The sequence below is a fragment of the Chroicocephalus ridibundus genome, chromosome 11, assembly GCF_963924245.1.
Source record: "Chroicocephalus ridibundus chromosome 11, bChrRid1.1, whole genome shotgun sequence".
In the NCBI taxonomy this organism is placed as follows: domain Eukaryota; kingdom Metazoa; phylum Chordata; class Aves; order Charadriiformes; family Laridae; genus Chroicocephalus; species Chroicocephalus ridibundus.
Window position 1 is genome coordinate 3,089,629 of NC_086294.1, and position 265,584 is coordinate 3,355,212.

The 265,584-nt window shown below is 50.6% G+C and overlaps 2 protein-coding genes across 7 annotated transcripts; one reads left to right on the forward strand and one right to left on the reverse strand.

The window, feature by feature from the left end:
- Window positions 1-4,277: 4,277 nt before the first annotated feature.
- On the reverse strand, window positions 4,278-126,499 carry CTNNA1 (catenin alpha 1). Of its 3 annotated transcripts, none has more exons than XM_063348694.1 (18): window positions 126,379-126,499; window positions 109,715-109,821; window positions 106,772-106,967; window positions 100,015-100,181; window positions 99,079-99,198; window positions 96,736-97,002; window positions 93,858-94,061; window positions 55,181-55,261; window positions 54,239-54,391; window positions 39,576-39,668; window positions 28,727-28,883; window positions 22,541-22,741; window positions 21,309-21,460; window positions 18,213-18,323; window positions 16,537-16,718; window positions 15,659-15,764; window positions 8,595-8,729; window positions 4,278-5,600 (listed from the first exon to the last, which is right to left on the reverse strand). In XM_063348694.1, the coding sequence occupies exons 2-18, from the start codon at window positions 109,817-109,819 to the stop codon at window positions 5,313-5,315; spliced, it is 2,718 nt and encodes a 905-aa protein (XP_063204764.1). In that variant the 5' UTR covers window positions 109,820-109,821; window positions 126,379-126,499; the 3' UTR covers window positions 4,278-5,312. The 3 variants fall into 3 exon arrangements, with proteins under 3 accessions (XP_063204764.1, XP_063204765.1, XP_063204766.1); XM_063348695.1 differs by having other exon boundaries at window positions 126,403-126,491; XM_063348696.1 differs by lacking the exon at window positions 126,379-126,499 and adding an exon at window positions 125,390-125,533.
- LRRTM2 (leucine rich repeat transmembrane neuronal 2) lies at window positions 62,387-69,479 on the forward strand. Of its 4 annotated transcripts, XM_063348698.1 has the most exons (3): window positions 62,387-62,535; window positions 63,384-63,741; window positions 64,097-69,479. In XM_063348698.1, exons 2-3 carry the CDS (start codon window positions 63,738-63,740, stop codon window positions 65,644-65,646), a joined length of 1,554 nt encoding a protein of 517 aa, XP_063204768.1. In that variant the 5' UTR covers window positions 62,387-62,535; window positions 63,384-63,737; the 3' UTR covers window positions 65,647-69,479. The 4 variants fall into 4 exon arrangements, with proteins under 4 accessions (XP_063204768.1, XP_063204767.1, XP_063204769.1 ...); XM_063348697.1 differs by lacking the exon at window positions 62,387-62,535 and having other exon boundaries at window positions 63,200-63,741; XM_063348699.1 differs by lacking the exon at window positions 62,387-62,535 and having other exon boundaries at window positions 63,200-63,741; window positions 64,525-69,479.
- Window positions 126,500-265,584: the final 139,085 nt, after the last annotated feature.

Below are 265,584 nucleotides of genomic sequence, written 5' to 3' on the forward strand. Positions count from 1 at the left end.
ATATTGATTTTTTTTTTTTATTATTTTTTTTTTTTTTGTCCTTCTCTTTCAGGGTTTCGAGTCAGGCTGTTTGCTAGGATTAAAAATGATTTTTCTTTTCCTTTTTTTTTCTTTTTTTTTTTTTTTCTCCCTGAAATGCGTTTCCCAGCCACTCCTGCCAGGGTTTTGCTTTGTAGGGTTAAAAAAAAAAATAGTAATTATACGTCTCTCTCTTTCTCTGATGCAATGGCCGGGCTGAGCTGGGGAGGCGGCGTTTCTGCGTGAAGGCTGGACGCCCCCCCGCACTTTCACAGCTGGATTTCTCGAGCTGCGGCGGGTTTAACCCCGATTTTAGGACTGAGCAGGGAGAAAACCAGCAGCGGCAGCAGCCGCAGCCGCGACCCGGCTGGACCAACCCTCCCTGTTCAACCCCCAAAGTCAAAACCCCGCTCTGTAACCCTGAAAGTCTTGAAAACGCGAAGTTTCTGGGCAGCAGCTCGTTCGCTGCGGGGGCTGTGACGCCTGCGCTGGCCCCAGCTCGGCCGCCCCGCACGGCGCCAACCGTGGGTTCCCCCTGGGGAGGGAAAACAGCCACAATTCCCTCTGGTGCCGGGCGGTCCCGGTCCCGGTCCCGGTCCCCCACCACGGGGCTGGCGTGTGTGGGCCCGGTGCTGCAGCAGGTTTGCTGATGCCACCCACGTGTCCCCAAAGGGCGACAGAGCCGCGCAGGCGAGCACCGGGCCCGTCCGTAAAGGCCGTCCCAGGCTGGTGTCCCCGCTAATGACAGGCTTGTTCCCGAAACAGCGCTGCTGGGCTGCAGCCCGGGGTAAGGACAGGGCTGCTGCCCGTCCGGCCGCCCGTCCCTCGGTGGCTGAGGATGGGACGGGGACGGGGACGGGCTGGAGCGGAGGCACAGGGCGTTGTGGGTGCGTCCCACTGCGGTGACTCACGTCCTGCCGACCCGAACTCCCGCATTGGGCTGGCACGGCCACCTCCCCCGTGCCGGCACTCGGCACTGGGATGGCTCGGAGCAGGCAGCGACCGGAGGGTCCCGGGGCACACGGAGTCCCCGGGCAGAGCTCCCCAGACCACGCGCCTCCCTGAGCTCCCCCAAACCCAAATCCCGGCACGTGGCGAGGGGGCTCGCAGCAGAGGATCGGCCTGGGATGCTCGCCAGCCTCCAAAATCCGCAGCGCAGGGAAGGGCTGAGCTTTCGGCGCTGGAGCAGCTGATGCCCTTCGATGGTTTTTTTTTTTTTTTTTTTTTTCCTTCCCCACCCATTTGTTGGGGGTTTTGAACCCACACGCCCCCCCCACCCGCTCTGCCCTCCCGCGTTAGCACGTTTGGGGTTTGGCCGCCTCTGCTTGCGCTTGCTGCTGCCCTTTCGGCTGTTGGAAAACGCAGCTTTGGGTGCTTCGCTCCCCTCCCCACACCCAGCGGGACGCCCCCAGCAGCCGGGACACCCCCCCCAGCCCGCAGGGCCGGTCTCGGAGCTGAGCGGCGGCAGAGCTGGTCTGGGCGACGGGAGAGAACCGGGTGGAAAAAGGCGTTCGTTAAACGTCGGCGCGAAGCCTTCGCACACAATTAAAGCAGCGTAAATTCAACGTGGCGTCAGTCACCGCCGAAGTACGAGCACTTGAAATTTGGACTAAGACCATCCCCTGGGGATTGCGCCTGGTTTCACTCATACGCTTCAGAAGACAATGCGTGTTCGTCCCCCCCGCCCCCCCGAGCGTCCCTGCACAGCCAGGTCAGGAGGGCTGGGCTTGGGCACGGCCTCACCAGGTGCTGCCATCCCGCAGCAGTGCAAAAAAACCCCAACAAAACCCCAAATCCTTCCTGTTCAATGAATACTTCCATGTGTTTCGAGCAGGGGTGGCCATGCCCGGCTCCCACCCACGGCAACGAGCAGGGAGGTCTCAAAGCCCGTCCCTGCCCAAAGCCACCGCGGGTCCCCTCTGTCCCTGGAGCCCGGTGATTCCTTCTCCCGTGGAGCGGGGACGGTGCCGAGCTGGGGGGGGGCAGGGAGAGGCTCCGCTCATCGCCCGCCATTGGGGAGCGCGGCCGAAGCTCCCCCACCTCGTACCCGCGTGGCTTTTACAGCCTGACGTGGCCGCGCTGCCTCCCCCCCCCCCACTGGCAGAGTGGGTCCCCTCCAGCAGCCGCAGCAGAGACCGACTGCGCGAGCCCTTCCCTGCGCTTAATTACATCAAGTGCTAATTACTGTAATTCTTTTCAATTGGCTCTCTAATAAAGTTAGAGCTTCGCTGGCGTCCGGACCCCCCCCTCGCTGCGCAGCGCAGCCCCCGCTGCTTTCTGGTCGCTGCCGCTTTCACACGGGGGGGTTTGATGAAGGCTGGCATCACGCGACACGACGCACCGGGCTCAGCCCGGTGACGGTTGTTTCAGAGCAGCGTCCCACCCGCTCGCAGGGGTGCGGAACGAGCATCACGAGCCGGGGCCAGTGCCGGGCTCCTTCTGCGCTGCCGCGGTCCTGGGTTGGCACCGACATCCCAACTTGGCGCTTACCTGCGATGGTTGCACACAGTCACAGAGCAGCGGCCGCCCCGACGTCTGCAAGTCAAAGGTCCTTGCAGCAGCCACCCTCCGTTGGAGCCAGGGGAGCCCGGTCATCACGAGGGGACGCAGAATCGCTCCGCGTTTCAGAGCCCATCTGTGCTCGGCCATAGCGATAGAACAAGAGGGAATGGGTTCAAGCTGCAGCAGGGGAGGTTTAGGCTGGACATTAGGAAAAAATTCTTCACCGAAAGAGTGGTCAGACACTGGAATAGGCTGCCCAGGGAGGTGGTGGAGTCACCATCCCTGGATGTGTTCAGGAGTCGTTTAGACGTGGTGTTGGGGGATAAGGGGTAGGGGAGAACTCTGTAGAGTGGGGTCGACGGTTGGGCTCGATGATCCCAAGGGTCCTTTCCAACCCGAATGATCCTATGATCACCCGCTGCCGCCGTGCGCGGCCAGGGCTCATCCCAGCCGGCACCACCAGCACCAGGACCGATAGCCGCGTCCCCGGCCAGTCACACCGACAGCCACGTCCCCGGCAGGTCACCCTGCCGTGCGGGAACCGAGACTTGGATTTAATGTCACGAAACCCTCCCTCTGCTGTGGGGAGATGGGGCTTTGCCTTCCTAAAGAAAGCAATTAAACAAATTACAGCTGTTAATGATTTATCTCCCCGCGCCTCTCCCCCAGAGACCCCAGCGCGATTCCCCAAGGAGCAATTCCTGGAGACGGGCGAGTTGGGGCTTTTGGCCGCCCATCCCCGTGGTGCCCCCCCCGCCCTCCTCCCAAACCAGCCCCCCCCCGCCCCCGCGACCAGAGTCTCATTTGTTGCCGACTCGATGCTCAAAGTTTGTAGCATAAATTTATTTAAAACGAGCATTTATTTAAAAGCCAAATACACATAAATTTGGCTGCGTGTCTCAATAGATGGGCTGGTTTGTAAAGCCTATGAACAGATCGCATTCGGGGGGGGGGTAATGTCTGTATTTTGAAGAGCCGCTGAGCAGCCCGGGGAGTGCAGCCTTTAAGTCGATTATATTAATACCGAGAAAGAAAATAAATCATGTTGTATAAAACCAGTTAATAATTATATATAAACCAAGACCTTATCCACGTCATTAACCCCCGCACGTCAGTGGAAGGAGCCCGGCGGCGGCTCCAGCCTGGTCAGACCTTAAAGGTGTAGGAAAACCAGCACAAAACGCAGCACTTCAGTATCTCTACTCCAGAGGCCAAAATGCTTGAGAAACAGAATAAATTCGGCAAAAAAAAACCATCTCATGAACTACTTAGCTTAATTCTGATCAGCATTTTGGTAACATGACAGCAATAACCTTGATATAAGCGAATTACAAGCTGAGGAAAAGAAATGAAATTATAACGTAACGCTGCCAAGGATCGGCTCTAAAATGTAGCTGCGGTTCAACACATGAAGTACGGAAGGGGCCGCTTCCCGTTTTAATGGGAGCTTTTCCAGGCACCGCAGACGCACCCGGGACCTGCCCAAGCGCCGCTTCTCCGACGCTGGACTTCCCCGCTAAGCGTAAAACCCACCGAAATTCATAAAATTTAACTAAGACGCCGAAATTATACCTTGTAGCCGTAGTTATCACAAATAACGTACAGTCTAAATCGCAGCCTGAGCAAACACTGTTGGCTGGGCGCCTCTGGGAGCCCCAGGCGGCTGCGGAGCAGTTGGGAGCAACGAGCACAAAGGGCATTTGCATCTGAATGGCGGGGGGGGCGGGGGGGGGGGAGCAGCACCACAATACACCAGCTGGTAAAAGCAACTTTATTAGTTTCCCGCAGCAAAATACATTAGTAATTTGTAACCAGGCATTAAAATTCCCGTCCGGTGTCATACAGAAGTAATTGGCCGCCTCCGTGATTGTGTGTTGGATTGGATTTGCTCCGGGTGCTCCTCCGGAAAGGCCGGCGGGAAGGTGACCTGCGGGTGCTCTGGGCATCGGGTGTCCCGGGCACCGGGCCGTCCATGCGCTGGGTGTCCAGTGCACGGGGTGTTCCACCCACCGGCTGTCCCGTACACCGGGTGTCCAGTGCACCGGGTGTTCCGTACACCGGCTGTTCCATGTACCGGCTGTCCCCTGCCCGGGATGTCCCGTACACCGGGCGTTCCGTACACGGGGCACGCATGGAAACACCCTGTCAGGCAAACAGCTCGCTCACAGCAGCGCCCCAGCACCCCCCACATCTCCAGAGCACCCCCAGCAAAACCCAGGCAAGGGCACATCGTCTTTCCAGATGTTTCCCAGTTGTGGTCCCGCTGTTGCCTGCAGGATTTTCCTGCTCCTTTGAGCGTACAGAGCTTGTTCCCTTCTCCACCCAGCAGCAGGGATACACTGATACATACAATGCTTTAATTAATTTTCTTTTGAGTGAAAAGATCTAATTTTCCTCTCTTGATCACAACGAGAAACTGCCGTCTCCGAGTAGCACGATTCAACTGTTAGTGTTAACCGTTAGTGGTACTGTCAAATCCTCTTTGGTTATAGAACATTTTATTTAAAGCAAGATTATACAAAATAATTTTCCGCTAGAAAGACACCCCTGTATTCTAAAAGCAACCTAAATTAACACGCTTCCGCAGGCTGAAGCTCTATTGATAGGACTTAGAAATTTGAGTATTTCCCCGTGTGATCTAAACAAAGTTATCAAAATTATATTAAGTAAATACATTTTGAGGAATAGTAAACTTTTGGGAAAAAAAAAAAAATCCTTAGAATATTAAAAGTAGAGTTCTGGAAGGAGCAGTAGTGGCTAAAGAGAAAAACAACCGAGACAGAGACCTCTCTTTAAATACTCTCCATCGCCTTGAATTCACTGAGAGCCTGCACCGGGTTAACGTGTTTCTTCTGGGACGCCCTCTTGATTTTCGTTTGGGTTTCGTCCTGTTTCTCCCTCTTGACCAGGGGTTTCTTCTCCGGAGCCTTCATCTTCCAGGAGACGGCGGGAAGGTTGAGGGAAGCCATGCCCTGGGACTTCTGGTACTTGGTGGAGGCCACGTAGGAGGCCTTGACGGTCTGCACCACCGCGTTCATCAGGTTCTTGGCTGCTTGGATAAGAGACATGGCACTGTCCACCTGCCAAACGGGAACGCACAAGGGTTATTTGCCGTAAAAACGGTGGTTTTAAACTAGAGCAGGGCAGGGTGAGATCAGACATTAGGAAGAAGTTCTTTACACTGAGGGCGGTGAGACACTGGCCCAGGTTGCCCAGAGAGGGGGTGGAGGCCCCATCCCTGGAGACATCCAAGGCCAGGCTGGATGAGGCTCTGAGCAACCTGATCTAGTTGAAGGTGTCCCTGCTCACTGCCGGGGGTTGGACTAGATGGCCTTTAGAGGTCCCTTCCAACCCAACACGTTCTAGGATTCTATGAAAACCACACAAACACAGAAATTCCAGAACACGTGATAGTCCTGGGATGTAAAAGCACACGAAAATTGATCGTTCTGGGTTTGCTTTTGAAATCTGAGGTTCCAAATTGGAGGTGGTGTTTTTCTTCGGACACTACACGGCAAAAACCCGACTCGTGCCCCCGAAACCGAAGTGCAACGTTTGCCCGTGATCTCTGCCCTTTCCGTACCCGCGGCCATCAGACAGGTTTGTATTCTGCTGTTTGCTTTTGTGACTAAGCTTTAACAGTAGCTTATTCTCTAACGAAATTAATAAAGCTGTACTAATAGCTTAATCACCAATAATAAAAATTTAAGTCACCCTGGAATATTAAGTTGTATTGGAGAGGAAGGAGCGCAACTGCGTCCTCAGCCAGGCCTGGAGCGCTTTCCCAGGTGGTTCCTCGTTTACAAGAGCATTGAAATGAGTCAAAAAGAAGCATTTCCCAAAGCAGAGATGAAGAGCCAAAACCAGGGCAGGGTGGAAGAGAGAGGGGGGGACCGGCGAGGTGACCTCGGTGGCAGCCCACTTCTCCGGGTGCCGGAGCAGTCCCTCCGGCTTGCGGGGGCCAGAGGGCGCGGGGCAGGTTCTGCTCTGGGCTCTCTGCACCCTCTGCTCAGCTTACGCAGGAGCTCGCCTGCCCCCGCGCACCTCAATTCCTCTGCCGTAGGCACCTGAGGAAGGTTTTGGGGAAAACCCCGGAGCCGTTGCTTGTCTAGCAGCCAGCCAAGCTGAGCGGGGGGCGCTGCTTTTCGTACGGTGCCGGTACCTTCCCTTCCATCCCTCTGTGTTTTCAGTACCACGACGGCACATGGGACCCGCGCCCTCCGGCAAACCAGCGTGTCAGCTTTCCTCCCCCCCAGTCATCGCGCTGGGAAACCTTTGACTGTTTCCATGGATCTTCGCAGCGGGAAGAATCGTACCAAACGCAACGAAAGCAAGGAGGCACTTTTCTAAATGAATTGCCAGATTGCCGAGGGCGCAGGGTCTTGCTGCCCTGGTTCAGAGCTCCGCTTTCGCACCGATTCTGCGCTCCGTGCAGGGGGCGGGGTGTTAACAGCGAGAAGAATTTTACTTTTAGGCAGGCGCAGTCCCTGGACTGGCAGAGGTTCCTCGTCTGACAATCTGACAGAAGTTTAACGCTGCTGCTGGCGATATTCGGCCCCAGTGGGCAGAGTCGCGGCGAACAGATAAAACCGGGGGATTGGAGTACGGGTGGCTGTTCACGGAGCTCATCCAGGGCAGAAGGGTACGTACATCCCGAAGACGCCGGGTAACCGCAGTAGAACCCTGCAAGTACGTGTTATCGCATCACGGAATGGTGACACATCTACTTCCTTGAGAGCGCGATGCCTTCAGCCTTCCAGCTAAGAGGCCAGCCGGCGCGCAGCGCAGAGGCCCAGCAGCACCTCCGTCCCATTCCGTCCCGTCTCGGCCGTGCCGGGAATCCCAGCAGCTGGGACGGGCAGCGGCGGGAGGGGCCGCAGAGGTGCCCGACTCCCTGCCAAGGTGCTGAGCGCGGTCCGTGGCCAGCACCGCCTCTGCAGACCTCCCGCGGGTACCGCTGTCCCCAGGCACTCAGTTCCAGCTTGTTTGCAGGGAAAAAGATGCGCCGATCAGTTTAAGAACTCAAAATACCTAAGTGGCAGAAGGCGGTGAGGTTTTTTCCATTCGCTTTTAAGGACTCAGAAAGCCAAACTGAACTATCGGCCATTTCCGTCCCTTCTTCAACCTCCTGCCTCAGTCACGACATGGATGGGCAAAAGCCCCAGTGATCACAGGCACCTGTCCGGGGCGAGGAAGAACATGCCAGAAGAAATTAAGAATTTAGCTCCGCTTACCTCCCCCCAGATATCCGTCACCCAGATTCCTCTGAGGAGGAAGAATTTCGTGAACTACAGTGAAAAAATTATTTGCTAAGTAATGGCTGGAATAAGGAAGCAGGCTGGCCCACGGCAGCTTTCAGCTCTCATAAAACACAGCAGCCACTAGAAATCCCTGCGCTCTTCAGGGAAAGAAAGCCTCTTCCAGGCACAGCGACGTTGAAATATTAACATCTCCGGAGCACCGCTGGACCCCAGCGTGTACCAGGGCTGTGCAGAGACACGGGGTAGGTTTAGCTCTGCTGATTAAAGTGATTTGACCTCACTAAGAGTGAAAAACAGTCTGGAAACGCAGCAGACGACGCAAAGACAAAGTGAATCTGTTTACAAACACTGATGAGGAAGGAAAAGTGAAGTTTTATTTCCCCCCTTTCAAACAGTAAGCGTTTCCTCCAAGAACTTACCAGGCAGCGCAGGCGGGATAATAAACTTTGCAAACCTTAAAACTTTGACTGAATCATAGAATCATAGAATGGTTTGGGTTGGAAGGGACCTTAAAGATCATCCAGTTCCACCCCCCTGCCCTGGGCAGGGACACCTCCCTCCAGATCAGGTTGCTCAGAGCCTCATCCAGCCTGGCCTTAAAAACTTCCAGGGATGGGGCCTCCACCCCCTCTCTGGGCAACCTGGGCCAGTGTCTCACCACCCTCACGGTGAAGAACTTCTTCCTAATGCTCCAAAACCTCTTGTCTGTATTTTGTCCGTAATGTTTAGCATAAAAGCTTAGAATAGCTTGGAATAATTGTTCCCCCTGGAAGAAAACCCACACGAACCGGACACGTCCTAGTTCATACGTACCCCGGACACAACCAGTTCCCCTCCCAGGTTCTGCACTTCGGCCTTCACTTTGCTGCAGATGTTGAGCTGATGGCAGTAGAGCGCGATGCGCTGCAGGTAGGCCAGGAGGTCCTGCTTGCACGCAGAGTCGGGGCACTGCAAAAAAACAAAGGTGAGGTTTTTACTTCGCAATCAGGAAAACGGGACCAGAAATCGTTCAGGGAGAAACCAGACAACTCCGCTCCCTGCTGGTGAAGGGGCTGCAGGGATCGTTCCCCTTTCTGTCGAGCTTTGGTGCGCGAAAGACAACCGAGCGATACGTGGGCATCACTAAAGACAACCGAGTGATACGCGGGCATCACTAAAGATGTATAAAAAAACCAGAAGCGATAAACACGGGCTGTCGGAGCACAGGGGCAGCCACTGGACACAATCACCGGGGCTCGTTTCAGCTGCGTGGCTGCCCTGGAGCTCCATGCGAGGAGGAAGAGGAGGAGGAGGAAGGCTACCTAACCTTCCCAGAGCAGATTTGTTAACCATAAAAGGTCCTTCCTGAACACTGCACAGGCCACAGCAGCAACGATTTGACATCCAAGGTGTCAAGGTCCAACTAACAGATGTTACCAAATCCAGTCTCGATTCCCAATCTTAAGTATTTTAAGCTCGGAAATGATAAAGCCGACAGTTACTCAATTATATCCAGCAAAGTAGATATTTTCCTGACTTCTGCTCCCATTTCTTAGCAGTGTGGAAACTAGATTCCTCACCAGGCATGAAATAAAATTTCTAAAGTGCTTGCTGAAGCACTCATCCGTAAGATAAAAGTGACTTCTTCAGCTTTGCAATTGAAAGACCACGTAGGTTCCGGCGACCGCGGCGCAGTTGAGAGAGCTGTTTCCTCGGAGAGAGCCGAAGGGCCGTCCCTGGCGTCGCAGGGCCGAGCGGCGAGACGATTAACGAGCCGGTCTCACGCTGGATTTCAAAACAAGAGGAGCCCCGCTGAGGGGGCAGCCACAGTCCAAATTGGGATCTGCAAGCCTAAGACAGAAAGGCTACGGGAAGCCTTTTACTACCCAGGTCAGTCCTGCAGAATCTTTAAAACCGGCAGCGAGGATGGTGGCCGGCAGCGCTTCTCCGAAGAGTGCCGGGCCAGCTCAGATCTGCCGGCACGCTCGGGCTGTAGGCAGACCAGTGAACAAAGCAGCTGGCACGCACCGGACTCCACACACCCTTTGCCCACCGGACTCTTGTGCTGCGGATGAATCAAGCCCAGGGCACGCGTGCCACGCTCCTGCCCTGTGCGGGCAGCACGAGCCGGGCACCTACGGCTGCCTGAACCCCAGCGGGGGGGCAACAAACATCCCGGGCAGGGGCAGGTACTCGGGAAGCCCAGACGTCGTGGGCAGTGCTGCAAGCTGTGCCCAAGACAACAGATTTTTTTAACGAGTCTGGATATATTCACGATGGCAGAAGCTACTGCAATAGGGATGCGGGGGATACTATGGTCCAACATGTTCATCAGGACACGGAGCTGTTGGAGCGGGGGCAGAGGAGGCCCCGGAGATGCTGGGAGGGCTGGAGCCCCTCTGCTGTGGGGACAGGCTGAGAGAGCTGGGGGGGTTCAGCCTGGAGAAGAGAAGGCTCCGGGGAGACCTTGGAGCCCCTTCCAGTCCCTAAAGGGGCTCCAGGAAAGCTGGGGAGGGACTCTGGAGCAGGGAGGGGAGCCACAGGATGAGGGGGAACAGTTTTAAACTGGAAGAGGGAAGATATAGATGAGATGTGAGGCAGACATTCTTGGCTGTGAGGGCAATGAGCCCCTGGCCCAGGTTGCCCAGAGAAGCTGTGGATGCCCCATCCCTGGAGGGGTTCAAGGCCAGGTTGGCCGGGGCTTGGAGCAACCTGGGCTGGTGGGAGGTGTCCCTGCCCAGGGCAGGGGGTGGCACTGGCTGGGCTTTAAAGGCCCGTTCCAACCCAAACCATTCTGTGATTCAGTTCTGGTGCCTGCCGGTGAGGACACCACGCTGACAGCAGGCACGCTCCTGACCCAAGCAGGAAGTGTAGAACGGGCGTTACGTGCACACCCAGAACACCTGTAGCTTCAGCTTCCACGTGCTCTACACTGCGTCGTGTCCAACACAGCGTTGCTTAAACCCTGACCTGAGCCCCAGAGCAAGCGTGAGTCGCTGTACTGCGCTGCGAGCTCCCCTGCTCTTTCCTCCTCTGAAATGGCCACTTTGTGCATCATCTCCTCATCTTCCCTCCGAGCACTCACAGGTCTCCTGGACAAAACCAGTATCAGACTCACAACGATTCTTCCGTTTTCTGCTCTAAGGCAGGCAACATTGCACCCGGCATTATTTCACATCCAGCACCGTCCCAGCCGATCAAGAAGGAATTCAACTGGCGTGAACCAGAGACAGGACTAAAGGCAGACCCTGCAGCGATCTCCATCCTTCCTGGACTGCTGCACCCCATCCAGGAACTCATAAATCTCCAGCATCCAGGGGCTTGGCACACAGTTCTGGTCACTAAATGCAGGTTTTCTGGCACCCCATATGCGCGCGCGCACACACACACTAACCCAAATGCTTTTCCCTGCCCCACAGCTCAGCATGGCGGCAAGCAGGGCACGCCACCCTCCGCTGCTCCCCTCCAGACACCGCGTTAGCTGCGGGTCTGCCCCGACAGCCGTGCTGTGGGGCACCAAAAGCCCCAGAGAAACGCCGAGCGGACGCAGTGATTTCCCGTTTAGACGTGACAAGGAGAGAAGAGCCCTGCTGTGAGCAGCATTCGCTTCCCTTCCCCCAGCACCCCAGCTCTTCCCCCCGCCCAGAGCCGGCTGAGGTTCCCAGGCCCGCGTGGTCTGCGAGAGCTCTCTGCTCACCCCTCTGCACAGCAAAATCCCCTTTCAGCCGCTAACCCCGATCCCGTACAACGGACCGTCAAATGAAGACTCCGAATGGACACGGTACGCTTGGAAGAATAACCTTAGAAGTGGCACCAATTTACTACTTAATGCTTCGCTCAAGCCCAGGGTTATTGCTTGCAGCCGCGCAGCCTCTCCTCTCGGAGCAGGGCAAAAATCCCCTCTTGGGCAGCAGGGTCTGAGTCCCAGTTCTCACGTCAGACCTTCTCTCCTGAGCTACAGCTCGAGCTGTACAAGACGGAAGCAGGAACCAACGTTTCCCTGTCTATAAAAGGCCGAGAAGGAGAGCGCGGCCACAAGCAGTGATGTGCAAACAGGGGGTCACGCTCACACCGAGCGTTTGCTTCCCACAACACCGACGGAGCTGCCGTAACAGACACTGAACTCTGAAAGGAAGGTGGGTGCAGCTAAATAAATACACGTGCTTTTTCCAGGGCCAGAACAAGGTGGGTTTTTAAGCCAACGTGGTATTTCGTCACAGCAGAGAGAAACCAGCTGTGTTACGTGTTGCATACAGAGATGCCTCTGCATGGCGGGATGCTGGGATCTAGGGCAACACACACGCGCGTTTGGGTGGCTTTATGGGCATCTGACCCGCTGTGTCCATAAACGAACAGAATTCACCTTCTTAGCCCCAAGGAAGGTAATGAAACACCCGAAGTACCTGCAACTCTTACGTAGGCGCGTTGCTTCCCATCAGTGAAGTGAAAACCGTGAACAACGAAGCAGCGAAGCTCGCAGGTTAATTTTTTAAGCTAATCAATATTAGTCAGCGGTACAAGATGTTTTAGAGAAAGTCCACAAATAGCGTCGGCCAAGGAGCTAATGAAAAGCTGAAATTACCATTTTGGAAAATGCTCTCCATCTCCCAAACAGCTCATCTAACAAAGCGAACGAGCGGCGCAGCGGCAGATTGAATTGAATGTTGACAAATGCACAAATACGGCACGTCAGAAGGACCGCCGAACAATTCAAGGTACTTTATGCGTTGTGAGTTTATGGAAAGCATTTAAGGAGAGACGGTCTCAAGGAAAGCGGGTGCCGCATGTTTACCGATGGCTGAAGGAGGCAGCAAAACGTTCGTGGGGGAAGCAGTGGAATAGGAAATATTATTCGGTTGTATATATCAATGTGACGTGAGCTGGAAAACCTCATCCTATACTGCGTGCGCTGTTTCTACAAGGAGAATAGAGGATTCAGCTCAAAGAGAGATGAAGTTTAAATAGAGATATGACACAAGATAAAAAAGAACATCCACAAAAGGCACTGCAGATGCCTGTGTGATCCCTGTCCTTTCCTACGCAGGAACACTCAGATAAAAACCAAAAAACCCCAAAAGGCAACAGTTTCAACACTGATTAAGAAAGATTACATTATTGTACCAACCTACAACAGCCACAGAGACAAAAGCCCCGCCTGCAGTGCTAGCTTGGGAGGATTCCCACCAGCCGGTCACAGCAGATAGCTGCATCGTAGGCAGAAACCAATGTGTGCTGGGGGACACCCCCGCCTCCCCAAACCCCCCCGAACGGGACGCTGCCACAGGCTCAGTGGGGATCGTTGACAAGAGGTAAACTGGCTGCTCCGAGTCACATGCAGGATCCGTCCCGGGCAGAGCAAACATGCACACGCATCCCCTTGCTACCACCCCGCGGAGCAGCAGAATCACCTTTTCCTCCCTTTTGGCAAAGAGAAGGGGCAGGGAGAGCCAGAAGAGCTTGCGGAGTCCGTGCTGACTAAGACAAGCGCACAACCCCCATCCCCACACGCCTGGTAGGTGGCAGCCAGCAACCGCCCAGACTTTTCTTCCTCCCGCTGTATCTCCAGTTTGGGGTATGAATGCTGATGTGACAGCAATTCACAACGAAAAGCCCCCGGCCAGCCCCGCGTAGCAGCCGGGCTCGGCACCGGTCGGTTAGAGAAGCCGAAAGCAGGCGTTCCTGCGGCAGGGCAGGCGCGTGGCAGCGCGTGTCACCCAGCACAGCCACCAGCCCGTCCCCGTGGCGCGTCCCCGGACCAGCTTGCCAGCCTATGGACCAGTCCGACGGCAAGAGCCGGGCCGAGAGCTTTTCTGCCCTTGCCCCCAGCTCCTTTCCATTTAACGATGCAACTTCAACCTCCCACCAAAAAAAGAAAAAGCAACAGATTTTTCCTTTTGCTTTGTAAGTAATTCAACATTGAAAAAAAAATAAAAAATAATAATACGGAGAATCATTGTCTTGCCGCAAATCATTTTCGTTCGTGTCGTACTCGTAACTTCTTCATATTCCCCCATTCAAAACAAGCAGTTGAGCGAAAAGACGGAACGCCTTTGGGAAAACCTGCCGGCGGATGGCTTGACACTTTTCGACGGATGTGAAATACCTGGGCTAATAGCTTTTATGGTTTCAAAGGAAACGTGCTGTAAAAGTGCCTGACGGTAGGAGTTAGGAGTTCCTGACACACTAACGCGAGGGGTCATGATTCACCCGGTGCCAGGCGGCGAACGGGACGTAAAAGCCCATCCATTTGTTAAAATCCCCTATGAGGCAGAGGAAGGCATTAGCGCTGGGCTGAAATGGCCGCGCGGTACCTCCTCTGTAACTGTCACGTCGTTCCGCAGTAACAGATCACTACAAGTTTCTAAAGAGTGTGTAAGCATATCTAATGAGATATGCAAGCTGAAAGTATTAGTAGAGTACGGAGCCGGGGAAAAAAAAAAAGCTATATTCGTGTCAAAATGACTAACTGTACAGTCCCGCTCATATTTATCTTCAAATATGTGCTTAATCTTTTACATTTTTAAGAACCTTACTTCTACTAAAAGGAGCCATTTAGTTTTCTTCTCTATTTTGAAATGGCTCAGTGCAGAGAACCGTATAGCGAGTTTGCATAAAACATGTGAATTAAAGGAAAAAAAAAAAAAAAGCATTGTAAACCTTCAGCCCAAGATCCCCTGAGATCTATAACACAAACCGCTCCTTGCTTCATTTACCTACGGCAGCAGCGCACCTGATTCTTCCAGAAATACGGCTGTCAAAACGCTACAGCAAGGAGACCCCTTTTAAAAAGCACTTTTCAACTTTATCTCCCCGTCGAACACTTCTCACCGCATCATTAATAAATCAGGGTGAAGACAACGTCCTCTGGATGCAACATTCAAAGCGGGATCTGCATTATGAAGATTTACTCCCAAAGTGACGCGGTTTCATTTGAAACCTTGTGCTATGGATGGAGATTCGGGGAAGGAGTGGAAAGCACGCGCCAGCTGTACAAAGAAAGTTTAGCCCATGATCTCAGACTTAACCTACCGGCATTTCAGGGTCCTTCTTGAAGGCAGAATATTATTACTAATGCTGATGGTTCTCCGCAATTTGGGTGTGCACCGAGACCAAAGGCGCTTCTGCTTGGCCCAGCCCAGTTTGTGAAGTGGCTCAGGATGGGCAGATGCATTGCATAAAAGCCCGAGCTGGCACATAGTCCTTCAATCCTACCGAATTCTTTTCAAATACCTTTGTATTTGCACATGGTGTATAGCCCACCAACATGCACGACAGCCCGGGACAGGGTAGAAACACTCAGGTCACTACGTGCCTTGCTCAAAGTCTTCATCAACGTTGACCAGCCAACGAAAAAAAATACTAGAGAGCATTGACAATCTCATCACTCAGCCTCTGAGGCACTTGAAAATTGTTAATATTAAAAAGCTGCCTCAAAAATAATATTAAAGGTTGTGCAACAGGCCACGTGCAATAATTACGGTGTTGCCTATGCAGGCTCGTCATCGCTTTGGAGAGTATTGGGCATATTCCGAGCACGACAGAAGCGCCACGAATTCAGTTTCAGTCCTGTTCGGTTAGAGAAACTGGCCTAGATACGCTGTGACATGAAGCAGTGTTGGCATGTTGCTACCTTAAAATGGTAGGTGCTTGATTTAAGCCAAGGAGCTGCTGGTGTTACTGCTGGACATATTTAGCCGCTTACGTGGCTCTGGGTGGCAGGAGAGCAGCTAGAAAGAAAAGGCTAGAATTTTCCAGCAGCAAATCTGGAAAATGGGTTAAAAAAAACCCCCAAACCTCCAAACTAAACACATTTTATTCTGTTCATCGTGTCTGCAGTACTGAAAGATCTCCTATGGCTCATCTGTGCTGGAGGCTTATGAAAATGAGTTGTGACTTACATGGTCAGCAATAGTCCGTCCCAGCTTGTCCATCCTTGACCCAGCCTCTGCAATCTTCTTGGCCGCACTAATCACATCCGACGTATTTTTCAGTGGACCTTTACCTCTGCAAAACAGAACCGAGTCTACCCCCTAGCACCAGAAAACCGGGAGAGTGAACTATATATCGCTTTTCTCATCCTGTTCCATATCGCGCTGGAAGCGATTCCCCAGCCAAACTGCGGGAATAAGGTTGCACAGAAATAGGCGCCTTCATTTTCAGGACAGTTTCCCCCTTCCAGCCCCTCCCCATATTTAGGTTACATCTAAGAATGAAAACTGCTTAAATTTTACTGTTTTAAGCAACCTAATGATGATAAGAGAGAACATTTTAGAAGACAGATTCGCAATTTTCCTGGAACGCAATATCAAGTTTTAAAAATGGTGTTGTATAAAATCTGGTAAATTAATTTCAAAAGGCATCAAAACCCCTCTCTTTCTTTGGCAAATAACTGTACTAGGAACTATTTCTGCAGTACAGCAATATCAAGAAGCCCATAGAATTTAATGTTGTAAGGAACTGAGCAAGTATATATATATGTACACACACACACATATATATATATTTTCCTCGGAACAAAAATCACCCTTAAGAAAGAAAGAAAGCAAGACAGGCAATAACTGCTGTGCATCTATAGATCAATTTAAACAGTTATTACCACCCCGTCACTGCATAGTAATGCATCTCCCGAGTTAATACGCAGACTTTAATGGGGTAACATTTAAAGGAAATTATAAGTAAGACTCTTAAGAGTACTTGCAAAAATATTTCATTGAAAGACTGGCATCCCAGCCAGTTCTGGGAGAAGGTGGTGTGTGCGCAAATTAAAAAGACTCACCTGGTGAAGTCTGTCATTTCCATCATAATCATACACATTTGTTTGGCCAGAACAATTATATCATTACCGCTGTCATCCCATTTCGATACTTCAGCATCCAATTTACTCTTTTCTTCCTGGAAGCTTGCGACTTGCTCGGCAATCTTAGCTTTTTGCTCTTGAGGGAGCTGGGCCATGATAGCCTGAAAGAGAGAGTTCTCTCACATCGCCGTACGCCGCCGCTTGTGGAAGGCTTTTTGGGCCATTTCACTAATAAATCAATTTAAGTCATGCAGATGAGGGATAAAACTTTAATAGCCACCCTCTACCTAGAGGCCTTACGGAACCATCTCCTTCTATTCTGAACCAAAGTTTATGCTCTTTGTTAAGAAAGCGTGCCCAGAAAGACAAGCTGACATCCCAAACACGGGCGAGATAAAATTCTTAGAAACCGAACAAGTTTGCCAGGTATTAGCAACCATCAAAGAAAAAACTGCGTGAAAAGGAGGGACTTGCCTTTTCTACAAAACTTAAGAGTTTTAAAAGGAAAGTTCCACTGGGGTGGCTCTCAGTGTTGCAGCGCACACAAGAAATACGAGGCTTTTTCCTGCAAAAAGCTAGATGGACTATTTTGAAACATGCATACTGAGGCAAGAGTAAGAGGAAATAAAAAGTACGTGCCTACTCCTGAATAAAATCTATTCGAGTAGCTTTACAGCCTGTCTGAGACTCAACGCCCTTGCCTTCATAAATACTGGAGCATTCATGCCTCCGGGAGCAGGTGAAAAGGAGTCTTCGGTACAAAAAAGCCCCTGGCAGCAACTGTGCTAAAAGGTAAATTAGATACGTCTGCATTTAAATAAAAGGAGGGCGAGGGATACAGGAATAGAGAGAGCGCTTGCACGAGGAAGGAGAGCATAAAAAATACTCTCGGTTAGCGTAATTCCAAAGCCGATGCGGCAGAAGTTTGATAAATAAGGCCTCGCTACTTCTTGCCTGCTTTCAGGCTAGAAGAGCCTTCACAAAAAATCTTTCGTGGCAGTTTCCCAAGAGTGTAAATTGTTATCGATCCAGAGGGGGACGTGTCAAATAAAAACAATGGGTAAGGCCTGCTTTTCCTTCAACGTACTGATTTTAAGTTTTCACCTATTAATGATTATACATTGCCTATCAATGCTTTCATTTTTAACAGTCACGGGAAATGCGGGTAGTTTAAATGATTTCCTTTTTGGGCTCCTCTCAGCATTGTCTTGCTTAAATGCACAGTGGCCAACCACACACCAAGACGTGCGTGAGAAGAAATTCTGTAATAATTTCTTGCCCATCAACTTAGTATTTGCCTGTTGAAAATAAGGTTAGCGCGATGGCATGACTCGCGCCGTATCGCTCTGCAGAAGCTCCCCTAGCTAAATGGCAGCGCTTACAACGTCAAAGTTCAGCGGTATTAAAAGGATTTTGATCTTTGAGACCATCCAAAATAAAACACAGACGTTTCTCACGTCCATCAGACCAACACGTGCTGCATTTCACTTAACCGCCTTTTCAGAAGAAAAATGGAAATCAAGAATGCCAGTTTTCTGAGCCAACATTTTCACCACCACCACCACCCCCCAAACAAATGTAACCTGCATTTTCAAAGAAAGTGTAACTGTTTCTTGAAGGCGTGTCACAGTTTTATAATTTTATTTCTTCCTTACCCTCGCACTTTGTCCAGCGATGAGCTGATCATCTTCAGTCTGAATACTTGTTCTGCTCCGCACATCAAAATCCTCGGTCTCAAAGTCGGAATCGTCCAGCTCTTCAGGAGTCTGAGGAAAGAGTCATTCAGCCAGAGTCAAACAACAGATTCCACGGCTCCAAAAGTCAACAAGAATATTGGTTTCCAAGCAGGGGGAATGGGAGTAAGTGAATGTAAAAATTATTCAGTGTTTTCAACAGAAAGGTAAACGCAGGGCCTGTACCCAGCTAGGCCCGACTGCTCACGGGGATCCCCAGGGATCCCCAGAATTACATGCCTGTAACTAAACAGCTCCTATTTGTCAGGACACTAACGCACCCGGGATTTGAAACACAGATAAAAAGTTTTTTTTGCAAAACGGACAGTATTTTTGCAACTCGGTTACATGCAAAAGCTTCACTTGAGATTCTGAAGCTAAAATTACACACCGCTTTAAGGCCTGGTTCAAAACCACAGACATCATCTTTAGCACAATTATGAATCAAAGCATCGACTAAATTAACAACAGATAAAATATATCGAAATTTATTCTTATCCCCCAGGAAAAGCTGAAAATTTTTAGCTAGTAAGGGCCAGATTTTATGCTGTAGGCTAAACACATCTGACCTAGTTCCTGCTTGCCTAGGATTTATTTTTGCTACTGCCAGTCTATAGCTGGCAAACTTTTTATAAAGCTTATCAAGTTTAAACAGCATGTTTGTCAAAATACTACATCTTTGCCTAGAGTGGCACTTCATGACTATTTGGCAGAGCTGGATCAACAAAGAACTTCACCGATAAACGCAATAAATTGTGATTAACAGATAAGATGCAAATAAAGCCCCCCGCTCTTCGGATTTCTTTCCGATGATTTGAATTTTACGAACTTGTTTTCCATACAGGCATCTAAAATAAAGATGGAAATGCAAAATAGCTGCCAAAAAGCAAAGGTGAGTATGCTGACAATTAAGACTTAGGGTATTTCAGCCACCCTCTCCTCCTCTCCATGCCTTGGAGAATCACAGAATGGCAGGGGCTGGAAGGGACCTCTGGAGATCATCTTGTCCAGAGCAGGGTCACCCAGAGCAGGTTGGACAGGAACGCATCCAGGCAGGTTTGGAACATCTCCAGAGAAGGAGACTCCACAATAGAGAACCGAGTATATCCACAAAATCAGCATAACAACGTCCGCAGGTAAGTAGCTCAGTGTATCAACATTTAAGAAATTAAAAAAAAAAAATAAAATACAGAAAACCCTTCTGCTGCATCTTTAGAAACTGTTTGTGATTCTCAAGCCCCCTCCTCTGCCCATCCATCGCAAAGGCCAAACAAGCTCAGGCACACAAAGCACCGTTCTGCCTCTCAGCTGGTCATCAAGGGCAAAACCTCCTCTGGGGGCGGTGAGAGATTGCCTGGGGATCGGGGAGGAGAGAGCTTGCCTTCAATAACCTACAGATAGAGTATGATTTTAGGTTTGAAAATATCCACTGCGTAAAAAAAAAAAAAAAAAAATACAAAAATTAGGTGTTTGAGTGATTTTTCCTTCTGGTTCCTGTAAAGAACAAGTGCCACTGGACAAAGCTTCACGCGAATCAGCTGGTTTGTCCCGGCCCAGCTTAGCAGCATCCCCCTGCGAGCGTGTGTTCCTCAATGCCCTGGAGAAGTGGTGGCCTGGTATCTCCATTTGGATGGCTCTCTTCTCCTAAATACATCCTACACCTCACAGCCCTTTGGACAACAAACACTGCCATTTTAACTTTTTTATAGGTCACTGATGTGTCACCAGGGAGCCGCCGTTAGCTACTGGCAGCTGCAATAAAGCCGTGGCACCCTGACATCAGAGACGCGGCGCAAGGGGAAACGTCAGGATTCCTGGCATCGCCAGCTCGGCTAATTACTGACGACGTGGAATTGGCAGTCAGGCTTTCATGTCCTGAATAACAAGGACTTTAGCGGGGGGTGAATCAAATTAGTTTGTCTGCATAGCAGGAAAGCCCTGATATCTTTATCTAACGCCGGGCATCTGTAAATCCCGAGCTTAAGTTCGAAAAAAATTATATGGAAAGCACATACGTGGTTGTCAGCTTTTCCTCTGATTTTCCATCGGATTCTTTGCGTTAAGCAGCAAACATGGAAGATGCCATTGCAATGGTTACTCTAATCTCACGTATTCTGGGGCTGTACGTCCTCATTTACTTAGCACCACGATGCCTCTGCCGTGGTTACCATTCTGAGAGATGAGGACAGTTTCTCCGCAAGGCGTTTGTGTTCGAGTCGGAGGGGTACAAGGGAAAAAGAAAAAAAGGAATAACCCCCCTACATTTGTTTTTGCAGTGTCTGGCTCCTGCCCATTTTTATCACACTGAGATTCAAGAAATGTGCCCATAGGTCACCCTCAACCAGAACTTTCTTTTCTGCATCCCTTCAATCAACTGCAGGAGCCCTTCTGCGTCTTCCCTGCACGCCTCCTACCACACTCGCCCTCCCTGACCTACCAGAAATGGGGACTTCCACGTCACGCTCACCTGAAACACGCAAGCACAGCAGAGACCGAGCCTCTATGAACTGGTGCTTGTTTACCGAGGTTGGCCAATTAACAAATTACGTGCTCTAGGAACTACAGACTGAACTCATCTAAACCCGTTTTTGACTAACCAGCGTTAATTCTCAAAATTTACTTAATAAAGAGCCATCAGGTTTTATTTCCAAGCTCTCAAACCCTCAAAAAGCATCTATAGTTAAGAACCCACTCGCCGTTGTTAAAGCAAAGGTCACTGATTTTAGCACATTAACAAGCAAGGCATTAACATGATATCACAAAAGATGCGTGAAGGGTATTTAGCAGCACAACTCTGGCTATCATTGATGCTCAGATCTGTTTAATGAATTTGAATCAAAACGTACTTCTGAAGTACTCCACAGAGCGATTAGCGGTTTTTAAGACGCAGGCTGTTAATATGAGCTGAACGAAAATCTTCCGCTGGCTGCTCTCAATAAAAGTGATGCACGCCAGTTCAGTAGAGGTGGGGGAAAGCGAGCGGCAAACCAGAAAGCCGTTGAAGTAAGATATGCTCACCCGGATCATCAGTACGGCTTTCCTGATATCTCGTATTCCGTCATACACCAGTCGCGAAGCATCGATAAATTCGTTTTCATCCATTGGCTGAGCAGGGTCTGAACTCAGTGCTTCCACAGCGGCTTCGACTTGCTCAGTAAACCGCGGCATAACTGAGCGGGGAGCACAAAGTAACAGTCAGTCCCCACCCCAGAGTCATTTTCTGTGTGCGTACCTCGTTGTTAACTATCACTGGAAACTCTGCAGCGGTTCCATTTAAATTCAAAGCGTTTGTTATCGAAGGACACCAATGCTGTAGCTCAAGTCTCACGTTCCCTTCAATTTCTGCTTACTCTACTGCTATTTGGGTTTTTTCCCCTTAGACAGTGAAAAGCTTATCTCGCCCTCCTAGTGGGAGAAAACACCTGGGGAAGCAGTTAGAACCTATAGGATAAAATATTAAGCATTTGTTTAACATTCCCTGTAGATGTACATCATTTTTGTGGATAAAAATAGTATGACCACGACAGAGCCCAAGTTGAAGGCGGCACTGGAAGAAGGCGGGTTGCGCTGCCGTGACTCACTGCAGCCCAGGAAGAACATCACAGAACCATTTACAGTCTGCGTGTTTCTTCAGTGTCACCCTTGGTTCTTCATCAAAGTTGTAATTAAAGCAAGAACAACAACTAATAGTCGGCACAGCACGCATTGAGGCAAGCAGAATCATTCCTTACCCTATATGGATGTTGCCAGCTAGTGCACAGCAAACACCCTAATTTATCGTTTAGGGGTGGGTGACTACAACCTACAATGTTTCTTTAGTAGTTATAAAGATATTTTGCAAAATTTACCCTAAATGATTGTTTACTCTACTGGGCCAATGCGGCAGAAACCTTCTTTCTGGATCCTGAGCACCAACCGAGCCTGGTGGGATACTGCAAGAGGATCAGGAGAACTTTCAAGCCCCGACTCACTGTCTGGGGCTCGTTCCCTGCTGCGTTCAGGTTTCTACGGCTCAGGCAGCGACAGCCGGCACATTCAGGGAGACCTTGTGCGCTGCGGGGTTTTAAGCCAGTCAACACGGCAAAATTACATTTCTCATTTTGCAACCGCTCTGCAAATAACTCCCACTAATTTTCATTATAGTATGTAAATGGAGTCTTTAATAGATTTCACGGGTACATCAGTATCCGGTTGCCCATGTGCTTGTAAGCAATATGAATTCAGGGATCTTGGGAGTAACCGACTCTTACCTGTGTTGGACAGTAGCTTCGTCGCTTCCAACACCTTCTCAGTGTAGACTCCGGGTTCGTAGTTATCCATTTCCGAAGTGACAACATGAATGACTCTAGCAGCACGTCCCCGGATTGCACCAGCTGTGCGGTCTAAGCCATCAACATCTTTTTCTTGGAGAGCAATGACACATTTGTTTACATCTTCTAAAATATGGTTCTCTGGTGGTCAAAAAAGGAGGATTTAGACGGTAATATCTTCTTTTCTGTTGCAGTCATCAGCATTGCAATTTCTCGGTTTGTGACCTGCTCTATAAAACCTCCAGCGAGATGCTGTAAAGCATTAATTTTTAAGCTTGCTATGACCAGCAAACAGCTGACCTTCCCAACCAGGTGCCAAAAAACCCCATCAGTCCATTCACCTACTGGCAGCCGCACTTCTTACCCCCATTTGTATTCAATTTTACCAAACAGAAAAGCTGAGTTCAGCTGAATTCTCCCCTAACGCGTTTCTTTCCATGTTCCTCCCGTGGAACGGCCAAAGCCCTTATTCCAAATACCTGCAGGCCACTCCCCCATCCTTCCACGTGCGCGGGGCGATGAGCACCCTCCCCAGCGCCACACCTCAGCCACTCACCGCTCGAACACACCGCGGCACCTGTTGCGCGGTTCTAGCTTCCTACATTGCGTTTTCCTACAACCACACACATACCAGCCCAGAATATTAAACTCTCAGTTCTCCGTTCAAATTTAAGACACACAAGTGGCGATTTCTGCAGAAAGCGTTCCAGCGACAGAGTACTCATTGCCTCTTTAAAAAAAACATAAAAAATAAAGCCAAGACCTCTGTTTGTAATTTACTTTTAGAATATACGTTGTCTTTTTTATAGAGAGACATTTTCCCCCATTTATCAAGCCCAAGAAGCCCAAAATGAGCAAAAAACCCCTAAGAGATTTCTAAAGAGACTGGGATCCTCCTTTGGGGAAACCTACCCAAAAAGTCTTGAAACTCTGACAGAGACCTCTTTGACATCGCCATCCGACACCAGCATTTGGGCTGCTTGGTAAGAAACCAACTTGGAAACATTTCTGCTCTGTCCCTTAAAATAGTTTCCAGTGTCACTTACCATTGACTTAATCACGCCACGCTGCCAACCCGTGCCACTGAAGTGGCTTTTATTCCCTACGCAGGTAGTAAAAGAGCCATTTTGCGGGAGTTTGGAGAGACGAGAAGCCCACAGAGTTGACTGATGGAGGGTTTGTATAAACTGGCTGAAAGGATTGCTGCTGGAAGAGTTACGCTTAATTTACAGAAAATTAAGTGAGCCAGGTGCAGTATTGCGAGACTTCTGCAAGCGACCTGGACAAAAAAAAATACAGTTGTGAAATACCTCTGCAGCAACTCAGCCTGAACAAGTTCAGCTGAGGGCAGAATTTGGCCCTAAGAGAGAGAAGCGCAGGTTCATTAGTGATTTGACAAGTCAGTGAGCAGGCAGCCAAGGTACAAGAGCTTCGGCGAGGAGCACGCAGAGTTTCGGTATTTAAAGCAAGAGACAGACATCCCTGCGAGCTGCAAGAGTAAAAAGAAAAAGCATCGGCATCAGGCCAAAACACAGACTGTTTATTGCTTGAATTCCTCAACGAATAAATTAAGCCACAGACCATTTAAAAGCCTCTTTGGATTATAGCAACTTTAATAAAAGGCACGGACAAAATGAAGATGAATATCGAAATGCCTGCTGATCATTTGATGTCTTTTGCAGATGTGAAGTGGCCGGGAAGACACTTTTAGGGAAAGATAACCCCCCCCCGCCCGGGGCAGTCTGCAAGGGGCCACGGGGATGTACGGGACTGTCAGGTGCATCCGCTCTGGTTATCCTCTCCGGTCGGACGGTAACAAATAAGATTTGACACTGTTCTGTGTGCTTTGTACATCCATGCACTGCTACCTGTCCTACAGGCATATGGACCACAAGCGTCTGGCACAAAATGCCATCTGCTGAGGCCGGGGGGGCAGAGCCCAAGAAACGCTGACGCACGGGTTCACCACCAGCACCTTCGGGGACGCGGTAACGCCGTCCTGCATCAAAGCTAAGAGCCTGCCTGCTGCTCAGCTGGAGAAAAAGCTCACAGCAACAGAATATAACCTAGAATATAACACAGGCAACGGCACAGGGAACAGGGAACCGCCGGAGAGGGGACAGCAAAGGGCTACCAAGATGCTGAGGGGACTGGAACACCTCTCTGATGAAGAAAGACTGAGGGATTTGGGTCTCTTCAGTCTGGAAAAAAGATGGCTGAGGGGGGACCTTATCAACACTTATCAATACTTCAAGGGTGGGTGTCAGGAGGATGGGGCCAGGCTCTTTTCAGTGGTGCCCAGGGACAGGACAAGAGGTAACGGGCACAAACTTGACCATAGGAAGTTCCATCTCAACATGAGGAGGAACTTCTTTGCTGTGAGGGTGGCAGAGCCCTGGCACAGGCTGCCCAGAGAGGTGGGGGAGTCTCCGTCTCTGGAGACATTCCAACCCCTCCTGGAGGCGTTCCTGTGCCACCTGCTCTGGGTGACCCTGCTCTGGCAGGGGGTTGGACTGGATGATCTCCAGAGGTCCCTTCCAACCCTACGATTCCATGATTCTGTGAAAGGGATCTTGTCCTACCAAAATAACCATAGGGAAAATACGGTGTGGTCTGGCAACAAGGTAAGAAGGTAAGAGGAAAGACATTTTTCCAATAAAAATAATTTTTAGAACAAACAAGGACATACATAAAAGTGTGAAAAGCTAACAGAATGAAAAGTCCCCCACGACTGTCGATCCTCAGCCCACCCCCACCAAACACCTTCCAGCTCCACCCACCTCCCCATTAAAGGGGTTAAGAAATCCTTTTCCAAACAGCCTGAGAAGTCTGCGGGGAGTCTGGGGGCTACAGGAGATCAAGACCTAACCGCAAGTCAGGAGATAAAGCCACAGATGCGAAAATATAACGTGCCGTGTCCCCTGTGGAAGGTCTTAGAACAACTTCCATGCTGGCCCCTCTCTTGATAAAGGGACACCGGAGGATCCCGGTCAAGCCGCAGTGCCGGTAGACACGGTTATGAAAAAATATTTGAGTGTTCATACACTTGTAAATACAGTATTCATCTTGTAATGAAGGAGGACAATCATCGGGCCCACGCAATATTCATCCAGAGGCTCTTAAGACGAAAAAGCTCCGGTGTGATGGGCAGTCTCTGGCGTAAACCTCTGTCAGCGGCAGAGGAACAGAAGGCAGCAAATGGAATGTTTTTTTTAGAGGATTTCAAAGGAGATCCAGGTAATTTGAGAACATTGAATTTGACAATTACAAGGTGCTATCAGCAACTGCTCTAAAGAACAGAGATAGTGGGCACACAAACACCCCCAGAGTGCTCAGGGAAGGCGCTGCCAAGAGGGGTAAGAATTACAGAAGGGACAGAAGAGCTTTGAAATGAGGAATAATGAAGCAGGCAAAGACTCAGCAGTCAAGAAAGAGATGCCTGACTAAGCGTATGACACAAGTCTGTACATTTACAAACAGCACCAAGAAAGCGAGTAGGGAAAAAACCTCTTCACCGTCTTCTACTACAACTAGGGGCATCAAACGAAGCAAACAGGCGACCCTGGAGGTTCTTCACACAGAGCACCGTTAAGCCGTGAATTTTGCACAGGGTGATGGAGGCGCCAGTGGTTTGTAATGGTTGGAAGAGCAACTAACACAAGCTTAAACGAGAAAAACCTGACGAGAAAAACCTGTCAAGGACTGTTCGGTAGATAACACCTCTGACGCTGGAGCTCCCTGAGCTGCAAATCACTCATAGTTCGGAGAGTGTAGGGAAGATCTTCAGCCAACTCCTCCCTTATTAATCTCCCAGGCACTGACAATTAGCCATCGCCAGGCCGTTGTCCGAGCTCAGCAGGGGCCTTCTCATGCTATGCCCTCCGTAAAATGTAACCTGCAAGCTTATCTGCAGGTTTTAAGCATCCTTATTCTTGCGTGATATTCTGCTATTATCTAAACCCAACATCTCTTTCACCAAGCTTTTACTTGCGCATAATTCTGTAGTGTAGGCTGAACAATAGAGGATACACTTCAACACAACACATTGTGGGAATGTGCTATTACACACACACACACAGACCCATCAGACACTTTTTCATTCCACTCACATCCCAGTTAGTATCTGATAAAACCCTACCATGCACAGACGTCCTAATAACCCCAAACGGAACCTGGTATAAATCACGCTTGTCACGATTTTATCCAAAGAGAAGTTTAGACTTTCAGCAGACGCATCGGAGTTGTGGCATTTATATGGAAAACATTCATCAAAGTTCAAACAAAGAATATTTAAAGCGATAAATATTTTCCTAACATCTCTTTGATAACGCGGCACCTACAAATAATTGCTGAAGGCACTCGAGCATCTGAAGTAGTCTCAAACTACCGCATTTCCATGGCATCATTTTGGGTGGCAAGCGCACTCTCGAGGTGAGCTCTCTCCCGAGTCGGAAAAGCAGCGCTCCCTGCTTATTGCCAAGCCCTTGGAACTCTTGAGAGTTCAAAAGCAGAACTCTCAAGAACCCTCAAAAGCGCAGTCTGCATCTCCTCGAATGACCTACAGGAGGACGGAGACCACCCCGTTCCCGTCGTTGGACCCATCTGGAGCCACACCTGCCAGTAAAGTCCAGCGAGGGGGGTACATACAGACTTGCCGTTCTTGCAGACTGACAGCTTCTTCTCTTTTAAAATGTTTCATACGCTTGTGGGCAAACTCCAAGTGGAGCCGTGAACTTCGGCAGACAATTCCCCCTAAATATGTTTCCCCAGAAATAGGCTCCTCGCAGCTGTGCAATTTCAGCTAGCGCTGCAGCGACGAGCACGCAGACCGACGCAAAGGACTAGGACGTTCAGTTGCCCAGTAAGTTTATGCTTACTCATTGCGAAGAAAATTTTTACTCAGAACCCACGGAACCACAATACGACACGTATAATACAGGTGATTCACCGCAGAAACATTACTTGGGGTTTTTTTGGCCTTTCTTTCTTTTTTTTTAGCGTTTAAAAAAAAGACGGTCTTTGAATTCAGGCCTGCCGAGTTTTTGTTTACTTTTCCTAGGTATGTTCACCCGGTACTTCTGATGCCACACGTCTCCCTGGGAAATCTCTCTTTACAGCCAGAGTTTTTAGGTCACTCGCAATGCCCAGCCCCGTTTGCACCAGGAAAATCAGACCCTCAGTCTGTAGTGGCAACTCGCGAGCGCTACTGCAGACACAATTCACCCCGTTACATCACCCTGTCCTCTGATCCGAGCAGAATTAGGGGATGTGGGAATAAAATCGCCCCCCTTATTTCTAGCTCACAGCAGCCAATAAAGGGTCTTTATCAATGATGCTGATAAAACAGATTATTTTGGCCACCACTGTGCCAAACGGAATTATTAATCTATTATAATTATCTAATCTTGTTTAAAAACTTTAGAAGCTTCACTAAAGCTGATACGGTCAAAAACATTCACAGAACATCTTCTACAGGACGAGTTTTATTTTAATTAACTCGTACGACCGTGGTTTGATATTCATTTTTGTTTACAGAAGAAGAGTCTAGTGGGAGGTGTCCCCCCCCATGGCAGGGGCTTGGAACCAGATGGTCTTTAAGGTCCCTTCTAACCCGAACCATTCTCTGATTCTATGGTTTTGTGAATTGAGGGATCGTCTTATTTGATAGTTCATAACTTGAACATAAACCTACTCTGTTTCCCCCGACGTTAGGGGTGAGGTTCGTCTCCAGCAGCTAGATGGCAACTCACCGGTAGTTCAGCTAGCAATTCGCCATCTCGAGACGGGAAGCGTCTTTCGCTATGTTTAAGCCGATCTGTCTACTGACACATAAATATATACATGTATTCCTGCACACGCTGCAAGTGCAATGACAGGTTTCTAGAGTACCTGCCGAACTAAACTATCACCGTTTTCACACTACAAAAATACCTCTCCTTGTGCCAAGATCTCCTGCTCTGTTTTCGCACCGAGCTCGGCAGAAGATGACGCCTGCCAGGTGATGCGTACCGACACCGCTCCTTCCAAACAGCCGAGAAGACTCCAAAACACGTGTCGAAACCACCCGTTTCCAGGAATCAGCTCAGTTACGAAAATGATTCTTTCCGAGATCAAACCCCTGATTACCTGATACAGCCAGGAAGTCATCGATGGAAGTGATGTCATCCACGGCATCCGTCAGCACGCGGACTTGCTTCTCCCACTGCTCTTTGAAGAGATCCATGTTTTCTTGAGCCAGCTTGCTTTGGGGTTTCGCAGCCAGAGCCAGCGCAGCATTAATGACCTGCAAAACACCTCTGAATTTTTAAAACACACCCTTAACGAAACAATTAGCTTCCATATGTTTATCCGACGGACTCCCCAGCAAACAAAGCAAGTTTAATCAGTTTTCAGGAACTTGACGTCTAAACACAACAGTGTTTATTTTGTTGCTCTCGCATCCAACTCACACCCGCTTCCACATTTCTTGTGGTCAGTTATTACACGCGAGCACACTTGGCAAGCGTTCACGCGAGCTGGCTTCACCTTCCTTCAACAGCTCACGTTAAAAAGGTGTTGCTTTCTGAGCGCAGGTTGCGCTGTTAAATATTTCAGACAGGATGACACTTCGTACGCCGGAGGCTGCATTTCCTAAGCTACTCGCCAGAACTTGAGAAAAAAAGGTCAGAAAAGGATGAAGCTTACACAGCCCGAAGTAGAAACAACATGCAAACACAAAATTAAAGATAAATTTTGCATTTATTTTCTTTTCCTTAGAGCTGTACTTGGTCCCTTGCCAGTAATTGCTATAGTACCTGCAGAGAACATCAGATTAGCCAGGGAACAGGAGAGGACACAGGAGATGCTCCTCCTGAACACCCCCCTACTCATTTTCTTCAAACCCCGAGACTGCAATTTGCTCCAGACCTTTGTTTTTCTAACCAGAACAAACATTACACCGCTGGGCAATAAAGCTTATGCTGTGCCAACTAACTGGTGGGTTAAATGACCAAAAAAGTCTCTTTGTGTGCGGGAAGAAAGCAACCTCGAAAGCCTGCTCCTGTTCTTGCTCCACGGTGCTCCAGGAGAATGACCTGGAAACACGCCAGGCGTGAGAAACCATCGCATCAGACCAACATGACTATCTTAGCTTTATTTCCAAGCACCCGAAAGCTAGAGCGAATTAACTTATAAGTTCAATGTGTCATTTTTCTTCTCTACTTCAGGACCGTATTAATTTCACAAAGTTGCCGAACAAAACACGCAAACACCAGATGTTCCTGGTTTTCCAAAATCTACTTTCTCTGCCTGCTCCATTTAAAAGTGTCACAAAGCATTAAAAAAAATATATAACTCACTAAACGTAGGAATGATGGTGATGTCAAACACATCACGATGGCAGTGAATGAATCAGGCAGGAGAAGGAGGCTGATTCACCCGAGGGAGGCTAGAAATTAGCAGCGAGCGAGGAAAATCCGCAGAAAAGCTCTCCACGCTCCCATCCCGCCTCTGGAGATGGAGGCTGCGAGTCTGGGTCACAAATCAAAAGGAGCTCGAGAGGTTGGATAACACAGACAAATGGGAAAAAATATTTGGCATGAGCGGCAATCTGTTCGGGAGACCTGCAGGGATGGAACCCGCCTTCGAACCCTGGCAGTAAGGCCGGTGCCCCCGACCTTCGTGAAGAGCACGGGGTCCTCTGCTGCTGCCCCTTCCTCAAACCAGACCCCGAGGTCTCACCTCCTGCGCAGGCGGCTGAAATAATCAGGGCGTCCCTTCGGAGAGAGACCTGCCGCCGGCCACGCTGCACGCTGCTCTGCCAGCCTCTGGTAAGATCACGGTTCTCGAGCCCTGAAAGCCCCCACAAACACCTCGCAACACCCAAGAAAACGACGTTTAAAATTTTAAAATCAAACAGAGACAAAGTTTTTACAAAGGGGAGCCTCTCCTCTGCTCCAGAGCCCTGCTGCTTTAGTCTAGGCGACAGCATTTCTTGCCCATCTGATTGATGTAATAAATTATCCACCTATCAATCAAAATCTAGATATCCAAAGTTTTATGAAGGCGAATCCAAATAACCGGTGTCCTGGCAATAAAGAGTAAAACAGACAACGCTCCAGAAATCTGCTCCCAGCTTTTATCCTGATAGTAACTGTAACTACGGAGATAGAGAAGATGGTGATACCGAGGGTCAGGACATTTTCTCCTGCTCTCTTCTCGCCACCTTGGCTAATATCAGATACAAACCCACCCTCTACGCACTGAGCCAGGTCAGCGTTAACGTGGAAGGAACATATGGCCTGTGTACCTGTGTGATGTATGTCTGGACAGCAGCAGCTGTCGGAACAATTAATCTTTGTCAACAGCACACGTCCAACCCCAGATGCCCACGTTAAGCAGCTCTTCACACCTAATGGAAGAGCTGTCATAGATACAGGGCTCAAGAAACTCAAACGGTGCGTCACCACCACATCCAAACGCAGGGAGGCACAACCCGCCCCATCGTCCACCAAACAGGCAGCTTGTCCAAAAAAAAAAAACCCCCTTCCTTTTTTCAGTAAAAAACGCACGGCCACGACACACGTATTTTAAAAAAGTGGCCAAGCGCAACTAGCGGGTAAGGTGTCCCTCACAAGCAGACGTGTCTTGCATTTGGAAAGCAGCCAGCGGCGCCCGAGACGAGGACAACCTGGCGGGCAGATCAAAGGCTACTGAGTGTCACCGTGGAAATAAAGACAAAACTACAGCTTAGGAAACCCGCGCGGGTGCGCGTGCGCCCAGGAAGAAATTGAAGACAGCAGATGCAGCTCAACAGGCCTCTTCTGTAGCACATCCTCAATCTCCACGTGCAAAGTGGTTCCAACATTCCCTTTCAGCGGGGGTGATGAGACGCTTTGCTCTGCCAAGTACGTCGAGCTTGGCATTTACGTGGGCGAGTTACCCTGGCCATGCCCCACACGTCTCCTTGGGGCAACAGCCCAGGGACTACCGACAAACGCCTGCAAATTCTCTCTCGGAGTCAATACGCTCTTACATGGCGCCTGGATCCAGCACGGAGGGATTTATCTTCCAACAGATGCTGAGACAGACATGGGAAAAGGACAGGGATGCTGGATCTGAAATAGTCTGTGTATGTAGCAGGAATATGATTCCTTTATAATCTAAAAATGAACACTTGGGGAGTGGGGGGGGAAGGCACTGATCAAAGTACACTATGGCTTCTCCAAAAACCATGAAGCATCGGGCAATTAATTTAAAATATGAGTAACTCTTACAGGAAGGAGCTATATATATATATATATAGTTAAAAAAATAGGAAGCACATGGCCAGACTACCTGAAATGTAGCGGCTTCCATGTAAAACATTTGGCAAATTCAGAGAAATATTCTGTCTTTCAGAGTTTTTTCAAAACGCTGCCAGAGCACTGTGATCACAATGACTCACTGGAGTCGTACAAAGAAAAGACTCAAACAGGGACATTTTTGAGACTATCCAGAAGGAAATGAAGCATGGCAAGAAAACACACTATTTTTATCGGTGCTTTGTTTCATGTAGTAATTGCAATGTTCAAGTCAGACAGCGCTACGCTCCATAACGTGGTTCCAGCGGGTTCCTTGGAGTCGCTCTGCTCTGCCTCCCAGCTTCCCGCAGCACCAGCCAGGGCTTGGCAACACCCCCGAGATCGGGGAGGCTGGGGAGGCAAAAGACTCTCCACTGATGTCTCAATCTCTACCTCAAATCCTCACGTCTTCCTTGGGAAGAACCTGCTTTTTTTTTTTCTTTTTTTTCTTTTTTTTCTTTTTCTTTTTCTTTTTCTTTTCTCTTCTTTCCTTTTTCTTTTCTTTTTCTTTTCTCTTTTTTTCTTTTTTAATTTTCCCTGTCAAAACTAAAGACATCAGCCTGAATTTACATCTTTATACCTTTGCAGGGCAGGATTCTCCCAGGTTCCCCAAAGCGCTTCTGGGTAAAGCACCCTGGGTTACAAGACCGCAGAAGCTCTCTTAAAAAGCACAGTTATTCCAGGACTGAGAACATCTTAACCTTAGATATACTTCGTGGGTAAATTAAAGCCACTGGCTCACCCAGAATTAATTTTTTTAGGCTTAATTTAGGATGGCTTCAAGCCTCGCCTTACAGCCTCCCATCCAAAAGACTGACAGGCACCAGAAGAAAGGTCTTATACACGGTGGTGTTCCAACAAAGAACAGTTTTGAACGCTTGGCTGGCAGGGCCAAAGGAAGAAACAGCACCTGGGAGAAGAAAACTGTCACCTATTTATTGGGCATTGCAATCCCTACCTGCCTCAGTCTTTTTGGTAGGGACTTTCTGCTCTTTACAGGAGACTCTTCTTTCTGCAGCCGCTTTAACTTTGCTCCTTACTCTCCTATCGGTTTTAGGATGCTACTGTGCCACAACAAAGAAGAGTTTTTACAACAAGGAGGAGCTTTTCGAGTTTCAAAAGCTTTAAAACAAACACCCAGCCCTCTCCCCTCTCCTCAATACACACCTTTTCTTTACAAGCAAAATATCTGCTGTTCCTAAATAACTCACTTGGTTTTAAATAAAGATCTTGGTTTACCGGCTTTCTTGTAGCATTTGGGCGATGAGTTGGAAAGTAGCTCCATGGCCTTCAAATCCAGGATATTTGGCATTTGCAAAAATAAAAAAAGCTAATAACACCCACCCATCGGCTATCATATCTCAGGGGCAGAGAGAAAAGGGACACGCACAAACCAAGCCCCAGCTGGGATGCAAAAATCAGTTTTACTCCGGAGTGGGCGAAAGGGAGCTCGTGGAGCAGACAGCAGGAGCAAGTTTGCTTTGGGAAGAAGACGCGAGAGCGACCGAGGGCAGAAGCAGTGATCCCAGCTTTGCCCTTTGGAGCAAAGGCTGAAGGGAAGAAGTCTCTTATCGAACCTGCCAAAACTGGTGATCGCACGATGCAGTGCCTCTCCTCTGCTCTATCTTCTTGCTGCCTCAGAGCGCTGCCGTGCCACGGAGGGCGAGTCGTAAGGTAGAAGCAAAAGCGCGATTCTCAGCTCACAGCTTTCCAAACGGCCAACAAACGAATTCACGACCTCACCACCAAAGCCACCGCCCCAGCTGAGCCCAACCAGGACTCCCCTTGCTCAGGTGGATTTTAACACCTGTATTTTTCTGTATTAACGAAAGCATAGCTTGCTTACTGGCAGTTTGTAAGAAGCTGCTCATAATTTAATTTTACACACGCCAGATGTCAGTTACCTCCAGCGTTCACCCTACTCATGTCTCTCTCCCTGCTCCTAATTGTACTTTGCTCCGAGTGGAAAAAAGCGTTCATAAGCAGGACATTTAAGTCGCTTCCAGTTACATCCAACCCCAGGTTTGCGTCCGCCTGTCTACATGCGCCAACCCCCCCCCACACTTCAATACAGCAAAAAGCACTCGGCAGCCTCGGATGAGCCGAAATGCCTGGAAGCGAAACAGAGAGGAGATTGTTTTGCACTTTCTCTGGCTGTAATGGCAGTGACCAGCAAGTGTAGGGAGGCTGATGCACCAAAAGGAGGAGGAGAAGTTTGCTTTGATTTCCGATACTTTGTTCCAATGTATGAAAGGCACTTTGAGCACTTTCCCTTCCTGCAAGTTAGGCACAGAGCGACCGCGGGCACCCCGGCAGAGGTATTTACTCCCGTTGTTGCAGCGCTAGGATGACCCACAGATCCACACACTTCTACTGGAATAACATGACCTTTGCCAGTTTTGCACATACTGCTGTCACAGTATTTACTATTTGCATATTGTGTATAGATAATTAACGCTATCGACTTCTTCGTATATGGAAAAAACATTTTCATTTGTAGCTGACGACTGGTATTATAGTACCAGTCAATGTAAAAGCTGCAAGGATTCTGGTGCCCTTTGTTTTGGTGTCCATTTGTGAACGGTTCGTAAAATGCTTCATTTTGTGTTTCCCTGACTCAAGTTGCTGAAGCTTTGGGGGTTTCGGGGACTCTGTGGCTTTTCTGGAAGCTGCTCTGCTACTGCACTCCACAGATCATTCCGCGCCTGCGATGAAAACATAGGGTCCTTGCTGACATACCTCCCTCTACAGAATCGAATCCCTTTCTCTTATGTTTGCTTCTTTTGAATGCATCAGTAACTGCTTGAGTTTCTAATATTGTTCCTTTGATGGCCAACTCCTGTCTTGTGCTGGCCCTTCTTCACGGCACGCCTACACGATACAAAACTGCAACCCAAGGGTTAAGCTTATTTTTATGTAAGCATTTCTACTCAATGCCAATAAAATATTTCAAGCACCTGTAATTAAACAGTCTGGAGAGAGATCTGCTAGTTAGTACATCCAAAAAATCTGTCGAGTCTTTCGAAGTGAAAAAAAAAGGGGACAATTGTTCGATATTAAGTCTTTACTGTAGGAAAAAATGAAGTTATCTCCTTCTCCAACCGCCACCAGGGAACTGGCAGAAACTGGGGACCTGAGGAGAGAAAGTCTGCCTCTCACGTTTGGGTTTGGGTGATTCGAGGGGGCGGACTGGAGGGTGGTTTTTGTTTCTCTGAGACGCTGCAACTTTTAAGCAGAAGTTTTTGTGCTATTTGGAACCCCTACATGGGATTCCTTATGCTGTGGTATTTTGTCTCTCTGTGTCAGTAGGTGTGAGCAGCATATGTAACCATCTGCCTCATCAGAAATCTATAAGCAGCAAATGGCTTTTGAAGCGTTTCGAAATTGGAATGTAAGGACGTGGAACAGCAATTATTAAAACACGAAGTTAATATGAGAAGGGCCAATTTATTTTTATTAAAAGTGTAATTTAATCCCAGAATTATCTGGAGCCTGTTTAACGGGCAACACTCACTTGACTGTGCAGGGGCCGATGAGCTGTGCCGAACACGCTGCCTGTGCTAAGGTAGGTGTGGAGGCAGCATGGAAGGGACAGGCAGAGACACTGCCTGGTGCCCTCCCAGGCCTTCCAAGGAGGATGAGCTATTGCGGCAGCAGAGGAGGAAGGCAACCGGCACCTCCTTACGCATGGGAGACCAGGTCCTGCGTGTGCACACCAGGGAGATGCAGGTCCGCTTCCCAGAAGATGATCGGTCTCAAGAGCAATCGACATGCTCCGGCTTTCGCTGGCAGAAGCAAACACCCAACCTGATGGAAATTCTAATCCATAATTATTTTCTAAAACTCCCAGCCTGACTGCAATTTCCTTAGAAGTCTATACAGGAACTTCATGGAGGAGTCAAAGAATGAGAAAGTCAACATAGAGCTGGTAAAAGCAGCTGCAAGTGACAGCAGACTGTCACATCAAAGGGCTGGAGCAACACTCTCTCCTTTCAAGAGCTGTACCGGGGCATTGTCACTGGTGCTTTCCAAACACCTACAGCTTGTACGATCAGAAACACTCCTATGGTTAAGCTCTCTTCTCAGACATCTTTAATGCAAAACGCTGTTACAAAACAGCTTTTGCAGGCTCCCAAAGCAAGTACTTCTTGGAAACAGAACTCAGAAGCCAGAGTTACGAGCAAGGATCCAGGTTTTCAAGTCGAGATAAACAAAATCTTTCACTAATTTACCATTGGCAAGCTCTGTGTTTAGCAAGGCAGCAAAGAAAACTTCCCCCAGCGCTCTGCTAGGCACATGGAAGCACAGGCAACCATTCCAAGCATTTCACAGCAGTATACTTGTCCATTCCCACTACGAAAGACATCTTAAGCATTTTTCTTTTTTTTAAAAACATGTAACTGTAGCGATGGAGGGCTTCTGTCCCTTCACCTTAACCCACTACAGACAGGCCTGTTTCCCCCGCCACCTAGCAAGGCATGAAGCTGCAGGACTGCAGATGCTGGACAAAGTTGTTTCACTTCAATATACAGAGTTTCAGCAACGCACGTCCTCGAAAACAGAATTCAGGCTGGCTTGTAAGTCAAGGTGTCGTGCAAAAAACCACCAGTGACCCCCTACCGCTGCCTTATTTCTTCCCTGCAAACCCAGCCTGGCCCAAGTCACCCAGCTGGCTCCTTCGGAGCATGCACAGCTCTTCCAAACAGTTCCTCCTGTTCAAAAGGGAGCTCTAAATATCACATTAAGTCTTCAACTTTGCATTAATTTCTGCGTTAATTGGCCAGGGACTCACAAGCAGGAAGGATGATGTTACTCTCGAGGAAGAGCTGATTTGCAGTAACACAGCCACACTAAACAAATTTAACTGCTTGCTTTCGTAGAGACTTTACAAATGAAAAATTTTCCGCAAAGAATTAAATTTCAAACCCGAGAACGTCCGAACCCGCAGGTGACATTGTCGATGAATGAGTTCTTGTCCGTACCAAGAAAACTTCCAAGTTTTCCCTAAGCAGTTTGAAGTGTTGCATGTTCCTTACTCCTGCTGCCGGCTCAAAAAGGCTAGTTCTGGCAACAGATCGAGTAACTGCTCTATTTGAGATACAGCTTTTATAATTAACTCCACAGATTGATTTCTGCAGAAATCATTCTTTAACCAGGAGTTCCCTACTCCCAGAATGGCCACTACTCAGCTAAGCTATTTAAGAGGTTACCTGGGGACTTACTCAAGTGCATTAAATTTCAGTTTCATCCTTTCAACCACAGCAATACCTCAAATTAAATTTCATACATCATATTTCTGTGTGATATTGATATATTCACTTGAGTTTCAGAGACTATTGTAATTACTGATTGACTTGACTCATTCCGAATCCAGCATCTTCCTGGAAAAATACCATCTAAGCAAAAAAAACCAAGAAAAAGGCAGATAACATTGGATTAAATCTGTGTTTTATGCCTATCTCACACTTTTGTTCAGCACAGCCACCTAAAATGATTCGAGGATTCCCACCAGGAATTGCGAAGTAAACAGGTAATCGTCTAAAAAAGGAAACGAAAGCCCACTATGCTGCTCTTTTTATCGAGAAGCATTTAGAGATTATACAGAGTAATCAAAGTCTGGGGAGCGTTCAGTAAGGCAGTTAAGGAGGATGGCAGCGTGCCGCATCACTGAGACTGGCATGAGACAAACTTCTGTGTTGTCAGGAGAAAGCGGAGATGCCGCTTGTAAAACAGCGTAGACAGGTGCCCCGATTATCTCTCGGGATTCACGACACGTTTAAATACTCTTCGAGCATTAAAGAATCAACCAGACAACATGTAACGCAATATAAAAGCACTCTTTCAAGTGCGATGAACACCTGAAGTGTCATTGACTAATCTCTCGGTGACGACCCCGAAATTAAGGCAAGAGCGCGCAGGAGAGCATCAGAACTTGGAAGTTCCGATACGTGCCCTTTGCCAAGCCAAAATCCATCAGTTTGAGCCCTCGCCCATTTATAGCTAATCAAAGCTTCCAATGCCTCTTAAACGTATTATCCATAATCCCTCAAGTTAAAGGTTAACAACTGCACTTCAGCAGACGTGACTACAGTTTGGTGACGACTGACTATCGCTTCATTTTTTGTGTTGACTATCATGGTGTTTATTTTATAAAGGAGGAGATTTATTTAAATAGGCAGCTGTTGGAAAAACAAAGATAGAAGAGTTTGAAATACACACAGTTGCAGCAATGGGAAGGGGAAAGAAAAACACCCCCACAGACTTGGACAACTACCAGAAACATTTAGATTCAAAGAAAACCTAACTTTCTTAAGACGACTATTTTCAAAAAACATCACCATTTGTTTGGAACAACATGCATTAGACACCCATATTCTTGGAGATAACAAAAATAAAATAAAATACGTCCAGCCTAGTCGGCTGCTTTAGGAAAGAGCAAGCCCTTATACCAGAGAAGATGTATTTTTAAAAGCTTTTTCTTCCACGTCCTTGGTTCCAACTGTAAAACTTGGCCTTTGGTTTTAAGGAGCCATAGACACGTCTTGCCCCAGAGGTGGGAGGCAGAGAGCTGGGCGGCCAACGCAGCCGAGGCACCGGCCCCCGCGCCTGAGCTGGGAGCGAGGACCACAGAAATCGCCCCAGGATGACAAAAGGCCTCATAAAAAGTATTTAATGTTTTATGTTGTGGTGTCTACCTTCACCTATTTAATAGCACTGTCACTTAAAAGTAACGCAAAAAGTAAAATAGTCCTGCTCTTCACACTATCTTTACCTAGTCCCTCAAAATTCCCCCCTCTCTTCCTTTCAACTGGTTTTAAAGGGACTATTCGATATGGGAAAATCTGAACAAATTCCAAATAATCCTGAGACAATACGCCTTATTTTCATAAAATACCGTTTGAATGACTTTTTGAGTAAATACTTCCCATTAGCTCCTCGTCACCAACAACAGCTTATTTGTACAGTTTAGATCTGAATTTCCTGTTGCTTTAAAAAAAATGCAAATTACAAGAATTGAGAGTGCGCTGTAGTCTTCGGGGGTTCATCCAAGTATCTGCTTGTTGACATTTAAAACATCAGGGCTGTCAAAATGGAAGAAGATAGTCTAGTGCTTATATAAACTTAATTTCCTTTTTTCCATTAAAAAGTTATTAATTAAAAGGTAGTCTCAGCCAGGTTCAAACTCTTCAGGCGTAGCCAGCTTCCTCTGATCCCATTCTATCGAGAAGATTTTTTGGGGCATATTTATATTCTACTCAGGCAAAAAATAATATATCTGTAATTCATCTTACAGCGTGCACAGGAGCAGCGGTAGCGTCTTCACAAGACATCTTCCTGCAACATGAACCTGCCCAGTAAAAGCACTGAAGCTTCGCCAGTTTACTGTCTCGCAGGTTATTAGAATACCCTGGCCAAATGAAATTTGAGCTATTATGGAAAAAAGACTCAATTGTATCGCTAATTCCTTTGTGATGTATTTTAAAGTTTCTAAGTCTTGATGCTTACGCTGCATTTCGTTCTCTACAGATATGAAGGAAAAAGCCAAGTTCTGCAGCAAGTCCGTAGACGGACACTAAGAGGCCAGAACATGCGCTAAGCAGGAGCAGTTGCCCAACTCATTAGGGTATGTCTTATGTTCTTACGCTCTTCATTACCTGGGGACACAGGGCTTCAAGCTGGCTGGCTGACATGCGAACCAATTTCACGCCTTCTTCGTTGTTGGAGATGGAACAGGCCAAGTTGGCAACCTGTGTCAGAGGCGGGAGAAAACACAACACAACTGTTAGAATTGGGTTTCATTTTCTTTTGTAGGAAACATTTTACCTGCCCCCAACAGTGACCAGTAACCCATCACGAAATACAAAGCATCTGCACTCGTTCACTTCTAACCAATTTTGAAGCCTCTAATGACGTCTGTTCCTTCTCTAGCCATAAAATCGTAACTCATCAGATCCTAAAACCACAGTCATTCAAACAAGACATTGTAAGATCCCAATTTGGTTAAGTTCTCTCCAGTAACACGTGCAGCACTTGAAGTTACAGCTAAAAGCCCATTCCCACTTGAGTGAGACAGCAGCAATCACACAATTAAAAAACCAATCCAGCTCCCACGCATCTGAGGATTAAGTCTTCTCATGTCCAGAAGCGTAGGGATGCTCCGTTTTTCTTGAAACGTTTCTACATCCTACTGTGCGTCAACACAAAAGAACTGGGAGCCTCATCAAGCCCTTCACCTACACAAGCGGTGCAGTGGTGTTGCGAAGCTCGAGGTGTTTTGCTGGCGTTGCACGGAGTGCACCTCTGCGACAAGGTACAGGTATTCGAATGCATGGCCTTAAACTACTCCGTGTACTTCTATCTAGTGAAAGCTCTTCATCCAGCCCTCCGTTTGTGCCACGATTTATTGAATAAAAACATCTGCCGGTACAGGTGATCTTGAAGATCCCGACACAATTCTCCAAAATTCAAATAGCGTCTCGTGATGCTAAAACTTTACTCCAAAACCAGGACCTGCTGCACAGCAGCATCCTTAACTAGGTCACCTTGGAACAGAGGACCTTTGGTAAACACCTGCCTTTCAAGAGCACGCAGGAAGGGGACAGCACAGAAATTTTGGTTAATTGAAGATATTCCTCATATCGGAGCTACTCTCAGGGGAAGGAAGTCTGAAGTGAGTTACATTTCTTAGTTGACAGGTGAATGACAAGCATGTTATTCTGAGCCATTTGAACACAGACAGCTGTAAAAATAGCACGAAGTGAACTGAGACGAACACCGAGTACTGTCCTTTTGGAGACAGAGCAACCTGCAACACCCCTCAGTAAACGCGCTCTAAAAGCACCATCAGGAGCCAGCAGCTGCTCAGTAACACCACTGAACCAGATCGCTCCATGCACTTTTCTCTATAAGCTGGGGAAATTCCATTCTGCCTTTAATTAATCTATCCCGTGCATTCGTATACGAGTCACTTTGAAGGAGTATCTGCAGCTCCATCGTGTGCTTTTCCCCCTCCCCAAGCCCTTCCCTTACGACAGATGTTCCCACGCAGAATACATTACTGTCCCACAGACCGTCAACCACATGCCAATGCACCAAATGGTGTTTTTCATCAACCCCATTATTAACTTTGGGACCAAAAAGCAAGTTCCCATTGCGAAGCGCCCAGCCTCTTCCTCCCTCCAGCTCCAAATCAAGTTACAGAGGACAAAAACCCAGGTGCCGTCAAGACGAGAGGTCTGTTTCCAACACTGAACGACCAAGTAGACAGATGCAACGGCATATATTTGGGTGAAAACAAACTGAAGTTGAGAGAACGACTATGCAGCATCAACAAGACAGGAAAAACTCTGCCAGCTTTCTGGAATATTAGTGTCTTGCTCCTCGACTTTCTTTTTCACTAGGCTTCGTAGACAAGACCTACGAGTTAAGAGGTGGAGCTGCGGTAAGCCTTCATCTCATTGCAAGGTGGTGCAGCTCGCACCCGGGTTTTCAAGGCTCTTTTCTCCCTCCTTTCTCTTACCACGTTCGCTGCAGCCTCCAGCACAGCTCCTCTCTGCTCGGCACTACCACCCAACAGCTGTACTCTCGATAACGCCCCGTCAAAAAGGGATTTTAGTTTGAAGACAGGGTTGGGTTTTTTTCCTGTAGATTTGCCATGTCTTAAATCCCTCGTTCACAGCGAGCTGTAGTATATTACGCTTTTGTTTAGAGGCTCAAGAAAAAAAAATAAAATCAAAAGACAATAAGATGCCATGATTTAAAAGTCAAATAAAGATTTTGCTGTTGTTTTAAGCACAGGTCATATTTTTGAGAAACACCAGTTTGCCAATCTTTTTTATGGTCCATATTTTCACGTCGTTCCTGCCTCCGCAGCAGCAGTTCCAATCTCTAGGAGCGAGAAGAACACAAAGCTCTATTGAGTAGGGGCTGAATAAAAGCGACATTGAAGCACTACAAAATCAGCCTCTCCGATATCTGGAGATGTTGTGCTCTCTCTCAAGCCAAGTGTGATGAATCAAGCGCACAGAAACCCCGCTCTGTCTGAATACAGAGAGGCAAAGAAGTTTATAATTGAGTGTCCCCGCCATGGTACGATGAAATTTTGCTTTTTTGCACAGTCATTTTTGAACAGTCATTTTTCTTCTGAATACCTCACTGATGGCAATTCTTCTTTAGAAATTGCCCGACCGGGACTGCCAACCTTTATGAAAGAAGCGTGTGTGCTCCCCTGACTGAGGGGCTTTGGCAGTTTACGACAATCCAACTGTTGGCTGCCACATCCCATCCTACCGCGGCGTCTCCAAATCTCAACACTTCATTTCAGCGTCCTCGTCCAAAAGAAAGCTATGCGCCGTGGCGGATTAGTTTCTCTGCCAGATTAGCACACAAACTTCACAAATTTGGTGCACATCAGAGCAGAGCGGGGACGCGGCAGCAGCGGAGATGACTTCTGGAGCGCTGCAGGACACGGCCCTAAATTCAGAGCAATCCAGGATTTACGGCACCCGCGGGAAGCACTGCCAAACTATTGGAAAACACTCACAAGCCTCTTAAAATCTGAAATTTAAGAAGAGCTATTTCAACTAGATTAATCGAGGTGTAAACGACACTACAATGAGGTATTTTAAATTGTCGTTAATTATCAGGTGGTCTGTAGCACGAATTCTAAAGTTGCATGTATGTTGATGGTGGTATGATTAAGAAATGTAATTTTAAAAGTATCTGAAAGCACCCATCATCAATAACCCCGGTGTGATATTTGATAAATAACTTCAAACTCCCCATCTTTAGCGAGGACAGGGCACCGCTGGCCAGTTATTCGACAGGCACACACGATACATAGGATTTTGCAGCCGAGATCAAGATCAGCTCCTGCCAAATTTGTGTTAAAGCACGCAGGGCACTTGGAAATCTTACACAATTCTAAAACTTTCAAATAAAATGAAGTACTTCAGGCAAACAAGAATTGCCCTTAAATGTAAATGAAATAGTTTCTCTGTGTCTCCAACAAGGTGGCTGACTGACAGAGTAAGTGGTCAGACTTGATTTAGAAAGAACACTTGTGCTTGAGAGCAAAATAGCAATTGAATTCCCGCTGCATTTGTTCATTCTCACCATTCAATATCATCAAGCCCCTTTACATAAGCACCACTGGCACAGGCATCAAAGGAGACAAAAAAGTTGCAAATAATGTAATCAGCCATAACGAGCAATCTCTTGAAAAAAGTTAAAAATACATAGGGAAGGCAGGCAGACGGAGAAGCGGGACTGACGTGGATCAGAGACCTCTCGCGGCACTGACAGACCAACTGAAAAGCATTTTTTGCTGCACCATCAAGGTTGTCTCAGCTCACAGAGCGTACAGCCGTCTCCCAGAGCCGGCTTCCTCATCCCAAAAGGCAGGATGGACCCAAAGCAGCTGCTGATGTTTAGATTAATGAGCTTAAATTTACGCCCAGTGAGAAATCATAGAACGGTTTGGGTTGGAAGGGACCTTAAAGCCCAGCCAGTGCCACCCCCTGCCCTGGGCAGGGACACCTCCCACCAGCCCAGGTTGCTCCAACCTGGCCTTGAACCGAGCATTAACGAGATGGGCAAAGACACAACCATTTCTACAAACTGAGCTAACGAACCGGTGCCAAGTGAGACTCAAAACCAGACCAACTCATCTGGAAGGTGGGGTTCATGTACTGACCAGTTATCGAAACTCAAATCGGACTGGTAATTAACGATGGCATCGGTGTCCTGCGAGATGAGAGGATGCCTTTGGAGGAGGCACAACTTAACTGGTTCCCTCTAGAGGTGGGCACCAGCTCAGCGCGCAGGGTCGATCGGGAAGACGTTATTAGCAGGAAGGTAGAATTCCAATATATAAAAAAAACCACATTGTACCATCTGTCACGGAGTGATTCCATCTCAAATTCTAGTTATTTTGATTCTTCAGAATTTACCAATTTTAAATCAGGAAAAAATCTTGACATTTCTGAAGCAGTTCTTTCCCCCGTTAGTGACAATCTGGCAGCCTGTGTTTGTGTTGGCAGCTGTTGCAGACAACTGCCTTCTCTGACAATAGGCAGTTTTTACCTTTTTCACCTGAAATACATTTTTTATTTTTTATTTTTATTTTTTGCAATTTGAAATTCGTTCAGGTAATGCCTAAGGAGCCATGTCTTCCAGCAATTCAAAGACTACAGCAGCCTCACCTACACGAGCTTGGGGTCAAGCTTCTTAAATTACACCGTTCAAAATAACCAAGAAATGCCGCCGCAGCTCCGTTCTTGTTAAACTTTCTCTTGGCGCTGACATCCCAGCTCAGGGAGAGAGGTTACTTTACATGGAGCTGTTTATTAGAGGATTGACAAATTGCTTTTTCAATAAAAGACCGGAAAAAAAAAAACCAAACCCCGCAAGAGAAAAAAAGGAACTATAATGTTTGACTTAATACATCTTCTTTTTCCAAGGATTTCAAAGGCTGCCATTGAAAGTTTGTATTTAAGTCTTTGCTTCGTGCAGTTGGACTGACTGCAGAGAGGCAAGACCAAGTTTCTCCTCCTTGTTTTACAGGTCGTGTTTTTAGGAGAGCTCTTTCAGGAACTCAAGGCGGCAAAGCCCTCCGAAAGGGGTGCAGGACGCAATCCCCCAGCAGCGCTATAACGCGGAGAAGGCCCTCTAATGTGTTTATTGTTGCATAATTTAAAATTGTCAGAGCTGCCTCTGCCACACAGCATTGTTCTAAATAGGGATTATATACGGCCACGCAGGAGACAAAGATACGCTAATTGAATTCTGAGTGACGCCTCTGATTTCAAACTGCAGCTGTAAAAATAGCACTGCAGAAGTAAGAGTTTTCAGACGGGCTCACAATTGAAAAACGTAACTTTTCAGTCTAACGTTAGCCAGCATCCTCTCGTAACCGCCATCCACAAACCCTTAGCAAAAAATTGCAAAACCATACCCATTTACACACAGATACTTTGGGAATTTCAACAACAGGGAAACAAAGCTTTTCAAAGGCGTTCCAGGTATTTTAATTTCTGATTAAATGTCAAATCCTCGGCTTCTTGTTCTAATTTTTGCTTTTCATCTTACAATTTCTCTGGGAATGCAAATTCCCACCTTTAAACAGCTTAAAATCACTCATTTTAAAGGGGGAAAAAAAAAAAAAAAAAAAGAATGGAGAGGCAGCCATTCAACGTTCTCCTCTTGAGGATCCGTTACAGAGCAGCGTAGCTGATATTCTCACCAAATTCAAATACGGCACATCTAATTTCTTCCTCCCCCCTTATTAAGAAAACAGTCCAGATTCACTTCGTGATGGTCAAAGCCCATGAAATTAATTTATCTGCAGAAACGACCATGCTGGCAAAACTAAGTAGCAACGGAGGACTCTCAGAAGAGATGTGTCAATTATGCGATTTCCACCCCTCTTAAAAAAAAGGCTTTTATCATTCAGTAAGTCCACGCATTTATTAATTCACTCGTCCACTACGCTCAATACTCAAGATAAACGTGCGCATTTTAACGCCCAGCCCTACCAGGTACCGCAGGAGGGAGAAGTCTGCATCATAGCTATAATCCTCCAAACTCCCGAGTTTCGCAGAGGCATAGCTAATTATGAATTACGCAAAACAGCGTCGCTTCTTTAGTGCGGATGGCAGGAAGATTTCGGTTCAAATCCATAGGGACTCCGGAGCAGGTTACCAGGAGTCATGCTGTCAACTGCTCCGTGATTTTATATGACTTAAGTAGTTGCAAGCGGCTGCGGCTCCACAGAAGGTACCCTGCAAGAGATTGTTGTGGGCAACAGAATCCCAATGTATTAACTTAAAATAGTAAAAGTCTTTAAATAAAACAAGCCGCACGCAGAAAAAACTCCAGACGTAAGGCACCGAGGGGAACGATGGACTAAAATTGAGGTAACTGCTATTTCCAGAGCTCCGCAATCTCACGCAGAAGAGGAGAGAGACTTTAATTTCAAGTCCGGTTATAAACACGTGGAGGGGAAATTTCAGCTAGATGGAAGGAAACCGGCAAGCAAAACGTTTTCGTTTCTGATTCCAAAGTTTTAGACAACGAGAAATGGGGGTTTGGAGGTTTTTTGCTTCGCCAGGCTGGCAACTGATTGAAAGAGGAAGGGGATCAGAGACAATATATTGTGTATTTTCTGCTCCCTGTAATACTGAGGCAATTGCTAAATATTTTCATGGGTAACCACCTTTCTTTTGGGACCAAATCTCAAAACTTGCACCTTTCAAGTACTGTCTGCGTGTCTAAAACTCTAGTTGGCATTTGGCTCTCAACCTAACCGAGCTGTCTCCGGCTCCCTGGTGCCAATCTAGGCTTAGCCGTCCCGCGAAAGCTCCGCTCAGCGCTGGCGAACTCCTTCCGTACCCAGAGGAAACGTCTTTCTCCAACCCAACCCAACCCCACGTGCTGCCAAGGTTTCATAAAGCAGGGAAATTTTTCACGCAGCTGGGCGAATCCAGAGTTTGTGCCTCACGACAAACCGAACTGGGCTCCGTTTACTGAGCGAGCGCAGACGGGAGAGCGCTCGTCTCTCTTGCCGCCAGGCTTTTCAATCAAAGAGGGGGGAGAGGTGTTTGCAGGGTGCTAATACATCTCCAGCACAAAACGTACCCAGAGGGATTTAAGTGCTAGCAGCGCCGGAATACCTTCACTCCCAGACCGGGAGCCCAGCCTGGCCGTAGACCTGAGCGCGCGGAGCTGGTGAAGGCGCAGCAGTGTGCTACGTGGGCAGCGTGCCCCTCGGAGATGCAGCTGTGGCAGCAGATGTAACTATTGGCAGGGGAACTATTCCTTCCTCAGACAAACAAGCGAAAGTGCTAAAATGTTGTTATAAGCACAAAACACATTAGTTACACAAGTCGATCGGAGCTACCACGACAGAAATCACACCGCCGGTACGGAACGGAGATCCGATCTTAAGCTAAATGATTCAAAGCGAATCCTCATCTTTGACGCTTCTTAGCAACACAAATGTTGTTCTTTAAAATAAAAGGGTTTCTAGGAGTGATATGTGGATAGTACCTGAATAATTATCCTTATCCAAACAAGCCTCTTATGTTTATCAAAGTGGAAATCGTAATTCTGTTCTATCTCATTTTGCTTATCACTCAGAGTGTGCTGCGTTATGATCCCACTAAAGGCTTCCAATTCCGTGCCTATTATTAGCCGTTTAAACGGGTTTTTGACGATTCAGACAACTGTTCATGGGAAGTTTAATGGTAATTTTAAGTACATTATGCTCTTGAAGAAGGCAACAAAACAGTAAGAGGAATGAGCTCTACAGACTTCAGGCAACTCCTGGGTGACACTACATGATTAATATTCCAATATTGCTAATGACTAAGATGATGAAAACCCAGACATGGAGTGAGGCTTTTAGTCATATATCAAGAATTAAAACTTTTTATGCCACATCTATAAAAGCCATACCCAAAAAAGTTACTTAAAAATGCTGTTGGGATGAAGACTCAAATAGCTGGAAAATAAAATAGGCCGGGAGTCTATTGCTGTTTACCTGCCTCTGAGGGCATCGAGTCAACAGCGCCCGTACTCAACCGGGCTTTTATTTCCTGATCTCTTTTATGGAATTCTCCTTCCCCAAATGCTTCTATCTTTCCAAAGGAGAAAGGAACAGAGCAAATACAGGGCTGTTTCTAGTGGGGTAAAAGGACATTAACGGAGTTTTCCAAACCCTAACCTCGTTCAGCTCCAACTCCTACGCCCAAGCGTTCAAAGACCAAGCCCCGCGTTCCCAACAGCCACCCAACATAAGGACCGCCCCATGGAAAAGGGACGGCAGAGGAGTCCCTCCTCCACGTAGCAGCAGCTAGGCAGGAGGGTTTTCAAACAGAAGAACGTCTCCAAACACCCACGTCGCTGCCCAGATATGGGAGGGTTCAAATTCATCTTCAATCACTCCGTCTCTCCCACCAGTGGCCCTGTGGGACTGCTGGTTGCTTTGCTTCTCCCGGGGGCGCTCCCACAACGAAATCTGGACGGCAAGATTATCCTGACGTCTCTTATTCCTCTTCCAACAGGATTTTTCATCTCTACCAGCATTCTACAGACCCTTGCATGCACAATTCGGTGTAACATTAGAAGACTGGCCTCAAAAAAAACCCTTACAAGAACAAAAGTTATCCTATTGAAAGGTCACTTGCCTTTACTTACGTATGCTGTATTAAATTTGTATATCCAGTTTGCTGGGAAACGGAGGAACTTTTTTTTCCTGCTGAGGCTCTCCTACTTTACTGATTATAAATGTAAGGAAATCATGTTCTACAAGTAGAATTTAATTTATTTATGAATTAGTTGACTAATAAAATGAACTTACAAGGAAAGTGCATCGGTTCTTGAAGAGTGTCACACTTTAGAGGGCACATTAAGAGTTATACTGGTCGTTTGCTAAAGACATTTGTTTTAAATTGCTGCCAAGGTTATCTATGGACAAATTACAGAAAACGTGCTCGTTCTTTGGAAGAGACATTTCGCTCTCCATCTTAAAACGGGAAATTAGTCCCGAGCTGGACTGACTCTGCCTCTCTTCTCCAGACCATAGCGCAAGGCCATTTCTCCTGTAACACACAATTACCTTCAAAATAAAAGCAAGCAAAGGACAAACTTGTGTTTCCAGATTCCCCCTCCCGCCCCCATGAATTAGGAAAACAGGTGCTGAGATGCCACAGTGACTGATAACGACCCTCGCCTGGAAAATGCCGAGTTTTGAGAGATGAATATACCCAAAGACTCAGAAAAACATTCCAAGTCAATATTTCATTTGGGTGTCAAGTCCTACGCTTGTCTGTGCGCTCCTCACCCAAGATACGTCATCTTTGTCTTTCAGTCCTGAGAGAGATCCCCTTGATGGCAAACAAGAAAAAAGAATTTTTAAGAATGGGCAAAGCCCGTCCACTCCCACCTCCAAAGATGGTAGGTGTATAAACTTGTGAGGCCAGATTTATTCCTAGATCTGCTGGATACATCGATTCCATGCTGCATTTTTAATAAATATATAAGATGCACCATCCTGGTCTGAGCGACGCAGGACTAATTCCTCTTCTAATGCTTGGGAAAACTGCACTGCTAGAAGACTCTAGTGTCGGAATTTGTGAAAATATTTACTTTCTAGCCAGCTCTGGGGTGCGGGTTTCAAGGTCTCGGTGTTTTCGAGCTCCCCAGGTGCAGGGACGAGGAGGAGCGAGACCCGGGCACTTGACCCAAGCTGCCAACAGGGTTATTTCATACCAGGAACGGCACATTCAGTAGAAATTGGAAAGTTTGCTGAGGAGCTCCCTCCCTCCCTGGCTGCCATCCTGAGCACTCCTCGCCCCGGTGCCGGAGCCCTGAGCCCTTCCCTTCCTCCCGTAGCCGCAGCGCTCGCAGGGTCCCACCTTGGCTGTCCCTGCAGGGAGTGCACGGCTCCTGCTGGTGGGATGGGCTGGGCATAGTCCTTGTCTATTTTATATTGGTACGGGGACCAGTACTGGTTCTGTGGTGTTATTGATGGGAATTATCTAGCCTTATCCTATTAAATCTGTTTATATTTCAACCCTGGTGTTTCCACGTTTTTCCCCAATTCCCCTTCCTGGGTGGGGAGGGGTCATCGGGTGAGAGAATAATTGCCTAAATGACAATAAATTGTTGTGGGTTTCTCAAACCATATCATGCAAAAAGACCAAGTGCATACCTTTCTCACAAAGATGACCGGCTATGCCCAGGTAAGCTACAGCTCACGACCAGAGGACAGGTCAGCCTCAGTTTTTCAAAACCTTTGCTGTGTCTGAAGTCCAAAAAGCTAGCTATTATTTTAAGCCCAAGGTGTTTTACTCACTCCATTATTTTTTTTTAAAGCTTTTCACGTGTTAGAAACCTGCAGCTGTTAGGCTCTCTGAAGAACGTACAGGCTGCAAGTATGGCCAAATCAGGATAAACTGCAATAAAAACACTGCAAGTGTGCAAGGCTCTGGGCTTCTGGAGAGCGCTATATTTAACGTGAGCTCTGAAGAATGACTCCAGGACATCAGGCAACAGAGTCGGGGCAGCAGCAGGGGAAAATGTCAGCGCGAGAGGCTACAGAGAGCTTACGGAGCTGCAAGTGCCCAAATGTGATTCCTTCCAAGCAAATAAATTTGCAGGCTGCATCTGTTCATGGGTTTTCAGTGAAGATGAGAAAATCATCTCTCCATATGCGAGATACAGCCCAGTGCATTAAAAAAAGGCACAGAGCGGCCTTTTCAGATAAATTAAAGCAATTAGAAAAACACCGATGCTTATGAAGTATCATTGGGAGCTTTTGCCTCCCCGGTCTTAGCAAAGTTTCTCCAAGAAGAAACGTAAAAAATAAAATTTGAGAAAAACATTTGACACAGGGGTACTGGACTCACTCCTATAAGACAGGATTATTCACCTTTTTTAAGAACTTACAAACTCGTCCTTCCCAAAATATTCCTCAGCAAGCCAACAGCTATTGTAAGCTTTTACCTGGACTCTGCCCTCACCTACCTTTCAGCCACCTAATTTCTGAAAAACTTTTCCATGACGACCACATAGAATAAAACAGCGACAAACAGCCAACCTAAGTTTTATTCTTCTAAAGCAAAACGTTTCTTTTTATACCGTTTCTGGCTTTTTTCACTTATCGGAGAATAGCCAGAAGTGCCACTGCAGGGACTGCAGGGAGCGGTACAAAGGCAGTTTGTGCACAAGCAAACTTCAAAGAGCGGGAGGAACAAAAAGTCAGCGTGGTGCTAAGTGACATCGTTGAGAAACGAGCAGGGAGCTGCAGGACAGCCCAGTTTCCAGGGAGGAACGTTAAAGGTAAGGATGCCAATGCCAAGCTGCCTTTCCTCAAGAGCCAAGTTAACAGATTGGAGAGCCAAGGCTACTTTATCCAGCATCGTAAAAACCACTGGAACCTAAATATGTGCTTTGCAATCAGTAAATCAGGAAGATTTTCATAGTTCGCAACTGAATTTAACTTTCTCTTGCGCTGGTTCCCGAAATGCTGGCTCTTCTGTCCTTCTCGTGCGCTGCTGCATTTAAATTGGCTTCTCAATTCCTGGATTAAACTCCCTTAACAAAACGCAGGCAGAGCGCGAGGTAGTTAATGGGCTGCTAGTAGAGAGCAATTTTGAAAGCTATCTTTGAAACCTATTATTCAACGGAGACATGTCTCCTTTCACTATTTCACTGTTTCTCGGTTTTCAGAAGGCAGGATAAGGGGGTTAGTATTCTATTACACAAGAAACACTTTAGATGGAAGCCCCACGGGACACGGCTTTGGTGTGGTTTCTCTAGAAGGTGCAGACCCAGCGGGCAAATCAGATTGTTGTGGTTATGGCACCTTTTGGTCAAATTTGGCCACCTGGACTTTAGGAACCAGAAAGCAGACAGTGCTCTGCTGCCAAGAAGGGAACGTTTCAAGATAAACTTAGCCAAATCCTGTTCTTGCATCCCTTTACAGCTTCCTGGAGGGCCCATAAACACCTCTGAGCTGCAGGAGCGAGAACTCCCCACGCTAACCCAGGGCAGAACCAGCAGCACCACTCCTCCCGTCTAGCCAACACCTGCAATAGTTTAGTGTCCAAAAAAACAAAATAAAATATATTTATTTATCCCAGTCCCCTCTAGGGGCTGGTTCCCCAGGAGAGCAGCACTGACTCCTCCAGGTCACAGGACCCGGGGTACTAAATCCAAGGTGTAAAACCTCGCACTAATTCAGACGGGGATCTTCCGAGTTGCCTCGTGCAGAGCGGGTCTCTTCTGTGCGTTTCTTCCCATGGCTTAGCTTGAAAGGAAAGGACGCGTTCTCTTCTCCGTCTCAAACACGGGAGCCTGTCAATCACGGCGTGATACACAACACAGCTCCATTCTGCACTGCAGCTGTTTTGTCACATTTGATGTCTCGAGTCACTCAGCGGCATTTCTGAGGGTAGTTAGGATAAACTCCCCGGCACACTTATCTTCCGCTGAAAGCAGGTAGAAGCAATCACTTCTCATCTCCCCAGGTGGAACATCTTCTGTTCCGCTCTTAAACAAACTTTTATTGTTTTGCCAGATACCTGCAGTCGAGTTTTCTGCCCGAGAGCAGAATCATATGGGAACTCGCAAACATCCTTCTCCATTCTGGCAGAGACGCACCGAGACATTGTAAGTGCAACCCACCGCGACTCGTCTTCCTTCACCGTAAATTTGACATGGCGTACGACTCCACAGCGGCTCGCTATCCCCTCGAGACAAGGGCCCTGCAGGAATACTATTCCCCCTCTGTCGAACCTAAACCTATATATTAATCCATCTACGTTCCTGGAAGAGGTTTATAAGCCATCTGGATCATGCTACTCTATCGCTATAGTTACATTTTAGACAGCAAAAGCAATAAGCAAGCCTTCAAAAAGCTGTTGCAGCAGCATATCATTTTAGCAGAACCTTTTGATGCCAGTCAGAAATATTGTTTAATGCATACTTTCCGGGGAACAGTCTTACTTGAAAGACAGACTGGCTGGCTGAACAGAGGTTCTGTAAAACTCATTTGCAGCTTGGCATTTCGCACACAAGGTGAGGTCAGTAAAAACCGCTCTCCCACGCCAGTGAGGACAGGCACCCGATGCTTTCGGATCCACACGTATTCCGAAGGAGCAGGGAGTACGGGCTCACCTAGCAAGGGTGGGAGAGAAGCTCATAGACGGAGCAGCGCAATTACTCCTTGGTAATTAGGCCGATAAACTCCATGTGTGGACACCACGCACCCACTGACGAGGCGGCAGAACTACGGCAGGGAAGGCACTGCTATTGTTATGCCAGGCAACTTCTCCTGTAAACAAGCCCTAAAAAGAATTTTCTAGATAAATTAGGCTTGCACCAGGAAGGGAGGTGTTAGAGAAAACCCGCCTCAAAGTGTTCCCAACACTGCACGTGGAACGGCTGCATCCTGCTGCCGAGGCAGGGCACAGCAGCAACACCTTCTGCCTGCTGTTTTATCAAACAACATCGAGTTACTTAAAATTTAGGATAAAATCACTTTGAAACTATATGACGATGGTATTTACACCGAAAAGCGGCAGGCCAAAAGTGAAGAAGGGATACCTTCAGAATAATTAAAGATTTTCATTGCTGAGACAGCAACTCCGAAGAGCTGGACTAGCTCGATGCACCCCAGACTCACCCCGCTCAAAGCCCCGAAGGCTTTTAAAAAAGTGAGAAAAAGAGACCGAGCAAGAGTCAGAAACTGCTTTTACTGATGTTCGATAAGTCTTATTCTTGAGTAATTTAAATCTGCCAAGCGGTGTGAAAGCATTCCCCGTGAGCCTAGGAGACACGAGGACTGAGGGACCAAACACCGTGGTACTAAGAGCAAAATTACATTAACCGGGAGCTGGCTGCGCCCGGGCAGCTGCTGAGGGCACCACAGGAGCCGGCCGATGCCTCAGAGCAGCCCGGAGCATGCAGGAGGAGTTTCTGAAGTTCATTCCTAGCGGCACGTTTCTTCAACGATACCCGCAGAGGTTTGTTCTTGCCATTCAGCATCAAGAAGGCACGACATTCTCATGCAAAAACAACGGCAAGAGGACAGGGTTTATGAGACGTATCCAGGAACACAGGGTACGAACTTAGGTTGCTCTTTGTAAATACGTTACCTGTTGGAGAACTTAAATTTAATACCGGACTAATGACTTTTAACGCATTTCAGTTAAGCCAGGTGGGTCCCATTTAAGCTCACCTTCCCACAGATCACCTTTAGTCTTCAGCAACACCAGTTGGAGAGGCTTTGGGTTTTTATTGGGAAAAGGTGGCAGGGATCGGTTTTGTTATCGCGAGTTTTTTATTTGTTGTTCGCTCTTTACACGCACGCACAAGCAGGTTCTCATTCTAAAAGCCTTCCTATAAAAGGCCTGTTTATATTCACTGGGATTTTACTGAAAAGAAGAAACCTCCAGGCTCCAAGCAACGGGTCGAACGGTACGTGGGTACAGCCGCGCCACAGTCGCCCTTACTCCATATCGCCACCTCCAATTAACAAATCGAGTAAAGGTAATAGCATAATATACTCAACACTGTATAATATCTAAAATTACACGGGCTACGTAACAGTAGCTGCCGCTTTTTGATAAGCTTACACGTTTGAGTGTTTAAACATTAAATTAAATTGTACTTAAATTAATTCAAAGAAAATTTTAAAAGCAAATTTATTACAGAACTCGCTATTTGTTTCAACAGAATTGAAAAATGTGTTTTGCCTAGTCTTGCCTTAATTTAATCAGTGATAATTTCATTTTAATTTGTGCCATCTTACCTCAATCAATTTGTTGGCATGTTCGCGGAAAACCTGGGCATATTCTTTAACTTCTTTTTCGTTCCCATTCTTGGCAGCTTCAATCAATACTAAAAGCGGAACATTTGTTTCCAGAAAAGAGTCGGATACATGGTCCATAACAGCTTTGCGGAGCTAAAATAAAAACAGAAGAATGAGTTATTTTCCAGTAGTGTTCCACTGCTGTTTTCCTTTTACTGTATTAATACATAAAAGCTTAAAGTACTTTTGTCGTTGATCCTTTTTCCTTTGTGTGACCAAGGCTTTCCCTGCACTAAGTCTTGTCTCTACACTTTTTGCTTCAATTTAAATTAAATCTCCTTAAAAAACTGGATTAGTTATACAGGAGCAAGCCTCCAGTTTGGCCACAAATATTGATTTAGCAGTTCATATTGGTTTTGCCTGAGTAAATTTGCTGCTTTCCCTCAGCTGATTAAACAACATGCTGATTTCACTTTTTTTATTTTTCTACTGGAATAAAAATATTCTTCAGCAAACGTGATCCCTATCCACATTTACGTGAAGAGGGGACTATATTGCTTTAAAAACCAAAGGGACGAGAGACTGACGTTACGTAAATACAGTCCTCAAAGAAAACAGGCTGAGATGAAAACCGTCAGAATTATAAAACATCCCTGGTTATGTCCAAAACCTATAAAATGGGAGGTTGTTTTTTTAAGACAAAAAAATCTCTCTTGCCATGAGGATGATTAAGAATCCAACATCTTTATTAGACAGTTAAGAGGGGATTACGTTTCCACCCCATGCTTTCCTGCGAAACTTCTAGCTTTTAATTCACTAAACGCGAGCAACAAGCCCACCGCCCACTAGAAACAAATCCACAGATAACACATTCCCAAGAGGGCAAACGTGCAGAATTGCACTCGTTTGTCTCAACAAGCATCGGCTTTAGATATCACTTACCTGCCTACGCAAGTCTCTGGTCTTTTTGGTCATTTTATCAATGGCAGAGTTCAGCGCATCACTTCTTTCTTTGCGCCCAGCCTGAAAAACAAGAGACAAAGGGGTAAACAGGTATTCAGGGTCTCAAAGGCAAACCAGTAAACCAGTATTAATTCATTTCAAGAACATTCTTAGCTGCTTTTTTTTTAAAAAAAAAAAAAAAAAAAAAAGTGATTATGCGCACTAGAAGCCCGGAGGACTGTGCCTCCGATGTGACAGCGCTCCCTCGCACACCTCCCCACCCAGCTAGCACACAGGGCTGCCCTGCCGCAGCCAGGCAAAAGCCAAAAATCAATTCTTTTTAATGGTAAAATCCTCGTAAAACGCTTGCCGGGGATGAAATCCAACATTTCAAGTGAAGTATCCAGGCCCACCCGCCGAGAGCTGGATTTCGCCAAGGTTCGATACAGCGAGTTTCGCGTGAGCCCTGCTGTTAACGGGAGGGCAAGGGGCCAAGCGGCAGTGGCAGCTTCGCGCTTTTTAGGCAGACGCTGGGTCAAAAATACCCAAATTTGTATCAGATTGGGAGGGTAAGAACAACAGTGGCGGTCCGGGTTTGCTGGGAGGGGTTTTTTTCCGGTATAATATAGCTTATATTAAGAGTTTTGAAACACACTTTATGCAACCACAATCCAATTTCTGAAGTGCTAAAGCCCCGATCAATATAATTATCCTGTTGAGAAGAAAAACCATTTAGCAGCACTAAAATGAGGGTATTCCAGTTCTCAATTCTCCAGGTGACAGGCTGGTTTGAAATACCTGGATGAGCAGCCTTTAATCTAAAACACGGAGCCCACTCTCCAGCAGAAATAAAAATTAAACAGAATCTGGGAAGGGGAAAATTAGGATGTTGTAAAGTCATTAAGTTTAATGAATTATTGAAGATTCGTCACCTCCCTGATCAAGTAATTTGATTCTCATCACAAAAGGTAACTGAAAAGTGACCGAAATTAAAACCGGGAGCTCGTTGTGACGAAGCCACAGCCTTCAGCAGACCCAGCGTTGGCCCGTTCTTCACTCCACCCTCAAAAAAATCAAAGCTGAAGTCTCCAAACAAAGTGAAAATTAAAGCTACTCATTTATTGAGCGGTTAGTTTGCTGTTCCTATGCTCGGCGGACAGGAAAACCGAGACACGGTCACGCTGGAGAGTCCCGTTGAGCGCGATGGCTCTGTCCCAGGCGGCAGCTCGGGGCGCGCTGGTGGCAGTGGGTGCTGCCTGCACCCCCAGGCGATTCACCCCCAAAAAATCGGACACCTGACAACTTCAGCGCACAAACTAAAAGCCTGCTCCGAGACACAAACCTGCAATTGCAGCTGCTTGCGCTTCCCGACGCTTTCCCACCGCTTTACCTATTGTGCCGTGACCATTTTACCGAACCCGTGGCACCCCCCCGTACATGTGGGTGGTTTTTTCCGGGAATATCTTTGGATCTAAGATATATACTCATCTATTATGTAGAAAGCCAAACATTCAGCTATTCCAAGAAGTGCCATTTTACTTCTCCCTGGGTGCCCCTACATCACCATTTTAAGGCGACGCAGGAGCACGCTTTTGAAGCGAGTCCACCCATCGCTTCCACTTTGCTGGCCCCGGCTTCACCGCCCAGAAGAGCCTGGGCGCGCGAGGACCAGATGCCTTCTGGAGGAGAGGAAACCCAAGAGATGGTTTCCACTAATGGACATTCCAGTTCACAAGACCAGAGCACAGCCAGGCCTACGTACAATGCCCTGAAAAGCAGGCAACGCATACATTAGAGCCTAAGCGACACTAATTGCGTGGGGTTGATCCAATCCTATTAAGCTACACCCCATGTTAGCACAGACAGAGCCGTAGAATCTAAACCCATTAGATTTTAGCAAGGCAGCTCCAGTTTATTTCCACCTTGTTGGCGTTCAAAACTTTTAGCACAGAAGCTCGTCAAAAGTATTAACAGAATTTCCTTCTGAAGGCTGCAACGTAAAACGCTCTGCTAATTGAGCTGCGGCGATTTAACGGTTTAGGGCATATAGCTGCTCACCCGGCTCCTTCGTTAGGGCTGGTGCAGCGGGGCAGGACGGGGTGAACACGATGAAGACCAGCACCTCTGCAGCTACAGGGAAGGACCCTGTCGTCGTTAACATCTTAAATCATCACAGCCAATCCCAAGCAAGGCCTTGGCCCAGAGACAAGGATGTCAAGTTTCGCCCATCTGAAGTTTCTTGACTTGTTTTGGGTTTTTTTTGCATAAAATGAAACATAAACCGCTAACTGTGGGATCAATTACGCCCAGTTAGATCCAAATGGGGACAGCGGTCGCTGGGGCACACGAAGAGCAGTACAGCCTGTGGCTGCCCGAACCCTCCAGGGCACGTAAAGTCACTGAAGATCGTTCTTGACCACAAGAGTCATTTTGCCCAGGCTCCCACACGCCCAAGCCCCAGAGATCCTACCCATCAGCTCTACCCTACAGCTGAACAAGTCCTGCTTGGGCTAGTCTCTCTCTCTCTCTCTCTCTCTAAAGTAATATATTGTGTTTTTAAGGCTCCAAGTGAGAGTTTACCACCTCTGGGTAATTTATTCCAGTAACCAATTACCCTCACTATTAAAAAAAATTATCCTTGTTTCTAGTCAAAACTTTCACTGAGAAGCCAACTAACGACCCGGCAGCACAACACATGTGTTCTCTTATGCACGGGATCAGGAGGACTCACAACAGCGAAGTGTGAATGTTCAGATTATTAGTAGGATTTTTAAATAATCAGCACAAAACTCTGCTGAGGGAATCGGAAGCTCTGCTGTCAGGAAGCAGGTATCAGATTCAGCAGATTTAATAGGGTCATGTCGACCGTGTCAATCATTTTGCAGTATGATATCACAGCTCTGTCCAGTATCAGGGATAATAAATTTAGCCACAGTGCAAATTTACTTTAAATCAAATCAGATCTTTATCAGAGAGGGTAGAATTGGTGTTAAAAATTGCTCGTTCCCCCCACCCTCTGTAATCTCTGCTCTTCCACCATCATCGCTACCCAGCTTGGAAAGCGATTCAAGCAGTCACCGCCACATCCTCGCCGTCCCAGCTCCCACGGCGATCCCCGCTAGGCTCTGGGTTTAATCACTGAAAGCAAAAGAAAGGGGATTTGTGTACAGGGAGGCAAAAGCGGAATCGCCATCTCTGTCACAAAGCGTCCCCTTTGTAGGGCTGCCATCTGAATTCAAACAAAAAAAACCCAAACAACTGAACCAAGTTTTTCCTACAGCTGTTGATGTTAAAACCTAACCCCAGCTGATTCACAAGGGGAAGAGAGCACGGTTTGGCGGTGCACGAATGCAGGGTCAGCAGCGCGTGTATTACAATTAGAGCCAACTATCAAAAACTTGCATTGTTAATCCCAACGGTTCAGCATCAGTTTAGGTTAAACTAAGCACACAGAGCTACGGAGAGAAATGGTGCCTCCTGCCCGGCACCCACCCCGGCAGAGCCCAGCATCCCTCCTCCCCAGATGTGAGCCAGACGTGGCACCGCTGTGTGACCCAGCGCCACACCGCCCTGCCTGCCGCCCAGCACGCAATTACCTAAAAAAAAAGATGGTTTGCAGAGAGGTTTCTGCTTCAGGTAATCTGTGAATCGGCTTCCGAGCTGTTTGTACGACAGGCAGCATCGTGGTTAATGATGGTGATTTAATAAGTGAAAAATGAGTGTTTGGCATACCCTCCTCTGGGCAGGCGGTGGCAAAGGCAGCTGTACACCAGCGTGCCGCCGCTCAGCCAGGCTTCACGGGGAGGCAGGAGATTTAGTGCTCAGATTCACTTTGTCACATGCTTCATTTTTGCCTTGACACCTAGCCTAATTACACGTCTGCAAAGGATAAGCGCCCGTACCCCTCTATTACCATGATACAAGGGCTGCAAACGAATTCCAGGTATAATGGTGCTGATTCAAGACCAGGAAGGGTAAGCAGCCAAGTACGCCACGCATGAATTTCAGCGGTGTTTCCACATCTGAGGTGCGATGGTGGAGGAAGCAGGACCACGCGCTGCTCTCTTTTAGGAAGGAGTCTCCCATGGCGAGCCCGCAGCTCACCAAAGCACGGGGGCTGCGTGGCAAGAGCCTGGCTCAGGATAAAGTCGCCACCACTGTCCCTCCCGCGCAGCTCGCTGGGCCGTGCTGCTCCCACCCTGACGTCCCTCCCCACTGCCAGCCTGACGCCCCCTGGGTGCCCACAGGGAGGGGAGGGCTGGCTCCTGCGCTCACCCTGGGACAAAGAGGAGTTCGGATGTGCGACCAGCGCCAGGAGCAGAGAGCTGCCAGACAGTGAGCTGACAGTCACCCCAGCACACGTGTGTCCTTTGCTCCCAGGAAGACAAACGCCACCCAACCCATGGTGCCCTGTCCCATCCCGAAGGACGTCTGCAGCTCGCCTGAAGAGCTGGGGATGTCTGTCGACGATGCATCGCCTTGCATGCACCTTTTTCTCCTGTGTCCGCTTCTCGGGCTCGCTGCTAACACAGCCCCACCGCAGCGCATCCGAGTGACCGGACGCTCACGGTAACGCTACAGCCATACGTCTGGGCTCATCTCCACCGCCTCACAGCCCTACTGACACAACACAGAGGCTATCGTTTAGCAAAATGCAGCAGATACTCCCAGGATCCCAGAGGTGCTAACGTCCAGCCAAAAATTAACGCGCTCATTTCTTCAGGCAGGAGGGCGAGCTCTCTGCTCGCCCGGTGTCACGCGCGTGGCTGCAAACCCCGGAGCCTGTGACCGCAGGGCTTGCCAGCCTCCGAGCCCACGGCACGAGGAAGTCACGCAGCCTACATCGACATCAAGTAAAATCAGCTTATTTGTTGTTCTTAATCCACTAGGAAGGCTTCCACAAGATGTCAGCCTAACTAAATGACAACGCTAGCCTCAGGGTGCAATTCTACTTTTCCAGCGCGGAGGTTTAGCAGGAAAACCAGCTCTTTTGCTGCCGGAGGAGCGGGGTAAGGGAGGAGCCCCCAAGAGGGTTATTTGGTCCTAGCAAGCTCATCCCCGAGGCAGACATGCCATCTTCCCTCGCCCTGTCACACGTGACGATTCGGGCCGTTACTTGGAAGCGCCCGCTCTGGCAGGAGTCCCCAGATGGCACTCGTACGTGGTTCTCCTCGGCATGCGAGCGAGTTTGAAGTCTCGGGAGAAACAGAATTGCAAGAGTTTTGCGGGCAGCTGGGGTTTATTCCCAGCCTATTACACCTCCACGCCCCAGGCAGCTCCCAAGGAACAATGTGAATATTAGTGGAGAGTTCCAGGCTTAAGAGAATCAGATGTATGCTTTCGGTAATATCTGTTACTTCACGACAAGCGCACATAAGAACATGTTTCACTAAGAAAAGCGCCCATAAAGTTCACGTTAACAGTTTCCCAAACAGGAAACTCACTGGCAAGGTGCTAAATAGCCCTTGTTTGGTTACGGGCCAAAGAACGGAGAGCTTCAGAGAGGAAGAAACTTACCGTGTTTGAACATTAACTCTTAACTCTGTGCCAAATTATACAATCTTAATGTGGGAGGAACCTACCAACAGATACGGATGCAAAAAAGCAAAACGTTTCCAAAAGATACCTAATTTCAGCCTCCTGGTAACAGCGAAAAGAGGCAGCACAGGAGAGGGGTAACATTTGACCTTATAGCCATTGTCATTTTATTAATTACACCCTTTGGAATGTTGTTTTTAAATGTTATGTTATCGTATTTAAATGTTATTAAAATTCACATCAACACCCCAAATGAGGATCGCGCGCCAGCTGAGCTGCTCTGAGAAGCACAACCACAGGTACCACGGGTCCATCAGACAGCTACGGCTGGATTTCAGCTCTCTCCTCTTGGTACAGCGAACATTAAATGGGAAGAAACTCTTTAAATCACAGAATGGTTTGGGTTGGAAGGGACCTTAAAGCCCAGCCAGTGCCACCCCCTGCCCCGGGCAGGGACACCTCCCACCAGCCCAGGTTGCTCCAAGCCCCATCCAACCTGGTCTTGAACCCCTCCAGGGATGGGGCAGCCACAGCTTCTCTGGGCAACCTGGGCCGGGGGCTCACCACCCTCACAGCAAACAATTTCTGCCTCACATCTCATCTCAATCTCCCCTCTTTCCGTTTAAAACCGTTCCCCCTCGTCCCATGGCTCCCCTCCCTGATCCAGAGTCCCTCCCCAGCTTTTCTGGAGCCCCTTTAGGGACTGGAAGGCTGCCCTAAGGTCTCCCCGGAGCCTTCTCTCCTCCAGGCTGAATAGGTTTACATAATTTCTTTGCGCATATTTCTTTCACTCCAGAGCAAATGTGAGAACACTTGCTATGGCAGAGCAATTTAAGAAGTTTATCTAACATTTCCTAATTCACTTCATCATTAAAGATAGTTACTTTGCTGATGGGTTTGGGGGTGGGTGGTCTTGTTTTGCTTTCTTTTTTTTGGGTGGGTTTGAGGTTTTCTTTGTAAAGAGTTCATCTTCCTCACCCCTTTACTTTCCACTCAGCGCTTCCCTTCAGCCTGCTCTGGACAGGGCAGCCCACCGCCGAAAGAGGTACCGCCGTCGGTCTTACGGTTACGCCACGGGACAGGGAAGGGAGAAGCACGTAGAAAATCGCAAGTCTCAGTTTAAATAGGTATCGCTAAGGAACCAAGCTTAATAACAAAGGTAAACGGCTGTTTTATCTTAAAATCTTCTTTTGACACAATTCATCGTTTTCTTCCATCAGCACGGGAAGTTTCTTATTCTCAGCTCATCCCATGCCTTGAGGTTGTAAGTGACACCTCGCTGCCACAGAGTGAACGTTTTCAAGTGCTTTCTACTACGTTATTGCTTTGTATCTCAAGGTGAAAATAAAAAAGCTTATCCAAGTCGCTTGGAGCAGGGAACTAGCACCCCCCTGCCTCATCCACATTCAGTCAAGGCCAGAGCAGCTGCTCTGAAGGCTTTCCTGCACACGCAGGCAAAAATCCTAACTAAACCCAGAAAAAAATTTAAATCAAATCTGTTCATTTACCTTTCAGTACCAGCTGTCCCAGAGGAGAGTTTGCTCCAGATAAAAGGGCAATGAACTTTTAAAACAAGCGGCCGTGACAGCACATTTGCCTCCTCCACGCTGTGCGGCCAGGGACCGGCTTGGCTGTGACAGCACGGACAGCTTTGCAGGGTCATTCTGCGCCTCTGAACCCCAAGAGATAACTGTTCCGGACCTATCCCGCAGCGAGATGCTGACGGAAGTAACGTCCCCCCTTTCCCGGGGGGCATATGGCACGGGAATGTAATGGGGGACCACAAGGAAGCTCTCAAAGTGCTCCGAGCCCCGACGGTAAATGCCACACTCCCATCTTCCTCCCCTGCACTCCAGCCTCCAGGAAAAAGCAAGTACAAAAGCCACCGTTTGGGGAAGGGGAGGGGGAATAGATTTTTCTAGTTTCATAACTGCGCGCTGTCAAGCTGGATCCCAATTAAATTTTTCCTGTGCCGTAGCGCAAGCTTTTGCTTTTTCCAGAAATTTCTCATCGCCCGAGCTGCCCGCTCCCGCCGGTCGCTCCCGGGCTGGGTGCTGGACTTTGACACACCACCTTCGTCTCAACGCCCCGTCTCTCCCCTGCCCGCTTCTGCAGGGACCGCGGTTGTTAGGCGAGGGCTCTCAGCTGCCAAATCCCTCTCACCCCTGCGAAAAGCTGGTGCTCGCCAGCATCCTCTATTCGAACCGTGTATATTTTGTATCTAAAAGTTCCCTTAATGCAGCGATATTTAACGGCAGGCTGGCAGCAGCCAGCACTAAGGCACTTCCAACCGCAGCTCTGCGCTGCTTTTAACGCCAGCGGAATTCAGCCAGCACAGATGCAGGAGGGGGGAGCGGGGTGGTGCAAGTCTTTCCGATTCCTTCTATCGCGGGGATGAAGGACTCCTACCATTGATTTTTCACCACCACCCCCCCAAGCCCCCCCCCCCCCCCCCCCCCCCACTCTATCAGTGGTCTTTAACACGATCACAGTATGCACCACAATGCTTTAAAACAGCAAAGCTTCTGGAAAACCCAAACAAAAGGAACGTCACCAGGTGACGTCAGTCTATATACAGCCCTGTGTGGTCGCGGCGCATAAGCAAACCCATTCTTGTACCGCTTCCCTGAAAAGCTTTTCAGTAAATGCACTCATGCTACTACAGGAGCTTCTCTCAGCAATAAGCCACCCATCTGCCATCAACAAGTTAGGACGAAAGGAAGCCACAGCTGCGGAAAAAGAAAACGTGAGCTTCAATTAAACAGCTGAGCAGCCACCGAGGACGGAAACTTGTATTAAGCGTTGATTTAAAAATTGCAGACCTGTCAGAGGAGATCAAGCCAGCGATTTCAAAAGGAATATTCCAAGAGAGCATCGTGGATTCAATTTTGCACTAATATCAAAGGACGCTAACCCCAGTAAATTATTCAAAGGCTATCGTACATTAGAGCCTTTTTACAGACTCACGGCGTTGAGTCTAAAACTACGACTGAATGCAACCTCCAATGTACTCAAAAGAATGGGTAAGTTCCTGCGTTTCTCTATACCTTGTATAATGAATGACCGGCTATGCTTTAAAGGAGCAGTTAGGTGCTATAGCAATTTGTTCTGCACTGAACCTTATATAAAAAAAAAAAACAAAAAAACCAAACGTTTTCCGATCGTGACACTGTAATCCTCTGTAATCGAGCTAAAGACTCAGCCTAAGTGTAATATCCAAGTATTCTGTGTTTCGTAGTTAACTTGTTCCTTGCGTTTAGAATTAGCTTGTCGGAAATGCATGGCAATGTTATCTGCAGTGAAATCTTCCGTCGTGATGTTCAAAGTATACTGATAAGGCTATCCTATCTTGTTGTTTTCCTAAATTATATTCTGCAGGCTTACATTTCAAGTGGCCATTAGGGGCTCGTATGCTGGCAGCACTATATGCAATGAGTATGGTTTTAAAAATGCTGCCTGCCTTGGGCATGGCTTGTCCACCAAAATGTCGCTGTGAGAAGCTGCTCTTTTACTGTGACTCTCAGGGGTTTCACTCAGTGCCAAACACCACTGAAAAGGGCTCGCTAGGTTTGTCACTGAGGCACAATTCTATTTCTGAACTTGAAAGGGATCAATTTGCAAGCTTCAGTCAACTTACTTGGCTTCACTTAGATCATAATCAAATTGCAACAGTCAGAGAAGATTCTTTTCAAGGACTGTATAAACTTAAGGAATTAGTCTTAAGTTCCAACAAAATCTTTCATTTGCCAAACACAACTTTTAGCCAGCTGCTTAACCTGCAGAATTTGGACCTCTCTTTTAATCAGTTATCCTCTCTGCACCCTGAGCTCTTCTACGGCCTTCGCAAGCTACAGACCTTGCACTTGCGATCCAACTCCCTGCGGACCATCCCGGTCCGCCTGTTCTGGGACTGTCGTAGCCTGGAGTTCCTGGATTTGAGCACAAACCGCTTGCGAAGTTTGGCTCGCAACGGATTTGCGGGATTAATCAAGCTGAGGGAGCTTCACCTAGAGCACAACCAGCTGACAAAGATTAATTTTGCTCACTTCCTCCGGCTGAGCAGCCTGCACACGCTCTTCTTGCAGTGGAACAAAATTAGCAACTTGACGTGTGGGATGGAGTGGACCTGGGGCACCTTAGAAAAGCTGGATTTGACTGGAAACGAAATCAAAGCCATCGACCTAACAGTCTTTGAAACTATGCCTAACCTTAAAACCCTCCTAATGGATAACAACAAGCTCACCACTCTGGATTCCAAGATCCTAAGCTCGCTGAGGTCCCTCACCACTGTGGGCCTCTCCGGCAATCTGTGGGAATGCAGCCCAAAGATCTGCGCCTTGGCCACATGGTTGAGTGGCTTCCAAGGTCGGTGGGAGCACTCCATCCTCTGCCACAGCCCCGACCACACCCAGGGAGAGGATATTCTGGATGCCGTGTATGGTTTTCAGCTTTGCTGGAATTTATCGACTGTTGTTACGCCCGCGGCTACGACGACGTACGCAGATCCCACCACCGAGTCCACGAAAAGAATAAGCTCTTCTCATTTCCATATGGGAGACAAAGAGATTCCAACTACGGCAGGCATGGTCGTTACCACCGAAGAACATTTCCCCGAGCCAAACAATGCCATCTTCACTCAGAGGGTAATTACAGGAACAATGGCTTTATTGTTTTCTTTCTTTTTTATCATTTTTATAGTGTTCATCTCCAGGAAGTGCTGCCCTCCCACATTAAGAAGAATTAGGCAGTGCTCAATGATTCAAAACCACAGGCAGCTCCGATCCCAAACCCGGCTGCATATGGCAAATATGTCAGACCAAGGACCCTACAACGAGTACGAACCCACCCACGAAGGACCCTTCATCATCATCAACGGCTACGGACAGTGCAAGTGTCAGCAGCTGCCGTATAAAGAATGTGAAGTATAATACCTACATGCCATCAAAAATTAAACCAGATAAGTAACCTATTTTAAAATCGTAGGGGACCTACATCAGATTCTAATTTTTACAGATGTTGACATAAAGCCTAATTTTCCAAGCTACTTAATGGAAACATTGTTTATGGAGTGGTGCAGTATTTTTTATTTTTAAGTTTTTTAAAAAATAGATCCATAATATTTTCAGTGTTAAAGAAGCAATGATTACATTAAACTTGCACTCCTAATGTTTAAAAGTCTAAAAAGATGCTCACCTCAAACTATGTAAAATGTTTCATGTTCTGTAATTATATGGCTGTGTGTAAAACGTTTATACCCGAGTCTCCATATTCTACTTTTTCTAACGAGAAGAGTCGGAGGGGAAGGATACTGGAGATCTGGGCAGGGATGCGCGGGGGGACGTACGCTCCGTTTGTTCCACTGCAGCTGGAGGATCCCAAACGCTCCAGCTGGCTCCCTGCACTTTAAAAGCAGCCAGGGAGGATGATTTTCCTCCTCTGATAATCTCACTCCAGTTAAAAAAAAAAAAAAAGAAAAGAAAAAAAAAAAAGGGGGGGGTGGGGAAACAAAAAAAAAAAACCCCAGCAACGAAGGTCCAGGTGGGGATTTTTTCAGTGCATTGGGGACCGGTGAGTTTATTTTAAATACGGTTTTCCTATCTGCATTCGTAGTTTGGCTTGCTTAACCGGACCTTGCTAAAGCTCCCAACAGATAGAGACAGGAGCGGTTCACACGGTCACAAATTAGCAGGACGGTCACAAATCAGCAGGACGACTCTCCAGGCGCTTACAAAGCAGGCAGCGCAGCTTATTTCGGAAAGCTCAGTGCGACGGGATCGATTCTAAATATTAAGTGCATTCAATTCTTATCGGCTCTCTGGTTTGGCTTGATGACGCTTTTTCATGAATTCCGGCTAATTACTCACGGCTACGAACAAACGGCATTTCAACACCTTTTCATGTGTAAATACACTTAATGCAAGTTTTTCTTAATTAAAAGTAAATATCAACCGGGAGGTTAAGGAGGAGAGGGAAGGAAGGAAGAAGCCTCTCTTTGTCCCCCCGCTGCCCCCCCTAGCTGAGGCTTCCTCTCGCCTGGAAGCTATTTTCATGCACTAACTCCACTGGTTCCTCTGGAGACAGAATTAGCCCCTGTAATATAAGCTCTCACTTGTCCTCCTCTTCCAAAATTCAAGGTAATTATCACTTTAAAAGAAAATAAAAAAATAAAAGCAAACCCCAAAACGTACCCTCTGATAAGTTAGGAAAATATAATTAGTTCATAGAATAGTTCACTGAAAAATGTTTCGTTTCTTACTTGATACGGGACAGAATCTAGCGTGCCGGTTTAAAAAAGATCATATAGAAACATATATACACACACACACGCACCTCATTTTTAAGGAGTAATTTGATTTCTTTCGCCAGAAGCACCATATTGCTATTTATACTATATTATGAAATTATATGTAAATATTTGCAGATCTATGCAGCGCTGGTGGTACTCAGATGCCACGGGGGCGGGGGGTGGAGGGGGTTTGCAAAGGATTACATTATTTTTAAGTCAACTGCTCAAATATTGTAAACGTTCTAACCAAAGCTAAAAGGACCAGAGGGATGGAAGGTTTTTTTATATATATATATATATACATGTATGTATAACTAAACAAAATGTGTTGTCCAATGCTGCAGTGTTAAACAATTACCAGCACACACCGTCGAAGACAAGAAATTCCTCACAGTGTCGACATACCTTGAACAAATCAGTAATTACAGTATGCTAATTGTGTTGTACTAAACTCTTCCGCCAACTTTTTAAACAGAAAAATCACTGCATAAAAATCTGTTTGCTATTTCACTCTGCTTTTATATATCTGTATTACCACTTAGTGAGGTATTTAGGGTGCAATTATACAACAGTTTGATGTTTTATTGTGAAATGAATTCGTCCAAGGCAATTATAGCAAGCTAAGTGTGACTTCTGTTAAGATTTTACATAAAGATTTTTCAATTACTGGTTTTGAAGATATTAATTTGCATCATTTTACTTTTACATACAGTGCCCTGATTATAAAACAAATATTTTGTTTACTTCCTGTGACTCTGTACTTTAACGGAAGAGATTTGGTGAAGCCTAATGGCTTTCCATAGAGCTACCTTTGAACCCTCGTAACTGTTTATACTACGATGAGCCGATTTACACCTATTCTAGGAAATCAATTACTGCTTTTAACCGAATACAATAAATCCTGCAGGGCAGGTGGACAAAGAGCAAATATTCTGTATGATTAAATGCCACAGGAGCCAGACGGCCAGACCTAAGCTGATAAATCCAAGAATGTATTGGTGTCCAAGGGTATTTAGCTGCCTGTAGAAAGACTCGCTTCATTCCTTACCAGGAGTAAGAGCTCCCAGCTCCTCCCTGACGTCCAGGCTTTTCTCTGGGCAAGGCGACGAGCATCGCTGTCTCAGCAGCATCCTGCCCCTTACCTCGTGCTAACTTACACGATGGGCTGCACTGGGGGGAACTGGAAAGCAAACTACTCTTAGGAATGATTTTCACGCACGGCTGTAGGGTACCAGCAGAGACAAAGTTATAACCAAACTCATTCATCATACCGGCAGCCAAGTAATCTTGCTACACTACCATCAACCATCAGATGTCAATGCTGAACTCTGGTGTCCTCAGCTGCATTTGCAAGAAGGAATTCCACCTTTCTCCTCCACGCCCCGTGGAAACCCTCACTGTCAGACAGCTCAAAAGGCACCACGTCAGTCTTCCACATGGTAATGAGAAGTGGCTGCTTGACGGAAGCACTGAGGTTCCTCCCAAGGAGGTGCTTTCCCAACGCCCCAGCTCTGCGCACAAGCCCACTCCATCTTTATTAGCTTGTAATTATGCCCAAGAAGAGTAGAGACAGCCGTTCCAGCCATGCTGGATTTAATCCTCTTCTCCACCCCAGCCACTCGTACCAATTTTCCAAGCAGTGCTCCAGTGTCTCTCAAAGCAAACGCACCCAGGCACCCAACTTCTCTCCCCCACCAGTATCCCCAGTTCCCCCGGTCCTGCAGCGCTGCCTTGGCTTGCGGGAGGCCAGCAGACACAGCCTGGCACAGCACTGTTCGATTTTTACTTTGACTCCGCTACACGCTAACAGGCAGCCAATCTCCCAAATGCCATAGTTTATGTCTGCCATTTCCAAAACCATTTGTTGCCAGGTTCCAGGCGTAAGCAAAGCAATTCTGCAAACATTACATTTAGGGTAACAGGTATCATAAAACTCGCAGAATGTCAAACACTAGCGGTGAAGTCAACTTGAATCCCCTTAGGAGGGACAGCAAACAGCAGGCAAAGCCATCGCTCTATACAAGGACACAACCAGAGGCTGTTAATTTTTGGTTTATTATTTTTTATATTTTTTTTTTAAGTTACTGTCTTCCATTCTCAATTGCTTATAACTCTTCCAGGCAAGAAGGGTACTGTAATAATTGTGTTACTCAGCAGTGTCCAATTTATTTTGTATATGGAACAAGAACCACGGGGATTTGGGTTAAATTCATCGCATTTCAGTGTGGGCGCTGGCTAAGGACAGGAGGTTGTAAAGTTGCTCTCCCCAAATACCACCTCCATTGCATGGCCTCAGTTTCTACAAGCATTAAGTGGCATTATAGGTGCTTCACCACCTCCAGGCACAGCCTCATGCAAGTGTTCAGGGCCTTTTAGAAATGAAATTTCAGCCTGGAGAAGAGAAGGCTCCGGGGAGACCTTGGAGCCCCTTCCAGGCCCTAAAGGGGCTCCAGGAAAGCTGGGCAGGGACTCTGGATCAGGGAGGGGAGCCACAGGATGAGGGGGGACGATTTTAAACAGAAAGAGGGGAGATTTAGGTGAGATCTGAGGCAGAAATTGTTTGCTGTGAGGGTGGTGAGCCCCTGGCCCAGGTTGCCCAGAGAAGCTGTGGCTGCCCCATCCCTGGAGGGGTTCAAGGGCAGGTTGGACGGGGCTTGGAGCAACCTGGGCTGGTGGGAGGTGTCCCTGCCCAGGGCAGGGGGTGGCACTGGGCGGGCTTTAAGGTCCCTTCCAACCCAAACCATCCTGTGATTCTCCTGCTCTCAAGACCCTGGTCCCATCCAAAGATCTCCAGGCTCACTGATCTCCAGCCAGCCTCTCCTCCTCCCCACCTTCACCTCAGTGAAACGCAAACCCAGCCGCACAAGTTCAATTTTTGAGTCATCATACTGGAACAGGTCTGAATTAATGCTTTCAGTTCTCCTCTCATTAGTCGCTCTGCATTAGATCATCTTTTAAATGCACACAACTAAGAATTACTCGATAAAGAGTAAAATGGGTTAGCGTTTAGCCTCCGCCTGAAGTGTTCCTCTGCACCGAGCTCCCATTTCCTATCAGATGGAAACATAATTAATGCCGCTGTATCAATGTTTGTTTTTGTTTGCTTTTCCCCAAGCAGAAATTATCTGATTTTTCAGCGATAAGCCTAGCCTGCATGCAAATCTACGCATCTGAGCTTACGTCCCATTACCCCCCTTAGAAGACAGTTGCTAATATGTAAAATCAGAAATATCCAGTGGCTTTAAACTAGAATTCTGCACTGCACACTTATTTTTTTAATGTGTTTAAGTTAATTTCTGTGCTACTTTAATGAAAATAAAATTGATTTCATTCTGTGATCTGCGTAGCTATCAAAACCCATCTGTTCAGACCTATGAAGTCTACCCAGAAGCTGAATTTCATCTTTCTTATGAAGTTTTCCATAAAAATTAGAAGTTCAGAGAGGGATACAGTATTTCTCCTCCCCCAAATAAAGGAACAAGGAGACAACAGAAATCCAAGGCAGTTGCCCAGCAGCAGCTCCTCCCTCCGTCGCAGAGCCCCGTACGCTAGAACTGGTGCCAGGCTTTGCTTTGAGAGCCATCACGCCAGCAGGATGCTTAAAGCTCATTTCAGAGTCATCTGGAAATTCAGCATTTCACATCTTGTATAAAAACCTTTTGAGAGGTATCTGGGGAAAGGTAAACAGAAGCTTTGATGGATATCATCAAGCCTCAGACAGGGCAAACCACCGCACAGCTTGTGCGCCTCTGGGCTAAGCAATGAAAAGCTGCACCTTCAGCCACTCCTTTGTTTAAAAACAAAAAAAAAAAAAAAAAGGGGGAAAAAAAAAGAAAGAAAAAAGAAAAGGAAAAAGAACCAAACAAAATCCACCCCATTTTTCTTTTTACCATCACGAAAACATTAGTGAGTGAACTATTCTACCAGCTTAGTGACCAGAGATGAAAAAGGAGTCTTAGATGCATTGTATTTAAATTATGTTTAAAGAGCCACTTTCTGGTGGGAGGGGGTGTAAGTAATGGAGTAAAACAAAGTGCAGTGTACAGAAAAATTTTGTTATTAAAATTGTGTATACTGTAAAACTGAATTTGCCTCTTTCTTCCTCCCTTTTCAAACAGAGGTGTCAAAAGCTCATCCTTTCATAATACATAAAGACCAGGCTACATCCTCTGCAGCTCAAGAGCGCACCAGCACTACCCAAAGCAGAGAGGTCAGGTTTGGGCCGGTCCATTTGCCATAATCGTATCAAATACAGCACTTGCTAGTTTCACTACAATAAATGAGCTGGTCTGCATGGGTTCTTCTCAAAAAAGATGTCTCTTGTCTAGCAAAAATTCTTTGTATAACCAAGATGAGAGGGCGAAAGCCAAAGGAAAGGCCCTTGAGACTGAAGCCCCGTGAGAACCTGCATGAGAAGCACCACAGGCAGGAGCATCTCCTCCAGCGGCCGGTGCGAGCCGTGGCACGGCCCGGCAGATGCTGGCTGCTGGGCTGCCGAGTCCTGGCTCCAACCCTGGGTCTTCCTCTTGGGTCCCTGGTAGACCAACCGTTGGTCATGGTGCCAGGCAGGAGCCTGGCGCTTCCAACAGGACCACCTTGCCAAGAATTTAGCAAGGACAAATGATCCGTATCATTTAGAGACGTCAAACTAGCAAGACTCCAGCTCCAGATTACAGCCATCTAGAAAGTGTCAGAAATACAGTCCCTGTACAAAAAGCGTTCTTTGTATGGGCTACTGCAATGAACGTAACGTTCAAAGTCAGGGTGCTTCAATAACACGAGAAAGATTTCTGATTTAGAGAAGTGACAGGTTCACGAACACAACCCAAAAGCCTTGATACAACAGCTAAAGAAAAGAACACGTTTCAGGATGTTCCAAGATGATTACAGGCGCTGAACTGCCAGCTACAATCTTTTGAGTAACTAAGCCTTAGCTGCATTTACTTTTTTTGCAAGAGGTTTGGCTGGAACAAGTTCTCAAGGGTTTTAAATGTCAGTTGGCTAACTGCCTCTCAAATCCTTCTAACGCTTCAAAGCAGCACATGATAAATCTATTTTCTTAAATTCTCAAAGAGACTAATTTTAAGATAAAACGCATCTCTCTCAAATGCAAAACCAGTTGTTTTCACAAGGAAAGGTAAGATATATAAGAGGAAAAAACCCCCACTGTATTCTGAGCGTACTGTGCAAAACCTTTAAATGCAATTAGTCAGAAGGAAACGTCAACATCACTAGGAACTCACTTTTAGATGTAGGCTGTGTTAAGACAACTGCAAAAAAATTGAGACTGAAGAATCTGACCGGAGAGGACTGCACAAACGAACTGAAAACTGCAGCGCATCTGGGAAAGCGCCGACTCCCTCCTCCGGTGAGTGCCCAGGCTCGGGAACAGAATTCAGTGCTCGTCCAGGATAAATCCCTGATGTCAGTATTTCCTGTAATCTGTCCTTATGGGAAAAAGCTTTATGAAATCATCGCGACCTAATCAACAGTTTCATTCCTGTTAAGATACTAGGAACACAATTGTACTGTAATGAATTAAAGCTCTGTCATATTTGACATCAAGAACCATGTGCTCTGGGAGTTACCCCATGTAACACCCAGAATTACTACAAATGCCTCGTTCACAAAGTGTCACATTTATTTCTGTGATGAACAATTACAGAGGTTTGGCTACTAAGGGCATTCAGCAAATGTTTCTGAGCTTAGAGGTAACCAAAACGTTATCGTGGTGCTTCCGCTGGTTTTAATCAACAAGATTTAAGAAATTTCACTTTTTTCTTCTTTCTTAGTCTGCTAAAAGGACAAGACCAAAGACTTAAAATATCCCCCAAAATCATTTGAGACCTTCTGAATCGGCAGCATGAGAAGCTGCAGCGGGGAGCTGAACGGTGAGCAGAGGGGAATATAGCTGGAGTGAAACACAGCGTCCCCTCCCCGGTTTGTAACCCAAACACTTCCAATACACACACCAGCAAAACCAACGGGGTATTCTCTACCACCAGGACGTTTTAAGAAACTAATAAATCTTCTTTTTTTTAAAAAAAAAAAACCAGAGTCTTTATTTTAAGTGCTGTTCGAGTAATTTACCCCTGTTTTCTCCCAGCAGGCTCTGCTACCTGTACGTTGAATACTCGAGCAAACCAGACCCAGAGAAAGCGCTGGTTTTCTTTCCCACCAGTCCTCACCCCTAACGAGCATGCAGTGCTTCCGCTGTCTGACACAGGTGCATCACGCTCTATACCAGTTTAAAAAAAAAAAAAAAAAAGCAGCCTTATTTCAGTGAAAAGTCTCGAAGTCAGTGCAAAAGCTTCATCCATCGAGAAGGTGCTTAAATAATGAATGGGTCATAATTCTTTACAGTCAAAAGCAATTAATTTTCTGTGTTATAATCAGGAGAATAAATCTGAAAAATCCATTCTAATGGCTCTGAATCTGAAGGTAGCGTTGCAGCTGAATTTTTAATCTTAAAATACAGGAGGAATGAGGACTTCTGCTGTTCAAACATACAATCTTCTACCAAACAGAAGAGCTTTACTGCATATTTAATAAGTAGAACGGGCTTTGCAAGACCGCATGAGACTAAAGACAGCACTAGATACAGGAAACGCATTTCAAGTAGAAAGGTCCTTCCAAGATTCTTCTCAACCGTATAGCTGCAAAAAGTCTTGAAATATCTTTTACGAAGTGTACAAAATACTGCAGAAAAGCTTATTGCAAAAAGTAGCTTTACTTCTATGTTTGCAAAGAGCTAAAAATATTGAGAAGAGTGTTAATGCGAATCCAGCTCAACCCTACAGCAATATTCTTATTAGGATGCATTTGCTCTCTCTTCCCTTTAACTAACTCCTAAATAATCCATCACATATCCAGAACCTCTGCCTCAAAAGCCATGTGCTGTTGGCTGGGACCATCAATTTCTGCCCTCAAATAGATTGCTTCAACCCTGATACCCCCTTAAGTTTTTAATCTTTCAGAGAAGAACAAACTGTAAAATTAATAGAGCTCTTAGTAAAGCTAATAATGACACAATCTGTTAGCAGTGAGAACACGGGAGAGGGGACGGGGACACAGACAACAAGCGAGTTTCCATCTCTCAAGGCACCACACAGGAGTTAACAAGGGGAGAACACACAATTTCACAACCTTTGTTAACAATCTCTGCTTTGAGTAAGTCAAATTTGAGCTACCCAAGCTGACTGCCTGACCCAGAAGGGAGTCACGCAGTGAAGATCCTCAGCACGCACCTAGCGAAGGATGCGAGTCAGGGACAAATTAAGATGGGAAAACAAGAGAGCAAGCCATTCTGCGAGCCCCCGGGTCTAACCACATACCTCTCATTTAAAGAGCAAGAGATATTAAAGCATCATCTATGCTGTCCTCAGGATAAGACAACACACTTCAGTAAGGACACAGAGCTCCTCATTGATCGACTCTAGCCCTGAAGCACGCCATCCCCAACCAAAGAGCAACATCTGCTGTGCCAAGGTCTACCGAGACTTAGGGTTAAACTCCATGCCTGAAATTCCAGTTGAATAATTTTTAAAGGTTAAGGAATTCCTCCTCGACCTTTCCGGATGGTCCTGAAGATGGGAATGGCTGCGTGGCTGTTCACAGGCAGGGCAGACCCCCCCCAGCTCAGCAGTGGAGGGAGCAGCAGACCCGCAGCACCGGCAGCCCAGGCTGGTAACTCCTAGTGACGGCTGGAAGCTGATACTTGAAGGTATCAAGTGCATATCTTCAGGGTTCAGGCCTTCAAGGACTTAACCGCCACAGGGCAGGCAGGAAGAAAAAGCCATCTCTGGTTTATATTCTTCTCTACGGACGACCGGTTTAGCTCTGGGACCTCTATTAGCACCGCGGCAGCTGTGGAACTCGGAAATAAGAGAGCTTTGACTACATGACAGATGCTTTTTGCCTGCAATTAGCATCCAGTCCTAAGACACCGGCAACCTCAAGAAAGGCTAAGGTCAGACGTTTGATTAGGTTGAACTACAGAAAAAAAATACAGTAGGCTTTGGCAGGTACTAAATCTCTAACACGACAACTACACTCCCGAGTGAAACAAAAATACCAGGTACCTTTGACAAGTTGCTATAGTCTATAGTGACAGTTAACTTTTAGAAGATGTCTGTAATTCAGTAAAGGATGTACAAAGTAGTGTGCTCCACGTCCCACGTGTAACGAGCTTTTGCCGGGTATCAGCTCTGCCTGTTAGCGGAAAACAGGTCTCTAGACCAGCTAAAATATGTCAGGCCTTTGGATGAGGGACATCTGCTGCACATAGTTAAAATAATGAAACACCCACATAGCCCACCACGTAACATAATGTAACAGTGAAATCAGGACTAAGGCACTTCAGATATTTACAGACCACGCGTGCAACTTCAATATACCTTCAGCTGGGAACTGCGGAACAAGTTGCAATGCCTCTTCCACTCCAAGTTTTGGATTTGTCGGCCATGTAGGTATTTATTGACAAATTTGAAACTTGGAGATGACAAATTTGAAACTTGGAGAAAATGCACCGCTTTGTTCCAAATCTGAGAAGTGTTTATGGAACGAAATCAAAGCTCTTGCTGCCATGAGATGCACTTACCAGCAGGGACTGGCACAGCAAACGCTACCTGACACACGGCAAGGTTCTTGTGCAAAAACCACTTGCAGTAACGTCAGACGGAGACCTGGGACGTGGAAGAGCTCAGCACCCTCCTCTAAGGCAGCTCAGGTCTACTCCAGGATCTCCCCGTGACTAACGGCCGGCTGACAGCACGCCGTAAAACACGGCGGACAAATGGAAGCACTGACAAAGTGGAGAACGACTCCAGTGCACCACGCAGATAAATTCCAGGGATATTACCCCTTCATATCTACAACTGTCTATGGACAACAATTAACTTGACAAAGCATGCCAATGAGAGTGTCCAGAGACACATGAAAAAGTTTTATACTACATTCAAATGAGCTGATGCTACCAGGCTGCAGGCTGCTTGCTGCCTCTTAGCGGGCACTCCATCATTCCAACATACCACGGTAAAGCTGCATCATCAAAACAGGAACTTTCCGACACCTACTGTTACTGTCCATTTATTCAAAAATAATGATCTTCATCAGGCAAATGAGTAACTGATCATCAGCTTTAAAAAACAGTTTCAATTGTTTACGCGAAGCCAGCGACGTTGCAGCACGTTGTGTTCACTGCAACCCCTCTGGCTTCAACCTGTGCCGTAACAGTCAGGAAAAACACTTGGTCTCTACTTACTGACCATCAGACACCCTCTGAACAACGAAATACAAGGAAACCACTCCAAAAAGGTGAGGTTACATAAACAACAAGACAACGCAACCACCTCATTCCTCTAAAAAATTGATTATGCACACATATGCAATGAATAAAAGAAAGTGTAATAGAGATGTGACACAGTAAATCCACCTGAAACAATACAAAATATATGCAACCAGTGATCCTGGGGTACTAACCGAAAGCAATATTTAAAATTAAACCTCACCCCAATGACTAACGTGTAAGTTTACCTATGGAGGGCAGAAAAACCTTCTAAAAATTCAGTTTCCAGAGAGGTTTCGGCCTCTGCAGATGGGAATCTCTGCACAGAGACAGCTTCAAGAGCAGAGATTATACCTTAGTACCAGAATCCTCTGTTATTATGTTAACCAATAACTTGACGTTATCTTTATCTATATAAAAGTACATCGACTCTCACCATATCATCTTACACTAAACCTATATCTGTTAAAATTAGGTGCCTACTACTTCCAACTGCCGCCTGCCGAGCTTTTTCCCATTACCAGCAGCAGATCATCCGTCCTGCACTTCGGGCCTTTCCTGGTCGCCTAAACCTCCAGCTAGTCGAAGTGTTGCTCAGTTGCCACAAATCAATTTAAATGGGTAAACTAAGCTAAAAATATTACTGACTTTAATCTAGGGTGGGGGTGGTTTTGAATAATTACTGTATCCTGTTTCCTACATTTGCTCACACAAATGTTTCAAACTACTGAAAGAATTAGGACTAAATGACGAGTCCACGTCCTTGACGCAGACCGCTCACAGACACAAGGTGCCAAATACGATAAAGAACAAGAACAGGTTTCAGAGATCTGAGCCAGAAAAGAAAAAAAAAAACCGAAAAAACCCCCACAAGAACAACCAACCACAAAACCACACCATTCTGCTCAGAAAAAAGGATTTCTTTGTGATTATCAAAACAACTTCGACCAAGGCCATCACACAGCTCAATTTCTATTTTGACACCTGGTTTGGTTATTTCTTTTTTTATGTAATGCAGTTATAATCAGGAAAGGCCTGTTTTACCAGTGCGTTTTCAAAAGCATTTCACTGCCTTTGAAACAGGTATTTCAAATTAGTAACGTATTTCCAGTATCTTCATTAATATTAAAAAAAAACCCTCCAAAAGTCTTGCTTTCCCGTATGAGAGCTATACGTTATAACTTCACTCTTGCAGAGTCTGTTCCCTGACAAAAAAAAGAACGTCAAGAGAACGCACAGGTTAGCCTTCTTCCAAATTTCATAACATCTTTTAACTTCCACGGCAGCTGACCAAAATCTTCAGGACTGCTCCAGGCTAAAACCCACTCCTAATCCCTGTAACTTACCCCAGAATTCCCACTCGAGGGCTTGCTGGGAGCAGTGGAAAATGCAGGGGCTGGTTAGCAGGAGCTGGGGCTGGTTTGTAAGCAGTTCACATCTTAAGGACAATCGAATCTTGACCATATGAAGTGATAAATTTCAACCCCGGCCCACGCAGAATCCAGTTACGCGCTAACTTGTACATCCATCCATCCATCCATCCATCCATCCATCCCCCCTCGCGCTCCAGCTGCAGGGGTAACTAGCAATTTCATTCAAATATCTTCACAGGCAACAGTAACTGAGCAAGTCCTTTAAAATTACTGTCTAGTGCTGTCAATGTATTATTTCTTAAGGGAAAAAAAGTGGTATTGCAACAGCACGAGGTAGTTTATTTATTTTTTACTGCTCTTTTCACCTGTGATGCAGGGGAGGAAGGGAAGGGATGAAGAGAACTATCTGTCTGGTCTGGAAAACGACAGATTCTCAAACATTTTGTACTACTTTTGTGCCGCTGCCAGGTAATGGAGCTACCGGTGATCTCTTAAGGCTTATTCTTATATATCTAGACAAGTGAACAGCGGAAGTTTTATGATATAGAGCACACAGGTTCTATACCTCTGCAACACATTTCCACCACTGAGGCAAAAATATCTACTCGTACAGATAAGCAATGGTGGGAAGAGTGCCAGGGTGCCAAGAAAATCATCCTGCAATAACATGCATCTTTTTCTCCAGAGCTCAGAAGAAAAGTGAAATTGGCAATAATACATCATATGCTAAAACTGAGTTTTCATTGAACTGAGTTTTCCTGGTTTCCATTAAATCATGATGCTGGGGCAAAGGTCGGACTCTATGAGCCAAAACTGGACTCAGCGTTAACAAAAGCAACATACCTGAAATATTTTGCAAAGTGTAAGAGGTTTATGTTTCTTGTTCCCTTGAACATGTTTTCCAGTTGAGCTCCAAGAGCCAGGGTGACGGACTCTAACTTGTTACCCGGTTAGGTTTGCCAGGTCTCCCCCGGAGAGCAGCACGCTTCCTCCCCAGAGACCTCCAGGGGTTGGCAGTTCATGCCTCGCCAGCAGATGGGAGGCAGAAGAGTGTCTTGGCTCTGTTTTACACAATTCCAGATGTAAAGAGGTTATTTTATAGTGGGTTCGGCATCTTACTTCTTTAGGAGCTTGCCAGCTTGTGTCCTTCCCTCCCCACCGCGAGCAGGCAGGGTGCGTGATGGTGCCGGGGCTCAGCACTCCAGCAGCCCAGGTCCAGGCTGCTCCGCCACGGTCGGTGGTGCCTCTGGGGCAGGGGGCTCCTCCTGGGCCATCCTGGACCGGAGCCCCAAGCCCAGCTCCCACCCAACCCGGCAGAGAACATTAGAAAACTCTGGAACGCAGTGGAAAAGCAGCACATCGGCATCATGCTGCAACAACCAGCCCCCACAGTCTTACAGTGTGGGTCTACGCAGGCCCTAGAGACACACCAGAATTGCTGGCAAAAGCTCTGTTTTAAACCTACGGTGTTTCTTCACGCAGCATGTAGGTGAAAACGATGCTGGATCACCCCCGATTGCTGTGCGAGCAGGTGAGGCCCAATCCAGGCTGCTCACAAATGACAACCCAGGAGCTCAAGGAGGGCAGCACAATATTTTGTCAATACTTACAGCTGTTTCCTCACCAGCGATTTTGTTGAATGACGACTAGTTAAGCTTGGCTACAGGTCAATTCATCTCACTTTGGGTATGGCTGGGTAGATGGGAGTAGGAGAATGGATGGGCTAACGTCTCAGAATACCAAATCAGAGGGACAAAACGCTTCTGCAGGAGCCACGAGACAGCTGCTGGGGCTGGTGAGTAATCCGCTACTGCGGAGCCGCCTTCACAGGCATGATTTTTCATTTTGATGTTAATTAGTAACCTTATCTAAAGAATATCTCAAGTTTTCCCTTCGCAAATTACATGAACTAATAGATACATCCAGAAAAAATGAAAAGCAGGCTGAAGTTTACACCCGCAGTAATTGTAAGAGCCTTGAAATATTTTAGTTTTTATCATATTTTACATGCATGTGAAAGGCTTTAGAAATAGAACACCTAAAATTGGAACAACACAGACCCCTGCAAAACTCAAATTAAAAAGAGTGAGCCAAGACAGCATATGCCCTTTCCAAGAGAAAGAGAATGCATTTTAAATCTGGGAATAAAGCCACCTAACTCCTGGCAAGACATCTCAGAGAAACAGATAATAAAACAATCCTACCAGTACAGTCATAAGACATTCAAAGCTAGAATTAACGTATCCTTTATTCATTATTAGAAATATAAATAGCTTTAGTTTGCGACAGGTTTTAAGTATTTCCTGTAGGAAGGGATTCAACAGCCTTAACCTGCAATATAGCAACAGAAAAACCCCTAGATATGAAGTTGCCTTCGACAGGAAGCAAAAGGCATTAAAAAAAACCTGGAAATAGCATCGAAAGCTGACTAACTGTCGAGGGACTAGCGAGCGAGCACTTCTAGATTTCCCAGCACCAAAAAGCAGAAGTATCTCCTCTCCCTCCCAACACGTGCGCGTCAGTGGCTTCGCTTGCCTCCAGAGAAGACACAATTGCTTGGAAGAAGAACGCCCTTGCTGGCCATGAGGTTGGCCCCAGCGGTGGCAGTTAAATAAAGCCGGCAACCTTACTGCCGTCCCCTCCATCTACCTACAGCAAGTGACTCACCCAGGAACCCTGCCGGATTCAAAAGACACTGAAAACGTGGCATGCCTAACGTCATCCCTCCCAGAGACACTACAAGCCATTATTTACTAAGCTAATTAGCCAGCCACCCTTGCAGATAATGAGAATGCATTAAAGTATTTAAAATTCCGGCACAAGCCTGACACATACAAAGTGGCTGCCCTTCTTCAAAAGAAAACGAATGTCAAAGGAAATAAACCATTTAGGAACAGTCAGCAGATCTGAGGTGGAGCGGGAAGGTGGCATCACCTACGGGAAGCGTTTCAGAAAAAGTCAGCAAAGCAAAGCAGAGCGCTATGGGATGCAGAGGTCTTTCACATCTTTATTGTATCAGCCTCTACTTGCAAAGAAATCATTACACATGACTTAAATTAGCAGTAGGTAGATGATAAAGCAGCAGCTACTCAAAACAAACAGAATTAATGTACAGAACTGTACAATCTGGCACAGAAAACCAGGGAAATTGAATGTACTTAAGCTGACAGTGATCTGAATAACCCAGCTGGTTAAATTCAGTTTTACACCAAGAAATAAGCTTTAACTTGACTATACACTTCACGGCAGCCTAGTACTGAAAGCACCCTTCCCTTTACATAGGCACTGCTCCAGAAGCGGGTAATATAACCAAAGTCAGCCCAAGTTTACAAAATGCATAAAATAAATTAATCCATCTACTGGAAATGACACCAGGAAAACTCCCAGGAGATACTGGGAGTATCCCCGAGTACTTGATATAGTCCTGCTCTTCCAAAAACACTTCCTAAACTCCAGTTGAGAGTATCCGTGATTTTTTTTTTTTTTTTTGGGGGGGGGGGGAATGTTTCTACAGCACTGCAAAACTGATTGAGGATAAAAATTTAGAGGCAGTTTGGAGATTTCAGCACCTGTCACCAAAGAGCCAGTTTTACATTCTCTGTGACTAAGTCTTCATGAAAGCATACGGGGGAGTATCAGGACACGAAGATTTGCTGCTTAATTACCACCTTTTTCTCTACACAAATATTCCTCATCGGATCTCCTCATTCATTCGAGTCGCAGCTCCCCCAGTAGAGTCCCACGGCGTCTGCACGGACAGGAGCAGCCCTTGGGGGTGACAAGGGGTGTGTGACAGCAGGGGTGGGAGATGAGCCATAGCCAGGCGAGCCCGGGCAGCAGTCTCACCCGCAGCTACAAAAGAGCTAAGCCTGCTTCAAACCAGGTCCCGCAACGCAGGAACATAAAACTCTGAAGTTTGAGAAGACCCTGCCTTCCTCAATTAAAAGATTCCACAGGAAGAAACACAACCATCTTGTAGGCCATTAGCTCCAAAGGGGTCAATGCTCAGGTGCAAGACAGAAGGGCTTTCAGCTTCTTTCTTTTTTAAACTTTTCAGTTATTTCTGCATTAACTTCTCGTTTTCTTGGCTTCTTTCAGTCCAGCGACCTCTAGAATTGGGATTCTTTGACTCCTGGAGAGGTGCCCAAAAACTCATTCTGCCTCTAAGGGAATTCACAATTTGGCATTTAAGGGGAACGGTATCAAATGCTATGGCTGCAGTCTGATTCTGTACTTGACATCAGAGCTCTCGTGTCACCTTCTTCCCCCAAAATGACTCAATAAAGACAGTCCTCAAAGGAGAGGTTCAAAGACATAGCAGGGAAGAGCAAGCAAGCCCCGCATTACAAATATTTCCCTACACAGTTCAAGAAGCCGACTGGTGAGGTGGGGAAGACACACACAGGAACCCTTGGAAAAAAACGAGATTAAATTGAAGTCACCGACACAGCAGGCACCTGGGCACTATAATGTAGCCAGTTGCTCAACCCCTACACAAGTAGAATCAATTACTGGGGTTTAGTTAAGATGCTTTGAATGAAATTAATGCATACTTAAAAGCAATGCACGGTATTAGGTGAAAAAAACCTGGGGACAACACGTAAATGGAGGTGCATGACTTGGGCCAGCACTGACATTCACTGCTGTAATTCAACTGCTGGGAAGCTTGAAACACCCACCAAGACCTTCCAACACCAGATACGGGACAGACTGTGTGCGCTACAGAAGTCCCAGGGTTATCTTCCTACTCAGGAAACAGGATTTTTTTATTTTTTTTTTTAAAAGCGTCGTATACCAATGTCGCTAATTAACATCTGGAATGAACCTGAAACCTGTCAATACAAAAAGTCACAAGCTGGTATCAGGAAGGAAAAGAAACTTCAAAATATAGATAAGTCTCAAGTATATAGTGAGGGGTGCCTCGAAGAAGATAGTTCAGGATCTCCAGCATTCCTTAATATTTCTGTGTGTATTTCTTTTACTTCTTGAGAGAAATTATGCAACCACATTCATACCTCAAGACCACATAAAAAAAAAATTTAACAGTATCAGAATTATCTGAAGCCTTGAATAGTTGAAGACAGGGGCAGCGTGGTGGAGCCAGGGCATTTACTATGCGCAGCCTCACACTGCACGGACAGAACTTAATCTGTTATTATTAAAGAAAAAAAACAAACCACAACAAAAACCCACAAAAACAAAAAACAAAACAACAAACACAAGCCAAAACCCAAAACACACCCCCCCCACCCCCCCAAAACCAACCCAAGCACACAAAAAGGTGCCTGCCTCACTTGTAGGTCGAACCTTAGTCCAAAATTCAACCCACGTAACACAGAGGCAATAAAAAGTACATTCATTTATTTTTCTTAATGTGTCCATCTTTTAAGTATGGGATCAAACCAGATTCCCTAAAACGCAGCAGATGAAAGGCACGCTGGAAGGAAAGCGCGGAGCAGGCAAGAAGAGAGGGCTGGGTGGCCAGAGACCCCCCAAGGAGACACCCCGCCTGCTGCCTGACCACCCAGCAGAGCCAGCCCATTGCCCTGTGGCCACCAGGACCAACCCGTTTGTAGCCACAGACCTGTGCCTCATCTCCCTCCAGTTACTCCAGTGCACCTTGCTCCAGTTGCTCCATCACCCACGCCTCCTTTGCTCCACGGAGACACTCAGCTCTCAAGACACCATACCTACAGAGTTAAACGGTTTCTCAACCAAGAACCTTCTGTTTTCAAAGCCCTTTTTTTTTTTTTTCTTCCCCCCATCTTTTTTTCCAAAGAGCTACCAGGCTTCACTTTCCACGTTTTTTCCGCAGGTTTCATAAAGTAACTGATAATGTCAATTCAAGTTACATATTCAGTAAGCCACAGATGACAGCACCTCAGGCATACAGAAGAGATTCTGAGTCGAGAAGCAATTCTTTATTTTTTTGTTTCTGGCCACATATGGCAGCACCCAACGAATGGCAAAAGCCTCTTTTCTTGACAGTCGGAGGTTAACATGTACGTAGTATGAGTCAATAATCCACGAACGGCTGCACATCACGCAACATTTGCATTCAATCCGAAGCCTACAGACATTAAAGAAAAATACACACAATTTAGGAAAGGCACAGTTACTTGTGAAAGTAAGCTCAGGACCATGCCACTGCCTTCTCCCTGACTACTGCTAATTTTGCAAGTGCCCAGATTTTCCTCTTATGGCCTGATGCCAAGGGAAGGCTTTTTTTCAATTGGCGCTGAGGAAAATGCATCTTTTCGCACACCTTTGCAAGGAAGTTCTTGGCCTGAGAGCCTCTAGGTTTGTTGCTGTTACTGTAAAGGAGCCACTCTTTTAGAATGCGAATTCGGCAAGAATCATTTTTGAGTACACAGTCTCCGAAGCCAGGAAGTCTTTTCAAATAGGTTTGAGCAGAAGAATTTTTAACCCCGGCGTATGCAAGTTGTCTCTGCTCTGTTTCTCCTCTGCCCATTTGCTTTTAACTCCTGTCCCTCCTGCTGAAGGAACACGTCCCTCTGCAGACCAGAAGGAAGCCAAAGTTTTTCTCCTCTATTTCGACAGCTTTCCAAGATACAGCATAGCCCGCATCCTTTCCCCAGACACGAGGAGGATTAAGTCACTCTTCCGCCTCTATTTACATTCAAGAGTGCTGCCACTACTTGGATAAGCCACAAACGCTAATTATTCTGTATTGATTCAGTTGACTTTCTGGGACAAAGTAGGTCTAAAGTTCCAGGACACATTATGAGCATTACCGAACATCAGGTGGGTTTTTTTTTTTTCGGGTTTTTTTTTTTTTTTTTTTGTTTACACAGCATAAACCAGGTTAAGCAAAGAACACCGTCTAGATATTAAACGCCATATCCAGAATAGAAATTCTGGGTTCCCATCAAGACCTTCACTGCTTGTGAAGGTGAAAAAAGGTGAAGAGATATTGAAAAGCGAAAAAAAGAAGCAGAGGACAAGAGGTTTTGCATAAGACCAGGGAACTGGAGAGGATGTAAGCGGTACCACACAATAACAGGGCCATGTATGTACACAGACAGCGCCTGCCCTCATTCTCTCACTTCATTATCTCCTGAATCCCACCTTGCAGAAAGGCAGGAACTTAAATAGAGTTTGCGTTAGATCAAGGCTAAAGAACGGGGAAGTCCAGGACTTCAGATGGAAGTATTTTGTTGTAATGCAAGAACTGTAGTATTCCAATTTTGTAATAATTCCATCATCCCTTTCCTCCAACAAGAGAAATTCAAAAGCCCAGTTGTCTGTGTAATACTTCTGCACACTGAGAGCATGATCCTGCTGGAGGCTAAAAGGCTGTTTATCCACAGATCAGTAGTCACTGTGCAAACTTCCATGCTCTGTTCCATCTATACCCCTCGATTTTGGCTTTCAGAGAGTGCTCAACTATCACCAAACGGAGCTTCATTAGGGGTGACTATAAATTTAATCTTATGTAGGCAGAGAGAGTTCAAATATTTTCCTACAAAACGGTAGAATTCAAATGAATTACGTAATAAACCACAGAATTTTAAAGCGGAATCCACGCATAGCATTATAGCATATTTATGTAAAGTGGTTTACAGCTCCAAAGTAAACTTGCTGCTGAATGCCAACCGCCGTATCACAAACACGCGCACACACCTTATTTCAGGTCTTCCTGCCACCAATCTTAAATATTACTTGATCAACATTAGATGAAGAAAGGTCTGGATTTATGTGGTAATATTAGAAGATACGAGATATGTGTTAACACTGGAGATAGATATATGCCAAAGAAGAAAGGGAAAAGAGATGTTTCATCAGTACAAACCTAAAGGGGTGGGGGAGGACGGAAGCCTTCACCGCCACACAAGGTATTGACAGAACTCCATTCTCAAGTTTAGACTTCGATTCTGCTGCGCAGACGAACGGAGTAAGCACCGTAAGTGAGGGCAGCAACCTTCTTTTACATTAAGAGCCTACAACAAAAATGCTGAAAAGTGTGGAGAGACTGCAAGGCTGAGGACTGCTGTACAAGACAGTTTAGACTAAGTCCCAGCTACTGTCAAATCTACCCAATTTAAGAGTTATTACCAGCAATTTTGCACCAAACAAGCGGCAAAGGCTGAAGGTAGTGGGTGGAGAAGAGCAATGATTTAAGATTTCAATAGCCTGCTAAGCTTGTGCTGGAACTGGATTTCAGGTGTGCGCGTTGGGCTTCGTTGTGATCCTTTAAGGAGGCATTAAGGCAGCCGTACGCTTCTGTAAGAAACGCATTCTCACTGCGTAGCACAAGCGCTGCCCTGGGCCTGAACAAGTATTTGGGACTCTCAGGTTGTGCCACTCGCAAAAACGAATTGGTAGCCTCAGCAGAGGCTGGCTGCGCTGACCTTTACCACCAGCCACGTCAAACAACTGGAGACCAGAAGCGCTGCCCTCCCTCCCCTCTGAGGCTCAGCACCCTCATCCCAGCAGCTTGGGATCCCTAAGCCAGCCGTTCCCCACACGCATCAGGATGAGCTCAGAGGAACCGCTGGAATGACAGGGAGCTCTGAAGAGCTTTACAACCCAAAGCTCACAAGGTTGATAAAGCTTTGCGTGAGCTGGCTGCCCTTTATTTCCACAGGCCCTTATAGTACCACCTAAAAACCAAACGTTCCCACAACATCTTCTGAAGTCATACCCCACGCCAAGTCCCAAACCAGGATGACGCTGGGTGAGCAGCCTGGAAGCTCTTCTCTGTGGCCCGAAAATGCCTGACTGATGCAGCGTGAAATTCTTATCATCTTCATCAGGCTTCACTCCAAGTATGCTGAATTATTTACTCTCTGTCAGCCTGTAAACGTTAAACTTAAAAACTGTATCTCTTCAGAATGGTTTTGTTTTTAAAAGCAGCATCTTTGTCAAACTGATAACGTCTATGGAAATCAGTGCCCAGCGTAACAGCACCGCTCTCTTTACTGAGCGGCAGAGTCCATGACAGGAAAATCCATCCAGGCTTTCAAACCACGTCCATCACGTTAGCATTCAAGCATCTTAAACTGACAGAAACAATATTAAAAAAGAAAGTGTAGATTATCTCAAGGCAGAATTTTTATCAGCAGCTTTATCATAAATATGGATCAGTCTGCCATTTTAATTCACGTCTATTTCCACAGAAACAGTTGCTTTCATTAGAAGGGCTATGCAAGAGCCCTTTCGAATATATAGATGTTTGCTGTAAATAAAGTTTTACAGTCATCTGAAAACTCACACGCATTCCTTTCCAAGCTTGGATCCTTGATGGGAATACAAAGCTGTGGATATCAACACTATTAATAGGCAAATTCACAATGAAAACGCATCTCCGTTCTGTAAATGGCAAATGTGTCAGGAGTAGAAATACCCTTTGCTGGTAGTTCTGAAGACAAAATTATTTCTCCCAAGAGATATCGAGTACATAAGCGAGGCACTTTCTTGCCCATTCATTTTCAAGCATCGGAGGTGCTCAAAGGAGCTTAGGGACGAAAAGCAGAATAGTGCAATGAAGATGGAGCAAACAGTACTTATTTGGAGTAGTGCATTTCCATAAGCGCGCTAAACACAGAAACAGGGTGCAAACCAAGCATTTAGCGAGTTATGAGACCACCAAGTCTGAAACCAGGAGCGTCGAGACCTACTTCAGATATCCCGAGAGCCAAACCACACTGGCCCGCACGCAAGAGTTCCTACTCGGCAGCGTAGCGCAGCGACCTGGGGTTCGACCACCTCGCTTACCTTCAAGTGGGTGCTGCACAACTGTAAAGTAGATTAAAATCTAACCCTAGAAGAAATATAACCCCCCACCCCCAAACCAACCCAGCCATGGTACCCAACCACTTGAGGCCAAAGAGAAGATGAGAACTCGGGGAAAAAAATAAAAAAATAAAAAATAAAAAATCAGTTGAAATCATCTGTGCCTGGAATGCCTGCTCTGAAACCAGCCCCCAATGGTTTTTCTCCATTTGCTGCCAAGCACCTCTAATGCAATCCAGACAGCCAAGGACACAGTCAGAATGTTAATATGAAAGCATTAAAATTCCCATTGAAATAGGACCTGTCAAGCTACTTTATGTAACATGATTTATCGTTTCCAAATGTAGTAACAAGGGATTTTATTGTACAAGAGCATGTTGTACACAATGGGGCTCCGGGTTCGCATCCCGCACTAGCCAAACTAGAATTTCTGACAAAGTTTATGCTAGTACATGTCCAAGTTACTGGTGTGTGCAGGAAAGGGTAGCTATATGCATTAGAAATTGATGGGGTACAGAACAGACTTAAAGAGAGAGCTCTCTGCTCATTTCTGTGCATACGAAATAGAACCGGACACCTCTGATCGTGCTGCTGAACGGCTCTACGACAGCACTCATGGAAAGAAGCCCAACCGTCCCCATCCCTCAGGGCACTCGCATCAAGCAATAAAAACGGACTGTCAAAAGCGTAAGGAAGTTTTCATTTCCAGTCTCACGCGTCAATGGGATAACGCATGTCTTCTGCAAGTCCAACGTTGTCAAACTGAGAGCAGACTGGAAATTTCTGGTTAAGTTTCCAGCGGATGCCCTGCACTTTCTAACCCACTAAACCCCAACCTTAGAAACCACAACCTCTTATGTTTATGATGTTTAACACGGCAGCTAAAAATCAAGGCGAGCTGCTCAAGTTCTGCACTAAAAACCACTCGTGGAGAGGTACAGCACAGAGCACATACCCTGTCACGACTTACAGCTTGTGGATTTTTGTGTCTGTAGACACATTCTTCCCTCTCCGTTCTGCACACCAGCTTCTGCGAAATACTTCAGCTCTGTCAGCCCCGCTATTCTTTTTTCTACGCATTCAATTTAGGTAGTTTAGATAACATAACTGCAATAAAAACTACACATAAAAATTTGAAGCAGAGTTCATTAGTACAGCACAGAAAAGCAGAGACATTGACAAGAATTGTACCTGTTCTCTACGTCGGGAGAAGTATCATACCAGCTGCTCGTGCAAATTTATCCACAACACTGGGATAAATTGGTAGTAGCGTAAAAAAAAAAAATAAATATACTGCTTCATATTTTTTTATTTGGAGCAAACTGCAACCAGGCAATGCTTAACCACGCAAGATTATGGAGTTAGATACAAAAGACTGTTTCTGTTGTGTTTTGTTACATCGCTGCACGCAGGATCCCAGCTTTCTTACTAACTTCTTCATTGCTGTACTATTAGTCTTGACCATCGCTCCAGCACATGCTTTGTTCTGTCCTCTTGCCCTGCCTAAGTCTAGTGTCGATGGCCAACTAAACTCAAACATGCTTTGAGATTTTTTCATTTAATTAATGAAATACACACCAGGAATGCCCGACTGCAACAGATCACACAAAGATCTGGATCTTGCCAAACTTAGCTTTACCTTGGCCAGCAGATCCAGAGAGGGGATTCTCCCGCTCTGATCTCCTGAGACCCCACCTGCAGTGCTGTGTTCAGCTCTGGAGCCCTCAGCACAAGAAGGACATGGACCTGTTGGAGCGGGGCCAGAGGAGGCCACAAAGATGATCCAAGGGCTGGAGCCCCTCTGCTGTGGGGACAGGCTGAGAGAGCTGGGGGGGTTCAGCCTGGAGAAGAGAAGGCTCCGGGGAGACCTTCCAGCCCCTTCCAGTCCCTAAAGGGGGCCTACAGGAAAGCTGGGGAGGAGCTGTTGGCAAGGGAATGTAGCAACAGGACGAGGGGCAATAGTTTAAACTAGAGCAGGGCAGGGTTAGATCAGCCATTAGGAAGAAGTTCTTTCCACTGAGGGTGGTGAGACACTGACCCAGGTTGCCCAGAGAGGGGGTGGGGGCCCCATCCCTGGAGACATCCAAGGCCAGGCTGGATGAGGCTCTGAGCAACCTGATCTAGTTGAAGATGTCCCTGCTCACTGCAGGGGGTTGGACTAGATGGCCTTCAGAGGTCCCTTCCAATCCAGCACATTCTATGGTTCTATGTCTGATGTGGTCAATTTATTGCATTCCAGGCAGATGATCCCAGATCCAAGACCTTGGACTACTCTGCTTTTACAGTGCTAGACAGAATCAATAATGATTTTTTTTAGGCCTTCCCATTCTCGCTGTGCCATTCAGCATTAGCAGTAAGAATCAAGCTTATTCCAAGTAATAAAAATCAAATGCACATAGAGAGCTCATGTTTGCTATTTCAATCCAGGAGGGATCTGCAATGCAAGTTTAAAGAGGAAAACTATTTTCTGTTGGAATTGTGAGAAGTAAGCAAAAGCCATAATGGTACCCAGCTCTCCCTAGGCAAAGTGGAAGACAAGGGGAAAAAGCTAAAAGAATCAGATGCTAACATTAAGGGATGAACAGCTGGCATTTTCAGGAATGTGGCTTATAAACCACAAGAGGTTGGGTAATAAAATGGCAGACAACATGCAGTGGACATAGGTAATAAGCGATGTACGAGGGAAAGACCATCTAACTTAACATTCACAGAAATGGACTCCTACCACCGTGACTCAGAAGCTAAATGTTGACGGTAGCTGTTTCATCGAGATACACCCTCGGTGCTCAGCAGCTATCAGAAAGAAAATCAAGTGTCAGGCCCTGTTAGTACAGGACTACAGAGCGAAACCAGAAGATAACATGACACTGCCTGAATCCTGAATGGCAGGCACAGTCCTGGTCCCCAGATCTCAAAGGGAATCCAAAGATCCAGACGAGGCGCAGGAGGAGACGGTGGAATGTGTCTACACCAGCATCCTGGCTCAGATCAGAAGCACACTCTTGACACTCATCTTGCTGACGCTTCGCACACAGCGATTCTCATCTCAGAGCCCTCTTGGGCCACACGAGCTGGATTCTCCGAGTGAATCGAAACAAGGAGACAACCGCTACCGCACCAAATGCCAACTAGTACCCACTCCCCAGGACCAGGCTCAGTTCAGCTGATGCAAACTTCTGTGAAATGCAGAGCACGGGCATTGAGCTCTAACTCACTCTACAAATGCCATCCTAATCCAGCACGCTGCTTGGTAATGAGGGCATGGCCAAAGCTGAGAGCTGGTGTTGGATATCTTGTTTACGGCAAGAGCCTAATAAAATGAGGACACTTCATTCCAGGGAAGATAAGACCGAAGTCTCCTACGTTATGTGTCTCAAACAACATAAGTAGCATAGAAAAGGATGAGCAAGGAATAACTGCTCAGGGTCTCTTCCTAAATGCGATGGAGGGAAACATCCAACAGAACAGGCAGAAGGCCATTCTGCTTCCAAACAGGAGGAGATGTTTCTATGCACAGCACCTGTGTAAGCAGGAGAAGTCCTAGCTCTGGAAGTATCTGAGCTGCAGACTGCCAGCACTTCGGGATACTTTGGGTAAACAAGACTACACCCCTCCCTGGTTACTGTCCTCTCTCTTGTAGGATCCACTCCTGACCGCTGTCAAGACAGGGTACCGGCCTCGATGTACAAAATTCAGTCTGACCAAGTTGGACTACTCTTGAAAATGGCAAGACAGGTGTGCTAGGTGGAAAAGGAAATAAAACACACACCAGTCTAAGAAAAGGGGATACAAACTTCTGTAACAAACTATTGAAGAAGTAAACCTTGCCCTTCTTTTAGGGCCACAATCACAGGCTTCATCACCGTGCCAAGAGATCCTACAATTCAGTTTATTACCGAGAACTGTAATTCAGACAGAAACTTGTGCTACACATAGTAACGCAGCCTGCAACACTCGCAGACTGACAGACCCTCCGGGACTAGCCCACAGGGCCAATTAAACTGTGGGTCCAAAACACTAAACTTTTGAGTTACAAACTATCTAGGAAGCAGCCTTTTTATTGCCAGAGAGCTGAAAAAACAAAACAACAAAACAAAAAAAACACAAACCAAAAAAATCACCCCAAAAGCTAGAGGCAGTCACTAAACCAGAAGGCATTTAAAACTAAAAGGGAATCTGCCTCAAGAGATTCCTGTGCTTCAACCTTTCCGGTGTATTCCTCATCCAATCTCCTCTCCGAATTTTTGCACTTGGCCAATAAAGAGCTCTCATTCTAGCACTCAGATAGCATCTATCATGCACTGCAAGTGCTGTGCAATTAACAGATTTAATGCCCAATTCATTTCCTTCTTCAAAGGGAGCCTGGAGGAAAGCACGCCAGGAGATGGCTGGGTACGGTAGCTGTGGGTATATCATACATATACATGATATGACATTTCCTCTACCACTTCTGTAACTCAGCACATCCCCACTCTTCCTGTAGATGTAGCAAGCCTTTTTCACTGTTTAGATCCCCAACTATTATTCATTCTTCAGCTTAACCATTGAGGGGGTTTTTTCTCCCCTCAGTATGGATTTTTACACACCATCCCACATTTTCACCATAATTTATCAATTGCTTTTTCCACTCCATTTCACTGAATTTCTAATCTCATTTCCCCAACTACACTGTCTACAATCATAACGTAGCAGTGACTTTAAAAAATTCAGTATGCTCCACTAAATTCACAATGTGTTGAAAGAGATAACAGAGGGAATACATTCTTCCCATCTCAGCGTGATTACTTTAACTTGCATATCAGAGACAACAGGACGCGGCTGAGGAGGAGGATAGGCATTTCTGCCAGAGGAACTCAAAGCTCGGCAGTCTTACACAGGTAGCGACCAACTTTCGATGGGAGAAATGCCACCAACTCGTACGTGCAAGACCGAGCATTTACCTCTTCCACATTTTTAATTAGCACGTGGTGGATGTTTTATTCCGAAACATGCCGATAGGGCACCATTCAATGCAGCAGCACATTTGTTAGAGGGATATTACAGATGCACCATATACTAATAAAACACCCTGCTCTGAAAGGAATTCTAAGTGGCACAACTTCGCGCCTTGCTTCCCAGCTGCAGTCTTAACTTCTCTATAATGTCAATGCTGAGCGCAAGCTACTTTCACGAGCAATTAAGACAGACTACATGAAGTACCTAGCTCAGCCTGCAGGCTATATAAGACTTGGCTTTCAGTTTTATTCAATTACTTTGTCCTTGTCTTCAGTAAACAGAAATCCTTGTTTTACTTTCTCTCTACCGCACGCTGCATCTGTTCTCCAAATTATACCACCCTGAGCCCCACGCGGGAGCCTGTGGACCAGTTTTACGCTATGCTGAAGTAGTTTTCGCCAAAAGATTTGAAGGTAAGGTACATAACACAGTGATCTTCCTAAACAAATTCTACTGTCTCAAAAAGGTCTCTCTGAACCACGTTTCACCTCAAATGTGCTCAAAAGCATAAATATGACTTTGCCTCATCTCATTAAGATTTCTTCAGCCAGTTTTACTTGCCACAGTGCTACAAGCCATGTAGTTTGCTTAAGTTGTTGCCATTTCTGCTTTAGGTCTGAAATCAACTTTAACAGTATTTAAGTTTAAAGACTAGACGTAGTCTAAATCTAAATGATATCCTGACCTTATATCGCAACACAGCAAGAGCCATCCAGATTAAGACCCGCTGGGATAAGAACAAAGAGGCAACGGAGAGGGAGGGAGGTCCAATATTGTATCACGATGCCTTCAAACGCAGAAACTCTCCCCATGACACAACACTTACTCAACCGTAGGAACAGTCTCAGGCTTTCAATACTGTGTGCACATTAAATGCCTGAACGCTGGAAAGAGTGCTCAGAGTCCAATATTTATAGCAAACTGTTCTCAGAATTTCTTATGAAATATTTGACTTGGTACATCACCTCTACACAAACTCAACAGCAACACTAATTAACTTGATTCTGAGAATCTATGTCTTTTAGCTAAAAAGATGACAAAGTTAAACTTCCCAAGCTTCAACCGAAGGGAAGAAATACTACTTTTTCCAGAAGCCAAGTTACCTTACAGAAGCCGAGGCGGAAAACCAGACTAATTCTACCAAATTTCTATACAAACCAATACTAACAGTCACACAATAAAAACAGTGCCGAAGGGTTAACACTTTATGATGATAATAGCTTCTTGGAAGATTAGAGATCAGTTTTAAGATAAGTATCATTGATGATTTAAGTATATCTGATGCTCCTGACAAGCCTTTCAGGGACTACTGGTTACTGTTCAAATTCTGTTCGGGAACAGAACAAACCAACTTGGAGACACGCAGCTTCGGTTCCACATTTTTGATAATCACATGGAGTTAAAAACCACACAAACTAAGCAAGCAGACGAGAAGATACTCACATTCCCCATGTATTCGGAAAGTAGATCCTGCAAGGCCTGTCGCACCGCATTACACTCGGCAACTATACGTTCCCGTCGGTCATCACGTGTGCAGGATGAATCAGCCATCAGCGCTGCTCCGCTAATGATGCTCTCCAGGCGCTCTTCCAGGGAAGGCCTAAAACGTTCTTCACTGAAGGTCGATGGATCCACAATAATTTGTTTCTAGTAAAATCAAGGTTTTAGAAATTAGTAATCAGACCAAGCAGTTAGCTACTGTTAAGTCATCAAGACTACCAATGTTTACAGCAAACCCCTGATCAGCCATGAAAGGCAAACAACACGTAATTTTGGCATTGAGGAGGATTTTCATGAGTAGTTTCGTAAAATTACTAAAAGGTTCCCCAGCAGATTACATTGCTAGTCATTTCTTGTGCGGCTTTAACAGCTAAACAAAACTTGGCCACAGGAAGCCTCGTTACATGAATGGCAAAAATCAAATGTGCCAGCACAAATAAGGTTCAAAGTACAGACCTCTTCTTAACTACATGTCAATCCGGACACGCCTTCGCTAGTTGACTTGTCAGCTATAGTTATCCCACCATGAAGAAAAAAACCAAGGAAAACAAATGCCCAAAATTAGCCCTATAGTGCTCTGTTGTCCTAGTTTATCCAGCCTTTCTTCTCTTCACCATTATGCAGGTAAAAACAACAGCACTCACAAATTCTTAAAGTGAAACATCAACACGAATGTTTCAAAGAGCACAGAAATCCATTTCTCCATGGCAGAAAACTATCACAGGTTTCTCTTGACGGAGTATTAGCAAGCACCGCTCGTACCGAGAGACTTAAGGCTGAAACAGCAATCCTGATGTACCTGCTTCTCAAGGGGCCAATACCACCACCCACAGAAGTTCACCAGGAAAAAGTGGTGTAGTGTTTATCACCTTGTGAGTACTTTCAGGTGGTTTCTTTAAACAGGTTTGCAATTTATTAAGGAAAAATGATGTGGCCATTTCAAGGTTTGGTGGTTTCTTTAGGGTTTGGGTGGTTTTCTTCCCACTACAGGGGTGGGAGGGGAGGATGTTGCTGTAACTCTTTATAAAAGAGGCCCCAAAGTTTTTTGAAACGTGTGCTTTCACAATGAGTTTGTATGCAGCTAACTTCAACATCAAAGTCCCCGCCATTGCTTCTCCCGCCAGCCAGCACATTTCGTGTCCCTACAGAGTAACCACGCAGCCTTTGCTGTGGGATTAGAACATGGCCCGTGTTCTCCAACACGCTCCTCATTTTCCCCTCAAACTTTTAGCCGTGCAGATAATACAATGGTAGGATGCCATAACTGCACCCTCAGAGAAAGTGATTATCTTGTTATCTTCCGGTAGCCATTTAATATTTTACCCTCACAGTAAAGCCACTGGAATATTTGGGGGCATGCGTGCGCAAAGCCTGTATTACAAGAGCGCAGTAATACTCAAACCTTAGCAGGAAATGAAGTGCGGTGATAACATCTGCCAAGGACCTGAACACATTTGTTTTGTCACTCTCCCTTGGCAGGAATGAGACGACAAAGCTACGGCACACACGGCGCATTGAAGCTGGCCTGCTGAACAAGCCCGACTGCTATTAGTGAGCCTCACAAAGCAGAACTAGAAGTTCAAAAGCTCCACGTGAATGGCAACGCTCAAAAAAAGTCTCTGGCCATATATATATATATTAGAGAGTTCATACAGTAAAATATGGCCATATATCAGAAATCACATTAAATGGTTTGAGCTAGATTAGCCAATCCATGAACCCGAACCGAATTGCTTCTTCAATTCTGCGTACCCCAGTCAGCCCTTAACACTGGGTGCTGCCACAGGACCTGCCTTCCCCTGCCACAGACACCTGCTCGAACCTGCAGTCCCTTGGGTGCCAACCTGAGGCACACTCTGCAGACTTACGTATCTCAACGTACAGCTGACGGAATTTAAGAAAAGCAGACTTAAAACTGAAATCAGAGTCACAATGATCAAGAAAACCATGCCATCCTCTTGTTACCCAGGAGATCACCTAGAAAGGCTTCACACTGAGCACAAGGAGAACTCAAGCAGTACTTTATCCTGGTAAAAGAAACATGGCAGAAGGAGTAACGCAGGGGAGGAACAAAATTGGTAAGAGCAAAAAGGAGGTGGTGAGCGCTATCTGGCAAAACCAAAAGTATTAAACACCTCTTGAGTGATGGCTTTGCAATATTAAATAAAGTTAGTGCCAAGGTGTTTAAAATTCAGAGGCTGAATCAGTGGCAGGCACAGAATACTGGCTTCAAAAGGAAGGTGCTCTCAGTAAAGACGCATGGCTATCCTCAGTAACTTACTGCACGCAAGACAAAGAGAACGAAAGATCAGCACAACGCATCAGTGTGAAATGACTTCATTCCCCACCAAAGATCCCATTAAACTTCCCACTTCATGTTTCTCTCAACAGGTAATTTGGGCAATTCCAAATACATTATTCACTTTCAATAAGTCATTTGTGTCACCTACAAGAATACATTACATAAATATATTATGAGATAATCAATTTCAAATAAACCAAGGGCTTACATCTAATGTAGCAGTAGGCTAACTGCTATTTCTGAGCTAGTTTAACTTGACAGCCTTCAATCACCAAGAACTGCATATATAACTTTCTATATTCCATCAATCCTAGTTTGGAAAAAGACTTTTTTAAAAATGAAAGCCTACTTTACCTGGGAGCTGCTGTATTTCAGTAGAAACTGATCTTTCGGGCAATATAAATAAAAGCAGGCTGTTGCTAGTAAACCAGGTGAACGAACACAAGAGCTAGAGTTACCACCTTTTTTTTTTTTTCCTTTTTTTTTTTTTTTTTAAAGTGTAAAGCGTTCAAAACTTACATCAAAGTTGTTCAGAGCATAAGCCAGCTCTCCACCTCCACCCTGCTGCTGGGCAGCATCATCTGATGCGGTTGCTTGAGCTGCATTCGAGATGCCCGTGACCGCCTGCTGAAGCTGTTTGTAGATCAAGTCCCTGTTGGCTTTGTAAGCGGCTACATCAGGGTGCTGCAGACAGGCCTGGGATGCCGTATAAAGAATGGGAACATTCTTCTGCAGAATTCCTCTGGCCGCAGCCATTTGATCACGGTGACCCACATCTTTCAATTCCTATTAGGAAAATTAAAGGGGAAAAAAAAAAAAAAAGCATTTGAGAACATTCCCCACATTTAACATCCATACACTGTCTCACTGCGTCTTCAAAGACAGGCAGGTTCTTGGCCCGGTATGCTCAGATCTAATTATCTCCTGATTGAACATCCCTATTCTTAAGGGCTCAACTAATTTCAAAACACAACAGCTTCATAAAGACAAAAAAAAAAAAATAAGTATTGTTGGGCAAATCACAACTCTGCGATTCAAAATCTGAGGTTGGATTTTTCCTCCTCTCCACAGCAGAGGAGCAGCATTTTGAAAGCTGGTGACACCCGTAAATCAGGAGGACACACATGTTTCTCCCCACTCCTTCCAGTGTCCATCACATCTAAAAAAAAAAAACAACACAAAGAAACCTAAATCCTCAAACCAGAATACCTTACATTTTTATGTAACTTAAGAATCAAGCTAATTTTTAACGATCAAATGAACAAGAGGCTTCCCTTGCAATACTGTCTTGCACAGGAAGAGCAAGATCTTCTTTAATTTAAACTCCAAGACTCACAACCAGAGTGTTTTCTTTAATCACACCTAGAAGATGGAGTTTACTATCCTCAAGAGACTTAGATACTTAATTTTAGAAGAACAAGTGTATCATCTCATTCAACTTGTTGCTCTTCTCCAATGAGACGAAATTAATCCAATGACTGTAATTACCACTAATTTAAGATTAGCAAGCGAGTCCATCCGTCTTTTTCCAAAAGCTCGCTACTGCAGTTCTCTAAAGCGCCATCACCTCTGTTTTGGAATAGAAGCACCACGATTAGATAAAGCTTCTGTGTCCAGCACAAGCAGCAAGTTTATAAAACGAAGAACGAACACAGTTATTAGCAGTATCATAATTTTAACGTTACCTCTTAAATCTAACAAAGAGGTGATGAAAATGAAGAAGAGGACTGCCTTACTGAGAAAAGGAGGAAAAAAAAATAATCTGACAGGCTCTTCAAAATGAATGGGTAATAAGCGACCTCTGCAAGATACACGTGAAGCAGGGAGGGCACTCCAAGCAGGCTTACAGATTTAGTACAGCCACTTCCCATAGTGCGGAACAATCCATCACAAAGCAGTTTAAGAACGTTTATTGCATTGCCATCACAACCCTACTCCCATTTACTGCAATCAGATTTTAGATACATAACCAACTGGCAATCCATTTTAGGCTATATCCAGTTTCTTTTCAAAGATGAATCCGTGCAAAAAAAAAAAAAAACAAAAAAAAAAAACCCAAGCAGTGTCAGAGGTGCACAAGCAGTTTTGGTTTGTACATATCAGCAGAACAAACAAACAAAAAATGCTCTACAAGAATTACACTATTTGTGATAAACGGGACTGCCCACACCTCTGCTTTCTTTTGAAAACTTACCTACACGAGAATGAGTCACAGCAGTGCTGTTGAGCAAAACAAATCTTACACACAATTTAAGGTTAAGCACAAGCTATCTAAACACAGAACACATGCATAACAGACAGGATTGTAAATCCCTTCTCAAATGGGCATGTCACTGCAGGACGCACCAGCACTGCCACTCATATTCTTGGAAAGAGCCGTAATTCCAGGCCCGGCCATGACTTTCGCTCCCTGTTTAAATGGACAGGTTCAGTCTGTCTGCGCGAACCACAAAGGCAGAGGGGTCTAGCGGTCAGTGCACCAGGCACCCAGTCACATCTCAATTCTCCTTCCTTACCCACACCTGCGTGCTTCAAAACGGGCAGTGCGAGTCTCGGGAAGCAGCAGTTCATTAAGGTACTACAGCATTAACATAGACAAACGCTGCTAGAGCAAATTCCGTCAGAAGCAGTACACTACAGCAGAGCAGACTTTCTGCTTACCAGGCAAGCTCAAATTTCCTAAACACACTGGAGTGCAAGTACTCAGCAATAAAGTAAAAAAAAAAAAAAAAAAAGAAAAAATTAAGAAAGCAGTATTAGCATCAATGGGAACTGTTCAAGAGCAGCAAGGCTACCTTATTTTCTAATTTTGAAAAAAGAAAAAGAAATAATATACAGAAGAAAGAGCTGCTGTCACTGTACCTGTTGCCTTTTGGCTGCCATTATGTTAAGCTTGTCCACTTCTGGTTTGAGGGCTTTGTACTGGATACCCAAATCCTGCTCCGTGCCAGCATTTCTTAGTTTCAAGATACCTTCTTCCACCTAAAAGACATATTTTTCCAAGTAATATAGTCCACAGTTCAGGAAGTGATTCAGAACGTACTTCACAGCAGACAGAGAAAGCAATCTTCCTCTGCCCCTTTTTATTTTTTGGAGAGAGATGCTTCAAAGGCTAATAGTACTCAAGGCTTAGCTACTTCTTCAGAGTCACCAGCTACCTGGGACAGCCAAGTACACATGTTTGAAAGCGCGTGAAGGAGCCCAGGGCCGTCGGAGGCCCTGCCCTGGCAGAGCTCTGCCCGGCAGAGGTGCGGCAATGGCCGAAGGACACAAGGAGAGTCCTCAAAGCCCTGTTGTAAAAGCGGTCCCGGTAGCGAATCTCATTTCATTTCAGATTCTGTACAAACCAACCACCCACCCTCTTGCTCGTGGGAAGAAAAGGCTTCCTCAAACATTCCACATTCATTTTATTTAGTCTACCAAAGCTACTCATCCCTAGTAGCTACAAGGGAGTACTGGTAATAAGAAAGCCAAATTACTTTTTCCTTAAGATGAAAAAAGCTGGTTACGACCTGCAGTTGCAGACCTTAGTGCGTCTAGTTTCAACACTAAAAGTTCAGAATAAAGTGCAACATGGTGTCAAAACCTACTGACAATGAGTTTAAAAACAAGTGACAAACATCCATTGCGCACATTTCGCTCAGAGGAAAAACCTTAAAAACCCCCCTGCTCCAGAAGCCAGCTGCCGACAGCGCACACACCGGGGTCAGCACACACGCATGAGACAAAGCCGCCTGACGGAGCACGCCTGGCGTGCCAGGCACGGCAAAGCCAATCCCGGCAAAGAACCACACTTACGACTTTGAGTTGAACAAGCAGCTTGTAGACATCTGCCATGTCAGCCAAAATCAGGAGCCGGGTAACGGCAGAGAGGAGGGCGCGCGCCGCTCGCACCATGTTCCCGCGTTTCACAGAGGAGCAGGGGTCATCTGCAAACTCCCCCGAAGCGCTCTTCATCAAGTCACCTGCACAGGGGAGAAGATGGTCCCACTTTAACATCACACCGCATTTCTTAAGGGGCTGTAAGGATTCCTGCGCAGGCCAGTTTAAGTCTTGAAAACAAAATGAGTTCGTTTAAATAGAGCCAACAATTAAGATTGCATGTAGCTACCTCCAAGTATGGTCACCACAGGGTATCAGGGTAGAGGGGCTTGTGCAGGCAGGAAGGGCCGTGAAATAACACTTTGGTCCTTATTTCCAGTTGCACGGGTGTTTTAACACGCCAGAATCCTCTGGAGAGGCAAATTCAGCATGCCTCCGCTATTACATGCGGGACCGCAGTTATTTCACAAACTACAATGCTTTCAAAGCTTAAGCAAAAGCTTTGATTTGTGTGCGTGTAGGAGTTAAGCAGAGAGCAGCAGAAAGTACTGTAAACACTCAGGGAAACGCCACAGCTCATGGGACTGTAAACAACTCGGAGCGATGACCTGGCTGGATGCGCCCTGGTTTGCATTCAAAGCAAGGCACCGCTTCGTAAAACGCTTCAACGTTTCATAGCCTGTGGGTCTGCATCTGGTGCAGGAGGAAAGAATTTGGGTTTCAGATGGTAACAATGCAATTGGTTAACTATGAAAAGCAAAGGCCACTCTACACAGCTAGAGAAATTCCTCCAGAAGGCATTCGGAAAGCATAAAAGTAATGTCTGCGTATAGTCAAGAGGATTAAATTTTGGATTTCTCCCCGCCCTTTCTGGGGCAGCATTTTGTTTCAAGTACCACAATTCCTACACAGCAGCAAGTTTTGGAATCCACATTATTTTTCTTGGATCTCTTCACATTTCAGAAGCATTTGGTGAAAGATGCCAGGTACTCAAGGCCAAAGATTTGTGGGCAGCTGGAGATGACCAGAAAGCAGAACGGCGTTGTAACTAACTGCTATGACGGAGGCTTCTCAAACCTGGATGAAAATGTCTCCATATGGCCAAATGCCGAAACAAAAATAGCACATCTCAGATGAGAAGAACCGAACCTCAAATAGTGCTTCACAAAGTGAAAACCGACAGTGACTCCCATCGAGCCCGCTACCAAACAGGGCTGGGCAAGATTTGCACCGCAATCTCCAGACGATGCGGTGGCATCGTCCCGCCAACAGCTCGTCTGCTCCAACAGCCAGACCATCAGCGCAGCGTATCCCCAGTGCAGGAAGTGTTTCAGTTTTATTTTAACTATTTACTTTTTTTTTTTTAAACTACTCAAAAATACCTACAACTGGAGAGCCTGGGGTTAACCATCCACTTACTTATCATCAAGCACTGAATATCTTGCCCTGGAAGAGTTTCTAGCAGCCAAGTGCTCTACACCTTCATAGCTAAATACAGCCCAAACACAGCTGCCAGCCTGTCCAAGCAACTACATCAAGATACTCGATTTTGTTCAAATGCTCCCTCCTATGTAACACCCTTCCATCATCTTAAATATTACGACTAAGAGTGGCATACAACATTTTAAGGAAAAAAATAAAAATAAAATGCTACTTCAGTATTGTGACACATGAAAAAAGCTTCTGCCCAAGCACAGACCAGCTATAAATATCAATCTAAAGCTTACCCAACTTTTTGAGGAACACAACTCATTATTTTAACAAGTGTTAAGAGCCTCCAGATTTCCAGATGGGTGAAAGATGATGCATCTCCAATGCTGAAAAACTGCAACCAGCCATGAGATTGTAAAAGCCCTACATAGCTGACATGACCTTTTCTTTATTCCTTCTGGAAGAGGCTAATAATAGTGAAATTGATGTCACCAGCGCAAGTATGAAATCTATTAACAATCTCAGGATTTAAGGATATATGCCAGAACCAAAATTCACTACAAATATTTCCTCCTTTATTTACTTTTTATATAAAACTCCCACACTTCCAACTCCCAAGAGAAGAATGCTGTTTTCATTTATTTCCTACTTAAAACAACTTAGAGAGGTGGCCACTCGCCCCATCTGAATCTCAGAAATTGCTAACAAGGTTACAACCCAAAATTATCCCCTACCCATCTCAAATTGCAACCTTACAAGCCAGTCCTGAAATAAAATGCTATTCCTTCCTTCCTTCCAGACTACTCTTACAAAGAAAAAGCAACACGGGGTAGTTATTTTAGCTAGATTCAACGGGTAAGAGGGAGCTCTGCCCTGGCCTAAGGATGCAGTTACGGCATTACGTGTGCACATTAGCAGTTCAAATTGGATCCAGCGTAATCTTCTCATTTTCAAATTTGAGCCAGAGGTAACACTGCAAGTTTGAAAGCAGGATTTCAAGAGTTAAAAGAAATATATACTGCAGAAGAGTCAGACTTTGAGACTCAGATTATACAGCTGGTACGAATTCTTATGAGTAATCTGTTTTTCCAATATAACCTTAGATTTTCACCAGATATTACAAGGGAAAGATAATAAAAAAGAGTTGAGAAAAGAAGAGGCAATGGTAGCCATACTATGATCTTGTCAATAAAGCACTAAGAATTCAATTAAATCTAATGGAACAAAGCCCATTTCAGAAATAGTAAGATTTTCGTCCATCAAAAGAAAAATTACCATTTTCTAGTCTCATTCCCACCATGCCCACAGGGTCTGACAGCACTTTCAGACAGCACTATTAATCCTCCTCAGCAGCGCGGTACATGATGACCACGACAGAGAGGGCTTGCTTTATACAAACAGAGAGAACGGGAAAGCGGTGGAGGAGACAGGCAAGGCAAGGAAGACCGAGGACACACACAGGCACTGATGCTTCCCTTCCGAGCTAGAAATTCGTGCCCACACATCACCTCGTACCCTTCCAGTTCAAAGCCTGTCTCCAGGCTGCTTTGCCGGCAGTATTAGAAACACAAGGAATGCCACCAGGCCATCTCCCTGCCTGCTCGTAAGAGCGTATCACAGTTCCCTAGAGGCTGCCTATTCCCCATCAAATGAAGGCAAGCATGGAATCAGAGCTTCAAGACTTTACTATTCTGGATACTGAAGTCCCATCCTACCGCAAATACCACCTTCAATGTCCACCATGAGTGTCACAACAGGCTGACGTTGCTTTCTACTATCTCCTTTTGCCTTATTAACATGGGTGTTAATACTTATGCCAACAAAAGCTTCTGTTAATTCCTTAATCTTGTGTTCAATTAAATCCATATACTGCCTACAACACTCCTCCTACAGTTTGCCAAGAGCCGTCTTAGAGCTCCCTTCAGTTACGGCTTTTCAAAGATCTCCAGTTCTTGGCTGGAGGATTACTTCTAATACAAGCGGTACACTCCTAAAACATTTTTCTTGCAGGAAAACAGCCGAGAACTCTTTGCACCCTTCCAAGAAATTAAGCTAACTGGTCACAACAGAGTTGTAAAGCTGAGTTTTCCAAGAAGAATTCAGAGTTTAACTTCAAGTTATTCCACAACTGGCCTCCTCCTGTTCCTTGGAAATCCTTAAGCCATGCATGCTGTGTGAAGTAGAGTTGAAAAAACTTTACACTCTTTCATAATTTGCCCCCGTTTGGTTTTGGAGAAAGCTTCACTCAGGAACACAGGGTGGAAGGACACCATGCTGAATTAGTAGGTCCACTCCCCTGCATTTACAACCATGAACCTTATCAAAGGCCACAGGATTCCCAAGACCATTCATCCATTCTCTTACTTCAAACCCTATGCACAGGCTTAAGCTTTTTAATTTTAAGCTTTAATTTTTGATCTTTTATGTAAAATTACCATAGGAAGAAACACAACAGTAAGAGCATAGCTAATTCCCTGGATCCTCACGCTAGCATACAGATATACAGAGGCAGTGAACTACGGTCCTCAGAACTCCAGGAAAACAGGAATAGCCCGGTCAGCCAGCCTAACCCAAAAAATGTCCTTCTCGGCCCCAGAGTTTGCAACTTGTCCCAGTGCCACGCACCAGGGCAAGAAACCGGTTCAGTTCCAAAACGCCCCGCACCAGGACCAGAACAGCTGACAGTCAGTCTGCAATGCTTTGTAAGAAGGGAAGACCCTACAAAGAGCTCACAGTGAGAGGAGTAAGACTGGGCAAGACCAATATTATCCCTTCTATTACCCAGCAAAATTCCAAAGGCAGAAATTAAGGTAATAAACACTGTGAGGATGCTGAAATCCAAGACATTCATGTCAGATGTTTTCCCAGTACTAAGTCTTTTCTATAACCGCAGCAGGATCCATTCTGAAAAACACTTTGGTTCTTGGTCTCCACTATTCCAATCAAAGTTTTATTTTAAGAAGTTTCACTACTTTAGAAGTCAAAATCCCAAAGCTTTAAAGGGCCAAGAATCTTAGTTTAGGATATTTCATGAACTTGTTTAATATTTAAAGCAAGCTGTAATTTATTCTTCCACTGTAAAAATCAGGAGGACTTTGAAGATCCACTTATATTGATTTAGTATGTAGCCACACTATCATTCATTCTAAATAGCTCTTTTCACTTCTTTGTTTTTACCCCCAACAAATGGGATTTTATGAACAAGCGTGCTCACTAAAATCATGTACCCTCTCAATCTTCTTCTTGCTAGGCTAAAAAAAAAATATTTTAATTTTCTCTGATGAGACAAGTTATCTATTGTCCTAATCATCTTCATAACCTCTGTCTACATTCATTCATCTTTTTTTATTATGGTAACTAAACCACTCCCTATCTAAATAGAGGCATTATTAATTCTATTTTCCTGTCTTCTGCTGAAGACAAATTGTGCTATACATCCGTAACCCCACTGCTGCCATCAGACACAGATGCTGCCAGTTCGCAATCACCCCACTGCTGACTGCGACACCCAGATCTCCTCTCCCCTTTTGCCCCCCATCGCACAAGGCAGAGAAAGCACAGGCTTTGCATTACGCTCCCCTCATTTCTCCAGTTCAAAAATTCAACTGGTCCACCACAATACTGGAAGCACTTCTGAAGCGCACGGACTGTATATAAACACGTATGTCAAGAGTTTCTTATCTCCTTGCTGCCATTAGCACTACTGAGAACTGCAGTCCTCCCCGGGGCATTGGCAGCAATAAGCCTTCCCTCTGTTGCATCTCATTTTTCACCATTTGCTTCTAATTTCCTCAAAGGTTTGTTTGCTTTTTAATTTCCTTACAAAGCGCTGCTCTGCTGAACCTGCCTGAACGCTGGCGTGATGACGGGCACAGGCTTTTATCCCTGGCCGTGCTGCCCCAGCAGCCCCAGCCCCGCTGCGACTGCGTCCCCACAAACAGCAGCGGGCACCATTCAGGCCAATCACTCAAGTCTAATCATCACCCACCCAGGTTCAGAAAACAGATTATCTTCTCCGTGCACCAGATTTCAGGCAAGCTGCAAGCAGTAAAAAGGGAGGAAGACGTGAGATGACATTAAGGTGGGAAGTTATTTCACTCCAGCACCTCTCAGCTATGAACTCCACCTTTTCTGTCAAGGATCAACAGAGCAGGGAGGTTTTGGCATCAAGGAGTCTCAAAATCAAGCAGGGACCAAGAAACAAGTGAAAGGGTCAAACTGAAGGTTTTTATAGCAGTCTCTCCTTCCCACCAGCTTCCCTACAAATTCAGCTAATGGAACTTCCCAATCCCGAGGACTGGGTACAGCTCCCTCGCTCACCAGTATCTCCAAGAGTCATTTGACGGTACTCACAGCTGAGCTCTGACTCGCGATCCTGAGCAGCAATCAAGCAAGCACCAGGAATTAAAGGCTTCAATACAAAGGGGTGTCTCTTGCTGCTGTTTGTTGTTGTTAAATTAAGCCAACTCAATTAGCCCCTTATACTGCAGCCTTCTTATGTTGATCTTTCCTTGGTCCGTCAACCAGGCTCATCCAGAACTTAGAACCGTTTTCAACTAATACTTCATCACTATGCAACTTCAGCTACAAACAAGTAATTAATGCTAATGAGTTTTCCCTTTTTTTTTTTTTTGCAGCAGCCGCCACCATTAATACCAGTTGACTGGGTTTCACTGAAGCATAGAAAAGGCTCATGACTGGAAGAATGATAAATGATTTATGAGCAACAATATTTACTAGTGCATATTTTAGAGTAAGCCAGCTCCATAGGCTTTTCTTGCAGGTCTTCTCCAAGAAAGTAAAAAAGAAAATGATAAAAATCAACACTAGATGTGGAGGAGGAAGCCTGGAATAGTTAATCAAGGTCCTCGCATTCTGTTTGTTCCTATTTACATTTCGCATATTTGAGACACCCGGCTCTGTCAAGTCAACGCTCAGCTCTTCCTCCTACAATGCTGTTTTGTATACATTCAAATATTGGAGAAGTTATTGACATATTTGAGCCATAGCTCCATTACTTCCAGGGGAAGTTTACTTTTTAGCCTAAACTGACTTTTAAATGCTCTTCAAAGGATCAGCCTTTTTGCTTCTCTTCTCAGTCGCTACTTGGGACACCCAATTTCCAGATCTGCCCACTTCACCTCATTCCTCAAGGAAGCCAGCAAGACAAACCGAGAATCTACGCAAGTGGAGAGGCACAAAATCATTAGAAACAGCAGCAAAAGGGAGAAGGGCAACAGGAACGGTTCTGCTTCCTCTGAAAAACCGTGGTTTTAGAAGCTACCAGCTACACAGCTCTTACCTTGCTTACGAACATCTTCCACAGCCGCCACCAGCTCCTCTTTAAGGAACTGGCTCTCTTTCGCAATTTTGTCTCCTTTCTCCAGGAAATTCTCTGTTGCTTGTTCAACTGAAGCAGCCAGAACATGGGCCTTTTTAGAACGCCCTCGCTTTTTATTAGAGGGGCCCTTGTTGCTAGTGTTAACCAGGGTTGTTACCTAAAGGCACAGATGGAGGGGGGGAAAAAAAAAACATGAAAAAAAATTAGAAGTTTATCCATTTGACAGCAAGGCCATGTGTATTTTTTTCTAAACAGCATAGCGCTAATACCTGCACCATTGCCAGCTCCAAAGGTTAAACTCACTAACAAGTGTTTTTCACGTCTCTTTAAACATTACCATGCTTCTTGATGAGCATTATAAATTCAGCTGAACTGCTTAGAGATTTTTCTTATCAGCAGCAGACCTGAAAATTTGATTTTAAGAATTGAGATCTACTTGTATTTTTGATAAATCGCAATCTCAGTAACAGGCCAGAGCTATTTGGCGTAACATAAAAAGAAACCAAGTTGAGGATAATTAGTTTGGGACAGCTCTCCAGGCATAAAAGACCCCAAATAAGGTTGAAGCCATTATCTACAGAAATCTAGTAACACAGTATCTTTTCAGTCCACAACAGTACTACAGCCAATGGCCTAAATGCAGAGCAAGACTTCCTAGAGCTCATTATCATAGAATCATAGAATCATTGAGGTTGGAAGGGACCTTTAAGATCATCGAGTCCAACCTTTAGCCTACCCTGACAAGAGCCACTTCTAAACCATGTCCCTAAGTGCCCCATCTACCCTTTTTTTAAACACCTCCAGGGATGGTGAATCCACCACCTCCCTGGGCAGCCTATTCCAATGTTTAATAACCCTTTCAGTGAAAAAATGTCTCCTAATATCTAATCTAAACCTCCCCTGAAGTAACTTGAACCCGTTTCCCCTCGTCCTATCACTTGTCACCAGGGAGAAGAGGTCAGCCCCCATCTCTCTACAACCTCCTTTCAGGTAGTTGTAGAGGGTGATAAGGTCTCCCCTCAGCCTCCTCTTCTCCAGGCTAAACAACCCCAGCTCCCTCAGTCGTTCTTCATAAGGTTTGTCCTCCAGACCCCTCACCAGCTTTGTAGCCCTTCTCTGGACACGCTCCAACACCTCAATGTCCCTCTTGTAGCGAGGGGCCCAAAACTGAACGCAGTACTCGAGGTGGGTTTCTCTAAAACAACCAAAACTGAGCTCTCACAACCCAAGTTTTATGTTTCAGAATGAAAACCTGCTAGGGGCTGGTCACCAGCGGCCAGATGACCACCAGGTACTCTCTTAGCTCAGGATCAGGATCCATCCCCTTCAATCAAACACAGACAGATGTGATAAAACCCACGCGTGCTTTTCCATTTGCCTTTTTTCCCCACCCCCCCTTTCCTTTTTGTTAAGTCTAGGAAAATACATACAAAGCTACTTCATGGGGACATCAAATTACATCACTAAAAATATTCCTACTCTGGGAAGCCCAAGGGCTGCTGACATAAAGGTCCTCAGAGCTGAATCCATTTTCTCAGTAGGTTGATTCAGAGAGGGAAAGCCATCAGTTGGGAATAGCGCTGACGATTAATGGGGAGCGTTTGTATTGGGCAGCCTCATAAAGAACAATTTGCAACAAGGCAACTTACTCTGCTTTCCTCTCTGTATTTTGCCAGTCACATCATTCACAAAATTTGGGATTGCCAGTACAGCCTATTGTGCTACTTGACAAATAAGTTATAGGCACTCAACTTGGACAAAAAGGTCCTAGAAACAAGTTTGCTCAGTTAAGTTTACCAAATTAGGACAATTTCTCCTAAGGAAATTCTCTTAATCCATCAGTAACTCCAGTTAAAAACCTAAATAGTAGATCATCCAACTGCCCACGTGGACATCTGTTGGGAACAAAAGGTGGGTTGCTTCAGAGGCAGCAGCCTGGTGATTAAAGGGATGTTAATAATGAAAGGAGAATTTGATTGTTGAAGTTCATGCTTAGCAGGAGTTGCGTATTTCATATTTCAGAAAAACAATGCTAAAGAAGATGAGTTAACTGTCCACAGTGCACCTTTTCCTCCAGACCTCTGACAAAGTCTCTTCCAAGAATCTCCAAAATGCCCGAGACACATAGCCCACATTTAGAGGACTTACTCTGGCTTTCCTATATTCTTCAGTGCATTTCACTGGGCAACACATACCATGTGAAATAAGCTTTTATTCACAAAGCCAGCAGAAAGCGTAGGCAGAAATTAAAAGAAAGTATGCATATCTTGTAAAAGATATACTGAATCAGCAACAAATGCCATAAAAGCATACTTCAGTGGAACTCAGTTAGGAAGGGTCAGCAATCCACATACTACACAAGATTGTCGTAGACGGGTTGCAAACATCCCCCACCACACACTTCGCCCTCTACCTGAACCTCCTTCCAAAGGGAACTCGAAACACAAGTCATCTCAAAGAAAAAACTTGCGAGACCCTACTTCTGGCAAGCACTAAGGGCTTCATTGCAAGGGATTTTTGTCGTTCCCGAATACCAGTTTCTACATGATTCAAGGCATAGCTTTTTTAAGACTCAGCAAATAAGCAGCATACCACCCAAAATCCAGGCACGAAACAGCACAGCAGCAGCAGAGCATTAGTTACTAACATGCATTTCTGCACTTCTAAGTGAAATACCGTGTCTTATCAGGTGCTGAAGAAGCAGAGTCTCTCTAGACTCATGCCCAATAACGATAAAACTGAGCAAAGAAATTACTTGCACACTTTTTTTCCATCTTTAGTTTTATAGTGTTTTTACTTCTGGAGTTTAAGCTTTAATAGTTACTTCATTGAAATAATACATCAAAACATGTAATCATCCTTATGAAAGTTTTTTGCCCCTTCCCCTTTTTTTTTTTCTCCTACCTGTGTAACAAGAGGCTCAAGTAGTCTTTCAACCGCCAGTGTTCTTATCTCCAAGCTTTTGGGGTCCCATTTGAAGTTAACGTTGCCTGCAGTAACAGCAGTCATTTCTAGAAGAAGGAAAAGAGCTACATGAATACATTTTTGTTCATTATTAATGCTGTTGCAATGTATTTTAAAAATAAATTCAAATGCAAGCTATTAAACACACAACAGATCCATTTGGTGTAAGTTAAGGTTAATATTGTCTCCGGAAGCATCAGGTTTGATTCAACTGGTGACAGTTCAAAAAGATGCTTGTTATGACAATATACAGACATTACCTTTATGTTTTGGTTCAGAAAATAAAAACAAACAAAACCACACCAAAACCTATTCAAAAGCCACAATATTTTATCAGAGGAATGACAAGATAGGCAGTCTTTGCTCTACTCATCAGTGGTCCCCAAGCACTGAAAAAGGGACTTACAGGTAATGCAAGCACTTTACCCACAAAGCTTCGCCCCAAAGGCGAAGCAAAGAACCTCTTCCCGATTTCTGCTGCCTGCCTCCAGGGCTGGCTGGCTGGTGCCCCCAGACCGGCTTTGAGACACAGTCTAAGGTCTTGGGGGAACAGAAAGGGACTCCTTGACTTCAACAGCACCAGAAAGCTGCCCGTTTTCTCCATGAGGCACTACCCCAAATGCTTTGTCAAACGAGGAGCCAGGTTCTAACTCAACTGATTCAACCTACCCGCTCATCCAATTCACCTTTTCTAAGTACAAAGGTAAAATAGTGAATATAAGCTTTATAAAGCCAGAAAATCCAGTTGGTTCACATTTAACAGCTTACATATCTACTACACTTCCCCTTAACATTTACATAGGAGGGAAAAAGCAGATTTGCATGAAGAGATCTGTTAAAGCTGTCACTGAGCCGCTCCTTCCCGTTACAGTTTTATATCGACATCCCAGTGGAACAGCAAATATGGTTATGGGAAAAGTTTAGTGAAACTACTAAAATAGTTCTGCTTCTGAAACCAGTAGTCTAAAAAAAATAAAAATAATGAACACTGTGATGCTGTACTGCACAAAGGAATAACCAGAACCATAATTTCAGGAAAAAATAGATTTAAAGTATTTGCAGGTCCATAAAACTAGTTCATACCACTTTAGACTTAATAGATTCCAGCTCTTCCTGCTTTAGGTTGCCGTCACAATTCAAGATTAGACTAAACCGACGTTTGTAGCTTCATATTTTTAAAAAAGTCAGGAAGAGAAACACATTTCCAAAGTCTACTTCCATCTCTTTTCCTAAGCAGCTACTGTTGAAGTGGTTTTAAAAGCTTATTAGCTGATATTTTTAAATCTTGCTCTGGACAGGGCATTGCCTGCATAGCATCTCAGCAGACAGATTGCTCTGACAGCACCAGATGTCCCCGAGCTGCCAGACGAGTACAACGTCCCATTATTTTTAAGAAGCAGGAGGCAAGGCACTAATTTTGGTAACCAACCATGTTTACAACACGTACCAACAACTAACCGTTTTTTACTGACGCTGACAGTTAAACATACAGAAACAGCAGAGACGTGGCTGCTTGTTTGCCATTGAAGAATAAAATCTCTGGGGCTCTCGAGCAGCTCAGCCTGAGAGGGCATAAGGAACCCGGGGCTTCACTAATATCACCTGGCTTCAGCCAACAGCACCTTCATGGCAGGCTGAGCCCGAGACGTGACCTAGGCTTTCCCACACTATAGACATGATACAATAGATTAAGTACTCACTACACTGCTGAAAACACGTCTTTGCCCTGAAAAGCCTACACGCCGTCATACACTGAAGTACAGCTTTGCAAGGTGTGAAGCAGGAACGGTCACCTAACCTGCATTCAGCTTTCCACTTACGCCCACGCTCCAAGTGCCCACACTGAGAGCAAGAGAACTTAAAAAGCTGAAAAGCTTAAAAAAAAAAAAAAAAACAAACCAACCCAACCCAAGATGGATCCATGGTAGCATGCATAACATTTCTGACAGTTTAAATTTAAAAAGCTCGAAGGTGGGGATGAAGGGTCCCAGCTCCTGCAGCAGAAGGCACACCAGCCTGCAGCTTGAGACCCCCAGTGAGCTGGCTGCAGAAGGGTGGAGGACGGCCACCTCCTCTTCCTCACCTTACCTCTAACACTTACCATAGAATGGTTCGGGTTGGAAGGGACCTTAAAGCCTAGCCAGTGCCACCCCCTGCCCTGGGCAGGGACACCTCCCACCAGACCAGGTTGCTCCAAGCCCCGTCCAACCTGGCCTTGAACCCCCTTGATGGGGCAGCCACAGCTTCTCTGGGCAACCTGGGCCAGGGGCTCACCACCTTCAGGGTGAAAAATTTCTTCCTAATACCTAATCTAAATCTACCCTCTTCCTTATCACTAAGTCCTGTGAAATCACTAACTATCCTTCTCTCCTAATCAACCCCCCACCTTTTTTTTTTTTTTTTTTGCTGGTCCAGCTTTGCACTGGCTTGTGCCACAGCCCAGACGCTGGCAAAGGCCAAGCCGTGAAAAGCCCTTCAGCCCCATTAAGTAACATCCTACCCTCAACAAGGAATTTCACCGTTTTATTCCCTCCTGATTAGCTCAGCGTGAATGCTTCCTACGTAAGAAGCCAAGAAAAGTATGCTGAAAGCCTTTATGGATTCTGAGAAACACACCCAGGGCTCTGTAAAGCCCATTAGGCTTCTAGGTAAAAGCTGCTTCTATATATTTAATGCTGTTATTGCCTCTTGCAGAAACAAAGTGCAGGACGAGGTAACCATGAGAAGATACATTAATTGTATTAGTAGAATAATGAAGTCAAGTCATCTGAAAACACATTACTACAATAGCTCACGAACTGGCCAAAAGTAATGGTCCGTAAAACCACTTACTATGAACTTTATTGAAATTTATCTAAAAAGTATTGGTTGATATCAAATACACTGCTTCATCAATGACTTGGATATCAATTGTGCACTGTAGTAAATATGTTTATTTGATTAAACACTTGTGAAGAATACAGGGAGAGGCTACAGCTTACAAACGCCTGCGTGAATGGTGTGGGTTTAGGGGATAAAAGGACAACTGACAGGGCTGCACTCCTGACACGAGATCCCTCTGATTCTCTGGAACCTCTCCTGTCCCTGTGTCTGCTCAAGCTCTTGCCTCACTGAATTCAAATATAGTAAGAGGTAGTAAACCACGTCAGAGGATATTGCAGCAGAGTGCTTAATTGTTGGCTCTTCGAGAGCACACAAGGATTCCCACGACGCCTGCAATAACTGCGGCATCTCATAAAGAAAGAGGACATCCTCTGGAAGATGGACCCAACCGCAGGCCAGCCTAGCGCTGGTTTCAGCCAGCTGGGATGCCCCAGCCGATATGGAAACAGGTTCTCCACACCACAGACCTACCATGCACAGGACATGCAGCAGCGCACACACTCAAAATCGGAATTTCAAGGACAAAGCAGCATAAGAGAGCAAGCATCACCGAATCCAAAGTGCTGGAATATATAGAAAGACACCACCACACAAGGAGTTGTGGTGCCCAGCCTGTGGTTTCATAAGCAGTAGAAAAGCTGCTTAAAAACCAATGTTCCTCCTCCCACACCCTCCTAGGAACTCATTCCCATCTTCACATCACACCCCCTCTGTACTGGCACAGCCTTCCCCACGGCTGAGCGATTAACCAGATGGGGAAGAACTGATTTGGCTGGAGGGAGAGAAATCCATTTTTGCAGGGTGGGCTGAGATCCCCATCTGGTTCACCGTGCCACCACAGATACCACTGCGAGCGGAACCGGCAATGGCGAGAGGAGATGGCTACGTCAGCTGGCACTGTTGGCAAAGCCCTTCAAGTGGAAACATGGGGCAAAGTTGGATGTCACAGCTGAGTTGAATCAGGTGCCACTGAAAACAGCATCAAGCTGCAGAGAGCAGGAACAGCTCCCGGTACATCTCATGCTCAGACACACGAAGCCCCAACCTTAAACCACGCTCACAGCCCAGCATGTTAACTGTAAACCCTTCAGGTTATTACACTGGTCATGATGGCGCCCATTATTGTCGTAGATGGTTCAAGAGTAATGCAATTATATCTTAATGGGCTGTAGTGCACTTGCTAGGACATGAGGGCAGAGGAAAGAATGAGAGTTTAAAGAGGCCGCTTTCAGAGCTCCTGTTCCTGCAACGAGCAGCTCTGCAAGCAGAGCCATCCCAGGCCAACCTGCCCCTGCTTTCCAGAAAGAATCAAGACCTCATCAAGTGCTAAAGCTTAGGAACAGGTTTCCGTTCTGCTTCACACTACTTCAAGCGAACGCTGCTGCAGTCCTACTGCTCCCTTCCCTTCCACGAGCCTGCCTCCAATGGGCACCCACACTGGCCCACACCTGCAGCGAGCCACTTCAGGGGGCTAAAACGGCCTCAGAATAAGCCAATAACTACAAAAATTACCTTGTGCTGAAAGAGGAGGTGATACCGCACAGGGAAGAGGACAGGACCGAGATGAGCTCTGCCACTGAATTGCACCCCAAGGCAGGTCCCAGCCCTGCTCGGGAGAGGCGAGGGCACATCCCTGAGCAGAAGGACACACTGAACTGCTGGGGCTGCGTTTACATCCCACATGGAACGAACTGGCTGCCGCCAACACACTGAGGGTGATATGCGTACAGGGCTCTTTCCAAAAGCCACAATTAAAGGTTGTAGTGTTTTCAAAAACTGGTAATTCAAGGTTTTAAGAATAACTTCAGATACCTACTTCCAGAATACTGGCATGCAAATAATTTCTAGACTTTGGCAAGCATAGGAATGCAGCTCCGTGGCTTCTTTGCAGAAGTGTCCTGAAGGCAAGCGAGGCTTTTCAAAAAGCCCATGAAGGAGCACTATTTCAACAGTGAGCTCTGCACACCAACAGAATCACGGAAAGGCCTAGCGCTCATGGTCCTGTTTTTCCAGGTTGCACTCCCACACGCAGCCAAAGGCAGTGCCGGCTGTATCTCAGGCACCACCGAGCCAAAACGTTCAACCTGCTCTGTACCAGGAGATCCCCCTGCACCAGGGCAAGTCTCCCTTGGTTACTCAGTGGAAGATCTAACTGCCCTTCTCCTGTGCTGCAACTTAAGTCCCACCACCTTGTGCTACCTGAAGAGTCTTTTACATGTCATCTTCCAACAGTCTTCAAATTTTAACTATCCTGACAGCCTGCTTTCTAAAAAGCTTTTAACTACACTCGCCGTTCTCTTCTGCTTTTTCTTAGGGAAGAGGGTATTCAAACAGCGGTCTCACTTGCACAGCAGGGGGGCTCACCTGGGCCAAGCACAACAGACCGCATGCTGAACTCAAGCATTACGTTACCCAGAAAACCTAACAAAAGAGTACGGTACAAGAACATTTTATACCTGGGAGGACATTCTCCATTTTAATGCCCTTTCTGCTGCCCACCTAGCTGTTCCTCATTTTATGCAGCTGACTGTGCCCAGGCACAGTAATATGTACTTGACTGCATTATTTTGCAGCTTATTTCTTTCTCTCCTATTTCTTTACATAGTCACAGTCATTTTGAATGATAATCCTGTCCTCTACCATGCTTGCAGGCTGCCTTTGGATATTCTGTGCAATGTAATGAGAATAGCCTTTATTCCATCACCCAAGTCACCAGCACGGAACATGGTGGGATTCATGACACAATGACCCAGCTTCATCTTCCAGACAGAAAGTGAACCAGCTTCCATGTTCCCGAGGGAATCCTTCTCGTTTTGTTTAGTTTGTCACCCAAGTACCTAACCCATGTGATAACCAGCAGGGATCCCTTACCGCTGCTGAAGGTGGAGGACAAGACAGAGCAGATAAAGATCTGCAGGAACTGGGTATCTAACATACACTGTTAAGACAAAACTTATGAACCTTTTTGGTTTGAAAAAGGTGCACTTCATATTAAACCCAGCTCACATGCAGGGGTTTCATCATGCCCCACTGACAGTTCAGAACTGTTTTCCACACAGCTAAGAGTACCCAGAAAAAAAGAAAGATGTTTCATTCTTTCCTCTTTCCCCTCACAGCCTCAGGGGAAATGAACATGTCTGCCCCCTTCCACAAATAAAGCACCGCTCCTCTCAGCGGCTGAAGAGCTGCTACTCAAGGATATTTGGTATACGCGATGCTTTTCACGGAGGATTTAATCAGGTTTGATTTAAGCTATTTTTATTTAACACCAAATATACACAACTAAAAACAGATAGACATCCTCTTCTAACATAGCCTTCAACCTTAAATTTTGTCTGCTTAGCCACCAAATCTCTCCTCCACCATAAATGCCGTGAACGTACTACCTCCATAGAAATCCTTACTATTACAATTTCACCATCTGAAATATGAATACAAACTCAGATGTTGCGTCCACTATATTCTTTCATTATCAAAACATTTCTGTCATTTCAGTGTATTCAACTTTGCTACACATTTTTTCCACAGACTGTAGTAACCAGCCAAGTAAAAAGAAGAAATTCCGGTTCAGATAGGCCTATTTCTCACCAGTACCATTCCAGATCCAGCTCTCATAATCTGTTTTCATGGTTTTTATTCTTTGTTGCTCTTGTGGAGGAGGCATATAGAGCAGCATCTGAAACCACTCATCAGAAAGCCTTGCACAGCCAGTAACAAACAAATGCTTCTCTACTACTCCATTTGTTTAGTAAGTCTTTAGACCTTGCTACTGAGTTAAGAGATGCAACCTAATTTGGTGTCCCTACAAAAACTGATGAAGTTTATAACTCCGTTTGCTCTTCTACATGGGTGTTATCTCCTGCCTGCTGCCTGGTTACCAGAGCCAGCAGCATGCCACACAGAGCCCGACACCTTTTCCCCTCTGGAAGCACAGCCCACCCTATTCCATGCACTGTCACACAAAAGCAGGCATGGGGCATGTCACCAGATTAAGATGCAACACACTTGTCAAAGGAGTATGTGCTGTTTCCTAACAGCTTCCCAACCGCTGTAGTACCGTGGATTCAAGTAACTTCTTTTCATTCCCAAAGCAGGAATGCACTCTGTATCAACAGGTTTTCATGCCTTCCTTTTGGTCTAGCTGCCATTAGGAGGATGGAAGGCATGCCCTGCACAAGCAGCTTCATCGGGGTGTTCCCGGGACCACAGCAGTGATTTCACAACCACAAATAAACCCTGTTTTGGAGACGCCAGCGCTAACAACAGTCTCTTGCATTCAGTTATGTACGTGTTAAGCTCTGATCATTTTATTTTTGCCAGGATTGTTTTGCCTCAAAGGAGCTAGAAAGGAGGTGCACGGCAAGCCAAATCACAGCAAGCACGGGCAATTAGTGGCTTATTTATGTCACATTAAGGCTCCAGTCCATGGATGACATCCTAAAAGAACGCAAGAACCAAACTCATGCTTATACCCGTTTAACTGTCCAGATGGATATCCCGGTATGTCCTAACAAGCATCCAATTTATTTCTGCACAGTTTTCAAAACTCAGGCAGGATTCTAACTGCATAAAGAAAACTGATGGAATATCAAGACACTGCTTAAAAAAAAAAAAGCCACACAAAAAAAAAAGAGACTCAGATACAAGTAAGATTAATTTTAACATTCTAGCTGCAAAACCTTGAATTTGGGAAAGGAAGAGGATGTGCCACTAAGCAGTAAGCTATTACTATTAATAATAAATCCTCTCATTTATCTGCATAATAATGGTGGTGCATTTTATGCTGAACACCAGCAACACTAACACCAGGAAAGGTAACTTCCAACTTCAGACCAGTAATCACCAGGTTTTTCCAAGTGCTGTATTTTAGCTCTCTGGTCTTTGGGTCAAGACTGCAACATTCTGGCCCTGCAGAAGGGCAACATACTGGCATTTTAAGCAGAAAGCAACAACTTCCAACTAACGTATCCCTGAAGCATGGTAACTTCAAACTCCCAAACCCCAGCCCCCTCTCAGCCACATTTCTCACATTTAAGCGTATATAAACAGCACTTTCCAACAGACCAAGAGGACTCAGCTTGGAGAGAGAGTAGATCCCAGGTGAAACCTGTCTATCTGCTGGAGCACTTTGATTCAACTGAGAACCCTTCCGGCCTCACAGTGTCTATTCCCCACCCTTGAAGCAGAAAACTGTATAAAGCTTCCCTAAAATCACTAGGAAAGAATGGAAGAACAGCTTACCGTCACTCTCAGAACCACAGTACGCGTTTCAGACCCTAGGGACACACAGTCAGTGAAGATATAACAACTAGGCTGCGGCTAGAGCACAACTCTTTTTGAACCCCAAGCTACACCAGCACAGGTTCCAATCACCAACCTGAAGCTAGCAATGAACACAAGAAGGGGCAACCTTTTAACGAATTAATTTTTGCCGCAAGTATTCCACAAATAAGAAAAAATTTATAATAGATTAGCCCACTTTATCAGTTGGCACAAGAATTTGCCACTGCTGCAAAATTCTTGCTTAGCTTGCAAAAAAACACTGATGGCTGGCAATAAAAGGAAAAGAAAACCTGGGTATTTTTGTTCTGATCTTCTTCAGCGCTCAATCTGCAATAAAAAGTGCCATTTAAGCTATAGAGTCAGAAATAACCAGAATCTGACCCTACTCAAACCGCATTTTCCTTCCTAAATTGATGTTGTTATGCAATACCCTTCAGTGCTTTTAGCCGACCACATCTTCTAAATCTAGACCTTCATTAACAATTTTAAAAGAGTCAGAAGTATACAAATACTGGAGCCGTTTGAGCTGACACGCATGTTTTGAAAAAATGAGACTCCTATAATTAGAGGTTTGATAAGAGACAATTTGCTTAAACATGGAGAATACGGACAGTCTTGTATTAACAGAGACTGAATACCATATTCTTTCTCAATTGCATGCCCAGCATATTAGCAACTAAAGACTATGTAACAAAAATTCATAGCGTTACAAGAGCGAAAAGAGTTTTCCACAGTTTTCAGCATTTGCAAAAGCTACTGAAAGAAGAGCAGCCACCGAAGAAAAGGAGAACATGAGCGTAAAGATTCTTCAAAGTAAAATGTTTTCCAAAGTTTCTAGGAAAAGTTGTTTAGAATTCTTTTTTCAGCCCTTCACTTTGATTCAGGAACACTGTCTGTCTTATCTAAAAATTACAAAGCAATTATTTTTTCAAGAAAAAAAGAAAAAAGAAATAACAAAGCCCACAAGTGATAAGGCCGAGAATTTCACTTTATGCTCACGGCAACCTTCAACAACATCTCTTAGCTATAAACAATGAATTAGTTTCACGGGAAGAAGAATTGCAACATCACTGCACGCCCCCAGACAACTCTCAACTTGCAGCTCCACCAACACATGCTGTGAGTTAAGAAGGGGGGGGGGGGGAAAATCCCACAAAAACAAACCCCAGGAAGAAGAGCGAACATAAAATGTAACACACAAGTGTTGTTTGGATGAGTTAAGCACCTTCGAAATGACTGCAATTATCTGGAAGAAGATGTAAGGTAGGATGCTCTAACACACACCATCTCCTCTACCCACAAACTGTCAACAAGGTTGCAGACACTGAGAACACATAAGGCACTGACTGAGGAGAACTTTGCAGCTTCTCCAGAAGAGCAAAGCAAGTAATAATAAAAACACACCGGTGCGATTAATTTTTGGATGCTTCCCAGAGTTACCTACAAAGCCATAACCACCTTCTGTCAAGTACACGCTCGCTAAGGCTTCACAGCGGCGTGCGAGAATCAGAGCTACCAACCATCCGCCTGGACAGGAATCCTTTCGAGTCACTGCCTTCGCGTATGGATGACCAATTAAAGCAACTCTTGTTCAAACAAAAAAATAGTCACTGACGCACCCACATTTCATAAAAGCAACAGGAAGGAACCGGAAGGTTTGAGAGGAAGGAGTCATTGCTTGGCTGGTCTTGCTGGAAAAAAAAAAAATAAATATTTTAACCTAGTAACACAGCCATTTACTGACTGGAAACCAACTTATATTTGATTAAAGACACATTTTCTCTCTCTACCCCTTCTCCTCACCCCCAGGAACAGGAAACAAGACAAAGCCACCGAACAAAAACAGATGAGCTAAGAAATCCTGTTCAATTGGCTCTGCACCAGCACTTTGCCTCTGGTTCTGCTGAACACTGCGTCTTTCACCGATAACCATTGACTTTTCCCTAGGCCTGTGATAATATTCTGTTAAACATAATCAAATTGTCTTAACCAATTCCTGCAAACTAAGTAAAACAGCTTAAAACACCTGATGCTAAAGTATTGATGCATACAGACCACAAATTAATTTCTTTTTTCTTGAGGTTATAAGTTCTTAACCCTGCACAACTAACTTGCATCATTCTGGCTTGCTACAAATAAACCTTCTAGCTTTTTTTTTTTTTTTTGCATCTTATGTCATTATTTTCCCCCCCCTAACCCCAGCTAGGACAGGGGAAAAAACCCACCCACACTCTTGTATTGCACTCTTCACTGTAGCAGTACAAAATAAGAGTGTTGTGATTGAGTTGAGGACTCCACCAGCAGCAGAAGCGCAGTGGAGTAACAAATATGGGATATTTGAGGGAGGGATGTGCTCACTCTCCTAAAAGCCTTCCACACATCTCTGCTTTCAGGATGCATTGTTTAATGTTAGTTAGGAAATGAGTTTCCAGCTGTAACGGCAGTGGTTTGTAATTAAACACATCTTCCAAAAAGTGGAAGTGGCAGTAACTACAAAGCCATACTCTGTACAGAAATTTAAACCACTCCAGAGCTTCTCATGCAGCCAAACCAGTTCCTTGCTTTTTACCCTCTCAAAAAAATACATTGGGTCTTTCATTTTACTTGTACCTTGTGTGAAGCCTTTCAATTCTCAAGCAGGCTTCTAAATTTAAAAGGAATTAAGTCATTGAACTGAGCCCATTGAATAGAAGGAAGGGACAGACGGTCTGCACCTGCAGACAAGCCCGCCAGCATCCAAAGCCAAGCAGTGCTGCCACCAGCGCTGGGCACTGGCCACTGGCGCCTCTGGCCCAGTCTGCAGCACAGAAGTCAGACCAGGCTCAGACTCCTGGCTCAGTAAGCTCCTACGCTGCAGGAGCGTGGCACAGCACCTCGGGGAAGCAATGGTACTTGTCTGCCCTTTTCTCATTTATTGCTTGTTTTATTGCTTGCCTGTTGCTTCCGCTTTTAGGAACAGCTTTATACACTGTCCCCACGCAAGAAAAAGGTGGGGGAAGAATACAGGGAAGGGAAGCCAAATGATTGTGGGGGTCAATAAAAATAAAGGTGGCAAGGGTCAAAAATTACAATCAGGGAACCAGAGGAGGACACCAGACACCGCCCAAAAGCATACGTCACTCCTCAAAGGCAACAAAGGAGACAGAGGATACTGCTCAGTGTGACAAGCAGTGGGAATGGGAATGACCCCTGGAGTTCCTGTCTTATTCCCTCCTTCTGGTGGTGTTAACAGCCAGCTTGGCCAAGGCCAGGCAAATGGCTTGTAATTTAGGGCCTCAGACAAGAGCTAGACTCATAAAAAGTCATTGGGACCAGTACAACAAAAACCTGACGACAGGGGTCATGGAGACAGGACGCCAGGCTGGGACCTCTCAGCTACATTAATCACATCACATCAAGTCCCCTGCTCATGGCCTCCAGTTCTTTGTTGTGACTTCCCATCCTTTAAATGAGTACGTAATTTAAGATGCTTAGACTCTGAAACACCTGGACATCAGGTACTGGTTGAAATTAACTTTCTGGTAAGTTGCACGTGAAGTTTATATGGCACTTGTCACTTGCATAGGTGCCCACAGTCCAGCAGGAATTACCCAAAATCTTGAGCAACACCACTTGCTAGGTCTTTAAGTCATGCTGAAGGAAATGAGTTTTACAAGTACACGTTACAAGGACATACTTGCAAGAAAGTAGGTAAAAAAACAGGCAGCTTGTACATCTTGATTAGTTGCTGTACACAGAGAAACACCCACTTGCACCTTCTTGCTTCTCACTTAGCATACCACCAGTCTGTCCTCTGCTATTCAACAACGTCGTTTCTGAATTTGTTATTCTAGTCAATTAAAAAAAAAACCATTTACCCATCTACGGCTTCAGCTAAAGATCTCAAGAGCACTTTGCAAAGATGAATACTGACCTGCTCAGTGTTACACAGGTTAAACACCGTTTTATGGGCAAACAGCTCAGCCTTGTTTACATGAAAAATTAAACTGACCCTTTTGGCTATGTAAAGCTACATCACTAGCTCAGCCCTTGAGCAGACCATTTAAGTGAATCTTCTGGGCTGTACTTTTATCGTCCAGAAAAAAAGATGGAAAGAAGAATCCCCTCCTTAGAGCCTATAAAAGTACCTATAAAAGTACCCAGGAAAATGCAATGAATGAAAATCCTCTGAACCCTTGGGGGACTGGGAAACATGGTGGAAGGAGGAAAAAAATCATGCATGCCATCAAGGCCACATCATCCTGACAGCAGTAATTCTGATTGACTTCTTATTAACTGAAAATAAGCAAATTTAGTATTTACCTAAATGCTCTCTGATCTTTTGCTGAATAACAGCAAGAACAGAAGCGTCTGGCCTATGCTCTCTCCTCATTTCCTTCAGTTAATCTCCAGGAAAAGAAAAATTAAAAAAAAACAAAAAAACCCCAAAGCAAAACTTTTTCTCCTGATCCTTCGTCAGCTATCCACAAGCTCACTAGTTTCAGTCTCTTTCTTAGAGTAGCTGTTGAAGGCTACTCCAGAACAAGGTACACTCATGGGCCTACAGCCTCTTCTAACAGCTCATTTGCTCCCTGACATCAGCTCCACACAGAAATTCTTCTGAAGTCTATACAGTCGTACACATGTCTGTTCTAGAACAGCACACAGGCAGCTTAGAAAACCACATGTTGTTTGGCAAAAAGGCACACCATGAGCTTAAGTTGTATCTCGTGTTATCAACAGCGAAATCCTACCTGCCACACTGCCGCTAGCTCCTTAGCTTATTTGCTCTCAACGCCCTCGGTGCCCTGGAAACACCACGGGAGTTTAACTCACTCTTAGATTGTAACATCAACACTCCTCCCTCCCTGTGTCAGTCAGTGTATTAAAACAGATCTACTGGGGAACCGACTGGCACCCAGCTTGGTCTCATGTTCTCAGCACTGCTCCACTCTCTACCTTGGTAACTGTTACCCCTTAAACTATAGCTGGCCTCAAATTTGCTTTTTCCATCCATAGATGCCTGAACTTAAAGCCTTTCAAAAGAAATTCTCATGAGTCTAAATGATTAATCAAGTAGATGTCTTTTGCAAGTTAGAAAAATTGTAACAGAAGGGAAAGTCAATAGACTGGGGAAGAATTTCCCTTTGCAAACTGCATTAGTTTAGATCTGTGTATTTAATAGTTTCTATCACTTTATAAAGCACGGGGAAAAAAAGGTTACTCCTCTCTGATTCCACCAGAGCTATTTAGAAACACATGTCAAAGACTAGCTGATGTTTTCTGTAGTACATCTAGGACTAACAAACAAAAATATGTAACCATGTTTAGAGAAAAGGTAGCTGGCTCTTTAAATAAAAAAAAAGTCAAAGAGGAACTATGAATCATATTTAAGTATCAGATTTGCCAATACAAGGGCCTATACCAACCCACAGCACACCAGAAACCAGAGTTAACACCCATTCTCACCCTGACTGGAAGATAACGAGTCTCAGGCATTCAAGGAGAAAGATCCCACTTACAGTTGCAGTGACTGCATTTCTCCTGCGATTCCTTTACCTCAACAAATCTATTTGCACCCAGCTCTGCTTTGAGGCACAGCAGGTCACTCTCAATGCTCGTCTTTCCAGTGTAGCTCCTCCAGTAAGGGTGCTGGTATACAGTTTTGTGTGTAGGCTCTATTTTAAGCCTCATACGCTAGATTAAAATAGTATGAAGTTAAAAGTAGTAATTATCAAACATCTGCACTTTCTCTAAAGCTGCAGCTCTGTTTAACCAACGCACAAGCTATAAACTCACTGAATAGAGCTATTCCAGATTAGCTATAAAACTAAATTAGGGTGAATTCCCAGAGAAGCAAAGGATCCAAAACCTCAAGGTTATATACATTAAAGTTCCACAGCACAAGAATTTGAGTGATTTCCAGTTAAGGCAGCACAACAGTAGAAAATAACAACAGGCATTCATCACCATGTTGGATGACTGTCTCAATATGGCACTGTCCTCGCAAAACAACACTCAATCCTCTTTTACTCATCACGTTTCCTTGATGTCCAGCAAAGCCAAGAGATGCCAGTAAAACTGAATACAGCAAGTCCTTTAACAATAATATCATGGCCACGGAGGTACTCACTCTAGAGTAGCCTTACTATCCGCTGACGATGAGTGGACTGGTTTTGCCGCTACGAATTTTTGTGAGCTAAACTAATTCTCTGCATGAGAAAGGTAATTGAGAAATCAAATAGTAACAGCAGATACAATTTCAAGGCAGGGCTGAAGTCCTACTAAAGTGTATTTCCAGCTCAAACATTTCTACTAATGTGGATTCCTTTGCAAGACCAGTTTCTTGATCTTACAGCTGCAAAAGGAAGATATTCGTGCTGCTGAAAAAAAAAAAAACAACCCACAAATTACTTTTTATTACATCTTTCAAGTAACTTTATCAGACCAATAGAAGCCCTATGAAGAAGCTGCACATTAACATCTGCCATTACATATGTCAGCATAGAAATGCTGACGCTTCACAAAGCTTGAAAATTTATTGTGAGGTAAATATTTACGTTGGGATTTTATTTGGTATTTTAAATCATCAGTTTGGGCATGGGATTTCTAATCCCTGCCTGCTGTGCTCCCCCCTGCCACCTTGCATAAACTTTTAATCTCTGATGCAGAGGCCTATTATTAGAGCTGGCTGAAAAAAAAAAAAAAAAAAGGCAAAGACTGGAGGCATGTTGTTTATTATGGAAAAGGTTAGGGCAAAGCATTTTAAAAACAAAAACTAGTAAACCTTTGTCTGTTTCTCCTGAGAAAAGTCAAAAAAACATCTCCTTGATATTTTAAAAACTGTTTCTCGGTAAATAAAAAACAGTTAGTGACCCAACATAAAATTATGCCCTTTTTAAACAAAAAGTTTCAATTCAGCAGGAAGAAACAACTCCTACTAAACACTTAATGTGGCCTTAGCACCCCAAGACAGACCACAGGGTACCTAAAAGACCGCACAGTAAAGTAAACCGGGCTTTCACCTCCATTTAAACACAAACCTGCCTACAAACCAACCCAGGAGCTGAAAAAACAAAACCAAAACAAACCACACCACAGCCTTTAGCTGGGATTGAAAGTACCCGAAGGCCGGTGCAGCCAGCAGGACTGAGGACGTGCATTAGCACAAGTGTGCAGCTAACAGAGCCTCTCCCACCTCCCCCCGCTTCCCCACTCATAGTTGGGGGGGGGAGGGGGGGGCGTTGTGCGTGAAATGCAGGAAATAAATAACTCAAGTGCCGAGAATACCTTTCACGCAACCCCCATCTCAAAAAACAAAAGACAAAGGAAAAAAAAAAAGGGGGGGGGGGGGGGAAGAGGGGGAAGGGCAGCAAAGAGCTCCCAGACTAGTTCAATACAGATAACCCAGACATGCCTTGAGTCATAACTCGAGAGCTGGAATGAGGACAGGGTGATGGAGGCTCATACCCCAGGCTGGGCGAGTGAGCGATCGATGGCCCTCGCCAGCAGACAGCCGTCGCCTCCTGGGCAGGGCAGGCGGGCCGGGAAGCGTCCCTTGACCACAGCCAATTCTTCGCTCAACATAAGCGCGCCGCACACTTTCCTGCAAGCTTTCAGGCTGAAAGATTTCACAAGGTTTGAAGTGGAGTGAGCAGTGAATAAAAACCAGCTGATACACGCTGCCCAGCCACCCGTGACCACAGGGACGAGGGTCGCGCATAAACCGGCGGCTGAGAGTTGAGGTGCTCTCCCTACTTTTCGGCTGTAAAAAGTAGCACGAAACTTCTTGCCAGCGAAGGAGAAGCCTTACTGCGTACGAGCAGATTAGAGGTGGGTGTCGAAAAACGTGGCAAGAGCCAAGGCGAGGGGGCTGTTCCCAGAGAAGAGAGGCTGGTTTGCGTACCGAAACCACCGACTGGGGCGAGAGGGAAGACGGGAGAAGATCCGAGGGGCGGGGGGGGCCGAAAGGAGGAGCCGGCCCACCCCAGGGCCGAGCCCGGCTCCGTGCGGCCGGGCGGGCAGCCCTGCCCGGGCCCACCGCCGGGGAGCGGCCCCGGTTGGGCGGGGAGGAGCCTCTCCCCACAGCCCCCGGCGCCACCACAAACTTCTCCAGCAACCGGGCTCCTCCGCCGCTTTTCCCACCGAAAAAAAAAACCAACTCTCATCGACCCAAAACACACCGCGCCCCCCCACCGCCCCCGCCCCGGCCGCCACCTCCCCACACCGGCCTGGCCCAGCGCGGCCTCCCAGCGCGACCAGCCCAAGGCCCGGGCCCACGCCCCACAGGCGGCGGCGCGGCCCGCTCCTCTCTCCTCTCGGCCGGGCCGGGCCGCGCTCCGCTCCCCTCACAGAGAACGGGCGGCCGGCAGGGCCCAGCCCGCCTCACCGCCCAAAACTTTCCAACTCGGAGAAACGGGGCGGCGCGGCCGCAGCCGAAAACCCCTCCACAACTTTACCGGGAAGCAAGGGGATCGCCTCACCGCCTCCTCTCGCTCCGCTCCGGCCCCCGGCCGCTTTGTCTCTCCTCCCTCCCGGCGCCGCTCCCGTCCCGCTGAGGAAACCGGCTCTTCCGGGCGCCTCCCCGCCCCGCGCGCCCCGGCCCGGCCCGGCCGCTCTTCCCGGCACCGCCCGCCGCGCCGCCCCCGGCCCGCCGCCGCCCGCAGGTGAGGCCGGGCCCTCACGGGGTCCCCTGAGCCCCCCCGCCCTCAGCTCCGGCCCCCCAGGGCGGGGGGAACACCGGGGCTTTGGGATAGAATCAAAAAAACATGTTAGGAACGGTGAGATTCTGGAGCGGCTCCAGAGAAGGGCAGTGGAGCTGGTGAGGGGTCTGGAGCACAAGTCTGGTGAGGAGCAGCTGAGGGAGCTGGGGGTGTTCAGCCTGGAGAAAAGGAGGCTGAGGGGAGACCTTCTCGCTCTCTACAGCTCCCTGAAAGGAGGGGGTAGCCACGGGGGGTCATAGAATCATAGAACAGTTTGGGTTAGAAGGGACCTTAAGGACCACCCAGTGCCACCCCCTGCCCTGGGCAGGGACACCTCCCACCAGCCCAGGTTGCTCCAAGCCCCGTCCAACCTGGCCTTGAACCCCTCCAGGGATGGGGCAGCCACAGCTTCTCTGGGCAACCTGGGCCAGGGGCTCACCACCCTCAGGGTAAAGAATTTCTGCCTCAGATCTCATCTCAATCTCCCTTCTTCCAGTTTAAAACCTTCCCCCCTCATCCTGTGGCTCCCCTCCCTGATCCAGAGTCCCTGCCCAGCTTTCCTGGAGCCCCTTTAGGGACTGGAAGGGGCTCCAAGGTCTCCCTGGAGCCTTCTCTTCTCCAGGCTGAACCCCCCCAGCTCTCTCAGCCTGTCCCCACAGCAGAGGGGCTCCAGCCCTCCCAGCATCTCCGGGGCCTCCTCTGGCCCCACTCCAACAGGGTTGGTCTCTTCACCCAAGGAACAGGCAATAGGATAAGAGGAAATGGCATCAAGTTGTGCCAGGGGAAGTTTAGATTGCATATTAGGAGAAATTTCTTCAGTGAAAGGGTTATCAAGCATTGGAACAGGCTGCCCAGGGAAGCAGTTGAATTGCCATGCCTGAAGGTATTTAAAAGATGGGTAGACTTGGTGGGACATGGTTTAGTGGTGGGTTTGGCAGTGCTGGGTTGATGGTTGGACTCAATGATCCGAAAGGTCCCTCCCAACCTTGACGATTCCATTATTCTATAACCTGGCTTCATCTACCTGAGGTAGCGCAGGACATGAAAGGTCTGTGCAGAAGTGGGGGGGTGACAGATGCTGGGTTTTGAATCACACAGAATCACAGAATTGAAGGAGATGGAGGAAAAGTTACAGCTGGGTTTCTCTTGGATTTTGTAAACCGGTGTTTTGTTTTGAGAACCTGAAGCATATAAACCTTCTTGAAAAGTGTTGCTTTTAGGAAAAGTCTTGTTTCCATGCACATGTCTCTAGTGGATGCTTTTGGAGGGAGAGCCACCCTGCAGGAAGACCTGGATAGGCTGGAAGTGTGGATTTACAAGAGCCTTATGGAGTTCAACAAGGACAAGTGTAAGGTCTTGCACCAGGGAAAATATAATCCAGGAGTACAGCACAGGCTGGGATCTACCCAGCTGGGGAGAAGCTTTGTGGAAAGAGACCTGGGTGTCCTGGTGGACAACTACCTCAGTATGAGTGAACTGTGGTCTCCTGCAGCAAAGAAAGCCAACGGGATGCTGGGCTGCATCAACAAGGGCATCACCAGCGGAGACAAAGAAGTCATTATTCCACTCTACTCGGTGCTTGTCAGGCCGCACCTGGAGCACTGTGTTCAGTTTTGGTCCCTGCTATGAGACTACAGACTGGAGAGGGTCCAGAGAAAGGCCACCAAGATGATCCAAACACTGGGAAGCCTGTCGTATGAGGAAAGGCTGAGAGAATTAGGTTTGTTCAGCCTCGAGAAAAGAAGGCTTAGGGGAGACCTTATCACCACATTCCAGCATTTAAAGGGTGGCTACAGAGAAGGTGGAGATTCCCTTTTTACAAGGAGTCACACGGAAAAGATGAGGGGTAAAAGATGAGGGGTAACGGGTACAAGTCATTTTTGGGGAGATTCCAATTGGACATAAGAGGAAAATTTTTCCCAATGAGAACAATCAGCCGTTGGAATAATCTCCCCAGGGAGGTGGTGGCTTCCCCAGCGTTGGACAGTTTTACGATTCAGCTGGGCAGGGGGCTGGGCCATTTTGTCTAGACCGTGCTTTTTCCAAGAAAGGTTGGACCAGATGATCCTTGAGGTCCCTTCCAGTCTGGGATTCTGTGATTCTATGAATAACCAGAACACAGGGAAGAAGGGACATGGGAAATCCCTGAGGTACGAGCAGGGCCACCAGAGCCCCTCTCTGAAGAAAGGGAGGTTTTAGGGACCCAACCTCAATCCAGAGAGGCAGGTTTGCAGATGGGGAGACTCGTCTTTAAGCGGTAGTTTGTTTCAAAGGTTTCCTTGAAAAGTCTGAGTGAGCCTCTTGTGTGAGTGTGACCATTTTTATCCTACGATAAATTACTCAGGGATTTTTTGCGGTGTGTTTTGAGATGGGTTTTAATACAAATGTCTCTGCAGAACTTACACTTGTATTGGATTGTAAAAACAATTGAATAAATTTAATACGTTTCATGACTCATTTGCCAGCACTTCTGAGATACCTGAATCTACTCACTGCATCCTTAAACCAGGACAATACTAAGCAAAATGTAGAGAGACTGGGCAACCTACCAGGGAGGTAGGTTCATTCAAGGTACATAATTTAGCTGAGGGAGATGGGCAGCCCATGCAGATTCCCGAGGGGGCCAGCCCCCAGCTCAGTGCCACGGCGAAGGCCGTGGTTCAGGACTGTGACTTTCCTGCGGGTCCTGGTTCAATGGCATTAGCAAGGCCGTGTTTCCTATTTTTGATGTACTCCTACAGGCTTTTCCTGCAGGAAGACAGGCGGCGTCCTGCAGCGATTTAGATTGCATTTTTCCTTCCTGCAGGTTTAATCCAAGAAAGGGATCCAAGACAAGGAAATAAATGGAGTACCGTTGTTTTACTGTCCAGAAAGAAGATAGGGATCAAGACTCCAACCTTGTCAGTGAGTAAAATTAATTGAAAGAAAGCGAGATCTGTAATTATGATACTGCCTGAGATGCACATTATTAAAATAATATAGGGTCTTCAGTGCCTTAACAAACAGGCGCTCCTCTGGAAACACAGAGCAAACAGATTTTTTTTAAGCTCTTTGTATTTCCTGCTTGTACCAAACCATTAATATTTTGGTGTCAGTTGCACCAGGGATTCAAACTACTCATTTCTGATCTGTAGCATACTCTCAGTAAAATTGAGTTTACACTTCAATAGCTTGCTTTCTTTCATTACTCCTTTTAATATCATGTCTTGGCCTCCTGTGGTGGCTTCCACATTCGGCGGTTCTGCACGTCTCACATCCTTTCAGGACAAAATGTCAGACTTTAAAAAAAATCCCTTTTAAAACTACAAACTCAAAGGTGGAAGGCCTGGAGTTGTGGAGAATCACACGTTCTGCACTGCGCCACTGAAAAGCGAAGGAGAAAGTAGATCAGCTGGCAGCTCTGCTGGTTCGTGGAGCGAGTTAAAAGACTCAGCAAACAAAAAATAAAATTATGTAAAAATAGAGCCAGCTAGGTTGAGATTGGGCTTTGTCTCTTAATTAACAGCTCTCTCTGGAACATGGTGGCAGGCTCTGTCAACGAGACTAAAATGCAGGGTGTTGTTTAGACAGGCACCCAGGAACAATAGCTAACACTTCCCATCCAGTAAATGTCATTAAGACAGCATCAGGCTGTGCCGGCAGCTTGAAATCTAATCCATTTTCTGAAATGAGTTAGAAGTTTTCTGCTTGACCCCAAATCTCCCTTTTAACAGTGTTTGTGGTTTTGTAATCCCATTTTCCTGGGGTTTTTTTAAATGTTTCTCTCGCCCCTTTTTGCTCGGTGAAAAAGAAACGTAAGCCAGGGGAGAGGACAGGCGGGGAGGAGAGGCCGCCGCAGCGATACTGTGGGTAGGTTGTTAAGTGCATAAAATAAACAAACGCTTTCAGTCTCGCCTCTGTTAGGGCAATTTGAGGTGTAGCAGGTAAGAGCAGGCCGTGGCTGGCGATTGCGCACTGCTGGCAGCGTGTCCGCGTTAGTCAGAGGTGTGCACAAGGGCAGTCCCCGACGAGTGCCACCCCAAGACACCCGTATGGGCGTCATCACAGCAGGAAAGCCGCCCTGTCGCTGTGAAATCCCAGGGTAGGTTTGTGTGCCAAGGGGGTCTTGTTTATGCAGCACCCAGTGTAACGACGCTGCCTGCCAGTCCCAGTATACACAGGGTCTAAATTATATGCTTCAGCTGGAACTGGATTTTCTATTTCTATCACGACATTGCTGAAATGAAGTGGTTGCTCTGTGCGTCCCTTCGTGCTTGTTTCAAAATGTGTGTTTGGTCTTTGTGTTTGTTTTTTTTTTTTTAAAAGCATGGTTTTGTTTTGTTATTTGTGAGGAGTGAGCGTTGAAAGAAGTGAGGGGTGCAAAGACAGGGCTGTTGGGGCAGGAGATGCTAACAGGGGACTTAAGAGGGAATGAAGGAAATAAAAGGAATGAGGAAAGAGGAGATGATGTAGAGCGGTGTACTGACTGGCAGAAGTTGCTGCAGTAGAGGCTGATCGGGCAGCGGTCAACCAATAGAAAGACGAAAAACTAAAAATATGATAAAAGAAACTCAGGGTCCAAATACCAGCGGGCTGAGGCTCTCTGCAAGCTGATGTCACGCTGTGCAGCGAGGACAGCCCCAGGGCAGCCGTGCTGTGCCACCAGCTGCGCTGACTGCAGAGGAGCAGTGACGGTGCAGCCTTGTCACCTCCGCTGTCTCTGCAGAGGTACCCGTCCCCGCTTGGTCAGGAGCAAGGTAGGGACCTTGCAGCTGGGGGAGCTTCGCGACGGGGGTTACCCCAAAACGCAGCATTCCCTGAGGACTGGGGGCTCTGATGAAGCCAGCAAAGTGACAAAATTGAGGGTCTGGCACAAATTTCATCTCACGCATGCTGTGGCATTAAGTCCTGTGGGTTCCCCAGTATTGGTCTCAGCCTTCCTGCACAGCTGGGAGGCACCACCATCCCTCTTCAGGGCTCAGATACATCAAGAATTAAGGCCATCTCCCAAGATCCAGTTAGGAATCAAAGTCCACACAGCCAGGAAGCAAATCCCAACGTCCCGGGGCCGTGCATGCCTCAGGACTGCAGTTAGCAGGGTAGAAACGCTTGCTTTTGGTGGGACTGCAGCTGCACCACCTAGGCTGTACATTGCAGCAGAATAGCTAAAACACCCGCCTCAATTAGATGACCCTCAGTCAGGAGAAGAACGGATTTACCAGGGCCAGGGTTACAGCCACCAGTGCTTGCTGCCCCAGGGCTGCTGTGTTCACCATCACTGCCCACCCCCTCCAAGAAAAGCTGTCTACTAGCAACATGCCTTGGTTCATGGTCAGGAAAGCCACTGGATCCTAACCGAAACATTGTCTCTTCCTCCACCTCCAAGTGCTCCTGGGGCCTCTGGAAAGGGAAAACCAAAAGCGATCCGTAACACCAGCACAGCCAGGAGCACAGGGGCTGCCGGCACCGAGCAGCATCCCCCCACGCACACACGCTACAGCACAGACATCCTGAACAAAACGGGCAGAAACCCTCATGAGGAGAAATTATGCTGTCCCAAAAAGCTCAGATGAAACTGGGTTCACTGGTTGCTGCTTTGCCAACTGAGGAACAGCCTAGCCGGAGTAGTTTGCATTCACCTCCGGTTCACACAGCCTTTGTGTAATAAACTGTCATAGCCCCAGAGAAAGGAACATTCAAAAAAGCGCCCTGAGGCAATGCATAGCAGAAGCCTGAGAATCCTACTGCATGAGTCACTGACCTCCACACACTGCATCTATTTCAGCCTTTAATTAATAAGGTTTTACATTTCTATGGCACTTTCCATCTGGAAAGATCCTAAAATGCTGTGAAGACTAAGGGCGTAGAGCAGCTTGAAATGTGGTTCCCAGAGAGGTGGGACTGTGCAGGGAAGGAAAGCTTAGCCCAGGGCACTGGGGAAAAAAAATTCTTAATTTTAAATGGAGCCTCTGTTACGTCACTGAGTATTTCATATCCATGGAGAACAGACAATAAGACTGTAGTTTCTAAGGCACCACTTGAATAAATAGGCATCGAAGATTGCTTTCTTTATCCAGGGAGGATGCAGTGCAAAACAAGTACTGGGTGATTTTAATTTCGGGTGTTGAAGGACCAGAACTTAAGCTACAAATTTAAACCACCACTGGATCAAGGCTTTCCTCCCTCCTGATGAGTAAGTTATTCCCAAATGCTAGACACAGAGCAGAAGCCAGAGGAGGAAACAAATCCCATGCTGACAGCACCTGACCCTACACCTGGAGCACAAACTCCCTTTTTTCACACTCCCTGGAAGCTCAGCAGTGTCTCACGAGGCTCCGGCAAGGCAAAAGCTGGTCCCAAGCACCAAGGAGGACAACTGAGAAACCAACGTGGAAACCCTCCTCCTGCCTCAAGGCTGCCGCGACCCCCAAGGGGAGCTAGGGCTTTGCTAAACCAGCACAAATCCCCTCATTTCTATTTCAAAAGATTAAAGTAGTCGAATTGCTCTGCTCGGCTGACGTCCCTCGGCAGAGACTTATTTCTGCCGATGAGCAGGGCTTGGCTTGCGCTAAACCGATGGCGACCGAAACGACTGTCAGCCACAGCTAGCATCCCTCTTACTAAGTACGCAGCCAAAATAGGCTGGGAGCACTTGGCCGCAAAGAGTTTTTAAAGGAATGTCAAAATTCTCTTTTTCTCAGTGCAATTCCAACCTATTTTTATCTGCCACTTTCTGGAAGAGATACAGGGGCACTGCCATGGCTAGTCGTAAACTTTCATTGCTTCCCGAGCAGAAATTGCAGGCAAATTACAGACTAGCACACTCTTTTTATGTCTTTCCTGCTCGGGGCATGTCGGCACTGCTGCATTCCCTTCTACCCCCAGCACATTCCTGCCCGCCGCATCCTCTCTGATGGATGGATGTTAATGACCTGCCTGCGCAATTAACACATCCGGCACCACATTCTGCGTGAGGCGAGCACTCAGTGCGATGTCAATGGGACGCTGGAGCAATGCAGACCCCCCGTGTGCCCATGGGATCCCTCCCCACTTCCACCTCCACCCCAGCGTCTCTCTTGGCCGCGCTGCACTTGAGCTCCACCTGCCACGTGAACCCGGAGCCAGGGCAGGGCTGCGAGCGGACATTGAGCCTGTGGTGGCACCATATCTGATATTCCCTTCCCCCTCGCCTCCTGCTAACTCGCACATGCCGTGCTAAGCTCCACATCGCTCCTCCAGGCACACAAAGAGGTGACGCCCTCACCTCTCACCCTGCAGGCTGGCATGGAGGAGCACCCGTAATCTTTCACGTTTCAGCATTTCCAAGGGGAAGGTATTACTAGCAGGCATTAATTATCCCACTCCTGTGAAGGGAGAAATACATACGAGCAGGTTTTATACTTGCTGTAGTAGCAGGGAAACTGAGGCAGGCAGAGCGAGTTAGTGCTCGTATCCCTGCCATTCCCAGCCCTGAGTCCAAGCCCAGGACCACGCACCAGAAGGCCCTGAGGCTGGATGTCCCACACCCACGTGGCTTTTTAGGCATCGAAACTTCATCCGAGGGGAGAAATCCTGTCGTCAAGGTGAAAAGCATTGCTACCGAAATGTGATCAAAGAGAGAGTTATCAACTTAAGTGTACTCAGGAGTTTCTGTTCCAGACAAGAGAATTATCAACGAGAAACCAATCTCATAAGGTAGCTGCTATTGACAGGGAAATAAAAGGAATACAGTTCTTACCAGACAGACCTAAGTTGCTCCAAATTGCTGTCAGCTTGAAATATCTCGCAGGTAATTTGTTTTCAAATTCTTTCTCCCTAAATTTGATTTGTTGCTGTACAGTGGATGATCTATTCCGCACAACATCTCAAAGAGCATTCCCGTTGTCCTCTCGTTGATTGTTTGTGAGCTATCACTTCTGGGAGTTGGCAGCATTTATTATAAAAAGGGCCATCATCACTTGAAAAGCAGATTTTTGTCTGAGGATGCGGTATCTGCTGCCGTTACAAATAGCAGCTAAGATTACTGGGAGGAAAGTCATCAGGGAAAAATCACATTTCCTCCCCATCTTTGAGCTTGTCCGTGTGGGCAAGTGGCCATGCTGCCTGTCTGTACCCCAGGGAGGAGGAAGAATGGGGCAGTATTTATCTAACAAGACTTGAATAAATCCTTTTACCAGGTTCCCTTTTAACCAGGCAAAAAATTAGTAGGGCTTCCCACCTCCTGTGGTATTGTAGCAAGAGGATGAGCATCACACCCAGCAGTTTTTTCTGCTGATCTCTGCTCTTTCTTATGCGAAGGAGGAAAAGGTACCACTGACTTACGAAGCATCCTGCTGGGTTCAGTGGTGTCTCCTCCGGGATACATGTGGGGCTTTCCCATGCCTCTGAGTGATCGTTCCCAGCTCTCCAGAAGCTTGGTTGGTCGCTGCATAGGAAATGTTTCTGCACGCTTGGCACAGAGGTAGAAACGCGAAGCTCAGGTCTCACCCATCCGTCTGGATCCATCCAGCCTGTGTGCGGTTGCCAAGGACAGGAGCAGGCTGGACGGGGCTTTGAGCAACCTGGTCTGGAGGGAGGTGTCCCTGCCCAGGGCAGGGGGTGGCACTGGCTGGGCTTTAAGGTCCCTTCCAACCCAAACCATTCTATGATTCTATGAAGAGCAGTATCCTTGCCTTGGCTTTCTCATTCGAGAACATAGATGCTTCTTCTCCCGTCCTTGCCCTACTTATCTCAACCCGCTTTGTCCAATGGATTAAGCAAATCCACAAAAATTCTAGTTTTGGGACGAGGAGCTACCTTGGGTTAGTTACGTGGCTTTAAAGCATGGGCAGAGTGGATGGACTTGCCCGAACTCGGCTCGCGGGGCGTAAGGTGCCAAAGGGCTGTCTGTGCAGCTTCCCCAAAATAAAGGGTCTCACCCATCTTCTGTGTATAGATTAAAAAAAGAAGGAGATAGTGTATATAAAGGTACTTGCTTATTTCTGCATCTTTCCAGGAAAGTATTGGCAGCTTTAGCATATTTCTGCTCACCGGCTTGTTGGCGATGCCCGTAGGTGGCATTGCTGCGGGGGGGACACTGCAGGCACAAGTCAGGCACTTCAAATCACCCCCAGAGCTGGCACTGCACTTTGAGACGGGTCTTGGTGCCATCCAGAGCATGGAGAGAACTGGAGAGGTGGGAGCTGGCGGAAGGATCGCACTCAACTCGCTTCGGCACTGGAAAGCTAATAATTGTCACTGGAAAGCTAATAGTTGTCACAAATGCTGGAGAGCAGCAGAAAACACAGCGCTAATTCGGCTGGCTGTAATTTTGCCGTGCGGTTTACCCTGACATCACATCAGGGAAAGCTCCACTTCAGCAATCGTAACATTGCTGAAAAAAGTGAATTAAGAGAAAAAAGAAAAAAAGAAGGAACATAAACCTCCCACTATTGTTATTTTCAGAAAGCAATAGCAGGAAGAGCCAGTTACAAGGCCTTGAGGCTCCGAGCTGTTATTCCTCCCTGGAAACCAGCCACATAAGGTACAGAAACTCCCTGAACGGTGGGGGAGGTTTGCTCCGGGCCCACCCCGGGGGACATGGCCTGTTCCCACAGGCATGTCCCTGCAGAGATCTCCGAGCTGCCCTGGCTTTGGCGCTTGCTTTGCTCTGCTGTGGGATGCCCTGGGCAGATGGTTTGATGCTGCGCCCTGTCCGGAGGGGCAAATGTCCCAGGTGCCGCTGGCAGGGCTTGGGACACTGCTGTGTCCCCAAGCACAAGTATTGCAGTGGGGCTGCTCGGGAGCCGGCGATTTTTCCTCTTCGCAGGAGCAGGCTGAGCCTTTCTGAGGTGACCGACTGCGGGTGTCAACTGAGCAGGAGCAGCACAAATCAATCTCTCGCCGCTTAGAAATATATCTGTATATCAGATCCAGACCCTTTCCTCCAGGGTCTTGTGGCAGAAATGGAGTTTTAAAATGCTCAATTATTTATAGCTGAAATGCTGGGGGGGAAAAAAGAAAAGAAAACCAACCCCATTTGTCCTGCTGGAGCAGAGCGCGTCGGTCCCCATCACCCACTGCTCTCACGGTGCCCGAGAGAAATGGGATCTGGACGGGGAGCGAGGAACAAGGAGTAGTGCCCCAAAGCAGGGTGCAAGCAGCCCAAAGCAGAGCCAGTTCACACGGGGACACGGTCAAACCCAAATTATCACAACCCTGAGGTGTGCCAACTGTTGCTTTTTTTGTGCCTGGGTGTTAATTATCCCCAATTAGGTGGGGTGGGTGGTTCCTTAAGTACAGGCAGATCAGGGAGAAAGGACAGGTTTTGTAGACCCACAGATGTTGTGTCAAAGGGATGCTTTGGAGATTTAACAGCTTTTAGGAGGAAACCTGTGGGAGTTCCTCCAGAGGAGGACTGTCTGCCTAAACTTGCCTTTTGGATTCCCGCTCCCCCCCCCCGCCGCCCCGCTGTATTTTGGAAGAGCTGCCACTTGCCAAGGGCCCGGCATAGGGAGCAGGCATCACGGGTCTCTGCTCGGTGAAGTGAGGACCATAATCCAAGCTGACACATGACATGAGGAGCAACAAGAAGAGATGAAAGGGAGAGCAAAGATGAGAGACCAGAGGAGGGAAAGACAGCAAGCAGCACGTGACTGCTAGACAGGGGCTGGAAGGGTTTTGCATGGCTTCTGAGCATAAATTAATAATTATGACTGTGCAGAGTCTCTCTCCCTTACCGAGTTCCCCACTGCTTTTGCCTAGTGCTCACGGACAGGCAGTGGCATGGGGAGAATGGCGTGGAGGGATGGTTTGAAGCCAAGTGAAGTACCTTCACTTGTCTAGTTTAGGCCAGAAGAAGGGGTCCCCTTCTCCCTCCTGGGGAGCAGACTCTGCCTTCCCTGCCCAGGGGAACACGGACATCAGGAGGGCTCGGAAATCCCAGCGCCTTTTCCTCGGCTGCTTTGTGGTGCATGGCCCTGAGCAGCGGTTACTAACCACAAGGACGATGAGGAAAGCGCCTGTAACCATGGCAATCCTCTGCAGCCGCATCCTTCCCCACTGCAGCCCCGGGGCCAGCAAACACGGGGGCCACCCCTTGCCCCGTAGCACTGGTCCTGCCACCCGCATTTTCCAGGGAAAAAGGTGCAATCCAAAGGGAACACTCACCCCAGATAACTTGGAGGTGGTCTCAGGGGTTAGGGACAACCATGCCATAACTTTTGGTCTAGTTCTGAGACAAGTGTCGCCCTGTCCCTGGGGGGCATTGCCCTGCTCCGGCTCCGCAGCATCCATCTTTCTTTCACAGCATGGTGCTCGGGCACTCAGGAGATTTCAAGCCACGTCCTCCAGTAAAACCAGTAGAGTTACAGCATTTGGCAGCTGAGAAACTGGTGGTTTGGCTTTCTGTTAGGATAAGGCTGTTTAATTCCTTCCCACCCCACCACTGCCTTCCTGCACAGCTCCGTTAGCGAGGTCTGCACACAGAATGTTAGGGATTAATGAGACAGGTGATTAAATACAGTTCTGCTCAAATTCAATCCCGAGAGGATGGATGTGGAACTGCCCTGCCGTGAATTAAGCAATGAAGTGGGAGAAAGTAGAAAACATGGCGGGGAAGTGGCTCTGTTTCATTAGCACTCTTGTGCCTAATGATCCCCATGCCTCTGCCTACGTAAGGTGCGGTTGCAACGTGATTTTGGTAAATCTGCGCAGGCTCTGGTCTCGGTTTGCCGCAATCCTCTGCCGCCCCGGCTCCACTGGCACGAGCGCTCATGCAAGGGCTGGCACCAAATGCAATCAGGAGGGGAGAAAAAGGGCAAAACGCGACTTTTTGTCAAACTACTGCCACTTTTTTGTGCTACTACTCTGTTTAAAAACCTCATCCATGCCACGCGTTCGCCCCCAGCACCTCCTCCAGACCACCATAGCTGTATCAGTGTAGCAGTTACCGCTGGGCACGGATGCGGCCCTGGGGGATGGTGCAACAGGTACTTTGCGATGCAGAGAAGCAGCAGTGCAGCTTTTTAGGGCACGCAGAGCCCCGCAGTATATCCTTACATTTACAGAAGCCATCCGAAACCCTGTGCACGTCTAAAAGTAGAGAAGCTGGGAAAAGCAATTGTAAACCCCTTCCAGTGAGAGCACTTCAAATCCACGGCTCTCCAAGGGCCCGTCAGTGGCCGCCCGCGCTGTTATCCCTTCCTTACAGGTGGGGAAACCAAGGAAATTATTTGCCCCGTGTAACCCAGGAGAGCTGGGAGTGCAGCGAGATCCCAGATTAGGAAAATCTGAGTCCTCGGACCACAAATGAGTCATCAGATGTCAGCCTCAAAGGCTACAAAATCTGAGCCCTGCTGCCCAGCTGGCCTGTGTGGTGGGGATGTCTTAACGCCAGCAGGTCCAGGATGCAGTCGAGACTGCCCAGCCCCATGCCCTCTGCTAGCAGCTTCGTTTTCCTTCCAAGATACTGGGATAAAAGCTTCCCGTGAGCATCACTAAAACTGTTGAGAGCGGAGAACTCCAGACCATCCATCTGCTTGCGAGTCTCCGCTGACCCATCGGCACGAGAGCGTGCACAGACGGAGCTCCCTCCGTTCAGGAGCGGCGATGCGGTGCCCACTAAAACACCTGGGTTTGTGCTCTTCTAAACCTCATGCCTGGATGAAACGCTCCCTTGTGCTGATCAGAAAAAGGCAGATTCTTGACTGCACGGTCGCTGGGCTTCACATCCCCGTTTTCTCCCCCGCTGCCTGACACCAGGGCATTTTATGCGCACCCTGGCTCCTGCCGCCAGCTATAGCAGGGGTACAGGGGACTACTCAGCCACTTTGGAGCGGAGCAGCCTGCTTGTAAAGTTCATATTACTTGAGGTTTGCTCAGAGTTCATGTCCCAGGTTGCAGTTTGATGGAGAGAGCCAGTCCCGAGTGCTTCTGATGGATATAAAAAGGATATGCATTCAGCTGTGCACTTAAGCAAGTATATTACCAAGTTAAATGACTTCAGTTTTACTAAGCTAATTAAAAATGGAACAAAGCAATGATCAGATTAAGGTCATAATTAATAACTCTATAGGTTCATACTATCCAGTCACCAAATAAATACCGCATATAATCAGAGGAAGCTGTGGCTGATAACTAGAGGGAATTAGCGTCCTGCTCAAAGGTCTTCAGGAGGCAAGAGCTACCTTTTGAGCAGTGACCTCAGCTCATTGCTCAAAAGTGAGGCAAAAACCATCTCAAAAGAGACAGTGTGTTCACCTTGCTATTGGGAAGTGTCTGTATGAGCTCAAGTTGCTCCTCTAAAGGGAATCAAGGGGACTCAGGATGGGCGAGAGCCCCTCCATCCCCACCTCCCAGGTAACCAGGGCAAGAGCCACCACCGACCACCAGAGATCTGTCCCTCTTCTCTTTCCACACAGCCATTTCTCCTTTCTGGCCATTTTAATGCTTTGAAAAATGTCTTAAAATATCCCAAGTTGCAGGATGGTTGTTGATTTTTTGGGTTTTTTAAATATCAAGAAAAAAAAAATCAGGCAATTAAATATAGGCTTCTAAAGCGTCACAGTAGTTTTTAACCTAAAATAGGCTGGAGGCCCTCTGCTACGAAGACATGTTGAGAGAGTTGGGGGGGTTCAGCCTGGAGAAGAGAAGGTTCCGGGGAGACCTTGGAGCCCCTTCCAGTCCCTAAAGGGGCTCCAGGAAAGCTGGGGAGGGACTCTGGATCAGGGAGGGGAGCCACAGGATGAGGGGGAACGGTTTTAAACTGGAAGAGGGGAGATATAGATGAGATGTGAGGAAGAAATTGTTTGCTGTGAGGGTGGTGAGCCGCTGGCCCAGGTTGTCCAGAGAAGCTGTGGCTGCCCCATCCCTGGAGGGGTTCAAGGCCAGGTTGGCCGGGGCTTGGAGCAACCTGGGCTGGTGGGAGGTGTCCCTGCAACCAAAACCATCAGGGAGGGGGCTGTGAGCAAAAGAAGGACCTTTTCCAAGTGCTGCCAAATTGTGGACCTCGTGGCCACAAAATCTCTGCTCAGTGAGAACAGAGCTCCAATTGCAGCCGCAGATCTAGAGACCTTCAGCCCCTCTGTTATAGGGGGTAGAGACCCTCGATTGCTCCCTCAGCCCTCCCAGGGGCATCCACACCACAGACGGCTTTCGCCTGACACCACATCCTTTACATCAGACTACGTCCAGATTTCAATAAAAAGAACATAAAATGCTGCATAAAACCTGCAATTGTTCACGACTCTGCGAGGCTGGTGGGCTGGCACAAGCCAGAGGGCAAGTGGCCACCTGTGCAGGCAGCTGCCTGCCCCTGACCTGGGACTCTCCCCTCTCTCCTGCAGGTGGAGAAGAGACACAACCATGGGTGCACGCCCGCAGGAGCCCTGTGCATCAGCCTGCCAGGGCTTTCTCATCAACTTTTGTGTTGGTTTTTTTTAATGTTATATTAACAAAAAAAAGATAAATCTGTTGTAAAACTAGCTGCTTGCACTGATGGACGGACAGAGGTGTGGGGATGCACAAGAGGGCCTGCAGGCAGCAGGTCACTTTGTCAGGTACCGCAGCCACAGAGCCCAGCTCCACACCGATATCCATCGCCAACACCCTGGGAGCCATCATGGTTCAGGGCATCGTGTCCCCTCCTCCCCAAAACGGGCTTTCTTTGCCTTTGGGAAGCTGCTCCTAAGCTACATCAGCGGTGCCCCGAGAGGTACGATAAGCCACAAACCAACGCCATGAAAAGCCACAACGGTGGCTTTTTTGCTCTCTGAGCAAAAAGATGCAGGAACCCACGTCACCGAGCGCCTCTGCTCGCCCAAACCTGCATCCCCCTCAAACAGCCCCAATCCTGCCGCCCCCGGCACCGCAAAGCAGATGGGGCACGGCCACCTCGCCTGCAGAGGAGCTGCTTCGCCTGCAGGCTCGCCTGGGTCACTCTCATGGCAGTGGCCAGAAAGTGATTTATTTTTCCTTCAGGACAGCTCTTTTCTGCTGGGTTTCCTTCCAGCTTGGCAGCCTGGAGGGAGGACGGCACTTGACATGCTCACAGCAGCTCTGCAGCATCCTCAGGCTTCTTAATTAGAGCAGACATAAACGCCTTTGACACAGGTTGTGAGGTTTCTGTCCTGTTACCAGAGCACCAAACAGAGAGGCTTCAAAAGGAGAGGTAATGGCTTAGCCAGATGTGCTCAGCTGCAGCTCAGGCAAACCCCACTGGCTCGTTCTGCTCCCCTTGCACCCATCCCACCCTCTTCCATCCCATCCACCTTCTGCCAGCGCATGCTCATAGAATCACAGGATGGCAGGGGTTGGAAGGGACCTCTGGAGATCACTCAGTCCAACCCCCTGCCAGAGCTGGGTCACCCAGAGCAGGTGGCACAGGAACGCCTCCAGGTGGGGTTGGAATGTCTCCAGAGACAGAGACTCCACCACCTCTCTGGGCAGCCTGTGCCACGGCTCTGCCACCCTCACAAGAAAGAAGTTCCTCCTCATGTTGAGATGGAACAAGTGGCCAAGTTTGTGCCCTTTACCTCTTGTCCTGTCCTGGTCGCAGCAGGCTGAGCTGTGCAGGGCAAGGAGACCTCGCAACACCCCAGCATGGAGGAAGGACAGGCAGGAACATGGCTACGGCATCTATCTCCCTTGATATGGCACCACTTTGCTGCCTGGGGGCAGGGTGTTAGGGCCGGGCAAGCAAAGTATGTGCTCTGTTTGCCCGGGAGTGTAAGTCACCCCACTCCGTGTCTTTACTGTGGGCTGGGTGCTCCTGCTCTGAGCCATGGGTAGGCGAGCAAGCACAGGGGGTTTCTCACCATAGCCACCAGCTAGGGACAACATGGGGACGCCACCAGCTCTGCCGTCTCCTCCACCTCAACAAGGGGCAGCTGCTTTTGGTCCCTAATCACATTTTAAATGTGATGTGGTGAACATCAGCGGTGGGTGAGCAGCACCTGGGGATAACCTCCACACCGTGGGGATAACCTCCACACCGTGGGGATAACCTCCACCTGCTGCTGGGCAGCCACTCAAAAAGATGCATTATCTGGATTTTATCTCACCATGGGCAGACCAGCAGCCCCAGGCTGGGGCTGGGGCGGACTCTGTGCTTCCCTTGGAGATGCATTTCTTCCAGCCGGCAGAGCCCATCCCTGGAGCTGAACACGGCTGCCCACCCTCTGCTCCGTGGCCAGGCTCCAGCGGCTGCTGGGGCTGCTCCAGAGGGGCTGGCGAGGGACTGCGTCCTCCTGCGTGGCTGAGGCCGGGGGCCGATCAGCCTGGCAAAGCCCGGAGAGTACAACCTGCGTGCAAAAAACAACCTGAGCTGACAAATAAAAAGGGGAAGCGGTGCAGTTAGAGGCAGCAAAGCTCTTCTGGGTGCACAACAGTAGAAAAGCACCCATCGCTTGTCCCGGCTTTGGCAGCCCAGGGAGAGAATAAGCTTAATTGCTTTTGTAAATTAAGCGTGCAGGTGATTTGATTGTGGCACGTGTGAGTTTTGCCCTTCAGTATTGAAGGCAAGTGCCCTTTCTGCTGTTGAAGGCGTACGATAGATGCGCGCTGGGCACAGGCCTGGGAGAAACCCCTCGTTCAAAGCTCAAACCCAGCCGGGCTGAAAAATCCCCCCAGGAGCGGTTTGCAGAGCCGGGGGCAGCCAGCCCAGCCCTCCCCTGCCCCTTCCCATTCCCGAGACGGGGAAATCTCCCCTTAAAAACATGAAGAACTGCAGGCTGCTTCACCTGAAGAGTTACGTCTACTTTTAAGAGCTTGGGGCACTAGTTGTAGGGCAGGGACCCCCGGCAGCGGCAGCGTCCTCCCCCTCCCATGACTGTCCACCCTGCCGGGCCGTGGGCGGGGAAGTGCCAACCAATTTCCTAAAACTGAAGTCAGTTTTACATTCAATTTGAGTACATTCATTTTCATAAAAACTGACAAAACCACGCCCCAGCCCCCTCCCCAATACACCATTTGAAAATTAGCAATGATTTAAATCCCTCGGCTACTCTACAAAGACAGGCAGGGATGGAGCATCCAGACTTTTATTATTTTATTGCTGCTGGCACCGCGTAACTCCCCCCGGACCTTCATACCCCCACCTACACAAGGCCGGAGCAGCCCAGGCTGATCACGGTTTCTTTCAGAAACTCCCATTTCTTCCTGAATCAAACCCAGACAGCTAAGCAGAGGCTTTCAAAGTGCCAGAGGAGACCTGCCTCCTGCCTGAGCCCCCCGAAAGCTGCCCTGACCCCTGGGGGCGACCCCCCGCCCCTCCACTTGCCACCATGGCTGCTGGGCACACCATGAAATCTCTCCGGCTTTTACCAAAATGGAGACATCTCACCCCACAAATGCATCCTGCTGTGGTTTATCTCCGGTTTTAAGCGTGGCTGGAGCCTTTTGCAAAGAGCCAAACATGGGGTTTGTTATATTTACACTCTTCTTGGTTGCTCTCCAAGCGGTTGAGCTCCGACGTCCCTCTACCAGCTGATGCCAAGCCCCTTTGGGTACCCAGCTGCCCCGCATCTCTCCTAACCCGGCTCTGCTCCTCCTCATGAGTTCTCTGACATGCCCAGGGTGCTGGGTCTCCATGCCGCCATTTGGGGTATTTTCCTTCTAAACACACAAGGTTTGGCCAAGTTAATGTTTTAAGAGGGTTGTTGGAATGATCTGTTAATGTGTACGGGATGGGTTTGTCCTCTTGTTGCTCAGGGCCTGGAGCAGCTGTAAAAGAGGAGCCAAGAGCAGGAGGGTTTGCCAATTACATGATCCTATTGTTAATTATCTTAATTATGAAGGATACGCTGCTAGGTGACATCTCCACCGGAGGCCTGTGCTGCAGCGTGCAGGTCCCGAATCCCCGGGGCTGCGCATGGAGACTTGTCCAGACCCTTTTTGGGGTTCCCAGGCAATGGGGGATGAGCCCCGAGTGGTGCAGGGAGAATCCCATGGCCCAGAGGGTCCCCAGAGCAGGAGGGAGAGAGGTGGGAGATGGGGGTGCTGGGGGCACCGCTGTGCCGGGGGTCCCGGAGCTGAGCCCAGGGGTGCACCCAGCACCCCCCAGGGAGGGTCCCCGCAGCATGCCCCTGCTCAGGGGTGCCGTGGGGGTTTTATAGGGGAGTTATGGTGAAATCTGAAATGTCCCTCCTGGTTCTCCTCTGCCCTTAGCCCCGGGGCAGCTCCAGCTGGTTCGTTCCCCTCCCAGACGGTTTCGTCGCCCAAAGTCGCTGTTTACGAAAAGCAAATGTTTTACTGTTAGCTAATCCAGCTTGTTTGCAAAAGCCCTGAAGGCTCATTTTAATTGCAAGTAAATGATTCTTAACGATATAAATCAGAGCCAGCCGAGGCTGGGAGTGTTTGTGATATCTTGCACTGTAACCAGGAGTCAAGAAATGAATTAGTCTCAAATTGAAAAGGGGAAGGTTTCCATCTGAAATTGGGCAAATATGAGACTTCATCAAGGAAAGATAATCACTTTGCAGGATAATAATGAGGCTTCAGCTTATCAGTTTTGCATGGAGAATCCTTAATACGCCTGTAGCGGATTTCGCTGCCGTGATGGGTGCGAGAGACAACTCAATAAGAGAGCTAATGGAGAGAGAAGAGCCGCCGCAGCCCCCGGCCCCGGCTCTTCCCTGGCCCAGAGGCTCAAACCCACCTGGCTTTGGAGAAAACAGTTGGGAAAACGAAAATAAATCATATAGATTACAAAGTGTCTGGCTGGGGGGAAAGGCTCTGCTTTGGTGGATCCCCATGTTGGTCTGCCAGCACCTCGCATGTCTTATTGGGAGGGGTAAAGGTGACCATCCCCAAATGGAGTTCCTGGTTTGGGACCCTGCCCAGGGTCCAACCTGCCGGCTGGGATCAGCAGGAGATTTTTACTTAGTTGTAATGCCAGCTGGGTTAGCCCCGGAGAGGATAAAGACGTGACCACGGGTGTGGGAAGGGAAGGGGAGATGAAATGCCTGAGGTCTGGCATGTGTAAGGTGCAGCTCCTTGTCCCACTCCTCTCATCCGGGGGGTTCCCTAAGCACAAGGGACGGATTCAGACTCGCGGGCACTCAGCATCCCCTTCCCTCCCCTTCGCAGGTGACGGATCCTCAGCCAGGGCGTCGCGGGGCTCTTTGGGAAGCAGCCGGCACGGCCACGGCCACGGGCTGTCCCCAAGGCGGGTAGTGGTTCCCAAAGTCGTCCTGGCCCAGGGGCTCGGCCAGCAGGACCCAGGGCCGGCTCCTGCACCCGTACACCCCCTGCTCCAGACGAGGGCCCATCCTCAGCCTGCAAACTCAGCCGTTAATTGCTTTATGGTCCTGCTAATTTCCAGTGAAATTAGGCAAAAGCTCAGATTTGAGCTGGAGACTTTGTTTTCTCAGGAGAAAAAGGAAAAAAAAAAGGGGAACCTGGAACATTTCATTTGGTTTAGCATTCAGGGAAACTTTCTTTTCCCAAACTCGGGCTGAAAATGACTCAGTATTTTCCTCCCCAAATTGCTCCCATTGTTTTCATTGATTCCCACTTGCTGATGCGTTCCTCACGGAGCTGCCGCCTCTTTGCATGGCTGCAAGTGTCCCCTTAGAGCAGAAAATGCCATGTATGCACCGAGCCAGCTCCCTGCCAGCCCCGGGGGCAGCTCCTCCTGCCCCGGCGGGGACACGGCCACCTGGGGACGACTGGAGCTGGCCAGGCTGGGGGGGAGGACGACCAGAAGGGACATTTCAAATTTCCCCATAAACCCCCCATAACTCCCCTATAAATCCCCCATAACTCCCCTATAAACCCCCCACGGCACCCCTGAGCAGGGGCATGCTGCAGGGACCCTCCCTGGGGGGTGCTGGGTGCACCCCCGGGCTCAGCTCCGGGACCCCTGGCACAGAGGTGGCCCCAGCACCCCCATCTCCCACCTCTCTCCCTCCTGCTTTGGGGAGCCCTTTGGACCATGGGATTCTCCCTGCACCACTCGGGGCTCATCCCCCATTGCCTGGGAACCCTAAAAAGGGTCCAGACAAGTCTCCGTGTGCAGACCCGGGGATTCGGGACCTGGGACCCACTGGGATGCCTGGCAGTGGGTACGGAGGAGCAGGAGGGAAAGGGCGATGCTGGCACTCACGGTGCCGGGCTCGGGGAGAGGCAGGGACCCCTTCTGCCTGCTGCAGGGGGGTCCTGGGTGAGGGTCCTATGGGGACACCAGGCACAGCCCGGCCATGCCCGGGGAGCACGACTGGGGCTTTGATGGCCCTTTCATCAGCACGAGGGCTTTGGTGTATAATGGAGAGAGGGCAGCGGAGCTGAGCACAGCATTGACTCGTCCCCGGCAGGCGAGGGGCCCAACAGAGCGTGGTGTGTGTTAATCCCCCTCCGTCTGTGCAGAGGACGAGCTGCCTCACCAGGGGATGCTGCTGGGATCGGGATGGCAGTGGGAACATCTGCATGGCAAATTCTCCGTGTGCTGGGGGACGTCAGCAGCAGCACAGGTCCCAGGGACATGCGATGCTCATCCTGGCCGGGTCAGCTCCAATGGCACCAGCATAACCCAGGGACCCGACCAGGAGAGGGCATGGGGCACCACGGCCACACAGGAGGACACGAGCAGGTGGTGGGACCAGCCGGGGGCTGCTGCGATGGGAGATTTTTCCACCGCAGAAGTGCTGGACCGTTGGCCAAAGGTCTCGGACATCGCACTTCGTTTGCCCAAATGGCACCTGATAACTTGTATACAATTAAAGGTGGGCTGTAATGGCCCTGACTGTAATATCTCGGGCTGTCGGGAGGCTGAAGCCGGGCTGGCCGGCAGGGAGAGCCCAGCAGCAGGTTTGCAGCCACCGGGGCCACGCCAGCTCGTCTCGCTGCGCCCCGACCTCCCCGCTCACAGCCCGGGACACAAACACGCGTCCCATGGAGCATCCCCCCCAGGGCAGGACGGAGACGCGGCTCACCCGCCCGGACAGTGGCTGGGGAGCAGGCACAGCTGCTGCTGAGCCAAGCCGTGGGTTCATTACCAACCTTTTCAATACCCAGGCTTAAAAATATCCCCCGCTCGCCTGGGTTGGCTCAGCTGCGCGGCTGGTCCTCATCTCCCTCTCGGGATATAAATAGCCGGCGCTGAATAGCAACGCTGGCCCAGCGCTTTTCACGCCGCCGCACAGGAGGGGACGGTGGCACGAGCCCCGATGGGTGGCTGGGAACGTTGGCCGAGCTGCCGGGCCATATCTCGCCAAATTGGGCTGCGGCTCCGGGTGTCCCAAGGGGAGCCGCTTCCAGCCAAGAGCTCAGAGGGCAGCCACGGGAAGAGACGGGGCGGTTTTGGGGTAAGGGTGGTGGGGGAGAGCTGTCCCCACTGGCTGGGGTCTGCAAACCCCTCCTGGCATCACCCCGGGACCTGCCCTGGGGACGGGACCGGCGATGGGAGCCCTTTCTGAACAAGCTTGGCTTCCCTTTCACAAGATTTCACAGGCTTTTGGGGGAAATGGGTGATTTTGTGGTTAACTTTGTGGCAAGACTAGAAATTTGCCTTTTGCAGAAGAGGGGTCTCCTGTGTTATGGTCCTTTGGTGGCAGTGGAAGAAGTTGCTCCCATACCACGCAACCCCTGATATCGGGGCAGGATGAGGTACCCAGGAGGAAAGAAAATAGATACTAAAACAAGAGAAAAATTATTTTTCCATTTTTATCTTCTACAAAGAGCCCTGAATTTAATAATGAAGAGGAGTCAGATGCTCAGATATGCCCTTATTAAATGAAAGGTGTAAATGTCTTTACTTAATCCACTGTGCAGCTCTCAGACTAAGTGCAGGGCAAAAGATTTTAATACCTTTTCTAAACAAGCGGATGCTCTCCTTATTCCCCAGTTATTCCTCAGCGCAGCTGCAGCTTCCTCCGGCCGGGAAGCTCCTCAATCGCTTCATCACGGTCCTCCCCAGACTAACCCCTGTGACCCATCAGGAACTCATCCCCAGTCTCCACATAGCAAGAAGATGGTCCATCAAAAGCAGAGGAAAGAGGAGGAGAAGCCCGCGTGAAGCCTGCCCTCGTCGTGGCAGCGCACCGCGGCCTTGGATGCAAATTATTCGCAGTGCCACCAAGGGATGCCGTGAAATAACCTTGGGAGCTCGGTGGGCTAATGTAAGCAGGAGGAAAAATTCATGCCCAAAGGCAAGGTGAAGAGTTTCTTGGTTGTAAATGATATTGTTGAAATGGCGGTGAAGTCTCTTCTGGGAAAGGGTTGGAAAAATCTGCTGCAAACTCGGAAAATGTCCGTATCTCCATCCCTGCCCATCCGGGCTGGGGCTGGGCCGCAGAGGGCCCCAGCGATGGCTTTGATGGCCCAGGCAGGGGCTGAACTGGAGGGTGATGCTGAAGCGGAGGGTCCCTTTCACCCCCCGTCCCTCCCAGCCGGCGCTGGGGGCTCTGGCCATGTCACCGCGCAGAGGGGATGGGGACAGGCTCCGAGGTGACGGAGCTGATCTCTGCAGCCCTCGGATCCCCACCGCCGCCTGGGGTCTGGGATGTTCGCTCTTGCTCTGTCTCCCGTTGCATTTCCACCAGCAGCCAAAATCTGCTCCGTAGCCTCCGCCGTTCAATCCAGAGGAGAGGAGTGTTTAACCGCTTGTGTTTCCTCCCCTTAAATTGTCTCCCTTCCAGCATCTCTGCCAGAGAAAGGGGGATGCTGCAGGCAGGATGTCCGCTTCGGTGGCCGAGGAGACGCCATGCACGCATCCCTGACATCTTTGGCCATATTACCTCCACCCTTTAAAAAGTATTTTTTCCATGAATAAGGGTTGTCTCATAACCGGTAAAACAAGGCAAAGCTCAAGTTTGGGCATCCCTGCTGGGAGAGGGCTGAATCGGTGCCTGGACTGGGAAAGGCTGCCCCGGGGTGCGACACTGGGAAGGGCCATGAGCTCCTTCATGGCCTTTACCTCTGTCCCCAAGCCAAGAAAAGCTGCGGCTCAGTACGATTTCATGAGTCATCCCCAGCGCATGAGTCACTGCTGCTCCCGGGTTTATCGTTTCATTGGGAACAGGCTCTTGCCTGTTCCTCTGCCGAGGGCACGGAGGGGCAGGAGCCAGGGCAGGGCAGGAGGGGACCCTGGGCCGGGCTCCGCGGCCACCCCTCTGGAGAAGACATCTCTCTGCCTCGTTAAGGCGTCAAGCCAAAATAAGCCCCGCCGGAGTGACTCTCCTTTGAATCTCCAGCTGCTTTCAGGAAGCCTGAAAGGGTGTTTACGCTCACATCATAAGAAGATTATTTCTTTTCTACGCCGGGCTTTCTGCCTGCGCGCAATCGGTTACTAATCGTATCTTTTTAGCTAGTTAACTGGGGGGTTTATCGGTCTGATCCCTCACCTTTATCAGATCTCAGTCTTGCTGAGCCGACGACCGCCTCTTATGCTTCCCGGGCTCCCTGGAAGATTTCTGCCGCTTGTTTCAAATGTGCTGAAATGACACCAGGCTCGGGGAAATTGCCTCTTCTGGACCAGTCCCCATCCCAGTGCACAACTGGGAGCAAGCAGCACCAAAAAGCCTCGTACCCACCATGTTGCAGCCAGAGAGGGGTCTGTCCCAGGCAAAACCTGACGCTGGGTGATGCGGGGACCTTGCAGAGCTTCAGGGAGTGTGAAAGCAACGGCAGTGGGAGAGGCCAAAGCTGCTCCGTGCATGGTCAAGCTGGGCATGAGCCAACAATGTGTGCTTGCAGCCCAGAAGGCCAATCGCATCCCGGGCTGCATCGAAAGAACCGTGGCCAGCAGCTCCAGAGGGGGATTCTCACGCTTTGCTCTGCTCTCCTGAGACCCCACCTGAAGTGCTGCGTCCAGCTCTGGAGCCCTCAGCACAAGAAGGACATGGACCTGTTGGAGCGGGGCCAGAGGAGGCCACAAAGATGATCTGAGGGCTGGAGCCCCTCTGCTGTGAGGACAGGCTGAGAGAGTTGCCCCAACTCCGTTCAGCCTGGAGAAGAGAAGGCTCCGGGGAGAAATTAGAGCCCCTTCCAGTCCCTGAAGGGGCTCCAGGAAAGCTGGGGAGGGGCTGTTTGCAAGGGCAGGTAGCGATAGGATGAGGGGCAATGGTTTAAACTAGAGCAGGGCAGGGTTAGATCAGACATTAGGAAGAAGTTCTTTCCACTGGGGGTGGTGAGACACTGGCCCAGGTTGCCCAGAGAGGGGGTGGAGGCCCCATCCCTGGAGACATCCAAGGCCAGGCTGGATGAGGCTCTGAGCAACCTGATCTAGTTGAAGATGTCCCTGCTCACTGCAGGGGGGTTGGACTAGATGGCCTTTAGAGGTCCCTTCCAACCCAACACATTCTATGGTTCTATGGTTCTGTGGTTCTCAAGTGCGTGCACACACGTGCGCGCACACACACTCATGCACACACACACTCTGCATGTTGGACTCGGAGCTACAGTTTTTCTCGCTGATGATGCATCCTGAATGCTGCTCCTGGTGCCCCGAGCGATGGGGAGATGCTGCGGGCGATGCTCCCCCGGCCCCCAGGTCCTCGGCAGGGCGAGGGCGAAGGGCCCTGCTTCAGGGGTGACCCCAGCAGGAGCCACCCAGGAGGAGGAGGGATGGCGGCGGCGTGAGCAGCAAAGAGCACAGCCACATCGCAGCCCCCAGCCTCAAACCTCCTCCAGCCCCGGAGGGTCACGGCAAAGCCACCACCCCTGTGTCACCCCCATGAGAACATTGCTGTTTCAAGGCCAATTCGGGAGCTGATTTATTTTGCTGGCTCAGTGAGATACCGCCGGCTCCCGGGGCTGCATCCTGCCTCCATGGCTTTTGGCAAAGCCCCAGCGCTGCCTGTGCTACAGGGTGAAACTGAGCCCGGAGCCCGGCGTGCAGGTACGGCTACACCCAGAGCTCCGCTTTGAGCACCCGAAAGTGCCGGGGAGTGCTACATCCTCAGCCAGCTTCAATGGGGCGTGTGAAACCAGCCGCCGCTTTCTCCCTGAACCGCCTTGCCTCAATTCCCCGCTTGCAAAACAGAGACGAAAAGACCTCGGGTGCACGGCAAGGGAGCTGGGAAAGTAGATGGCTTGTTTGAGAAGCGCTCAGAGACTAACGATTGGCGCCACGTGGCAGCCCGGGCAGCAATCAATACCCCCTGCTCCGCTGAGCAGTGCGAAACCCGGGTACCAAAGTGATGCTCGCTGCCCTGCATCCTTCCCGGCCAGGCCCCGCGGCACGCGGGCAGAGCAACGTGCGTGGAGGGATGGATCCTGTCCCCCACCATCCACCCTCTCAGCATTTCTCAGCTTGGCTGTTTTTGTCTCCGCGACCCGAAGAAATCCTTCAAGGTAGGAGAACACGCAGCCCTTGAAGATCTCTTTGGGGGCATCGTTGCCGCCAAGCCCGGGATTTAATACGCACAAGGGTATTTCCTCAGCTGCCGGCGTCGGGCGCCCCGTGCTACGCAAGGGTTAATAAACCTGCTGGGCTTTATTTTCTTAATTTAAACTAAGCTATTCTCACGCAAAGCGGCTGGGTGTGTGAAGTGAAACTCATCACTCCAGGGATGCTCAGCCCCGCTGAAGCCAATTTCAGGAGTAAATACATATTTTTAATGTATTTCTTTTTACGAGGCAGAAAGGCGACATGGCTGGATGGTGGAGAACTTACCTGAGCTAATGGCCCAGCTGGAGGTCTTCCAACCAGCCTGTTTAAGGAAATGGATAGTTTGGGGCTTTGCTTGGGCTTTAAATGCTTTTAAATAGATCTGTGCTATTGACCTGCTCTCTCTGTCCCTGCCATGGAGAAGGAGACGGGTTCTGCTGGCAGGACCCATGCCTGGGTGGGAGGAGAAGGCCAGAAGATGCTGAACGTGGACACGGCCATGGCAGGAGGCTCAATCCTCACAGCTGCGTGTGATGCACGGTGGCAGCGGAGCCACCAGCTCTTGGTCCATGGTTTGTCCCCAGGGACACAAGGACTTTCCCCGCCAGGCAGAGACCCACCAGCATGTCACCCTCTGTGGGGACCACCTCTGGCACGGGCTGCTTGGAGTGGGACTTCAGCGGGTGTTTAGAGGTCCTCGCACTTGCAGGTGGATCCAGAGTCCCTTGTGGGTGTTGGGCTTCTTCCCACCACCGGTGATGAACTCTGCAAGAGGTTTCAGACTCCTTTGTGGCTTCCTGCCAGCTCTGTACCTCCTCGAGGGGAGGAATCAGCACGGTCGGCGAGCCAAGGTGATAATCAGCCTTTCGTTGGGGCCCTGCTACGTCTGGGTCAGTCTATGGATTATGTGATATTTTGCCATTTCTTAAACACGTTGGGAGGTTATTCGTAAGACAGAGGTGTTCCTGCTCTCCTCTCATCAGGAGAAGAGCCTCTCACCAGCCAGGGGGCCCAACCCTGGTCTCCAGGCTGGCATTCCCTCTCCTCTTGTCTTGTCCAGACCTCTCCTCCCACAACGTGTCCTCGCTCCCTGATAAACTCCCAGCAATTCCTTTCTCAAGCATTTTAGTGGAAACCACCAGCTCCCTGCAGCAGGAGAGCTTTGCATCCAACAACGGCCTCGTGCCCGGGTGGCGATGGGTGACCCAGGCACGGGGTGGTTGGTCAGCAATAGGCTGAAGCCAGCTTTGATGTGCTTTGCAGGAGGCTGTTGGGCATTCGCCTGGAGAAATCGTCTTCTCCAAGAAGGTGAATGTTTCAGAGCTGTGCTTACGGCTTTTAACGCCGGGCCAAAATCCAAAAAGGCTCTGAATTTAGACCTGTATAAATGAGAGCAAGGCTTAGTTTGATGGCGAGAGCCTGCCTCTGCGATGCTGCCAAGGCTTCCCGGGTGGAACTGGTTGCACGTGGTGGGAACAGCCACGGAGGAGAGCCCTGCGTGGGGACCGGAGCCGCCGGCGCTCGGTTTGGCCATCCTATGAGGCAGCAATGGGATGAACTTTGTCTAAGCCGTGTGGCTGATCTGATCACAGAGCCCGGGAGATGAAGGTGCCGGCTTAGAGAAAGTAGCTCTTCAGCTAAATTCCCCCGCGGGACTGCATGCAAACAGCTTCAATAACCTTTTCAGCCCTGCGACGGGCTTGAAAATAGAATTCCAGCAATGGATTTAAGCGAGCGTGCCTTTGTCAGGCCGGATGATGAAATAGCGGTGAGCTGCTTCCAGCTCCCCATCCCTCGCTCTGATGTGGCTTTCAATCAGCTCCGGCGCAGGTTTGGCTGCTCCCGCTGAGCCGGGAATGAAAGAGCCCAGATGAAAGGCGCCGGCCCCACGCCGGGTGGGCCGGGAGCACGGCAGAGGGCTGGCCTGGGGGTGGCGGGGGGAGGTCCCTGGGACCCTCAGGGGAGCCCTGTACAGCTCCTCACAGCCCCTTGGCGCGAGTGGTGCGTGCTCCCCGCTCGCCGGCTGATTGGGATGACCGTGGGTGGCACTGCGCTGAGGGACCGGGGTGGGGATAAGCAACTTTGCTGCACGTCACTTCCAACGCCTCCTGGCTTCCATCTTCTACGGGCTCCACGCTTGGGAAAAGGGCAGGGACAAAAAAGGGCAAAACCTGACTGCAGCAGAGGAGGAGGAAGGGCGAGGAAGAGCAGCCAGGAGCAGCGTCCTGGGGCATCCTGTGCCTTCCATGAACAGGACCTTGGGAACGGCTTCAGTGTTCATGCGAGGAGGGCTCGCAGCGGTGTGCCAGGCTCGGGAGGGCACATTGCACCCGGGCACCAGCGCCCAAGCAGCTGCCATCCCTCTCCGGCAATGCATCCCAGCAGGATATTCAACGGCACAGCCAGGCACCAGCTACACGGTGCTGGCGGCTCTATCTGGGACACCGCCGAGGAGTGCGAGCCGCGACGGAGCACCCCATCCTGCCTTCATCTCCTCCCGATTAGCAGAGGACACCACAAGCCCAAGACTCTGCCGCTCTGCGAGGATGCTCCGAGCGGAGGCGCACTCCCCGTGCAAAGCTGTGCTGAGAACCGAGGAAATTGTAAAAATAACTTATTTGGCTCTAAAAAGCTGCTCTCCCAAATGAGACGCTCACCCGACTCCTCGTTGGGAACTTCTCATGAGAGGCTCGGTCAGGATTCCCTGACGGGCTCAAACGCGCGGGAACGGCTCAGGGCTGCAGCCCCCCGGCCCATCACCCCTCCGGCCGCCCGCCACCGACGCAGCATCCACAGAGGCCCCCGGCCCCTTCCCCGTGCCGGGTGGGCACACATTTATATATTTATACACATATACATGTGTACATATCTACATAAAATGCTGTTTTGCCCCATCACAGCCTTACTCCAGTGTTTGATGGGCCCTGGGAGGGACGTGGCCCACAGGCAGCGGGAGCCATGGGCAGGCAGGGCAGGCAGGGCAGGCAGGGATGTGCTCGCCGCCGTGGCTTCAGCATCCCCATCCGCCTGCAGGCATCCTCCCAACCCTGCCTATTCCTACCTGGAGAGCCGCTCTCCCCAGGGATACGTTTGATACGTTTGATAAAGATGTCGTCAAGCAAATCGCCGGGATTTCACTGCAGGTGCCATGGGAATCAGGGGAAATTCCCCAAACCAGGAACATCTGGGGCTTGTGTTTCCCCTCCAATCAACAAAAGAGGATTTTAGCGCAAACGCGGAGAGGCAGAACCTCTTGCAGCAAGCTAAGACCCTCCCTCACCCCCCCGGCCCCCACCCTGCGGCGATGCCGGGGTGCTCTGAGGGCTGTTGCCCCACCACTGGCACAACCCTGACAGGCACCGTTGGGGACGGGGGACCCGCGTGGAGGATGTCAGGAAGGGTGAAATGCTGCTCATGTCGAGGGAAATCAATACAGGCGGGCTGAGATTTTTGTCTCCCCCCACGGTCTCCGGCCGAGGTACGCCAGGGGTGTTCAACCATGGCAGTAGCACCTGCGCTGAGACCCCAACACACGCCTCCGCCCCTCTCCGGGGCTGCCGGGAGCCCCTCTGTGTTCCTCTAAAGGGGCTTGGGGTGAAAAGAAATCACTATGTTCCCCCCTGTAAAGGACAAGAAGGACTAAGACAGATCAGCTCAGAAACTCATTGAAAAATAGAGTATTTTATACATGTATTTCTATACGAAAGAAAGATTGTATTTCTATATAATCCATAGATTATATATAGAAACAAATATAAATATATAGAGAGATAATAAAAATTCATATTGTTTACCATGATGTGACTTAGAGCCCCTCGCCACCACTTCCAGCTCCGGGGACACACGTGTGGTTGTGGTACCCGCTCTGGTTGCCCACCCTGGCCTTGCCGCATGCCCAGCTCTCTCACCAGGGTCATCACCATGTGTCTTGGCATGCACATGGGATCATGGGGTTTGAGGGGCCGGCATCCTACCCCATCTTCATCATACCCATCCCTCATCCATCATAGAATGGTTTGGGTTGGAAGGGACCTTAAAGCCCAGCCAGTGTCACCCCCTGCCCTGGGCAGGGACACCTCCCACCAGCCCAGGGTGCTCCAAGCCCCGTCCAACCTGGCCTTGAACCCCTCCAGGGATGGGGCAGCCACAGCTTCTCTGGGCAACCTGGGCCAGGGGCTCACCACCCTCACAGCAAACAATTTCTTCCTAATATCTCATCTAAATCTCCCCTCTTTCAGTGTAAAACCGTTCCCCCTCGTCCCATGGCTCCCCTCCCTGATCCCGAGTCCCTCCCCAGCTTTCCTGGAGCCCCTTTCAGGGACTGGAAGGGGCTCCAAGGTCTCCCTGAAGCCTTCTCTTCTCCAGGCTATCACACCCAGGGCATCCCTACCCCAGCCCTCACAAGGTCCTCCCAGGAATGGGGACATTATGGAACATCTCACCTGCCCTCGATGCCCACGAGGCAGAAGCCGGCCATGGCCAGTGCACAGCCCAGCTGTGTGCCTGGGTACCCCCATGCCGGCTGCGTGGCTACAGGGATGGCAGCTACACAGGAGGGCGTTTCACCATCCCGGAGCAGGAATGCTGGCCATGGGACACCGGGGGCTCTGGGGATGTAGCAGAGTGGTGACGCTTCTCTCGCAAGCCTGCACTGGGACAGCATTTGGGGACAGCCCCCATTTCCCTGCCGGTTGCAGGGGATCCCAGCCTCGCAGGAGCTGGATGTTTCCTTGCAGCCTGTTGAGCTCCACAAACATCTGCAGAGCTGGAGGTGAAGGAGCTCGGAAAAACCCCTAAACGTCGGTACACGCCGGAACGGAGTGGAGCAGTACGGCAGCAGCCATCTGAGCAGCTGGAGCCGAGGGAGGCGAGGGAGCCCGGGGGATGCTCCTGCGCTCCCATCCATGGCACACACGAGAACTTTAACGAGAAATTGCTTGTTAATGCGCGCAGCGCTCTGTGATTACTGAGCAATGGTGCGACATACTCTGCTGCCACGTTACAGGGCTTCGAAATACATACGAGAGATGATTCTTCAGCTTTATGGCATGAGGGGGCTGCTAATCTGCCGGGGGTTTTTTTGTCTCCCCGGGCTGCGGTGGGCACGGGCTTTGTGCCTTTTGCGTGCGCGTTAAATATCGGCTGCAATGTAATTCTTCCCACCTACTAATTTGGAGTCAGAGGGTGCCACGTTATTGCCTCGCGTAGCTTGTTCGCTCCTTTTCCTCCGCGTTCCAGGAAACCCCTTGGCTGGAGCCGCTCCTCCCCGGAGCTCGCTGCCCCCCTGTCCCCCCGGGAGCACCGAGCAGCCCCCCCATTGATTTTAAGGACAGCCCACCAGTTTTGCGGTGCGTGAAGCTGGCTGCCGTGACACGGTGATGCCGCCACCAGCCCCAACCCTCCCCAAACACCCCCTGCGCCACCAAAAACCATCGCCAGCCGCGATGGCTCAGTGCACACAGGAATCATTGCAATAACCTGGTCAAGATGCAGCGTTCGTAAATTATTCCAGGCAGCTCCGAACCCTTCAGGGCATTACCCTGATCAAGTTCCTCGGGGGGAACTTGTCTGCAGCTGTGAGTGGGAGCAGATGCACAGAAAGGGTTATCAAGGAGGGATGGGGCGGGGGGACAGGAAGACCCCAATAATTTCATCCGTGCCAAGCCAGGAGCCCCGCTGCCTCCTGCAGAGCAGGGGTGACACAGCCTTGTCCCAAAGCAGGTGATCCACCCACAAAGGAATTCCTGGGACAAGCTCTGCCCACCTGCGCAAAGGTGGCAGAGAGGTGGGGGGGATGAAGGCTACCCCCCCAGGCAGGGGGATGCACCCAGGCTGGAGGCCTCTGCCTGCATCCCCGAATCGCCCTGCCAGGCTGCCATCCTTTTTCCCACAGCTCCCGGCTTAAGTATCTCCGTGCTGTGGGTCATAACTGGGGTGATTTGTCTGTGTTACCCTTTTCCCCGAGGAGCATCGCCTGCTCCAGCTCTCCCTGCGGCTCTGCCTCTCGGAGGCTGTGACTCGAGTCCCCTCCTGTTGGCTCTCTCATGGGCGCCGCTGGTGCGGGTTGGTGCCGTCGGTCCCCTTTAATCGCTATGGGACAGAGTATTTAACCCAGCCTGAAGTCTCCTGGGGTATTTAATCCAACCTGAGGTCTCCTGGGGTATTTAACCCAGCCTGAAGTCTCCTGTGCTGTGGTGGGACAGGTCCTGCCTCATCTCTCAGGGCGTTCGTAGGAGGGAGGATGGGACCTGGGCTGGAGAAGAGGGTGATTGCAAACGGGGCACCCATAGAAAGGACAGGCAGACACGGTTTAGGGACCATATGCTGTTTTCCCCAAGGTCTCCATCCTCCTGGGCTCTGTGGGGCCAGCACACAGCAGGCACAGGATCCGCTCCAGGTCGCAGTTGGGCACTTGCTCCCATCGCAGTCTGGCTTTGGCCAAAGTTTGGTCCCCAGGGCTCAGATTTAGCCCCTTAGGAGCTACTTTCTCAGCCGACCGACAGGGCTCGCACAGCCTGCAGCAGGTGGTGCCAGGGACCCTGTCTGGGCTGGCAGAGGGATGAAGGCAAGGAGGAGGAACCTCAACCAGGGGGTCTGAGACGGAAGCTGCTGGAGGAGAGCGTGGGTTGGAGACACAGGGGTCAACAAGTCTGCATACGAGACAGAAGAGAATCCACCCCCGCCCCCAGATTACACCCCCGACCCCTTCAGCCCCATTCTCTGCTGCTCGCTCAACCCTAGGCGATGGGTTGGTGATTCACCGCCCGCATTTTGGTAGGAGGAGAGCCAAGGAGCCAAGCAAGCCAGCTTTTCCCGATGGAGGAGGGTCCCATCCCCAAGGGAACTGACCTTGGGACGCACCCAGACTGGTATCAAGGGCATGGCAAAAGCTGGGGCAGGGACAGCATCATGCCCTCGGTCCTGCTGGGTCCCCCTCCGTCCAGGGACACCTCCTCCAAACGGTGACAACCCCAACCCCTCAGTGCAGGTGACGCTCCTGCCACGCATGGGAGCCCCAGCAAAATCCCTGCCTAATCAGGCAGAGACGCAGATGTTTTGCTGCAGAAGGACAGCCCAAAGCCAAGGCTGTAACCTCGCTATCCAAACGGAGATGTTCCCCCTCGGCCATCCGGTCCTGCCTCTGGCTTCATCCCATGTGCAGCAGTGGGCAATGGAAGCCCCTGGATGGATACTCACCAAAGCCCGTGCCACGTTTCCATGGACGCTGGATCAAACCCACCATCCCCAGACTTCATCCAGCCGACACACACGAGCGACGCTGCTCGCGTTGCCTCGGGGATGCTGCTTGGCTCCCTGCTAGACGTCACGTTGGAGTGGTTTACTTAAGAGAAAGCCGGCGTTTTGCTGGATGAAGGCGGGAACACCGGTTTTTCTCTCTTCTCAATAAATGTAAGTTCCACTTGCTCCCAAGTTGACCTAATAATTGTAATTCTAAATTAAATGTAAATGTATTGGCTGCTGGTAAAGGTCATTCAACAGAAAACGGCTATGTTTGCCTCTTCTTCAGATGCATGAATACTAAACATGTATAATTCACAGGATCATTAGCAGATAAAGATGTTTCCCACCTCCGCTCCCTAATCCTCACACAAACCCGTTTTATACATCAGCAGGCAAAAGGAAAACTGCTCATTCTTATTTAATGTCTACAGATCGGGCCATATCTACTATAAAAAAAAAAAAAAGCAAGTGCTCGGCACCATTCAGGATCCAGCCCTCTGGAAATGAAATTCCTCTCTTACGGGAGGCAGAATGACCGCAGGTTATCCTTCGGGGCTCTGTGCGATCGGGTCTTCTGCTCTGCCAGATCGTCACCCTGGCTTAGAAAGGATGGCTGGCTGTCCTCTGCCAACCATTGGACTTGAGGGAAGGTCTAGGAAACCTCCTCCAACCCCACTCTCAGGGGAAATGCGGGTCTAATGAGGACCGAGTGGAAGGCACAGATTATCTCTGGGGCCCCTTGGGACGAGGTGGGTCCCGCCGTGCCTGCTCAGAGAGCTCCTAGAACTGGGGATTAACGATGTGGTGCTGGCAGCACCAGCTCAAAGTTGACGGGGACCTTTGAACCAACGACAACAGATGAAGGAACAAGGGCAGGAGAAGGAAAAACCCCAAGGTGCAGCAGCAATTGGCCCTTGGCGATGGGAGGGGGTGGCTGGGCGGCTGCCTCACAGCAGGCTACAGCAGTAATTCCCGGTGTCCTCAAAGAATCGAGCCGCTTGTTGTCTGAGAACGTCATTGTTTCCCCAGTTGTGCTTGGGAGCTGAAATTATTCAATATGTTAAGCCCCCCCCCCGCCCCCCGCCGCCTTTGCTGACTGATTGCAAACAATCTGCCACAGCCTGCTGGAGCGCGCCACGCTCCGGAGGCACAATGAGAGCGGTGGACGCTGGAGCCAACGGTGCAGCTTTGGTCCCAAGGACATGCCGAGGGTTCCTGAGCTGGGTAGGGGTCTCCTGGCAAACCCTCCCTCCCTCCCCATCTGCAAGGCACTTCCCCAGAGCAGCCCTTTGCCAGAGGCCGAGCAGCTGCCAGCTCCATTGCCTGGGTACGGAGTTTAATTTTCACTTCTCTAAGCGACGCAAATTAATTGGACGTGCAGAGGGTCCGGTGGGGTCGGCTGATCCGTTGACCTCTGCAGTGCCAGGGATCCCAGTAGCAGCCTGGGGAGCCATCACCATGAAACCACTGGCCACGTGTGCACCTGGTGGTGGCCACAGAAGCCCACGCAGGTGGAGGAAGGGGAAGAGCTCTCCTCTGCCACAACAGAACCGGGCAGAGGAGCTTCCCATCCTTAGCACCACCTGTAGGTGCTAAACGTCTCGTGAGCCCCAGTTTAGCCCAGGGCTCTGTCACTCCTCCGGCACCGCACACAGGGACTGGAGGCGTTTTCCCACTCCTAAAATTAATCAAAGGTGGAGCCCGCCCCCCTGCCCGCCCCACAAGGGCTGCTTTAAAGCCAAGCTCCAATCTGAGCACAGGGACAGGGAAGGTCTCACTCCCAAGCAGCTGGGCCAGGTCAGTGCTCTCAGGGTGGTGGTGCCACCTGAGATTCACCCCCCATGGTTGGGGGGGGTCCCTGGGGTCCTCTCCATCACAGAGTGACAGAATGGTTTGGGTTGGAAGGGACCTTAAAGCCCAGCCAGTGCCACCCCCTGCCCTGGGCAGGGACACCTCCCACCAGCCCAGGTTGCTCCAAGCCCCGTCCAACCTGGCCTTGAACCCCTCCAGGGATGGGGCAGCCACAGCTTCTCTGGGCAACCTGGGCCAGGGGCTCACCGCCCTCACAGCAAACAATTTCTGCCTCAGATCTCATCTCAATCTCCCCTCTTCCAGTTTGAAAACGTTGCCCCTTGGTAACATTATCCCCATGGGATGCTCACTCCCAAAACCACACTGCCCTAGGAAAGCACACAAAGGTCATCAGCTCAGTGTTACATGAATGCAGCACCAAATAATCACAAAGTTGGCTTGGAGGTGGGTACAGAAGCTGCTTTTTGCCTTTCCTCTTCCTCTGAGGGTTTTAAAGGTTATATATTATCAAGTTTCATGGTCAGCTACAGCCCAGAAGGAGAGCACAGCCATCTCCCTGGGGCACCTGACTCCAGAGCCAGCTCTGCTTGGGGTGGGGATGGAGTTTCATGCACGGTGGGAAAGAGGAGGTTGCCCCTTGCAGAGGCAAGGCTGCCAGCGAGGGCTGAGGGCACGCAGCAGAGCTGCATCTCAGTGGGGAAAGCTGGGCACACCTCCAGACTCCAGCTCCACCACATCCCGATCCCACCTTGGCTACACTTGGGCCTGCTCTCTGCTTCTGCCCATCGGCATGGTGCTCTACCAGGCTCAGAGAAAGGCTGCCCTGGTGACCCTTGGCACAGCCATGCCATGCCTTGGCAGGAGAACCAGGGGACCAGGCTGGTACACCTTCCCCAGGCACACCAAGAGGAGCTGAGACCAGGAGCTGTGACTACAGGAGCTCCAGCCAAATTCCCTACACCTCCCAAAAACCAGAACCAAGAGCCCCACCTCCACTTCCAGCAAGGGAACCATTCTGACCAGGGAAGAGGTGCCAGGCCCTGCTTTCATTACTGGTCTTCATTGCCCTGATGAGCCCCACCTGGGACCACCAGCTCTATATAAGCTCCAGCTCTTCCCACCTCAGTCTGAGTGAGCTCCTGGGGAGCAGTAGGGGCTGGGCTGCACTATGGGGGTGGCCCTACCAGTGTCCTCACTGCCCTGGCCACCATCCTGTAGGGCTGAGCGGAGTGGTGGTGACAGCAGCTTCCTTAATAGTCCCAAACACAGTGAAATAACATCAGGAACAGCTGAAAGTAAGGCTACAACAGCAGTTTAAAACTATGTGGGACATGGGACTGGAGATGATCACCCACAGCACGTGTCTGCAGTGCCCCAGGAGACCACTCAGTATGCCAGGACAGCAGAGGACAGGACTGGGCACAGGTAGGACAGCAGTATGGCCTTTGTTGGGTGGGTGTTTGGGCTTCAGTGGGGCTGCTGCCTGAGGGCTGGGAGGTCCTAGGTGGTGCGGTAGTGCTCAGGTGGCTCTCATGGAGTCATTGCTGCTCTTCCAGGTATGGCTGTGTCTGTCCCAAGACTGTGTGTGATGGGGCACCTTCCTCTGTTTATTAATGAAAAGCTGAGTCTTGGTGGGGTCTTGAGGTGGCCATGTCCTCCTGGGTGCTGCTCTTCCAGGTACAGCTGTGTCTGTCCCAAGACTGTGTGTGGTGGGGCACCTTCCTCTGTTTATTAATGAAAAGCTGAGTCTTAGTGGGGTCTCGAGGTGGCCATGTCCTGCTGGGTGCTGCTGAGAGCTGGTGAGGCACCGGTTGTGGTGGCGTGATGTGGTGCGCCTGGAAGGGAAGGCTCCCTCACAGAGGTACAGAGCAGACGTGGGGGTCTCTGTCCTGCTTGAGCTGTTATCCCTGCCCTGGCAGCGTCTCCCAGAATCCTGATGGAGGCTGGCAGGACTCGGGCACAGCTCCCCCAGGTTGAGCTCCTCCATCCCTTGCATCCTCCAGCTGGCTGTGAGGTACGAAGCGAGGAGGGGAGCTGGCAGTCCCTTTCTTGGAAGGTGTTCATTCATGCGCTGACATGTTTATTTGCATAGAGCCATTTTAGGCTTTTTTTTTTGTTGCTGGCTGACTTATTGTACGAGTTCTCGAAGCTGTGATATTGAATTATAAATGGAGACACTGTATCCATGAAAGATTGCTCTTTGACTATAGGCAGCATTATCGAATATGACAGTCACAATAAATGCGTGCTATAAAGCCAAACTAAATATGCTCTGCAATCCAAGATGTGCAAATCAAGCAAGTAGAAAAATAACCATAATATTTTTTTTTTTACCCACAAACGAATCCCAAACCTTGGGTGATGATTTTGTTTAGCTTTATGTCTTGGCTCCTTGGCAAAATACTCAGGCAGCAGATAATGAAATGACCTACTTTCGCTGTCTTTGTTCATGACAACACATAAATTAAGAATTATGCCCTTTCGAATTAAACGTATCGTTTTTGCGGAAATTAGAGTGTGACGCGGGGCTGCGTTTTGGTGGGGGGGGTGGTGGGTGCTGGTCCAGCCTCTGTGGGGTCCCTCCGGGCTGTGCCCCGCTCCGGGGAGCCGGGGGCTGAGCGTCGGCGGGGGGTCCTGGGCTGGTACCAGCCACCAGCTGGGTCTCCTCTTCCCATCAGCTTCTCTGAATCATGAGGCTTTACCTTCTGGTGAACTTCTGGAGGCCTCAGAGGCTAAGCAGTGCCATTTAGCCCGTTATTTAAATAAACGCTCTGGGTTTAAGCTAAATGCTAACTGGAAAGCTATGGTAAAGGGGTGTCATTTAGAGCGAGTGCCCAGGGAGACCCTCCCTCTCCACGGCAATTGTTTCGCCTCCAACCGCATCCGATGTGCCATGTGCTGTAATGCTTTCTGACTGGGTGACAGCAAAATAATGTTCGCTTTAATTGAATTTCAGATCGGGAGCGCGGGAGGCAGCCGGCGGCGCTGGAGGGGTTTGCGGTTCTCGTTTGGAGGTGGGGGGCTGCTGAGCCGGGGGGGTGTCCAGGCTTCCAGCAAGAGTGGAGGTAATATTCAGGGAAAGCATAATTATTTGTTGAAGTGGGTGTCGTGTGCGGCCACCGCCACCTTGGAATTGGGCGGCTGGGTCGGAGCAAGGTTGTTCGATGATGCCGTGTAATCTCCTGAGGATGCCAAAGGCAGGAGGAAAGGTAGAGCCGGTGTGGGGCGAGGTGGGCTGCCGAGGCCGGGGTGGCTTCTGTCCTCTCCGAACACCCGGGATGAATTTAATAGTCTCCAAAATCCATTATGAAACCAAACGATGTATTTCCGTAAGCAAGAGGCTAAATATAGCACTTGGAGCTTTCCGTTTCTGGGCCCCGCAGGCGTGTTACCAATCTGCGCTGCAGCTGCAGGAGCGGGGCTGGGAGCGACGCGGGGTCCCTGGGGACAATGCTGCCCGTCCTAGCCACGGTCCCCTCCTGGGTGACCATCCAGGAGCCCATCCAGCCTCTCTTCCCAAAGGTCACCATCAGGATACAGAGGTGGCAGCGCCGGGTTGGTCTCCGTGCCCGGCAGAGACCAGGGTGTTGGGGGATGTACAGCAACACCCCACTGTGAGATGGACAAGGGGGGGGGGGGTATAAACACATCCCTGCCCCCCTGTGAACCCCCCGGCTTGACACGCAGAGATTTTTCTGTTGCAGAACCCTGCTCCCAGCTTGCGGGTGCTGGTCAAGCCGCGTCGCCCGGTGCCGAGCTGTGCTGCGCCGCCTGCCCCGGCAGAGGCTGCGGGCAGCAGGGATGCTGCTGCCTGCCACCAGCCCTGGGTCTGCCCCACACCCTTTGCACCTCCGGCATCTCCAGGCCCTGAAGAGGTTCGTGCCGGAGCTACTGGAGCTCTGCGGTGTGGCAGGAGAGACGCTCACATGGCTTTCTCTTAAATCACGGTGCCTCGGCACTCCTGTTTCCCAGCTAACTGCTCGCTGCTGCTGATTTCTCAAAGCCCCTGCCTCCCACGCGTGGGCAGAAGGATTTGAGGCTCAGAGGGAGATCAGGCTGTGCAGTGGGGACGAGTGGTGCTCGGAAACAGAAAAAGACCCATCATGGACTCCGAACCTCAAAGTGCCCTGTAGTGATTCGCTGTGTCTGCGGCGGGGGCTTGGGGATGCTGTGCCTGTCTCAGCCGGGCTTCAGGTGTAACCTTTGCTCTGCGGGAGAAGGATACAATCATAGGATCACAGAATGGTTTGGGTTGGAAGGGACCTTGAAGATCATCTAGTTCCACCCCCTGCCCTGGGCAGGGACACCTCCCACCAGCCCAGGTTGCTCCAAGCCCCGTCCAACCTGGCCTTGAACCCCTCCAGGGATGGGGCAGCCACGGCTTCTCTGGGCAACCTGGGCCAGGGGCTCACCACCCTCACAGCAAACAATTTCTGCCTCACATCTCATCTCAATCTCCCCTCTTTCCGTTTAAACCCCTTCCCCCTTGTCCCATGGCTCCCCTCCCTGCTCCAGAGTCCCTCCCCAGCTTTCCTGGAGCCCCTTTAGGGACTGGAAGGGGCTCCAGGGTCTCCCCGGAGCCTTCTCTTCTCCAGGCTGAACCCCCCCAGCTCTCTCAGCCTGTCCCCACAGCAGAGGGGCTCCAGCCCTCCCAGCATCTCCGGGGCCGCCTCCGGCCCCGCTCCAACAGCTCCGTGTCCTTCTGCTGTCAGTGGCCCCAGAGCTGGAGGCAGCACTGGTGTAGCATGCTGCAGGGTGCAGCAGAGACCCCCAGCCGTGGGGCGAGCAGGGCTGACGGCTGTGTCCCCACACCGCTGGGAGCTCCTCCATGGCCTCTTCAGCGCTTTGCGTCAGTGCTCTCTGCATGGCCGGGGTTTCCCAGCCTGTTCGGGGGTGCTGCTCCTGGTCCAGGTGGTGGGTGGCCGTGGGGGGGTGGGGTGGGTGGCCCTGCTCCCCCCCCAGGCTGGCTCCTGTGTCCTGCTGGTTTTGAGAGGGGGCTGGCAGCAGCGCCGTTCTCCTTCCTTTCAGCCTGTTGTTTCCAGGTTCTGTGAGTAATTCCTGGTGAGCTGTAATTTCTAAAATTGAATCCTCAAGATTACAAACGATAGGCCTGAATTAATATTCCTGCTGCCTGTGGTGCGTTAACTCCTTCTGGGGTGTCTCATCTGGTGGCTGTGCCCCAGCCCCCCTCCCACTGGGACCAGCGCCGCTGTGGCCAGCGAGAGCAGGACGGGACCCTCCTGGGACCCGAACCCAGCTGAGGATGGATGTGTTGCTCCGGACTGCTCTGTTCTCCACGCTGATCTCATCTTTGAAAATGTCTTATTTAGGTCAGATTTATTTTTTTTCCCCACCCCAGGCAGATCTTCTGCCAGTCTTTGCTTAATCCGAGCTGTCTAATTGGGGGCCCCTAATTCAGCTGAACACGCTGTTAGCCTTGTTGAAGCGGCTCCGGCCTGGTGGCTTGATTTTTCTTTTCCCTTTTTGCAGTGGATTGATTTTCCTGCCAATGCGATCTCTCCCCACTGAAGTTCCCGTCGCCGCAAAGTTCAGGCTCCTCTTTGTTCTAATTATCGCTGTCTCCACACAAAGCGAGCGAGGCAAATGCTCTGGTCTATTTTAAGGTGTAACTGAGATGATAATCCTGCGCAGCTGGGAAGGGCTGCGGGGAGCTTCTGCTCAAAGGATCATCTTCTCTTGACCAGAATCAAAGGAGCGGCCAGGCTTTGCTGGGAACACCCGGGGGAAGGCCACGTCTACCTGGCCGGGCTGTCCTCAGCGGGGAGCAGCATCGTTGTCCCCTGGCCCAGGTGGGAGCAGGAGCAGAAGGAAAGCTGCTGTCTTTCCCCTGCGGAAAAACTGGGACCTGCAGGCTGCCCTAGGGATGCTCCTCATCCTCCCATGTAACAGGAGCAGAAGATTAGGCAGAGGGAGCCCTTCCGTGGGCTGCTCCAGGGCTGCTCTCATCCCAGGCTGGAGAGCAGTGCTCCAGTGAGGAGGCCTTTTGTTGCCCTTGCTTAGTTATTCCTAATTATCTGGGCAAGTCCCCAGGAAAATTTGGGGTTTTGCCTCTTACCAGCCTGCCACCAATTGCTGTTTCCCATATTAACAGCAGCAGCAGGAGCGATGCAAACTCGGCTGCCCTAATTCCAGGTGAGACACTGGCACGTTGTCCTTGGAGCTGGCCATGGCAATGGGAGACGCGCAGCTCTCCTTCCACCCACACCAGCTTTTAGCTCTGATCCCCTAAATCACACCAGACCCAGCTCCCCATAAGTGAAATTCCTGGGGAGCAAACAGCCCTGGCAGCCTGAGGGCTGTGGCACTGACACCATGTCCCCACCCCCAGATGGATGGGATGCAGCTCTGGGGAAGATAAAAATCGAAGGGGATGTTGACACACCTGGAGCGCTGTGTCCAGTTCTGGGCTCCCCGGTTCAAGAAGGACAGGGAACTGCTGGAGAGGGGACAGCAAAGGGCTACCAAGATGCTGAGGGGACTGGAACACCTCTCTTGTGAAGAAAGGCTGAGAGATTTGGGTCTCTTCAGTCTGGAAAAAAGACGGCTGAGGGGGGACCTTATCAACACTTATCAATACTTCAAGGGGGGGTGTCAGGAGGATGGGGCCAGGCTCTTTTCAGTGGTGCCCGGCAACAGGACAAGGGGTAACAGGCACAAACTTGACCATAGGAAGTTCCATCTCAACATGGGGAGGAACTTCTTTGCTGTGAGGGTGGCAGAGCCCTGGCAGAGGCTGCCCAGAGAGGTGGTGGAGTCTCCGTCTCTGGAGACATTCCAAACCCGCCTGGAGGCGTTCCTGTGCCACCTGCTCTGGGTGACCCAGCTCTGGCAGGGGGTTGGACGGGGTGATCTCCAGAGGGCCCTTCTAACCCCTGCCAGTCTGGGATTCGATGACACATCAGCTATTGGTCCTGTTGTGAGTCAGAAATAGAGCCTGAAAGGGTGACTCGTGTACCTGTGTGGCTGGGAGGTGGCGATGCCGGGTGGGATGGGCTGGCTGGGTGTGAGGAGCTCCGAGCTGCTCCGTGGGCGCAGGGGACTCGGGGCTGGGAGACCTGTGATTCGGAAGCTGGCTCCGTGTGGGGTGCTCGGGGATGGAGGCTGGAAACAGGAGCGCCAAATGCTACAAATACCCCAAATATCTGAGCTGTGTGCGCCCAAAAAGCATCTCCAGGGACTCAGCCCCTAAACCTGCTTAGCATGATGCCATCCCCGCTGTGTTTCATTTTTCTAGCCTGTGCGAGGCAAGATACTACAAGGCAATCCTACTACAAGAAAGATATGGACGTGCTGGAACGTGTCCAGAGAAGGGCCACGAGGATGATCAGAGGGCTGAAGCACCTCTCCTATGAGGACAGACTGAGGGAGTTGGGGCTGTTCAGTCTGGAGAAAAGAAGGCTCCGAGGAGACCTTAGAGTGTCCTACCAGTATCTTAAGGGGGCCTACAAGAGAGCTGGGGAGGGACTTTTTAGGATGTTGGGTAATGGTAGGACTAGAGGGAATGGACTAAAACTAGAGATGGGACGATTCAGGTTGGACGTTAGGAAGAAGTTCTTCACCATGAGGGTGGTGAGACACTGGCCCAGGTTGCCCAGAGAGCTGGTGGAGGCCTCATCCCTGGAAGTTTTTAAGGCCAGGCTGGACGGGGCTCTGAGCAACCTGATCTAGTGGGAGGTGTCCCTGCCCATGGCAGGGGGTTGGAACTGGATGATCTTTAAGGTCCCTTCCAACCCAAGCCATTGTATGATTCTATCATTCTAAACTTCACATGAAGCATAAAAGATAAAATTCAGTCCTAATTGTTCAGGATTTTCCCTTCCTAAACGACCTCAGCAATGCAATTTTAGGGGAAGAGCAGCCAAACTGGGAGCAAGTCACAGCCGGGTTTGGTTTGAGCCGGGAGCGCATGAAGCTGCAGGGCCCACTCTGAGCCCCATGGCATTTTCCAAGGGAAACGCTCTCTTTACTGCTAAAATTCAACATCTGACAAAAGCGTTAGTTTCTTTTATTTTTTGGGGAGGCTCTTCCTGACAAAATATTTGAAAGTGTTTTAAAATAGTTTGCGTGGAAGCATGGAAAAGCTGAGGCTGGATGGAGCTGTGCAGCCTCCCCCCCCCCCCCCCAAAAAAAAAAAAAGGCAAAGCCAACCTGAGCTAGATCCAGAATTGAATTTATACCTTATTTTTACATTTTTCAGTACAAAACTGAATTTTTCATCCTGAGGCAACCTTCAAAAAATCTCTGTCAAAACAGTTTAGCTGAAACTTCTATTGAAAGTAGCTGAAAAGGTTGGCGTGAAAAGAAGCACTTCGAAATAAAATGTTTAGTGACCTCGTCTGGATTCCTTTTAGTGATTATTATTTTATTATTTTTTTTTTCCTTTCTGACTTAGAGCAGGAAAATTTTCTAAAATCTTCAGGTCTGGAGGTGTGAAAGAGCCGTGGATGAGATGGTTTTTATCTTGTGCTCCTCCGTGGGGTGCCCTTGCTGTGCTGAGCCCTTTTGGTAGCCGTTGGGAAGCGACTGGCTTGGGGGACAGTGGCACAAGGGACCCCAAATCTTGCAGGTCGGCAGCAGGCGGAGTAGCTGGATCACAGAATGGTTTGGGTTGGAAGGGACCTTAAAGCCCAGCCAGTGCCACCCCCTGCCCTGGGCAGGGACACCTCCCACCAGCCCAGGTTGCTCCAAGCCCCGGCCAACCTGGCCTTGAACCCCTCCAGGGATGGGGCAGCCACAGCTTCTCTGGGCAACCTGGGCCAGGGGCTCACCCCCCTCACAGCAAAGAATTTCTGCCTCACATCTCATCTCAATCTCCCCCCTTTCAGTTTTAAGCCGTTCCCCCTCGTCCCATGGCTCCCCTCCGGCTAACGAGTGGATGGTGGCACTGGGCGTCACTCGCTCAGCTCGCCCCTCTCCGGCCCCGCGCGGGGATGGGCCATGGCAGATGGAGGTGGGGAGTGGGAGATGTGCGCGGTTGGACCCCTGCTGCCGTGGTTTGGGCTGGTTATACCTCGTCCCTGTCCCCTCTGCGGAGCGTGGCAGTGGGGCACCCATCCCTTGCACACCCGCTTGCCGTGCCACAGCTCCCGCAAGGTCCCTGCGGCCTGGCTGGTGATCTCTGCTTTGATTAAAAATGAAAGGAGCTTAAACCCCTTCTCGCTGTGTAGGGGCGAGAACGGGACTCCTAAAGGTAAAAAGACCAGTATCTGTATTTTATGACTCTCATTTTGTGTTTTTTTTTTTTCCCTGTTACTAATCTCATTATGCTTAGGAATATAAATTTAGGTTGGCACAAATCTGTATTGCTAAAATATTTTACCTTAAGTTCTTAGAAGCTCTCTCCATCTGTGAGGATAATACTAAGTATTAATTAACTAGCTAATCCTATGCAGTGCTTGGAAAAACATAAAACATGACACAGAAGCGAGTCCAAAGTGCGATTCCAACCTAACAAAAGCAAACCTGTCCTTTTTCCAGAGGAGAAGGCTTTGAGATTTCTTTTTTTTCTTTTTCTTTTTTTCCCCATTGAGAACAGCACTCGGCTTGCTTCAAATATCTGCTTGAAGCTGCAAATCACTTTTTCAATGAGAGAGAGTGAAGCGAAGTCGGAATGAAAGGTGGCCGGGGAAAATATAAGTGCGCTGCTGGGTGCTTCTGCCCGAGGGAGGCCGGCAGCTATTTTCTCTGTCCTTCCCACGGCTCTTGCGGGCGAAGGGCTGGAGATCCCGGCTGCCTGCTGGTACCTGTGCCCTAGATGGGCACCGATTTCTGCTCGCCGGGTCCTCTCCCCCTAGACCTGTGGCATGTCCCGGCTCCTCATCTTGGCGCGTTGCAATCGTAAAAAAAAAAAAAAAAATCATTTAGCAGCAAACCTGCCGGCCTGTGGTGTGAGGGCGTTTGCCCCTGCGGCTCGGAGGAGGGTCGTGTCCCCGGCTGTGGCGTTAGGATGCAGGCGGTGTCCGAGGAGGCAGAGGAGTGAGCGCACATAAACAAGGAGCCGGGCTCTGTATCGACAGGCTGGCACCGCCTCGGCGTCCTCTGCCGCAGCCGGAGGTGGGCAGGCAGATATTTCAATAACGGGGGGCGTAGGATAGGGAAAATGCGTTTGGGGGCAGCCCTAAAGCCCAGGCGGTGGCGAAGAAGGGGGAGGTTGGGGATGGAGCAGGGCTCTGCTGCGGGGAACGGGCAGCCCTGGCTCACGCGGGTCTGACGGAGGAAGCAGCAGGAGGGCGGATTTCCATTGCTTGGCGTGCCAGGTGATTGCTCACGCACCTGCAGACCGTGGGCTGGGGGTCTGGAGAGATTTTAGGGGTGTCTTGAAAAATCGGAGGGGGTCTGGCCCCTATGTCAAACGCGTGTTTTGGCAAGTCCTGCCTCTAGCGCTCGTATTTGCGCAGACTTTGCAGAAGCCTGGCCCTGCTCGCCTCCAGACGATGCCAAGTGAAATGATTATCTTCTAATACCCTCCCAAAGTGCCAAGCCTGAGACGAGCAGGTTCATTGCACTCACGCTATACATTCACAGCTGCTAATCTGGTCCTTCCCTTCTCCCGCCGTGTTCAGAAGGTGGCGCGGGTACAACCAGGGCCAGCACCGGCGCCCTGCGTCCCCTTAACCTTATCTCAATTTCTCAGTGCTGCAAAAGGTACCTGTGCAGAATTGGAGGGGGGTAATTGAGCTCCAGCTCCTGGTTGCTGATGAAATCCGTCTTCATGCGCCAGCGCGCGTAGCTCGAGCCCGGCGCTTGCCGAGGCAGCGGCTGCCAGGCGGAGGGAGGCAGGGTGGGATTTGCAGCCCTGTCACCACGCTGCAGGCTGGTTGTTATCACGTTGGCACCGGCGCGGAGGATGAATCTGCCTCCTGTTCCCCCGTCGTATTGTGTTATCGAAAGCGCTTATGCTGAGCCAACCATTAGGAGATGACAGGATCTCTTGGCTGGATGCCACAAGGGGCTGAAGTCGGGGTGAAGGGCTGGACGTGGCATAGGAAGCTCCTCCAGAAAGCGGTGGGGTCAGTGTCCTGCAGAGGGGACGGTGCTGGGGTGAGCACAAAGCAGACTGTGCTGCATCCCTCCAAATACTCCATCCTGCCCTTTCTAGTAGCCGAGATGTCTCTAACACCTTTCTCATAGCACCACAATGATTCTCCCATTCTCTATATCAGCGAAGGGTGATTGGATTAACTGGAGCAGGAGACTATGGACCAGCTCTGTCGGGGCCGGGGCAGGAGCTTTTCTTGTGTCTGGTGGGGATTAAAGCCAGTCAATAGACAAACTCCAGAGCTGCCTGGTTAATTAACCTCACTGCCAGAGCCGGGCTGCATCCCTGGTGTGGGCACCTGCACTGTGCCCACCCACATGGGGGGAGTCCTGGAGAAGCCGTCCGTGCCTCCAAAGCCAAACCCACAGCCATGGCTAAGCCAACACCGCCCCTCTCAGCGGTGTGTGGATGTGGTGGCCCGGGTACTCGGTTGTCCCAGCCGATGTAGTGTGCTCCTCTGGTGCTTCCATCCCACTGTGGCTTAGTCCATCAGACGGACCCAGTGATGTGCTTGCTGTCCCCGTGCATGTTGGATCCAAGCGTCACGGGTGGTTTCTAAGGTCCCAAGGGCTCCTGGGGTCCGGAGCTGTGCTAGCCATCTTGGTGTTGCCCTGGATGGCCATGAGTAGGTCAGGCCTGGGTTGAAGGTTCCCTACAGCAAGCGAGAGGGGCTCTCTGGGCTGTGCTGCAGAGAGGTGGGAGAGGAGGGAGCCAGTGATTGCATGGAAGCTGTAAGTACTTGCCAAAATACCAGGCTGGAGCCTGGCATTTGGCTTGTTCGGGAATCGATTTGGAGCGGGCACCCTGGCTGAGAAACGGATGCTCTTTGCTCTATCCCACGCAGCGCGGGGGCTGTTGGACCGGCGGCGTGGTTGCCAGCCTTCGTTGCCTCCGTCGCTGCTCGAGCCAGCCTTGCAGCCAGCGTCCATCCCACACGAGGAGTGCTGCTGAGATGTCGGCTCCGTGGGTCAGTGTCTGTGTGAATGTCTCCTGGGCTGTGGGGGGAAGCTGCTCAGAAACAGCTGGAGCCGCTGCAGAGAAGTCCAGGGGTTGGTTGGTGATGGGCTGGCTCAGCCTCATATTCCGGAGATTTTTGCAGAGACGAGTAATGTCTTTGTAGGTGTCACTCAGGCCAGCAGACTGATTTTTAGCTCCTCGGTTTGATGGGATGGTGTCAACCACTGATGTGATGCTTGCCGGCGTGCAAAGCTTGCGGTGGGTGAGGGAGCTGCCAGGGCTCGTGCCACTGGGATGATCCGCACCCCATGTGTGTGTGCCACGGGAAGCCTCCCCAGCACAGCGAAGCCCGCTGGGCTCGGTGGTCTGGCTCACAAAGCACAGGAGCCCTTCGGGCAGCACGTGGCTGGATGGGGGCCGGGGCGCTGCTGGCGTTTGCTCTTCAGAGAGGCGATGTTGTTCTGCAATTACAGCAGAGTCGTGAATGCTGACACCGTTCCTGACTTCAAATCAAACTCCCACACTCGCTCCTTCTTTCAGCGCTCGCTGTTTTTCTTAACTGTTTTCAATCCTGTAAAACGTTGAGCGCAAACCGGAATGCACGGGGCGATAAACCGAGGTTGGGGATGGAGGTGTGATACAGACCCTGGGATCTGGTGGTCAGCACAACATATGGCAAGCTGGGACACCTACCCTCAGCCCAACCTTGTCAGCAGCCTTCGGCCAGCTGGTTTGTAGAATTGGAAGGGACCTTAAAGCCCAGCCAGTGCCACCCCCTGCCCTGGGCAGGGACACCTCCCACCAGCCCAGGTTGCTCCAAGCCCCATCCAAGCTGCCCTTGAACCCCTCCAGGGATGGGGCAGCCACAGCTTCTCTGGGCAACCTGGGCCAGGGGCTCACCGCCCTCATCCATCTCCCTGCACCCCTGTGTGACCATCCATGAAACCAGCACGGAGCCGTGTCGTGATGTGCAGGGAGTGGGAAGCATTGAGGTCCTGCACCAAGGGCGGACAACTGGCGTGCCAACAACCAGGTGTCCAGTTACCCAGTGTCAGCAAAGCCCGGCTTTTCATTGCAGGAACCTTCTCTAGAACAACCTGTCGACTACGCATATCACAGTAGAGTCTATTGGTCTTGAACCGGTGTCAGCATTTGAAAAGCTTGCGTTACTCTTTGAAAACCCCAGATCAAAAGAAATATTTTAAACAAATCCAGCCAGGTAGATCAGTGAGCTGGAAAAGGTGCTCCTCAGTAGCATAAACCGGAGGGTTATAATGCATGAAGTCAATTTTGGCCCTGAACATGGGAGAGTGGAAAATCGAAGAGTGTGAGGAATTTAAAAGGGGATCTGAGGGCAAGTGTTGCCTGTGTGCCAGGAGTTATAAAGCGAGAGACTATTTTATACGGTGCTCTACGAGGAGAGACTCGCTGCCCAGACAGAATGCTCTTGATCTTGCTGCAAGCCAGGACCTTGACGTGCCCCTTGTCCTGGGAACAAGGCTGGGGCAGGGTCCCCGTCCAAACTACCCCGTGCTGGGACCACCTCTTCTCTCCCTCCCGCTTCTGTCCTTCATGTTCAGGCTTGGCAAGGGACACCTGCTTGAAATTCCTCAGCAGAGCTCCGATAATAGCCCGGGGTAGTCCTGTTGGACCTGCCTGCTCCACCGCCACCACCTCCCAGCGGAGTCGCCGCTGCCCACCAAGAGGCAAGGTCAATCCCAGCAGCAAACGTGCTAGAAAAGCTGCTGCTTTCACCCTTCAGACTGGCTTTAAACTGTAAATAAACTACGTAAGGAGACCTGGAGCCCCCCCCGGAAAGAGCAGTGTCCCCTTGACGGCTCTTAGAGGTATGAAGCGCTGCTCCTCAAGGTTGGCAATGCTACCTGTGAAATGCAGCCTTTGCCCCAGGCGGTCGCTCGGCAGAACCGGATCTCGGGAGCCTGAAGCTGGTGCCGTTGCTGCTTACTGTCTGCACGGGATCTCTGCAGAAACTGGAATATAGCCCCGTATTTTGGTATTGTGAGGTTATTTTTTTTTTTTCCCCTTTCATCTCGAATTATCAATCCAAGCAGTAAATGTCTGTTCTTCCACCATCCAGAATCGCGGAGCCATGGAAAGATTGGATCATTGTTTTAACTCCCTTGCTATTGGCAAGGTTTGGGGGACAGAAATACCCGCGCAAGTACGCGCGGTGCCTGGGAACTGCCTCGGGAAAAGATTCTGTCAGCCAAGGGGCTGGGAGAGGCATCCGCAGCGCTGGGAAACGAAACAGCTCCAGGAAAGCAGCACCTCCTGGATACGGGATTTAAATGCTCTCGCACCCTGTCGCCGCGTTAACCTTGGAGCAGGCAGCAGCGGGGACCCTTTCTGGGGTATTCCCATCGCGGGGAGCCCTCCACGCAGTCTTGTCGCACATCACCGCTCGCGCAGGGACGTTAGGAGTGGTTTAGCTTTGCATAAATCTAATGTGACGTGCCACATCTGTCCCATTCGCAGTGCGAGCCTGGCCCGTGCTAGACAAGGTAGCGTAGACGCGCGAGCCCTCCTGGCACGGACTCGCCTCGCACCAGCTGGAGGTACTTTCGTCGCAGGGCTTGTGCCAGTTCTCTTCGAGACACAAGCTGGAAGCACTTTTTGCCGCTCTAAATGCACAAGGGTTTCTGCCAATCCCGGAACGTCACGTGGAAATCCGCTTCTGCGCGCCTACCTGTTATTACTGGACAAGAAAATGAGCCTAAGGCGAACTTGGCCAAACCTCTCCACTTTGAAGGATCGATGCAAAAATTGGAGTGGGTGCTTCCTCAAAAAGCCTGGTTTAAAGAAACCTCTTGCTTTAGGTAGGAAACATCTCATCCTGGGCTTGGAAACAGCTGTCTCCAAGCGTGGTGGGGCAGCCCGTAAGAGGCACTGCCTCCCCCCAGCACTACCTGCACCTACTCATGGCCCTGGGGATGTGCTGTCCATGGGGGCACCTCTGCTGTGGGGACAGGCTGAGAGAGCTGGGGGGGTTCAGCCTGGAGAAGAGAAGGCTCCGGGGAGAACTTCCAGCCCCTTCCAGGCCCTAAAGGGGCTCCAGGAAAGCTGGGCGGGGACTCTGGATCAGGGAGGGGAGCCATGGGACGAGGGGAAACGGTTTTAAACTGGAAGAGGGGAGATTTAGCTGAGATCTGAGGCAGAAATTGTTTGCTGTGAGGGCGGTGAGCCCCTGGCCCAGGTTGCCCAGAGAAGCTGTGGCTCCCCCATCCCTGGAGGGGTTCAAGGCCAGGTTGGACGGGGCTTGGAGCAACCTGGGCTGGTGGGAGGTGTCCCTGCCCAGGGCAGGGGGTGGCACTGGCTGGGCTTTAAGGTCCCTTCCAACCCAAACCATTCTGTGATTCTACCTGCAGTCAAATCTGAAAGTGTTTAGTCCCTCAGCTCTATCCTTAGTCCGTCTTTATCTCCTGGCTGAGCATCTCTGGGGGCTGGTTCCCCTCCCGGAGCAGGGTGCTGCCCTCCACGTGGGTTTGCTGCCTGTGTGGCATCCCTGGCTGTGACACGGCTGGGGGATCCTTGCCGTTAAACAGAGATGGAAAACCCACACCATAAATAGGATCCTTGGTCATGGCCAAACGCCAGGAACGGCCCAAACTGGTCGTGGGCAGTGATGGAGCCTTGCACCGCAGCGGGGGTGGGTGTATGAGCTGCTTCGGCCGGCTCAGACGCGGGTCCAGCTCCTGCCTGCTGGCCTCAAACGCCACTGCCCGGCTCCCTGGGGTGAAACCGGGACACAGGCTGCGCCGCTCAGGCTCCTCTGCCGAGATGCTTCAGATCTGTTTATAGACACCTGCGAAACCCTCACCCTGCTGAAGTCAAAGACTAAACTCCTGTTGCCTTCAAAGGCGGGAGGATTTCACGCTGAGCCTGCATCTCCCATCCCCTCCTCCTCAGATCCCGCTCCCGGACCTTTAGATATCCTTCTCTTTTTAACTCGAGGTGATTTGTACAGGCTGGAGCTATATTTGGGTTGGAATAGGCTGTGTTTGCCCCTTAACATCATTTGCTGAGCAATTTTAAGCTGGGTTTTGCATCACTCGTCAAAGGGCTGTGTCATGCGTAGGTGCTGTCAGACGTGCTTCCTATGGGGAGCTGCTCGGAGAGCAGATGTGTCTGGAGGCATCTGTGCCCTCCGGGCTGCCTTTTTTTTTTTTTTTTTCCCCCTTCTGGATTTTAGATTTGTTCTGATGTGGGAAAACGTCCTATTTCTCTCCCTGGAGAGGCATGAAGTTCTGCCCTGGCCCTACGGACCGTTGGAGCCCGGGGAATCTGTTCCAAGGGCAGCCCCAACGCTGCCTGTTTCCAGCTGAACTCGATCAAAAACCACCATGGAACTTCCCAGTTTTGACGAATCGCTAATTTCTACCCGAAAACTGTTTAGCTCTGATTTTTTCCAGCTGCTGGTGTTGTACCTAGACTCTAGCAGACACCCAAGAAACGCGTTCTCCTTTCCCCCTTGCGTCCTGAAGTCACCTGTGAGCCAGCCAGGGAGGCTGGGCTGCCTCTGAGGAAATACAACTTGTTCTTCTGGAATTATTTTGAACTTATATAGCGTCACTGAAATCAGAAACTGAAACGCTATCTCTAATTACAATGAAGTTTTTCTCCGGCACTTCGTATTTTCTCTCAGCTTCCCAATATCCTGATAATTGCAGCCCTTTCCCCATCCCTCTAGCTTTAATTTGCAGCCCATCACAACGTTGGTTAAGAGAATCAATCTTTAAGGTCATTACCTCAAGCTCTTTCCCGATATGTTCTCCTGTAGTTTGAATAGATTGTGGCGTTCTTCCTTCAGATCTTTATTTTTCTCCTCTGCGGCTGATGGACACAAATTACCCCGGGGTGAGGAACGAGCCTGATGCTGCGTCCTCAGCGCCGAGCGTCACCAACGCCGCCTCCAGCGAGCACAAAGTGGCCCCGACAGAAGCGTGGCCTCTGAAGTGTTGCTCGCTGGGGATGGCTGGTGGTGATATCCTGGAGTGTCTCACTGCAGCTCCACCAGGGAGTCGGTATTTCTGCAGTTGTGATGCTGAAACCTGAAGGTGGACCCAGGAAACAAGTGGTGCAGAGCGTTCCTCTGTGGGTCCTGCCAGCCTTGGGGGGGACACACCGCTAAACCCAGCGCTGCAGCTGGGTTTGCACGGGAATGTGTAGTTCTTCCTGCAAAACTCACCACAGTGTGTTGTCAGCCTGGAGAAGAGAAGGCTCCGGGGAGACCTTGGAGCCCCTTCCAGGCCCTAAAGGGGCTCCAGGAAAGCTGGGGAGGGACTCTGGATCAGGGAGGGGAGCCATGGGACAAGGGGGAAGGGTTTTAAACTGGAAGAGGGGAGATTTAGATGAGATGTGAGGCAGAAATTGTTTGCTGTGAGGGGGGTGAGCCCCTGGCCCAGGTTGCCCAGAGAAGCTGTGGCTGCCCCATCCCTGGAGGGGTTCAAGGGCAGGTTGGCCGGGGCTTGGAGCAACCTGGGCTGGTGGGAGGTGTCCCTGCCCAGGGCAGGGGGTGGCACTGGCTGGGCTTTAAGGTCCCTTCCAACCCAAACCATTCTGCGATAAGCAAGTGCTGGAACACGAGGCTCCAGAGCTGGCCTGAGGACATCCCTCCCTGCTCATCTCCTTGAGCCCAGGGCTCCAGCAAGGATCTGAGGTGGGGCTGTCTCCTGCGTCACCATCTTCTCTGCCCGCAAGAACACAGGCGTACCTGCGCGGCCACGTGCTTTATCTAATCAGTGCGCCGTGATCCAAAGCAAACTGGGACACGTCACCTCTTGTGGGTCCATTTGATGTCTAAGGGCGCTTGGGCTTCCCAGCGCGGTGTGGCCGCCGCGGCATCGGGGCAACGCGAGAGACGGGCAGTGTCAGAAAAACGCGGTACGGCTTTTCGTTTCCTCTGCCCTTCAGCGTGTAGCAAGGGCAGTTTGGCGTAATATATAATTACAGCTGCGCGGCAAACGGGGCTGTACGTGGGAAAGAGTTTTCCCTCCCGCGTGCCGGCTATAAATCACCTCTCGACGCCGAGCGCTACCTGTAAAAGCCGAACCTTTTCCGAGCGCCTCGGCATCCCTGGTGGGCGGCAACGCTGCACGAGGCTCTGTTTGTACGCAGGCGAACCCTTCAATAATTCCAGGTGTCACGTATTGATTTTTTTTTTATTTACTATTATTTATAAAGGCTCAAACTGACTGTTTTGGCCCAAAACTTGACCGCAGCTGGGAAGCTCCCTGCCCTTCGTCTCGCAGTGCCCCATCCCGCCCGGGAGGCGGCTGTGGGTCACGGTGCTGCTGCCATAGGGGGGTTATTTTTATTTCCCTGATGGCAGGGCTGTGGAAGCGCCTGCGGGTCTGGGGCTCGCTGGTGCAGTCGCAGCCTCTTGGCTTGTCCCGGGGGCTGGGGACCACCTTGTGTCCCGCGGCTGTGGGGCGGGACAAATCCGTGGGCCGAGTTAAGCCTCCAGTGAAAAACTGTCTGCAACCACAAACAAGTATTTTTTATTTATTTTTTTTATAATGTGCTGGCCTTTCACTGAAAATGTACAAAAAGAAGGGGGGAAAAAAAAAAAGTTTAAAGACTCGAAACGTGAAGTCTCGAGTGAAGGGTTTGTTTTAACGCCACCCCCTTACCCCTGTTCCTTTTAAGCAAAGTGAGCTTTTATAACCTCATTCGGCCACTGTCTAGATGGCGTTAAGGATGGCAATAACTGTCTTTTTGGGGGTGGAAAGAGGAGAAAAAATTAGTCAATATGTGCTGGAGAAATTGCTGCTGTTCTTCTTCTCGGTGTCTGAGCCCGTTTCCCCGAGGACAAAGAGCGGAGCAGGGGAGGGAGGGAGCAGCAGTGGCTGCCTGCTCCGACCCATCCTCCTGCTCCCCGGAGACCCCCTTCCCGCTCCCTGTGGAGGGGCAGCGGCACTGGGGTCCCCCCGGCAGGGCTCCGGCCACCCTGGGAGGCGCAAGGAGCGTTTGGGAACCAGGACACCCAAAGCCTGGGGGTCCCTGGGGGTGGCTGTCTGCCGGGACAGGGCTCTGCCCTCCGTCCCCTCTCTCCATCCTGGGGGAACAGCATCGTTCCCCAGGTTGGCTGCCAAAGCCGCCGGGCACCGCTGCTTTTCTGCCTTTGCCCAAATGTCAAAAATTGGACGGAAGAGTAATTTTTCCTGCCGAGCGCGAAAATCCCAGTGGATCAACCACCAAACCTGCAGTAAAGGACACCTCCTCCCGGCCCTCCGATTTGTGTGCCGGCCCCGGCGCTCGTTAGTGGGGCTTGATTCCTGCAGGTGGGTGGCCACCCCTCTGGGTGACCTTGCCGGCTGCATCCCCGGACCCCTGCCCCCCCAGGAGCCGCTTCCCGGCCGGGTAAGAAATCAGCCTCACAACCCATTCCCTGTTCCTGACTTAATTTGGATCCAGCAAAAGCAGGGCAGGGAGGAACGCTTATTCAGCAGCTGAATTCGGGTGCCACCCCGTGACGCTCACAACCTCTCCCGCGCCTGGGACCGGCCGTTGCTGCCCCAAAGCTGCCGCAACCGCGGCTCCCATCCCGCAAAAGCGCACATCCGACGATGTTTTGGTGTTTTTTTTTTTTTTTTTTCCATGCATACCCCATGCCAGTGGATGCAGGCGGACAAGGTTATTGCTGCTCCGATGGGCAAAGCCGGGAGGCTCCCCGGTATTTATTTGCTTTCCTTCTTTCCTCTTGTTGACTTTGCAGGAGCAATATGTGCGCGCAGGGGACCTGAATACAGATGTCCCCGAGCGGCTGGGAGCTGAATCACGCGTTGCCTCCTCCTTTTTTTTTTTTTTTTTTTTTTTTTATTATTCCCCTTCAAACCCGGATCCCGCTGACATTGAATTAAGGGCTTTTATTATCACTCGTGCGGGGATTTTTCTTTGGCTCCCCGTTCTCCGCAGAGCGGTGGCTGTGCAGCCGCGTACAGGCGAGCTGCCATCCCGACTGTCCCCCTGTTACCAGCCGCTTTTCTCTTTCACGTGTGAGGCCCGGCACTTTCATGGCGGGCGAGAAGCGGCTCTTTGGCTGTACTTTAGGTGTTTCCAATTCTCCCAGCAGCGTCTTCTCCTATTTCAAATTCTTGCTGCCTATTTTTATTTCCTTTTATCTCAAATCCTTTTTTTTTTTTTTTTTTTTTTTTTTACTTTTCCCCACCCAGAAATGATCCCGCCAGAGGGCGATTTTGTCGGTAATATTGCTTTTGCATTTTAGACTTTTCAAGGACTAATGAACTTTATTAGATTATAATGAACTTATTACTCAGTGCTGCTGACCTGCTTTCTAAAGAACTTGAATTATTATTTGGAACAGGCCTGTTGAGGGACTGCTTTTTTTTTTTTCCTTTTTTTTTTTTGCGGAGCACTGTGGGTATATTAACTATTCGGAGTTGGATTTTTTTTTTTTTTTTGCTTGACTTTAATTAGCTAAGATTCGTGTGAAATATAGCTGCTCTGCGTTGATGGAGGGCCGGGGAGCGGGGCCGGGGGCCGCTCCGTCCTCCGAGCGGGCTGGAGGAGTTGCGCCCTGAAGGGTTATTTGGTTCCCATCTCTCGTCTCCCTCCAGAGCATCGTTCTCCGTCCCACCCCCGGGGCTCAGCCCCTCCAGCTTCTGGGCTCCAGCTGAGCCACTTCCTACCCCCACGAGCCAAGGGACGCTCCTAGTATAAATCCCCGGGGGGTCTTGCACCCCTGTGCTGGCTCTGAGGGTGCTTTGAGCCCAATTTCCTCAATTTGGAGAATCCCTGCCCGAGCTTGAGCTCAGCCAGGGTGCGAGGGTGGCTCTGGAGGACGACTGCTCCCCACCGCCCCTCGGGGGTCCCAGCTGGTGGGTGGGCACACGCCGGGCAGGAGCATTGGGCTAAACTCAGGGATGCGGCACGGTGAGCTCCAGCCATCCCGCATCCATCAGTGACAATAAAATGGTGCTGTCAAACCCTGGGTGCTGGGAAAGGCAGCGGGGGGTGTGGGGGATGATGAGCCATTGCAGCCCACAGTGGGAGGAGCTGGGGGGTCCGAAGGTTGGTGCCCATTAATGGCAGCTCTAGCCCTAGGCAATTCCTTGCCCTGGGAGGCAAATCGGTGTCCCATCCACGGGCCAGGGACTGGCTGGTGTGAGTGAGACCCCTCCGGACCCGCCGTTCCCAGCCTGCCGGCGTGTCTGGCGCGCACAGCACGCAGGGCGCGATCCTGGGTTAACGAGGAGACGCAGCTGGAGCGCGAGCTGTGTGCGGGCTCCCGGGGCTGTAGCTTTCCATCTTCCCATCCACCGGGCTTCTCGGTGCGGATCGCTTGAGCGCTTTGCCCTCCCCAGCCGCGCTCTCGCCATCTTCTCCCGCTCGGTGGGTTTTGGTTCCCAATTTTCACCTTTCGCTGCCCGCCTTCTGCTGCGTGAACCCTTGGTACTGTCTGCCGCGTGCTGCGACTCCTCATCAATCCTGCTGCGCGCCTCGGGTTTGTGTCAGTGTTTTCCCCAGCCCTCTTAAAACTCCCGAATGTCTGCGCTCCCTCGCAGCGCTCCCTCCCCGCTCGGCGGCGCGGTGGTTTATGAGCGCTGGGGGGGGGGATGTATGCGGAGTGAATGGATGAGTCAGGCGTTGGCAGGGCACCAGTTCATTGCAAATCAATTTTCACCTGCCTGAAGCCTGCGCCGCCGGTTCAGAGGAGAAAAGGGAGCGTACGGGGGCGGAAGGGGAGGAGAGGAAAGAGCCTCCCCTACACCAGCCAGCCGTCAGGATTTGGCTGCAGCCCTCTCTCGAGTGGCTGAAGAGAGGAACAACCAGAGCCAGGGAGGGGGAGGGAGGAAAGCTGGGTCCTGGCATGAATCCCCAGCCACCGGGCGGCGAGAGAAAAGCCTGGGCAGAAAAGAACAAGCTGCTCCTTGCTGCGTCACTTACATCGGGGCCAGGTGCTGCGGGAGAGGCAGGAAAGATGCTCAAAACGTGCCCTCTCCGGAGGTGTTTTGCTGGTGGGTGGAGGCTGAGGTTGCTTGGTGCTCCCCGGGAGCCCAAAACTGACCCAAAAGATGCCAATGAAGGGAGGGTATCCCCCCGGAGAGGTGGCTGTAGGACACCGTCCTGCATCTCCACGGTGCTTGGGGCACCTCCTTACCGCTGTGGCGGGGACATCTGTAGGGCTGGGGACAACCAGAACAGAGAGCGTGTGGCCGAGGGAGGGCGAGCAGGGGGTGAGAGGCGCCGCCAGGACCAGGGGAGATCCGCAGCCCTTCCCTCCCTCCCTTCCCCTGCAGCGGTCGCTGACCCCTCAGCCTTGTTCCTGTGTAGAAACCCACCCTTTTCCGGAAAATCAGCAAATGTTGCTGTCAAGCGGCATCCCCAGGGCCAGCTGGAGCCCAGGGGAGCCTTGAAGGGCACGGCAGGAGGGAGCTCTCAGCCCAGCTTTGGGATTTGGGTGCTGCCAACACTCCTGGGATGAGGACTGGCTCTTGGCATCTCTGCCTTCATCCCCTGAGTGTGGTACCCTGTTTCGCCCCCGGATGCTGTCTGCTGTCTCGGGGTGATGCAGCGGGCTCCTGATCTCTTGCAGCATTCCCTGTTTGCCTTGTTGCGTGAGCACTTACCTCCCAAAAGCGCTCCCAGCTCGTGCTGGGAACGGTCTTCCCCTTCCGCTGCCCTGGGAGACGGGGAGCTGTGACCATGGGGTGGACGTGGGGCCGGCACAGGGGGTGATGGGGGTGAGGAGGGACTCGCCCGTTCCTGCGCTGCTGGTGGACAGACGACGTTGCGGTGCAGTGGTGGCAGGAGATCTGTGCACTGGCGGGGGACACAGCCCCCTGTGAACCTGCCCTGCTGCTGGGACAGAGCCCACCCGGGGGGCTGCCACCCCCGTGGGCTCCAGGGGGGAGCCAGGGCTTGACACGAGCCAGACGGCTTCTCTGTGTGTGGGGGAGTTTATCGCGTCTCTTCGCTGCCTTGGACCCATCGAGCTTAGGCGCCCTCGCTGACAGAGCCCATGGCAGAACAAGGCACCCGAGGCCTCGGCTCCTGCGCTAACCTTCCTCTCCAGCAAGGTGCCATAAATCAGAGAAATGAGCTTCTCTTTTTCCTCAACCTGCTAAAGTTAGAACAAAAGGAGCCAAAAAAAATCCTCTTTGCAGCATCCCTCCGCGGCATCCTGCTGGTGGGCGCTGGCTAAGAGCAGTCGGGAGGGTCTCACCCCTCCGGTTAGCAAACGTGCCCAGGCTGGCAGGACGTTGGCTTTACGGGCTTTGGGAGTTGTAGGGCTAAAATACTTGTGAAATGTGTAAGCGGAGTCCCAGGCAGCGTTAGCTCAAGGACAGCCCGAATGTTTTTCGTGCGCTCGTGGCATCCCCGAGCCGCCTGGGTTTTGATCAGCCGAGATGCGATGCAATAAACAGCTCGGGTGACCCCTAACAACGGAGCAAAGATAACAGTGACCTTTTCTTCTGTAATTATCTTTTCTCATAAAACCCACATGCTGAATTTAATAAAACGGAGGAGAAGGGAGGCAACGGTTTCATACCTGCTGCCGAATGGGAGCCCAGTCTGTCCCTCCAAACCCAGGGAGACGTGGGAGCCCTCTCGGCAGGGGGTGACGCTGGCGGCTGGCTCCGCTGTGCACGGCGGGGGCGATGCTGGGTTTTGACACGTTACCACTCACCTCGACACGGGGGAGATGGGAATTGTGCAGGCCGTTCGAGCAACAGACACCTGTATACGTAGGCGAAACATTTTTCGTTTCAACGCAAGGTGCAATTTGGCCATCACCTGCCTCCAGGTCCTGGGATTTCACCCAGGATCCTGGAACCCACGGTGCTTTAGTGGCATCGCCGGCAGGTCTGCCTAGCAAGGGCGAGCAAATTGGGGGAGAATTGCCCGGGATTGCCTCTGTGCCTGCCCTGGCCTCCCAGCAAACCCCATTTCCAGTACTGGTGGAAACCCAGAGGTTTCCAGCCTCTCCCCTGGATGCAAATGGGGTGTCGGGGTCCATCCCATCCCGTAACCGTGTTCAGCACAGCCCGTTGCTGTCGCAGGTGCCCACCTGTGAAGCCCTCCACGTAGGCAGGGGAACACGGGCGGGATGATAAATAACGTACCGGAGATTTACATGACCCTGCAGCTATAAAGCTAAGGGGAAGAGTTAACGCTGGGCCACTCGAAAATTATGGGGCATCGTAAAAGCAGCCCCTTCCACGCGGCGGCTGAGCTCCCGGCGGGGAAGGATGCTGCTTGAGCTCGTCTCTGCTCGGAGACTGGTGCGAGCCACTGGGAAAGGGTGCGTGGCCAAACCGGTACCTGTTAGAGGGGATGGTGGATGGGGAGAGAGCCCTGGGAGAAGGAGAGGGAGCAGAGGAAGGGGCTGGATGGCGCAAGAAGCAGCCTAGGCGCCTGGCTGAAGACAAGGGGAGCGGCGTGGCGGGTTGCAGGGATGTCAGCGTACAAGGATCGGTGGTCCCGCAGCAGAACATGGCCCTGGACACTGCCTGGAGCAGCTCTGGTCTGGGATGAACCCTGGGTGGCAGGGCACCAGGGGAGCAGAGGTGCCCACGGTCCCCCTCGACTCGTCAGCTGGGGGCTGGGTCGTCAACGCCAGTGTCGGATTAGCACCTTGCAAAGCGAGTGGGCCAGCGTGCTCGCTCCCAACCTTTTTTCATGTTTTATTTAAACCTCCCGTTTCTTCTTAGTGCTGGCGGGGGAAAGGAGGGGCCTGTGAATCTCCAAAGGCTCATGTCCTGATCCTGCCCTTCAGATGCCATTAGAGCCCGTGTAACGTTTACTCTGGGGTGGCGACAGCACAGAAAGCTGGCGGCAGGAGGAGGGCAGAGCTGCTGGGACACCCCCTTTCCAGCCACCGCTGCTTTACACAGATCAGCTCTGTGTCCTTTACACAGATCAGCTTTAATTAATCGCGCGCCCTGCTTATCGCTTGGTCTCAGACCGTGTTCTATCGCTTAACCGAAGACCTCTGTTCACTTCGAGTGGGATCATCACCTCGAGCGCTGTGTCTGGTTTTGGACTCCTCACTCCAGGAAAGACACTGAGGTGCTGGAGCGGGTCCAGAGAAGGGCAATGGAGCTGGTGAGGGGTCTGGAGCACAAGTCCTGTGGGGAGCGGCTGAGGGAGCTGGGGGTGTTCAGCCTGGAGAAAAGGAGGCTGAGGGGAGACCTTCTCGCTCTCTATAGCTCCCTGAAAGGAGCGGGTAACCGGGGGACTCCATGTCTTCTCCCAAGGAACAGGCGATGTGACAAGAGGAAACGGTCTCCCGTTGCACCAGGGGCGGTTTAAGATGCATATTAGGAATTTTTTTTTTAATGCTGAAAGGGTTATTAAGCGTTGGAACAGGCTGCCCAGGCAAGTTGTTGAGTCGCCATCCCTGGAGGTATTTGAAAGATGGTTAGACATAGTGCTTAGAGATATGGTTTAGTGATGGGTTTTGTCAGTGTGAGGTTGATGGTTGGACTCAATGATCTGAAAGGTCCTTTCCAATCTAGGCGATTCTATGACTCTATCAGACGTGCTGGAGAACATCACGCGTGGAGCAGGTGGCCCCTTTATATCCATGCCTGTTCGTGCACACGTCATCTGTGAGCATCCACGTGTGGCGCGGGACATGTCATGGTCCTCCCCATGGCCAGCAACACCTGTGCACCAAAGCTGGACCCAGCACTAGGTCTTTCCCAAAAGAGCGTGGGACCTTGGCAAGGAGAAAGGGCGGGTGGGCAGAGCCAACCGCTCGGGCAGAGGCGAGGGGAGACTGATGCTGCTGGATGTGCATTTAGGGATGGATATCGCTGGCAATTATGATAATGGCCGGGATATCCAAACTTGACATCTTCCTCCTGGATGATGAATAAGCTGTCTGACTCCTGTTCATTTTTTATTCAAAACTTCAATGCTGGCTAATCCAGAGCTCCCGGTGCTAAATGCTAATGAGAAACGCGTCGCCTGCCTCCCATACTTAACAGCAAAGCAACTCCCGGGATCAAGGGGGTTAAGTATTGAAATTGTCTCCTACATTAAATAATTAGTAGACAAACAGATTGACTTCTCAAGCCATCACCGGCCCCATCTGTTTCCTGCGCATTTGCTCCCTCTCTCTTTGCTTGATCGGATAATTGGGTAGGGCTTCACCGAGCGGCACTTTCCTTTATTTGGGCAGTTGCAGCGTGTCAGGAGGGGAAACACGATGTCGTGGCTCTAATTGAGGCCGGCTGCGAAGCCGGCGTGCAAGCACACTGCAAGGAGACGGTGGCAGTAAAGCCACGGCGGGACGGCTGGCGTTGGCTCCTGGGTCTGGGCCAAGGGCTGAGGTGGGGGGTAACGAGGCAAATGAGGCAAACGACGCGAGGAAAGTGGCTGGGCTTGGTTCAAATCTTTGCCAAAAGAAGGTCTGAGCCCAAATCTGCGTGCACGGGCACGCGTGTGCACGGACACGCGCTCGGAGGGAGAAAGCGAGGGCAGAAACCCGGGGGAAATAATCCTGATGCGCCTCAGTCCGGTGTACGCCGAAATAGCACGAAATACCAACTCCATGGCCGAACCAGAAGGGAATGCTCTAAAAGGCCATTTGCTGCACCGAAATGTTTTTGTAAATGTTCCAAATGGGGGGTTGAAAGCTTTTTATTCTTTTATTTCCTTTTCCGTGCTGATGCTTGAAGGTTTCCTGTAATTGCTTCCCTGTTTTTACTGCTCTGTGGCTTTTCTGAAATATTTTTGTTTTAATTACAATATTGATTTAGATACAACGCTAAGAAGACCCCTGAAAAAAAAAAAGTAAATGAAAAGCAATTACTAGAGAGTGCTCTAATGGAAAGGAGCCTCACGTGGGGAATCAGCCCAGACCTCAGCAGTTATTATTATTTATAGAGCCCTGGAAACGAGCACTTGGCCAGCCTGGCATGAAGAGTTATAAATGGGAGGGCTGTTTCCATCAATAAAACAGGCATCGCCTGGTGCCTGCAGACAGGGACCTGCCAGTGGTCGCCATCCGTGGTTGGACTAGATGATCTGAAAGGTCCCTTCCAACCTAGGCAATTCTATGATTCGATGACTCTGTCCATGTCCACCTCCTGCAGGAAGGCTGTCGGTAATGAGAGAGTTGGGGGTGTTCAGCTTGGAGAAGAGAAGGCTCCGGGGAGAACTTAGAGCCCCTTCCAGCCCCTGAAGGGGCTCCAGGAAAGCTGGGGAGGGGCTGTTTGCAAGGGCATGTAGCGACAGGCCGAGGGGCAATGGTTTAAACTAGAGCAGGGCAGGGTTAGATCAGCCATTAGGAAGAAGTTCTTTACACTGAGGGTGGTGAGACACTGGCCCAGGTTGCCCAGAGAGGTGGTGGAGGCCCCATCCCTGGAGACATCCAAGGCCAGGCTGGATGAGGCTCTGAGCAACCTGATCTAGTTGAAGATGTCCCTGCTCACTGCAGGGGGGTTGGACTAGATGGCCTTTAGAGGTCCCTTCCAACCCAACACGTTCTATGATGACTCTATGATGGTAATGCTTCTCCACACGCGTGGAGCAGTGTTTGCCATCCAAAATGAGCCCCAAACCGCTTTGTAAAGCCTTGGCTTTGGCAGAGCATGGTGGGTCCCAGCCCACAGGAGGTCAGGAAGGTGCCCACTGAGGGCAGAGCACGCAGGTTAATCCTATCGAAGGCGATTTGAGCGCAAAGCCACTTAGTCCACTTTTTGTGGCGTGATTTGTTTTGATTTATTTTTTTTTTATTTTTTATTTTAAAGACTCTGCCATAAGGCTGTTGCCATGACAGATCACTATTCAGCTGGAACGCCGTGTGAGGGTGATGTGGGCTGGGGAAAGAAAGGCAGGCGTTGAGAGAGGAGGCGAATGTTATCTTGTCAAGGTAATAAAAGAAGTGAACCTGAGGCGTGCCATAAAGAGGAAGTTGCCTTTTTCCTAAAACGCATAAGACATATTGCTGGGAAAACTCTATTAAGGATTTTAAAAGGTGAAAAACCTTTCATCCAGTTGACTCTTGAGAAAGGTTCCTTGGCACCGAACAGATAAATAGAGGCTTTTGCCCTTAGCTATTCTAGCATGAAAGGAAAGTCTTATGAATACTCACCAGATTAATGAGACAGAGGACTCATAAATATGTCAGAAAAACACAATAGTTGGAGATGAAATAGATGCCTCCTTGGGATGCAGATTAATATTCATGAGGCTGAGGGTTTTGCCAGAGGTCGTCCCTGCCCTGGGGTGGGCTGTGCCCCTGGCCAGCCATGCCGGGCAGAGTGCCCGCTGCCCCACGCCAGGGCTTGGCCTGGAGGAAGGAGCTCATCCTCTGATGAAGGTCTCATCTTGCAAGGGCTTGGCCAGGGCAGGCAGAGGAGGTGGCCTTTGCTGTCCCTCCAGGATGGTAGGGCTTGGCCATCCAACATCATCAGGGTGCCGTACAGATGGGTTTCATGTCTGCTGTAAAAATCCGCTCTTTATGGTGTGTAGATTGGGACGTTCATGGTTTGCCTAGGTAGGAGCAAGCCCAGGCTGCAGAACGAAGAGGAGCAGCTCCCTTGGTGTGGTCCCAAAAGGCGCTGTAGCCTGTAGTGGACCACTCTCGTGGTCCAGCATCCTACGAGAGACCCATCTTGCAGAAGCTGTCCCAGAAGTTGGGCAAAAAAGTATCTTCTGGAGCTCCTGCGCTGCAGCGCGGGTATCTCTGCAGCACGTGGCCAGGGCTATGGGGTGCTCTGCTTGCAACAAGGAGTCATTGAGGGGAGCAGGGGGTGATGCCCTCTGCGCTCGCTCAGTGAATGCTTGCAGAGAATCTGCTTTTCTGGGGAAAATTATGTTTTTCTCCTCCCGGCTCTTTTCCTCTCGCAGGAAAAACCACGCTGTGGGCAGGTGACCCCCCACAGGGACAGTTTCCCCGGGCTGCTCCTGTGAGTCCTGCAAAACTGCTCACCCCAGGGGCTGGTGGCTCCACGTGTTCAGGCTGGGAAAGGAAGACGAGGAGCTACCTTGGGCTCCCCAGCTATTTCTCCTGTGGCTTGCGCAGAAACCGTGTCATTTCTTGCTGACAAATGCCCACAGGCTTGTACCAGGGGCGATCCCGCCCAGGATCCGACACACGCTCCCCTCCTGCCTCCGCGTGCCCCAGGAAACACCCAGCAGCGGGAGCAGGGACTGAGAGCGGCGTCGGCCTCATAAATACTGAATCAGGGCCGCCAGGAGGAAAGCCATCCTGAAAGATGTTGCGTGTATGACACGGCGAGGTACTTCATGTCGTACAAGCGTGGTGGGGTCACGGCGGGAGCGCTGCCTGGCCCGGGGAGCATCGCCCCAGCGAGGGCTTGCACACAGGCGGGTTACGCTGTGCCACGGCCGCGCCGAGGTTATAGAAAGGTGTTTAAGAGCATCCAGCTGGATTCTTAAAGCACGGCTTGAAGGTGGTGCTCGCTGCTGGCCCGAGGTTTGTGGGTACGTCGCCTCCATGCACCCATCGTGCGAGCCTGTGGCTGCAAGGACTGGCACGCGGGGTCAGCTCTGCCCTTGCGTTCTCCGTCCCACCGACCCCTCCGTGCTCCAGGGAATTTTTGGGAAATTCCCTGGGGATGTCAAGTCGCTGCATGGCAAAATAGAAGCAGCCCCTCCAGCGGTCACCGTGGTCCTTTCCCCGGGGCAGGGGATGGGCAGGAGGGGATGTGGGCGAGCACGGGGTGCCGGGAGAAGCCGTGGAACGGGCAGGGGGAGCCGGGCTAAGGCTCCCAAGGGCTCGGGGAGCTCGTCCCCGCTGGAAACAGCCCCGCGTGTAGGTGTTTAATAGGACTATCGCATCGAGCGGCACTGCATTAATCGCCATGGTAACACGGCAGCGGTAAACAGTCTGAAATCATCCCGGAAAATATCACGCCGGTGTTCACATCGGCCCTCATACGAATTAACAACTAAGTTGGCAATGACTCAGTGTAGCATAAACCGCGGCCGTGGCACGGCGGGAGTCTCCCAAAGGGTGACTGCGGAGCGTGCCAGCCGGGGAATGAGCCTTGCACCCCCAGAAAGCAGGGTTCACTGGGTGCCGTCCCGCACAGGCATCCCCTTGCCTGCGGGCAGCTTTGGAAAAGCTGGAGTAAAGCAGCTGGCCGTACCCCGAGCAGAGCATCTCCTCCTGCCCGCCCGGCGGGAGGTGCTGCGGGATGCGGGCAGAGCCTCGGGTCTGTGGCACCAGGCTGCTCAGGTAGCCTTGTCCCCCTCGGTGTCACTCATTGTCACTCGATGTCTGTCATTAAGCTCTTTTCCACAGCAAAATTGGCCTTTCCCAGTGCAGCGGCTGAACCGGCCTCTCGCCGCAGAGTTCAGCCCGTGGCTGAGCTTCGCCAGCCCATGGCTCCAGCAGCAACCCCAAAGGATTTACGCTGTGAAACCTCCTTCCTAGCACACGGCCTGGATTTCACCCTGGTCCCCGGCTGGATGACAGCCCACCACACGCTGTTTCCCCCTCCGTCTGTGCCTCCCTGGCACATTGCATTAGGGTCCCTGCGCATCCCGCAGCGGCATCCTGCCCCCCCAGCCCCCCGCAAGGAAGAGCAGCAGCTGAAATACGTCCTCAAGCACGGCGTGTGCTGCTGGTCCCCAAAACCACCTCCCCTGGGGACGTGCCTAAGCTCTCCTGAGATGTAAGCCTTGGCAGAAAGCAACGCGCAGGCTCCCAAGGCGTTCGGGGTGTCCTGGGGGGGGAGCATCTCTGCAAGCTCCGGTGGCAGGGACTCGCAGCTGATGGCAGCTTCACCAAATTGGTGCCTCAAGTCTTGTACCGTCTTCAAAACATTGCTGCCTGAGGCCAACGCCTGCCCTGGCACGTGCACGGAGAGCGTATTCCAAAACTGCTGGCAAAGGGGAGGTGGGGGGGGGTCTGTGGGGAGCGGGGTACCAGGCGCGGGGAGCTCCGTGCGGGGATCAGCACAGGGTGGGAGATTGCAAGGACGGGATGGCACCAGGGTGAGCAATTTCATCGGGCACTGACAGCAAAACAGGGAGAAGGGAGGCCTGGAAACTTGCGATTGGAGGTTAAACGAAGGCGTTTGGCCCCAAGCATCCCCCCGGGCCCTTTAGTCATGCAGTGCTAACCCCAGCTCAGCTCTCTGCGCTGACTCTCACCGCAGATGACGGTTGCAATCCACGGCCAAGCCTTTCACTTGTCCCCTTCGCTCCTTATAGGACACTCCAGACATCCCCCCTAGAGGCCACAGAGCACTGAGGGTGCTCGTGACACCTGTGATGGCCCCCAGATCTAACTGCTTTCAGCCTAAATCACTGCAGTCAGGCGCTGAGCTCTCTGTCCTTGAATTCAGAATGTCAGATCTCATTCCCCACCAAAAAAAAAAGGTATTTTGAAAGGGAAGCCATCCCCTCCTGGGTGTTACCTGACTGATTCACCTGAGATCTGCTCTCAGCCCCAGCCAGGCTCCGGGGCAGGTATCTGGGGTCTCGGGGCTGCCCAGGCACAAGTGTGCTGGATGCGTGCCGCAAGGCCTGCCCCAACCATGGCTTCATCTTGGCTTCAAAAAGGATCATTTTGCTTTTCCTGTTACATCTAATCCCTCTTGGTCCAACAGACGCGCGTGTTGATGTGTTTGGTTTCATCCTGCCGTGCTCTCTGCCTCCGTTCTGCGGTCCGGGTGCTCTGAAAGGCGCTGGGTGAATGATTGCAATACGGTTGCGATACTCGTGCGGCTCTTGCGTTACCCGGATGGCAGGGGGTTGGGTCTGGGACCTTTCCACCAACCTGCAAAGGTACCGAACTCCCGTAGTTTGGGATCATCTCCAAGACCAGCCTCATCACGGAAGCAGGACGGCGCCCGCCGTATCCCTGCCGTGTGGGTGATGCTCGCCCCCAAACCAGCATCTCGCTCGCCACGGAGAGAGGAAACACCTGTAACACGCTGGCGGATGCTGTCGCCGGGTCTTCCCATGATGTCAGCCGCCCCGTTAGTTAGTCATCGTCATGGAAACAAGGAGCTGATGGCAAACAAGAGGAACCATCCCCAAAAAGCACACCCTGCCACGCAGGCCTGTGCAGCAGGAGTGGCCACCCGGGGGGAGATGACTCAGGGTAAGCAGAAAACCCAGAAAACAGCCCAGCAGCTTCCTTTGAAATAAATTCCTGGCGCTGCTGAGGTAGAAGCAAGGAAGGATGGGGACTACAGTGAGTCACCTTGTCGTGCAACAGCTCACCCGGGCATGGAGCCAGGGGAGCCACCAGTGAAACCCCAAGACCACCTCATCCCTCCCCACCGGATCCAGCCCAGGGTGTTGCACTAAAGAAGCCGGTTTTGGCCGAGATGTGCAGCGGGCGATGCCGCACACCATGAGAAAACAGCCAACAACCCCCCTGCAGCAGCTGTACCGTGCACTGCAAGTATCGTTCCACCGGGATGTGGCTGGGCACACGTCCCCATGGCCACCGGCCAGCCCTGGGAGCCTGCTGCGCCACCAACCACGCAGCCAAAAGCTCGAAGCCTCAGCAGTGGGGCAAGGTGGATGCAGAATGCAACTTCTTCTGGTGCCATCTCCAGTTCCTGGGAGGGAAAGCCCCATAAAACCTCCTTCAAGTGGAAAGGGACACTTTCTGCCATCAGCGAGTGGAGGGGGGCCAGCAACACCCTCTCCTGCAGACTAGCTTGGGCTTGTGGCATCGGGGTGTCACGGGCAGGGTCACCACCTCCATCAGGGCTTTTGGACCACGTCTTGTTTCCAACCTTTCAGAAACCTGATGGTTTCCTGATGCCTTCCACAGGGTTTTGGAGTGGAAAGGAAGGACATCTTCTCCGGCAGGCACCTGGACCGCTCTGCACCACAGCCAAGAATTGTTGGTGTCCACACCGTATCCTCAGGCTTTGGGCTGATGAGGTCCCCGGTCTTGTGCAAGGGAAGGTTTCTTTCAGAAAGCCTTTTTCCACGTCAATTTTTAGTATTTGTCTTTTCATTAAGACCGCGGATCTCCTGCTTGCCCCTCTTAACTTCTCTTGCTGAGTTTCTTCGTGCCGTAATTTCAGAGGCAGTTTCAAGGTTAGAGCAAACTCCTCGCGCTGCAGTGACTGCAGCTCTCCAGGGGAAGGTTAAAGGATGCAAATTGTTGACAGAGGGCTTTTCAATTTAGCATGCAAAGATCTGATGGTTGAAAGGTGAAGCTAGACAAATCCAGGGTAACAGGACGGGTGATCAGCAATCGGAACAATTTGCCGAGGCTCGTGATGGATTCTCCTTCACCGGTGATTTTAAAATTAAGGTTGGATGCTTTTCTAAATGATGCGGTCACGTTCAAAAAGCATTAATTCGGGGAAATGCTTCAGAGGAGATTGGACTGCTCCTACCTATGAAGCCGTGAGCCCCGCATCCCTCTTAGGCTTTACCCTATCTCCTCTTTCTCCGCCTTGAGCGTATAATTGCACGGCCCACCGGGCTGCCACGGGCCACCTGGCAGAGACTTGCTAACCTTCTCGGGTGCTTGTGGGTGGCCCAGACAGGTCCCAGCCAGCTCCTTTAGCCCCCGCCCCCCACCAATTCCCAGAAGCGGTGGTTCTCCCAGCTCCCTCCTGCCTCGCCGATGCCCTTCGTCACCAAAGCCTCCGGGAAAGCCGGCTCTCCAGGGCAGGGTGGGAGCTCTGGGAGGCCACTGTGCTTGTCAGCGGGGCCTCACCGATGCTCAGCGCCACCCCCCAGCCTCAAATGATAGATGGCATCTCCGCCATCGTCCCTCTCACGGACTGATCCCACTTTTTGTTAAGTACGACTGCCAGCAGTAAACATCAATTCTTTTCCCCCTGTGAATGTTACTGTACGGGAGCGTGATACAGAACATTTTGGCTCAGCGGCACCCGCGCACGTACCCGGCAGCCGGCTCCTCCCTGCTCTCGCTGGCACTCGCTGCTACAAGGAAACCGGGGAGTTTTTACGTTATTTTTATTGCTTAATGTTTTCAGCGCATGGTCTCCGGAATGACTGTCCTCTTCCCTGCTCTGTAACTCGGATGTGCCTCTTGGGTTCATTTAAACTGTTTGCCTTGCTCTTTCATTTCTTTTTTTTTTTTTTTTTTTTTTTTTAATACCGGAATTTAGTGCCCGGCTGACACATCTTGAAAACAGCATCCAGTCCTCCATCCTCCCAGCGGCACACGTACTGCTGCCTCCAGCCCCGCAGTGCGCCGGGCGGCCGTGCCTACGCCAGCGCCACCTTTCCGGGGGGTAAATGTGTTTCCCCCTGGTTTTCTCACTTGTATTTTTGCCTTTTTCACCTTCTCGAGTACCTGCTGATGTGCCTGGGTTCTTCGCAGTGGTGAGCACTGGTTCTCCGTGCTTGAAAAATCAGTGGGGCAACCAGCGTCTAGTTACGGTTAAGCGTTGTTGTTCTTTATTAGTAATAATTGCAGTTGCGCTCGTCGTATTTTTTGATTACTTGGGTACCATCTGGGCATCCGCTTCCAGCTGTACACTGAGACGGAGAGGCAGTTCAGCATCCCCTGCAAGCGTGCCCCAGTTGAGCACCGCCAAAGTATCTCATGTGAAACGCAACAGCCAGGGAGGGAGGGAGGGTCTCTATATATTTTCATCTTTCTCTTGCTTTTCATTTAATTTAAAGCCGTGTCCTTCATAACTTGCGAACAAACCGCTGTGTAGCCTCCTTGAGCATTCAGATCTAAGAAACCTTGTTTTGCGCCGTGTGTATGAGAAGAAAGTAATGAATGTCTCTAGCTTAATGGTCTAAAAGTCTTTCTTACTGCACAAAAAACCCCAGCATCTCCAACTCCATTTTCATTTATAACATTATGAGTAATTCTACTGGCAGCAGTTTTTCCTTCCCATATATATTTATTAGAGGGAGAAATTCCCCATTCTCAAATAATGTTCTTGCTCGGATCAAATAGTTTTCAAACTCCGAGTCCGTCTTTAACCCTTTCATTGCTTCCTGTGAGCTGTTTTATCATACACCATGCGGGGTGGAACGTTCCTCTCAGGACAGATGACACTCAGGAACGCGGAAAGCGGCCTCAGCAGATGACTGAGAAGCAGACAGAGGCAGTGCTCGAAAAACAAAATCGGAGCAGCTTTAGAAGAGCTGTGCCACTTTTGCAAGAGAAGGAAGCCATGAGGACTAGCAGCCCTCTCCCCAAAGAGCAGAGATCTTCTGCCTGTGCTCCTCAACTAATGACCATGAAGTTGTAATTAGGGTATTACCATCTGCACGCAAGCATCCTGATCTTGGCTGGGCTGCTGGGGACACAGGTGGGTTCCCAGCCCACCTAAGGGGACTCTGCAGCATGGGCTGAAGGTATCTCTAAGCTTCTATGGACCTCAACGTGGTGGCAATTGCACAATGGTTCATAGCTTCTTCTCAACGTGGTGGTAATAGCACAATGGTTCATAGCTCCTAAGACCAAGCTGTCTGTGGAGGGGCCACCTCCCAGCTAAGCTTGAAGGTAAGGGGCATTGAGATGAGGGATCCCCCCTGTTTTCTGATAAAATATTCCTGTGGTATCTATTTCTGGTAATTCAGGAAGGAGAGGGAGAGAAGTGGGTGCTGCCTGGGAGGAGAAGGATGAGGCCACCATGGATGGGGCCTCAGAAATCTTGGTCTGCTCCGACCGTTTGTTGGTGATTGGGGGCACTGTCTCCTGATGAGCAGGGTATTTTTCATCATGTCGGTGACAAATGGCTCTCGGTTGAGTAGAAAAATGGTTTATTGATTAGCTAGCAGAGGTGCACGCGGGGATTGTGCCGCTAACGAACTGCGCCTGTTCTGCCAGCTGCTCTCTGCGGGGGCTGCTGGGGAGAGACTTGGCCAAGCGTGACCTCGTCCTCCTGTGGCCATGGGTCCTGTGGAACAGAGAATAGGGTGCAGCGGAGCTTAGAGGAGCCTCATCGTGCTCCTTTCTCCCACTGTCTTTTGGGACTTGCCAAGGAGGGACATGTAGCTGTCCCCAAGGCAGGGGACCTGGGCTGCATCAGGGGAAGTGTGGCCAGCAGGTCGAGGGAGGTGATTCTCCCCCTCTACTCCACTCTCATGAGACCCCACGTGGAGTACTGCATCCAATTCTGGAGCCCCTACTACAAGAAAGATATGGACGTGCTGGAACGTGTCCAGAGAAGGGCCACGAGGACAATCAGAGGGCTGGAGCACCTCTCCTAGGAGGACAGACTGAGGGAGTTGGGGCTGTTCAGTCTGGAGAAAAGAAGGCTCCGAGGAGACCTTAGAGTGTCCTACCAGTATCTTAAGGGGGCCTACAAGAGAGCTGGGGAGGGACTTTTTAGGATGTTGGGTAATGGTAGGACTAGAGGGAATGGATTAAAACTAGAGATGGGACGATTCAGATTGGACGTTGGGAAGAAGTTCTTCACCGTGAGGGTGGTGAGACACTGGCCCAGGTTGCCCAGAGAGGTGGTGGAGGCCCCATCCCTGGAAGTTTTTAAGGCCAGGCTGGACGGGGCTCTGAGCAACGTGATCTAGTGGGAGGTGTCCCTGCCCATGGCAGGGGGTTGGAACTGGATGATCTTTAAGGTCCCTTCCAACCCTAACTGTGATTCTATGACCACCTGGCTTCCAGGGACTATTGGTGACAATCACCAATATGTGGCAGGACCATCTTTGCGGGTTACCTCTTGGCAGTCAGTCCTGCTTTCCCACCTCTCTCCTTTCCACGTCCCCCCAGTCTAAACCCAGCTCTAGTAAAGCACTCTAATGCTGGGTTTTCATCAGGCTGAACTGGGCCAGTCCATTCAAACCAAAATGCATTTGGACGCTGTGGGGTGGGAGACCACACCGGTCATCCGAACTGCCTGGGAAGACCAGAGTTTTGAAGGATTTCTCCCTACTCGGAGCTTCATCGCTGGAAAAAAACCAGGCCAGTCGCTTTGTTTTCCAGGTTTTTTTTTCATCTTTACCCTCTCTGTGTCTACCCACAGCACACCTTGAGCAAGTTGGGCATAATTAATCACAGTTTGCTTCCCTGTGTTCGCATGGGATTCCTAATCCGCAGTAAATCCTTTGAGGAACAGATGCAATTATGAAAGAAACGCTTATTAAAAAGAACTATATGTGCCATAAAAAAATGTCAGGACAATTGTCCTTTAGTTGTTTGTAATGTTGCCAGCTGTAATATACGATCCCGGTGCTACGTCCCAGCTGTCCGCGTCCCCTGGTACAGTGTGCTTCGGCGGTAGCTTGTGCTGGATTTCACGTGCAGCTGCACAAAGCCCCCGGATTTCAGCTGTTCTTCCTTCTCTCCCTCCACCCTGCGAGCACCTATTCTTAACTCAGCCAGCAAAAGCCTGTCACAGGCGCGAACCTCCCGTAGCAAACGCTGTATTTGATCTCTCCTGACTGAAATGGATGAGGAGACGCTTGGAATTAATATCTTCTGCGCGTGTCAATGTGACCAGCCACTGGAAGAAGATATATCTGACAGTGATTTGTTGGTTTGGCTGGCTGGGTGGAAGAAAGACCACAGCAACTAAGCTGCAAATGTGTCCTGCGCTTTTCCGTCTTTTTCTGTTTTCTTGCCTGGGTAAGGAGTGAAGGAGGAGGTTACAACTAAAATCCCCGTGCTGCCTCCAGCTCTGGAGTCCTCAGATCAAGAAGGACAAGGAGCTGTTAGAACGGGTCCAGAGGAGGCCCCGGAGATGCTGGGAGGGCTGGAGCCCCTCTGCTGGGAGGACAGGCTGAGAGAGCTGGGGGGGTTCAGTGTGGAGAAGAGAAGGCTCCAGGGAGACCTTGGAGCCCCTTCCAGTCCCTACAGGGGCTCCAGAAAAGCTGGGGAGGGACTCTGGATCAGGGAGGGGAGCCATGGGACGAGGGGGAATGGTTTTAAACTGGAAGAGGGGAGATTGAGATGAGATGTGAGGCAGAAATTGTTTGCTGTGAGGGTGGTGAGCCCCTGGCCCAGGTTGCCCAGAGAAGCTGTGGCTGCCCCATCCCTGGAGGGGGTTCAAGGCCAGGTTGGCCGGGGCTTGGAGCAACCTGGGCTGGTGGGAGGTGTCCCTGCCCAGGGCAGGGGGTGGAACTAGATGACCTTCAAGGTCCCTTCCAACCCAAACCATTCTGTGATTCTATGATTTGGCTGTTTTTTCACATGGTGGTTTAGCTTTTCACCCACAGGACTGGTGAAGTGATGCCAGTCCGCTTCTGCAGAGACTTTGAAAGACCAGCCATACAAATACAGACAAAGATATCTCCAGGAAAGCTCTTTAATACCACGGTTGGGTTGCCCATGACTGAGGCCATGTAATTCTTTTGCCTGGGATGGTGTCAGAACAGGGAGCAACTCATCTTGGAAGAAGAAACAGAGGAGAAGGGAGATGGTTTTGGTATATGCATTAAGGATGCATGTCCTTGCTGCAAGCGCTAGAGAATAAGGGGATGTGGGAGGTCATATGAGGAGAGGCCCAAGTCATATGAGGAGAGGCTGAGGGAGCTGGGCACGTTTAGTTTGGAGAAGAGGAGGCTGAGGGGAGACCTCATTGCCCTCTACAACTCCCTGAAAGGAGGGTGTAGAGAGGTGAGTGTTGGTCTCTTCTCCCAGGTGAATAATGACAGGACCAGAGGAAATGGTCTGAAGTTGCGGCAGGGGAGGTTTAGATTAGATATTAGGAAGAATTACTTTACTGTGAGAGCGGTCAGGCACTGGAACAGCCTGCCCAGGGAGGGGGTTGAGTCACCATCCCTAGAGGTGTTTAAGAAACATCTAGATGTGGCACTTCAGGGCATGCTCTAGGGACAGAGATTGTAAGGGCTTTTTTTGTTTGTGTACGGTTGGACTTGATGATCTCAAAGGTCCTTTCCAACCATGAAGTTTCTACGAGTCTATGACCTACTGAAAACTATGAGTGATTAGTAAATATGGTCACATATTCTGAGGCTGTTGATCTGTGTGACTTAAGGTGAAACAAGCCTTTTTTGGGGCAAACAGGGAGACCCACCCAACCTTTGGAAAGAGAAGGATGGGAAATGGAGCAGGGGCTGCCCTCAGGTCAGCTCTAGCTCATCACTGGCCTTTGGGAGAGGAGGAAAGGCTGCAAGGACTAAAACCCAGGCCACATTCCCGATGGCATGTCGGGTGGCATGAGCAGGCAGGGATGAAACCAGGCGGCTCAGGGTGCGAAATGCCGTGCCATCAGCAGGCTTTATAAAGGGTAATAACGACCAGCTGCAGAGAAGAAAAGTATTTTCAAGTGGACCAAAGCCACTTCGCAGTTAGTCAGAGAACTGACAGAAGCCATCTCAGGGATGTTACAACGCTCCAGGATATTGGCAGAGGCAAAGGTAAAATGTGTATTTACAGAGTGGTAAAAGGAGGAGGTATGGGGAATTACTAGCCTTTTAATCCAACTGATTTAAATTAAGTTCCCAGAAAAATATCATTTCTAAGTACCAAAAAAAAAAGAAAGAAGAGAATCCCTCTCAAAAGAAAACAAACATGTTTGTCAAGCCAATCTGATTTCCCTGAGTGATGAGACTAAATATTTTGGATTGACAAGAAGCCAGAGATGTCAGACGTCTTGGCTTTGCTAGGATTCTGCCGTTTTTCACACGATATTCCTTTTAACAAGGTTGGGAAGCAGGTCTCCATAAAACTACTGTGGGAGAGGTGCAAAACATGGTTGGAAACCAGACAAGAGAAGTCAATGATTTGCTGTCAACTGGAAGGATGGATTGAGTGACTTTCTGCAGGAATCCGTCCTTCATCTAATAGGAGTCGGTATTTTCCCTAACGATCTAAGTGATGGAATATTCTCTGTTCAATCTGCAGAGGTTCAAGACGGGAATTAGTGCTCCAATTGCAGAGAAGGAGATTTCTAACCTTGTAACAGTAAGGACAATTAAGCGCCGGGATGTGTTGCCTGGGGAGGCTATGGGGTTTTCTATCCTTAGAAGTGTTTGGAGGAACATCTCTCGGGAATAATACAGAGCTAACCCTACCTTGAGGCAGGGCCAACGCTTGAGGTCCGTTCCAGCCCTATTTTCTGTGATTCTGCATCACTCCGAAAGCGCTGTCGCATCTCCTATGACTTTTAGGGGGAAGTACGAAAAACACCACAAAAAGCTGAAAACATGCGATGGCTTTAGACGTAAAGCCTCGTGCTATTATTTACCAAAATCTCAGGGTATTAACGCAGTTCTCCAAGCAAGTGGCAGGAATCGAGAGGCCTGGCTTTTAAGCCTCGTTGTCTGCAGATCTGCCGGAGCTCTTGCCGGCTTCCTCCACCCTGAATTCGGAAAGTCGGGGCGCTAAGGTCTTACTGCTGCGGAAAAGCATTTCTAAACCAGAAATGCAAACAAGGGTATTTGTATGAAATGGGAACGAAAACTTTTTTTTTTTTTTTTTCCATCGACTCCTCTGGCAAAGACAGCTGGGCATTTGGAGTGATGGCGTTTGAAATGCAAAATGCACCTCATTGGAGAGTTGTTTTGTGCAATTCATCTTCAGAGTGCGCTCTTACTGCTCGTTTGCAATGTGCAGCTATAAACCACGCTTGCTGGAAGTGCTCCGGCTGGCTCCGTGGTGAGGAAGAGGGGAAGGCTGGTAATATCAGACATTTCAATCCCCACTGCAGCCTACATTGCTCAAAGCAAGATGACTTGCAAACATCTAACACGAATGAGGAAGATGAATCGTATGCAAGGTCAGGCGCGACGCCAGAAAACTGATAGAGGCAAAAGCGGTTAATTGCTTTAGATTCCGACAACCCCAAAACGTGCCCTGTGTACAGACATCTGTTCCTTGCACAGCGGTGGACCTCGCCGTCCAAACCAGCAAATAAAATAGGCAACAGAGGTGCTCGTCGTGACTTTTAATGCCAAAATCAGATTCACTGTTGCCTTACGGTCTCTGTAATTGCTAGACATCACTCATCATTTTTCCCAGCTCAAGGGATACTCCATTATTGACCTCAATGGGAAGATATAAATACATGACTGAATGGAAATATCGCCATTTACTGTTGTGGAAGGGTCTACATCGTAGCTCAAAGGACTCTGAAATCTTTATCTCAGTGTACCTACAGCAGAGGAGAACGCCCGATACCGTTGATACGGTGGCAAACCGCTGCTACTAAGGTCTTCTCTTAGAGGAGGAAAACCTATTACAGGTTATTAAAGGAGAGCAACAATAGCAAACCACAAGCTCGAAGGAACGCTTAAAAATACGGTGCTGGGCTATAGCACAGTGCTGCCAGCGATGGAGGTGGCCAGAGAGGACGGTGGCCTCGCTGGTCCTGAGCTAGTGGGGCCACAAAACCTCTTGGGAGCATGGCAGGACCACAGAGAGCCACAGAAGACCAAAAGGATATTATTTCCTCTGAATGCGATGAGTACCGAAAGTAGGGGGCAGCCAGCGAGATGCTGTCGTGAAACCACGCGCGGGGCATCGTGGTGGCACGGTGCCCTCGTGAAGCCATGCATGGAGCATCATGGTGGATCTTCATCCCCGTGGGTCACCCCCGCGACTGCCTGTGAGTGGCGAGTGGCTGGCTGGCTTGCATTTGTCGCTCCAGAGCCTGTGGTGGTGGGGGGATACCCGAGTGATGCCTCCCTGCTGGTGGCAGCCCTGGGAGACATCCCGTGGGTCTGGCGGTGCTGGCTGACCTCTCAGGGCCTGGAGTCCCCTGGGGACCATCTCCTTCCTGAGGAGCGAGGTCGTTGCAAAGGCGGTGTGTGCCCAGGGCTGCCAGGGAGGCTGCCCGTGCTCCCCGCCTCTTACTGCTGGGTGAGTGGCGCTGCCCGTGTCAAGCCCCCAGCACCCTGAAGCTGGGAAGCATCTCCAAGCCACAAAAAATGTCTTCTAGGTAGGGATCTTCGGAGGGCATCAGCTGTCCTCATCCATGGGAGTCATGCGCCTCGGCTTTCCGGGTCTTTAGGCAGCCGCAGAGTAAATGTCTGTGCAGGGAGGGCATGTGCTCAGCAGAGGACACCTTCTTCCATGTAGTCCCCATCCCCCATTACATGAGAAACCATGACATTAGTTGAAACCATTAGAGAAACCATGACGCTCGAGCTGAGAACATATCTCCCCACCAAAGGGTTTAGGTTTAGCCCCCAAGACTGCTACCCCTACCATCCCCCGGCACCCCTGCCCGGCACGGCCCTGGCAAGGGGTGGCGGGGGGGAAAGGCCACCCCTCGGAGGGGTGTCCCCCTCCTGCCTGGCTCAGCTTTGTGCCCGAGTGCGTCTCCCATGAGAAGGAGAGCTGCTCTGTGCCCCGGCAGTTCGTGCTGACCCACACGAGCATCCTACCTTCAGCTCGGCCCCTCCGCGGCGAGACGGCTCACGCGTCCGGGAGCTGGAGGGCCGTTAGCCAAGGGTCGCTGGGACCGGGCTGGCAGAGCTCCTTTAGCATTCCCAAGCTTTTTAAGAGGCCCCATAAAAGAGCCCCATCCATTTGGAAGGGGAAGCGGCCGTTTGCAGACAGGCAAAAGACAGCGACAAAGCAGGAACTGGATCCGCAGACCCTTTCCCGAGACTCGGAAGCCATTTGGTTGCTGCTGGTTTTTCGGAGATTCATAGATTTCACCCAGGAAGGACCAGTAGCTCAACACGTGCTTGGCTAAAGTACGTCCCGGCTGATGAGGACACTGGGATTTGGTGGAAAATAGATAGATGGTGAATCCCACCATCTCTCGGTGGCTTGTCCCCGTGGCTAATCACCCCCACCATCCCATTCGCTTTTAAAACAGTGTGTCGTGTAAATCTGTCGGCTGCTTTGGAAAATCCCTGCCTGTACCCTTAACCTCCCATGGGATCTTCCATGTGTGGAAAGCCGTGCACCTCTGAGAGATGCTTTAGGGACCAGAGGGAGAGAGGACCCAGTGCCTGGCAAGCCGGAGCCCTTCCCGGGGTGACAGCCACCGCGGAGATGCTCGCTGTGCCAGGAGATGGGTCCCTAAACCTCTTGGTGCAGCGTCAGTGATGGGGTAAACAAACCGTGCTGGCAGCGTCCTGCTGTCCCTCTCCGCCCCAGGGCAGAGCTGCCTGGGGGGCACGGGAGCTGTGGGGGACGGTGACCCGCTCACCGGTGCGTCCCGGCGGAGGGGCAGGGAGTGAGGGGGCTCCTCCATGGGGAGGAGGTGGAGGAGAGCCCTGGCCTTAGAGGGCACGGCAGGGTGCGGGGAAGGAGAAGGGATGTGCGTGCGGGCACTCGTTTTGCCTGGATTTGTTTATTTTTATGACGCCTGAAGAAACAGCCGTGACTGAGCCCTCCGCAAGGGCTGCGCCGTGAGCGAGTGTCTCTGCTGCAGGGAGCTGTAAATCGGCCGTGCCCTCGGCTTTGGGCAGGGACACGCGTGGCGGAGCAGACCCCCGGGGATGCGGCAGGGCTCAGCCCTTTCCCCCCACCCAGCCCCGGGGAAGGGAGCAGCCTCCAGCCCCAGCATCGCCGGGGTGAGGAGCAGGATGGGTCCGGGAGAGCCGCTTTGGGATCGGTCCCCCTTTTCCCATCCGTGATGGACCGCGATGAAGGGAAAACAGCCGGAGCCCGGCCCAGCCTGCATCCCGCGGGGAGAGCTGGCCCTGCAAATTACGGTTTCTCTGCCTGCAAGTGCTTATTATAGTTTATTGAGCTAGGGAGGTTTTCTCTGCTTTCTATTTTGGGCCAAGCTCCCCTTGTATTTATTTACAATCAGCAGAGCAGCTTGTAGCCATTGGAGTTGAAGAAAATTGCTGTGAAAAGCAGGAAATTGGCTTCTCACCTTACAGGAGTGGGCTGCGCCTCCGGGAGCTGCGTCTCCCCGCCCCGAGGGACCCCAGCCCTGCGCTGCGGCGTGGGGTGGCCTTTACGCCCAGACCCGTGGTGTCCGTGTCTTGTCTTGGTTAGATTAGACGTTAGGAAGAAATTCTTTGCTGTGAGGGTGGGGAAGCAGTGGAACATGCTGCCCAGAGAAGCTGTGGCTGCCCCATCCCTGGAGGGGTTCAAGGCCAGGTTGGACGGGCCTTGGAGCAACCTGGGCTGGTGGGAGGTGTCCCTGCCCAGGGCAGGGGGTGGCACTGGATGGTCTTCAAGGTCCCTTCCAACCCAAACCATTCTGTGGTTGTCGCTGTGAGTTTGGGTCAGACAGCGATGCCTGAAGTAACCTCCGACGCTGGCCGGAGGCCGTGCGGCAGCGTCTGCTCGGCGCTGGCTGCAAGACCTGCCTCGGGTGGTCGGGGCTGCGTCTCGTGTCAAGACACAAGTCACCAACCTTTAGTGCCAGCTCATGTGTGTCTTTGAGAGGTACCTAAAGTCTTTCAACGCTGCGGTTGTCCTCAGCGATACGTCTTGGGAGGGTGGAGGAGCGGTGAAAGCCCCCGCCGAGGTCCCTGGGGTGCACAGCCCCACGCACCCCGTGTTCTGCGCCCTTCTGGGCTCTCTGTGCTGCAAACGGGGGTCACCGGCAGCGCTGCACACCCACCCCAGGCACTGCCGCTCCTGAAGCCGTAGCAGTTTCCAGGCTGAGAGATGTCTCGTCATCAAGCTGCCCTGTGCTGGGGTGACTGTCCCCAGTCCCCTCTGGGTCAGGAAATGGGGAAACCCTCTGGCCTCACCCTGCCAGGGGGGTGCCGAGCGCCCGGCCCCCCGGCAAACCCCGGCTCCAAAAGCACAGGGGCTCAGCACGGCTCTGGCTGTCCCCGGCCAAACCGATTCCCTCGGAAGAGGAAAAACGCGTAAGTGCCTGTGCAGCATCTCTCTCCGGACCTACTGTAAATGTCATGGCAGTGTCTATAAGTGGCCTAACATATTAAAGATCAGGCAGCGAGGGGAGGGAAGATGACCTTTTGCATTTTGCCCAGAGCAGGCAAGGGTAATGTAATTATAATTTCATGTAATTCATCTCCTGACACTGTGTAATAGCTGAACTTCACTTGGCCAAGCCAGGGATGGAGTGGAGAAAGACAGGAGGAGGGGAGCCCCTCATCCCCCCCGAGGGCAGAGCCCCCCACGCTCGCAGGGCTCATCGGGCGCCGCAGGACTCCTCGCTCCGGCCGGGGTGCAGGTGGATCTCTCCTCCTTGGGGGGGAGGCTGCCAGGGCCGTCAGCTCAGAGATACCGTGTTTGGAGGCCAACAGTGAAAACGCTTCCCGGCCCGCAGGAGCATCTGGCACGGCCGGGGCCGCTCGCTCCGCCAGCCTCAATCTTCTCCTCTGCGTGGTTTTAGCTCTCCTCCTTCCCTTCCCGATGTTGGTTTCTGGGGTTCTGCTTTTCCAATCGTACCAAGCACGAAACCTCTCTCCGGCGGCTGGGGGAGGCGAGGGGCTGTGCCCCCACCAAATCCCAGAGCTGAGGATGGACCAAACCCACTCCCCAAGAAAAACCAGCCCTAGTGGTTTTCATAGAATGGTTTGGGTTGGAAGGGACCTTAAAGCCCAGCCAGTGCCACCCCCTGCCCTGGGCAGGGACACCTCCCACCAGCCCAGGTTGCTCCAAGCCCCGTCCAACCTGGCCTTGAACCCCTCCAGGGATGGAGCAGCCACCGCTTCTCTGGGCAACACGTTCCACTGCCTCCCCACCCTCAGAGTGAAAAATTTCTTCTTTTACCCGCAAATAAGGCTTTTCTCTTGTCCAAGCGTGCCCTACCTCAAGCCTGCAGAGTGCCATACTACGGTTAATTAGTTCCTTGTTAATTTGCTCTGCTGTCCCTGGGCTGGACCACTTTGCTGAGGTCTGCTTTGGCTTCTCCGTAGGGAATGGGGTGACGGACCAGAGCACTCGCAACCCCTCTGGGCCGGTAAGGGGGAACGCCACGCTTGGTGCATGTCATGCGTGTTTGAGTGGGTCATGTCTGCAGGATAGTTTATTAGAAAAGCAGCTACCATGTTTTCAGGAAGAAAGTTACACCTATTTAAAAGCTGCCACCACCTGAAATTTATTTTTCGTCACTAACTGATTAAATTCTGCTGGTTGGAGATTTTTATCCATGAGAAATCCTCCAGGAAGCTCTAATAGCAGAGTCAATCTTTATAATATCGGGAACAATAAAACAAGAGTCCTCATTTTGCTGCAGGTTTTATCTGTGGGTACGTGGCTCCGCGTGCCTACTGGCCCCGTTATCATCCCCAGCACCCAATAGGCGTCGTTAAATATTTATTTAAAAGGTTTTCCATCCTGAACGGTGAAACAGAAAGGGGCAAAGATTAAATGGTTTTGTTAAGATAAACAGTCTGGAGGAGAGAGCGCCGTGTTGTGTGGCTCGGGGGACCCGGCAGCGGGATGCAGGGGCTGGGGTTGGATGCTGCAGGTTCCTGCGCTGCTCCGGGGAAGATCCCGAGGCAGTCGGATAAATTAACCACGGGGTTTCGTTACCGGATAAATGTGAAGCGAGGCGATGCTGAGCCCAGAGGAGCTGTGAGATGTCCGTTAGCTGACGTGGGGGGTCCAGCGCTCGCAGCGTGATGCTCGCGGTTTGCCATGGCGGTTTGCCGCGGGAGGAAGAAGCAGGGATACTGGTTGGGGAGGGGGGGGGATTGTCCTCAAATCTGCTGCTCTTTGGACTCGCAAAGCCCAGAAAAATGCCCTAGTGCAGGTACCACAGGAGAAATGCCTTCATTAGCATTGGGCCGCGTGGGCAGCGCTGCTCTCCACAAAGGCTCCGTCAGCGAAAACAGTCTCGTCGATACCAGCCTCCAATTCCTCTCCCCCGCCTCGCCCGCGTGCCCCCTGCGGGTCCCTCGCGGCAGTCATCTTGAAGCCCTCGGTAAACGCAGTTTTTGTCTTATTAAAAACTACCCCAACCTCCCCTAGATGGGAGAGATTTGTTGGCCTTTCCCACCCTGCGTGTCCTCTGGGTTTGCCTTCCCGGTATCAGGGCAGGACGTGCGCGTCTTACAAGTTCTCTTTTTCCCCCTGTTGAAAAGTCTTTTGTCATTTTTCTACCACCAAAAAAAAGACACTTATGGGCTTCCTCCTCCTCCAGCTTTGCTCCGACGGGCACCAGACCTACATGGGTGAAACGGGCTGCGCCTTGGCGTTGGGATTGGGCACCTTTGGGGCCATGGAAGGAGTTGGGTTTCTGCTGGGAAGGGCTTCCCAGTTGTATCCCAGCCCGCGTGAGCAGGTAGAAAAGCGGGATGGTGCTGGGGTGGGGGGCTCCAGCAGCTTCAGCTGCAAGGCAGGAGCGAGCCCGGCGCTGCTTGCACCCCCTGAGCCCTTTTAAATGCGGGAAGAAAAACTCATGTTTTCCACCTTGCTGCTGACAGCTAAACTGATTTGCTTTTCCGAATCTATATCAACACCTAAGGCGTTTATTGGGATTTTTTTTTTTTTTTTTTTTTTTTGGAGCAGGCTGAAGGGGAAAACATAGCTGTAAACACAACGCGGCGCCTCCCATCTATGGATTGAATATAATACTTACCCTATTATTTTATAACGTTAAAAAAGGAAGCGTCCTACTTCTTTTTGAAGCATAGATTTTTCTGCACGATGAATGGGAAGGAGTTTTGGGTTTTTTTCGGTCGATGCGATTTAATTATGCTACAAAACATTGAAGAGCTGAGCTGCCGTCCCCGGCCTCCCGCCGCCCTCAGCTCTCTGGGGAGGACAGGGTCACACCAGCAAGTTTGTCACCGTCCTACAAACTTCTCTCCCCCTGCTCGGATTCCTTCAATTTTCGTCGTCGTTGCATTTTAGCAGACGGTTTGCCAAAACGGCCCTGTTCTGCCCCGAACCGAGAGCCTCCACGTCGCATGGAGATGATCCCGGTTCCTTGCCGCAGCCATGACAACCCGGGTCCCATGCAGGTGGTGCTCCCCAGCTCCTTCTCAGGCTGATCCAAACATCCATCCGATGTTGGAGCCTGGTCCCCTTGTCCCAGCAAGACCTTGGTCCCAGCTGGCCTGGAGCGTGAAGTCCCCAAAGCCCGTTTAACCTCCGGCAGGACCAGCGGTGCTGGCAGGAGCGATACACGCGCCGAGATCAAAGGGCCCTTTGAATGCCGCAGAGCATTTCCATTCAAAAGTCTTCGAAAGGTTTGGGATTTATCTCCATCCTGGGCGGGAGGCTTATTAGTGGCTTTTGGGTACACCACTCCTGAATAATGAGGACAATCCTGTCGCGGAAAGATAAATCCCAATATAATGATGCCATTGTCTTTCCTTATTGTAACTCTCCGTCAGCCCCTCATTTAACTGCTGTTTTACCCAAAGATTTTGACAGCCTGTTTTAGCACGGGAAGGATAATACAATGCTTATTAATTGCCACCCAATCTAAAATTAGCCCTTTCTTCCGTGGCTAATGAGCCACCGCGCGGTCCTTCGGGGACGACGGTTTGAGCGTGGCCGGTTACGTCTCCTCGTCCTCGTGGCCATGCTGGATCTCCCACTGCTTTTCCGTGTCCTGATGGGTCCGTCGCATCACCTGACACCCCCCGTAGCCGTGGATGCTCTGCTCAAATCCCTCCTTTTCCTACTCCCGTCTGCTTCGCACGGGAAGAGCAATAAATGGGGCAAGGTTTTTTGCAGCTTTGCAAATTCTCCTGCAATTATCGCCTGAAAGGAGGGTGGCTGAGAGAAATAACCCCGCTGCAGAAATACTGCCTGGAAATAAATTTGTGAGAATATATTTCTGCCGTGACAGGTACGGGGAGCGCCGGAGCCGGACTAAGCAGGCAGGCGGCTCATAGGTCATTATGAGTTCGAATCAGTTACCAGGGGGATGCAAAGGGAGCTGGAGATGGATGTGTTGTAAGAAGGTTTTCTGGAGAGGATTTAAGCAATTTCAACTAGCTGCCACGGTTGAGATCGGCTTGAAAGTTTCCTAATGAATTTCTTTTTTGGGAGGAAATTGGGCTGTTGAGTGGAGGAATGCACCCGCTTGGTGCGGAATAGAAAAGCAGGCTCTTTCTGTTGAAAATCCACCAGTGAAAAACCCAAATAAAGCTAAAACTCCTTGACTTTTTGGTGCGCATCCCCCAGGAAGTGCCTCCTGGAAGCTGTAGTTTGCTCTCTTTGTGTCCGTAATTCTCCTTGGGCGCTCGGGGCAGCAGTGGGCGCATGGGGAGCAATGGGGCGCAGGGGGCAGAGACCTGTCCCAGCTCAGTGCAGCAGTGTGGGGAGAATCCAGAGCCATGCTGGGATGTGCAGGAGCACAGCTCGGGCTTTCCTTCACACGCGGCATCCCCAAAAGCTTTATCCCCCGGGCTAACGGACCTGTGCCACACGCACATCCCCGGGCGGCAGCATCCCTGAGTGGAGGGCTCTTGGTTCCCAAGGCCCTACGGTGCAGCGCTGCCGAAAAGCTGCGTGTCCCCGAGGAAATTTGGGAGAGCGATTTCTTGGTACGGATTTTTCCAGCAGTTTGCAGTCAGCGGTAGGCAGAAGCCTCTGTCGCCATGGGGCCGGCAGGGAGGAGCACTCACAGATGCTGGACAGGCAACTGGAAAAGGGACGAATGCTGGGGTGCACCCTTGTTTTCTCCACACGATTCACTGTGCTGATTTAATTTTGGTTTCTTTGTTTCTTTCTTTGTTTTTTTTTTTTTCCCCAGAGATTGGTGTCCCAATGGAGGAAATTTGGAGCAGCCTTGCAGGGACTCACACCGTTCCCTGGAGCGTGTCTTGGACTCATCAACAAGGTACGTCCCCCAAACCCAAACGATAGTAGTGCTGCGGTTATCTCTGGCTTGTGCGTAAACCTCCGGGTCCTCAGCCATTACCTGGTTTCTTGGTGTCGGGGTCCCAAACCTGCTGAACCTTTGGAAAGGATCATATGAGCTTCGTGTGTCTTGGACCGAGACGGTGGTTAGTTAAAGGAAGATCCCTCGGGAGTCCGACCCGCCTTTTGTATTTATTGCAGCTCTAGTGCTTTCAAAACGCTTCAAAGGTCTAATTTTCCTGCTTGTGTCTCCATGATCCAAATTTAGCGGGGACGGGATGGTCAGTGAATAGCCACGAGAGACACTGCTTGCCTAGCGATGGCTTTGCTGTGTAGGTGCTCACAGGGAAGGTGTTTGTGGCACCTCACTGGTACAGAGGACCCATAAACCAGTTTAAGCAGTGAGATGATCTTCGTGGCTCGGTGCAGAAGACAATCGAGCAAAGGGTGAATCCGGACCCCCGCCCTGCTGGGGCTGCCATTAGCAGGTGTGAGATTGACCACCGCTATGGGAAGGTTGCGCTGGACCCCGTGATCGTGTGTTCGCACCCATTTTACCCCGTCTGTACCGCGAGCGTCGACCCCGCCGTGCCATGCCGTGAGCGTGCGTGATGCCTTTTGGTACCAGTCAGCATCTGGACATAAAGGACATCAGTTGTGTTGAAACAGGCTGCCCGCGTCCTCCTCACCCCAGAGCATTTCAAAGTTAGAGCAGAGTGACTCATGCTGAAGCCGCTGGCGGCCGCAGCGTTACCCGGAGCTGGGTGCTGCAGTGCTCCCTCTCCCAGTTAGCGCGGCCGTTAATCCAAAGGCCGAGCTGTGCAGCCACCTACGAGCCCGCAGAGCAGTGGGACGTGCAGTGGGATGCTCGGTGACAGGCAGGGGTTTGGCTGGCGGGGCCAGCAATGAGGGTCTGTAAAGGACCTGGCTACTGGGGCATCTGCTGGCCCCCTGGTCCAGCCAGGGCTGGGTCCACCAGCAAGAGCTGGGGGACACGTTGTGCCCAGTCCTACACAGCCCCTATGATATTTGTCACCCGTGGCGGCCACCCCATCACTGGGGCGAGCGGGATGCAGTAGTGATGTTGTTCTCCTAATTCCCGGTAACCTGCAGGTGGGGATGCTGGGACCTGGGGAACTGCTTTTCGCCTTGCCCCCTCTCTGAAGGACCCGTGATCCGTGGCTCTTTTGGCCCGGCGGTGGCATTGGTTTGCCACCGGTTTGCACTGGAGTGGGCATACGCCACTGCTGGAGGTCTCTGCTCAGGGTAACGGGAGGCAGGGGATGCTGCGGGAGGGTGAGGAGCAGCCACAGGCGCGAAGGACCAGAGCAAGGCGCAGATTTGCACGGAGCTGCCCCACCGCAGGCGCAGGCAGGATGGGCTCCCGTCACGGAGCCGGCAGCTCGGGGAAGGAGTTTGTCCTTCGGATGCAGGAGCAGTCTAGAGGCTCCTCCTGACTCTTTTCCCCCTGTAATGTGATGCTCTCTGAATATTGTAAGAATGAATACAGTTATGCCCTGAAAAAAGAAAACTCATTTATTTATGAGGCTATTTGATTTCCTCTGAAATGCCTCATCTAACAGCCTCTCTCCATTAGAAACCCTCCGAAGCTATGCAAGGAAAAGCCATATCTTATTATTTAAATTAATAAAGCAGCTGCAAATTTTTGCTTCATTTTAAAATATGACTATAGAAAATATCCTTCCATGGACCATTTTTCCTCTGGTTTTCTTCCTGAATATTCCTAATTATGGCTATAATTAATTTTAACGAGTCACCCACCATCAATTCCACAGTAATTTGTAAGTGTCCTGTAGCTGACTTAAAAAAATAAATAAATAAAAAAAAAATTCAAAGCAATGCCCTCCTCTGGCTGCCTCTTTAATGAAACCTGGGATTACTTAAGGAATTGGCACTTGGCCCCAGCCACGCAAAATTGCCTGGTCCTCAGTCAGAGCCGATGCTGTCCGCCTGTTGATGGATGGCATCATTCAGAGCTTTTATAGGCACAGCAAAAGAGGCCAATCTGTCCGGACTGATAAATCTAAATCTTTTCTCATATTTCATAGTTCTACTAGACATAGGTATGAAACCAACGTGATGCTTCATTTTCCCGGGGAAACAGCTCCTCCAAGGCCAATGGTCAACACCACCGAAGCCCTTGGACAAACTTTGGGCTCCGGGAAAGGAGGTTGGCAAGGTCTGGGAAGGAGGTTGGGATGGCCTCGATGGAGGTTGGGAGGGGTTGGATGAAGGTTAGGAAGGTCGGGAAGGTCTAGATGGAGGGTGGGAAGGTCTGGATGGAGGTTGGGAAGGGTTGGATGAAGGTTGGGAAGGTCTGGATGGAGGTTGGGAAGGTCCAGATGGAGGTTTGGAAGGAAGCTGGGAAGGTCTGGATAGAAGAGGTGGATGGAGAGAAGGAGGAACAGGAAGTGTTATGGAGTCTCCATCTCCAACACCGCGATAATGTCAGATATCTCTACAGGAAGAGATTCCAGCTGCTTGTAGATACCCAAGAACCTGTGAGCCCTCAGAGGGCACCTCAGACTAAACTTCCCCCCGTTATTCTCATAAGTGCAAGGAAATTAGGTGAAATACCAAAGTCAAGAGAATTTAAGAGCAGGGCTGGCAGGTGGCATGAAAGGGGAGGAAGGGAAGGATCGATCTGCGGAGCAACCCTGCATCTTCGCGAGGACGGTTGCCGACAGAGAGCCCCCATGACAGCACCCACACCGCTCTCTGCTGGGACTCGGGGTCCTCCTTCTCCCGCCAGCAAGCGCAGCGCGGGCTGGGCAGCGGCACGCTGCCTTCGACCATTTGTTTTAATAAAGAGCGTCGCTGATGTCCTCATTAGAGCCTTGCAGCCGCAAAGCCAGGGCTGGAGGCCAGCAGGCGGCCTCACGCTCACGGGGGCTTGCTGCTGCCATTTCGGAGCTAATCAGGCCTGCCGCCGCTAGCCGGGGGTTTGACACGGAAAAGAAAGAAAACAGGTAGCAACAAGATCTTCCGTATTACGGCATGGCCGGTGGCCAAGTCTCTCCTCTAATTCCTGTACGAGTATATTAGTGGCGTTCCCCTCTTTTGGTTGCCTTTGCGAGCGCACCCGGAGCCGGTGCGCGGGTGGCTGCGGGGTTTGGGGTTGCGGCGGCAGAATTTGGGACGTGTCGGTGTCTGCTCCCACGAGTCCAAGCGTGGGCTGTTGCCACCGTGTGCGGCTGGTGGGAAAATGAGTTTTTCCTGCTGGGGGGGGTTGCTGTCGTCCTCCTGCGGCACGTCCCCTGGCTTGACTCCCCGCTGCTGCGCTGGGGGTGACCCCGGTCTGGGCGCAGAAACGGGGCTGTGTGGGTAGAGCTGGGAAGTGCTGCAGGAAGGTGGAGTTGGGAAGTGCGCAGGAAATCCTGACCTCTTACGGCAGCAGCTGTGCCAACCGTCCTGGATACAGCCCCTGGAAAAGCACTTATCGCTCAGTCTTAATCTGCGGGAGCTACAAAAGGGATAATGCGCGTTTCTGGGGAGCGCCGGGAGGCTTATCAATGTTTGTAAAGTGCAGCATGGAGAGGGACAGGGTTCAGAAACACTGAGTCTTTTCCCCGGCGTTCAAGGGGCTGGCTTGAAAATTGTGAAAATATTGAAATATGATCTATTTTTTATCTCCCGGTCCTGCGCTGCTGACCGCCCCAGTCATGTTTGCAGAGCGCTGTGCGCAACCGACGTGTTCCCGGCTGTTTTCCGAACGACGTGCTGAGGTTTCTTGGCACCCCGGTGGCTGGTGTCCTGCGGAACGCCCGCCTCTCCTTGTGGGGTATGCGTCCGATACAGACACCTTGGGGCGCCAAGAGTCCCCGGAGGAGAAACACCCAGGTTAATATTAGGAAATCAGAAGTAAGGAGGGGGGGCAGAGCCATAATTTCCCTCTAAATGCTTAATTTCCGTTGTGTTCGATGGGTGTCGGAGGCCGGAGCAGACATCCCGGTGGCAGCCTGCCTGACTCCCAAGCACGGGGAAGTGCGCGCATTAGCATCTCGAGCAAGGGCAACAGGGAAGGGAGAGTATTAAAAGCATTCAATTGACTGGAAAGCCCATGAGGATGTACAAGACGCTCGCTCTTTACATATGCAAGGCTTAGCGACGGTAGCATGAAACCGTGAAGAAAACGTTTTCCTCTTTACTGCAACTCGAAATGGTGAAATACGGGCTGACCAGCAGCTACGGCAACCGCTTTATGCTCCGATTTACTGCTCTCACTTCCAGCCTGGCCCCAAGAGCCCGGCTCCCTTTGTACCGTTTTTCTATTAGCAGGTTTTATTTGCGGTCGGGAGCTTTGTAGTCGCAGAGCAAAACCCATCTTTGCTCCTAAACCATCTTGCCTGGGCACCTCTCCAAGCCCCTGCCCTGAGGCTGGGGAGAGACGCTGCTCCCGCACGGCGTAACACTGGGATTCTGACTGATTCCACTGCCGGGAGCAGGGGCTGAGCCATGGGAAGCTCCATGTCCCACCGCCGTACCAAGAACAGGTCAAGAAGAGGAACTGGGGCCAGCGGTGCCTCAGTTTCCCCATCCTGGTTCCCCCTTGGGGGCATGGCAGGTTGAGGAGGGACATGAGAGGCTCGGAGACCCCACGCTGTGGCGTGGCCACCCAGGAGACACCCCGCTAGCCCAGGGGACCCCGGGGGACAGCCGGGGCTGCCCGCCAGAGCAGGGGGTAGCCCTGGTTTTCAGACAGGCTCAGTTTTCCAACAGACTCCGGTGAGATTTACTGGAGGTGCCAAACTTCCCTCGAAGCATCGTTTTCCAGCCCCTGCCCGGCCAGGGTCTTCTGCCGCTTTCTCTGGCCTCCTTCCCAGTCCTCCCAGTCCCCAAAGAACAAACCCAGTTGAAGTTGCCTTGTGCTTGGCTGAGGGCATTTAATCACTGTCTCAGCCTGATGGAAATACAAGCTACTCCTGCGCCCGTCAGGACACGCTCTTCTTGCACGGACGAAGATGAGCAAGGAGCCATCCGAGCATGAAATAGTTGTCAAGCTTCCAGAGGGTCACAAGATATATGGATTATGAAGTAGAGACTCCCACGGATCTGAGATTATCAAATATAAAGACTGCAGAAGATTGCTTCAACGCGTTAGACCGCAGGAGCGCCGTCCTGAATTCAGAGCTGGGCTCCAGCTGAGTCCGTGGGACTCTTGCTCCCAAGCTTTGGGTTCACCCCCAATTTGGCCGTCCCCACACAAAGCTTCTCAGGTGTCAGAATTATCTCCTGCCTGTTTCCATCCCCAGCTCCCAGGAAGGGGCAGGTCGTGTGCCCGGGTGTGCTCTGTGGAGCAGAAGCCATCGGAAAGGTTAGAGCACTTGAAGGGCTGGAGATGGGGATTAAAGAGGACACGTGGGGCGGGTTGAACAGAGGATTAGCAGCATTAGGTTTGACATGGGTGGGAGCTGCCTCCTGCGGGCCGATCAGGCGCCGTTAGAAGAGCAGGCAGTCGCTGGGGGGGAAGCCCAGCAGCGTGATGGCAAACCCCGAGGGGCTGTGGGAGACGAGGAGCCCCTCCTGAGACCCAAAGGGATGCTATCGCGGGCGGGAGGACGCTGCTCTGCCCTTGAGCTCCTTTCCTAAGCCCCGGAGATGAGGAGTGGCACTGCCACCATGGGCATTAGCACTCAGAGGTTGAGGAGGGCTCGCTGGTATTTTGCCCGAGGTGGGTTTCATCGCTGCGCTTGGCTCCGAGCTGCCACATGCAATGGCCTCTCACAGGCGATCGCTGCCCCGTCCCCCTTTTCTAGGTTCTAGGAGGTGCAGTTGAGGGTCACCTCCCTGTTCCCATGTCCCGGAGCCCCATATGCATCGCCGGCAGCCGTGAGCACGGCCCTGGCCAGGAAAGCCATGGCTTGCTGGACCGCTTTCCAGCAGGAGGAGCCGAGCCACTGACACAGATGATGCCTGTGGGACGTCAGGGCTGCAAGAGCAGGGCATGGGGTCGGTGACCCAGGAGGTCCCTTCCAGCTCCGGGTCCTTGTGTCCCTGCCGGCCAAATCTTTAGGTCACCCTTAGGCAGCCCCTGCTCCAGATTTAGGGAAAAAGGAGAAAACTCTGCGTGTAAGCCAAGGAGCCAGCAGAGAGGTGCAGGCATGCCTCCCTCTCTGTGTTCCTGCCCTGCCTGTGCCCCCTCTCTTTATTTCTCCAGCCCCCCCCCAAACCGGGGACTTTCACCGGTAGATTCCTACAGGTCCTGAACGAGCCTGTTGGTTAAACCCAGCCCTAATAGGGACCACGGCTACACGCCACCCTCCAGCTCGGTACACGACTGCTTATTCTTCGCTTTCACTACCGCCCACCAGTTATTCTTCCCCAAAGCCCAGGCTCAGCCCAATTTGAATTAATTGCAAGAGCGAGACGTCAGCTGCTTTTATGTAACGCTCCCGTGTAATTCCATCCACTCGTTTCCGCTCCCCCACTAATTTATTCACTCCAGGTTTGTTTAAATCAGCCCGGCCCTTTTTTTTTTTTTTTTTTCCTTCTTCTTTTGGCTTCTTCACAAGGTCTCTTTGTAAACTGTGTTCCTCATCCAAGGACTTGGCACTCCCCAGGTAGCCGGGATGAGCGGGAGCAAGCCCCAAGGGACCCCGCCAGCGGGGCGAGCGCCTTCGCGTGGGCTTCGCTGTGCTGAGCGCGGCACATGGCTTGCCTTCTTCCCTAATTACATCTATTCCGCTGTTTTCTTCCACTGCCTCAGCAAAGAGAGAAGCTAGACTTTCAAGACAGGGGTTTTTTTTCTTATTGTTATTATTTTTTTCCAAATATATATTGAGAATTTGTGGAGAATGGCTATTCTTTACAGTAAGATGAAGAATGATCTTATGTATTTATCGATCTCCAGGAAGTCTAACACTTCGGAAAACAATCCTGATGGAGGAGTGGGACTTGCCCTTCATCTCCTCTCCCTGGCTCGGCACCGCTGTGTGCCGAGAGGTGCCGGGACACGCCGGCGGCACAGGGCGGTAGCCCGCGGGTGCCCCAGTTTGCCGGCAGAGCTGCCATGGCTGCTGGACCCGCTAATGAGCTGCCCGGTGCCGCACGCTGAGAAGGGCCTGCCTCTCTCTTCTAGCGCTCCTTCACATAGAAAATGGCTCTTCATTTAGCTCTCGTGTTGACAGGGCTGAAATTAAGAGGCAATTCAGGCGGTGCTCAGAGCGAGAGATGCGCGCGAGTCCTCCTGAGGAGGCGGCAGGGCTTGTAGGGAATCCAGTATCCCAAATTCCTGCAAGAACGTAGTGGGTAATTACCTTGGGCTTCATCTTCACGTCATGGTTAACCCCATCTCGTACTCATGGCTTAATCCAACCCCACCTGGCAGCAAACGGCCCTGAGCAGGGTCAGACACGGCCGTCCATCACGACGCCGGAAGAGTCTCAGGGTGGGTTTTGCAGTACCTGCAAGAAGAGCTACGGAGGACCAAAGAAATCGTCTTATTTGCTTATCGATTTCCAGTAAAATCTAATAATTAGAAAAATAGTCCTGCCGGCTTACGGGTGCCCTGCTTACAAAGGAAGGAGGCAAAATCATTCAGAGGATGACAGCGCTTCGATACTCCCCCTGCAATCTCTCTGGGCAGGCAGACAAGCCTCCCTGCAGCCGACATCCGTCCACGTCCCAAGGCGGAAAGTGGAGAGCATCAGCGCGGGGAGCCTGGGGCATCCCTCGGGCACGTGAGGGGCCGGGAAAGGACCTGATGGGCTGCCATAGATGGGACCACGAGGCCACCGCTGTGGGTACCGGTCCCCTGGGCTAGCTGCGATGACACTACGAGCCCATACGCTCTTTTGCCCCTGCCAGCATCACCCGCAGCTTCTGTTTGCACCGGCGGGGAGATGCTGCCAGGAAAATAGCTGGTGCCGCGTCTCTGAGCGTGTAGAGCGAGGACGGTCCTGCTGTGAAAGGACCGTCCCCGCAGCCAGTGCCGGCACGGTGGCGAAAGTGACACTGCCAAGGATCAGATGTGCCTCCTCTCGCAAATAAACAGAATATTTTGCTCTCCGCAGATTCTTAATATAGTGCCTTCTACCATCTGTAAATAGCAGTTTATCAAAAACAAGTCTCGGGGAATTATCTGAAATCAGCCTGTGTGATGGAAGGCATGTGAGCTAGAGGGCCGCATCCTGCACAGGAGTCTGAGAGATGAAAAATCACAGCAGCATTGAAATCAAAATGTATTTGCTGCCCAATTTGCTGTTGTCCTGCTACCCAGGCTCGGAGCGAAACACCCCTGAGCCCCCGATGTTACAGTGCCGGGCACAGTAACGGCTGTAACCCACAGCTTTGCACGTGATCGACGAAGTAATCGGGAGGTTTTCGCAAGCGAGCTGCTATTTCACCTTGGGAAAATCAAACTTTGAAACATTCTCATGCCAAACAGCTCGTTGTTTGCTTTCTTTCTGCTTCCCAGCCTTGCTTGCCCCTTCCTGCTGAGCTGCGCTGCCTTTCCTCGCAGCTGCTCTCTTGACCTGTTCACTCCTCTAAGACAAGGAAAGCTAAAGAAGCGTTAATTGCTGGAGTGCCTTTCACTTGCCGGAGATTTCAGGAGTCTCAGGTCCCCAGCATGGCATGCAGAAAGCGCAGGGCTCTGTGTTGCCCGCGTGAGCCCAGGCATCACCCCCTCCAGCCACGATGGGCACCATCCTCGGCCTCCAGAAACCGTCTCTCCTGTTTGGTACGGAGGGCAAAGAGAAAAAGTATCATGGCTAAATAAAGGGCAGATGGATTCCTGGTGCCCGGCTGCTGACCGTTCCCCCGGTGGTTGGAGCCCCTCTGCTGTGAGGACAGGCTGAGAGAGCTGGGGGGGTTCAGCCTGGAGAAGAGAAGGCTCCGGGGAGACCTTGGAGCCCCTTCCAGTCCCTAAAGGGGGCCTACAGGAAAGTGGGGAGGGGCTGTTGGCAAGGGCAGGTAGCGATAGGACGAGGGGCAATGGTTTAAACTAGAGCAGGGCAGGGTGAGATCAGACATTAGGAAGAAGTTCTTTCCACTGAGGGTGGTGAGACACTGGCCCAGGTTGCCCAGAGAGGTGGTGGAGGCCCCATCCCTGGAGACATCCAAGGCCAGGCTGGATGAGGCTCTGAGCAACCTGATCTAGTTGAAGATGTCCCTGCTCACTGCAGGGGGTTGGACTAGATGGCCTTTAGAGGTCCCTTCCAACCCAACACATTCTATGATACTATGGTTTCATGCTGCAGGACAAGGGCCACGTCTCGTTCAGCACGTGTGCCGCGCTCAGCCCCAGCCAGCGGTCCCCAGCATCTTGAAGGTCACCTTGTGCCCTTGGTATTGATCAGAGGAGCAATAATTGGGGAAGGGACTGGGAGGAGGCGTGCTCTGGGGGTAGGAGCAGTGTCACTTGTGGAGAGCCGGGCTCTGGGGAAGGGAGGCACCTCTCCTTTCGGCTCGAGTTAACTTTTGTGTGGGTCAGGAGCGGTAGCTTCATCTTGCCAAGTCTCACTGATTAGCATTCTGCTCCAGCCCAGGCTTCATAAGCTGGTCTGACTTCGTAAGATAAAAAAGTAATAACACTGCCCTCTATTATTTATTAGCAGCCTTTATGTCTCCCGGCACAAAAAGTCCTTCCTCCTCCGCGGCTTCCTCGCCGGGCTGCTCTAAACAACGCGCAAAGTTGTCACTGCGCAGCCCCTGTCACCCAGCATTTCACGAGGCTACAGAAAACCCGTCTCGTTTCTCAGGTGTTATATTCCAGACGCAGCAGGCACTCGTTCGGCTCCTCTCCTGCCTTCCTGGATGCCCGGGGTGGCCTCGTGCTCCGGCGGCAGGCAGCCTGGGACAATTCCCCGCAGCCGGCAATTGGGTACGGCTGGGTGTCCCCACAAGAGCTCTTGCCTTTTGCCCTGATTTCAGGGCTATTAAGCTCTTGTGTTTTAAATTATTTCGCCTCCAAACTCTAAAATCACTGCTCCAAATGAAGCATGCGCTCGTTGTTCAGCCTGGCCTGCATGGGTATCGCAGATGAAGCCGGCTGCTGGATCCGTGCTGGATCCCTTCGGGTCCTGTGGGGGTTTTTTGGGGTAGAAAGGAGTCCCTGGTGTCCCAGCCAAGTTTTCTCGGGGTGTTTTCCCCTCCTGGGACCTGTGCACAGTGTCCCCGGCTCCGTCTCAGCCCGGGCATGGGGTGCCTGAGCCACCCGGCGTCGGCGTCCCTGCAATGCCCACGGTTTGTGTTGACTGTATGGACTGAATTAATTACAGACGAGGTTCAATATTGAAATTACTCAGAACTCCGGATAGCCAAGCTGAATCAATTAGTTTATTAGCGAGAGCCAAAGGCAGCCCAACAGCGAAGGGACGTCGCACCCTGGGAGAGGAGGCAGAGCAGCCGCCCTTCCTCAGAGATCGGCCCCACGAGGCGCATTTAAAGCTGGTTTTGTGGTTTTGCCCGACACCGTATCTTTGTTTTAGCCCTAACACCCCAAAATTGGCAAGCACATAATCAACTCTCTGTCGTTCGCTGAGGCTGAGGCGGCTCCTTGGCCGGCACACAGCACCCTCACGTACGGCAGTGCGCTGGGGTGCCGTGTAACTCACACAGAAGGGAGGCCTTGGTGTCTGTGACGCCCGTGACTCACGTATATGATATTTCTAATCCCCAAATACGCTTGTGAAGAACAGCAACAAAAATATCTCGCTAACGAACATGAAGATGCAGGACTCGGGCTAACGGATGGATATACGCCGTCGGCATGCTTCGTCAAGCGTCCTGGGAGTGCCGTCAAGGAAAGACTTTCTCTAACACGCGAATGTTATATTCATCTCCCTGACTGCAGCATACCCTGGCCACGACACTGGGGATTAAGCGACTATTTCCAATTCTCTTCAACTCCAGGTACGTCTCTGCCAGGAGGTAGCAGGTCGGAGTCTGGCTCTGCCTGCAGTGTCCTTGGTGCACGGCCCGTAAGTGCGGCTAAATCTACCGTCTTTAGAACCCGTCTCCTTTTCACCGTCGCTTCTCTGGCTGTAGGAACAGCGGCACCTTTGCACACGCAAGTGTCTGGCTGGAGATGGACTGGGTTTTTGCTGGAGAAGCACCTGGAGGGCTGGCGTTGCCGGGGCTCCTCGGAGGTGGCAGGGGGTGGCATCGCTATAGCAATTGTCACCTGGGAAACGGAGAGGTGTAGAAGTGCCAGAGCAGCGGTATTCTCTCGCATTTCTTGAGGAGGCTGGCTCAGTTTGGCATCCAGCCGTGGTGTGGAAACCCAGAGTCGAGCCCAAAAGTAGACCCATCTCCATGCCCCGCCCTTGCAGTTGGCCGTGGCACGTGGATGGCACAAGCCACCCTGCGGCAGATGGCCACCATGGCCCATCAGACATCTCTTATAGGCGCGAAATAGGCTCAGGACCAAATGGGATGGGCTGTGCCCGAGGGAAAAGATCCCAAAATGGAGAAGGCTGAGCCCTGCTGAGGTCAAGACTTCAGCTCCGTTCCAAGCGGAGCCTCCTGCTTTGGACCAAAAAGCTTCTGTCCTCCTCCTGAAATCTCTGGGAGCAGAAATTTCACAACCTGCACGGGATCAGCTCCTAAGCTGTCAAGATGTGTCTCACTTAAATAAGATCTTTACAGGGATGCTTTTTGGGTCCTTGCAGTTTTATTTATTTAGTTGGTTTAGTTTAAGATTAATCAGAAATGGGGAAAGAGCCAGAGACACACAAAAGAGGCTCTAAATAATTCTGAGTGATTGAGAGCACCATGATTAATGGGATCTGCCAATGCCATTCGGGTGGAAGCAGCCTTCCGAAAAATAGATTTATGTTAAATGGAAAAATACAATAATGTCATTCACAACAGGAGAAAACATGCGGTGGAAGAACCTGCCTTGAACGGTCGTCACATATAATTCAGGCTCACGATGAACAAAACTTAACTTCTCTAAGCTCTGTGTGTCCTGATTGTAAATTCATTCATTACATTTGATTATCTTCAGTCCTCCCCAAGTGTAATATATTATTTCTTACAGAATTCACCATGCTTCATGTCAGGCATGGTTTAATATTTCATACAGTTCATTAAATAACACATTCAGTTCAGCTCACAATGCCTTATTCATAATCCCATATACATCCCTGTGAAACCACAGAGAAACAAAAAAAAAAAATATATAAAATTGATGTATGGAGAAACGGAAGAGCAAATTGAAATGGTTCTGTAAAGGGACCCTTTGCCACCTCGGCAACTGAAGGCGCTTTGCAAAACAAGAGGGAGAGAAGTTGGTCCTGGGTCCCTGCCTGCTGCACGGGCGGGAGAAGCAGCGGTGGGAAGCGTGGCCGTGGGGCATGATGGCTCAGAAGAGGACATCTGGGTTTTGCTTTCGGCACGGTCACGCTGAGCAGGCTCGTGCTTCCTCCCTCCTCCCGCGCTCCGGGCAAGGACCGGAGAGAGCTAACCTCGCCAATTTGATTAAAGCCGTAAATATGCGTTGGCCCCTCGCTGGAAGCAAGCTGGGAGGATTGTGAGCTGGTATCCAAGCTTGCTCTAGGGATGCGGACAGCGGAGGCTTTTTACGGGCTCTGGGTGGTTTTAGCCGCCTGATTTCAGTTTGGGGGATATGCCTGAACCAACCTGAGCGAGTGTACCGCCGCAAGGCACTCTGCCTTCATCAACACACCGGCTTGCATCGCGCTTCCATGATCTTCAGCTCGAGGACGGCTCATCCACAGCTTCGCCCCAGGAGCGTGTTATTGCAACGCGGGGTGCACAGGTGGCACCCACGGAGCAGGACCATCGGCTGAGACGATGCCAGATTGTGCTCGGTCGTTTCCTCTCTAAAGCTGACGTCTGCACCAATCTGAAACAGCGAAGCAAAATTTAAAGGCTTTCTCGCAGGCTTCCACGCAACGAGTAGCGTCTTCTCCTAAAGGCGGTTTCCTTGATTTCAGGGCAGGATTTTGGCAGGTAGACACCGAGGGGAAATAATTCACTCCAAGCGCAAGACACTTTTTTTGATAGAAAGTTAGAAATATCCAGCAGCGGGCGGAAATTCCTTCCCTGCTCCAGAACAAGACAAAATCCTGCAAATATCTCCAAGGAGGGTGAGTCTAGTCATTGCGTCTGCAAGGACACTCTGTCTGATGGGCGAAGGCTAGTGTGCGGTGGAGTCTATTATTCCTTCATGTGATTAAAATTAATAATTTATACGGGGACGAAGTGACTTCCTCGTAATTTCTTGTGAGCTGCGATTCCTCCTCAGCGGCACTGGGGATGCCAGAAGAGACCCAAGGAAGAAATAATGGGAATGGATGAAGATGCCCCTGTGAAGGGCAGAGGGAGCAGCCCTCGTCCTCCTGCCACGCACGGCGGCGGCGGCGGCTGCCCCGTGAAGGCACGAGCTCCGTCGGGGAGCAGACAGTCGCCCCAGCAATAAATATCCCCCGCTAAACCGTGCATACCAAATGAAGATATACATTACACCGAGTCCTCAAGAGCTGCAAATATCATCCACTGTTCCCTACCAGGATTGTTCTGTCCTTGTCGGGAGGACCCTGTGGAGTCCCTGAGTTTGGAAAGGAGGACCTCAGGGGGTGCATCATTCAAAGGCCAGGAAAGGCTGGGACTGTCCGCACCACTCATCAGTGTATGTTCATAGAATCATTCAGGTTGGAAAAGACCCTTGGGATCATCGAGCCCAACCATCGACCCCACTCTACAGAGTTCTCCCCTACCCCTTATCCCCCAACACCACGTCTAAACGACTCCTGAACACATTCAGGGATGGTGACTCCACCACCTCCCTGGGCAGCCTATTCCAGTGTCTGACCACTCTTTTGGTGAAGAATTGTTTCCTAATGTCCAGCCTAAACCTACCCTGTTGCAGCTTGAAGCCGTTTCCTCTTGTTCTACTGTTAACCACCTGTGAGAAGAGACCAGCAACAACCTCTCTACAGTGTCCTTAAATGTCCTTACAATGTACACGTTCTTGGGCATGTCTCTCCACTCCTGTGTCCATCTCCTTTTTTCCCCTCCAAGACCTGCTTTCTCTGTTTATGCCCAAGCTGTTGAGGTGAGGATGGTCTTGTTGGTCACGTCGCACCCACGGAAAGGGGAGCCTGACTCTGCGGAGGCCTCCGGTTCCCACTCCCCTGCCATCCTTCCTGACGGCAACACGCCACCTGCCAGCAGCAGATAAACTGAATCCTGCCAAAATGCTGGTTTTGAGCTGTTTGCTTATATACATGTTCAGGCTGAACGTTTTTTCTCCCTTTGCAAAAGGAACCTGTGTTCACTGATAATGCAGAAATAGTCGGAAGTGGCTGTATTTAGACATCAGAGCCTGTCTGCAAAGAGCATGCTGGTCCTCCAGGTAGAAGAGCGGAGACAACATCACTCAACGGAGCCGGACAGTTGCAGATAACTGTTAGGAGAATGGTAGAATCACAGAATGGTTCGGGTTGGAAGGGACCTTAAAGCCCAGCCAGTGCCACCCCCTGCCCTGGGCAGGGACACCTCCCACCAGCCCAGGTTGCTCCAAGCCCCGGCCAACCTGGCCTTGAACGGGGCAGACTTGGTGTCCCGAGTGGCAAGGATGCAGGAGATGCTCCTCACCTGTGCCACCCTGGCCGGTGACAAGACCCCAGAGTGCATCCTACGTGTCCCTCTCCTCCTTAGTGCCGCCTTGCACAAGTGTTGTCTTTGCACGAGTGTTTCCTTGCTCTTATCCTCCTGTCTTTCCACATCTCTCCCTCTCTTTTCAGCTGCCCCTTGCCCTGATCCCAAATGTCAGAAGGTGTTTGGTCTCATCCCCTCCCTTTATAAAGATGAAAAATTCCCCCAGTGTGCGGCATACCCAAGAGTTAGGTCTGGGAAGCGGAATTTGGACTTGAGCGTGTCAAACAGTGGCGGATGGGTTTAGTTCCAAACTCTCTTGCTTTTTTTTTTTTTTTTTCCTTTCCAGCGCAATAATCCTGCCTCCATCGGTGGGCTGGATTTTCTGCCTTTTTTCCTTTTCCTCCTCCCACCAGATTTGCTAGCGCAGAAGAATTACAAGAACAGAAGGTGAAGATCTCCCTCCTTTATTTTTATTTTATATTTTTTTTGGCATCTCTCCCTTGCTCTTTTGCCAAGCCGCTCCAATTCCTCTTCCCCGGTGCCCACGCTGCCTGCCCAGCATGGGGGGGACACGTGGCACCCATGGAGCAGGGTGCCGTGCGTGGTGGCCATCAGCTCCTCCACGGCAAGAGGAGGGGGCGGCAGAAACACCGACCCAGAGGAAGGACCTGCGTGGGCTTGAATGACCCTCTGACGAGGAGCCGTTGAGTCAGGGGCTGAGCCGTGGCCACTGGCTGGCTCCCCGCGGGTGGGAAAGGTTTGTCATCATGGGTGGAAGCTCCAGCCTTTAAGCTTCCCACCCGCGTGCTCGTTCCCTGCACAAAAGCCATCCAGCGCATTTAATCGCCCTTCCCACACTTCTTTGAAGCTTTCCCAGCTCTGTGGCATCCCTTTTTCACCTGCGCGGTGTTCAACGTGTAGGTGCACAGGGGATTTATACAGCAACGGCGTGATTTTTTTTCTGTTTTGCTCTCTGTTCTTCTCTGAGTAATCCCTAACGTTCAAGATGCTTTTATTTTATTTTATTATTTATTTTTTTTTTATCTCTGCTGAGCAACAAGCTGATGTTTTCGGAGAACTATCGATTATAACCCCGAGATCTTGTTCCTGAGAGTGAATAGTCAGCTCCGAGCCCATCATTTTACTTCTCAAGTTGGGAATGGTTTCTCCCACGTGCCCTGCTATTTATCCACGCTGAATTCCTCCTGTCATATTCTTGGCCAGTCACTCATCACAAAGTCCTCCTGCAATTCCTCACGGTCAGCCCTTGTCCTTAATACCCTAAATAATTTGGGAGCATCAACAAAAGCTGTCATTTCACTCTCCACTCCCCTTCTCTCCTGTTCCAGCGAGCCTCCATGTAGGGTCTAGGAGAAATTTTGGGGAAACCCATGGGAAAACCATGACCCGTGGAAGGGGACGGGGGAGAAGGGCCCCTGTGGCTGCTTGCGGTCCCAGTGGGCATCGAGCATCTGGGAGCAGTGGGGGTGGTCTCCAGGCAATCCAAGCAACAGATATCTGTGGGGACAACTGGTTTTGATACATTGCCCCCGAGATTTATCGGGAAATGGGATTGAAGGGCTTTTAATGACCTTAAGGAGTGAAAACTTCCAGTGGAGGAATGGCCATGGTTTTCCTGCATGAGCAGATGCTCGGCAGAATCAATACTCTCCAGGGAATTGTTCCAGAAGGTGGATGGAATAAAGTGATTCACAGTATTAAAAAAAATAAAATAAAAAGAGAGACATCAGAGCTCCTGGAAGCTGTTCAGTTGGCATCCCGAGGTCTGCGAATAACAGACGCCCAAGGGAACTAATGTTTTAAGCCAAAGCAATTTGGGTAACAGGACAGGCTTGGGGGGAAAAAGCCCACAGTGCCAGATTTTGGATTCTGCTGCAGCACATCAATGCTAAAAAAGACGACACACATGTTGCGAATGTACAGCCGAGGAACACATTTTCTAATTCCTAATGTGGCATGTGCTCTGCTTCTTCTTATTATTGATAATAGCTAACTATAGCTTCTCCTTTAGCTCTTCCTTCTGCTCTTTCCTGTTCATCTGTGAGACTTAGCAGGCCAGTGACGACACAAAAACATGTGGTCCAGGTTGTGTTAAAGAGCTTAGAAAAATTCCAGGTGAATATATCGGGTATTTTGAGGGTTTGCCTTGAACTCACAAGGCTTACCGTTGCAGAGCAGTTGTGTCCACGGCGGGATGAACCCATCCGTTTCTTATACTGGCATCCACAAGGGAGGGACAGAGAAGCACCTTCCAGCGAGATAGCCCAGGCATCGGCTTTATTTGACCAATAAGGCTGTGTGGCAAGAACGGCAGGATTCAATCCGCCCAGAAGTACTTCTCTTTAAAAATGTCAGATGATGCTTCAAGCCCCCCGCAGAGCTGAGGGTGTGTGTTTTCCTTCTGCCAACCGAAATCAAACCTCTCTGCTCACCTTTATCCCCACTCTAAGCCCAGAGGAATCACTGGGAACCTGATGACAAATCACCTTTTCTCCGGGAGGGGAGGAAGAAATGTTATTCCTCTTCCTGACCCCTAAATCCAGCCCTCTATGCCCTCCGCATTTCCGTGCATGTAAAATGATGAGGGGCACGTCACTGCCCGGACAGCTGGGCCAGCAGAGTCACCCTGGACAAAAAATCGGGAAGTTTCGTACATCTGGCCAGCCCTTAGTGTTGTGTGTGCTGGGAGGGAAGCAGTAGGAAATGATTGACACCTGCCAACGTGTCCCGCGATGCTTTATTACTGTGTTGGTCTCATTCGAGTGCAAGGTTTTTTGACATGGCTAGCAACGTCCTTGGTGCCATTCCCGCGTCTGACCCCAATTCTATCTGAAAGGTCTAAAAATATATTTTATTAAAGTTTTTGGGAGACGCTTATCAGGCTGGTAAAATGACTCCATCTGTATCTGTAATTCATGTCCCAAGCCCTCGGGGACCTGGGAGATCGCTACGCGAAATGCAGACCGTCCATCCCCGCTAGGAAAGCCCAGGTTAGTCCCGATGCCACCGAGGGCTGTGCCTCCCCCGAGAGCTGCTGTAGAACCATTGCCCAGGGAGATCCGGCACCGAGACAGGCTGCTCGTCTTCGCCGACGAGCTGCCTGCAGCCAGGTCTCAGTGCAAACCACTCCTTGGGGGTTCCCAGCACCGTCGCTGACGTTTGTGTTGTTGGGTTGTCAATACGGGTGGTTCTTGTAGCTCGTGTGGTGTTTCTCCTGGAGCTTTCACACAGGAATATCTCCTGTCTTTCCGTATTCACAGCAGTCCCCATCTGCTCCGGATCTCTGCGGCACCACAGACCCGGTGCTCTGTTAGTGTCAGCCTCGAAGGGCAACAAAAATTCATGTATCTCTGCATCTACCCCTTTCTACTTGGAGCCCAGAGATGTGCTGAGTGATTCCCAGGCTAAATCGAAGAGGTTTGGTGGTCCTGGTCCCTAAGAGCTGATGTGCAAGCCACCGGCTAGTGGGGTGGTGGGAGCACCCCGAGGATCAGCCCCCTGGCTGGCCATGGGCAAGGTTTTGCGGGCAGGATGATGAGTTGGCCACGAGCTGTGGGGTCCCCATGTGATGGGGAGGAAAGGTGGCTGGGGGAGGTGGAGCAGAGCAATGGGGGCAGAGCAGCCCCAAGTGGAGTGTCCACTCTGGAAGGCAAAACCACCGTCAGATCTCAAATTCTGCCCCAAACCTCCAGTTCTTCTATTTTTTGGCACCCTGCTGAGGAACCCACCTCATCCAGTTAATCAGGTGCCACGTTGGGCCATCTGTCTCTACTGGCCATGTCCAGATGGGGCTGGACACCACCCTCGAGACGAGCAGCTCTTCCTATCACCGTAGGAAGACAGGCTGAGCAGCCAGCTCATCCCTCTCCCCGGAACATCCCGGGAGGGAGGCGAGGAGCCAGGCTGGAGCTGGGTGCCAAGCAGGGGGCGGCGCGGGGGGGGACGGAAGCGCGGCTCACCCCCATCCCCTGACTCACGGCGGGTCCCCGCGATGCCGCGGGGCGCAGCGTGACAGCTCGGCTGCCTGCGGTCGTCTATAGCAACTGCACCACCTTGGAAGGCTGCGCTGCCTGTGTGGGCTTGAAATTATGTGGTTGTTTTTGTTCCCTATCGGGGGGGAAAAAAAAAAAAAAAAGACAATCTGATTTGTATGTAGCTCTGAATAAATTCCTTGTTAACCTTTACAGCCATCTGGAGGGAGAGTCACTCCTCGCCGCAGAGCACACCGCGGCTGTAGGAGGGAGCGATGCTTCTGCCGGCAGATTTTGCAGGAGCCGGCGTGGAGGGAGCCGGAGGCACCGCGCTGGGCGGGAGCTCAGAAGCCCAACTCAGCCCGGGGAAGAGCCGGGAGGTGGAGGATGCTGGGGTTGAAGGTATCCTGGGGCCGTCAGCAGCCAGCTGCTGTGTTGGTCTGCCCCTTTGGCTCCCAGCTCTGAGCGCGGGGAAACGGGAATAGCTTCTCACTGCTTGTCTTAGGTAGGGATGGAGATGGAAAACCTCTTTCTAAGAAGCCGCGGGCTGAGAGCATGCTGGGGGGGGCTTCATTGAATGTTTGGGTCATGCTGCCCCAACACGACCCTCTCTGCATGCCCTCAGCCCCGCTGAAGACCTGAGCTTTGGGGTTTGCATTTGAGGGTTGAGGGTTCAGGACCACTCCAGGTACCCAGAGAGCCTCTCATGTCACCTGGGAAGCGCTGGATCGGACCATCCGATCCATTCCCGGTCCCCAGGAGCGTGCTGCATCTTGCCAAAGACACGTCCCTCCAAGACTGCTCTGCCTTGGAGCAGTCCCCTGGTAAGTCTGCTTTGAATCCGCCGGGCATTCGTTCACCTCCAAGTGCTTCTTGGAGAGTCTCATCTCTCCTGGCACTGTGCCTGGCAGTCGGCACCTGCCATCCTTGCTCTTCTCTTGACTTTCTGGACTGACAAGACCAGAAAGTTCACCACCTCTCATCTGCAACTGCAGCATCCAGCCGGCTGGTCACTTTTTGGATGAGCCTGGTGCCTTGCGAAGGGTGTTTGGTGCCGTCTCCTCCCACAGCTCAGCACCCCCATGTACCCGCCATGTAGTTGACAGCTCTTGAAATCCTTCCTGTGGATTCCTCCTGGCTGAGCTCACGTCCTGGGTGAAGCACTGTTCCGGGGACGTGGGGTGAACCAGCACCTCTTAACCATGAGGCTACAGCAGAAGTCCCACAGGACCCACCATTGTCAGGATTCGGAGGTTTTCTGGGCATTTCTGTACCTCCTAAGGCTTTCTTGGACGTTCACATCTGACTATGTCAGGCAAGAGGAGAAGACTGCTCCTCCCTGGTGTTTTGGGGTAGCGAGGTGCTGGGAGGGGAGCAGAGGGACCCTGTGGAGGAAAATTGCCATTCTCTGCTACGGGAATTTCCAGCAGCTCCTCTGGGATGTTTCTGCGTCGGGTTGGACTCATGTCTGCCCAAAGACCTCAAAGAACTTCCCACAGCAACTCAATCACAATCATTCCCTTTAAAGAAGACCCCCAAAGCGTGGGTCAGTGGGCCCATGGGTCTCTGATCCTTGGGGTGGTGCCCCTTACCCTCAGGCGGGCTCCCTTACCCCAGTATAGCACCCCAGGCTCGGCTGCATCCCATCAGCGCCGCTCGGCACGGAGGGATGAGCAGAGAGGAGAGGGGACACTGGGCAGCCATCCGCCTGCCGAAGGCAGCCCCGTGGCAGCCGGGACAATAGACCGAGTTACAGCTCCTGCGGATGAGAAAGAGAAAGGGGAGTGCTAGCCAAATAAACACAATGCAACTTTATTTTTTCTTTCTTTCTCCGCTCCTTTTAAAATTTATAAATATTTTGAAAACTTTCCAAAGGGAGGGGAAAAAAAGCCCAGCAAGTTGCACACCAGTGACTCAATGCAGTGTCACACCGTTCATTAAGAAAGAAGGAAATCAAATAATTACTGGAATTAATAAAGAAGAATCTCTTGGTTGACTAGCAGAGGGGGAGGGGGATGCACTTTAAGCGGGTCGGGTATAACACCACCATGGCTGGTTTCCAGCCATGCTGAGCTCTGTCTGAAGGTCTTAATTATAAGCAGCTCAAAAAAAGTCGACGAGAAAAGGAAATTACAGCACAAAAGAAATAAATTAGATCTCAGATGCCTCTATACATATTTAATCGTCGGGATGCTGATGAAGAGGAATCTTTAATACTAGCTGCCACAATCCAGCCTTGCTGGCGGAGGGCTCTGGGGCAGGCGCCGAGCCCGGCTGCCAGGGGATTTGGCCGGTGGAGAGGATGCGGCTCTCGAGGCACAGCCGCCAGCCAGCAGCCAGAGAGGAGAAAAACACGACCCTTGGGTCTGGGAACTCAGCTGGAACAGCGGCGGGATCGAGCACCTCCTTGGAGCACTCTCCAAGCACGATGACTTGGCCTTCAGAGATGCTGAAGGTCAACGGGATGCTCACTAAGTCCAAGAGCATCCAAAGCCAGGCGGGCAGGGCGCCCAAAAGCCCTGGCTGAGGCCTCGGCTGCCACGAAGCACAATGGACCATCGCAGCCCTCTTTCATTTTTAAGCCAGTCTCGCTAAGCCCTCTCTGAACTCATTTAAGTCATTTTGCCACCTTAGCTCCGATAACCGCAAAGATTGTAAAGATTGTTCGCCTCTTACGCCGTGGCGAATTCTGGCTCTTCTGAACCTTCTTCTCATTTATTGATCTCCTGCAACCTCCTGGGTAACCGTTTCCACTGTATCTTTTTAAGGTTCGGTTTTGATATTATCTCTCCTTGCTTCTGTTTGTGTTTGCATAACGCATCCTCATTAATTAGGATGTCTTGTCGGACAGAGTGTAGTCTTTGGGGAGTTCCTCTAGTGATTTGTTTACAGATGTCAGGTTAGCAATAAATCGGGAGAAATAATTGACCTTTCCTGTAAGACTTTGCTAATCCTGTTTCTTCTTAACTGTTTCCAATTTTTAGGGTACTGCGGTGTTTTTCTTAATCAATTGTTCCGACTGTGGGAACATTAAGGGAGACGCGATGAGGAACACGTCGCAGTGATGCAATTTTAATGATTCATTCTCTGTTTCTCATTAATTTATTGCATTTCGTGTTTCTTCAAGTGCTGACTTCGGAAGTTTTCAAGAGTTTAAATAGTTTTGTTTTTTTAAAAAAAAAACCCAAACACCACAATTACAGTAGACTTCTTGGTATCTGTTGCTGTAGCAGGCTGGGGGCAGGATGTGCTCGGCGGGCGCGGAGCACGGAGCTCATCCCAGCCTCCAGGACCTGATGTTGTGCCGAAACAGACTCCAGCTAAACGTGCAAGGAGAACAGTCAGCAGAACGTTTCTATTAAAAACGGTTACTTTTAAACAAGTTCATTTCCCCCATGAATCAAGCCACTGCACTGAGCAACCCCCAGTGGCAGGCTAAGTACAATTGTGCTACTCTCATGTTAGAAGTGCTCAGACGGAATTTTTATATATATATATTTTATTTTTTTTAAAACTGGAGAATTCAAACTTTTGGAAGTTGAACGACTCGGAAGAGATCCAGCTTTTGTTTTGGAGGAAATTGTGCTCTTGCTATACTGCGTTTCGGAAATTAGGAAAATGTTTCCAATTTTGAAAACAAAACCTAGGGAAACGGAGCATTGCATTTCATGAAAAAAATTAAAATATTGGGGCTTGTTCACGTCAATTATTTTAAGAGAGTGATAACGTCCTTGTTAAACCAGCCGCACTAGAATCTAATGCTGCTACTAATATGCAACGGCAGGTCCTTACTCCTGATCCTTGACAATTAGCAAAACAACGATTAAGTGTTCTGCAAGGAAATCCTTTTTCCGCCTAATCCCCTAATTAGAAATTCAGAGATTGACTTAAACTTATCAGATACAGTCAATTCAATGCCAAACTGTCTCTCCCACCAACGGTGATAACCCACAGCCCCAAGCGGTTTCTGCTGCGGCGCGGGCAGACGTGCCGCGAGATCAGCCCCAGGTAACGCGCGTCCCCCATCTGCCCTGACGCGGGCTCTTGTGGCACGTTAAAATCGCTGTTGGACCCACCGGCTTACAAATCGCACGTTCATTAGCACAAGGTGTTATCTTGTTGCACACGAAGCTGTCAATTTACAGCGACATTGCAAATTACGTGTTATCTCCAGGCTGTAATTGCCTTCGGGATGCTCTGCGTTATCGTTTCGCGGGGTGGGAGATCCCGGCAGCGTCCTCTGTTGGGAGCACCGGGATGAGGAGGTGTGGGGAATTTTCCAGTCCCGCGGCTCCCATCCCCACCAGTGACTTGGGGCATCCTGGGTGGGGCTTGTCCAGGAGCAGGAAGACACACGCGCATCAAAACCATTTAGTCTTCGTAACCCAAGACTGCCCTCCGTGGGAAATATTTACATGAAAAGCCAAGCCGGTGGAGTAAGACGCAGCACCTGCCATTCATCAGGTGGAAGGAGACTCTGGATGTTTAGTTTAGAATTAAAAAGTCGTGGTTTTAATTAAAAAAAAAAACCCAACCCTCCGCGCATTTCAGGCAATCTCTCGCCAAAGGCACTCTTGTCCCCTTGGGTTTTCACGCAAGCCTTGGGAGGAGGAGTTGGTGCCTGAGCCTTTGTAGCCAGGAGGTAAATCTAGTTTTCTAGATTTGAACTAAATGAGTTTCTCTCATTCAGGGGGTTTTGGCTCATGGGATGCCATTTTTTGAGCGCCGCTACTCGGAGCACGGCAGCATCGCCCAGCCAGGGGCCAGGTTGAGGCATCGCAAAGCCCCTCTGAAGACCCACTTCCCAAAGCCCTTCCTGACCTGGACTGCACGGGACAGTGGTGCGGGTCTGTGTGTCTGCCTGCAAACTCCCAGCCCGTAGAGAGCGAGTCTCGAGGGGGCCGAGCGCCCCACGGCTCCCGGGCCCGGGCAGACGCTGCTCACCGTGACGCATCCTCCAGCTGTGGCTTTAGGTGGGTATCAGGGGGAGACAGATGCTCATCAGCTAATCTTGCTTTGCTGGGCCTTCTGTTTGGTTTTTCTCTTCTTTTCTTTTCTTTTCTTTTCTTTTCTTTTCTTTTCTTTTCTTTTCTTTTCTTTTCTTTTCTTTTCTTTTCTTTTCTTTTCTTTTCTTTTCTTTTCTTTTCTTTTCTTTTCTTTTCTTTTCTTTTCTTTTCTTTTCTTTTCTTTTCTTTTCTTATTTTATATTTTATCTTATTTTATTTTCCCTTCTCCTTTTTCCCTTTTTCCCTTTTCCTTTTCCCCTTTTTCCTTTTCTCTTTTCCCTTTTCCCTTCTTCCCCCTTTTTCCTTTTCCTTGTTTTTTCCCCTTTCCCATTTGTTTTTTTTTCTCCCCTTTTCCATTTTTTTTTCTTTTCCCTTTTTTTTCCCCCCTTTTCCCTTTTCATTTGAGACACGCCTCCATCCCACGTAGCAGGGCCTCTCCCCGCAGCACACGCGCAAAGCCGGGGCTCCGACGGCACCTCCGCGGTGGCTGTGTCCCGTCCCCGATGGAAAGCACCCTCCGGGGACGTGGCAGCTCTTCCTGCAGTCCTTGTATGCCGGCGATACTCATCTCGCTCTGCCCTGGCGAGATCCTATCTGGGAATATTTCGCCCTTCTTATCTGGGAATATTTCTTACCCAGTCAGGTCTGCTGTCACTGCGCACTTTTGTGACAGACTCTCCCCCTCCGCCCAAAGCCACCGTGGGGAGGGATAGGCATCGCTGCCTACGTACTCACGGGGACAGATGGCACCATCGTCACAGAGGTTTATGCTCCTTAGGACCAAAAAAAAAAAAAAAAAAGCTAACCTTGTTTAAACTGAGGCCATTTCCAGCTGTCAGGATAAAGGAGCGTGCCGGGGGGGGGCACTGCGAATGCCTCTGCCTCTCCTCAGCTGCTCACGGCTTCGTCACGCTGCTCCCTTCCAGCAGGAACAAAACTCCTCCTCACCGGCAACCAGCCTGGAAAGGACTTCCTGCTCCCTCCCCAGTTAAAATGTGCCCTCTCACTCCCATCCAAGAGCGTGAGTTTCATTAGAAACCAAAACCAGACCCAGCTGGTTGCGGGGGGGTGTGTGTGTCCCAAACTAAGGGGGTTTGGTCATTTTTCTCTTAATTTTCAGCTCAAAGAACTCAAAATGATTAAGCGAAGCGCACCACAAACTGTCCCTCGCCGAGCTGCTTTATCAGCAGTGACGTCTCTTCTGCTTTGAAGGTACAAAGCAGCAGAAAAGGGTAACGGAGCCCCAGTCCCACGTCTCCATCCCTTCCCCGGTGTTAATTCTCCCCCTTCCAACCCCGTGTCACAGTGAGCCGTCGGATTCCCACAGGCTTTGCCTGGAGGAGCACAGCGGGAGCCGTCCCCCTTTGGTTTTGGGTTCATTCAGGGTTATTTTTATACATTTCTAGCTCATGCTTGTTTATATGTTACCCTCTCCCCGCTCCCATTGGTGTATGCGCTTGGTTGTGCCACGATTATTAAGGTTTGTTTGAACTTCTCTCTGTATAATATGAGCTCTTTAATGGAGGGGAAAATCATGCAATTGCACAAAGCTAAGCAAAACTTAAGCTAAAAGAAGTCAGTAATAATATAACTAAAATAAATCCAAAAGGACAGGATAGACAACAGATGTCTGACCACTCCACAGCTCGGACAAGCTGCGCGAGTCACCTGACCCTAGAGAAAGTGTAGTTATAGCGAAAGTTTCTTAAATACTTTTTTTTCCAAAAATTATTAAAGCCAAAATAAGTATATTTCAAGCTAAAATATGTTCAAAATCAGACAAGGCCTAGAACTCCGGAAGCTGGTGTGGCTGATTACCGAAGATGCTTGGCAACACTGAGCTGGCCGGGGCAGAGGCCTGCGTTTCTCTGGGGCGTTCAGTGAGGGATTCGCCATCGCCGTGCAAGAGCAAAAAGCCCCAAATAGGAGCCTGGCAGAGACACAAAGGGGTTCAGGCCCAAACAATGCAAAGAGAAATGAGAATATTTAATAGCAAAAGCCTTTATTGACAGGCTTCTTCCTTCTTGCCATGCATCTTCCTCATGTAAGCACTGATGCATCTGAGCTCTCAGGTCTACCCCGCAGCTTTCACTGCTTGGCAACTCCATCTCGCAGGCTCCACTCCTGCAGGATTATTCCCACGTGAGGACCTTAATGCCTACTTGCCAGCCAAAAAAAAGTTTCCAGGACTGTTGAGGAGGAGGATTTTGGCTGAAGAAGGCACTGCAGGTGGAGGGGTCGCTCCATCCATCCCTGGCCCCCCAGCAGGACTGACTGCGCTGTTACGGAGGACCGTGATCTCTGCATAGATTTAACGGTCTGACAAATGGAGGACCCGAGTTAAGGCATGTGAGTTTAGAGCTTGTGTTATGAGATTGACCACGTAATAAATCTAATAGTGCTGAGCTCAGCAGCCTTCCCCAGGCAACTGCGACTAATGACTACCTCCAGAATTGATACAAGCGCAGCACGGCGCGATGTCTGCGAAGCTGTAAAAGCAGAAATCTGCAGATGTAAAAAACTGCAGCCAGCCAGCGGCGGGAGCCAGCTCTTTGCCAAGAACCGTTAGCAGACCTGGGAAAAGTGCCTGAAACTTTGGGGCACACATGGCCAAATAGAGAGAGAGGCTGATGGGCCATCCTGGGCGACGTTCAACTGAAAATCAGACCTGCATCCCGCAGCTATTCCTGGCCATCTCCAGTGGAGATGATGGTGCGTGGAACGTTCCCATCCGTGGTGACACTGTGACGGTCTCCATGCAGAGTTTAAAGCCAGACCACTTCCAGCGCTTTGGGCTGCAGCCTCCCTTGGGGATGACCAGAGCCCAAGCCCAGAGCCCTTGGATAAGGGTCTCTTTCTTGTTGGGTTGACATGATGCAGCTGCAATGGGTAGGAACTGACAGAGGAAAGGACAGCCCTGCTGTGTTGCCATTGGCTTGGGAAAACAGCCGAGAAACACCAGCCCCAAGCCACAGCTCCTCCAACCCCCTTCGCAGCCCTGTTGTGTCCCGTCCAAACAGCTCTGTTGGCCCAAGGATGGACCTGAGGGGATCACAGCATCTGTGCTGGCTCTTGCTCCTACCCGTCATGGGTGAAAGTCAAGGCTAGGCACATCACAGCTTGTTTTTTCTGCTTTCTTAGAGCCGAGCAAAGTCTTGGGTTTACTCAGTAGTGTTTGGTGGGGGGAAAGCTCTGCTCTCCTGATGCCTGTGTTCCACAGCTCCTGCTCCCCAGCCAGCCCCATCTGAGAGATGGTCTGAGCTTGACCTGCTTGTGGATCTTCTGCTGATTGGAAATAACTGTCTGTTGGTAGCGGTGGTGGTAGGAAACGTACTGAACTCCTCCCATCTCAAAATGCCAACAGGCCTTTGGTAGGATGTGTATTGGGGCTTAAGATGATCAAGGGACTGGAGCACCTCTCAGAAGAGAAAAGGCTGAGACACCTGGGGCTGTTCAGCCTGGAGAAGAGCAGACCAAGAGGGGATCTCATCGATGCTCAGCAATAGACTGTGTCCAGTGCTGGGATCCACAGTTCAAGGACAGGGGACTGCTGGAGAGAGTCCGGTGGAGGCTACGGAGATGATAAGGAAAGGCTGAGAGCCCTGGGGCTGTTCAGCTGGAGAAGAGCAGACCAAGAGGGGATCTCATCAATGCTCAGCAATAGCTAACGGGCGGGTGGCAAGAGGACGGGGCCAGACTCTTCTCAGTGGTGCCGGGCAACAGGACAAGGGGCAACGGGCACAAATTGGACCATGAGAAATTCCATCTCAACATGAGGAAAAACCTCTTTGCTTTGAGGGTGCCAGAGCACTGGAAGAGGCTGCCCGGAGAGGCTGTGGAGTCTCCTTCTCTGGAGATATTCCAAACCCACCTGGCCAAAGAAATGGAGAATCCCTAGGGCAGAAACAAATTACGAAAACCCAGCTACCCTCCATGCACAAGCAGGGCGCATGGCAGGGCTCCTCCCTGGCTCGGGTACACCTTCTTCATTAAGGAAAAGCAGCTAAAACTCACATAGTATCTACCAAGATACTATGATATCTATATTCAAGACCTAACAGGCTTCCCCTTCTTTTTCGAATCTAAATTTGCTCATTTATGCAGCTTCTGAGTGCTGACAATCCCTCGTGCCAGTTACTCGTGCTGGAGGAGAACAAGTCCATCCAGCACCCCTAGCCCTCGGCCAGAAGCTCCAACCCCGCAGAAATAAGAGAATTTGTGCTTCTTCGATTTGCACCGTGCCTGGCTGGGAGATGGTCTCACCATCCCTCCATGTCGTGGGCAGAAATAGTAATTGGACAGTTGGCAGGCCATCATCATGCATTTCACATTTTTAATAAGCACTTGCAAGAGAAACGATCTGTTCATCTTCTCAAGCTTTCCGTGAGGACACATAAAGCTGTAGAGAGCCTGCAAGCCCCTTCAGCCAAATGCCCAAGCACTGAGGCTGCACAGAATGGGTCTCCTTTGCCGGTGGGTCAGAGGAACGAAACCAAAATGGCAGAGGGGTCGGTTCAGTGCAGTGTCCAGAAAAAAATACCGGGGTGAGCTCCTCAGCTCTTGCCCACCTAGGTGTTACTGAAGGGATGATTGGGGTAATTGTGTCTTAAAAAGCAAGATAACGCTGGGTCTGTTTTTAAGAGCCGTCAGCAACAATTGCGTTAACGGAATAGGTGCTGATGGTTTCCTAGAAGATGTGGAAATCCCCTGGTTATACTGTTTGAGGGTCATGGTATATTGGGTCTTCGGTGTTGAGAGTGTGTAGTAGCCACAGGGCATGTTCATTTTCTGTGGGCACGACAGGACCACTTCAGGGACATTTTGATGTAGCACCTTGGTTTCAGAAGATCCTTGGTTACATCCACCTCAACACCAAGACTCTTTCCAGCTCCTTGTTCTCATGTGCTTTGCTACCTTTGCAGGGCTTTCCTGGCTGATGGACGACCTCAATGCTGGCTCCTTGGCGCGAGTTGAACTCTGAGCTATTGTGACACTAAGAAAAAAGACTTAGAGTCATGTGTAACTTCTGGGAGGTGTTCTGGCTTTGGAACTGCATCTGCCCCTCCGTTCCCTGGTGTGACAGTGCACAAAAATTGGAAGGTGAAAACGTAAGCAAAGTTGAAGCGCAGAAGCAAAGCTGAACTCTGAATCGTGCAGAGTCATCCCTGGATGGGTTCAAGGCCAGGTTGGCCGGGGCTTGGAGCAACCTGGGCTGGTGGGAGGTGTCCCTGCCCAGGGCAGGGGGTTGGAACTGGATGATCTTTAAGGTCCCTTCCAACCCGAACCATTCTGTGATTCTGGGATTGAGAGTCAGCTTTTCTCCGTGCCCTCTGCACGGTACGACCTTCTCATCTTGCTTATCCTCACTGCAAAAATGAAAACCAGGGCACATTTTTATTATCCTATTTTATCTCATGCACTGCACAGAGCTTTGGTACAAAGTGGAAAATGGGTCTCGTTCTGCTCATACAAGGCTGGATCTGAGGTTGCCGGGAGCACCTCTGTGCATGGCTTGCTTTCCTCACCAGTTCTCCCAGGTTTTGTTTTTCTCTTAAGACTCACCCCAGCCCTTCGGTGAGCTTGTCCTGTTTGTGCAGGAGAGGACCAAAGAAGTGGGGTGGAATTTGTGGTTCCAAACAGCGTGACCCGCAGGGGAAAATTTGCCTGCCTCTGCCCCTACCCCTTTCCTTCTCCTCCTGAGCTCCCAGCTGAGCTGCTGAAGATCTGGCCACAAGTCCTTGGTATACCACAAGACTAAAAACCAGCCTGGAAAAAAAAAAACAAAAAACAATAAAAAAACAGTATTACATCCATTCACGCATATGCACACCGCTGAGCGGACAAGGGACGTTCAGGCTCAAGCCCAGTTTTATTTGCTTACAAATGGGGAGCCGGTCATGGCCACGCTGCTTGAGGTGCTGCACGGGCTTTCATTCAAAAACACGAAAAAGCACTTGAAGGGGAAGAGCATGTGGTTTAGGAAACAAAAAACCAGTTGCAAATAACTTGGGGCCAATTCCCTGGAGAAGGGAAGGCGCTTTCTCCAGCAAAAATTGTGCAGGACGACGGATAAGCAGCAGCGTTTGCAGAAACCCTTGGGCAGGAGCGATGGCACGTCAAGCCGGTGGACCAGGGGGCGTCTCCGCAGCGGAGACAAAAATTAGCTTGCAAGGAAGCAACCGCAGCAAAGATGTGGCCACGCGGACTTTGCAGTGCTCTGGCAAGGACAGCGCGTCTCCAGGGTACTCGGAAGAGTTTCCATCCGATGCGATAATGCTCAGCGAAGCCTCTGCGCTCCTCTTCCCTGCCGGTGGTATTCTGCTAGCGTAGCTCAGCAAGCACAGGGACCTGGCATGCCTTGTCATCAGATCTTTACTTGCCGTGTAGATATGGCCAGGTACCTAACAACACACTTAAATGGGCAGAAAATGTGAGCAGAGAGCGGTGGCAAGTAGCACTTCAAAGGTTAGGTGGCCGATATTGTTTGCTCATGGAGTCTCAAAATCTATTTAACCCTTTCCACTGGAATACGATGGTTCTACATCTGCAGGAGTAATACGTTGGCACAAAGGGACCCGAAATCAATTTTTTTTTTTCATTGCACGAATCAAGAGTGACATAAAAAATGCAGAAGGAGTCAAAACGGCGGGCGGGCAGTTCCTAAGAATTTGGGGAGGGTATTTTCAGAGGAGCCTCACGGAGCTGCGATGCCATGCACTACTGGCACGTATCCCGCTGGGCACGCTTTAAAACCCTGGCCTTAAAACTCAGCTTGAACAAAGTGCTGCTGTTAGTCCTTTTAGTAACAGCAATAAAGTTGGGTTTTTTTATTGTTGTTTCATATAGGAACTTCACAGCATGTCCCTTTTGTTATTTTGAGGTCACTCCTCAGATCCAGCTGCTACAGCTACAATAATGGAAGAGGCCAATGCTGAACGTGTTCTGCACAGCGTCGGCATGGGCTGGAGCCATCGATGAAAAGCTCTGCTGGAGCAGAGAATGATGCTCGTATTCCCTTGACGTGGAAGCCATGGCAGTGCCCGTGGCTCTTTCCAGGGGAGGACCGGGCTCTCAGGAAAGAGCTACAGGGCTTCAAGATTGAGGGAGGTGATTCTCCCCCTCTGCTCCGCTCTGGGGAGACCCCTCTGCAGTGCTGTGTCCAGCTTTGGAGTCCTCAGCACGGCAAGGACATGGAGCTGTCGGAGCGGAGCCAGAGGAGGCCCCAGAGATGCTGGGGGGGCTGGAGCCCCTCTGCTGTGAGGACAGGATGAGAGAGCTGGGGGGGTTCAGCCTGGAGAAGAGAAGGCTCCGGGGAGACCTTCCAGCCCCTTCCAGTCCCTAAAGGGGCTCCAGGAAAGCTGGGGAGGGACGCTGGATCAAGGAGGGGAGCCATGGGATGATGGGGAGCGGTTTTACACTGAAAGAGGGGAGATGTAGATGAGATGTGAGGCAGAAATTGTTTGCTGTGAGGGCGGTGAGCCCCTGGCCCAGGTTGCCCAGAGAAGCTGTGGCTGCCCCATCCCTGGAGGGGTTCAAGGCCAGGTTGGACGGGGCTTGGAGCAACCTGGGCTGGTGGGAGGTGTCCCTGCCCAGGGCAGGGGGTGGCACCGGCTGGGCTTTAAGGTCCCTTCCAACCCAAACCGTTCTGTGATTCCATGATTCCGTGCAGTGATTTCTCTAGCAGAGCGCCAGGAGCACGGAGATGCACAGTAGTACCTGTGCTCCCAGTTGGCTCCCAGTCCCTGCCATGCCCCCGACTGCCCCATGGTGGCACGGGGAGCTGATGGTGGCTTCACAACGTTCATCCCGCCTGGGCATTCAGCGGCTCAGCTCCTTCACCGGAGAGGTCGGGGCACTGCGTGAGCTGCTGTTTTATCATTCCTGCACATAAATCCTCCCTCTAACACACCGACAATTGACGTGCGCGCTCTTCCTCCCGTAGCTCCGCAACGATGCCCATCTGCCGAGGTGGCAGCGTGCCCACCGGGGTGTCACGCCAGGACCGCGGGCTGAGGTGCCAGCGAAACAAGCGGGGAAGGGGGAACAGCCTGCGCCACACGGGGAGCCAACAGATCCTCCTGTTTGCAAACAGTGCCAGCTCCGGGCAGCTCGCTCCGCCACAGAGCACGCAGCTGGAACGGCTCGCGGGCACCGCAGCCCGGGCACCCACTTTGGCACGGGTGCTCTTCTGCCCGCTCGTCTCCGCGCCTGCATTTCCCCACGTGGGCGAGCGAGCCGGGAAAGGAAAAATACATTGCTCGCTTTTCAGACCAAGGGCAAATGATAACTCATTGGAGCAGAGCTGCTCAGGCGGCTTTTGCCAAGCGCTGGCTCGTCAGGTGTTCCCGGTGCTTTTCCTCCCTCGTTTCCAGCTGCTGAGCTGCCCGTTCTTAGCGTTCCCTTTCACCATGAGTTTTTCATGCCTGGGAAAGGGGAAAGGTTGACCCCTGCGGTCGCAGAAGGTGGATTTGTTGCCCATCGTACAGGCTTTACACTGAAACACAGTCTTCCCCAGGAAGCAACTATGGAAACCTTTAAAATACAAGCCTTGATGAGAAACCTGCTCGGGTCCTCATGCCAAGAGCAGCCCATGGCTGGGGCAGCTTCGACATCAGAAGGGGTGCAGAGACGGCTGATGCTATTTTGGGGGAGACCGGAGTTTCCCAGTGTGCGGATACCCTCTGCCAGACCTTTCAAGTTCCAGATAATTGGAAGGGATCATCTTGTTGACGGTGCTCCTTCATGGCCTGGTGCTCTTCACTGCCAACCGGAGATGGCAGGAGTCGGCGCGAGGATTTGTTTGATATTAGGTGTCTGTCCCAAATCATTATTTTCTGCATTTGCACTAATGGTGACTTCTCGGAAAGAGGTAACGCTATGCAGACGTAACGACGTTCAGATCATAGCTGGACTTAGGGAAGTACTTGTCATCATGAGATCTGTTTTATACGGGTACCAGTTAGCCTGGTCTTGTAGCTGAAAGGCATGAAGGATGAGGAGGAAAGCAACTGTGACTAATGGAAGCCTTTCTCAAAAGTATGTAGTCACCGGAGTTAATTGAAAAGAGGAAAAAGAGCTGGCTCTTGAACTCTCCATCAGGAGAAGTGAAGTGTAACGCCACGCAGAAAAAGGAGCTATCCTTTTCAGATTCCTTTCCAGCAACTATTTTGTATTTTCAAGTCTCCCCAAGCTCCCAGATCTGCTTAGGAAACTGTATTTTCTGAGTATTTCCTGGAAAGACCCCACACCGCTACAAGAAATCCCGCTCTCGCCAGGTTCCCGCTCCTCCTTGCAGGAGCAGCGAGGGCAGGGGAGGATTAGCCGAACCCCCGTCCTGCTGGATGCTTATCCCAAATGAACTATTTTATCACCCTAAGCCTGGCTCTCGCGCCTCTGCCCGCCGTATCTGGCTGCCACTCACGCAATAAGCAGCTCAGCCACCAGTTCGAGCCACCCTTATTCCCCTTATTCATTGCATTCAGGAGCGTTAAGTCCCAGCGGCTTAACCTTATAGCACCGGGAAAAGCTCCCCTCCGAAAGCAAACAAGGGAAAGCGAGTGCCGAAAAACCTCTTGGTTTGCGTGAAAAGTTAGAGCTGGAGCAATTATTTCGGGCTCTTTGTAAGGGATGGCTACACGTTGGACGGTGGATTTCGAGGTCTTGCAAAGAAGAGCGCCCTTCCTACCCTTCAGTCCCAGCAGCGAGTTTGAAGCATTACCTTTTCCTACGTGGATTTATCGGGACTTAATCGAGGCTCCGTCCTCGGCGGGTGGCCTGGCACAGGGACCGAGCAGCCGGCTCGCAGCCCGGGAGTCTCGCCACCGCTTCCCGTGCCCTCTACGCCCAGACCATGCTGCTCCCGTCATGCCGATCATTTAGCTAGCGTCTGCCTCAGACATTTAAATGGAAAAATCGCCTCACACGATGCATTTATTTGATTAATGCAAAAGATGTCCTCCAAATCCTGAATCCAAACATCCCAACTGGAGCTTTGCGGCAACGCCCCCCCTGCCCCGTGCCGATGTAAGCCTTGGGAGTTCATGCTTTCCCAAGCTGGAGGCAAAGCAGGGTTTTTTCTGGTCCGGACAGAGAGGAGGGCTCAACCGCTCAGCGACGGGGCGAGTTTGCACCCCATGAGCCCGAAACCCTGGGGCTGCTGCCGGCGGGGGCGGAACCGCAGCACAAGCGGAGCTCTTGGCACATCCAAACCCTCCGGTCTGCGGCAGGGCAAGGATAAAAGGAGCTTTTTTTGAATTTGGCTCCCTTATTCCAGCTAGATAGAGCTATTGCCCGGCTTGAAGAGAGCTGGCCTGGACCCTGCTGGCTTCGGCTCGCGTCTACCGCGACAGACGAGAGCAGGGCTGCCCGCTTCCACCCGAAAGCGAACAACCCGCGTCCAGCAGGTGCTGAAAATATCCGCAGGGAAAAAAAAAACCAAAGCCAATTAAAGAAATGAAGGGCTGCTGGGGGAGGCCAGGTGGTTGAGGACTTGAGGAGGGCGAGGACAGGAGCTGGTAAGGGCTTTTCTGGGTGGGGGACGCTGGGGGAGGGCAGGATGGAATGGTGTGGGTTGGGGATGATGCTGTGCTCTGGTGTTTCTAGCTCGGCGTGAAGGAACCGTCTCCCCGCTCCCACGTGTAAGCGGAGCCCCTGGGCTCTCTCTGCCCCTTTTTATCTCCCCTCGGTTCCCGTTTCAGGTCCGTGAGGCGGCGTGTTCGTAACCTGACTGCCTGGGCTGCTGGGGTGGGAGTAGGGAGCCCTACAAGGACTTTTTACCTGCTTTAATTAAGCTGTTTTTTAACAGGAAATCTCCTTGGGTAAAATCTAGCCCACATAACAGCTAGTAGCAAAACTTTATTGTCTATAGAGGAGCTCGGATTGTCCCTAATTAGTCTTTGATAAGCCCGTTATATTTTTTTTCCTGGCTCTCCGGACCCCAGGGCTCTGACTGGAGAGCGGGGCTCGCTCTCATCCTTGGTGTGTGAAAACTTGCTCTGCTTTTGCTGGAGGCGCCCGGTGCGGGTGCTGCCCAGCACGGTGTCCTGTCCCTGTGCCGTGGCAGAGGCGTAGTGCCAGCCCATGGGAAGCCGGGACTCTGCTGCCATCCCCAAATTGCCGCATGTGGCTGGGAAATCCCTGCAGATGCGCGTGCCGATCGCGCCGCAAAGGTGGGTCCGAGCTGGGTGAGATCTCTGTAAATGCTTGAACCCATCCCTCGTGTCTCTATCTTCTTTGCCGATGTGGCTTTTGCCTTGTCCCCTCGTTTGGGGTCTCAGCCTTAAAATCGACGTTAGCGCTGGCTGGGAGGCAGGCGGCTGCAGGAGCCGCGGGAAGGGCAGCGATGGCCGAGGTGGTTCTGGGGACGGGCAGGGCTCCGGCGCCGCTCCGGTTCCACGTCGCCTTCCTTTGCTGCCCCGCTTGTAGTGCTGGGGAAAGAGCCAGGCTGAACGAGGCTGGGGCTTTACTGTTGGGGGTTTCTTTTAATGTTTCTTCCTTTTTTCTTTTTTTTTTCTTTTTTTTTTTTTTTTAATCAATAAGCCAACTTTGAAACAGAGGCAGTGAGTTTCCCAGCTGGTTTCTTCAGGGGGTCTCAGTGACCGCGATAGCTGGCAGGCACTCATAGGGTTCTGCATTTTGTACAACTGAGCCTAAATCCCACCGTATTTACCAGAAGGTGCGTTATATTCTGGCTGTATGCGTTATATTCTGGTTGTTCCTTGTTTTCTGGCTTTCAAAAGTGTTGGAGATGCTCGTGGAAGTTGACAGCAGCATCAGCAATGGTTTTGCTGTGGATTTCATGGTTCTGGTAGCTCAGGGTGTTGGAGCGGTGTTGGACACACACCCTGGGATGACCCAGGGCCACCCACCTCCACGTCTGCGGGACCTTCAGGCAAACGGGTCGAACCCTAAAGGCGCAGTGGGTTTGGTGCTCCCCGTGTGCATCTCCTGGCAATTACGGTCCGGGAAGGAGCAATGAACCTTTGTGTGTCTCAACGTGAAAATCTCGGTTGGCGTTGGAGGGGAAAAAATCCACGAACTGTTGCTACCACCTCAAATTAAGGAGGAAGGTCTGGCAGTGCAGCCTCCCTGGGGCTCACAGCTGGCGAATGAGACCCAGCACTCGTTTAGGTTTAAACCTTGACTCTGCAAAGCAGTCACTGGTCCATGGGCCACCTCCATCGGTGGCTGCGTCCCTCCCTGTCCCACCAGCTGTCTGTGGCCCCGGGTGGCTGCAGAAGTGGGGTATCCATCCTGCGGTCAGGCTGGTGATGGCCCTGGGGAGGCACCCGGAGCAAGGGGGCGAGTTGGAAGAGCTTGCTGTTGTATGGAGCAGCTTGGTTATTGAGAACCTTGCTGACCACCTGCTACGGCCTGCCCAGCAGCACGTTTTAACGACCGGGAATAAAAATTTTGGTAAAATGCTGGGGTGAGCCTTCGGGACGTTTCAGCCCTTTCCCCTGGGGACATATTAAGCAGGCTGTTTGCTCAGGCGGCAGTCGATGCAGTGTTGGCCTGGCTAAACAAACAGCCGAATCCAGTCCAGACCTCCTTCAGAAAACCATCCATCTCTTTTTTCTTTTAAAACAAACAAAAAAAAATAAGAAAAATCTGTGTGTTTTCTCCACGCTCTGCAGCAATCCTCATGCACCTCGGGGTGGGCAGCCCTCGAGGCTGCAGCCAGGCTCCAGACCCCACGGTGAGGGACACCCGAAGCAAGACCTTGCCTGCTGGCTTCACACGGAGCCAACCTTCAGCCCGGCAAGCACCAGGTGAGATTTGTCGCCTTTACTTTCCAGCGGTGGGGCTCAGTCCGAGTAGCGCTCAGTGGGCACTACGGAGCCCTGGCTGAGTCCTGCCGCTGCCCTGAGCCCGGGCAGGGTGTTCTGCTGGGGTTTTTCCCCTATGGAGGAGGACTTGGTGCTCATCACAGCATCACCTCTGTTAGGTCATGCCCTCTTGTGCTCAGGACAATGCCCAGTGCTCACCAGTCAGCCCCATTTGTTTAGGGAGCAGTCCCAGCACAGTCCTCTCCCTGCCAGGAGGGACCCCAGCGCACGTGTCAGCTCTCCTGAGATGATCGATGAAGTCGCTCCAGAATTTGTCTCCCTTTCGCATCTGCGTGTTCTTGCTCAAATGACCTCATTTCTGGTTTGGGATGTCCTGCCGACAGCTGAGATGGGCTGCAGGGGCTGATCCGGCCAACACAAACCCCTTACTCCGAGGTGCTGCCTTCAGCTGCTCGGTGCAGGAGACACCAGTGAACCCGCAGCATCCTCCTCCTCCTCACCCAGGGGTTAACCCATAGTCTCACTGACCAGGCGTGATGTTGCACTCCTTGCTGAGTGTCCCGCAGATCTTTTGCTGCTGATTTCAGACTGGTCTCAAAGTTGGAGACCCCTAGGTTGGTCTGAGTCTCTGCCATGGTGCAGGGCAGCACCAGGGATCCTCTGGAGCTCTCTGGTGGGATGGGACTTGCAGAGGACGGGATGGGACGTTAACAGGACTTCAGCAGGACATCTCTCATGAGCCACTGAAGTGTCTTCTGGCTGTTCTCAGGACCTCTCTGGACTGGAAGAATAAGGATACTCAGACCCTCCACTATCATCAGGTGCCTCTGAAACACGTGCAGATGGGTTCTTCACTGACAGACCTACGGCAGTCTGGCTGGGAGACTGAGACATCCCAGTGCCACCTCCTCGGCAGCCCGGCCAGCGCAGGTAGGTGCTGGACACCTTCTTTCTGTGCTCTGCTCAGTCTCCAGGCTTTCCTCGCAGGTCACCTTTAGGCATTTCCATCCAGATACCCTCCTGACAGCCTCGTCCAACGTGCTGTAGCTGGAGTACAAGATTTTTGCCATCAGCCACGGGTCTGTAGGTCGCTGACGCCTCCTGTGCCTCTTGCCCATGAGAGACAGCACCTTTGGCATCTGGCTCTTGGGGCTGCTGGTGGCTCTGGGCTGCGATGAGCGGCGGCGTTTGGGCTCTAGGTGTAGGTGAAGGAGATGGCAGCAATCATGATGGGTTCTGGTGGCCTGGAGAGCAGAGCAGGCTCCTGTCCTGCCCGCGCTCCCCGCGCTGGTGGAGTGAGGGATCGGGCAAAGGGGTTGGTCGCTTTGGGAGAGGCCATAACGAAGTGAGAAAAGCTTCCTTTGAAGAGTCTTGTTGAATTTTTAGGGTTTGATTAAGGGCTCCCTCTGAGGCAGGCAGGGACATCAGAGGCATCTTGAAAAGGGGAAAAATAAATGTAACCTGCTGTTACGCTTAAGAGAGAAAATGATGGATCCCAAAGACTCCTAATGCTCACTCCGGCCACTTTAAAGCCTCCAAGATGGCAACGTCATTAGCTACACAGCAGGACGAGCATTATCTCTGCCTTCCAGTTTCCCTGTCCGAGTCATCCAAAACCCCAGAAGCACCAGGAGACGATCCCAGGCGGGTGTTTCTGCAGCTGATCCCCGCAGCGGGAGGCGGTGGGCGCAGCTGGCTGAGGCGTGGGCTTTCCTTGGCCTGCTCTCATGGCCAGCCCACCGCGTGAAGGACATCAACGCCCTGGAGTCACAAGAATTATTTCTGGGTTTGGTTTTCCCCCCCCCGCCTCTCCCCAATTCAAAAGCTTCTCACAGTTTCACAATTGCAAATCACAATCTTATTAAGGATTGTTCTTTCATCAGTACCTGCACGGGCTGTTTTGGAGGTTTACGGCATCCGTACCAATTGGCTGCCTGGGAGAATGTATTTACCCTGTAATTTGGGACCTGGTGTGCAGGAGGAGAGTAAATATTTAAAGCCATCAGGCCGAGGTTTCCAAAGGGCTCTAAAGAGATCGATTTCCCCAAAACCCCTGCGACTGCAAATGGAAATTTCGTGCCAGCTTCCTTTCAGCCAGCATTTCCCAGAGAGTCTAAATGTGGATCTCAGATGTACTTGACGAAGTCGGGACTTGCCGTTCCCGCGTTAGCCGCTGTGCCGAGATCCCTCTCCTCCTTCCCGGGAGCTGAAGCACCCGGGCTGCTAGCACCGACATGCTGTTCTGCTCAGACATGCCACGCTGTAGCTTTTTCTGCTATTCGGGATGTCTGATCGTGTTTTTCCTGTCGGCTCCCTCTATGCATCCTCCCTCTCCTTTTTTCTTTTTTTCCGACTGAGGGTAAAATCTGGCATCTCCAGCTCAGAAGTGCCGGGATCTGGGGTAGGAGGAGGCTCCCAGCTCTGTTTGGCAGGCTTGCGGGAGGCTCCGGCTGGCTCGTCAGCCGGGATTACACAGCGTGGTGGTGGAGCTCTCCTTGAGAGCCTCCACCCCTGGACACAGCCCCAAGTTGGGCACGACACCACAACCAGCACCACGCCAGGGCTCAGCCTGCTCCCAGCCGGTGGGTGCCTGGCCACGGAGCAAAGCCCGGCACAGGGATACGTGACCACGGTCCTTCCCTGCAGACAGCAGTGGTGTCCTGGTTTGAGCGACGCAGGACTAATTCCTCTTCTAATGCTTGGGAAAACCGCACTGCTAGAAGACTCTAGTGTCGGAATTTGTGAAAATATTTACTTTCTAGCCAGCTCTGCGGTGCGGGTTTCAAGGTCTCGGTGTTTTCGAGCTCCCCAGGTGCAGGGACGAGGAGGAGCGAGACCCGGGCACTTGACCCAAGCTGCCAACAGGGTTATTTCATACCAGGAACGGCACATTCAGTAGAAATTGGAACGTTTGCTGAGGAGCTCCCTCCCTCCCTGGCTGCCATCCTGAGCACTCCTCGCCCCGGTGCCGGAGCCCTGAGCCCTTCCCTTCCTCCCGCAGCCGCAGCGCTCGCAGGGTCCCACCTTGGCTGTCCCTGCGGGGAGTGCACGGCTCCTGCTGGTGGGACGGGCTGGGCATAGTCCTTGTCTATTTTATATTGGTACGGGGACCAGTACTGGTTCTGTGGTGTTATTGATGGGAATTATCTAGCCTTATCCTATTAAATCTGTTTATATTTCAACCCTGGTGTTTCCACGTTTTTCCCCAATTCCCCCTTCCCGGGTGGGGAGGGCTCATTGGGTGAGAGAATTGTCTGAACGACAAAAATTGTTGTTGGGTTTCTCAAACCATAACAAGTGGCCACAGCAAGCCCCCTCTTCACCCCCCATCAATTCACGTGCACTGGGGTGATTTGACAGGGGGAGTCTTGCTGCTGCTTTGGGAGCCTCCTGCGGGGCTGCGCCTCGGGTGGTGGCACCAGGAGTTCGTGCTCTTGCTGCGAAGGTCCCTCTTCCCCTCACCTCAGGCTGTCCCCAGGCTTTACGCGATGGCTGGTACGTCCCAGGCCGTGCTCAGCCTCTCCGTCCATCCCCAGCAGGTCACCACCAAGGGAAATAGTCCATGAATGACAACTGTTAATTGAGCAGACGATGCACCAGGCAGGGATTTGGGGAACCTATGCGCTTTTGCCTACTCGAGCACTGACCCGATACCTGCGTTACTGCTGGTATCTCCTTCCCGCTCCGGTTTGTCACATCCCTGTGTGTCCCTGCCCAAACAATTTGTGCTATGTATAATTCTGGTGGTTTTCCAGGGCTGGATATTAACATTAGCAAGGAAGGACTTGATGCCGTGGAGCACATTGGGCTTCTTAAGCACATGCAGGAGGTGAGGACCAGAAGGACAGACACCCTGGAGCCTTCAGGTGGCATCCCTACCCACCCATCCTCCTCCTCTCACCACTCCTGGTACCTACCCGGAGGCGAGCAGCCAGGTGGCACCAGATGATCACAGCACGTGAACCACCACAGCTGTGGAAGGGGTGGGTGCCCCAGGCTTGGGGGGGGATCACCAGTGACCCCTGCTTGTGTGGGGCACCCCAACCAGCTGGGCTTGAAGCCAAAGAAGTATCGTGTGGGAATTTGGATCTTTCCTTTGTGATGACAGCAATCGTTCCTGTCTCATGGCAGTGAACTTCAATAATAGTGGGAGAAGGAGGCGATTCTCCCCCTCTGCTCTGCTCTCGGGAGACCCCACCTGGAGTACTGTGTCCAGCTCTGGAGCCCTCCAACATAAGGAGGACATGGACCTGTTGGAGTGGAGCCAGAGGAGGCCCCGGAGATGCTGGGAGGGCTGGAGCCCCTCTGCTGTGGGGACAGGCTGAGAGAGCTGGGGGGGTTCAGCCTGGAGAAGAGAAGGCTCCAGGGAGACCTTGGAGCCCCTTCCAGGCCCTAAAGGGGCTCCAGGAAAGCTGGGGAGGGACTCTGCATCAGGGAGGGGAGCCATGGGACGAGGGGGAATGGCCTTAAGCTGAAGGAGGGGAGATTGAGATGAGATCTGAGGCAGAAATTGTTTGCTGTGAGGGTGGTGAGCCCCTGGCCCAGGTTGCCCAGAGAAGCTGTGGCTGCCCCATCCCTGGAGGGGTTCAAGGCCAGGTTGGACGGGGCTTGGAGCAACCTGGGCTGGTGGGAGGTGTCCCTGCCCAGGGCAGGGGGTGGCACTGGCTGGGCTTTAAGGTCCCTTCCAACCCGAACCATTCTATGAGAGCCCTTTACCTCCTCGGATGCCAGAGCAGATGGGCACCATTACCTCGGCGTTGGTGGCAGGGACGTGGGGCAGAGAGAAGGGGCTGACTCCGCAGGGGCTGGTACAAGGCAGGTCTCCTGCTCCCAGCCGGGACTCGGCCCCTGAAGCCGCTCCTCTTACAGACTCGGGAACGTTTCCTCGGCTCAGCCCAGAAATGCTAAAACAGGCTCTGCCTGAGCTTGCCCGAGGCCAAGCGTGTGCTTGTGAGCGATTGCACGCCGCGGCAGGCAAACTCTCCGGAATAAGGCCAAAGAGCACCGTCCCCGAGGCGTGCCGGCGAACACTGGAAGAGCGCCGGCTCCAAAGAAAAATCGAGCAGGAGGGAAAGAAGAAACATAATGATGTCAGTGCAAACCCGGGCTGAAATGATGTGAGTGAAATCCCCGACGATGCGATGCCAAGACAAATAAAACCCAACAGAACGTCAGAAAAGCAAATTGTAATAAACAACATGGAAGGAGAAGAAGAAAAGGACTAATAATGTGGAACAGGCAGAAGAAAAGGCAAGGGATCGGTAGAGGCGAGTGGCATCAGACCAGGTGGTGCGAATCCCCAGGCCAGCCAGTCACCGGGAAAAAGCCCGGAGGCGGGGATGGGGCCGCGGAGGCATGGCGGGCTGGCGGGGACCTGCCACCCAAACAGCCGTCCAAGGGCAGGAATACACTCGTCCGAAGAGCAGAAGGTAAACTGCGAGGCAGAGAGATGTCCTGCCGAGCGCCAACAGCCAGGGCTCCTGGAAATGCAGCTGTTAGAGGCGGATCGACGCGTAGTGCCAAAGAAAGCGGAGCTGGGACGAGCGCTGGGGACAGGGACCTGGCTCCGTGCGCGCTGGGGCAGGGTGGCTCCCAGCACAGGGCTGGCCAGGTGCCTTTGCCACGGGGCCGCCAAACAGTGCGGCCACCCGAGGGACCTCAGCCACCCCATTCTGCAGACGGGGAAACCGAGTCACGGGGAGGGAAAGGCAGCACGCCACGTCCCTGCTTTCAGGTGCCGTCCTTGGTGTCCTCCCAACCCTGTTCCCGTGCCGGGGCCAGGATGGAAGTGGGAGCATCACCCAGACACAGCCCTATTGTCACCGTCCCATCCCTGCCACCCCCCTCCCTTGCCTCTCCTCTCAACCTCCACTTGCCTTTTACTACGGGTGAAAAGCGAATTATAGAGCAAACCTCGATTTCCGCACTTGCCCTGGTGGAAGCACCAGTAAGCGCCTGGCCCAGGGTCGGGCAGCGCTGGGGAGGTGGGAAGGTCACCGGGAACGGCAGAGCCGGCCACAACCGCTCCTTCCCGCGGCGCCGGGGCCGCGCAGGCAGCCCTCCCCAGCACGAAGCCCTCGATGATAAATTCATGCCGCACGCCTTACAATAAATGGAGCTGTGGAGACAATAGCAACCCTGGTACATTTAGTACATAAATAACTTTAAAATATCAGTAATGTGGAAGGGAGATCTCTGTCATTTCACTGCAGTACTTTTCCATCAACCTCACGTGCTGCCTGCCCCGCGTTTCGTGGCCGAGCGGGGAGGGAGGGATGTGCAGGCAGGGAGGGATGTGCAGGCAGGAGGGACGTGCGGGCAGGAGGGATGTGCGGGCAGGAGGGATGTGCAGGCAGGGAGGGATGTGCAGGCAGGAGGGATGTGCGGGCAGGAGGGATGCGCAGGGAGGAGGGATGCGCAGGGAGGGATGTGCGGGCAGGAGGGATGTGCAGGGAGGGATGTGCAGGCAGGAGGGATGTGCGGGCAGGAGGGATGCGCAGGGAGGAGGGATGCGCAGGGAGGGATGTGTGGGCAGGAGGGATGTGCAGGGAGGGATGTGCAGGCAGGAGGGATGTGCGGGCAGGAGGGATGTGCAGGCAGGGAGGGATGTGCAGGCAGGGAGGGACGTGCAGGCAGGAGGGATGCGCAGGGAGGGATGTGCAGGCAGGAGGGATGTGCAGGCAGGGAGGGATGTGCGGGCAGGAGGGATGCGCAGGGAGGGATGTGCAGGCAGGAGGGATGTGCAGGCGGGAGGGATGTGCAGGGAGGGAGGGATGTGCAGGCAGGAGGGATGTGCAGGCAGGGAGGGATGTGCAGGCAGGAGGGACATGCGGGCAGGGAGGGATGTGCAGGCAGGAGGGATGTGCAGGCAGGGTGGGATGTGCAGGCAGGGAGGGATGTGCAGGCAGGAGGGATGTGCGGGCAGGAGGGATGTGCAGGGAGGGATGTGCGGGCAGGAGAGATGTGCGGGCAGGAGGGATGCGCAGGGAGGAATGTGCAGGCAGGTGGGATGTGCAGGCAGGGAGGGATGTGCAGGGAGGGATGTGCAGGCAGGGTGGGACGTGCGGGCAGGGAGGGATGTGCGGGCAGGAGGGATGTGCAGGCAGGGAGGGATGTGCAGGCAGGGAGGGATGTGCAGGGAGGGATGTGCAGGCAGGGTGGGACGTGCAGGCAGGAGGGATGTGCAGGCAGGAGGGACATGCGGGCAGGAGGGATGTGCGGGCAGGAGGGATGTGCAGGCAGGAGGGATGTGCGGGCAGGAGGGATGTGCAGGGAGGGATGTGCGGGCAGGAGGGATGTGCAGGGAGGGATGTGCAGGCAGGAGGGACATGCGGGCAGGAGGGATGTGCGGGCAGGAGGGATGTGCAGGCAGGGAGGGATGTGCGGGCAGGGAGGGATGTGCAGGGAGGGATGTGCAGGCAGGAGGGATGTGCGGGCAGGAGGGATGTGCAGGGAGGGATGTGCAGGCAGGAGGGATGCGCAGGGAGGGATGTGCAGGCAGGAGGGATGTACAGGCAGGAGGGATGTGCAGGCAGGGAGGGATGTGCAGGCAGGAGGGATGTGCAGGCAGGAGGGATGTTCAGGGAGGGATGTGCGGGCAGGAGCAAAGCAGGGCTTGCCCAGGTAGGGCCAGGCTGTTTGTGTGCAACCAGGGCAGCCAGGGAGGACGTGGCTTCACCTTCCAACACCTTCATCCAACCTTCTGGGTTTGGGTTTATGCTGGGTTAATTTTGCGCTACTGCCCTTTAACGAGATGGGGAGAAAACCTCACCCCACCCGTGAGCGGGGATTTTGCTGTGAGCTTTAATGAGGCCCTGGCTCGAAGCAGCAAATATACCAGTTTTCCTTTTAATTTCATCAGGAAATCTCTGCTCTTGAAGGCTGAGTGACAGCGGGAAAGCTGAGAAGTCACCTGGGAGGAATCTGAACCAGGACGGACAAAGCCCAAGGGAAGCCTCTGCTCCTCTCCATTTTCCTCCTACGCCCTCGCCAGCCCGTTCCTGGGGGCTCAGGGTCAAGGACATCCCAAAACCGCCCTGTCCCCATCCCATCTCCTGCCTCTCGACCTCCTCCCAGTGGGGACAGACTCAAAAATAGTGCTACCAAAGGCATTAGTCATGCGGGGAACGTCACCCTGCAGCGGGATTCATCCCTCCTCTGTAAATAACTCCTTCCTGCAGCCTCAGTTGGAGGATTATTTATATCTGGCAAAACTCCTCCCCGGCAGGAGAGCGATGTGAGGCCACGATGCTCCGGAGAACACCTCGGCATGAGGGACGTGGACGTTGCCCTCCACGGGGAGATGTGATGGGGTGGCTCTGGGCTGGAACACCCGCGGGCAGTGGGGCTGAGCCCGCCTGGGATTGATGCTCTAAAGGAAAAGCCTCTCGCGTCGCCAGGCTTCCCGGAGCCCCAAACCCAGCTTAAAGGTGGGGTTTGGGGGCTGGCAGCTCTCAACCCAGCTTGGGGGCACGTCAGCCTGCCGAAGGATCCCTCCAGCGCCGCTGGGTGTCCCCCACCACGTGCCATTTGGGGGCAGCCGCTCGCATCTCCGCTGGGGGTTGGAGTCGGCGCTGCCTCTCGGCGCCGGGGGTTTCATCCCCACGGGGTCCCAACGCGCCCAAATGCGCCGCCGGAGACGCAGCTCTGACACCAGCCAGGGCAGCACGTACCACCTAGGAGTTACTTCCCTTCCCTTTAAATATTGTGCATCGAAGATTTTATGCACGGGTGCCTTCTGCAAATTAAAAAAAAAAAATAAGCAGGAGGAAAAAGGAATAAATATTTAAACGGTAAGAGGCCCATTTAGCCTCTCACAAACATCTATATCCCGGAGCAGTTTCTCGGCGAGCAATTTGTGTTTCATTACGAGGAGAGTGGACATGTGCTAGCAAAATCCATCCTTTGTTTATACCTCCGGTGACCGAGGCGCTAAGCAGCCTTCCCATCTTTTTACGGCAGCCTCCCAGCAAATCAACCCGCTCCATGGCCCATTAAAGCCTTTAATCAGCCACCTCGGTGGGTGACTCACAGCGGCCGAAACCACAAACAAACCCCCGCCAAGGCGCTGGGAGGGCCCAGCGCCAGGGTTTGGGGAACGCATCCTGCTTTCAGCGGGGTTCGGTGGGATGGGGGTCCCAGCAGCGTCCCGCTGTCCCCCAGGTGCTGCCTCGTCTCTGCAGGGGTGGGGGTGGGGGGATGAAGATGCTCCCCGAGCATCCCGGCGAGGCAGGAGGGTTCGGATGCTGCGGAGCTGTGCTGGGGGCGGGTACGGAAGGGGGCTGTGGACAGGCTTCTCCCCCCGGGAGCGAAACCCCACGGCGTGGGGCTTGGGCACGTCCCGCTGATGGCAGGGATGGGGGTCGGGCGGTTTCATGGGGTTGTATCCCAGAGGATTTGGGATCTGCCCTTCTCCGGATTCTCCTCATGGAGAGGCTCAGGCTGGCAGGGATGGGACCCAGCCCCAATCCTGCCCAAGCCCTGGCCGCCGGAGGTGGGGGAAGCAGGAGCTTGGCCCTGTTTGTCCCTGCGGCGAGGACGGGAGAGGTGGGAGCAGCAGCGGGGCTGGTCCCCAACCCGCGCGGGGCTGGACTTGTCCCCCAGCCACCCTCACGCCGCCCGGGTAAGGCAAGGAAAAACCACCTCACGTTGATGCTTTGCGCCCGGGTCCGGCCCCTCTGCCCCAAACGAGAAGTCTAATTAGGGCCGGTGTTAGGAGGGCTGTCCCCCGCGCGGGTGATACAGACCCTGCGTGCAGCTACGGGCCCAAGGAGGGGACGGCTGGGTTTAATCAGCCCTCCCCGCTGAAGGATTAACAGCAGCAATCTTGTTTCCAGCCAACCTCCAGATGATACAACATAATAAGACATATAACAGCCCCTTGGAAAAAAGAAAGTTATAGTTCCCACAGCAACCGTAACTCAGCCATGTTACACATATATATATATTAAGGCATAAATTTAACAACATATATTTTAATGCAAAATACCAGCAATGCACACGGGGACAAATAACAGCGGTTGAGGGATCCATAACGTTTGGTTCTTCCCTGCTCGAATCTCACCAGCAGCAGCACGGTGAGGAAGATGAGGAGAGCCCGGTCTTCCTCCCGCTCCCGCGTTCCGGCACGGGGCGCAGGGCAGGGACACGCACAGGGACCCCCGTCCGAACACCTAGAGGTGGTCACCCACGTGGCACGACGCATGGAAAAGCTGTTAAAAAAAAAAAAAAGGATAACACCGCATCTCACGGGGCACCACCAAACGCGCTCGGATGCGGCAAGGATTTCTCCGGTTGCTCATCAGCTGAATGCGGAATGAGATCCTTTCAACGGATTTCTGGGGCTGGTTTTTCGTTGGGTCTTCTTTTTTTTTTTTTTTCTTTTTTTTTTTTCCCCGACTATCTGGTAGAATGGCACAACGGGGACGTAATTCTCTATTACATTTTATGAAATGGCTCAAACCCATGCCGTTTTAGCTCATTTTGCCAGCCGTCTTCTGGCCGCCGGCAGCAAAGCGTGCGCGGCGCTTTTTCCCCGCGAATGCCGCGCGGGTTGCTCCTGACGGCTTGCAGGGGATAATTGCAGCCGCAGTAACAGAAAACATTGCGTGGGCAAGCGCCGGTCTGGTGGCTGCCTCTCCAGGTCCCTTGCAAAGAGAGGTCCCCTGCTCCGGTCCCCTCAAAACGGAGCAGCGTGGCCAGCGGGATGCATCCGCACCATCGCTGCTTTCCCTCCCAGCCATCCAAAACCTCTCCTGGAGGAAATTCCTCTGGATGAGGAAAGAGGGGGGGGGTTAAAGCACACTGTAAAAGTGCCGGGAAGGCTCTGAGCAAGTGTAGGGCGCTGCACCTGGGGAGGAATAACCCCCCGCACCAGGACAGGTTGGGGGTGACCTGCTGGAGAGCAGCTTGGTGGGAAGAGACCTGGGAGTCCTGGGGGACAACAGGGTGACCATGAGCCAGCAATGTGCCCTCGTGGCCAAGAAGGCCAATGGCATCCTGGGGGGCATCAAGAAGAATGTGGCCAGCAGGTGGAGGGAGGTCATCCTCCCCCTCTGCTCTGCCCTGGGGAGGCCACAGCTGGAGTGCTGGGTCCAGTTCTGGGCTCCCTGGTTCAAGAAGGACAGGGAACTGCTGGAGAGGGGACAGCAAAGGGCTACCAAGATGCTGAGGGGACTGGAACACCTCTCTGATGAAGAAAGGCTGAGGGATTTGGGTCTCTTCAGTCTGGAAAAAAGACAGCTGAGGGGGGACCTTATCAACACTTATCAATACTTCAAGGGTGGGTGTCAGGAGGATGGGGCCAGGCTCTTCTCAGTGGTGCCCAGCAACAGGACAAGAGGTAATGGGCACAAACTTGACCATAGGAAGTTCCATCTCAACATGAGGAGGAACTTCTTTGCTGTGAGGGTGGCAGAGCCCTGGCACAGGCTGCCCAGAGAGGTGGTGGAGTCTCCGTCTCTGGAGACATTCCAAACCTGCCTGGACGCGTTCCTGTGCCACCTGCTCTGGGTGACCCTGCTCTGGCAGGGGGTGGGACTGGATGATCTCCAGAGGTCCCTTCCAACCCCTGCCATCCTGTGATTGGGGTCCTGACGTGGCACAGCTGTGCCCAGGGCTCCTGCTGCTGGGGCAGGTGGGAGCCGCCTCGTTGGGGACCTCCCCCCTTGGGTTGGGAGATGCATTTCAGCTGAGCCCCTTGGTCCTTGCCGGAGCTGTGGGGTGGCTTTGCCGTGGGCCTCACCAGCCCTGTCCTGTGGGCATGGTCCCTGGTGTGTCCTTGGCTCTGCTCCATCGCTGCGACCTGGCGAGCCCTGTGCTGTGGCCGGGGCTATCAGCGGGCTGGCTCGGCTCATCTCCCGCAGGTACCGTGGGTCTGCACCTTGGTGGGGTGGGGGGGTGGGGTCCCTGAAGTGGGGAGATGCCTGCTTCCTCTGCTCGTAGTGTTTTATGCCAATGTCTTACCTCTACGTGGCTTTATGTCACCTCGGTGTGGCGGTAACAGGAGCCGAACTGGCCGCAGCTATGGCTGCTGGTGCCCGAGTGGCTGTGGTCTGAGGTAGCCGCGTTTGCACTTAAATGAATTTGCTTAATTGCATCCTCCGTCCCCCCGTTGTGGTCTGCGCTATGAAGCTTTGGGGTGCTGCCGTGTCCCCTCTCCCGAGACCCAGCCGGGAGGCAGAGCCGGGCCGGCTGCAAGTCTGAATTTTGCAATGCCTGATTTTTAAAAAAAAAATAAAAAAAAAAAAAAAAAATCTCTGTCTGTATGCGCGCTGTTTACAAAGCAATCCCAGCTAATCTCCCTATCTAGCCAGGGCTTTAGGATGTCCTTCCAGCAGGGATTTGTAGAGTTTGCTACGGTTATTTCCTAAGAATGCATTACCCGGGGTTTCGGATGAATAATGTAGGTCCTTGTTCAGCAAGTTACTTACAAATGTCGAACCGTAAACCGCCGAAGTCAATGGATCTGCTTGTGTACTTAAAGTTAGGCACAGGCTTAAGTGCTCCAGTAAATCAGGGCCTTATAGCCTGATCTGGCACTCCTAATAAGGTCTGCTGGTATAAATAGCAAACGCTATTGACCCAAGGGTACGTTTGCCTTGGTCAATGCCGCATCCTGCACGATGAACGCTGGCGGCACCGAAACCGAAATGTCCGTGTGGCTCTGCGCTGGCTGTCCTCCTTCCCACAAACTCCAAAGTACCGACGCTCCTGCCAGCGGGTCTGCGTTTTGCTGTCCTGGGGGGCTTTTAATCTTAAACCCCAGCTCTAAGGAGCTCTAAGGTCGTCCTCTCCCTCCCGGAGGTGATGGATACGGGTGCTGAGTGCCCTTCCGGGAGGGGCTGAGCCGACCAAAGGGTTTGCTGCTGCCAGGAAGGGGGTGGGCAGTGTTGGAGCTCGGCTCCTCCACTGCAGCTCTCTGGGGACTCTGGAGCAGGGAGGGGAGCCATAGGACGAGGGGGAAGGGTTTTAAACTGGAAGAGGGGAGATTTAGATGAGATCTGAGGCAGAAGTTCTTTGCTGTGAGGGCGGTGAGCCCCTGGCCCAGGTTGCCCAGAGAAGCTGTGGCTGCCCCATCCCTGGAGGGGTTCAAGGCCAGGTTGGCCGGGGCTTGGAGCAACCTGGGCTGGTGGGAGGTGTCCCTGCCCAGGGCAGGGGGTGGCACTGGCTGGGCTTTAAGGTCCCTTCCAACCCAAACCATTCTATGATGAGGAATGCTCGAGGTGGCGCTGCCGGCTCCTCAGGGCCAGGAGCTGGCTGTCCCCGGCGTCCCCCGGAATGTCCCTCTGAGCTGTGCACTGCTGCTCCTCCACCACAGAGGAGGACAGGGCTCTCCAGGAAGGGTTTTGGTGTTGGGGCTGGGCAGACACACTGCGGAGTCCTCTGGCAGAGCCCGCAGGAGGAAAATCCCAGCTCTGCTCCTCGCAGATCCCCGAGGTGGGGGTGTCCCGGCAAGCGGATGCCCCCGGCCGCTGCTGGCCCCACTTGGGCTGGCGCTGGAGACACGGGTGGCTGAGCTCTCTCCAGGGTGTGCGGAGCCGTCCCGGGCAGCTCCTTCCCCGCAGGCTGAGGGGAATAATAGGAATGATTATGGGGAAATAACTTCTCAATAAATGGGAAGCACTGTAGATCTCCCTTGGATGTTCCTGGCTCCATGCCCTCGGCGGAGCTGGGGCTGCAGCTCTGCCCAAGTCAGCAGCAGCGTGATGCGAAATACTTCAGTCTTGTCAAAAGTGATTTTTTTTTTTTATTTTTTTTTTTAATTTCTTTTTGGCTTCTGTGTGTGTAGCACACGCGCCGCCGATGGGGTGGCAGGAGCAGAAGGAGCCCTCGGAGCAGGAGGGACCCATCTCAGGATGCAGAGCAGAGGCGGCGTTTCAGCAGAGATCTAATTAGCGGTTCTAATTAGCCCTGATTTCCTCGTCACCTGCAGGTCTCAGCTATTGCTCAGGCTGCATTGCAGAGCTAGAACATCGAGGGGTTCACACGGCGGGGGATCCCTCACGGTAGAAGCCCCCTGGGATGGCACAGCCCCCCTTCCCCGCTCCGTTTCCGCGTCCCCTGCTCGTCCAGGCCTGCTGCGGGGACACCGGCGGGCGCAGGGGAGCAGGCAGGGAGGGAGAGGAGCGGAGGAGCGCTAATTAAACTCCTCTCTAACCTTTTCCGTGCTTTGGCTGGCAGGGAGCTACTCCAAGGGGAATAAAGAGTCATGGTAGAGTAGAAAAATGAGGGCACGGGGTAGAGGGGCAATAAGGCGTAAAATCACAGCTGAGCTAAAGAGGATGGAAAACACTTGCAAGCTGTGAGCTTTGCTCTCTCTTTTCTTTTTTTTTTTTTTTTTTCTTTCCTGGGAAGCGATGCTCCCAGGCCACAGCCTGCCCTTCCTGGCACAGCTTGTCCCACACAAGCAGCAAGAAGCAAAGTCACTTCTTGATCTCCAACCCGTTGGGGGGCAGCTGGGACAAGCAGCCCGGCGGTTGGGATCCCCTTTGGACAATGTAGAGCAGGAGAAAGCCAAGCCGAGCTTAAAGCGTATTAAATCATAATTATCGTGGTGAAGAGGGAGTCGCAGGCACGGAGCGAAGAGGAGGGAGAGTCCGTGCCCCCTTGGAAAGGTGGGTGGGCTCTGGCCGGGCGCTGGCAGCCTGCGGGCAAAAGTCTTCATCCCCCGTCGCGCTCCCTTCCCTGCTCGCCAGAGAGGCTCGTGCTTCTCGTGATTGCTTGGACAAATTCTTGCGAGCGAGCCAGCAGCTCCCCTCTTGTCTCTTGTAATTACTGTCCCGGCGTTCTCCTTGAGAGAGACCATCTGCTGCTCCTCCATCACCAGTCATCCTCCCCATCTCCCCGGCGTAGCCCTTTCCCCGGAGAACGTGGCTAATCGTGCTGATGGCGCATCTCCCCAGGTCCCACGCTGCTTGTTATGCTCAATCGGATCAAATGCGGCCGCTCCAGCGGCTGATGCACCAGCCACGGGCTCGGGGGGCTCTGCTGAACACACCCCCCACCACCACCACCACCAAGCCCCAGCCAGGACACGCTGGCCAAGAAATGGAAAGCCAGGCTGGTGCTCCTCGCTACGGGCAATGGGAGGTGGTGACCCCGTAAACTCTTGTCCCCGTCTCTCCACGCCTTGCCCGGCTGCTGAGCACACCAAGGCTGTGGCCGTAGGGCAAGCCCAGGACCTTTTCGGAAGTCACCTGGGGGCGGTGGGATGTCCCCGGGGAGGCAGGGGCTGGGTGAGGATGGGCAGACATAGGGGGTCAGCCCAGCATGGGGCGGCTGGGAGCACCGGGGTGGCACCGGGCGCCGCTTGAGGGCGTAACCACAAAAACAAGCAGTTTTGGCGTCAGCATTTTCATGCGTTTCTGAGAGTTTTGGGCTCCCGGGAGCAGCAGGGCCAGGCTTCGAGTCGATGCAGCGGCGTGGGCGGGAGGTGGCACAGTGTTCGCTGTACCACGGTGCCCGGTGCTATTAGTGTCTTGCTTTTAATCAACAGCAAATGAGTCTCTGGGGGCCTATTCTCTCACCGCAGGATACCAGAAACTTTCACTGAAGTCAAGAGAAGTTACTTTTACCCTTAGGCAGAAGACCGTGGTCCTGGGAAGTTGCTAGGGAGCCGTGATTTACGCCGTGTGTCGCAGAGGCGACCAAAGCTAGCGCCTGCCTCTTGGTATAATTCAAAACTAAATGTACATTTATATAAAAAATACAGTAAAACCATCACATTTTATTAGGGGAAGGGCATGCGATAAATTTTTACGTCGAAGCTTCCAGCGGTAAAAGATGAAAAGCGTCTTCAGGAAAATCACTGCCATGGAGATAGGCTTTCATCCTGCCGTATCAGGTGGCTCGTTTGTGTTTTTAAGGAATCTCATTAGAGCATTAGATGATCTGTAAAGGGTAAAACATCTTTGGTTTTTTTCTCAGTAGCTCTGGTGCTGGCAAAGCTTCGAGCCCCCGTGGAGCAGGGGGTGGTGGACGTGGGGTCCCGGGCACACGCTGAGCCCGTTGAGGCTGGCTCTGCCCCGCAGCCCCATTCCCAGCCTGTCCTCGGAGCCAGGCGGGAGCGCTCGGTGTTTATTCATGCTGGCAGACATCCTGCTAAAATCCCCTATAAAACTGATTTTCTGTCTCTTAGTCAAAATTATTGTCTACAAAAAGGTACGTACGCCTCCTCCTGAATTTATCCCAAAGCTTTCGCTGCGTGTTTCTACCCCGGTGCCTGTAGATGAGCCAGGTGCCGCCTGTGAGTCTCCCCCGTCCCACTTGCCCGGGTCTTTGCATCGGGGCGTGAGTGGTCCCGTGTGGCGAGCACCCTCCGGGCTGGGAAACCCGGCTCCTGGCTCTGGCTCCTGCGCTCTGCCCCCGCTTCCTGCTGTCCTCGCTTCACTCGCCTCCAGCCCGGAGCTCGCGCCGCTCTCCCCTCCTCAAAGCGCCTGCTTTGCCCATCTGCCAGGCTTTGGGAAGGGCTTCCCAGGCTCCGAGCGGCCCTTCTGCTCCGGCTCCTGCTCCCTCCTCCCAAACCCCGCATCGTGACTTTGTAAGGCGATTGTACGCTGCCAAGAAACGATTTTTAAAGACAACCGAGCACATAACATCAGAAAAGTCTTAAACTGTTCCAAGGCCAGAAATGAAATCTACACCTGAAGTCATGAGAGTATTTCAACGCAGCGTTTCAGGTTGAAAACTGCTGGAGAGCTGGCGAGGATGGTTTTAGCCTTTACAAGCTGCGAGGCTCGCTGTATGAAGAAAGGAATAAAACAGTCAGGACGGCAAGAGATGAGCGATTTTGCAGACATTTGTCCCTTTAGCAGCATTTCAAGGACACCTGGACTTGAGCAGCTCGGCGAGCGCGGCAGCCCTGCGGAGGAACCGGGGACCTTCTGCAGCAGGACGATGCAGCGAGGGGACGCGTCTGCAGCAGGGATCAGCGCTGGTGCAAGGGAACCCTTTGCAATGAGCCCCAAAAGCTTCCGTCCATCCCAGACGCAGAATGGTTGGGGTTGGAAGGGACCTCTGGAGATCAACCAGTCCAACCCCCTGCCAGAGCAGGGTCACCCAGAGCAGGTGGCACAGGAACGCCTCCAGGTGGGGTCTGAGTATCTCCAGAGAAGGAGACTCCACCACCTCTCTGGGCAGCCTCTTCCAGTGCTCTGGCACCCTCAAAGCAAAGAGGTTTTTCCTCGTGTTGAGATGGAATTTCCCGTGTTCCAGTTTGTGCCCGTTGCCCCTTGTCCTGTCACTGGCCACCACTGAGAAGAGTCTGGCCCCGTCCTCTTGCCACCCGCCCTTTAGCTCTTGCTGAGCATCGATGAGATCCCCTCTCGGTCTGCTCTTCTCCAGCTGAACAGCCCCAGGGCTCTCAGCCTTTCCTCATCATCTCCGTAGCCTCCACCGGACTCTCTCCAGCAGTTCCCTGTCCTTGAACTGGGGATCCCAGCACCGGACACAGTCTGGAGCATGCGGTCGGTGCATCTCCAGCAACCCAGGGCCACCAGCAAGGACCAGCCCCGGGTGAGGCACGGGGAGGGAGCCCGCCTGCAAGCCCCTGTGATATCTTCGTTATCCTCCCGCCGGTTCCCAGCAGCGCGCGGTTAATTCCCATGAAAGCTTCCAATTCATTATTTTATAAGAAGATTGGTTTTCACAAATGAGCAGCTTTTAAAAACGTCTGAGCGTACATAATCAGGGACTGTTGAACGTAGCCGAGGCTGGATGTAAAATAAACAAAGGTGTGCGGTTGCTTTGCTTGCACACCTGCCCTGTTTTTTGTTTTTTTTTTTAAAAAAGAGGCGTAATTCACAGCAAATTATCCCCGTCCCTGCTCGAGAAGGACTTTCAAAATTTGTGAAGTGCTCAATATTTTTTACGAAGCGTTTCTAACCCTCCCCTTTTTTTTTTTTTATGTGGAGAAAAGCTTGGCAGGGGAGAGGCTTACCTGTTCATAAATTAGCAGGCAAGTGAAAGAGGATGTACAGGACGTGGGTTTTTGTTAATTTTTTTTTTATTTTTCTCTTCCCCCCTCGCTATGTTCAACACAGCTCATGGTTTTACAATATTTGGGGGTGGTAGTGCTGCGATGGCGGTCCAGGAGGGGAGATGCGGGTGGCAGGCGCGAGGCCAAGCAGCAAACCCGGCTGTGCCTGACTCTCCTCCATCCCATCGCTGTGTCCCTGCCCTGCATTAAACAGGGATGGGAGAAGCCTCACGGTGTCGTTAGCTGCCGAAGCGCTGACTGATGGAGCCCGGGAGCATGTACCAAGGGCAGGATTGTCGTATACGTGGCCTGGATCCTGTATTTTTTTCCGCTGGCTTTTTCTCCCGGGCTCGGTGACGCTTGGCCGAGCCACGAGGAGCCCGGCTTTGGCAGCCTTCGTCCTCCAAACGTGCCCCTGGGCTTCGCACCGCGCCGTCACTAGCGCTGCCCGTCGCAAAGCTGCCTTCACCGGCGTTTCGGCCTCTCATTAAAAAGGGGGAGGAGGCTGGAAAAAGGGAACCTCAATTAGCGGAGGTGAAAGTTAAGACATCAAGAAGAGCTTTTAATTGAAGAGCAGCCCCGCAGGGAAACGCAAAGGCGAGCCGCTTGTTTGGCAGTTCTGCGGACGGTGATAATGTCACACTTTTGGGAGAAAGGAGCGGGGAGGGGGAAAAGCTAGCTGGGGC

Bases quoted from the DNA above. Each gene is read 5' to 3' on its own strand.
- CTNNA1 (XM_063348694.1), bottom strand. From the start codon at position 109,819: ATGACTGCTGTTACTGCAGGCAACGTTAACTTCAAATGGGACCCCAAA. The intron at 16,719-18,212 runs GTAAGGAAGAAA...TCTCTCTTTCAG, and splicing joins TCGCTGGACAAAGTGCGAGG to GCTATCATGGCCCAGCTCCC. The intron at 15,765-16,536 runs GTGAGTCTTTTT...TCTGTTTTGCAG, and splicing joins GAAATGACAGACTTCACCAG to AGGTAAAGGTCCACTGAAAA.